Raw genomic sequence first — 273,440 nt, forward strand, 5'->3', positions numbered from 1 at the left:
GCTAAAGGAGTTCATCACCACCAAACCAGGATTATATGAAATGCTGAAGGATATTCTTTAAGAAGAGGAAGAAGAAGAAGAAAAAGGTAAAGATAAAAATTATGAACAACAAAGTGACAACAAATAAATATCTATCAACAAGTGAACCTAAAAATTAAGTCAGAATAAACTGGTGGATATCATAGAATCAGGGGCATAGAAAGGTAGTGGACTGACAATTCTTGGGGGGAAGGAGGTGTGGGGGGTGTGGGAAGAGACTGGACAAAAGTCTTATACCTATGGATGAGGACAGTGGTGGGGGTAAGGGCATGGGGTGGGGTGGGAACCAGGTGGAGGGGAGCTATGGGGAAAAAAAAGAGGAACATCTGTAATAATCTGAACAATAAAGATTTATTAATTAAAAAAAAAGAAAAAGAAAAAGAAAAAAAGAGAAAAAGTCTGAAAGAATATACCAAAAACCATGAGGTGACTATTTCTCAAGTTACCTATTATTTAAATTTTTACAGAGTGTCTATCTTCTCTTGGGTAATTATGAGAATCTATGATTTGGGGATGTGGGATCTATCTATCTATCTATCTATCTATCTATCTATCTACCTATCTATCATCTATTATCTATCTATCATCATCATCATCATCTATCTATTTATCATCTCTTAGATTCTGTAAAGCCGGGCCTGCTCCGGCTCAGGGGAAGGGAGAATATATACATGTATGGATATGTATGTTATTTTTGTGTTCCTCCAAAACACTCTTCAAAATAGGCAATTTTCCCATTTTAGCGAAGAGAAAACAGAGGCTTATGTGCTTCCCTAATATCACAAACAACAGAAGGAGTTTTACACAGGCTCCAGGGGAAATATGTCTTTAGGCCTCCTATATGTCCACTTTTGAAAAGTATCTATTTAAGTCCTTTGTGCATTTTTTGATTATTGGATTGCTTATCTTCCTTTTATTAAGAAGTATGAGTTCCCTATACATTTTGGAGATTAGGCCCTTGTCTGATATAACATTGGCAAATATGTTCTTCCATGCAGTGGGCTTTCTTGTTGTTTTGTTGATGGTTTCTTTTGATGTGCAGAAGCTTTTTATTTTAATGTAGTCCCATTTGTTTATTTTCTCCTTAGTTTCCATTGCCCTAGTAGCTGTATCAGAAAAGGTATTGCTACAACATATATCTGATATTTTGCTGCCTATGGATTCTTCTAAGATTTTTATGGTTTCCCATCTATGTTTGAGTTCTTTATTTATTTCGAGTTTATTTTTGTGTGTGGTGTAAGTTGGTGGTCTAGTTTCATTTTTTTGCATGTATCTGTCCAATTTTCCTAACACCAATTATTGAAGAAACTGTCTTGACTCATTGTATGCTCTTGCCTCCTTTGTCAAATATTAATTGAGCATAATGGCTTGGGTCGATTTCTGGGTTCTCTGTTCTGTTCCATTGCTCTATATGTCTGTTCTTGTGCCAGTACCAGGCAGTTTTGAGAACAGTGGCTTTGTAGTACAATTTGATGTCTGGTATTGTGATCTCTCCAACTTTGTTATTTTTTCTCAGGATTGTTGTGGTTATTCGGGCTCTTTTTTCTATTCCAGATGAATTTTTAGAGTGTTCATTCTAGGTCTGTGAAATATGCTGTTGGTATTTTAATGGGGATTACATTAAATCTATAGATTACTTTGGGTAGTATGGACATTTTAATGATGTTGATTCATGGGTACCAACCCATGAACACGATATATTATTCCATTTGTTTATGTCTCCCTCTATGTCTTTTTTCAATGTCCTGTAGTTTTCTGAGTACAGGTCTTTTACATCCTTGGTTAAGTTTATTCCTACGTATTTTAATTTTTTTTGTTGCAATGGTAAATGGGATTGTTTTTTTTAGTTTCTCATTCTTTGAGCTCATTGTTGGTGTATAAAAAAGCCATAGATTTCTGGGTGTTAATTTTGTATACTGCTATGTTGCCAAATTCATTTATTAAATCTAGTAGTTTTTTATGGAGTCTTTAGGGTTTTCTATGTACAATATCATGTCGTCTTTGAATAGTGACAGTTTTACTTCTTTTCCAATTTGGATGCCTTTTATTTCTTCTTCTTGTCTGATGGCTATGGCTAGCACTTCCAAACTATGTCGAACAGGAGTGGTGAGAGTGGGCATCCCTGTCTTGTTCCTGTTCTTAGGGGAAATGGTTTTAGTTTTTGCCCTTTGAGTATGATGTTGGCTGTAGATTTGTCATATAAGGCTTTTATTATGTTGAGGATGATCCCTCTATTCCCACTTTGCTGAGAGTTTTTATCAAGAAAGGGTATTGGATTTTGCCAAATGCTTTTTCTGCATCAATTGATATGATTATGTGATTTTTATCTCTCAGTTTGTTTATGTGATGTATCACACTTATTGATTTGCTGATATTGTACCATCCTTGCATCCCTGGAATAAATCTCACCTTTACCAATGACCTTCTAAGAAGTTCTACAATCAGCATACTTTGTCAAGTCAAAGTAGGAAATATGCAGATGTGCTGGCACTGTTGGCTGCTTTCTCTCTCTTTCTTTCCTTTTTATGAAAGCAATCTCTTTCCTTTCATTCTCTCTCTCTTTTGTTTTCCTTTATGAAACTATGCATCCTATTATTAAAATGATTAGAAAAAGGTTGATACTTCTAAAGTTAAAAACAAAAGTTCTACCTTAGTTTCATGAGGCTAATTTACCTTTATATGAAAATTTTAGAAAGATATTTAAATAGTATACTGAATATTTAAAATGAAAAATAATATGAATGGATTTAAATATATATTACGTATACATTGTTACTATCTAGCCTAAAATATAAAATGTAATACATACATACATACATACATACACAAATGTTTCTTTTGCATAAATCTTAATTTTCAATCAAGTGTAGCATTTTACATTTAAAATCTCCCTTATCGAGAATCTTTGAAAGCCCTGAAAAAGGTTCCTTTCCTTGTTGTATAAATGAGTAATGTTTATTTTCTGTGCACCAACTGGTACAGAAGTGTTTGAATAATCATAATGCATATAGAAAAATCAATTCAATCCAGTATTTCTATATTTGCCTAATGTGAAGAGCTATGTTATTTGGTGTCTGAGTCCCCAGGACAAAATTGAGGATTGGAGACTAATAATCTAACTTGCCCCCTTCCCTTTCCTTTATACATTGAGCAATGGGTCCACATTCATATTAATATGCAGATGTGGACCATCTGACTTTCCAATTCTATAAAGAACCTGAGAAAATTAATAAAGGTGGGAAATAGAATGGGATTTGTATAGAAAATATACAATTCAATTTATTTAGTGACTAAAAACTGGGTGTATTTAAAATATAATTACTTTCAATAATAGCATGAGCATTTCATCTATATAATATAAAACAAGTAAAACACAGATTTATCACAATTCTCTTTAAATCAAGTCTTATCTTGATCACTGGTCTTCACACGGTATAAGGAGAATGTGGTGACTGGTGTCACATGTGTACAAAAAAAGTCTCCTACCAAAATATAGTAACAAAACCAGATATAGTATGCTTTAACAACTCTTTAAGAATACAGGTTTACAGTTGTTTTTAAGTAGGTTTACAGTTGTTTGTAAGGAAAATAATACAATAATTAAGTAATATTATAAGAATAAACTCTGTTTTTTGCTTATTCACAACTATAAACTTACTCTTGCCCCACTCTGAATGTAGCCATGTCAGGATTATGGAAGAAAAACAGAATGTGAAAATATATACAGATGAAAAGATTTTGTTATGGACTGAATTTTATTTTTCCAAAATTTGTATGTTGAGGGCCTAACTCCCAAGGTGATAGGGTCTGGAGGGAGGTAATTAAGGTTAGTTAAATAAGGTCCTAAGAGTGGGGCCCTATTCCAATAGTGATGATATTCTAGTGATGCTTAAGAGGAAGAGACACCAGAGATCTCTCTCTGCTAGTACTTAGAAGAAAGGCTATAGTCCACAAGTCAGGAAGAGAGGCTTCACCAGAAACAAACCCTGACAGCACCTTGATCTTGGACTTCTAGCCTCCATAACTGTGAGAAAATTAATTCCTGTTGCTTCAGCCACCCAGCCTGTGGTATTTTGTTTTGATAGCCCAAACAGACTAATACAAATTTAGGGCATGTTTCCATATGCTAATGAAAGGTGAATCAAAAGGAAAAGATGGTTGTCCCAGGAGAGGTGTAATAACTAATTGAACAAGGTCCCAGAGGACACTAAAGGTGATGGAATCCAGAACACAGATCACAGAACACAGGTGACAGACCAATGGTTCCAGACTCATTAGGACTTAGAGAACTTAATGAGCATTTTGACCTTTAGTAGGTACAATATTTTTTTAAATGTACCTTTTCCCCTTTATCTTAGAAGAAAAAATTATCTGTATTCCAAAACTAAGCCTTCTACTTATGCTTAGAATTTGAAAAGCCCCCACAACCTGAAGAGCTCTTAGATTTGTAGACTTCATTACCTCCTGGCTCTGCCTCTCCCTGAGCTGTCTCTCCACTGGCACCGAGACAATCCACCTACCCTGTGCCCTCCTTCCAAATTTCCCAGCCTCTTGTGACTCAGAAACTCTTATCACAATCGTAGAAATAATTTCTCTTAAATTTTTTTCCTGGTATAAAATAAAGTAATTTTGTTATTTTTTTTTTAGATTAGTTTTTATTAAAAATCATACTATAAATTTTATTTAATATCCTATCTAATAAAGAGGCAATATGCTAATTGACCTTCATGCTGTTGCAAAGATGGAAGCGCCCACAGCCAAAAGGAGGAAATATGCTAATTGACTGCCCCGCCCTCAAAGATGGCAGCACCCACAGCCAATAAGGAGGGAATATGCCAATTGACTGCCCTGCCCTCAAAGATAGTGGCGCCCACAGCCAATAAGGAGGGAATATGCTAATTGGCTGCCCCACCCTCAAAGATGGCAGCGCCCAAAGCCACAAGATGGCCAGCAGGGCAGGGCAGTTGTGGGCAATCAGGCCAGCAGGGGACGGCAGTTGGGGACAACCAGGCAGACAGGGGAGGGTAGTTGGAGGAGATTGGCCTGGCAGGGGAGCAGTTAGGCATCAATCAGGCTGGCAAGGGAGTGGTTAGGGGGTGATCAGGCTGGCAGGCAGAAGCAGTTAGAGGTTATTAGGCAGGCAGGCAGGTGAGCAATTGGGAGCCAGCAGTCCCAGATTGTGACAGGGATGTCTGGCTGCCAGTTTAGGCCCAATCACTGGCAGTTGGACATCCCCTGGGGGGGTCCCAGATTGGAGTGGGTGCAGGCTGGGATGAGGGACACTCCCCCAGTGCACGAATTTCGTGCACCAGGGCTCTAGTAGCCTTCTACAATATTAATACTACTAGTATGTATAAAAAAATTTAACTTTTTTCTATTTTTAATGTGACACATACTGTTTGATTTACTTTAATTACGTAAGAAAAAGGGATGGGTTAGTAACATTTTAAAATAGTACTGTTTGGGCTTGGCTGATGTGGCTCAATGGTTGAGTATTGACCTGGGAACCAGGAGGTCATGGTTCGATTCCCAATGCCTGGATTGCAGGCTTGATCCCCAGTGTGGGACATGCAGGAAGCAGCTAATTAATGATTCCCTCTCATCTGTGATGTTTCTTTCTCCTCTCTCTCTCTCTCTCTCTCTCCCTCTTTCTCTCTCTCTCCCTCTCCATTCCTCTCTGAAATTAATTTTAAAATGGTACTGTATGTGGTTTGGGGACTGATGTGGATTAAAATATAAATTAAAATTTAATTACTTGCTACACCATCAGGAATTGACTTTCGCAGCTGTTTAGAATTCTTGCATTTCACAGTTTAAAAATCAACTGGTTCATTATATAATTGTTAAGTTGTAATGATGATCTGAAAGGAGTTTTTAGGCTGTTATTTGCAAGTACTTTCCAAGTGACACATTTTTATTAGATAAAAACCAAACTAGATATGATAATTACTATGTTTTTTCCTCTTTTTTGTTTATTTGTTAAGCAATTCAGACATTTTAATGAGCTTTACAAGGATTTTTATATATGACTTGTGGATCTGGTAAAGATAATCTTGAGGCAAATTTGCATAAATATGTTCTTCTTAATAAATTATATCCTAACATCAACATTTCTTACTTTATTTCTTAAGTTAAAGTCCCCTTTTTCATCCCCAAAATGTGGTTTAAAAATATTTTAAAAATGATATGATGGTTGAAACCAGTGATGCTTGGACAAGTCACATCTATGTACTAACCGCCACACTTGCCTATTAGGTTGTGTATGGGGGCTTTAAATTATGCTGTTATCGCTGCTACTTACACCTTTGCAAACTCTGGGTATTCACATGTCACCAGTTAGAACCATTGGTTTATACCCATTGGTCTTAAATTTTGAGGTTCTCAAACTTTAGTGAGTGTCAGAATCAAATGGAAAAATTGTTAAAATACAGATTGTTGGTTCCCACCCCCAGAATTCTCTAATGCAGTAAACGTAGGAGGTCCAACAATTTGTGTCTCAACAAATTCTTAGATGATGTTTATAGTTCTGGTTCCAGGACCACTGAAGAACCACTGTTCAACATCCAGACTATTGCATCATGCATTCCCTTTCTCAGTTCCATGCCTTTGTTTTTCTTCTCCTGTAATGTCCCTCACCTCCTGTCACTCCCCACACCATCCTCTGAGCTCTACTTATCAAAATCCTACCTGTCCTTCAAAGAAAAATTCCTGCCAATTTCTCTGAGAAGCCTGTTTTCCCCAGAGCTCCCCATGTTGAGACTTGGTGGAACAGCAGGATGGATGCTTGCTCAGGGTGCAAACACTGAGTGCAGCCTATGAGCTAGTCTCTAGGGAAAATGCTCAGGACATAAAGCTGTGTCAGCAGCAGCCCTTCCCTCGGAGAACACCTTGTTTTTGTGTCTCATTCTCACTGGCTGAGTTTAAAACTCTTTGATTGTAAAAACTATGTTGTTAACCTCCATATCCCCAAAATTGACTAGTACATATTTACACATTCAATAAGGTTACTGCTTACCTTAATTGACTCATGAAAAATATTTACTTATTTGATAAATACTCATGGAATGTGCCATGATGAATTATACAGACCTAATCCCAGCCTTCATAATAATAATGACAATCATGATGATTTATTGAGTGCTTTAATTTGTTAACACTTTTAAACCTCAAAACAAGTTTATAGGCAGGTACTATAATTACCTTAATTTTAGATCAAGAAAGTTTAAGTAATCTGCTGCAGGTCACATAGCTAGAAAGAAGATAAACCAGAATTTAGAGCCCTGGCAAGGTATCCCCAGAGCTCATGCCATTTACCATGCTCCTATAGGTGAGGAAACATATTCTAGAAAAGGTGGTGGACAGTAAAGAGGAATGAATTAAATACAACCTCACCTGTTCTATGAATGAGAAGTATAGGATGCCCTGATACTGTATGACAAGAGGAGCAAATCTAGTTTTTGGAGAGTGCTCAGGGAAGGTTTTTTCATGAAAAAGATTTCTAAGATAAGACCTGAAGGATGAGCAGGAATTACAAAAGCAAAGGGAGAGGGTAAAGTGGTGTTACAAGTCAAGGAAAAGACATGAGCTTAGTTGGAAAGTGAGTATGAAATACTTAAGGAACTGAAAGAATGCTTATGTATAAAAAGGTGCAGCTGAAGAGAAATGCTGGGGCAAGATCAGAGACTTAGAGATCCTAAGAAGGACTCTGAAATCCACCCTAAGAGCAATGAGAAGCCACTGATGTTGTCTATGTAAGGCAACTGTGTGATGGATATACACAGATTAGAAGGAAACAAGTACAAATGTGTGTGGTGACTGGTAGGCTACTGCTATAGTCCAGATAAGAGAGAAATGTGGCTCATATTAGGATTTTGGCAGTGGAAAGAGAACAAAAGGAATTGCTTTTAGTAAGATTGAAGAAATAAAATAAAAATCAGGTTTAGCTGGTTTGGCTCAGTGGGTACAGCATCAGCCTCTGGACTGAAGGGTCCTAGTTTCAATTCCAGTCAAGGGCACATGCCCAGGTTGCAGGCTCGATCCCCAGTAGGGTGTGTGCAGGAGGCAACCAATCAATAATCTCTCTCATCATTGATGTTCCTCTCTCTCTCTCCCTCTCTTTTCCTCTCTGAAACCAATAAAAATATATAAAAAATACAATACAATAAAATAAAAATCATTGGTTAGCTTAATCAATGAGGGTTAAGGGAGAAGTCCTAGCAAGGACTCTGATTTCTGTCATGCAGAGGGATATTACAGAGTGTTTGGAGGGTGACTTTTAAATTGAAAGCTGAGTGATAAGAAAAATAACCAGAAATGTAGAGATAATGGAGGGAAAATTGCAGGCAGCGGTAAGAGCAAGTGATTTGGGGGGAAGCTTGATGTGTGTGGAGAAGAGGGAGAAGGCAGCACAGCTGGGGTCAGTGAGAGAGGTAGAGTGTGGGGAAGGGCAGAAAAGGGGCCTGGGACACAGGGCCCTCCCAAGTAAGCACAGCCTTGTGGGGCAAAGCTAAGAATTCAGAATTATTCTGAGTGAAATGGAGAGTTTGAGACAGGACAGATATATACATGTATATATTTAAAAATTGTTTTAGCTACTATATAGATAATTGATTATAAAGAAGTGAGAGTATACTAGGAAGACATAAAAAGTTACTATAAAAGTTTAGGTGTGATATGTTGGAGTTTAAAGTAGGAAAATGGAGAGGAGAGAGTGGAATTGGGATACATTTTAGGTGTGAATATTGTAGGACTTGTGAATGGATTGCATTTAGCAGTTAAGAGAATGAGGGATTTAGATTTTGGCTTGAACAGCAGATGAATGGTACCTATAGGAGATACTGGGGAATTACTGCTCAGGTGGGAGGGATTCTGTGATTGAGTGTTGTTTAAGGTGCCCAATAGACTTTCCAGTGGAGAGTTACACTGATAATTAGATATGTGGATCAAAGCAAGGTTCAGGACCAGGGCTACTTGGGGTGTCAAGTTTGGGGCCTTATGTAAAGCTATCAGAGACAGCAAGAGCACTGCTCAGCCCTGCTGCTCTGAGTTGCATTGAATCCACACATTCTTCTAAATTCTCCCATTCGACTATGCCAAGTACAGGGCAGGTTCCTTTTCTTACCCTCCCTACTGTACTAACTGTTGGATCTCAGCCCCTCTGCCTGGGGCTTGACCTCCTGGGACACCGGGTCTTAGATGGAGAAGCCATGAGAAGTTGTTGGTATATAAGAATGAGTCTTTACTGCAGGAGTCAGTGGCCATAAGCCATTAGACAAAACAGTTCTTTATAGCAAAGTCTTTTACAAGTAGCCACACGCCTGCTAATAAACAGATACATCTTCCCACACATCAGCAGTATTAGCCTCTGAGCCTACAGCAGCTTCTGAGCAGCCGCAGGCTGCCTCTAGACTCACTGCCTCACATCATAGCGGTATCTGAGAGCTCTGCCTTAGCAGCTTCTCCCAGCCTCCCTGGCCTCTCCCCTCTCTCCAGCACACTCCTCTGCCGAGCACACTGGCTGGTCTCTGTAGCCTTACACATCTGTGTAGCACACTCCAGCACAGTTCTTTACATATTCCAGCACACTAGCTAGTTAACATGGTAGCTATATCTGAGCTCTCTATGAGTTCTTAGATTTACATCATAGCAGTACCAGCTCTCAGATCCATCTGAGCTCTCTAGCATTTTTAATATGTTTTTAATGTTACTTACACAAAAGAGGCTAGTTGCCAACAGTGACATCAATTATTTGGGTTATAGAATTGCACGGTGTACCATGAGATCACGGTGGCCTTGCAGCTGCTTATGGTATCTTAGCTTTGAACATTTGATTAAGATTCCAATGTTCAGAGTGGCCTTGGTCATCCAGCATACTATCAACAAGGCCTCCACACTCTAATTAGCCTTGATTATCTGGGGACTCTGGCGTGGTTCCTGCAAAAGCCATGGATCATTAAGTGAAATAGGAAAGAGAAAGGAGCACTATACTGAGTTCTGCGACACTCCAACTTGTAGAGGTTGGGCAGGCATCAAAGGATATGGAAGAAATGACCAAAAAATAAAAAAAAAGAAAGAAAAGAAAAGAAAAGAAAAGAAAAGAAAAGAAAAGAAAAGGAAAGAAAAGAAAAGAAAAGAAAAGAAAAGAAAAACAAAATTAGAAGATTGTGTTGTTAGTAGAAGCTGAAAGAAGATAGTAGTTCTAAAAAAGAAAGGTAAAATTTCAATCAAAGATTAGGGTGAGGCTAGAGAAGTGACCACTGCATATGGCCACCTGCAGGTCATTGTGACCTTGACAAGAGTGATGTTAGCAGTATGGTGGCAGGGAGAGTTTTGTGGAATTGTGGTGAGGGGAGAAAGCAGAGGGATGATGGCAATGACTTCTGTCTTAAATTGTCTTGTGATGAAAACCAGAGAAATGGAGTGGAGGGGATATAGGAAATACTATGGCTTATTTAAGTGCAAGTGAGAAAAAAGTTAGTGAATAAATTGATGATGCAGAGAGGGGAGGGAACAAGAGAGTAGGACCAAAGTGCTTGAGAAAGTCAGAGAAGTAGATGGAGGAGATGGCTTTAGATAGAAACAGGGATAGTTCTTCTATTAAAGTAGGAAATAAATATTACATAGTTATGGGTTAGGGTGGTTAGGTTAGGTTAGACAGGTACAGATAGCATTTTGGTTGGTAGGTTGGTGGAAGGAAGATCAAATAATTCAGTTTTGTTTTCTGCTTATACTTTTCAATGAAATATGAGTTAAAGTAATCAGCTGACTGGGATGGATCATTTGTTCCAATTCTTGGGAACTTACGCACAGGTGTCCCAAAGTGCCTCATTTGGATATACCAATATAGACGTCAAAGGGTACTTACTATTAATCAATATGGCCGAGCTTAACCAAAAACTAAGAAGAGAGAAGACACAGGGAACAAACAATGCAAGAAATCACACAGGTTTAATTACCAGAGAGCTGATGGGTTTCAGTCCTTGGCAGGCCACCCGGAGACACTTGCTGACAGAGGCACATGGAGGTCGTCCAATACGCCGCGGCAAGGAGCTCGGTCTCTTGACTCGAAGAGAGGCCACTAACAGTCTGAGCTCAAAGGCAGAGCAGGAATGGCAGTTTGGCAGTTTGGCAGTTTGGCAGTTTGGCAGTTTCCAGGGGGAAGGAGAACGTCTGGCTGTGGAGGAGCAGACAGGCGTCTGAACCTCAGCAGATTTGCTCTCCTTAAATCCTTGAAGCTGGGCATCTTCAGTGTCTCCTATGGGTGCCATACACGGGTGCCTCCCTGTTATCTAGGTATACACTCAGGTGGGAAAGTTGTGTACATGTCCAAAGCTTATCAATCACACACACACACATCTTATTTTTGGAGTTGTTTACAAGTTTTGGTCTAAGAATAAAATGGGGTCTACTTATGCTAACTTGCTAATACAAAAATGGAGTCTACTTATGCTAACTAAACTTATCCTATCTAATAAAGAGGGAATATGCTAATTGACCTCATGTAGTCACAAAGATGGTGGCGCCCACAGCCAATAAGGAGGGAATATGCTAATTGACTGCCCCACCCTCAAATATGGTGGCGCCCTATCCACTCAGCCCCGCTACGCGCCTGCCTCCGGAGCCCCTCCCCCGTCCCCTTAGCTTCCCAGCAGCCAAGGGCCACCTGAGGCTTGCGCTGCCAGCAGTGGCAGCAGCAGAGGTGTGATGGGGCGTCGCTTCCTGCCCCTGAGGCTCCGGACTGTGAGAGGGATAGGCCAAGCTCAGGGACTGCCCCCTCCAGTGCATGAATTTTCATGCACCGGGCCTCTAGTTACTTATAACAGGCTTCTTCAGTGTCTCATGTCAGTGTGCTCCGGTGGCCTTCTGGGCTTACGCAGGGGGGTTGCAAGCTACTTATCAGGAGTTAACATGCAGGGAGTTGTTGATCAGGAGTTACAAGTTATTTGTCAGGAGTTAACATGCAGGGCATTACAAGTTACTTATCAGGGTCTCACACACACACACACACACAAATTAAGTTCCTCTTCTAAGTAAAGTTTAAAATTCACTCTAATAAAGAAATGAAATTTGATTATGCTATCTTATACTAACTAAACTTATTACTATAACATTATTAAATATAGGTGTTTTACAAGGGGATAAGAAGGTGTGACATAGTCATATATGCAAGCAGACAAGAAAAACTACCAAGAAAGTAAAGGAGACTTGTCCAACAGTGTCTGATAGAGATTGTGGTTATCAACTTAAGTTTGACCAGTCAGGACTATCATGTGATTTTTCCCCAATGTTTAGCTGTTTTGGTAAAGGACAGAGTAGATGAAACAAGAATGAAGATATGCCACACAAGTTCAATTAAGGAAAGGAGGAGCAAAAAAAGGAATAAAGTGATTGTAATGATGGGCTATGGATATTAGGCTGGGTGAGGAGGGAAGGAAGGGAGATCCATAGATTTGAGATCTTACTAACATTTAAGAATCACTGGTGTAAGACACAATAGCATGTAAATTAGAGGGATCATTGTGCTGTCTTAAAAGAAGAATGTTTAAAATCAAGATAATTTTTCTTTTATTACAGGTTATTTGGCTTTATTCAAAGTCCTGATGGTCAAATATATTCACTATTCAGAATTTTTCAAATTGTAGAAAATATAGCATACATGTCATAGCCCAATGGGATACAGGTGGTGTTCTTTAAACAAAAACAATAATATTTCTGTAGCAAAACTATGATCCTTCGTATGTAGTGGGATAAATAAGGACTATTAATAGCCTAAAAACAAGTCAGATTAGGTCATCTTGCCAAGTCAGTTCAGATCTGGTCAGATTTGACCTCAAATGAGTAACCAATAAATAAAAAAAGTTTTCAGAGCTATTTGATTTTGGAATTCAGATAACAGATTATGACTACAATAACCCTCTGTGCCAAAGTCATTTAATTTTTTTATTCTCTTTTCTCTTTTTCTCCAAGAGACTTTATATACCCCATGAGGAAGACAGTCATAATGCTCAAACAGGCATAATTTAAAGTGCTATTTCTCCAATATCACACATTTACCATTGATTACCTAGAAGAATAGTTTTACATACAACCCATGACTAAATTAACTTATAAAAAATGTGTGGCCCTGGCTGGTATGGCTCAGTTGGTTGAACATCATCCCATGCACTGAAAGGGTGCAGGCTCGATTCCAGGTCAGGGCCCATGGCACGGGTTGCACAGCTCAATCCCCAGTAGGAGGCATGCAGCCCATCACTGTTTCTCTCTCTCCCTCTCCCTTCCTCTCTCTCTTCAAAATCAACAAAAACATACTTTTAAAAAATTTATGTGAACAAAAGTAGATGTGCTTCTGGGGACAAGGAGGAGTGGGGGGAATGATCCCAGAGTATACCAGCTCTGGAGTGGCTCTGAAGTCAGTTCTCACTCTCCCATTTACATTTGTAGGAAGAATCCACTCAATAGCTGTGCTTCAATCATCCTTAGAAATGCTCTGTCTCACCCCTTATTCTGTTAGTGAATTGTAATAAAAAAAAAAAAACAGATTTGAATGTGCTGGGAAATACACATTGTGCTTCATTGTGTAACTGTGTAATTACTGTACTATACATGCTAACCCAAAGATGGATTAAAAATGGAGAATTGTACAAAGTTGTGGCTAATCCTAAACCAAATCCAGCAGACAGTTGAATTGGGCAATCCTGATATTCTGCCAAGGCCAGGGCTATAGATAACTGACCTGGGATGGGATGAAAATTTAGATTAAGAAGTTGATGAGTATGTCAAGTTTATTCAGAATGACCTCTTAGGATGGGTTGTTAAAAAAAACAAAACTTTCTATATCCTTAAATTTTTATAATCTCTCCATGTTTCAAACAATGTTTCTAGTACAACATTTAGCAATGTTTTATCATGTTGATGAAAGTACCAACCTTCTTTTTTTCTTTGTAAATTATTGAGGTGAATGTGTTTTTCTTTAGGATAATTTTTCTAGCCCGACATTCCTAAACAACTGCAGTTTGCAAGGAGAGGGAATCATTAATAATTTTATTTTTCCAAAAATTTAAAGAAACCATATATTTAATTATAAAAAAAACTAAGGAAGATAATTAACATTGCAAGTATATTCCTGACAAAGTCCATTCCAGGTTGGAGAAAGAGTGAGCAAAGGTAGAAAGGTAGAAAGATGCATATGTCCAGGATGTTTATTCCAGCAGGACAGAGCATTTAGGTGGAATTAATGGGATTGAAGAGCAAAATGAATGTCACAATCTAGTTTTGAGGTTCTTAAATGCTAGCCTGAAGAACTGGAATTAGTTGTCTGCAAGAACAATGCAATTGAAAGGTTTTTGAATAATAAAATGGCATTATCATATTTATGTAGCTTTTTCAATAGGACTCAAACCACTTTATATTCTTCTGAGTTATTTAATATGTCTATGGATTTGGGGTAACATCAAGTTAATTTGAGTCCTTGCCCTAGTTTTCACTGGGTTCCAACACCTGGAGTTTACAAATTAGTCTGACAGTAACACAAACTTTCTGAACTTCATTTTACTGGGATATTAACACTAATTTTAACAAGTCCCTGTGAAGATCAGATGAAAAAATATATAAACCACATTATGTAGTATATGGCACCAAATAGATGCTCATTATAAGTCAGTTCTCATCCCAGGGCTTCCATGTCTTCTAATAATTAGGATGATAACATCAGGAAGAAAATGTCCCCATGTAAACCTTTTCTTTATACAATTTAACAGAATTTATTTGGCAACTTCTTAGACCCTAAAACACAAAATGAATGAAGTAAGTCTCCTCTTCTCGAGGATTCTGTAGCTTATTAAAGAAGGCAGAAACAACATTGGTAACCAGAACACCAAGTAAGAAGAGCTAACGAAATACCAGGGGCACAGAGAGTGGGAACTAATCCTAGTTAGTGACCTGGGAAAATATCAGGAGCTTGTATTTTAATTAAGCTTTGAAGAATGAGGAGGTAAATATGTGAGCAAATTTCAGAGGCATAAAAGTGGGAGTTCCTAAAGCAAGATGGTGAATAGGGTGGAGTATGAGACCAGTTAAGGAACACATTTATCCTACTGTGAGTGTGAATTTTATCCTATACATGAGAAGAAAGCACAAAAACTGTTCAAGCAGATGTGATATTTTAAACAATGGTACAATAAGTTGGATTTGAGAACCAAAGCAGGGTTCCAAGATCCACAGAGAGCTCCTAGTTCCCAGCTTTGGTATCTTAATGGAAACTGTGACCAAGAGGAGTCCAAAAGTACAAACATTTGGAGAAGTGGATTGAGATATGAGATAAAATTATTTTGGGACCCCTTGGATTTGAATTGGCAGGGGGCTGAGCAGATGAAAATATAGGTTTAAGTTCAGCAAAGAAATCATAATGGATTCAAGGAATCATAGATTATAGGTGAGAACTAAAGCCAGAGATGTTACTGAATCAAACCAGAAATATTTGAAGTGTGAAGAAGAGAGGTCTAAGAGTGGAATTACAGAGATCAAGTGTGAAATGTAGTAAGAAAAAAAGAAAGGAGTGATATCAATAGTACAAATGGAAAAGAACAGGGGGAAAAAAGAATGTCTAGAAAGTCAGTGGAGAAAGCCTGAAAAAGATCAATTGTGCAATTGTGCTTTAAGCAGAAAGCTCAAATAAATGTAGGCATTAAAGTATATATTTTTCCATATATACTTTTTCCTTCCTTAAGATCTATATCTATAATCTAGTATATATTTTCCATATGTATATCAATACATCTTAAAAGCCATTTAGAAAACAAGGTGAAGTGCTTATCTGTGTTTTCCCCCCTCCATGTCTTATTATGTAATGGCTCCAAATAGAAAAAATTTTTCTGAAGAGAATATTAGTTTTCCTTATTCTTAGATGATCTCCATGACATCATTTAGTCTTCCTGTGCCCACTCTTTGTGTAATACAATCAATCCCATTTAATGACACAGACACATTTTCCTGAGACTCTACTAAACATGCCATTTTTCTATTCAATGGACCTTGAATTACTCTTAATTGCTTACAGAATAAAGTATAAAATCCTTTTCTTTGGCATTAGCAATCTTTCATATGCAATCTACAACCTCATGTTCTCTTACTTTATTACATGAACCTTCTCTCTCATTTACTCACTGTCATCAAATAAATCTTACACATTTATGCCTCTAACAGTTTTTCTATAGTTACCTAATTCCCTCTACCCTACACTTAGACATGAACAGAAACTGCTATGGCATTCCAACCAAACATCCTTTAAGGCTCAGCTCAAGTCCCTTTCCTACTAAAGTCCAGTCTGCCTTTCTAGACCTTCTATAGCTTTTGTTTAATATTTATCAGATCAGAGTCCAGTAGGCCTGAACTGGGCCCCTAAATGACTGTGTGACCTATAGAAACATCTCTGGGCTTCAGTTTTCTCATTTGCAAAATAAGGAAATTTTTAAGCTCTCAAGCTCTAAAATCATTTGATCCTACATTCTGCAATATATATATATATATATTTACACATATATATACATATATATATATACATATGTGTGTGTGTCTAAAACAGAACAGATGAAAGCAAAACCATGATACTGGCCATGCACACAAATATATATACATATATAATATTCCAGCAAGGAATGAAACTGGATATCTTCCAAAGAAATTAATTTGCTAACACTAGGCCTTCACCAGTGAACTTGGTTTGGGAAAGAATATACACATTGGATTGGAACAACGGTAACTTGGTCACGGACCAATTCAAGCATTTCACAAAAATGCAAGCTAAAGTCCAGAAAAAACTTAAGCTTTTTTAAAAAAAACACTATCAAGCCCTAGCCGGCTTGGCTCAGTGGATAAAGTGTCAGCCTGCGGACAGAAGGGTCCCGGGTTCGATTCCGGCCAAGGGCACATACATGCCTGGGTTGTGGGCTCGATCCCCAGTCGGGGGCAAGCAGAAGGCAGCCGATCAATGATTCTCTCTCATCATTAATGTTTCTATCTCTCTCTCCTCCCTTTCTCTCTGAAATCAATAAAGAAATATATATTTTTTTAAAAAAATAAATAAATAAAACACTATCAATAATATTAATTTAAGGTCCCTGTTATCTGACTTCAGTGACCTCTTGATACTCATCTCATGTTCCCCTCACATGTCCCTTGCCCCATCCTGAGGTGCAATATCTTCCAAGTCTCTCTGAGTATATTAGTCATAGTTTCCGGTTATCTTTTTTCTCTCTGAAATATTTTTTTTTCTTTTGGGGTTGGTTTTCTTTTCTGGTGTTTCACTTCCATGTTGCAGGCTTTTCTCAAATGCTTGGTGATCATGGTTGGCCCTTCACATTAAAGAATGAGGAAATAAGTCCTAGATGGTTTTTCTCAGACGTTAGAGCATCAGCCCTCAGACTGAAAGGTCTTGGGTTCGATTCTGGTCAAGGGCATGTATCTTACTTGCAGGCTTGATCCACAGGGCTCATCAGGGCACACGCAAGAGGCAACCAATCAACGTGTCTCTCTCACATCCAAGTTTCTCTCTCTAAAAATCAATGGAAAAAATATCCTTTGGTGAGAATGAACAACAACAAAAAAGAATGAGGAAATAAGCAAGTTGTTTCTATGCTTGCTATTCTTACTAGACATTAAGACATTAAAATCCTTAAGGGAAAAAAAATTTTGTTTTGTTTACCATTTTCTGCTAAAACACTTTTACAAACTTAGTATGAAATATTAGAGTATATTATTTAGAACATCGTAATTGACCTACTCTTTCTATTTATACCATATTTGGAGTAAAAGTGACATTAATAACCAACAAAGAGTACTCATTCAGTTAATGAATTTGCATTCTATGATCAACAATTGAATAAAGTTATATCATTAATCATACAAATGGAGAGGTTTCATTTAAGGTATAGTCAAATATTTAAATGACTGTTATACAAAAACCATTTAATATGATGGGCTCTTCCTCTATATCTGGCACTATTCTGAAAATTAAACATGCAACTCTCCTAATCCTATGAGGTAGTATTTATTTTCTCCTGTTTTGTAAATGTGATATCAAAAGGAAAAACATAAAGCAATTTTTCCAAGGTCATACTGTTAATAATTAATAAAGCCAAAATATATATCCAGGCTATTTTTAGAATAGTCATTGACTCTCTATAGACTTAATTATATGTTAAAGCCCTTAGAATTTAGAAATGGGTAAAATTTATTAGCAATTGGAATTTCCCAGTGATGAACTGAAAGGATCAAAGGCAGGGGTTTCAAGAGGACATATTTGCAATGACCAAGAAGTTATATCTACTCCAAATTCAGAAGATTCTGAAAGCTGTTTACTGTACACATATGTATCTATCCCCTCCAAACAAAATGTAAAATTCTTGGGATGTATTATATTTTTTGCTGTTTGTCTCCATACTGTTCTATATACATAGTAAGCACAAATATTTGTTGTTTAATTTTGAAATACTTTCTGGTGACTAGCCTTTTAGAACAGAGTTGATTATCTCTTCTCTATGATGTTGAAAGTGAAGGGAACAGAACAGATTGATGACTTCTAAAGCTCACTTCCAGGGTTATGATTTGATAGGAGACAAAAATAGACAGGAAAAAGCACACACATCCTTCTGTCCTTCTGTAGCACAGTTGGAGAGTGCTATTCCAGGGTTTCTGATTTTAAAGGTTGTTTTTATAAAAATAAAATAAAATGGAGTTCTGAGCAATTCTCAAAATGGCTTATTGATCACATCTCTCAGGCCTTCTAAACTCCACCTCAGACATATAAGAGATAGAAAATTGGTGTTGGGGAGAGGAGCTAGCCTTTCTGATGACCTAAAGGATATATCAGACATCAAAGCAAACTGTCTAAATATTTCTAGACTATAACATTCAAGACAAAAGGAACAATCATAAAGATTTTACAAAACTATTGTCAGCAAAAGAACACATCTGAAAAAATTATAACAAGATGGGGTGATATTTTTTCAATGTCTCTCTAGATTATTTAAATCATTTTGAAATGATCATTTGACCCCCAACAATAGCAATTGGTGTTATAAATAGCACAATATAGTAATTATGAAGCAAAAGCTACTAAGGTCACATTGCAATTAACTTTATACTTAGATACATTATTCTACTTTTAAAAGACTAAATAAAACTACAAAAACTATCACTGAGTCATGAAAGGAAGAGTATATAATAATGATAATAATCCCCCAAATCTAGTACTGAAAATTTAAAAAGAGTACATTGTACATAACCATTTTCATCCAATAGCAAAAACATAAAGACATGATTTGTGGAAAGAGAGCTAAATGTCTTTGGATTTAGAGAAAAGTAATCACAGTCTTTGAAAAGTGACCTCAAGGGATGGAAAGATGGCGGCTGGCAAGACGGAGGTGAGGGGGAGAATGTGAGTGAATGAGAGGGTGAAGGGAGAGTGTGTGGATGCGTGTGGTGTGTGTGTGAATGAGTGAGGGACAGTTAAATCCGACAGGAGTAGCAGAGGCTGGCAGACCAGACTCTCCTGGACAGGGAGCACCTACCATCGCCGCGGACACTCCCTGGGCTGCGGGACTCGGGCACAGAGCCCATGCCATCTTGAAGGGGAGAGTGGCTTCATCTAGGAACTCATCAGCACCACCACCCAGACAGCCCTTGGACACTGCCTGTGACCCAGCAGCCCCTCCGGCCAAAATCCTGCTTCCCCACCCGCAGACCTGCAGACCCGCAGACCCTAGGACCTCCACCTCCAAAGGAGCACAGCTCCCGCAGCAGTAAGTGCAGCTTCCCCTTCCCTAGTGGCAGACCTCTGGACACCACATTCGTGCATTTCCAGCGTGGAAGCCTCTGGAGCCCACCACCCACAGGCAGTTCTTAGGAGCTGTTGCCAGCCCCCGCTGGGTGCTATATTGTACACAGTGGCAGACTGCCCCACAGTAGAAATTCTGAAAATAACTCTTCCTGAATAACTGCCCACAGACACTGTCACACAACTTCAGCGCCAGAGCCCCTCAGGGTGCACCCAAGCTCCACGCCAAAAACCATACCACCACAGATGCGCATTTCCAGCAGGCAGGCATCTGGAGCCCACCACCCCACACAGATATTAGGAGCCACTGCAAGCATCGCTGGGTGCGATATTGTGCAAATGGGGGTGCACTGCCCTGCAGCAGAAATTCTGGATTGACTCTTCCTGAATAACTGCCCACAGACACTGTAGCACAACTTCAGGGCCAGGGCCCCTCAGAGTACGTAGGAGCTCGCACCACAAACGCAGGATGGGTACCCCTGTGAGCTGCCACTGGGAGCATGTGTATCCAACCACAGAGACAGGAGCAAAAACTGAGTCTTCCCACCAAACAGCTGCAGAACTCTGGACACTACAGTCATGCTTTTCCAGCACACAGGCCTCCTGAGCCCACTGCTCCACAGGCAGCTCTTGGGTGTCGCTGTGAGCTCCTGCTGGGAGAGCTTTTATCCAAACAAGAATGCACTTCCCCAGCAGTAGAAATTCTGAATATCCTCACCCTGGATACCTGTCCACAGATGCCTCTATTGCTTGGCTTCAGCAAGGGCCATTCAGAGTGCATCAGGGCACCGTGCTGGCAACCCTGTGAGCCAGCACTGGATGAGTGTGTATCCAACCAAGGCGGCAGCAGCAAAAACTGAGTCTTTCCACCCAGTTACAGCTACAGAACTGTGGACACCACAGTCATGCATTTCCAGTGTGCAGGCTGCCTGAGCCCCACCACCCTGACAGACAGCTCCTGGGTACCTCTGTGAGCCCCCGCTGGGCACATGTAATTTCACCCAAAGACACAAGGCAGCAAAAATTGGGACATCCCCCTCACCATCTGCTGACATCTGGACACAGTAGCGCCTTTCCAGCTCACAAGCCAACATCAAGAAAACCCAAATAGCTCAAGTAGGGAGCTACGCTAGATTACCAAGCTCAAGAGACCCTAGAGATCACACCAGCAGCACCATTCCCAAAAGAACCTGGGTAGCAAAGCAGTCAGATCCAGGACACAGAAACAATTAAAACGTTAGAGCAAAACATGGGGAGACAAAAAAGCAATCCCCAAAGAAAAGAAAAAGGGTAATCACCAGAGAGAAAGTTAAATGAAACGGCGGCAAGTAACTTCTCAGAGAAATAATTCAGAGTAATGATTATAACAATGATAAAATATCTGGATAACAAATACATGCACAACTCAATGAGAATTATAAAGAGCTGAATGAGAATGTCATCAATATAAAAAGGAACCAAGAGGAAATGAAGAAAGACATAGCTGCAATAAAGAACACAATGGAAGGCTTAAACAGTAGACTATAAGAGGCTGAGGACCGCATCAATGAATTAGAAGGCAAGGTAGAAAAAAAACACAAAAACACAGCAGCAACTAGAAAGAAAATTTAAAAAGCAAGAGGGGAGCCTAAGGGAGCTTTGGGACAACACAAAACGAAAAAACATCCACATAAGGGGGGTACCAGAAGGAGAAAAAGAGAAGCAAGGGATAGAAAACCTGTCTGAAGAAATAATGACAGAAAACTTCTCCGATATTGGCAAGAAAAAAAACTATGCAAATCCAAGAAGCACATAGAGTCCCAAAGAAGATGAACCCAAAAAGACCAACACCAAGACACATCATAATTAAAATGCCAAACATCAACAACAAAGTACAAATCTTAAAAGCTGCCAGAGAGACAGAAAGTTACATACAAGGGATCTCCCATTAGAATATTGATGGATTTCTCAACAGAAACACACCAGGCTAGAAGGGAATGAAATGAAATATACAAAGTGATGCAAACCAAGAGACTGAATCCAAGAATACTATACCCAGAAAGGCTATCATTCAAAATTGAAGGTGGAATCAGGAGCTTCACAGACAAAAAGGACTAAGAGAGTTCATTACCCCAAGCCAGCAATGCAAGAAATGCTAAAGGGACTGCTGTAAAAAGAAGAAACAGAAAGGCAAGAAGAAACATAAATATTAAGAATAAAAATGATGACAAACAAGTACTTATCAATAATAACATTAAACGTAAATGGATTAAATGCCCCGATCAAAAGATATAGGGTAGCTGAATGGATAAGAAAACATGACCCATATATTTTCTGTCTGCAAGAGACCCACTTCAGCACAAAGGATTCACACAGATTGATAGTAAAGGGATGGAAAAAAAAATTTCAGGCAAATGGAAATGAGAAAAAAGCTGGGGTTGCAATACTTATAACTGACAAAATAGACCTTAAAGTAAAGGCCATAACAAGAGATAAGGAAGGCCACTTCATAATATGAAAGGGAGCAATCCAACAAGAAAATATAACTCTGGTAAACATATATGCACCCAATAGTGGACACCAAATACATAAAGCAACTTCTGGAAGATATCAAGGGAGAGATCAATAACAACACAGTCATAGTAGAGGACTTTAATACCCCACTGACACCACTGGATAAATCCTCTAAACAGAAAATCAGCAAGGAAACAGCAATCCTAAATGACTCGCTAGATCAGATGGACTTAATTGACATCTTCAGAATATTTCACCCAAAAGCCACAGAATATACATTCTGCTCCAGTGCACATGGGACATTTTCAAAGATAGACCACATATTAAGACATAGGCAAAGTCTCTTCAAATTCAAGAGGATAGACATCATAACAAGCATCTTCTCAGATCACAATGGCATATTAGAAATAAACTACAATAGAGGAGAAGATGGTGGCGATATAGGCAGACGCGTCCCAGGTCGTGTCCCTCGTGTCCCGGAGCAAATGGAGTGAGCAGCTGAAACTAATAACATCCACCCCAAATTGGCAAAATTGCTCAGCTGGTGAGACAGTTTGCAGCCAGGAAGGGCAAAACTCCCCTGGAAAGGTAAAACAAACAAACAACAATAAAAAAAAACAGGGATTTGGGCAGGAAAGTTTGCCAGACCTCTGAGCCCAGAGGGTCGGAGGGAGACCACGTGGCAGACAGCTGCGTCCCTTGGGACAGGCACAGCCCCTGACGGGGGAACACAGCCACACCCAGATTCCACCCTGAATGAGATCAAGGATTAAAATAATCTGATCAGTCCCTGGGAGTTAACAGGGTCTGGACTATAGAGGGATTTTCAATCCCAGCAACAACACAGAGCGGGTAACTATTAAGGAACCAGCTCTGGATAGTTGACCTCTCCAAATCACTTTTAAGTGCAATAGAGATGCCATATAGCCTCAGAGGCCAACCCCAGAACACTGCCACCCAGAGGCTGACCCACAAACTGACTCTTTGCTAAACACAAAATAAGGCAGTCTGGGAAACAAATACAGCCTGCTTTAAAATAAGGACTGTGGTTTACAACACAGAGGAACAGTGTATCACAGGGAAACTCAACACTCTCCTGAATACCTGGCAGGACTAAAGGCGAGCTAGACTGAAGAACAGAAGAACCGAAGGACCTTCACTACTGCAATTTTTTTTTCTTTTTTCACCTTTTAACTAAGAAACCAATTTTTTTTCCTTTTTTTTCTTCTTTTTTTTTCTTTCTTTCTTCTTATTTTTCCATCACCTGATTTTACCCTTTTAATTACTACCTTCTTATTTTTAACCAGTATTATTACTGCTACCATTTTACCATTTTTTAAAGTGCCATTTTATTTTCTCTTTATTTTATTTTGGGATTAGTGTTCTCCATTCTATTTTCATCGTTATATTATTGGTTGTTTCTGGTTTGCATCCATCTCCAGGGAGCTGTTGCTGGAATTTGTTGGGATTAGTGGCGGCTCTATAGGAGTATTCTCCTCATATAAAAAGTCTCTTCCCCTCTTCCACTTCATTCTCACTTTTCGCTCTTTTTTTTTTTTTTCATTTCTCGCTTTTATTTCCCCCCCTCCTTTTTCCCAATTTCATTTTTGCACTCCTTTTTTTGGTCCCTACTTTTCTTTTCTTTTTTCTCTTTTATCTTCCTTCTTCCTTATCCCCTAATGCTCTTAATTCAGGCGGTCACCTTTATTTGAGGTTATTAATATCATGAATATATTTGTGTTTAGTGCCTGGTACGTGGTGCCTTGTTGTGTTATATTTTGTGCCTGTAAATCAACGCAGCAGATCCAAGCAACAGCAGCATCCTGAGCACCACACCCTCTGCTGAGGAACAGCAGCTGTCCGTGAAACCTCCCCACACCAGCCAGAAGAGCCACCACAGCTATGAACAGCACCCACCAGAGGAGCTGCTGCCAACTGAAGAGCAGCTGCTACCGCAACCGCCCGAAGAGCAACCACAGACCAAGGAGTCACTGCCACCCAGGGAGCAGCCACTGTACGACTCAATGTCTAGATATGTCAGTGAGATCAAACATGGGTAGACAAAGAAACCCCCAAAGGAAAGAGAAGGAGGACTCTCCAGAAAAGCAGCTAAGTAATACAGAGGCATGCAACATGACAGAAAAAGAATTCAGAATAAGGGTCCTAGAGTGCATAAACCGGATGGAGGAAAAAATCGACAACCTCTGCAAGAAGCAAGACGAAACAGATGAAAAAATCAATAACAGATGGAAGAAGCTAGAAGAAACAGATGAAAAAATCAACAACTTAAGTAAGACCCAAGAAGAAATGAAGAGTGATATAGCTGCAATGAAAAACACCATTGAAAGTATCAACAGTAGACTAGGAGAAGCGGAGGGCCAAATTAGTGAATTAGAAGACAAGGAAGCAAAACACACCCAAAATGTACTGCAACTGGAGAAAAAAATTAAAAGACAGGAGGAGGGCTTAAGGGAGCTTTGGGACAACATGAAACAAAACAACATACGAATAATAGGGGTACCAGAACAACAGAAAGATGAACAAGGATTAGAAAACCTATTAGAAGAAATAATATCAGAAAACTTCCCTGAGGTGGGGAAGAAAAAAGTCACACAAGCCCAGAGAGTCCCAAACAAGGTGAACCCAAAAAGACCCACACCAAGACACATCATAATTACCATGGCAAATGTTCAGGACAAAGTGAGAATCTTACAGGCTGCAAGAGAGAGACGCAAAGTTACATACAAGGGATCTCCCATTAGATTGTCAAATGATTTCTCAACAGAAACACATCAGGCCAGAAAAGAATGGACGGAAATTTACAAAGTGATGCAAAGCAAAGGACTGAATCCAAGAATACTCTATCCAGCAAGGCTATCATTCAAACTTGAAGGGGAAATAAGAAGCTTCACAGACAAAAAAAAGGCTAAGGGAGTTTATCACCACCAAGCCAGAAATGCAAGGAATGCTAAAGGGTCTGGTATAAAAAGAAGAAATGAAAAGCTCAGAAAGAAAACAGCCACACAAAAAAAGAAATGGCTACAAACAAATACCTTTCAATAATAACTTTAAACGTAAACGGGCTAAATGCTCCAAACAAAAGACATCGAGTGGCTGAATGGATAAAAAAACATGACCCATACATCTGCTGTCTACAAGAAACCCACCTCATTAGAAGGGACTCACACAGACTGAAAGTGAAAGGATGGAAAAATATCTTTCAGGCAAATGGAAAGGAAAAGAAAGCTGGGGTAGCAATACTGATATCCGACAAAATAGACCTCAAAGTGAAGGCCATAACAAGAGATAATGAAGGCCACTTCATAATACTAAAGGGATCAATACAACAGGAAGATATAACCCTGGCAAACATATATGCACCCAATGCAGGAGCACCCAAATTCATAAGAAAACTCCTGGAAGATATCAAAGGAGAGATCGACAACAATACAATCATAGAAGGGGACTTTAATACACCACTGACAGCACTGGATAAGCCCTCTAGACAAACAATCAGCAAAGATACAGCAATCCTAAATGACTCACTAGATCATATAGACTTAATAGACATCTTCAGAACACTTCACCCCAAAGCCAGGGAATATACATTCTACTCAAATGTCATAAGACATATTCAAAAACAGACCATATATTGGGTGACAAGCAAAGTATCCCCAAATTCAAGAAGATTGAAATCATAAAAAGCATCTTCGGAGACCACGATGGCTTAATATTCGAAATAAACTACAATAAAAACAACCCAAAATACTCAAACACCTGGAAGCTGAATAGCATGCTATTAAATATTGATTGGGTTACCAATGAGATCAAAGAAGAAATTAAAAACATCCTGGAAACTAATGACAATGAAAACACAACAATCCAAAACCTATGGGACACAATGAGAGCAGTCCTGAGAGGGAAGTTTATAGCTCTACAGGCCTATCTCAAAAAACAAGAAAAAATGGTAGTAAATCATCTAACTCTACAACTCAAAGAATTAGAAAGAGAGCAACAAGAAAACCCCAGAGTAAGCAGAAGGATGGAGATAATAAAGATTAGAGCAGAAATAAATGACATAGAGACCAAAAAAAAAATACAGAAAATCAATGAAACCAAGAGCTGGTTCTTTGAAAGGATAAACAAGATTGACAAACCTCTAGCCAGACTCACCAAGAAGCAAAGAGAGAGGACCCAAATAAACAAAATCAGAAACGATAGAGGCGAAATAACAACAGACCCCACAGAAATACAAATGATTGTTAAAAAATACTATGGACACCTCTACTCCAACAAACTAGACAACCTGGAGGAAATGGACAAATTCCTAGAAAAATACAACATTCCAAAACTCAATCAGGAAGAATCTAAAAATCTCAACAGGCCAATAACTATGGAAGAAATTGAAGCAGTCATCAAAAAGCTTCCAGCAAACAAAAGCCCAGGACCAGACGGCTTCACAGGGGAGTTTTACCAAACATTCAAGGAAGAACAAAAACCTATCATCCTCAGACTACTACAAAAAATTCAAGAGGAAGGAACACTTCCAAGCTCATTCTATGAAGCCAGCATCACCCTAATACCAAAACCAGGTAAAGACAACACAATGAAAGAGAATTACAGTCCAATATCCCTCATGATTATAGATGCCAAAATCCTCAACAAAATCTTAGCAAATCGGATCCAGCAGTACATCAGAAAGATCATACACCATGACCAAGTAGGATTTATCCCAGGGATGCAAGGATGGTACAATATCCGCAAATCAATAAATGTGATACATCACATAAACAAACTGAAAGAAAAAAACCACATGGTCATATCAATTGATGCAGAAAAAGCATTTGACAATATTCAACACCCATTTTTGATAAAAACTCTCAGTAAGGCGGGAGTAGAAGGATCATACCTCAACATAATAAAAGCCATATATGACAGGCCTACAGCCAGCATCATACTCAATGGACAAAAACTAACACCATTTCCCCTAAGAACAGGAACAAGACAGGGATGCCCCCTCTCACCACTCCTGTTCAACATAGTACTGGAAGTGTTAGCCATTGCAATTCGGCCAGAAGAAGAAATAAAAGGCATCCAAATTGGAAAAGAGGAAGTAAAACTGTCCTTATTTGCAGACGACATGATATTATACATACAAAACCCTAGAGACTCCATCAAAAAGCTACTAGACTTAATACATGAATTTGGCAATGTAGCAGGATACAAAATTAACCCCAAGAAATCTGAGGCATTTCTATAGAACAATAGTGAACTTTCAGAAAGAGAGATTATAAAAACAACCCCGTTTACCATCGCACCAAAAAAATTAAGCTACCTGGGAATCAACTTAACTAAAGAGGTAAAAGACCTCTACTCAGAAAACTACAGGACGTTGAAAAAAGTTATAGAGGAAGACATAAACAGATGGAAGAACATAACCGTGTTTATGGATTGGTAGAATCAACATCATTAAAATGTCCATACTACCCAAAGCAATCTATAAATTCAATGCACTTCCCATTAAAATACCAACAGCATACTTCAGAGATCTAGAACGAACTCTCCAAAAATTCATCTGGAATAAAAAAAGACCCTGAATAGCTGCAGCAATCCTGAAAAAGAACAAAGTAGGTGGGATCTCAATACCAGATATCAAGATGTATTACAAAGCCACTGTTCTCAAAACTGCCTGGTACTGGCACAAGAATAGGCATATAGATCAATGGAATAGAATAGAGAGCCCAGAAATCGGCCCGAACCAATATGCTCAATTAATATTTGACAAAGGAGGCAAGAACATACAATGGAGCCAAGATAGTCTCTTCAATAAATGGTGTTGGGAAAATTGGACAGATAGATGCAAGAAAATGAAACTAGACCACCAACTTACACCATACACAAAAATAAACTCAAAATGGATAAAGGACTTAAATGTACGACAGGAAACCATAAAAATTCTAGAAGAATCCAAAGGCAACAAAATCTCAGACATATGCAAAAGCAATTTCTTCACTGATACAGCTCCTAGGGCACTTGAAACTAAAGAGAAAATGAACAAATGGGACTACATCAAAATAAAAAGCTTCTGCACAGCAAAAGAAACCATGAACAAAACAATGAGAAAACCCACTGTGTAGGAAAATATATTTGCCAATGTCATATCTGATAAGGGCCTAATCTCCAAAATTTATAGGGAACTCATACAACTTAACAAAAGGAAGATAAACAATCCAATCAAAAAATGGGCAAAGGACCTAAATAGACACCTTTCAAAAGAGGACATTCAGAAAGCCAAGAGACATTTGAAAACATGCTCAAAGTCACTAATCATCCGAGAGATGCAAATCAAAAGAACAATGAGGTACCATCTCACACCTGTCAGACTGGCTATCATCAACAAATCAACAAACGACAAGTGCTGGAGAGGATGTGGAGAAAAAGGAACACTTGTGCACTGCTGGTGGGAATGCAGACTGGTGCAGCCACTATGGAAGACAGTATGGAGTTTCCTCAAAAAACTGAAAATGGAACTCCCATTTGACCCTTTGATCCCACTTCTAGGAATATATCCCAAGAAACCAGAAACACCAATCAGAAAGGATATATGCGCCCCTATGTTCATAGCAGCACAATTCACCATAGCTAAGATCTGGAAACAGCCTAAGTGCCCATCAGTAGATGAATGGATTAGAAAACTGTGGTACATCTACACGATGGAATACTATGCTGCTCTAAAAAGGAAGGAACTCTTACCATTTGCAACGGCATGGTGGAACTGGAGAGCATTATGCTAAGTGAAATAAGCCAGTCAATGAAGGAAAAATACCACATGATCTCACTCATTCATGGATAATAGAGACCATTATAAACTTTTGAACAATAATAGATACAGAGGCAGAGCTGCCTCAAACAGATTGTCAAACTGCAGCGGGAAGGCCGGGGAGGGTTGGGGGGCAGGAGGTAGGGGGGTAAGAGATCAACCAAAGGACTTGTATGCATGCATATAAGCATAACCAATGGACATAAGACACTGGGGGATAGGGGAGGCTAGGGGACTGTCTAGGGCGGGGGTGGGGGGGAATGGACACATATGTAATACCCTTTGTAATAAAAAAAATCTAAAAAAAGTAATAAACTACAATAAAGACAATGGGAAAAAATCAATCACTTGGAGGCTAAATAGCATGCTATTAAATATTGATTGGGTTACCAATGAGATCAAAGAAGAAATAAAAAGCAGCCTGGAAACACATGACAATGAAAACACAACAATCCAAAATCTATGGGACACAATGAAAGCAGTCCTGAGAGGGAAGTTCATAGCTCCACAAGCCAACCTCAAAAAAGCAAGAAAAACTGGTAATAAATTACCTAATCCTGCAACTTAAAGAATTAGAAAAAGAGCAACAAGTAAAGCCCACAGTATCCAGAAGGAAGGATATAATAAAGATCAGAGCAGAAATAAATGACATAGAGACCAAAAAAAAAAAAAAAAAATAAAAACAATACTAAAGATCAATGAAACCAAGAGCTGGTTCTTTGAAAGGATAAACAAGATTGATGAACTTCTAGCCAGGCTCACCAAGAAACAAAGTGAGAGGACCCAAATAAACAAAATCAGGAATGAAAGAGGTGAAGTAACAACTGATCCTACTGATATATAAAGGATTGCAAAAAAAAAATACTACGAACACCTCTATTCCAACAAACTGGACAACCTCGATGAAATGGACATATTCCTAGAAAAATACAAGCTTCCAAAACTCAATCAGGGAGAATAAAAAAACCTGAATAGGCCAATAACTACTGATGAAATTGAAACAGTAATCAAAAAGCTTCCAGCGAACAAAATCCCTGGACCAGATGGCTTCACAGGGGAGTTTTACAGAACATTCAAAGAAGAACTAAAACCAATCCTTCTCAGACTATTCCAAAAAATTCAAGAGGAAGGCACACTTCCAAGCTCTTTCTATGAAGCCAGCATTACCGTAAACCCAAAACCAGATGAAGACACCATAAATAAAGAGAATTACAAGCCAATATCCTTGGTTAACCTAGATGCTAAAATCCTCAACAAAATTCTAGCAAACCAGATCCAGCATTACATTAGAAAGATTATACACCATGAGCAAGTGGGATTTATTCCAGGGATGCAAGGCTGGTACAGTATCCACAAATCAATAAACATGATACACCATATAAACAAATTGAGAGACAAAAAATCACAAAATCATATCAATTAACACAGAAAAGGCATTTGACAAAGTCCAACACTCTTTTCTGATAAAAATGCTAAGCAAAGTGGGAATAGAAGGATCATACCTCAACATAAAAAAAAGTCTTATATGACAAACTTACAACCAACATCATACTCAATGGGAAAAAACTAAAACCATTTCCCTTAAGAACAGGAACAAGACAGGAATGCCCACTTTCACCACTCCTGTTCAACATAGTACTGAAAGTGCCAGCCAATGCAATCAGACAAGAAGAAGTAATAAAAGGTATCCAAATTGGAAAAGAAGAAGTCATTATTTGCAGATGACATGATACTGTACATAGAAAACCCTAAAGACTCCATCAAAAAATTATTAGGATTAATAAATGAATTCAGCAACATAGCAGGATACAAAATTAATGCCAAGAAATCAATGGCATTTTTATACACCAACAGTGAACTTACAGAAAGGGAGATTAAAAAAACAATCCCATTTACGATTGCACAAAAAAAAATTCAGATACCTAGGAATAAACTTAACAAGGAGGTAAAACTACAGGACTTTGAAAAAAGAGATAGAGGAAGACATAAACAGATGGAAAAACATACCATGTTCACGGATTGGTAGAATCAATATTATTAAAATGTCCATACTACCCAAAGCAATCTATAAATTCAACACACTCCCAATTAAAATACCAATTCCATATTTCACAGACCTGGAATTAACTCTCCAAAAATTCATCTGGAATAAAAAAAGACCCCGAATAGCTGCAGCAATCCTGAGAAAGAAGAAGAAAGTAGGAGGGATCTCAATACCAGATATCAGCTGTACTACAAAGCCACTGTTCTCAAAACTGCCTGGTACTGGCACAAGAACAAACATATGGATCAATGGAATCGAATAGAGAGCCCAGAAATCGGTCCAAACCAATATGCTCAATTAATGTTTGACAAAGAAGGCAAGAACATACAATGGAGTCATGACAGTCTCTTCAATAAATGGTATTGGAAAAATTGGACAGATACATGCAAGAAAAATGAAACAAGATGACCAAGTTACATCATACACAAAAATAAACTCAAAATGATAAAGTACTTAAATGTAAGATAGGAAACCATAAAAATACTAGAGGAATCCAAAGGCAACAAAATCTCAGACATATGCTGAAGGAATTTCTTCACCAATACAGCTCCTAGGGCAGCAGTTCTCAACCTGTGGGTCGCGACCCCTTTGGGATCTAATGACCCTCTCACAGGGGTAGCATAAGGCAATCGGAAAACACATATATAATTACATATTGTTTTTGTGATTAATCACTATGCTTTAATTATGTTCAATTTGTAACAATGAAATTGGGGCTCACCACAACATGAGGAACTGTATTAAAGGGTTGCGGCATTAGGAAGGTTGAGAACCACTGTCCTAGGGCATTGGAAACTAGAGAGAAAATAAACAAATGGGACTACATCAAAATAAAAAGCTTTTGTACAGCAAAAGTAACCATCAACAAAACAACAAGAAAGTCCACTGCATGGGAGAACATATTTGCCAATGTTATCACCGATAAGGGTTTAATCTCCAACATTTACAGGGAACTCATACAACTTAACAAAAGGAAGATAAACAATCCAATCAAAATATGGGCAAAGGACCTAAATAGACACCTTTCAAAAGAGGACATTCAGAAAGCCAAGAGACATATGAAAACATGCTCAAAGTCACTAATCATCCGAGAGATACAAATCAAAATGACAATGAGGTACCATCTCACACCTGTCAGAATGGCTCTCATCAACAAATCAACAAATGACAAGTACTGGAGAGGATGTGGAGAAAAAGGAACCCTCCTGCACTGCTGGTGGGAATGCAGACTGGCACAGCCACTATGGAAGACAGCATGGAATTTCCTCAACAAGTTAAAAATGGACCTCCCATTTGACCCAGTGATCCCACTTCTAGGAATATATCCCAAGAAACAAAAAATACCAATCAGAAAGGATATAGCACCCCTATGTTCATAGCAGCACAATTCACCATAGCTAAGATCTGGAAACAGCCTAAGTGCCCATCAGCAGATGAGTGGATTAAAAACCTGTGGTACATCTACACAATGGAATACTATGCCACTATAAAAAATAAAGAAGTCTTACCATTGGAACAGCATGGATGGAACTGGAGAGCATTATGTTAAGTGAAATAAGCCAGTCAATTAAAGAAAAATACAACATGATCTCACTCATTTATGGATAATAAAGACCATTATAAACTGATGAACAAAAATAGATACAGAGGCAGAGAAGCATCGAACAGACTGTCAAACTACAGCAGGAAGGCAGGTGAGTGTTGGAGGGGGAGGTAAGAGATCAACGGAAGGACTTGTATGCATGAATATAAGCATAACCATTGGACACAAGACACCGGGGGGGGGGGGAAGGGAGGCATGTTCCGGGGGATAGGGGAGGCCAGGGGAAGGTCAAGGGGGAATAAAAAGGAGACATATGTACTACTGTTTGTAATACTTTAAGCAATAAAACAAAATAAATAAATAAATAAATTTAATACAAAAAGAAAAGAAAAAAATTGACCTCAAGTCTTAGAAAGTATCAAATGATCCTATAATTATGAAATATGGTTACTTTTAAAGTTATAATTGCACCTACATTGACTAAGCTCCTAACTTCCAAATAAGTCATTCACAAATCAGAAGCAATTTCTGCTTACCTGCTGCTACCCTCTAGAACACAAAGGCATCTCCGGTCCCATTCACTGACGATATCTGTTCCCTCTGACTCTCTTATTCACATTGATATTCTCAGTTGTTAGAGCTCTTACTTCCAGAAATATAAGTTCTGTTAGGATCCCAACCAAGCTATTGCTTCAGGAAATCCCTCCTTACAATTTCAGGATAGAAACCCAGCTGCCAAAGCCTGGCTTTTGTGAGCCTTCCTCATTAGTACCCTGTTGACTTAGCATCCTTACCTTTCTTAAAAATAACCAGGTCTAGGGTCATAATGGTCTCACAGCTCAGGGTTATCCTATCTAATAAAGAGGTAATATGCAAATTGATCATCACTCCAACACACAAGATGTCCACCCCCGTGTGGTCAAAGATGGCCACCCCCATATGGACACAAGATGGCCAGCGGGGGAGTGCAGTTGGTGGCAACCAGGCCTGCAGGGGAGGGCAGTTGTGGGGAACCCAGGCCTGCAGGGGAGGACAGTTGCAGGGGAACAGGCCTGCAGGGGAGGGCAGTTAGGGGCAATTGGGCCAGCAGGGGAGCAGTTAGGTGTTGATCAGGCTGGCAGGGGAGTGGTTAGGGGGTGATCAAGCTGGCAGGCAGAAGTGGTTAGGGGCAATTAGGCAGGCAGGCAGGTGAGTGGTTGGGAGCCAGAGAGTGATGTCCAACTCCTGGTTTAGGCCCTGGTGGGATCGGGCCTAAATGGGCAGTCAGACATCCCTTGAGGGGTCCCAGATTAGAGAGGGTGCAGGCTGGGCTGAGGGACACCCCCCCACACACACACACGAATTTCATGCACCAGGCCTCTAGTCAATAATGAAAATTCAGCAATGTGTGAGTTTAAAATGTCTTGGTGGACTGGCCTGTGGCCTATCTTTTATGACTTTGCTTCTGTGGGGAACCATGTAGGATTTTAACCAACTAATTTTGAAATAGATATCTAGAATATAATCCATTCCTAAGCTAGGGACCACACATAATAATAATCATCCAAAATACACAGCAGGCACTGAAATTACACAATTGAAAATATTCCACTAGGGAAAGAAGAGGAACTAAGATATTGAGAATTTATATTTAATAGTTGTAGCTATAGAAACAAACAGTGAATTGGCACACACACAAAAAAAGGCAGCAAATTAAGAAGGCTTTTTTAGGTGAAACTACTAGCTAATAAAGCTGTCATGGGAGCTCCTATAAAATGCTTCCACTGCAGTCTCACAGACCCCAGAAACCTCCAGCGGTTCAGGAAATCAAGTTATTGGAATCATAGTATCTTTGGCATTTAGAATGTTCTTTCTGCTTTAGAAGAAAAGTGTGTTAACACTAGATATTAAAAATAACCAAAAAGAAAAGAAAGCAAATAAATAAAAAAAATCAATCACTCTGTTATTCTTTTAAAATAAAAACACTAGGGTCCTGGCCAGTCTGGCTCAGTTGGTTGGGTGGCATACCATGCACAAAAGATTGCTGGTTCAATTCCCAGTTAGGGCACATGTCCAATTTTCCAGCTCCATCCCTGATAAGGGGCATGCAGGAGGCAGCTGATCAATGTTTTGCTCACACTGATGTTTATCTCTCTCTCCCTCTTCCTTCCTCTCTAAAACTCAATTTAAAAAATATTAAAAAATAATAAATAAATAAATAAAAATTAAAAGACTAGGGGAAAAATGACAAGGACCTGGTAGGGACAAACTAAAAGTCACCACTGTGTAGAGTGCATGAGCTCAACACCAAGAGATATGAAAGCTTTAACTTAATACTGCAAAAGTGTTTGTGCTTAATAATGGAAGCCTGTGGGGACCCTTCTTTTTCCCCTTTAAGTGCGGGGAGTCATTAGTAATGGAAATTACCTTGTTGTGAGATTAAGAAAGACAATGTGTTAGATGCCAAGCTGGGCCAACATGGTTCTGACAAATTACAATGAAACCACTCTTTTAGTGCAGCAGGATGCCACTCTGAGGGATTTTTCCATCAGCCAGAGTACACCTACCTGGGTCTTTGTAGATGTGACCTTCAATTAAGGCAATGATTTCATTACCCATTTTATACAGGCTTATTTTATAGAGAAACTTACAGGGAGCATGAAATGGGAAAACTCAGGAGGAACAAGAAAATGGATTTTAAAATCAGGAGACATTATAGCCTCAGGAGAAAAGGTGAAATATTTTGGAAGCCTTTTCAAAACTTCATTTTATTTATGTTATTTTCCAAGGACAGTTTTTACTAAGGAATGTGTTTGTCAAAATCGCAGCAAAGTTATGCTCTGTTTTTTGGATGAAGAAGCTCCTCTGACCCTCTCATGCTTTGGGCCAGCATAACACTGAGGAATATTTTTATGTTAGCAACAAAACCTACTTCCCAGACTCCATAATATTTAGAATATATGCTACACTCAGCTATAGATGAATAGGTATAAATTGACTATTTCTAAAAAGAATCAAAAATTGCTGCAGAAAACTTATCTGTCAAAAGGATGGTATTCAGTATAGCGCCCAACCTCATGAGCAAGTCTGCACTTAAGCATGATTCAACTAAAAAATTCTCCAAAATATAATTACCCTGGCTTAGAAGATAGACACAACATAAAAGGAGAGCCGCAACCCAATTTGTTCTTATTTGTCTTCAACTTTACCTAGCACCAGCGATGCTCTGTTATTGCTCTCCTAATTGGAAGTGGGACAGAGGAGCAGAAACCCAGCTTACATTCTGCTTCCATTGACGAGTTTATCTAGAAAGACAGACAGGAGCACAAGAGCACATGATCAGAGAAACATAAAGAAGAACAGACATGCTTTAACCTATATTTTCTCAAGAAATCTTTTCCTTAAAGTTTGATTTATTTAACTCACGAGTCCTTTATAAAATAAGTACTTTTGTTTCTAGCTGAATAGAACTACTGACTATATGCAAGAGAAATCAGGCAGAGATGAGATTCGGTGAGAGGTGTCTGTCTCTGAGTTTTATGGTTTCTTTGTTTGGCTTTCTCTTGTGGCTTTGGTCATCCTCTGTCATTGCTCTGATAGTACATTAGGGGTCTTCATGTCCACTTCAGAGCTTGATGGTCCATGTTAGGAACACAATTCAGAAAGAAAATATACTGAGCAGGTTTCAAATATCAGAAGTACAAAGGCGTCAGTCAGAGTGAGGCATGTGACATCTGGGTACAGCACTCCATATATTCAAAGCCTCACATAATATTGGATGATGACATGCCCACTCTAATGCTTTCAAAAACTGCTCACAAGCCCTGGCAGGTGTGGCTCAGTTGGTTGGGCATGGTCTGAGCACCAAACGGTTGTAGGTTAGATTCCAGGTCCCAGAACATGCTAGGTTACAGTTCAATTCCAGGTGGGGGACATGTAGGGGGCAGCACATTGATGTTTCGCCTTGAGGTTTTCCTTTCTTTTCCTCTCTCTAAAAATCAATTTAAAAATCTTATAAAAAGAAACCAACATTTATTAAAAACAAACAAAGACTATTTACAAAACAGTATAATCATTGAATTATGCAACTTATCAGGTCCTAAAAGATGACTCAAGTCAATACCTGTCTTTTACAGATGAAAATGCTGGCAGCTTCTCAGGATGAAGCACTGTGTTCAGAATTGCAGAGTTGTGCTAGAGGGGCTTGACTCTCAGCACAGTATTCAGAATCTCAGTTGTGCTTTCTGTTATAAACTTTCATAAGTCAGACTCTTCCTGACATTGTTTCATCTCTATTTAAGCATGTACTTTAAATTTTTTAAAGGGTAACATTGTGTAAAGATAAACAAACTGGCACTACAGATCAGATATGTATGGGTCTATTTCAAAAATATCTCACTATAGTCAAGTAATTCTTATGTTCCATGAGGCTTAGCATGCATCAGGAAAACATACCTCACAAGATTTGCAGGAAAACATACTGTTCTGAGCTCCTTTTATGATGTGATGCTGTTCATACCTAGAGCACACCAATCATGTCACCCCAAACCCTTTGCATTTGTTGAAAAGAATGCATTATTTTATAAGTGATTCTTAGGCTGTGTCTTCATGGCAATCTTCCAGATTAAATATGTCTTCATTCCCCTTTCAAAGGCAGTTCAAAATTTCTGCAACCCAGTGGTATATTCTGACACCATTGTTCATAGATACCTTATTCTGTATTCTTATAAGGAAGTCTTGAAGGTTCCTTGCCTCTAAAACCTTTCCCACTTGGATGACATGGCCCTACAAGCTCACCTTTTAGGAGTTAAGTATGATGCTAATATATAAAGTGAAATATTTCTATAAAGGTTTTTGTGAGGGGGCACAAAAAGAGAATAAAATACTGGACATAGCCCAGCTGGCGTGGCTCAGTGGTTGAGCATAAACCTATGAACCAGGACCTGGTCAGGGCACAAGCCTGGGTTTCAGGCTCCATCAGCAGTAGGGGATGTGCAGGAGGCAGCCAATTAATGATTCTCTCTCATCATTGATGTTTCTATTTCTTTCTCCATCTCCCCTCCTCTCTGAAATCAACAAAAATATATTTTTTTAAAAAATGCAGGGCATTCCCTGAAAAAGAGATGGAGTTAAACTTCTCCACCTGCTTTATAGTTTTACTGACAGCAAATCCTTAATGAAGTACTAGCCTCTGAGTTTGAGATAAAAACTGTGGATTCATGCTATCTGCCACAGGTGGATATTTGGATAAAAATCTAAAATCAAAGCAAATACAACACCTCTACAATAGTACAAAACAGAACAGAAAGTTTCATCACTCTCACTTGAAACCAACAAACAATAACAAAGAGAGTGGTCTGCTGAATAGTGAACACGTGTGGCTTCTGATAACCTGGCATTCTTTTCCCTTCATAGAATACAGAGGCCCTCCTTTTCTCTTGGAAATTGCCTCTCTGCCTTCTGTCCATCATGTGCCCTCATGCCCACAGCAAGGTGGGCAAGTGTACCAGGAGTCACCCATCTCCCTTGACAACTGACTGGACCAGGAGCAGGCAAATAATCCAAGTGGAGCCAATCTATATATTATTAAAGACTAGAGGCCCAGTGCACAAAATTCATGCACTAGGGGGTGTCCCTCAGCCCAGCCTGCACCCTTTCCAATCTGGGACCCCTTGGGGGATGTCCAGTTGCAAAAGGATCAGGCCTAAACCAGCAGGTGGACATCCCTCTCACAATCCAGGACTGCAGGCTCCCAACTGCTCGCCTCCTGCCTGCCTGATTGCCCCTAATCTCTTCTACCTGCCAGCCTGATCACCCCTACCCACCCCCCACCAGCTGGATTGATGCCTAACTGCTCCCCTGCTGGCCTGATTGGCCCAACAGCCCTCCCCTGCCAGCGTGGTCTCCCCCAACTTCCCTCCCCTGCAGACCTGGTCATCCACAACTGCCCTCTCATGCAGGCCTGGTCCCCTCACAAATTCCCTCCCCTGCAGGCCCGGTCTCCTCTAACTGCCCTATGCTGTCTGCGAGTTCACCCCTAACTGACTTCCCCTGTAGGCCTAGTCGCCCCCAACTGCCCTCTGCTGCCAGCCTGGTCACTCCTAACTTTGCTCCCCTTCCAGCCTGGTCGCCCCTAACTGCCCTCCTCTGCTGGCCTGGTCGCCCCCAACTACCCTCCCCTGCAGGCCTGATCACCCCTAACTGCCTTCCCCTGCAGTCCTGGTCACCCCCTACTGACCTCCTCTGCAGGCCCGGTTGCCCCTAACTGCCCTCCCCTGCAGTCCTGATCGCCCACAACTGCTCTCCCCATTGGGCCATCTTGTGGCAGCCATGTTGTGTGAGGATGTGATGGTCAATTTGCATATTACCTCTTTATTATATAGGATAATTAACTACCCTGGGGAGGAAAGCACCCTACCTTTGAATCCTTTCTCTATAATCACAACCCAGAAGGAAGGACCAGCTAGTTGGCTGGAGTGTGTGAAGAAGTCCGCTAGAGAGAGTAGCTGAACAAAGCAGAGCTAGAGAGAGCTCAGAGAAGCAGAAGTTATAGGCACAGGGAATGTAGCTCCTATGTGTGTAGGAGAGGGGGGAGCTCAGATGGAGCTGAGAGCAGATACTGCTACAATATAAGGCTAGGAGCTCATGGAAAGCTCAGATATAGCTATCATGTTAACCAGCCAGATAAGCTGGGCAGGGAATATAAGAGAAACTACTGAGCCAGAGAGCATATGTACCACGTTAAGCCTAAGGGGAAATGTGCTGCTGCTCAGATAATAACTGTGGGCACAGAGACTGATGCTGCTTTATAGAAAAGATGTGTATTCACCAGCTGATGTCCGGCTGCCTGCCTGTGTGGACTTTGCTGTGAGGACTGTTCTTGTCTGATGGCTATGTGGCCACTGGCTTCTTATAAACCCATAACCTCTCACGGCTTCTCTGTCTGCCCTGCCACAGAAAATTGACCTGCTCTAGTGAGCAGAAGATAAAGGAGGAACTTGGACTAAGTTACCAACAGTTAGTACAGTGGGAAGGGTTCGAGAAAGAACTTGCCCTGTGCTTGGCATAGTTGAATGGGAGGCATAGTTGAATAAATTTTAGAAGAATATATGAACTCAGAAAAACTTAGAGAAGCAGTGCTGAGCGGTGATCCCGCTTGCTCTGACATAGCCCACCCAATATATTTGACTGAACTATTGAGACAGGAAATTGTATAACAATTAAAAGCAAGCAAAAAAAAAATCACATAAATATATGTAAAAAATGTGTGTAATATTGTGGTTGGTCTTGACTTTACAAAACTAAAGAAACATGTTATTGTGTTTTACATAAATTATTCAAATAAGTCAGTCTGTGGCCATCTGGTACAGGTGTAAATAAACATCTAAAGTTCCTTTTTGGCCATCTATAGGAGAATAAAAGACAAAGAGGAAAATAGTAATGGGGAAGACATTATTGCAAAGAGTCATTTGGAGTGATACTTTCCTTTACATCAAGAAAAACAATCATTAATTTGTTGTAAAAAAAGATGGTTAGAAAAATTCCTGTTTTTAAATTAATTGAGTTCCTATATGAGTCTCTAAAACTGAAATAATAACATTAAAATTCTATTATTACTTCAGTAGCAGTTAAGCAGATTTTTATAAGTCTTATGAAAAACTAGCCAAGGATCCATTACGGCTGCCAACAGGACTTCAGGCTGCAAGATAGTGTGTGAGTGAGAGATTGAAAGGAAAGTTCTTGGGCAGGCAGGAGTGTCTGTATTTGTGAGTTAGGGACAGCTATCTTCCACAGAACTGTTAGGAACTGGCAGACCAGGCTGCCCTGACTGGGCAGCCTCTACTACTGCTGAAATCTCTCCTGGAGTGTCCAGCTCTGCCACTGAAACTGCACCATCTTGAAAGGGAGAGCAGCTGTGATCAGAAGCCCAGCCTTACCTTCAACTGGTAGACCTCTGATACTGCCCGGGACCCTACAACCACAATGCCCAGGGACCAGTTGCCTCAGCTGGGAACCCACAAACACTAAGACACCAGCCTCCCCAACCGCAGGTGCCTAAAATGTCTATCCAGGGGGAGACAAAGTGGCGCTGAATACATGGACAGGCCCTGTGCCTTCTCACAGAGCAGATAGAAGGAACAGCTGAATTGAACAAAATCCACCCAGAATTGGCGAATTAAACACAGCTTGTGAGGCAATCTATGGAAGGAGAGGTCAGATATCACTTAGAGAAAGCTCTGTCTCCTCAGATTCATCTGTGTGTTTGTTGTTTGGGTGTTTGTTGTTTGCATTTTTTTGGATTAGTTGTGTGTTGGGTTTTTTTTTTTTTTGAGTTTTCCCCACATACATATATTCCGCCCCCCTTTTTTATTCTCTTTCTTTTCTCTCTTACATTTTTTCCTTTTCTCCATATCATTTATGCACTCTTTTCTATCCCCTAATTATCTATTCTCTGGTGGTCACCTTTATTTAGCGTTATTACTATCATGAATACATTTTTGTTTGGTGTTCTGTGTGTTGTGTCTTTTTGTGTTGTATTTGGTGCCTTTAAGTCAACAAAGGAGAGAGAGAGCTACACAAACAGACACCCTGAGAGGAGCAATGATGGGGAGACAAAGAAACAGCCCACATACAAAAGAAAAGGAGGATCACCAAAAAGGAAGCAAATGAAATAGAGGCAAGCAATATCTCAGATAAAGAATTCAGAGCATTGAAAAGAATAGAAGACAAATTCAACAATATGTCTAAGAACCAAGAGGAAATAAAGAAGAACCAAGAAGAAATGAAAAATGACATTGCTCCAATAAAGAACTCAATAGAATGCATCAACAGTAGACTAGAAGAAGCGGAGGACCTCACCAGTGAACTATAAGAAAAGGTAGGAAAAAATACCCAAGCAGAGCAGCATCTAGAAAAAAAAAACTTAAAAAATAGGAGGAGAACCTAAGGGAACTTTGGGACAACAGCAAACAAAACAACATCCACATAATGTGGATACCAGAAGGAGAGGAAACTGAGAGAGAGAAAAAAAAAAAACCTGTTTGAAGAAATAATGACAGAAAACTTCACTGATATTGGGAAGAAAAAACTCACACAAGTCCAAGAAGCTCACAGAGTCCCAAACAAGATGAACCCCAAAAGACCAACACCAAGACACATTATAATTAAATTGGAAAACACCAATGACAAAATAAGAATCTTAAATGCTTCCAGAGAGAGACAGAAAGTTACCTACAAGGGATCTCCCATCAGACTATCGACGGATTTCTCAACAGAAACACATCATGCCAAAAGGGAATGGAATGAAATATGCAAAGTCATGCAAAGAAAGGGTCTGAATTCAAGAATACTGTACTGAGCAAGGCTATCAATCAAAGTTGAGGGTGAAATCAGGAGCTTCACAGACAAAAACGGACTAAGGGAGATTATTACCACCAAATCAGCAATGCAAAAAATGCTAAGGGGTCTGCTGTAAAAAGAAGAAATAGGAAGGGAAGAAGGAACAAAGGATAAAGAATAAAAATGGCAACAAACAAGTACCTATCAATAATAACGTTAAATGCAAATGGATTAAATGCCCTAATCAAAAGACATAGCATAGCAGAGTGGATGAGAAAACATGACCCATATATCTCCTGTCTCCACAGAAGACCAATCTCAGAACAAAGGACTCACACAGACAGATAGTGAAGGGATGGAAAAGGTTTTTCAGTGGAATGGAAATGAAAAAAAGAAAAGAAACCTGGGGTAGCAATATTTATATCTGACAAATTAGACCTCAAAGTGAGGGCATAACAAGAGATAAGGAAGGCCACTTCATAATACAAAAGGGAGCAATTTAACAAGAAGATATAACTCTGGTAAACATATATGCACTCAATATAGGAGCACCCAAATACATAAAAAACTTCTGGATGATATCAAGAGAGAGATTGACGGCAATAGTCATAGTGAGGGACTACACTACCTCACTAACACCAATGGACAAATCCTCTAAAAAAAAATCAACAAAGAAACATCATCCTAAATGACTCACTAGATCAGATGGAATTAATGGACATATTCAGAACATTTCACCCCAAAGCTACAAAATATACATTCCTCTCAAGTGCACTTGGGTCATTTTCAAAGATAGGCCACATATTGGGATGCAGGCAAAGTCTCTTCAAATTCAAGAGGATAGAAATCATATCAAGCATCTTCCAAGATTACAATGGCATAAAATTAGAAATCAACTACAATAAAAACAATTTAAAAAAACACACCTGGAGGATAAATAGCATGCTGCTAAATAATGATTGGGTTACCAAAGAAGTCAAAGAAGAAATAAAAAGCAGCCTGGAAACACATGACAATGAAAACACAACAATCCAAAATCTATGGGACACAATGAAAGCAGTCCTGAGAGGGAAGTTCATAGCTCTACAGGCCTATCTCAAAATACAAGAAAAAATGGTAATAAATTATCTAACCCTACAACTCAAAGAGTTAGAAAGAGAGCAACAAGAAAAGCCCAGCATAAGCAGAAGGAAGGAAATAATAAAGATCAGTGTGGAAATAAATGACATAGAGACCAAAAAAAAAAAAAAATACAAAAGATCAATAAAAACAAGAGCTGGTTCTTTGAAAGGATAAACAAGATTGATGAACCTCTAGCCAGGCTCACCAAGAAGCAAAGAGAGAGGACCCAAATAAACAAAATCAGGAATGAAAGAGGTGAAGTAACAACTGATTCCACAGAAATACAAATGATGAAGAAAAAATACTATGAACAACTCTATTCCAACAAAATGGACCACCTAGAAAAAATGGACATATTCTTAGAAAAATACAAGCTCCCAAACTCAATCAGGAAGAATAAAAAAGTCTTAATAGGCTGATAATAACCAAAGAAATTTGAAGCAGTGATCAAAAATCTTTCAGCAAACAAAAACCTCTGGTCTGGACAGCTTTACAGGGGAGTTTTACCAAACATTCAAAGAAGAACTGAAAACTATCCTCCTCAGACTATTCCAAAAAAATTCAAGAGGAAAGCACACTTCCAAGCTCTTTCTATGAGGCCAGCATTATCCTAATCTCAAAACCAGATAAATATACCTCAAAAAAAGAGAACTACAGGCAAATATACTTGATGAACATAGATGCTAAAATCTTCAACAAAATTCTAGCAAATTGGATCCAGCATTACATTAGAAAGATCATACACCATGACCAAGTGGGATTTATTCCAGAGATGCAAGGATGGTTCAATTTCCACAAATGAGTAAATGTGATACATCACATAAACAAACTCAGAGACAAAAATCACATAATCATATCAATTGATGCAGAAAAAGCATTTGACAAAATCCAACACCCTTCTTTGATAAAAAATCTCAGCAAAGTGGGAATAGAGGGATCATCTTCAATGTCATAAAAACCTTATATGACAAACCTACAGGGAACATCATACTCAATGGGCAAAAACTAAAACCATTTCCCCTAAGAACAGGAACAAGACAGGGATGCCCACTCTCACCACCCCTGGTTGACATGGTACTGGAAGTGCTAGCCATAGCCATCAGACAAGAAGAAGAAATAAAAGGCATCCAAATTGGAAAAGAAGAAGTAAAACTGTCTTTATATGCAGATGACATGATACTATGCATAGAAAACCTCAAAGACTCCATCAAAAAAACTACTAGACTTAATAAATGAAATTGGCAATGTAGCAGGATACAAAATTAACATCCAGAAATCTTTGTCCTTTTTATACACCAATAATGAATGCACAGAAAGAGAAACAAACAAACAAAAATCCCATTTACCATTGCACCAAAAAAATTAAGGAACCTATGAATAAACTTAACTAAGGAGGTAAAAGAGCTGTACTCAGAAAACTATGGGACATTGAAAAAAAAGATAGAGGAAGACATAAACAAATGGAACAACATACCATGTTCATGGATTGGTAGAATCAATATCATTAAAATGACCATACTATCCAAAGCAATCTATAAATTCAGTGCAATCCCCATAAAAATACCAATGGCATATTTCAAAGATCTGGAACAAACTCTCTCAAACTCTCTAAGAATTCATCTGGAAAAAAAAAAAAAAAAAAAAAAAAAAAAAACGAATAGCCACAGCAATCCTGAGAAAGAAGAATAAAGTTGGACGGATCACAATACCAGATATCAAGCTATATTACCAAGTCATGGATCTCAAAACTGCCTGGTACTGGTTCAAGAACAGACATATAGACCAATGGAACAGAACAGAGAACCCAGAAATCAACCCAAGCCATTATGCTCAATTAATATTTAACAAAGTAGGCAAGAGCATACAATGGAGTCAAGACAGTCTCTTCAATAAATGGTGCTGGGAAATTTGGTCAGATACATGCAAAAAAAAATGAAACTAGGTCACCAACTTACACCATACACAAAAACAAGCTCAAAATGGCTAAAGGACTTAAATGTAAGACAAGAAACCATAAAAATCCTACAAGACTCCATAAGCAGCAAAATAGCACACATATTTCATAGCAACATCTTTACAGACACAGATCCCAGGGCAATGGAAACTAAGGAGGAAATAAACAAATGGGACTACATCAAAATAAAAATCTTCTGCACAGAAAAAGAAACCATTCACAAAACAACAAGAAAGCCCACTGCATAGGAGAACATATTTGCCAATGATATTTCAGATAAGGGTTTAATCTCCTACATTTATAGGGAACTCATACAACTTAACAAAGGGAAGATAAAAAATCCAAAAAAAAAAAAATGGGCAAAGGATCTAAATAGACACTTTTCAAAAGAGGACATACAGAAAACCCAGAGACATATGAAAACATGCTCAAAGTCACTAATAATCAGAGAGATGCAAATCAAAACAACAATGAGATACCATCTCACACCTGTCAGAATGGCTATCATCAACAAATCAATAAACGACAAGTGCTGGAGAGGATGTGGAGAAAAAGGAACCCTTGTGCACTGCTGGTGGGAATGCAGACTGGTGCAGCCACTATGGAAGACAGTATGGAGTTTCCTCAAAAAATTTAAAATGGAACTCCCATTTGACCCAGTGATCCCACTTCTAGGAATATATCCCAAGAAACAAAAAATACCAATCAGAAAGGATATATGCATCCCTATGTTCATAGCAGCACAATTTACAATAGCTAAGATTTGGAAACAGCTTATTGTTTCCTCTCCTTCAGTAATCCTCTCAAGGTTTACCTTTGCTCTTTGTCCCTACTTCCTTTACCTTCCATTCATTCCCTAGAATTTTCCTTTTATAAATCTTCCTTCTACTTGACTTTCATGACAACACAATCTCCCCAGTTTCCTCCTATTTCTCCAACTGCTCATTCTCAAGGTCTTTTGTTGTCTTATGCTGATAATCTAGCTTTAAACGCTCCTCAATGTTTTGTCTTGGACTTTTTTCCCAATCCCAGTAACTTTCCAAATTCCCAGCAATTTCATCCATTCCTTTCACCTCAATTATAATATTACTAGAGGCCCAGTGCACAAAATTCATGCATGGGGGGGGGGTGTCCCCTCAGCCCAGCCTGCACGCTCTGGAATCCGGGACCCCTTGGGGGATGTCCGACTGCCAATTTAGGCCCGGTCCTGGGAATTGGGCCTAAACTGGCAGTTGAACATCCCTCTCACAATCTGGGACTGCTGGACATCCCTCTCACAATCCGGAACCGCTGGCTCACCTGCCTGACTGCCTGATCACCCCTAACTGCCACCCCTGCAAGCCTGATCACCTCTAACTGCCTCTGCCTGCCAGCCTGATCAGCCCTAGCTGTCCCCCCCGCCAGCCTGGTCCCCCCCAACTGCCCCCTCTGCCAGCCTGGACACCCCTAACTGCCCCCCTCCCCCCACTGGCCTGTTTGCCCCCAACTTCCCTCCCTGCTGGCCTGGTTACCCCATGCAGCCTGCTGTTCGGTCGTTACTGTTACTGTGATGGCGTCTCAGACAATTTGCATATTCCTCTATTATTAGTATAGATTATACTTACTATATTATTAAATCACTACACACATTTATATCTCTAACCCAAAACCACTCCTCTGTATTCCTAACCCATTTGATGTCTCAAAGAGACAAAAAATTAAACCTACACGAGATCATACTCATAGTCTTCCTTACATACTAGTCTTCTAGTCTTCCTTGACATGCTGCCACACCACCCATACAGTTATGGAAAGTAGAATCTTAAGGGTCATCCTTGACAACACCTTCTTCTCCATTTCTTCATCTCTCCTGTTAATTATATCTTCTAAATACAGGTGGAATACATTTTTTTTTTCCAAACTCTACTGCTATGATCCTTTTCACACTCTTATTTAGATTCTCCTACAGTTACTTTATAACTAGTGTTTTCACTTCTTCCCTTGCACATATATCCCATTCTCCATGTAGCAGCCAGTCATCTAATAAAAATACAAAATAAAATAAAGTTCTCTTAGGATACATTCGACAACTCTTAACTGTACTTTTTATCTTTATTTTATATTTTTTAAATTACTTTTACTAATTTTCTTCAAAATTTCTTAAAATTTTAGTTCTGTACATAAAGCTATGGATTAAATTTTAAGAGAGAGCTACTTTGCTTTTTGATTGCTAAAATTATATTTTATATATTATACTACTTTAAAATAGTCCTTTTGAAATTTTGAATATGTTCTCTAAAATGACATTTTTATTGATTTGATGAATATTTCTATTGGTTAATTTTATTTAATTTTTAATTTTTAATTAAAATTAATTCAGTGACTATATAATAAGCTAAAATCATTCTTTTGGGCAAATAATATACAGTTTTCAAACTCTAATTCTAACCTCTAACAACAAAAATGTTCTTAATTTAATAACCTGATTCAAATTTTAGCATTGTCTCTCTGCAACTTATTATTGCATGTACTGTGTTACAAAAACTTTGCATTTTAATTTTGTTTTAAAATTTATAGGGTAGTCTTTTCTCCAATATTTGAAAAATGTTTAAGGTAACTTTGAAAAGGCCAAAATGAAGGATCAGAGAGTAAAGGTTTATGTGTTTATTTTCTTCCTTCCTCTGCCAATCCAAATTAAGAAGATAACCTTAAATGAGGTCCAAAAAAATACCACTTGACTAATCAATCATTTGATAGAAGTATCATTTTTTATAATTTTATTTTAAATAATAGTAAATTAATTTGAATTCCAGTTTTTAATCTTTTTCAGTTTCACTTCTTCCATCCATACATTTCAAATGTAAATTAGCTCCTGATAAAAATATGTTTTATTGCTTTTCTGAAATATGTGGGTCTGGTGCTTTAAAAATCGACACTGTTTTGAAATACCAACCTGAATCTCCATGTTGCATCAACCTGAAATACTTTGAGGAAGTTTGTGGCTCAAAGGTCCTTCTGGGAGAAATGGATCTAATTTTTGACAAATTGATAATTTGAAGAAAGGAACCAAATATTTACTACCAAGTCTATCCTTTTTATTATTATTACTAGAGGCCCGGTGCACAAAAATTTGTGCAGTCGGGGGAAAGGGGTGGTCCCTCAGCCCGGCCTGTGCCCTCTTGCAGTCTGGGACCCCTCAGGGGATGACCACCTGCTGGCTTAGGCCCGCTCCCAGGGGGATTGGGCCTAAGTTGGCAATCAGACATCCCTCTGGCAGCCTGGCAACCCTAGGGGATGTCCACTTGCCAGCAGGGAGCAGGCCTAAACTGTAATCGGACATCCATAGCACTGCTGAGGAGGCAGGAGAGGCTCCCACCACCACTGCTGTACTGGCAGCCATCAGCCTGGCTTGTGGCTGAGCAGAGCTCCTCCCATGTGAGAGCACCCTGAACACCAGAGGGCAGCTCCTGCATTGAGCATCTGCCCCCTGGGGGTTAGTGTGTGTCATAGTGACCAGTCATTCCCAGTCTTTCTACTGTTAGGGTCAGTTTGCATATTACCCTTTTACTATATAGGATAGAGGCCTGGTGCATGGGTGGGGGCCGGCTGGTTTGCCCTGAAGTGTGTCCCGGATCAGGGTGGGAGTCCCGCTTGGGTGCCTGGCCAGCCTGGATGAGGGGATGATGGCTGTTTGCAGCTGGTCACACCTCCTTCAGGGTGGGGGACCCCACTGGGGTGCCTGGCCAGCCTGGATGAGGGGATGATGGCTGTTTGCAGCTGGTCACACCCCCTTCTAGGTGGGGTCCACACTGGGGTGCCTGGCCAGTCTGGGTGAGGGGATGAGGGCTGTTTTCAGGCTGGCGGGTGACTGAAGCTCCCAACTTCTCCTTTTTTCCTTTTTTTCCTTTTTAATTCTGGAATTTATTTACCTTCTATGGCTGTTACTGGAACTGAGAGCCAGCTTTAGCTCTGAGGCTTGGCTCCAGTTCTGAGACCTCGGCTGCTAAAAGCAGGTATCTGGTTTGTTCGGGTTCTGTAATTGAAACACTGTTGCAACTCCAGCTCGACGGCTGGCTGAAAACATGGGGTTTGTTTAGCTTCTATATTTGCAACATTTTTTCTTAGACTGCAGCTCAGAGCCCAGCAGTGGCAGGCAGGGAACCTTGGCTTCCTCCATCACTGGACCAAGCAAGCCTCCTGTTCACTTCAGCTGCCTGGCTGCTGGCCGCTATCTTGGTTGGCAGTTAATTTGCATATCTCGCTGATTAGCCAATGGGAAGGGTCGTGAAGTTATGGTTAATTACCATGTTTCTCTATAATTAGATAGGACTAGAGGCCCAGTGCACAAATTCGTGCACAGGTGGAGTCCCTCAGCCTGACTGGCTACCAGGGCCAATCAACGCCAGCCGGCCAGGTGGAGAGACAGTGAGAGGTTGGACAGCTGCAGGAGGTTGGCTGTGGGAAAGCACTGACCACCAGGGAGCAGCTCCTGAGTTGAGCATCTGCCCTCTGGTGGTCAGTGCACGTCACAGCTACTGACCAGTTGTCTGGTCCTAACAATCACTTAGGCTTTTATATATACACTAGTAGCCTGGTGCACGAAATTCGTGCACTGGGGTGGGGAGGGAAAGGGGCCCCTCAGTCTGGCCTTCACCCTCTCCAATCTGAGACCCCTCAGGGAATGTCCAACTACCTGTTTGTGCCCACACTTTTAACAGATAACAGCTCCATTGTTGTTTCTTTCTTATGCTTAAAACCATTGGAATTAGTAGGTATTCAAAGTGTGTATACATTTTGGGGGGACAACTTTATATCTCTAGTCAGCAGTGAAAGAAACCAACAGCAGATTTGGAACCCCCAGACAGGGAACTTTGCTCACTCCCCACATGTCTCCCCACTTCACTTTCCACCTTCGTGGGCAGCAGGAGAATCAACGTTTTCTCTCATTAATTTAGAAAAGCACATCCTGTCACCCACTGCCCGGCAGGAGTGCACTAGGCCCCAAGCAAGCAAGGCTCAGTCAGGGCAGCCTTCGCTGATGGGTGCTGACACCCAAAGTGCATATTCCTCCTCTACTGTTGCCCCGACTGTCCCACTGCTTCACTGGAGGACAGAATTCCTCTCCACCTCTGGGTTCTTGATCTTGAACGCTGACCGAAGGCACCTCAATGAGGGCCGCCCGTGCCCACCAGGTGTGTCTGTCTGCATCTGCTCTTGCCTCAGCACCTGCATTAACCCCCTAGAGGTGATCTCGTAGCTGCACTGGCCTCCATGGGAACAGGGCATTGCCACTCCACCCTCTCACTGTCATCTCACAGGCGCCCACCCTCAGCACCCAGAACACCCAGACACTCTCCAAAGGACGTGAGCGCATCAGAGGGGATGTGTGCACATCCTGTGGGGGTGTTAGGCATGCTGGGTTGATGGAAGTGCGGTGGAGAGGCAGGGGGAACTTGTGCATGCCTTGGTTTGCAACTATTGTAGGTGCGGGAGGGTGACAGTGTGCTGGGGGATGTTCGCACACCAGTGGGGATGTGCACACCGGAGGCCTCTGGCTTTGCTGATCCGCAAACCCCCGTGGTGCGGCCAGGAGGACATCAGTCTGGCCCGCCACAGTGGCTGTCCCTGCGATCCTCCACCTTCTGGGCCAGGAGACGGATCTTGCGCAGCCACTCCTGGGTGCTGATGGCCTGCAGGCGCTACTTCAGCTCAGCCTGCAGGCTCCGCTTGGCGTGCTCACAGCTGTCACCACCGCCACGTGGGGAGTACAGGCCGCCCTCCGCAGGCCTGCCTCCCCTGTCCAGAGGCTCTCTGCGCTACCCATCTGCCCACCTGCCCAGAGTGACTGGGGCTGGGTGGAAGCCAGGCATCCTGCCCTGCCCAACCCCGGCTGATCCGCCCCTGTGCGAGCTGCTGCCCCACCGGGAAGGGTCATGGATCCGGATCCCGGGACCTCGGACAGCCTCAAGCACTGCCCCCCACACGGCAGGGTCACAGATCCGTGTCTTGGTCCTGTGGACAGCCTCAAGTACTGCCCCCAGCCCAGTAGGGTCACAGATCCGGGTCCCGGGACCACAGACAGCCTCAAGCGCTGCCCCCCCCGTCCTCCAGGTCACAGATCCGGTCCTGGACCGCGGACAGCCTTGCCCGCTGCCACCTGCCTTCAGTATGCAAATTAGCCGCCATCTTGTTGCTTCAGGGTGGGGGTCCCCACTGGGGTGCCTGGCCAGCCTGGGTGAGGGGATGAGGGCCGTTTTCAGGCTGGTGGGCGACTGAAGCTCCCAACTTCTCCTTTTTTTCTTTTTTTTTTATTCTGGGATTTATTTACCTTCTATGGCTGTCACTGGAGCTGAGAGCCGGCTTTAGCTCTGAGGCTGGGCTGCAGCTCTGAGACCTCGGCTGCTGAAAGCAGGGATCTGGGTTTGTTTGGTTTCTATAATTGAAACACTGTTGTGATCCTGCTGGCTGAAGCCCTGCTGGCCAAAAGCAGGTTTCTGGGTTTTGTTTAACTTCTATAATTGCAACATTGTTTCTTAGAGTGTAAGCTCAGAGGCCGGCAGCGGCAGGCGGGGAACCTTGGCTTCCTCCATCACTGGAGCAAGCAAGCCTCCTGTTTGCTTCAGCTGCCTGGCTGCTGGCCGCCATCTTGGTTGGCAGTTAATTTGCATATCACCCTGATTAGCCAATGGGAAGCGTGTCGGAGGTACAGTTAATTACCATGTTTGTCTGTTATTAGATTGGATATAGATTATTATTATTACTGATTATTTTTTTTAGAGAGAGAGAGAAAGAGGAAGGGAGAGAGAAACATGGATTTATTGTTTCACTTATGCATTCATTGGTTGATTCTTGTATGTGCTCTGACCAGATGGAACCCCCAACCTTGTGATCCCCACAACCTTGGCCTATGGGAATGATGATCTAACCAACTGAGCTATTCTACCAGTCTATTCTTAAGGAAAGGCCAGTTTCTGACTCAGTGCCTTATTACTGCAGCAGCCCTGCCTGGAGCCCCTGGAGCCCCTGCCTGTCCTCCTGGGTGTATGATCCATGAATCTTCCCTTCACTGGAACTGGGTCCTATCTAGTCTGGGAATTTGTGATGTCAGGAAGGATTATGTATTCATGAGACCAAAATAAAATCAACCTGTGAACACTGACAAAATTTTCCTCTATCACCTATTCTCCTATAAAGGTTGGTCTGTCTCCCTTGCTGAAGAATTGCAGAAATACAACACTGGCCCTTTTAGCAGTTATTGTAGTCCAACAGCAGAGTAAAGAGGTTGTTAGCAAGGACAATTTGCCCTCTACCTACTCACTAGCTGGCAATTAACAATCAGTGCAGTAGGGCTCCATTACCCAGTGCTGTATGGAAACTAAGGATTCTAGAAACGCCTCAGATTAGCCAAGACCAGAAAAATCTGAGGCAGAACTTAAATATAACATTTCCCCCGGAGAACATAGTGCATGTTTTATTGTTTGGAGAAAGCCTGGTAAAAGTGTTCAGCTGGTGTGCAAGAAAGAAGACAGACATTTTCTGCCCACGGACCCGCTGGAGGCGCCCTTCAAGAGGCAGGTGGGAGGGAGCCGGAGGATCGAGGTTTCGGGTGGGGACAGGCCCTGTTTGAATGCAGGACCTGGTGGCTGTATTTATTAACCTATTGGGTCCAGTCTGGGAAATGCACACTCAACAGGGAAAGGGGAAGAAAGATTAGCGGTAGTTTTCTTTTTTTCTTTCTTTCTTTTTATTGTCTAAAGTTTTACATATGTCTCCTTTTCCCCCCAGATTGACCCCCACCCCCCACCCCCCCACCGCAGCCATCCCCACCCTGGGCAAGCCCCCACCGCCCCAGTGTCTGTGCCCATTGGTTATGCTAATATGCATGCATACAACTCTTTTGGTTGCGGTAGTTTTCTAACACAACACAGCTCAAGTCTTCAGCTTGTGTCCCCTAGCTCACCCCGCCCAGGCACCAAACCGGCTCCTGGAACAAGCTGGCCACCGAGTTACCACTCTGAGAAGGCGGGTATCTGTTTGTGATTCCAGATCGCCTTGGCCGCTGCACTCGCCTGGTTCCTCAATTCTATCAATCTACCAGTTTTTGATTGGTGCCTCTGCCTCCGAGCCTTGGGCTGAGTAGATCGGAGGCACCTCATATATGCTTGTGCCACTCGCCTGGCACAGCTGAGGACTGGTGCTGGTGGGGCTGCGCCCCGCTATAGAGGTTTAAGGATAGGCACCAGGGTTCCCTCTGCAGCACTTCCTCCCCGGGGGACTGCGCTGGGCGCGGCTGGCGCCCCCTCCTCACCTTCCGCCCGCCCTCCGGGGAGGCCGGGGGAGGGTCTGCACAAGGCCCCTTCGCTCAGCTCCGCCCAGGCCCAGGCATTGGACTCCCAGCCTCGTGCTGCCATCCAGGGTCTGGGGGCTGAGAAGGAGGAACCCGGTGGAGAACCGGAGGAGGTGGCTGGCAGCCAGGCCTAGGGGGTAAGGAAAGCTTGACCCTGGGGGAAGAGGGGGAGAAGAGAGAGAGAGAGAGAGAGAGAGAGAGAGAGAGAGAGAGAGAGAGAGAGAGAGAGAGAGAGGCAGGTGCACCTCTGTGTGCGAAGGGCCGCCTGCACCCCTGGGGGCATGCGTCACCCAGCCCAGCCGGGACTCCCGAGAGCCGAGTCCCAGCCAAGGCCCTGGAGTCTGGGGCTCCCTTTCTCCTGTCCCGCCCCTAGTCCTTCCTCCAAAACCTTTGGCCAGAGTCTGCTTGCCAACATTCCTAAATCTCCTTTGCCAGCTCGTTGCACCAGGTTAGGAATAAGGCTCTGCTTTCGGGTGCGTACACGAACGCCAGTTCCCGTAAGGTTGGTGACCTCTATACCTTCCCCACGAGCTCCTTCGGAGGGGTCCGCGGGCATTTACCCCACTCAAGGACCTAATCAGTGGTTAAAACCAGTTTATTCCCTGAAATATCCTTGCCATTCATATCCTCAGAGGCCTTCTGCTGCGGTTCTGGGAAAGCCTCGGTGATGGAACTAAGAGACGGCCAGGGGAAGGGAGAGTGGGCAGAAGCTAGAGGGCCACGCGGGGTAACCAAGGCCTGAGTCCTGGAAAGGGCACCGTTAGGACCCTGACAAGAGCAAACCCTTTCCCCGCTGCCACTGCTCCCCCTCCCGTGAGATGCACACAAACCGGGGCCACTGAACCCCTTATTTCCAAACCTCGAACGCCTGAGCTCCGAAACGTGAGGCTGGGCGGCGGCGGGCGACAGCTCCCCATTTCCCCCAGCTAGCACCACCGCCCGGCCTCCGGCATTCCCGCCGACCCAGAAGAGAGGACACCAAATCTCTGGGCAGCCAGGTGCGACGGGCACCAGTGCGCACCAGAAGCGGGCAGGGAGGCGGTGGTCTGGCTCGGCTTGATGTGGCAGCGACACTGCCGACCACCGCCCGGCGTTAGGGTGACTCCAGCTTCGCTCTACGCCCGGTCCCTGCAGTCCTGGCCCGGGGCGTCTAGCGGCGCCCTTCAGCTCCCTGCCACAGGTCTCGGGGCGGCACCACCGGGAGTGGCAGGGGCTGGCTCCCCGCTCCTGGCCCCGCGGACGCGGGGGGAGGATTCTGAGTTGTGAGAGGCAGCCACCGCCTCCCTGGCGCTCCGCGCTCCAGGCGGCCGGATCCTGTAGAATCTACGGTGTAGATCCTTGGAGAGCTGCCGGTTGTATCCCGGGAGTCGCGAGCGAGTACGCCGAGATCAGCAGGCCCGACCCCATCGCTGGCTCACCTTGATGCCCCCCTACCCAAACACACAGGCCCTGAGTGCAGACCTAGCGCCTCCCCCGCTTGGAGATCCCTGCAGGGCCTCCGGGAGAGACTGAGCAAAGGACGAGGAAAGCACTCCCAAGGAAACTTGTTCCTCCTGTCTCTCAGCAGACACAGACTGGCCAGCCAGTGCGGGGAGAGGGGCGGGAGGGAGTGGGGGAAGGGCTCCGGGGAGGACGGGAGGAAGTGGAGGGGAGGGGAGGGGTAAGGGAGGAGGCTGCAGTTGGTGAAACTCCTCTGCCTCGGCTCTTCTCATTGCTTGCTCCTCTCCTTCACGCAGACACCCGGACCTCCCCTGGGCGCCAGCTCCAGGGCTCCAACGGGTCCAGAGACAAGCCGGGTTTATTTTTCCTTTCTGGAAATTGGCTTTGGTGTGTGCTTCCCTCCCACGCACCTCCCCCCCCTCCCTCCTCCCCCCTTTGAGACATGGCCCGGGCAGTGGCTCCTGGAAGAGGAACAAGTGTGGGAAAAGAGAGAGGAAACCGAAGCTAAATGACAGGATGCAGGAGACTTGAGACACAAGAAGAGAAGCGTAGCTCTCGGAAGAAGTCACTGCCTCACTGCTTTTCTTTCTCCAAGAGGGACTGAGGATTTTACAGCTCTGGGCGGATTTGAGAGCTTTGGATTGTTTAGATTCCCCCTTTTGCTCTGTTTTCCCCGCCCGTCCTTGTTCTCTCGAACCTGCTTGGGGATCCGTCGTAGGGAGAATGGAGAGGAGGCTGCTGCTCTTCGGCGCCGCGCTCACCCTCGCCCTCGCCCAGGCCGGCGCTTTTCGCAACGGTAAGTGACAGGCAGAGGCGCTCGAGACAGCGCCCGCCCCGGGCTCAAGGTTGCCCGGTCCGGCCGGGCTCGGTTTCCCGCCCAGCTACGATTCCTGCGGCGCTGTTGGGATGAACCCGGAGTAGTCACTTCATGGGCGAAGGAAACTTTTATCCAGGCGGAGAAATAAAGAAATCAGATCGGTTGGTTAAGGGCAGGAATATTTTAAGCCTTCTGTCTCCCTCTCGAAGTTTGTGGTCTGGCTATGCGGGTTTTCCTATCTCTGCTACAAGGTAGCTCTCCCTACCTTCCCAGATCAACACACCAATTACCTTAATAATGTTTCCTCCCAAAGGCAATTAGATGAGACACCCTTTCAAAAATCTATGGCTGTTGAAAGTGAATGAAGGCTTTACCAGTACTCCCTGTTCTCTTCTGCTCCCTTAATTGTTTCCTCTGGTGGGTGCCTCTAAGAGATAGCGGTTGGTTGATTGATGGAACTCCTCCCGCCTTTGTAAATCGTCCCTAATCCGTCTGGACCATGAATAAAAGTTACAGTGTCAATACAGGAATCTGATGTATTCAGTGTAGGCACCAGGATATCTGAAAATCCCTAGCCTAGCTGCAGCTTCCACTGAGCTTTATAAGGACTCACTGTTATGTAAATGGAACATTGTGCTGCGGTTTAAACAGTATCCTATAACCTAAATAATGTGTTTTAATTTGTGATCTGATTGTAGGCATGTTTCATTTACCCTGTGAAGTTAAGGATATGAAATTATCTTTACAGTGAGTCTTCAGCAATTATTATTAACTAATTATCAAATATTTACTCCTTGGGTGGTGAAGGCTGGGGGGGGGCGGGCAATGTGGGAAAAAGGGACATATGTAACAGTTTCAACAATAAAGATTTATAAACACATATATATTTACTCTGGTGTAGATTTCAATCAAAGTAATTAGAAGAAAAGCCCATCCACTACTTACTGTAGTGTATTGTTTTAACAAGAGACCATAAGTGGAGGGTGTTCAGACCAGGAGGGATTTAAATCCTATCTTTATGATAGAAGTTAATCTCTCTAATATGCTTTTTGGGGGTTTTGTGATTGAAGCTATAAATTTCGTCCCCACAGCTCCTAAGTAGTGTTCTGAAAGATAGGATTGAAAACAAAACACGCACAAACACACACACACACAACTGCAAATGCAGAGTTCAATTTAGTACTGAACCTGAGGTCGTGGCATATTTTTATAATTTGGTAGGGGATAAAATAACACCCTCCTCCAACTGAAGGAGCTCAGGTGGTTAGACTTTAGAAATTACAGGAACTCACCCTCCCCAACTCCTGAGATTAAATCAGTAGCGATGTTCACAGGATGGATTTGAAACCTAATGCAAATAGCTTTCAGACTTGAGGTTGTGACCCCTCTCTATCTCTCTCTCTCCAAGGTGTCCCCCCAAATGTATACACATTTTAACAGCTGATTGTTCAATTTTGAAAATGAAATGTATTTTAATAAGCACTGCCTTTATAATTATTCAAAGTCTGTGTATGCATTTTTTGGATACCCTATATATGTTATAAATGTATATATATATATATATATATATATATATATATATATATATATATATATATATATATATTTTTTCCTTAGCAGAAATCTGGGGGATACTAGGAACCTGAGCTTGAGTTGGTAAGCTTGATAAGTTAAAGCCATGTTGCTATGCTTGCAGTGACCACAACTTCAGTAGCTCAGTAGACCTCTTAAAGCCATGTCCACCTCCTGTGAGTCCCAGTGTCTGCTAAATTAATTCATTAACCTTATTTAGGACTAATGGTCCAGAGTCATTAGAAATTGCTCTTTCTTAATCAACTGCTAGAGAGATTGAACAGAGCCAGGGAGTCTAGCAGTCCACATTATCTTATTACACTGTCACTTTCTCAGAAGTCACAGATTAAAGAGCTCTGGTGTGGTACTGAGGCCACCTAAATGTCTCTGCAGTGACTCTGTCAAGTAACTACAAGCAGTACTGTTTTATTTCACTCCTCTAACAGATAACAGACTGTGCCATGATATCCATACAGAGCTGGAGGAGGCTTAATGAGATGGGGTCACTTTCCAAGTTTTTTTGCACATTTAAAATAAAGTAAGCCTGGGTAGAATCACACAACAATGTCCAACATGATCATTAGCTGAGATTCTGAACTCCAGTTGCAACATCATTTCTTCTGGGCAAATCTTAAGCTTTTAAAAGCCAAGGCAGAGATAATTAGTGTGACATTTCTAGTCTAAGAAACATAGAAACATCTAGCAATTGAGGAAAACAATATAATTCATATTGTCTTCTTTTTAATTTATGGGGAATGATTTCTGTAATGCAAGTAGCTTTATGCATTTTTGATGTGCACTTTATCTTTCATTTCCATTTGACCTGGTTTTCCTGTAATAAAATTCTGTAGATTTGTAAATTCATGCTGAGAGCAGAGAATGCTATTCTCTTTCCACAGGGAATCTATTAGATGCAATATTAAAATCTATATATACCATTATTGAAAATTTGTGATTGATAGGCTTATATGTTTCACTGCTTTCATACCTGTTCCTCTTTCATAGTTTATTCACTGAATTTTTATTGAAATCCATCATAAAAAGTGACAATGAGAATCTATGCTGAACAAGAAATCAGCCTGGAGACTGGTTTATTTAATTAATGAATCACTTCAGCATTTGGGTTTTTTTGCAATGAAGGCTCAAAAAGAGTTAGCTCACCTTTCCCAGAATGTGAGAATGGGGCTTACCATATGTATTATCAGACAGATCTTAGTGTGGTGGATTTTTTCAACATGTAGATAATTGGAATTATTTTTCTTCTGCCCCATTATTTTGATCTGGTCTCCCAGCCCCAGCAACTTTACTTGGAGAAATAGAGTAGAATTATTTCTGCTTCATCAAATAGATTTTGTTCTGTGTTAATCTGAATGGAGCAGAGATAACACACAATCACTTAGATTTATGGGCAGATAAAACAACAGAAAAGGTTTGTCATGGAAGCCAATCCCCACTGACCAATGACAGACCAAGCTTATCATCAAAAGCTACAGAAGGGTTCCAATAGCCTTATGTAGTCACCTTTCACTTAGAACTTGCTACTTAATTCGATTACACTTATTTGGGGATAATTAAGTCTAGCAGAAGCTCCCTGGAACCCTGTTAACATCCATTGAGGGGACTCCATGTTTTTAATGCTAGAAGACCTTTGTCTTGGAACAGAAGTTTGTGGGGGGTGGGGATCCAGTCATTTTAGATCTCAGTTCACTTTCCTCCTGATCCAACCTTCCCTGGGATCAAAGAGCATCCTTGGTGGGGCGTTACTATCTGAATATGCGCCACCTGAAGGACCTGCAGGGGTCAGAATTCTCCATACGCAGTTATGGGGTGTTCAATAGCTGGTAATTTACATACAAAGCTAGAGTACCTAACTGGTTGTTAGGGAAAGTTCTACTAAAATGTTATTTTCATTACAGATAAATGTGGCAATACTATAAAAATTGAAAACCCCGGGTACCTTACATCTCCTGGTTATCCTCATTCATATCACCCAAGTGAAAAATGTGAGTGGTTGATTCAGGCTCCAGAACCATATCAGAGAATTATGATCAACTTCAACCCTCACTTTGATTTGGAGGACCGAGACTGCAAGTAAGTAAGAGCGTTATTTGAACGGGGCACCACAGCACCATCTAGTGGTCGCGATGTCTAACGGGGCATCCTGAGTGTACAATCTGGGATATAAATGGATCCAGGGGGCATTCCAGTCGAGGCCAGATTACATGTCAGTGGGTATGGAAATTAAATTATGTTAAGTGATTTCTGAGTTTCCCAAACTAGGAAGGTTATATTTAAATGTGCAATCGCTCATATTATTTTTCCTGTTAACACTTTTGGTTTTGAAATGTATATACATGTGTCTTCCCTCCATCCCCACCTGGAAAGGAGAACTAGAAACCCAAACTTTCATTTGAGTTTTTATTAAATATTGGGAGTTACTAACATTTGTGGCATTGAAAGACAGTAAGATTGGATATTTTTGTAACAAATCTGTGGCACATTTTGTAATTTAAGAACTCTATCTTATTGGCATGACAAAAGAAAATTGTCATTGAAAATAAAAGGAATATAGGGTAAGTTGGATAAGGGGATTTTTATGGTGGATAAATGATTGCAAGCCCTTTATTGAAGATGAGTAAAATAATTATTAATGCACAATGAGTAAAATGAGACTCAAATATGAATCAGTATTTCATTCATCTGCTTTAGTTTTGCTATCTCCTTCTAATTATTAAGTTATGAAGCATTGTTAAGTTATTATGCCAGAATTCATTATTATGAAAACAGTCGCACTATAGAGTCTAAATTATATTTCCCCACTTTATGTGAACAGACTGGTGTTCAGTTTTCCACAGTATGGAAGGGGAGTGTTGACATTGCAGGCAGCAGTCCACAAAGATCCAGATTTACTCTTCTCTCTGGACAGCCAACAGACCCCCATCTATGTTTGGTCCACATCATCCCACTCTGCCCTACTGCTCATGGTGTATTCTCCAGAGATTTGAAGCTGAATATCAATTTTTAATGAAGTTTAGACATATAAATAGTTTGAACAAAGGAAAACAATCTAATTAAATCTGAATTCTAAAGTGTCTCTCAGGGATATGTTTCCCAAGTTTTAAAATGGGTCAGTTTTATATCATTGTATATAATGTATATAGATTACTACTTTCACTGGGTATCAACATTATTATGTAGGCACACTCATTATTAAAAGTATTCTATCTTAAAACACATAACTCTTTTAGGAAAGAACAGAATAATAGGAAAATATTCCCACCTGTAGTAAGTCCTCAATAGCATGTTGAGTTGGTGGGGTAAACTAATTTTTCATGGACAGGGTACTGACTTCATCTGGTTAACTAGAATGTTAACTCAATATTCTAGTGCATACAGAATTAGTAATTCATATACTGTTGATCAATTTCCAAGTAATCAGCATACACTATAGTACAATAGAATTATGCTGATTCTAATTTAATCTTTGTCCTGTGATTCAGAGGTGCTTCAGGATATTAAATTGACTTTTTAAATCTTGTGTGAAAGTTGTCATTAATAGAATGTTACAGTGACTGCTAAGAAACAGAGTTTATTGTATTTTGGGGGGAGTCAATATTCTGTATGGTGGTTTTTACATTGTCAATCACGTAGATAGCCTAGAGACTTGTTTCTATTTTATTTTTGTTTTTTGACAATACTTAAACTGCTATAGGACATGTTTTTAAGAAACACTGATAAAACATATTCAAGAAATGAAATTATTCCCCCAAATAAGGTGCTATTAAATTTCAATAAACTCACATTTACTAATTCCTGATCTGAAAATCATGACTATGTGTATGTGTAATATAATAGTTAAAGAATTCAGAACTCTCAGTGGTTATTAGGAGTGGTGTGCTGTTAAATGTTTGACAATTTCTGTAGTATAAATACTCCCTCCATGGCCAATTTTAAACTACCCTTGTGATGTCACTCTGCACAGAGTTGCAAAGAGATGTGTACAGTTGGTTCTTGTGAACTGGTGCAAGCCAACTCCAGGACACAACTGGAGTGGAAATGTAAGAAAGGGAAGCCAGTTGAGTGTGTTAATATACATAAAGTGCTTACAGCAGTGTCTGGCACACAGTAAGCCTTAAATATTTGCCATACCATGGTGTGAGGTAGGATATGGTGGGATTTTAGTTAGTTTTCTTTTTTTAAGATGAGAAGAAAACGGGTAATTGTATTTTCTAGGGAGAGACAATTTTAGTGATGTTAGCAAGGTAGTTCAATAAACTGATGTGGCCAAGAATATTGTTTCTGTAATTATGATGGTGATATTTTTTAATGCTAGAGTAAGGTGATTTCTTAATTATAGTAACTGAGAGTTTGTTCTCTGTGAAGGTGCCATTTCCTAGCCAGTCTTGAAAGTCTATTTTTAGCCTGATGAAGTCAATGAACGTTGTGGCATGGAAAGTATCTTTGTGCCATGTTTTGAAGTATTGTTATCTGATCATTTTATCAATGAAAATTCAAAAAACAATATTGATAAACCAACTTAAGACATTGTAGTTTCTATCTTTTCAGGTTGCTCCACATGATTACTAGTTATTGTTGAAGGTTGTAGTTGAAATTCTACAAATGGCGGCAGAATTCTTATCTCCTTTTGAAAAGGCTGTGAGAAGAATCGACAGCTTTATATTTTGTGGGGGGAGGTGGTAGAATTTCCTACAAAACGTGGAAACCACCAGAAACTCGTGGAACAACAAATTCATAGACTTCAAAAGTTTATGTTAGATGCACAAAAACATAACTTTTGGGTTCTGGTGGGTTTTGGGTTTGTTTTTTTAAATTTATATTAGGGTACTTCCAAAATTGTATTTGAAATGGTACAAAACTAGTTATAATAAATCAATTCAGAAGTCTTTTGGTCATTATTCTTGGTAAGAGCAAACTGTTGTCTTGAGATATTTTCTTTCCCTTTCTCAACTATATTATATGTACTTGTACCAATGTCATAAGGTTACTGTAGTGGATAATGAGATAGTGGATATGAGAGCCCTTTGAAAAGTTAAAAGCTTCCCTCAAAAGAAGTTATCATTTAAAATTTTTTTTAATTTATTTCAGAGAGGACGGGAAAGGGAGAGATAGATAGAAACATCAATGATGAGAGAAAATCATTGATCGGTTGCCTCCTGCACTCCCCATTCCCCATTGCAGATCAAGCCCAAAACCCGGTCATGTGCCCTTGACCAGAATTGAACCTGGGACCCTTCATTCCGCAGGCTGACGCTCTATCAACTGAGCCAAACCAGCTAGGGCAAGACATTATCATTTTTTACAATATCTTTACAACTGGGTGATTGTTAGAACATTTGGAAATATAAAGTTAAGCATATGTCTAACTGAATATATCGATCTAGTAATGGGATGATCATGTAATGCACCCCACATTTTCTCTTGATACCATCAGTATTTGTGTAGTCAACTTTCACCATGCGAAAGCTCAAGAAATAAATTCCTGAGCGCATTTGCTTATTGAGAAACATCCTTGAGAGCCAAGTAAACAATTATTTTTCTGTAAGGTATAGAGGTGGATAAGTAATAAAATAGATTAGTTATGGTAAACCAAATTTTCATTTAAATTTTACTGTTTTATTTGTAATTAAATAAATAAACCACTTCATAATTTTAACAATATAATTTATGATTTATTTATCACAACTTTTCATGTGTATAACACCAAGACTGACCCAATACAAAAGTGCACATTGGGGTGGGGGAGTGTAAGGAGGTTGTTGTTTCCTTAGGGAAAATTAGTGTGCAGGTTGTGCTTATTAGTTTTAAAATGCAACAGTCTATGTTTATGCCACCACTGAATCAGTTTTCATTACAAATAAGCAGTGAAAAACAGAATATAGTATTATAACTTGCTGAATTCTTTTATTGAACAAGGGGTATTGATCAATTGTTCAGCAGAGTAGAACATCTGTCTGCAGGGCTAATTTTGTGCTAGGATTTCTGGCTAGATATACCGCCGGGTTTTATTGTTATGTTGATGTTGAGGGGGTTAGAGAATGTTCTGAGAGGAGAAGGTGTTAAGGAAATGGAAGAGATGATAAGTTCTCTTTTTGGCACCAGAGAATGCTCCATGTTGTGAAGTGTGGTGCTGCAGACATCTTGAATCTCATAAAACTTTATATCTGCATAATAAACAAGAATGTCATTGATACGATAGAATTTATGGAACCTTTCCAGTCTCCCAGCAAGGCAACCTATCAGCATGATAATTTATAAGGGTTGTGACAAATACTGCTGAGTAAAGAGGTGTGTGGTTACATTCAGATCAGATGTCCTCATCTGGGGAGCAATAAAAATTTCACAGGCATTGGGTTAAAAACATTAAGAAAATTAATGTGAAGCTCCAGAAAAGAATCTAAAAAGATGACAGTGCTGGGGAGAAAGCCCAGTAGTTGTCTTCTTACTGACAAGTTCCTGACTTTAGTGACTGATTGTCAGTGCTGTTTTGTGGGATTTTCACTAGGACACAAGGCTAGCATGCATAGATAAACAATTTGCTGAGTTCTGTATAGAATTTAAATCTCTTCTTTGTGTAACCAATAATATGTGTCTTTTTTCTAACTTAATGTAATCAAAGGAAGATTTCACTCTAGTAACTTCATATGAAGTTTAATTACAATAAACTTATAATTAAATAGATGAATTTCAAGTTTAGGAATTGTGTTACATCATTAATTGTTTCTTTAATGATACTTTAAAAAGTACCAACATTATTATAAACTTTGAAACACTGCTCTTTCATTTATTTTAATAGAATATAAACTCACTGAATAAAAATTAATCTGCCCTTTGTTTTTTGAATCTGATTATTTCTAAAAATTTAATTATATAATGGTCTATTATTCATTTGTTGGCAATTTGGGAAATATAGGTTCTATTTATGGTTTCCCTAAGTAATATTTTCTGTTTTGGCTTTATTCACTTTGTTTAGCATGTATTATGACAATAGTTTGGGTTTTTAAAAGATTCATTAAAATATTATTTATCTTGATTCGTGAGTTCTATGGCTTTTTGTGTCCAAGGCAAGTGCTTCACTCTAGTCCCAGTCTTGTGTTTTGGAGCATCACTTAGACCAAAACAAAGACCTTGTTTTATGGAAACCAATGGATATTTTATGCTAAAATACCTCTCCATTTTCTATATGTAACATAGAAGTATATGTACTTTTAATTACAATATAATCTATATCTAGAAAACTATGCAAAGTAAGTGTAAAATTTGATAAAATTTTTAGTGCCACCACATTCATATAACCAATCCAGAGTAAAAATTCCCAGTTTCCTAGAAAAAAACCCTATGTTCACTTTCAGTCACTAACCTTTGGTCTCAAGGGCAACTGCTTTCCTGACTTGTACAATTCCATTTTTATAAATTTCAAAATCAGACAAAACCATAGTCTTAACAGTCTGTATGTACTGTCCTTTCACTATAGTGCAATTCTGTGGAATTCAGATTAAAAATGTCCACTGTTCCCCACCTAATTAAAAAAAACAGAGTCCTACTGAGCATTTTCTAATTTTTTTCAGTGACTACTGTAGAAATACTTTGTATTTGTTGCATATATTATGGTTTGTAAAATTAAAGACAAAGTTTTCAGTCTGGAGCCTACTTTATCTGCAAGGCAAATTCTGAAAAAAATATTTTTTGCTTTATTTTTTCTCTTATATTTCTTGCTGGTTTTAATCTCAAGTAACTTCCCATATGGGCAATGTGAGCGGCACTGCCACCACCAAGCTCAATTCAATTATAAAACTATTGACTGAGTAAGATTGAACCCTTCTCAGAACAACTGTTGACCCGCCTGCAGCATCCTTAGTTACTACTCAGGCAGATAATTATCTACTTTTTTCCTTTTGATTTTCCCCCATTAGCACTGATTTTATTTGGACAGAACCCCATGTGTTTAATAACATTATTATTTTTTATAATTTGTTACTATAGGCAATCACATTTGATCATAATGAATTGAGTATTGGAAGGTTGTTTTTGTGTTCAGCATTCCTATCATTCAAAAAACAAAAAGCAACCTTTATGAGAAGCTAAAAGGAAGGTTAGTTCAAATCTCAGATTGAATCAACATGTGCATGGCATTTCCAGATTTCGTTTTGGGGAGTAGGCACTTAAAATTTGATCCAAGTGAGACATATGCTTCAGCCAGCATGCATATTCTCAGCTCCTTTCTTTCCAGCATAAAATGTGATAGTTGCCTGCATGCTGACATATGTGCGTGTGTGTAAAGGAGACTACAAAATAAACTTAACTAATTGCCGTTGTAGTATTCATCAAGGCTGATGATTAAGCCTGAAGAAGAACAAGAGACAAGATTAGTGTTCAGATCAGGTTCCAAATGCCTCATAATTGGGTGTTTGTAATCAATCCTGATTGTAGTAGTCAGTGACTTGGCATAACATAGCACCTTAAAAGAAGATTTTTCCTCCTAGTCTCTGATTGACTGAACTGTGTCTATGTCACTTAGGGATGGCATGATGGTATTACTCTCAGGCTGACTGTGATCCATGCCACACACATGCCTACTTATGGTTGACATCATTTAGTTTTTGCAGAGAGCTTAGGAGTGAACTACATTCATTCAGAACTCTGCTAAATTCTGCAGAAGAGCAGGGAGAGTAAAATATATTTTGGCTACTGTTCACTCAGTTGCTTTGTAATGTGGTTTTTCTCCTCATCAAGCCCTAGTCTATTGCACACATATCTTATATTTTTCTTGGTCAGCATGTTTTATCTCCTTTAACTTAAATAATCAGTGGAAAGTTTAGAAAGGAGTGATTGCAGCTGGTTCCGTCAGGTCCTCACTATTTGCTACCACGTCATTGACTAAGCACTAAGTACATGGTCTTACTTATTCATCCTATCATCCCCATCTTATAGATGGCAGCACTGAGGCTTAGAAAGAGTCCATTAGCTGAGCCCAAATGCTCAGCTGCTGCACCCAATATCTTTCCACTTTCGTGACTGAAGGGGCTTGAGTTAGGCCTTTTGAATGAGAAAATTTTTATGAAATGTTGTCAACTAACTTTTTATTCAGGCAGCCATTTTCTTCTATCAAAAATCTCACACAGAAGTTTAAATATACACCAACTAATTCTGAGTAAGGATTTCATTTTTAAATGCTCAGTTCAAATTAAGTAAGCTCTGGTAAAAATTGTGCATGGAAACTCCCAAAGAGTGGGTGGTTTCTACTTAGTCGAAATTTGTCTTAATTTAGGTATGACATCCTAGGGGAAAATATCTGAATTCTGGTCCTTTTTGTCGATGGAGTTTGAAAGCACAAAGCACATACAAATACAATAACCAGGCAGCATAATGGCTGGACTTATACAATCCAAGGGATACATGAGATCCCAGCTGCATCCAGTGCTTCCTCACTGGCCTGGAACTAGTCTCTTCTAGGTCATTCTCATTTACTTAATTAATCTTAGGCAAATAGCCCCAAAGTTGCTCTCTCCCCCAGTTCCCCTATTTGGAACATGTTGATCCAGCCCTTGTATTTGCCACTGGTGACTCAGTAAGTAAGGGTTAAAGAGAAAATGTTTACTCAGGCACTGGGTTCCTGTGGGAAATAGAAGAGTGTTTTTTGAGAAGAAACAGATGCTTCAGAGTATTTTGTTTTTATCTGGTCACATTCTTGTATAATCAGTCAGCTAGGTTGGATGTAATGGCTTGTTGCTTCTGTGATGTCTGTCATGTCATGGAGAGATCAGCCAGTCCTGGGATGAAATAGGATCTAAATGTCTCCTTTTTCAAGTTCTTAAATTTATCAAGAAGAGGCAGAAGTGGCAAATGCCAATCAATATGGTCATGATTCCAACTCCTTATCGGACTCTCCAACCAATAGATGCTACCAGCAGGGCAGCTATTGTAAGGGAAAAGTAAGATGTGGTCCAAATCTGAGTCCTAGATATGATTTAACAAAATTAAAAACACAAAATTCCCAAATCAAAGAAAATGAAGAACACAAAGCCCCACATACTTGGTAGTACAGGTTGATTTTGTCTTACTTGGGATTATGTTATTTTTTAGATGTAGTGACACCTAGCTCAATTAGACCACTTTTTGACCTTTTATCTTGGTTAATACTTATCTGTTCATTCTTAATAACTTGAGAAAGTGGGCATTTATTTGTTAACAAATTTGGACATGGAAAATACGATTACATTTTTAATTTCTGGATCAATCCATTTTTTAAAAAAAATGGGAGCCAATACAAATAACAAATCTTCATTAATTTGACAGTCTGACACTATTTGCACCTCTATTATAACACTCATGTGTTTAGGTAATTCCTTCTAATGGTATAATAAGGGTTTGTCTCCCCATTGGGTGGCAAACTCTAGGAAGGTAGAAGCCATATCTTAAAATTTCTACCATCCACAATTCAAAAGAATGTTTTTAATATAATACGCACCAGTTTAATTGAACTGCACAGTTGACAATTTTATTGAAATTGAAATCTGATGATGAAGAATAAAGGAGGGGGGAACAGTATTTCCCTAAGTGGGGTCTGTGGTTCACAGTCAGCAACCTGGAGAATGCACAGCGAAATTAGGTGAACGGACAATGAATGGGGCAATTTAGATAACTACTCAAGTCCTTTCAGCAAGGACTTCTGACAGCCTGGATATGGACATTCTCCAGTCCTCAACCACCTGTTCAGAGGCATCAGAACTGGAATTTTGGAGTCTCTGATTCTCAGGGGCATAGGCAAGGATCACAGACTGGCTGGAGAGTGACAAAGCTGGGGCAGTAGGCTCTGCCACACAAATCGCCTGCTCTCCCTCCACAGTGCAGGTTTAGAATGGATTTCAGCCTCACCTTTATTGGAACCAAAACTGACCTAGGAGCTTCTTCACTATTCGAGAGGTAGCACATAATTTTATTTTTCAATGAAGGTTGTTGACACTAGATCAGGGGTGGGCAACCCCTGGCATGCGTGCCAAACATGGCACGCCAGTAACTTTTACTGGCACACGAAATCCTCTCTCATAATCTTCCATTTACAATTGTGAATATTTGTTCTCAGTGATGGATTTTGTTGAGTCTCGTAATAGGAGTAGCCTGAAGGATGAAAGTAGTAGCTCGTGCATATCTCTGAAGGTCACGAAATATAAACCTGATGTTAAAATCGCTGTCATCAGTGATGCAGCAGCAAAAGCCCCACTGATAATATCAAATGGAGTCATAAAGTTTTTTGTCGGACTATCAGTGTACATGTATACATTAAAAAATAAATATATTTTCATCATCATATACTGTGTTTTTGTCGCTCGAATGAATTTTATTATTTCTTCAAGGTTCTTCATATATATACACCTTAAGAGATATCAAGTAGGTGTAACATGTTCTCAAAACATTGGGGTTGGCACACAGAAGAATTTTGAGTCAGAGACTTTGCTGGTTTTGGCACGCACTCACAAAAAGGTTGCCCACCCTTGCACTAGATGAAGGGAATTTGGAATTTAGCACTAATTAGAATTTCTCTCTCTTTTTTTTTTTTCCCCAATGATAATGTTTTGCATTTCCCTTATCGTTTATTCCAGTGTCAATTTCTTTGTCCCTGGCTAGGAACACTACTGAATAATGGTTAGTATATATTGGTTTAGTCCTTTAAGACACATCCTCATTTTCCTCTTTAGCTCTTGTAGCATCATACCGGATATGTGTTTGACTTTATTTTTTTTTTATTTTATTATTTTTTTTTATTGCTTAAAGTAATACAAGGGGTATTACATATGTGTCCATTCCCCCCCCCCTCCCTAGACAGTCCCCTAGCCTCCCCTATCCCCCAGTGTCTTATGTCCATTGGTTATGCTTATATGCATGCATACAAGTCCTTTGGTTGATCTCTTACCCCCCTACCTCCTGCCCCCCAACCCTCCCCGGCCTTCCCGCTGCAGTTTGACAATCTGTTTGAGGCAGCTCTGCCTCTGTATCTATTATTGTTCAAAAGTTTATAATGGTCTCTATTATCCATGAATGAGTGAGATCATGTGGTATTTTTCCTTCATTGACTGGCTTATTTCACTTAGCATAATGCTCTCCAGTTCCATCCATGACGTTGCAAATGGTAAGAGTTCCTTCCTTTTTAGAGCAGCATAGTATTCCATTGTGTAGATGTACCACAGTTTTCTAATCCATTCATCTACCGATGGGCACTTAGGCTGTTTCCAGATCTTAGCTATGGTGAATTGTGCTGCTATGAACATAGGGGCGCATATATCCTTTCTGATTGGTGTTTCTGGTTTCTTGGGATATATTCCTAGAAATGGGATCAAAGGGTCAAATGGGAGTTCCATTTTCAGTTTTTTGAGGAAACTCCATACTGTCTTCCATAGTGGCTGCACCAGTCTGCATTCCCACCAGCAGTACACAAGTGTTCCTTTTTCTCTACATCCTCTCCAGCACTTGTCGTTTGTTGATTTGTTGATGATAGCCAGTCTGACAGGTGTGAGATGGTACCTCATTGTTGTTTTGATTTGCATCTCTCGGATGATTAGTGACTTTGAGCATGTTTTCATATGTCTCTTGGCTTTCTGAATGTCCTCTTTTGAAAGGTGTCTATTTAGGTCCTTTGCCCATTTTTTGATTGGATTGTTTATCTTCCTTTTGTTAAGTTGTATGAGTTCCCTATAAATTTTGGAGATTAGGCCCTTATCAGATATGACATTGGCAAATATGTTTTCCCACACAGTGGCTTTTCTTGTTGTTTTGTTGATGGTTTCTTTTGCTGTGCAGAAGCTTTTTATTTTGATGTAGTCCCATTTGTTCATTTTCTCTTTAGTTTCAAGTGCCCTGGGAGCTGTATCAGTGAAGAAATTGCTTCGGCATATGTCTGAGATTTTGTTGCCTTTGGATTCTTCTAGAATTTTTATGGTTTCCTGCTGTAGATTTAAGTCCTTTATCCATTTTGAGTTTATTTTTGTGTATGGTGTAAGGTGGTGGTCTAGTCTCATTTTCTTGCATATATCTGTCCAATTTTCCCAACACCATTTATTGAAGAGACTATCTTGGCTCCATTGTATGTTCTTGCCTCCTTTGTCAAATATTAATTGAGCATATTGGTTCGGGCCGATTTCTGGGCTCTCTATTCTATTCCATTGATCTATATGCCTATTCTTGTGCCAGTACCAGGCAGTTTTGAGAACAGTGGCTTTGTAATACATCTTCATATCTGGTATTGAGATCCCACCTACTTTGTTCTTTTTCAGGATTGCTGCAGCTATTCGGGGTCTTTTTTTATTCCAGATGAATTTTTGGAGAGTTCGTTCTAGATCTCTGAAGTATGCTGTTGGTATTTTAATGGGAAGTGCGTTGAATTTATAGATTGCTTTGGGTAGTATGGACATTTTAATGATGTTGATTCTACCAATCCATGAACACGGTATGTTCTTCCATCTGTTTATGTCTTCCTCTATAACTTTTTTCAACGTCCTGTAATTTTCTGAGTAGAGGTCTTTTACCTCTTTAGTTAAGTTTATTCCTAGGTAGCTTAATTTTTTTGGTGCGATGGTAAACGGGGTTGTTTTTATAATCTCTCCTTCTGAAAGTTCACTATTGGTTTATAGAAATGCCTCAGATTTCTTGGGGTTAATTTTGTATCCTGCTACATTGCCAAATTCATGTATTAAGTCTAGTAGCTTTTTGATGGAGTCTCTAGGGTTTTGTATGTATAATATCATGTCGTCTGCAAATAAGGACAGTTTTACTTCCTCTTTTCCAATTTGGATGCCTTTTATTTCTTCTTCTGGCCGAATTGCAATGGCTAACACTTCCAGTACTATGTTGAACAGGAGTGGTGAGAGGGGGCATCCCTGTCTTGTTCCTGTTCTTAGGGGAAATGGTGTTAGTTTTTGTCCATTGAGTATGATGTTGGCTGTGGGCCTGTCATATATGGCTTTTATTATGTTGAGGTATGATCCTTCTACTCCCACCTTGCTGAGAGTTTTTATCAAAAATGGGTGTTGAATATTGTCAAATGCTCTTTCTGCATCAATTGATATGACCATGTGGTTTTTTTCTTTCAATTTGTTTATGTGATGTATCACGTTTATTGATTTGTGGATATTGTACCATCCTTGCATCCCTGGGATAAATCCTACTTGGTCATGGTGTATGATCTTTCTGATGTACTGCTGGATCCGATTTGCTAAGATTTTGTTGAGGATTTTGGCATCTATGTTCATGAGGGATATTGGCCTGTAATTCTCTTTCATTGTGTTGTCTTTACCTGGTTTTGGTATTAGGGTGATGCTGGCTTCATAGAATGAGCTTGGAAGTGTTCCTTCCTCTTGAATTTTTTGTAGTAGTCTGAGGATGATAGGTTTTTGTTCTTCCTTGAATGTTTGGTAAAACTCCCCTGTGAAGCCGTCTGGTCCTGGGCTTTTGTTTGCTGGAAGCTTTTTGATGACTGCTTCAATTTCTTCCATAGTTATTGGCCTGTTGAGATTTTTAGATTCTTCCTGATTGAGTTTTGGAATGTTGTATTTTTCTAGGAATTTGTCCATTTCCTCCAGGTTGTCTAGTTTGTTGGAGTAGAGCTGTCCATAGTATCTTTTAACAATCATTTGTATTTCTGTGGGGTCTGTTGTTATTTCGCCTCTATCGTTTCTGATTTTGTTTATTTGGGTCCTCTCTCTTTGCTTCTTGGTGAGTCTGGCTAGAGGTTTGTCAATCTTGTTTATCCTTTCAAAGAACCAGCTCTTGGTTTCATTGATTTTCTGTATTGTTTTCTTGGTCTCTATGTCATTTATTTCTGCTCTAATCTTTGTTATCTCCTTCCTTCTGCTCACTCTGGGGTTTTCTTGTTGCTCTCTTTCTAATTCTTTGAGTTGTAGAGTTAGATGATTTACTACCATTTTTTCTTGTTTTTTGAGATAGGCCTGTAGAGCTATAATATTTTGTGTTTAGCAAAGAGTCAGTTTGTGGCTCAGCCTCTGGGTGGCAGTGTTCTGGGGGTGGCCTCTGAGGCTATATGGCTTCTTATCGCATTTAAAACTGATTTGGAGAGGTCAACTATCCAGAGCTGGTTCCCTAATAGTTACCCACTCTGTGTTGTTGCTGGGATTGACTGTTTGACTTTATTAACAGGGGTTGGGGATTTCTGATTGTCTGGAGACTGTGCTAGAAGCTCCATGTGAAAAAGTACCAGGACATGGGTTATAATTGCATTTCTGCCATTTATTCACATCTGTGAGATGAGACACAGTTTGTATGTGTTGTGTTGCAATCTATGAATGGCTTGATTATGGCACCATTAATACCATGGTTTTGAAAATGTTAACCAGTGCATCTCAGTAAGATGTAACAACATAAGGGTCTGATGGAGGAATATGATCTAAACACAGCTTTAATTCATCTTTTACGCTTCTCTTTCCAAAGGAAAAAAAAAAAAGCTTTCTTTCCTCTACCTATCTCAATAACAGTGTTTATGAAATAATGTAGGGGAAGCATGTTATGACTACAAGAGCAACATGTTAAATAAAGCCTAGGTATCACTATAAAAGGAAGTGCATCAGCAGATTTTGTTCCTTAAAATAAGTTCAGACAGTAAACAAGAATATCTGCATCCTTAAGAGGAGCCACTGATAAATATCTCAAAGCACAGCACGTATCCAGGACAGAGATGATATCTAATGCTCAACATGTATTCAACCAACAAGAATTTCTAAATGTCTTATATAGTTAGCTGCCTTGTTAAGTATGTTATAATTTCAGTCTTGTAAAAATCTATATGATGTAGTTTCTGGAAAATCTCATGAAAGAGGCTAGCTCAGTGTCACAAATTTGATAATAGCATTGATGGCTTCAAAAAATCATTATTTTCCCAAGTGTGCCTGAGAACTTATAAACATATTCAGTACATTCAGACACTAATCCAGCCAGTACTTGAAGGCTAAAACCAATACCATGGTGGTTAATACAACAAAGATGTCAGTCCTTCCTAATAATTTAAGCCAAATAGTTCCATTATATTAATGTTCAAGAAAGAGGAAACTGTGGATTTTGTAGTATAAATTCATAGAGAAAAGCAGCTGTGAAAATAAATGTTTTTAAATTGATGTTCCATCCCAATCTCATCCCTTTCCCTCTGTCTCTAGTTGCCCTGGGTCCTTTAACCCTTCTGTCTTCTTCCCTCCTTTCTGTTTGTGACAAATTTCCTGCTAGTGAGGGGATTCTCAGTGGCTGCAATGAAGAGCTTGTCCACAGGAAGGCCCTCAGGACAGTGGCAGAGAAGAGATTTCTTTTTTAATCCCTTCTCCCACCTCACCTTTATGATACAGTTGTATCTGCAGCCTCTCAAAGTATCCTCAGCTCTATTTTCATTTGAAATGTCTTTCGGTGTGTATGGCTGGGAGCTCCTGAAGAAGGGGTTTGCTTTTCCTTCTTGTGGGACCATAGTGAGCCCTCTAGGGGTTAAATAGGCTCTGTACGACTTTCCCACACATGCGAAAGTATAAGAATTCCTCCTTGGACATTGTTATCCACCAAAAAGTTTTCATCTCTCCCTCTTTCTCTTTTCTATTAAGGGTATTGAACATGGTGTCTACACTCTAGAACTTTCTTGCTAACCTCTTTTCAGCACAACTTTTTGCCTCCTCCAGTTGACTGAAACTGCTTGCTTCAATGTTATACTCCAGTCACCCTTCTAAGGCCCCAAACCATTGGCCCTAACTTCTTCAACCTTTGTACAAGTCATACACAATTGGCTACTCTCCACTAATGGGAGCTTTATTCTTTCCTGCATCTTATTATCTTGTGCCATCTTGATATCCTCTCCAGTTCTTTGACTACTTGTGTTTTTGGCTAGTTTCTCTTTCTTCTCTCACCCTTAAACATGGGCATTTGATAAGGTATTGCTTTATCCCAAGTGTCTTCTCCCTGAATTATCTTTTAGATATTAGCCAGTTAGCTCAGATAATACCCAAAATCCTGTCCAGCCCTATATTTGACGTAGGCATTGGACTTAAACTTCTAAATTCTTTCTGAATGATGTTGACAGCCTGGATAAGAAACCATTGTCATGAATGAAAAATCAAATTGCTTTCCTCTCTTTAAAATGACTTCTGCATTTATTATTTTTATTGTCGATTGCTTTCTTTTCTATTTATTCAAACTTGAAATTCTGGATCATCTCCTGATTCCTTTTTAAAAAATATATATTTTTATTGATTTCAGAGAGGAAGGGAGAGGGAGAGAGAGATAGAAACATCAATGATGAGAGATAATCATTGATTGGCTGCCTCCTTCACACTCACACTGGACATGGAGCCTACAATCCAGGCATGTGCCCTGACCAGGAATCAAACCATGACCTCTTGGTTCATAGGTCTATGCTCAATCACCAAGCTATGCTGGCCGGACTCCTGATTCCTTTCTGTCCTCCAAATCTAGTTGGCTTAAAGGCCTCTAAATTACCTTTCGGTAATGTCCCTCACATCTATCTCTTCTGTTAGATTTCTATTCTACCACTCAAATTCTGACTTTGTAACCTATCCTTGGTGCAATTGCATTAGCCTCCTCAAGTGCCTTCCCTCATTTCTCCTCTCTGCTTAAAAATATTGAAAGTGCCCCATTTTCTCCTTGCTTCTGCCTGTTCTTCTCAACCTTCCTCGATGTAGCTCCCACCTGTTATCTGCCCTATCCCCTGGAATTCCCCTATATATTCCACCAAAATGCTCACCTTGTAGTTCTTCAGACTCATCCTTGTTCTCCTACTTCATGCCTAGTTGAAGGGTGTTTCCCTGTCAAAACATTGCACATCATCCTTGTTTTTTTCTGAAGCTATGCTTCCTTCATAAAGCCATTCCTGACAATCAACTACCAATTAAATGTGGTTTCTTGTTCTCTGTCTTCTGACATGCTCAAGAACTGTGTCTATGCATCATTCATGTTTCTTACAATATTCTGAATTATGTTGTAATCATTGGTATTCTGCTACTACTCAACCAACTAGTTCCTCCAGTTCTTAAGAACAGAGACTGATATGGTTTGCTAACACTTGCAGAGCCTATCAAAGTGCTTTGCCCAAAGTAGGTGCTTAATTAATATTTGCTGATTTGAACTGACCCACTGATATTTAACAGGTCTACTCCAGTGTGTTCATCTAGCACAGAAGTATGAAATTGGCTTTTTAGGAAAAGTTGTAACTTAATCAGACAACAGCAATGCACACATGAACTTCTCATTTACATGGTATACCCTTCATTTTCCTGGGTAATAGAGTAAAGCTTACATTTCTTCCTCTAAAAATCTCTCTTTTTAAAAACCTAGATTCCTATATGTAAGTAGTTTCAGCTAAATCTCAAAAAAATATGCAGAAATGCTACTTGACTCAAAGCTTTGCTTTCTGTTTTACATTCCTCTTCATATTCTGCTTTGGAGTTAGAGGCATAAAATGTATTAACAATGTAGGCATATGTTCTGATTGCTGACTATTTTCTGACATCCCCACAAATCTTGAGAGTTTGTGTCACAACTCTGTAAACTTTACCTATTGTATATTTATGTCTAGGCTTAAATTCAAACCACCTTTAAATAAATTTAACAGAAATCATTTAGAGTCTTTTTCTGTTCCAGCTGGCAACCCCAATAAATGCACATATGAACATCACAGCAGGCTTGTTGGGGAAGATGGATAAAAGGAGTGTCTTCATTAAAGAAGTTAACATGGGATGCAGCCCTGAAGAAGGGTATAAATATATTAGTCCATATCACCCGGTAAATATCAGGCTCTATGTTTCAGTTCAGCCTCATTAAGATACTACCCTAGAGAGGTGCTAGATGAGTCAGCCCAGGGTCACTGTGGTGGGGTATTTTCTGAAATGGACAATCAGAAGCTCAACTGCTCCCTTGGCTCACATCTTTGTCACCATAGCAATGTTTTTTAAGCATATCTTAAAGCTCTGAGTCACAAGAGCTAGTATCAACCCAAGAGGAGGAGACAAAGAAGTAGCAGGTGAGAGGCTGCCCCAAGATTTTATATTTCTCACTAGCCCCTAGTGTCACTCATTTATATGGAGTTATCTGGAATATTTCTACATGTTTCTGTTATCTCTCTAATCTAGAATCCCATATCACTCATTCATTCTCACATCTCTATAGTTTGTTTGAGACCAGAGAGCACAAGCAGCTTACTTGATCAACTCTTGAGTTTCCGGTGGGTAAAAGCCTTGCTTGGCAGAGGCAAAAGTGTTACTGATCATGCCTTCAACTTATTTTACTTTGTGCCAAGCCTGTATTGACCATAGTTCCCCCAGGAGACTTGCCTTCACAGGCGATGCCTCCAGGAACCCACCCTGATCCTGAGTTCTAGAAGCAACTCAACCTCTAAGTAGCTGAGTCTCTTTGGGTCTTCATTTCCTCATCTGTGCAATGGAAGGGGTGGCTCTGCACTTTAAATATCTTTGTCTTCAATATAACATGACTCCTATTATATTGAAGGGGAATCCTGTTGCCATAAAAGCAATTTCCAAAGATACCTTTTCTAATCATTCAGCCTGGCCCTGATCCAGGACCTTTCTCTGGCCTTTGACAAGACAACCACCCAGCCCCTATTTTCTTTCTTCTTTCCTGAATCTAAGTTACTCTAGCTTAGCCTAGACCCTCCTGCCTTTTGTAACACAGCCCTCCTCTCTTTTCTACAATTTTTTTCCTTCAGGAAACATATTTTATGTCAGTTTTACACCCTTAAATTATATGACATTTTAGACTCTATTTTGGCAACATTTATTCTAAGGAATTATTCACTTTTTTCCTAGACCTTAATCTTACTAATACCTACTGATATATATATTTTATCTAATTAGTAGTTTAGAAGAACTGGGAATATGGTCCTCAGAAATATTTTATTGTTTTGCTGTTTTTGAGACTAAGACTTGCAGGTAGTGGAAATTCTGTGTAGGAATGTGTTGTTTCTACTTGAAACTTGATGAGTCACAAGCCAAGTTCAAGGTGTAATTTAACAGTAATTGATAACCTGGGTCTTAACCTAAACTCGGATTTGATCAATAACACAGAAGTAGCTTTTACCTCATCTCTTTGTTCAACATAGATTGTTAAAATTAGGTTGTAAAGAATAGAAATTACATTGGAAAAAATACAAAGGAATGACAACAGTGATTTTGTAAATAAATTCCACTCTCTATGTCTCAAAGGCAGTGTAAGCTATGTAATTAGCTATGTATCTATTGGTAAAACAGTCTCAAATTAAGGAGCTTATTCAGATGCCATTGTAAAAATAATTTCCTGTGGTCTATCAATAGGAGATAAGATGGTACTTTGTTGTCACCTGCTGAGGCCCATTAGGAATATTCTATTTCAGAAGAAAATCACACTGTAAATGCAATGTTGAGATTCATTTTTTCCCACAATAGCATTTTTGCAGAGGTGCAGTTTCATAGTTTGAATTAGCATTGATAGCATGTCACTATTTCTAAGCTCTTTATAACCTCTGGTTAATTCACAGATCTTTGGGAAATTATTTATCTGTACCTGGCCCATTTTAGAATGAAATCATCAAAATGTATAAAGATAAACCAACTTGCCAAAGGTTAACCAGGGACAGAGATGTGATTAACACTTGCCATTCATCTATACACGTCTTTTCCTTCGCACATCTGATATGTCCCCAATAAAGATTAAAGAGCTCTATTAATGATTCTATTACAGACAGAAAACTTGGTTTCAAAAACAAGTATAAGTCATTCAAGATTCAAATATAAACAGGACTTGAAATAAATGATCATATTAATTGTATTTTTTTCCTGTTTGGTCCTCAAGAGCCATGGGTTTTTTGTTGTTGTTGTTGTTGTTTTTTAAAGCAAATGATCAATGGGTGGGCTAGTATCTAAAGTTATTTAGCTTATTCCCAGTATTAATTGAGAAATGTCTAGTATTTCTAAACACAACAGTACAAAGAGAACTTTAGCTGTCAACCCCCATCATTGTTGTCATTACATCTTTCCTGGGATTGACCTTGAGGTTTAAACTATTCATGTTTCTTATCAATGTTTTAGGGTTTGGTTTATATATTGATTATATAGGCCAGTGATGGCGAACCTTTTGAGCTCAGCATGTCAGCATTTTGAAAAACCCTAACTTAACTCTGGTGCCGTGTCACATATAGAAATTTTTTGATATTTGCAACCATAGTAAAACACTGACTTATATTTTTGATATTTATTTTATATATTTAAATGCTATTTAACAAAGAAAAATCAACCAAAAAATGAGTTCGCATAGCACCTCTGACACGCGTGTCATAGGTTCGCCATCACTGTTATAGGCCCTGAGATTGATGATGAGTATAAATTCACTGTTAAACATTCATTCCAACATAAACTTAGAAAAAAATATACATGCTAATAAATTCAGAACTCACAACTTGGAAGTTGGAGTAAATTCAGGCACTTTTCCAAAACATTGTTTGGACCCAAAAATATTTTCTCTGAACACCCTGTTGCCTTCCACCTCATTCATTTATTCCTTCATTTGTTTGTTGATTTATTCATTTAACAAGTATTTATTGACCACTCAGAATGTGCCAATTACTATTTAGTGATAAGTAGTAAACAAAATAGACATGCCCTGCCCACATGGTTCTTCTATCCTGGAAAGACAGTAATAAACATGAGAGATCTGCTACATCTGGAATGGTTTTTGTGCTCTCTCTGTGCCTTCCAGCTTTCCCATCCTCATTACCATCACCTGCAGGTTCTAAGGCAGGTTCTCTTGCTTTAGACAAGATGCATATAAAAATAGGCTGGCTGAGGTGATTGTTGGCTGAGCATCAAGTCTGTTCCTGGTTGGTGCTGCTCTCTGCTTGTTCCAGACCCTCTATGATTCAGCCCTCAGCCGAACTACTCTTGTTTCCCTATGTCACTCAATCTCCAGCCCTGAATAGTTTACTAGTGTATGTTATTCTGCACAGCTGGTACTCACCGTCTTGTTCTGACTTTAGGTATTGCCTTTTGGCCTATTATTATAGGTCTCAGTCAACCTCCTTTCACTCTGCAACAGGTCATGAGTGGCTGGCTTCAGGAAACAGTAGGCATGAACAGAAGGAATATGTGGCTTGTGAAGCGTCCCAGGATGGGCTGGGGTTGCTTAAAAGTATATGTTTGCCAGAAGCCAACTCAGCAGGATAGCTGTGGATAGTCTCTGGGTGATTCATATATGCAGTTCTCTCCATGGGGAACTGAAAGTAAGCACACTCTGCCATGACGTTTTGGAGTTGTTTTTATTATCCCACCAACGATTGTATTGGCTCTTCAAGTGATGCAAATTAAACAGAAAGAAAGGATAGAAAGAAACTGTAGAAATCTTTTCTACCTCATATTCCTAGCCAGGGTATAAAAATAATAGTTCTTCAATAAAACTATTCATGACTAAATAAATGTTACCATTTCATCCTCATCTCTTTCCGTGAAAGGATCCTATGCACTTCCTGAACGTGACTAAGACACTCGAAGTAGAAAGAAAGAGACATCCTTAAGGAGACATGGGCAGAACTTGACCAGTGCTAGGATTTGAGGGGAGATGGAGACTGGCATGTTAATGATTAATAAACAGTCTCTATCTTCAGGTCTGAAAAAAACAGTAGTATCAGTAACATAAATAGTTAAAAATCAGTAGATTCCATTTCAGACATCTTGAGATGCTTTTGAAATATACACATAACATTCTATTGCTTTTGAAGTAAGATGATCAAGTTCAATGCTATAAAAATGGGTTTGACCACTCAGTCTTAAGGGAAGGAGGAAAACTAGAGTTAACTTGCCAAACCTATTTTGTAGCTATGTCAAGGATGGCAAGTATAGTAGATAGATATCACCTGATACCTCTGATAGATTGGTAGTGCCTTCTGTAGTGCACTTGAGAAAACTTCTTGGGAAGGGGTGATGTCATAGATTGTAATGCCTGCCATGGGCTTCAGAAAAAAGTGGTGGCACAAGGGCTACAAATCTGCCATCTTTAACCCATAAGCAGATGCAGCCTCTTTTGGAAATAGGCTAACAATAGAACTGTAGAGAAGAGTTTTATTTAGAACAAACATTTTTGTTAATTAAATTAAAAAGTAGGCATATTTATTTTTCTTGAGCACATTTATCAGAAGTAAAATTTAAAACCTAATTGTTATGTAAGTCCAATAACAATTTTTAAAGTAATTTCTTTGTATTAAGTAAAGTCTAATGTATGTATTCTATAGTCACTTTTAAGAAATCCAATGTTTGCAGATTTCTAAAAAGTATTATTTTTATAGTTCTAAATAAAACTTTCTTCTGTGGTTTGGCCAATTCCTTATTCTGTTTTGCATAATAGGCCTTTTGTGGAGACGTACACACTGAAGTTGCATTGTATGATGGAACTATAGTGCATGGTTTTCCCTTAAATAAATATTTGAAAAAACAAGAAAATAAGTAACCCATAATCCTACCACAGATAATACCATCTATATTTCCATATATATTTTTCAGCCTTTTTTCTTAACATTTAGAAATATAAATATCTTAAAAAATTGAGATGATTTTCTATAGACACTTATTGTCATACCATTTTCTCTTAAAATCACATTTAAAGCATTATTTAGGCCCTTAAATAGTTTTTAAAACATGATTTTTACAAATCACATTATCTTTTCAAAATAATAATTTTATACAAACTGCTTGGAATATTTAAATTGTTTTCAAATATTCATAATTATAAGTAATTATAAATAATGCTGAAATGAAAATTTTTATGCATGCCTTTATGTACCTATGAGAGTTTCTTTAGAATAGACTTCTAGAAATGTGGTTCCTGAAATGAATAATAAGTACAGTATTTAAACTCGATACAAATTGAGAGCTTGCTTGAGAGGGTAATTCTTGGGGATAGGGAAGGTTGATGACATTTAATTTAAAACCACAACTACGTTTCCAAAGAAATTGATATTTTTATGACATATATCAATATTTTAAATCATGAATTGGCACATTTTCTAAAAAGGACCAGATAGTAAATATATGGCCTCCTTGGCAAGACATGCTCAATCTTAACTGCTTAACTATTCTATTATAGTGTGAAAGCAGCCAGAGACAGTAGGTAAATGAATGAGCATGTCTGTGTTTCAATAAGACTTTATTTACCAAAACAGGCAGTTAGACATATTTGGTCTGCAAGTCATAATTTGCCAACCCTGTCTTATTTGAAAATTCTGCTGAATTTGTGAATTTGTAGTTATCAAGAATTGGGAGCTATGCTTTGCAGGGTTCCCTTTATTTAGACTGGAGCTTGCAGGCTTGTGAATACCAGACATAGGATAGGGAAGGGAGCAAATCTGCTTTTGTGGCAAAACAAGTTGGAAGTAAGCAAGGAAGCTATGAACCAACTTGTTGTTTCAACATATGTATGGAGAAGTCTATAAAGTCAAATTTCTGTTTGCCTCAGTCAGGCAGCTGGATCTCTGCCCTACATCTTTTCTCAGTGTGCTTTCTTGAGAAATTTACTCTGACTCTCACAAAAGTGCTCAGATCTATGTATACAAACTAATTTCACTCAATATTGATTCAATCGGGAGCTCTGTCACTCATTAATTTCAGCATTACTACACAATTCCTAGGAAAACAAAGCTGAAGCTGGAAAGAAAAATACTCTTCTGAGAAATAGCTTTGTTCCCATGAAACATACCCAGCAGAGAATATTTTTCCCAGATGTTAAGCATGCAATTGCTTTTCCTTAGGTGACCCTATTTAGAGTAGTTAAAACACATCACTGATTATCTTTTAAAAATATATAAAACACAAAGAGAATAAACCAAGTGTAATCTCCTAAATAATGTTACTATGTCATAGATAATTTGCAATTATCTGTCAAGGAAATTTGTAAACTGACCACAGAGATAAAATATGTTTTATCTTATTATTTTAGTGGTTTCTAACTCCCTCTCAAAGGTGCTTTGAATTCAGAGTCTTTATGATAAAGTAGAAGATGAAGGAGGTTGCTTTCAGTGACTGTGGGATCTTACATTGGTGTCCTCTTGTGCATGTACGTACACACACACACACACACACACACACACACACACACACAGCCTTCTGACCCCAAGAAAACAAAAGTAGCTGCCTTGGTAAACACATTTCTGAGTCCAGCAGTGGTTTGCTGCTCATTGTTTCTGTCTCTTTTATTTATGCTTGAGAAACAATGGGAACGAAACGTCCATAGCTCTCTGCCAATAATAGAAGTGTGTTTGCTGGCAAGCCCAAGCAAGTAACAAAGAGTTGAGGGGGAAATGGATTTGACCTTAACAAATTAATATAAGCCATAACTTTGCTGCACACACACACACACACACACACACACACACACACACACACACACGTGGAGCGGCTGCAATTAAAATTTTGGTTCAAAATACATTTTTACTTAAAGGCCCCAAGTTGTGTTCCCATCATAAGCTTTTAGGCATAATACAAATATTTTAAAAATGTATACAGCCCAACTGGCATAGCTCAGTGGTTGAGCATCAACCAGGAGATCGCAGTACTATTCCCATTCAGGGCACATACTCAGTTGCAAGCTCAGTCCCCAGTGTGGGGCGTGCAGGAAGCATCCGATAAATGATTCTCTCTCATCATTGATGTTTTATCTTTCTCTCTCCCTTCCTCTCTGAAATCAATAAAAATATATTTTAAAAAACTGTATATAATGTTATGAACACACAAATATTGCATGGCAGCTAGCTGAAAAGACAGATTTTATATTTTGACCCTTCTATTTGATGAATGATGAAACTAGAGTTTTGACAGTGACTGGCCCAGTGAGTGGGTCTATGGTGCAAACTTGGTTCTCCTGGCTCCCAGGAAAATGATCTGATCACCTATTCATATCTCTTCTTCAGCAATCTGTCTTTCCTATTTCTTATCTATTCCAGGTGGTGCATATTCAGGACACAGTGCTTTGGGGTACATATACCCCTTTTGTAGCTAGTCCATCAAGGGGTTCAAAACTCATTCTGTTTCATTGTGAAGAGTAGAATAAGGACCAATGGGTAGAAATTATCATCCTAACACATCATAACAATCCTTCTAAGGTTCATAAAATATGATTTTTCGGGCATGTTCAGGTTCAATTTTGAGCTATTTTTAAAAATTTACCGTTATTGTTGAAAGTAATACAGATGTTCCCTTTTTCCCACCATTGACCCCATCTAGCCTGAAGCTGCCCTTTGCCTTAGGCCTTCACCACACTATTGTCTGTGTCCATAAATTATGCATATGTGCATATAAGTTCTTTGGTTAATCTCTTCCCAGCTGCCTTCCCTCTGAGATTCAACAGTCTGTTCCATGTTTCTATGTCTCTGGATCTATTTTTTTCATCAGTTTATTGTGTTCTTTAGATTCCACATATGAGTGAGATCACATGATAGTTGCTTTTCTTTGGCTGGCTTATTTTGCTTAGCATAATACTCTCCAGGTCCCTCCATGTTGTCTCAAAGGGTAAGAGATCATTCTTTTCTATAGCTGCATAGTATTCCATGGTGTAAATGTACTACAGCTTTTTATATCCACTCATCTACGGATGGGCAATTGGGCTGTTTCCAGATCTTAGCTATTGTAAATTGTGCTACTATGAACATAAGGGTGCATATATTCTTTCTGATTGGGGTTTTAGGTTTCTTAATACAAAGCCACTCTAATCAAGACAGCCTGGTAGTAGTGCAAGAACAGGCATATTTATCAATAGAACAGAACAGAGAACCCAGAAATTGACCCAAGCCATTATGCTCAATTAATATTTGAGAAAGGAGGTAAGAGCATGCAATGAAGTAAAGACAGTCTCTTCAATAAATTGTGTTGAGAAAATTGGACATGTACATGCAAAAAATGAAACTAGATCACCAACTTACACCATGAACAAGAATAAACTCAAAATGGATAAAAGACTTAGATGTAAGTTGTGAAATCATAGAAATCATAGAAGAAACCATAGGCAACAACATCTCAAACATCTCTTGTAGCAATATGTTTGCCAGTACATCCCCTAGGGCAAGGGAAACAAAGGAGAAAATAAACAAATGGGACTACATCAAAATAAAAAGCTTCTGCACAGCAAAGAAACCATCAACAAATTGAAAAGAGAGCCCATTGTATGGGAGAACATATTTGCCAATGATTCATCTGATAAGGGGTTAATATCCAAAATATATAAGGAATTCACAACTTAATAAAGGAAGACAAACAATCCAATTTTAAAAAATGAACAGAGGACCTAAATAGACAATTCTCCAAAGTGGACATACAGATGGCCAAGAGACATATGAAAAAAATGCTCATAGTCATTGATCATCAGAGAGATGCAAATTAAAACAACAATGAGGTATCACCTTACACCTATCAGAATGGCTACCATCAACAAATCAACAAATGATAAGTGCTGGCAAGAATGTGGGGAAAAGGAAACCCTAGTACACTGCTGGTGGAATGCAGACTGGTGCCGTCACTATGGAAAACAGTTTGGAGTTTCTTCAAAAAATTAAAGATGGAATTGCTATTTGAGCTATTTTGAGGTAAAAACTTCACACATTTTAAAATAAAATGGTTTTAGTACATTATATGTGTTTGTACAAATGCAATTCAACACATTATATTAGTTTTTATCCATCTAAATATATGACAGCAAATCTTCAGAATGATGTTACCAGTGAAGTCACCCAAAACCATCAATTCCCACTACTCTCCCTATGCTGTGGATTGGGAGATTGTAACATTACTGTGCTTATATGTAGCCTGGTGGAACACATCATCATGGTGCACATTGCTTCATGGCAAATCACTGTTCAATGACAAATAATTGATTTAATTATTTACATTACTTTAAAATCAGTCTGGATGTCTGGATGCTTTTGCTTTTGGGTGGTTTCATTGCTTAGATTCAAGGCATATGGTTTTCTACTCTCTATTCTGGAAGCTCCTTTCTCCTAGAAGCTTTCAATCAGTGCCTGATGCCATCTGTGAGGAGTGTTCTGCATTTCTGTAAAGATTCAGACCTAGACTGAATTGGGTCCACAAATAAATGGAGATGAGTAGATTGAGTGCCCACCACATGACCACTGTTTTAAAAGTCACTTTCATTTCATTCCCTGGAGCACATAAATGAACAGCACAGCTCATCTCAAAACTAAGTTTGAATTGAATAGTGGCATCGAGATGACTGCTAAGGGACAATCATTGTGTGCTAGAGTTCTGGTGCTCCTGAGTGCTAAAGATCAAAAGGACCGATGAATCAATAATTGGTTAGAAAAAAAAGGCGTTCCAGCCAGGAGGGGTCTTGTAGAGCAGGGCAGAGATGGCTGACAGAACCCCCTAGATGACAAAATGAACCGTTTATCTTATCATAGTGTTATTTTCTTCCTCCTTTTCATCTTAGTGTTCCCAATTTTTTTGCAGTAATGATATATGTAGTCCTTCTGGGAATAGGGTCCATTCAAATAAAGAAAAGTAAATCAGTGAAAAAAGAGACCAAATGGAGGTCAAGAACAGAAAGTATTTTAATGAAAACATGTCTTGGGTCAACTCTTAAACTAATTATGATGATGTGCTTCAGTTATTTTCAACTGTTTTGCCTTTGTTTATGTGTTAACCAAATTACATTTAGTTATTTCCCAAGAACAGCTAAGTATTGCACAGAAAATATTTGTTCTTTCATGGATTTGGTTGAATCCCCCATATATAGCTTCATGGGGAAAAAAGATTATCAAAATTTGAAAAAAAATCATTCTTTTATTTTTTTCTCATCACCATGACAATATTACTTGATAGTCTTTGGTACAAATTTTTTTTGGGTATATGTCCTATACCAGCACTACAGTGGGTATCAGGCACAGAAAGATGAATGATACCTTGTTTATTGTCCCTGAAGGAACATTATAATAAATGAGAGAGATAGGACTTGTAAACAGAGATCTTAGGTTTGAGATGGTAAATGCTATAGCTGAAGTGTAAATCTGATGTTTTCTAAGTTATTGCCCAGTTCAGTTGTGTGGGAAAAAATTCACCTTCCTCCTGCCACCTTCATCACATTTAGCATTTACTTTCTTGTTATTAACCACCAACCTCTGACTTTGGGACACTGAAACTGAACATCCATTCACACTGATAAATTTTGGCCTCAGCAATTTATTTTCCTGTTATAATGCCCTGATCATCAATTGAAAGTGAAGTAAAGTTGAGTTTAAACATAAAATTATTACTGACCCATTAGTACCTATGGAGTATGAAAGGGAGAGACAAAGAATTATACTATAACTAGAGGCTTGGTGCATGAATTCATGCACCAGTGGGGTCCCTCAGCCTGGCCTGCAGGATTGGGCCAAAACCGGCTCTCCAACATCTCCTGAGGGATCCCGGATTGCAAGAGGGCACAGGCCAGGCCGAGGGACCCCGCTGGTGCATGATTGGGGCCAGAGAGAGATGTAGAAAGTTGGCCAGCTGGGCAGGGACCACAGGAGGGCTCCAGGGAATATCCAGCCCATTTTGCTCAGTCCTGATCAGCTGGACCCCAGCAGCAAGCTAACCTACTGGTTGGAGAGATTGCCCCCTGGTGGTCAGTGCACTTCATAGCAGTTGGTCCACCGGTCGACTATCTGGTTCTGTAGATAAAAGACCAATACAAGAAAGAAGGTCTTTATATATTTTTATTAAATATATTTTTATTGATTTCAGAGAGGAAGTGAGAGGGAGAGAGAGATAGAAACATCAATGAGAGAATCATTGACTGGCTGCCTCCTGCACACCCTTTACTGGGGATGGAGCCCACAACCCAGACATGTGCCCTTGACCAGAATTGAACCAGGGACCTTTGAGTCTGCAGGCCAATGCTCTACCATTGAGCAAAACCAGCTAGGGCAGAAAGAAGGTCTTTTTAAAACATTTGTTTGTTTTGATACATTTTGATCTATTTGCCCAACTGACAAAAAAGACAACTGGGTAACCTTGATTGCTCTCTCACTTCACTCTTACACATTGAAGCTCACAGCTGTGATTAACTTTCTAGTTAATTGTGACTGCTGAGGGAGCTTTGGACCAAATTTAATAGGTTATAATGAAATTACATGGGAAAGATTAGCTGACTTGGACCAAGATGTACTCAACTTTGAAAGTATGAGCTGTGACTGTAAAGTACTAAAGTTTGCTCTAAAAACAAACATAACCAGAACTTTTACATGGAATTACATCTCCAATTAATAAGTCATCAAGTATACTCCCATTTCTGAAAAACAGTTTTGAAGTGGACTCAGGGTACTTACTAAACCAAGGAGATAAAAGCAATCTTGTTTAGACCTGTTATTCTTTTTTTCCCAACTTTGGGGTCCCCAAGGTTGCCAGAGTCCCTCACACAGCTCTCCTGTCCCACATCATTCTCTGACCTCGAGCCTGATCAGCTTGCCCTCCCTGGTTGTTAACCAGAAGGGGCTTCAACCCTGGGCTACTGCTCAGAAGATATCCTTGTGTTTCTCCTTATCATCGGAAGAGCAGCTGGGATTTATTCTTCTTGCCAATTTTTGTGGCCTTTGGACTTCTGGCAAGAGACCTGGCACCTGTGTCATGGATGGCTAGCAATGTGCCCTCCAAGAGAGCATCTGATCTGCAAAGTGTCAATGGATGCAAATTTAGGGGAAATCCTTATATAAGAGCCATCTTTTGATCAAGGAGGGGCCCTTCGCCTCAGAGGAAATCTTTCCTGTTTACGGACTTCTGGGGCTTTGAAAAGCCCTGGCAGGCTCTGTGGGCCAGGATCCTTAGTATTTAAAAAAGGGCCAAACAGGATGAGGCCAGGGTGGAAACTGCATATCATAGGAACTCAGAGGGCAGGAAGTAACAACACAAGAAAGAATTCTTGATTAAAAGTATAACTGGAAAGGTTTGTGCAGGGTGCATGGGGGATAATGGTATTAAAACATGCATAGTTTTTATTTATATGTTCGTAACGTTAAAGCTATTAGCTGCCCTTTTCTTCAGTAATGTTTTCCTTCTAGTGTTATTCTTCACTTTAGATAAATCTGGAATATTTTTTCTATACAAGAGACTCTGTGCTAAGTCTATTTGGTAGAAAAGGCAAACTTCATTCTTTTATTATTATCATTATTATTATTATTATTATTATTATTATTATTATTATTACTAGAGGCCCAGTGCACAAATTTGTGCACCAGTGGGGTCCCTTGGCCTGGCCTGCAGGATCAGGCTGAAACCGGCTCTCAGGCATCCCCCAAGGGATTGGGAGAAGGTGCAGGCCAGGCCGAGGGAGCCCACTGGTGCACGATGGGGGCCAGGAAGGGAGGAGGGAGGTTGGCCAGCTGGGGAGGGACCGGGAGAGGGCTCCAGGGTGTGTCTGGCCCATCTCACTTGGTCCCGATCTGCTGTACCCCAGCAGCAAGCTAACCAATCAGTCAGAGTATCTGCCCCCTGGTGGTCAGTGCACATCATAGCCAGAGGTTGAGCAGCCTTAGCATATCATTAGCATATTACACTTCGATTGGTTGAATGGCTGACCGGCTGACCGGACACTTAGCATATTAGGCTTTTATTATATAGGATTCTCTATGTGAAATAGAACCTGAGAAAGACCTTGTTCTCCTTAGTAGAACTAAATATCCTAGAGTTAATAATTAGGAGATTAGAAATAGGAACTGTATATAAAGGGTGAAATTGCTATTCACTATGCTTTCTGCACTCTATTCTCCAAGAATGACTCAGATGTTTGTGAACCTTTCAAAAAGTGGCTGAAAAATTAGGCATTACTATGAAAGGAAGAATTTTTCTTCAAAACTTTCTGAGTGGTGGTGGCTGTGGAAATCTCACTAGTGGAATGGGGAATCTCTACAAAGCCCCTCTAATTCCTCAATCCCTCCGCTGGGACTGCCCAGCCTGCATGTGACTGCTGAGCCACACCCACCCACTACATCCACCCTGCAGGGTGAGCATGATCATCTTTCCAGTCAGAAGTCACATGTTCTATAATTACAGTTCTGTGCCAACTAGAGAATACATTGTCTTTACCAGATGGCTCTGTGTTGCAGAAAATGTACTAGGACAGAATTCTGCATCAGCCCCCTGACTGGCCCCAGCAGGTGATGTTTATGGACTGTTTTCAAGTTGCTCACATATGGGCTTCTAAAGAGGTTTGTAACTTTTATGCACTGTCATCAAGTTTATTTATTTTATGAAAACCCTACTCCAAAAGTCAGCCTTGTTCTGCCTCCCTCCCTAACTTTAGGCAGAAGGAAAACTGAATCCAACCTAAGGACAGAGGAGCTAAACAAACCCATCAAATGTCATGTTCCCTTGACATGCTGCTCAACTTGTCCCAACTTCAGAGTTACCCAAATGAGAAAGCGGTAGCATCTCTTTCCTGTTTGAATGATGCATCATTCGTGTTCTTTTATGTGGAAATGCCTGCCTGCGTTGGGGTTTGATTCAAGTCACCTGGAAGAGAGAACAGGGGTCAGGCCATGGGCACACACCACTGTGGGAATGCTCTGGACTGAGCTGGCCCAGACCAGCAGGGAGGAGAACTTCTGAAATCCTCTCCTGGCCTCATCCAAAGCGGAGCATCAGAACTGCCACCTGAGGCAGTGACAGTCTTGAACCTGAGAGTAGTTCTTCTAGACCAGTGATTCTCAATCTTGGCTGCACATTAGAATCACCTGGGAATCTTTTTAAAATCCTGATTTCTGGGCCTCATCCTCCGGAAATTCTGTATCTTTGTTATGGGGTGGGGCCACAACATTAGTAACAAAGAAACAGAATTTCCTGAGGATGAGGCCCAGAAATCAGGATTTTAGAAAGATTCCCAGGTGATTCTAATGTGCAGCCAAGGTTGAGAACCACTGTTCTAGACAGAGGCACTTTGTTCTGGACATCAACATACTTGACTTTATGATCCTCCTTTCAGGTGGACAGGTGAAGCATGTAGGAATCACTGTTAGGACAATGAAATCAGGAGGAAGGTGTTTTCTTGTACTTTTGAAAGTTATTTTAAAGAAGTGACATGATTTGGTCGTTAGGAGCATTTCAAAACCACAGGTTTGAAGGAAATCCAGGCTAAAATGGACACAGGGTGTCTCCATAGCAGTGAAGAAAGGGCAGGGTCAGGCTGCACAGGAACCCAGAGGATTGTGAAGGTTCTAGATGTGAAAGTCAAGCAAAGGCTTTCATGTTAATTTGGTAGGAAATAGGGAACAGCAGGATAAACTTCTTTAAGTGATTTTTTCAAGCTATATGGGTGACTTTTTCCCTTTTCACCAATTCTCTTTAGGTCAGTAGAGAGCATTTAATGACACAGGGTTTTTATGTGGAAAACTGTCAGGCCCAGTGAGTCCCCTAAATGTCCACAGCTGCTCTCAAGGCAACCAAGGTCTCTTAGTGGTTCTCAACCAAACACACCACTCAAAATCAATTGCCTGCAGCAATAAAAACAAAAACAAAAAAACCCCTACACTGTTTACTGCCAGAACTAAGACCCTACGAATGGTGCTCAGACAAGGAGCAGAGACAATTCTGGTGAGCAGAATGGACTGAGAGCCCTGTCTTAGCACCCATGCCTCTGAGCCAAGGCTGCAGGCTGATGGACCCCTGCTCAGGAGCTAATGGGCAGGAGGAAGTGTGGTTCTGAGGGGGACACAGCTCTTATTTGGGGGGGCGGGAGTGCATATCTCATCCTTTAGAAAAAGTATAGCAGAGTCAGGCAAAGCCAGGGCCAGCCACTTATACTGTGTCCTTGGGGAATAAAACATCATTAAGCTTTATTTCTCCCAAATACAAAGTGGACCTAAAAATAGTACCTTGTGGGGTTATTAGAGTACAAATTGGGATTATGCAGGGAAAGTGACTAGTAAAGTCCCTGGCACAGGTAAATAAATGCTCAGCTATATATATATATAAAAGCCTAAGCAACCATTACTACCAAATGACCGGAATGACCAGAATGACTGGTTGCTATGATGCTCACTGACCACCAACACAGGATACTCAACACAGGAGCTGCCCCCTGGTGGTCAGTGTGCTCCCACAGCCAACCTCCTGTGGTCCTCTCCCCTGGGCAATTCAGTTCCCCACCCCCATCCCTGCTAAGGCTCCATGGTACTGGAGAATCTGGGTTCGGGAAGCCTGTAGGAGGAGAGCGACCTTGACACTGATCCAGACAGAGTAACAACTCGGAGGGGCAGAAGGGGTAAGGCAGCAGCCTAACTGCAAAGATATAAAGTAAGCACCACCGCCATCTTACTTCTGCCACCGCACCGTGCCACTCGCCCTTCTGCCCCTCTCAGCCACTTCTAGCTAGGCCCCACGCCTTTCCGAGGTCCCAACCACTGATTGGCTAGCACTCCTACAGTGGTATGCCACCACTGGCCAAGGTCAGCTACCTATCATGCTTGGGGGCGGAGCCCCGAGAAAATATGCGGCTGAGGTAGGAGAGACAACCTGTCTGTCTGTCAGCAACTCTGCCCTGGGGAGAGTGAGGTGGCCCGAGTGCAGGCAGTGAAGTAGAGCTATATTTCCGCCTCAGAGCAGAACTGGTGTTCAGGCCATTTTGGGACACACAGTCTGAGGTCTTTGCTTGCCACTACCTCAGCACATCTACACAACTAGATCGGGGCCTGCCAGCCAATCTCTTGTGCTCCCCTCCTCTCCCTCGCATACCCCCCCCCCCCCCCCCCCCCCCCCGCCACACACACACACACACACACGAATTCATGCACTGTGCCTCTAGTGAAGTAATAATAGCAGTGATGGTGGTGGTAGCACTTTGATTAGTGGGTAGAATATGGAATTTAAGTTCAGGCAACATTCTAGCTGAGGCCTATAATAATAATAGCAATAATTCATATGGTGTCTGCTGTGTGCTGGTGGTATATGTGTATATATAATCTTTAATCCTCACAAGTACTTTGCAAAATATTATTATCCCCACTTTACAAAAGAGGAAAAGGTTCAAAGGTCTCCCTAGGAACACAGAACTTGAAGAGATAGAATGAGGGTTTGAAACCAGGTCCTTCTGATGCTAAAACTACCACACGGTCCTGGTGATGCCCAGCAGATACTCAACTATGGGACCTTGTGTCCCTGATCAGGGAAATGGAGATCCCAGAGTTCCTGTTTGCATAATTGGTACTATTGTGCTTATTTCCTGGGCAGTAAATGAAAAGCACTTGGGATTTTGCAGATTCAGGCACTATGTAGACTAGGGCATTAAATGGGCCCTTCAATGTTGAGGTTGAAAACTCATGAGGCATTTCTCAGGATAATGAGGACCTGTGAAGAAATGACCAGGTCTGCTCAGAAGAGTGAGAGCTGGCTGTATATGGGCAGCTCTATGAAGCAGAGGCCTGCCTGCACCTCTTACTACCTAGCCAATGAGTCCCTGTTCACTCAGAGTAGACATAAGCTAATGTGACTCTCACATGCTGCTCCTGGGACTCGTGCTGAAAATAGGCTCTCTGGCAAGTTCCCTTTCTCCAACTGAAAAAATATTAGGGGATCCCAAGATCTTGAAAACCTGCTTGACTTCATAAAAATGCATAATTTAATGTGTGCCAAAATAAGCAAGATTAACAGGATAACTGAATTTCACCTGTGAACTGAAGTTGATAAGTAAATTATTTACAGGAAAATGTGGTGCTCCTTTTCTGAGCATAATGGAATTCCTAGGAATTCTTTCTTAGAGTAGCACTCAAGGGTCTGACTTTCTATGGTCAAGAGTCCATATACTGTCTAACTGTAGGATCCCAGGAAATCACCAGAAATACCACTTTTATTTTTCCTTCCCCTCCCTGTGCCCTCAGGAACTGCATCATTTAGGACAGTTAATCCTACCTTTAAACCCCAAAATGTTTAAAGGAAAAGTAGGTTCCTTGGAAAAAGGTGTACTTTGACCACATGGGATGTAAGATAGGAAGTAAAATTTGCAGAGGCCTCAGAAATAATCCAGAATCCTTATTTATATTCCATCTAGATCTAAGTAAACTGAGAAATTCATAGTAAGTGGCCTCTAGGAAAATCTTTAAAAAAAAACTGTTAACTCATAGTTTACAAATGAAATACTTACCCCTTGAACATATTCTGCTTCTTTTAATAAGACACGGACTAGATTTGCCATAAATTATGCCCATCACTACAGTGTTTGTTGTTTAATTGGTATTACAAATTGTGTGGACTTCCAATTTGTGTTTTATAATCAATTTGTAACCCTATTTGAAGTTGTACTGAATGAAAGATTTTATGTTTAAATTGAATTATTAGGACTAAAATGGTAATCCTACCTGGGCTGTGGTGGCCTGGTGCCTTCCAGGGAATTCAGTAACTTGCCTAAACCCTTTTGTCAGCCCTGGAACACTCTGCTGCCAAGTCATCTGTTCCCTTCCCACACTTCCAGCTCTAGAGTAAGAACCGGCCCTTGTGCCAACCCTGGGGCAGTTATTGCTCCAGATCAACTCTGCATAGCTCTCCTGTTTGCATCCAGGCTTACCTGGAGGTAACAGAAACATCATTTTCAGATGTTTTAGGCTGGCTTGGGCATAGGAAGCAGTATTAAGGTAAAAAGAGCCCTTTTTCATAATTACATTTAAAGCAACTAAAAGGACACTAAAGAGTTCCAGAACAATCAGACTTACTGGACAGGTCAGTGAATCTGGAGGCAGCCTGCCTTCAAGCAGATCTTCCTGTCTGGCTGTGGGCTCCTGTCCTCTCTGAAAGGCCTGAGGATATGGCTGGCTGAAAGAAAAGAAAAATGTTTCTCAAGCTTAAGAAATGTACTCACTCATTTTTAAAGAAAATCATTCCCATGGACCTTTAGTGTTCAACATTTATTCCTATTATTATAATTTTATTTATTACATAGGTACCAAAAATCATTCATACCTTATTTATGCTTATTGTTCCCATAGAAGAAATAAATCAATGCAAGTGTACACAACAACCCCAGCATAACTACAAAACCAAAACACTCCAATAACAGCATCAATTTGATGTGATGAATGGTGGCATTTGGTAGAAACAGAATTCCTGTTATCAGGTAACATATAGCAGGATATGTTTGCAATTGTATGCTTTTGTTGTTATTAACTTAATTTCATTGAGTTTCAGCATGATGGACAACTATTTTAGACATTATCACTATCTTTACTGGTTTAATTTTTTATTATTTAATTGGTTTAAGCCACTGATGGCTTACATTAATGGTAAATTAATTTAATGTCATATCCCAAAATATTATGTTGAAAAAAATCCTTTCAATGCAAAGTTCTTCACTGTCTACTTATGTCTAGATTTGCTACTGAGTGAACTCCTGCTTTAGTTTCCCAATGACTGGGCCATAGTGCCAATTGCCAGGATGCCAGTTCCTTAGAGTTCAATTCTATGTTACTGCATTTTATCAGGTAATGCCACCTCTCCCATTACTTGTGTCTGTTTGAATGACTGGGAAACATTTGTTCATACAGGAAGCCATGCTTTCAGTTGGCCTGCTCTTGGCACTCACTTAATCAGAAACACAAGTACATGTGTGGTTACAAAAAGACATGGCAGTGTTCATCATATGGTGGCTATGTAGGTGACCCAGAATATGTCTGCATTGCATTTTTAAAAGGTTAATCTTAAAAATGAAAACCTAAAAATTTTATTTTATTTTATTTATTTATTTTTTTTAAAATATATTTTATTAATTTTTTACAGAGAGGAAGGGAGAGAGATAGAGAGTTAGAAACATCGATGAGAGAGAAACATCGATCAGCTGCCTCCTGCACATCTCCTACTGGGAATGTGCCCGCAACCAAGGTACATGCCCTTGACCGGAATCGAACCTGGGACCTTTCAGTCAGCAGGCCGACACTCTATCCACTGAGCCAAACCGGTTTCGGCAAACCTAAAAATTTTAAATTTTTATAACTGTTTGACACTTGAAGAATGACCAGCTTGAGATGCACCACCCACATCTGATGTATGTGAGTGGTATCAGGGCCAGTCAGGGACTCTGGACTATGATCAGAGGCTATGATGAAAGCAGAGAACAACTTGACTGTTTTTGAACCAGATGTGCTGTTAATGGGAAGGGTCTTAGAGATTTTGGGCAATCCTCTTAGGTTGCAGACAAAGGCCCAGAGAGGTAAGTGACTTGCCCAGCCTTATCCAACTAACTGTTGAGCAGCAGAATCCAATTTAGAACTCTGCCCTCCTGATTTCTTGGCCATGGCTGTCCTCGTGCCAGCTGCCTGCTTCATCTGGGTGGTTCACTCTAGCAGCATAGCAGATTGGTAGCTATGGCACTGAGGAAATTGTAGTTGTTTCAAGTTATTATTGCTCAGATACATACTGGAGATCGACTCTCTCACAGCTTCACTTATATAGGGTGAGCCCTTCAGGATTTCACAAGAATGGCATAGTACTTCTTTCCTTCCTCATTAACTTTCAAACACTTCCTCCTCTGGCTCCTTCTATCTGCCAGCTCAGTTACTAGAAATGGCTTTTGCTGAAGCATATCCTGTAAAAAGCCCAAGTCTCAGAAAAAGGAGTGATTACACATTAGTAGGAAGTCACATGCATTAAACTTTTGCTACATTCCAGGGGCTTACTCCCAAATCCAACACTCACCAAAGCATTTGAAATATATAGAAATCTCACCACTACATAAAACTACATGCATATATACAAATCAGTAAGTGTTCACTGATTAAAACACATTGATTCTGAGCTTGCAAAACCCACTATTAATTTATATAAACAAGTTCTACCTAGTAGAATTTGCTCATATATAGTATTGTTCAATAGTAACATAAAATAAGGGATTATATTTAATTAACTTTAGCAACTTCTTTGGGTTGTTTGAAGAAAGAGCATTATTCATGCTGTAACTGTGATGGATAAAAGAATGCACATTGCATATGGCTGAGTGAAATGGATTCATTTACATAGGTATGAAAAAATTGATAGATCCACAGTATATCTGGTAATAGTGTCACATCCCCATTATGATAATAAGCTGTTTTAAGGGACTTTTGTGGATTTTGAGTGTGTGTGTGATGTGAGCAGTGTCAAGCATTCTTCCTTCAAAGATAGTAAAATATTTTCTGTCCCCTCCCCTTTGCGTATGCTAAGTATCTATATATATAAAATCCTAATATGCAAATAGACCGAACGGCGGAACAACCGAACAACTAAACAACTGGTCGCTATGATGTGCGCTGCCCACCAGGGTGTTCACGCAGAACATGGCAGGCATCAGCCGCAGCAGGATGGTGGAGCAGGTGAGCGGGGGTGCCAGACCAAGGTGGGGCACTGGTCGCTGTCATAGGGATGAGCCTCTGGTGGTCACTGAAAATTCTTTGCTCTTATGAGCTGCGGCCACACCCAGAGCTCGCACCTGCTGCCAGCGCCCAGTGCCGGCCCCTATCACTTGGCACCAGCAGTGGGTGCAAGCAGCAGCTGCCGGCCCCAATCACCCCTCAGGCTTCTCCACCTCTCCCTGCTCCTGAGGGGCGATCAGGGTCGGCAGCAGTCTCTCGCACCTGCTGCCAGCGCCGGAGCCGCCGCTTGCACCCAGTGCCAGCACCAGCCCCACTCACACCCACAGCCGGCTCCAGAGCTTCCACTTGCAGTGGCTGCTGGCACCAGCCCCAATTGCTCCACGGCGTGCCTTCGCCTGTGGGAGTAGTGGCAGGGGGAGTGGGGAGCAGGGCTGCTGGCAGAGAGGGGACTGGGGCTGCAGCAAGAGGGGCCAGACAGAGGCATGGAGGATGGGCCAAGATCTGCCCCTTTGCCCACTGCAGCCTCGCGGCCCACAGTTCCTTTCAAGGTGCACGAATTCATGCACTGGGCCCCTAGTGATTTAATAAAAGAAACACTGAATTTGGAAGAGGGAATTGAGAATCCAGTACTGACTGTGCTGCAAACTGTTGGAGGTGTGACCTGTGGCAGTCCACCTCACTTACTAGGGGCTCTGTTTCCTTACCGGCAACATTTAGGGGTCAGAGAAGATACCTTCAAATTCCCTTCTGCAATCCTGGTTAATGATGGTTTTCCTTGTTTCTAGCACAGTGAAATGAATTGTATGTGATTAAATACACCGTCACCATTATAAAGATGTGATAGTCCAAGCAGGTTATGAAATTCTAAGGAAGCATCCTGTTTCTATTTCCCTCTGCACTGGATGCCAAGATAGCGACTAAGGATTTTAGAATTAAAGTTTATTGGGCCAAAAATATTTCAAGGAAGAAAAACCCTGGGAAAAGTCCCTGTCCAGATTACTGTGTTAAAATTAAGATTTTATAAATGCTTCTTTTCTTGTTTGAAAAGAAATAGAGAATTTGCATATTCTGGGATAAAAATAGATTATGTTATTTAAGTATATGTGCATATGTACATTTAAATAAATTGGAGAAAATAGAAGAAATGCTCTGAAATTGAAATAAGGCAGATTTTGGGACATCTTCTTAAATTTTCTTTAAAGTAGTGGTTATGGAATACAGGAATAAATTACTCGGGAAGCTGTGGAATTTCTTTCTGTGGTAAGTTTTAAAAGCAGGACAGACACACCTCTACTCATCGACTGACCTGGATTAGGTTGCACAAATCAACTCAAAGACACAGGTCAAGCCCTTTGATATGATGATTCCCACTAAAATGCTGAGATGCCGCTTGAAGATGAGTGTCAAAGTCAGAAGAATGGCACACAGAAAACTTACTTTCTGCTCTACTTTTATTTGTAATGTGGCATTGACTGAGCCCATCAGAATACCTGAAAATGCATAATTTTTTGAGTGAGGATTTTAAAAATAATTTTGCTTAGAGTTCAAAAATATGAGGGCCTGCAATTGTAGATTTCTGTTCTTCGAGAATAATCAGGAAATAAGTAAATTTATAAAAAGTTTTGCTTTCTTAACTGATATAGTGGAAGATACCTCTCTATTTATATATATAAATTATTGTGTATATACAGGGTGTCCCAAAAAATGTATACACACTTTAACAGCTGATAGCTCAATTTTGAAAATGAAATGTATTTTAATAAACACCGCCTTTATAATTATTCAGTGCATGTATACATTTTTGGGACTCCCTATAATAACAGATAATTGTAATATATAATTCTTCTAAATTTTGTCCTCATGTAATTGATTCTCTGCTTCCAGAAACACTTTCTAACCCATGTTTTAAATGTTTATCATAAACTGGAGGCCTGGTGCATGAAATTCGTGCACTTGATCAGGGGTCCCTCAGCCCAGCCTGTGCCCTCTCGCAGTCCAGGAGCCCTCAGGGGATGTCCGACTGATGGCTCAGCCCCGCTTTCCATGGGGACCGGGCCTAAGCTGTCATTGGACATCCTTAGCACTGCCTCAGAGGCAGGAGAGGCTCCCGCCACCGCAGCTGTGCTCATCAGCCGTGAGCCCAGCTCAGGGCTTCTTGCTGAGTGGTGTTCCCCCAGTGGGAGCGCACTGACCACCAGGGGGCAGCTTCTGCATTGAGGGTCCGCCCCCTGGTGGTCAGTGCACATCATAGTGACCAGTCGTTCTGCCGTTCAGTCTATTTGCATATTAGCCTTTTATTATATAGGATGAGTTTGCAAGGTCCTTGCCTTTTTGTAGAATTCATACCAACACTTTCTCTTTAGAAAATTATATATTTGTATCCATCTTATGACTTCCCATTAATTTTTTACTGCACTTGGTTTCCACAACGCAGTTCTGTTTGGTGACAATCTGTGGTTGTTGTTGTTCATAGATGTCTGGAGAAGTCTTATCTCCAAATTACAGTGGCTTTTTTTTTTCTTGCCCTGAAGTAACATATGATGGAAGAAATATGTGTATGTTTCTATTCTTGAGAGTCAGGCTGCCTCAAGCATAACATTCTTAACCCTCTCCTTTAATCGAAATGCAATAAATCACAGAGTAAATGTGAACCATGGGCTGCTTATCAGGGGTATTGTGTGAGTTAAATTAATTTTTAGAAGCAGATTGCAGTAGTTAAGCCTCAGATCTTAATTTGTGCCAACAAAAATGTCAAACCAGCCTACCAACCTACCTGATTCTTATTGCCCAGATAATAGCTGAATAAATTTAGCAGTTTTATGGATTGGGTTGTATCTAAAAAGCTGGCAGCTTTTAAAAGCCCTGAATAAATGTTGCTTTCTGTGGACACCTACAGCATGACTATTTATACAAATATCCAACTCCTGCAAGTGCTATTGGCAGAAGAGGGCTTGGTATTTAATTCATAACCTGCTATGCAATGCACCCTACAGTGGCAAAGCACACAGGGCCAGAAGAAAGAGATCAAAAAAGCATTAAAAGTGTCAGGCTAGAAGACCATGTTTAAATTATTAGGTGTGATGCTGTCTTGCATTTAACAATGGTCCAGTATACCTCAAGGCCCAGCTTGCTCCCCACTTGCTCTGTTTTGATGGATTATTTAAATCTGTTCTGAAATTGAATTTCAGTTTGTTGCAATTGCATTTTTCAGTATTGGTATCTCATTTGTGAATCTTGATGAAATAATCAGAGGTAATTGAAGCATGCAGAGGCCACAGAGACTTGTGACAAGTTTTTAAACAAGTATTGACTAATATGAAACTAATTTAACAAAAACTGGAAATTGGACTCCTCTGAGAAGGCGTGCACAGAATATAGGTCTGTTGCAATTGAACCACTTTGACTTAAACAACAACAGCAACAACAACAAAAAAGGTTTGTTCAAGTTTCCTTACCTTCTCTGAAGGAATTTGGGTGCAAGTTACTGACAGGCAAGGCTGTGACCCAAGGACTAGAGCTAATCATCTGGTGACTGGAGTTAATCATTTGTCAGTGCTGTGGTTTGGATTAACCAGGTCGGCCCTCCCCTCCCTGGTAAAGGAGTGCACAAAGTCAACTTCCAATTCAACATTTTGTGTAAACTAGTACAGATTGAGAATCTTTTGATTTTGTAAATTAGTCCTCCTTAGACAGATAAGATGTAATCTTTTGTATTTGTGCTCACACTTATGTGAATGTATGTACACATCAACATATCCCATAAAGTCATTACATACATCCTCACTTGCAAAGTGCCTACTGGACTCATATTCTATTTTAATGCAAGTTAGACACTAAAAAGATAATATAAAAGAACAGAATCTGTAACTTACAAATCTAAGCTATACAACAGACAAAGATTACTGGAAGAGGGTAAGCTGTTCTCAGTCCTGGATTTAAAGCATTTGAGGATAAGAATTTATTATTCAACATTCTAAAATGTTGGCTTCCACACACACTGACCATAAGCACAAATGGTGCTGAATTTTTATGTTCAAACACTGAAGAAGAATGAATTGTGTGTAGTGCACTCCGCAGATTGGTGGTGAGATAAAGCCTATGAAACCTTTTGATGCTTGTCCTCTAATTGAAGGAAGTGGAGGAGCATGATGGTGCAGGGAGGGGACCTAACAGGGAGAAAATAATTAACAGCTTCATTAAGCAAAACTTACCATGTGTGTTTCTAACACACACTGATGTCATTTGGATTGAGACTTTATGGGGAGCAAATTTCTTTAAAAAATAATGAATTCAAGCTCTGCAACATATAATTCGAAAAGTCTAAATGTCACCCTTCTCCATAACACCACCAGAGATGACAGAAAAATAGAGATCTAAACATTTTATTTTTCTAATTAAGACATCCACCTGTGGAAACTGAAACAGATCAAATTGACATAAGGGCCTTGGGATTCATAGACGTAATACTTATTATCACTAATAGGAGCTAGTACCTAAATCCCAGGGCATCTAGATGAGACTATGTCCCTAAGTGTTCAGTGTGCTCTTCTGAAGAGATGTTGTTGTCATGGTGGCTATTTTAATCAGGTTTAATGTAACTGGAACAAAAGCAGAACACCCAGTGCCTCTAGTTTTCCCAGAAGTGATGTATGTTATATTTAGAAAAAAACTTCTGAAAGTGTAAAATGCTTTCTTTCAGAACTATTTACTAAGCAATTTAGAAGTTTCAATTTAAATGTTGTTAAAATATGAATATAAAATAGTTGGACTACCTGGGTTATGTGATGTTTGTTCTAGTTTTTCTTGCTTATTCATGTTCTCAATAAACATGAACTTATTTCCAAGGAAACAGTTTTGTTTCTGTTTCTCAGAAAAATCCAAAATAAATGTTTTTCTACCTAAAAAAAAGAGCATAATCTTATCAATGAAATAAGACATGGTGACACCTAAAAAATAATTCCAATGCAACAATGGGAAAATTTATGATTACTTGGTTCATACTGGCTAAGGGTTTCATAAATTCAAGTGAAGGAAACATTTACAGATAATTGAATATAAGAAAAGCTTCACAGAACAAATCAACCTTGAATTGGGCTTTGTAAAAATGGAATTGAATCTGCAAACATAAGAAAAGAAACTGCTAGGAAAGAGATGTCAAAGCAATTCTGTGCAGTTATCCTCAGATAAGGGACATTGGGCAGTTGTCCCTGACCTTCAGAAGAGCTAATACTATTCCATGGGTGGTACCTGGGCAGAGACTTGGAGCAGAGGCCACAGGACTAGCCAAGGGATGGCTCTATTCAAGTTTCTGCCTTAAAATGAAAACTCTGCAGCTAATCCCAGGACATGCATTTGATCTTCAAATCACCCTTCTCGTTTTCTTTTTACCCTGCCATTTATCTCCTAGGATTGATCTTTTTTCTTTTTTAAGGCCCTGACCAAAATTCATTTCAACCAGATTTAAACACTGATTTTAAAAAGTCTGGGTTAGAGAAAGAATGAAATGCACCATGTTGTTTGTAGTACTAGAGACATTATGGGACTACAAACATACACCCTATCTTGAGACATTTCTGAACTTGTGAATGAACAGACCTCCTGGGGGGAAGGGAAGTAAGAAGGAGGCTGTGGCAAAGGTGCTACTATAGAAATGTTCTCACATTATCTTCAACTGGCACAGCTTCTGTTTCTTTTCTCTTCTCTCTAACACACATGCTAGTAGTTCACTTCCTAGTCACCGACTTCAAGATCCAGACCCAAGTCTGAGGAGTCAGCTCTGTCTATACTACTACACATACTCTCGACTCCATTCAGGCACTTCTGTGCAACCCTGGTTGAACAAGCCAGGACATAATTCAGTAAAGAACCACCTAAGATACTAGCGGTTTATCAAAATTGACTTGCTGCTCTAGTATGAGGTACACACAGCTGCAGTAAAGACATCCTCACATGTCACAGGATATACCACTGTTCACTCTCCTTTCAAGCCTGTAAAATATACCACTGTTCACTCTCTCCTCTCTCACCTTTTCAGAAGAGTGCTACATAAATAAATAAAAGTTAGTACCACTTTTTTCACCAAAAATTTTATATATCTCCTTAATTACAAAGCATAATGGGAGTACAAAACAATAAAGCTTTTGTTAATAGTCCTCTACCATTTGTACAGAAAATTTCCATTGAAGAGATCGATATTATTACTGTTCAAACATTTGCACAGACTGTGTTTAATATGTCTGTCAAACATTAATGGGAAAGTATTTTTAAGACATTGGATTTTAAATAAGAAAAATTACAGAACATCAAGTTGAAGTCATTGTTTTTAATGACTGCCAAATCCAACATTATTTCTGTCTCAGAAGTATTTGAACTGCTAACCTGTGTTCCTGAGTGTATGTTTGCCAGTGAATAAATAGGAAGGAATTCGATACTAACTGATATAAATGACATTTGACTTCTAAATTTATAAAAGCCTATTTTAAGGTTAAAAAATTATAAAGCCTATGTGTGTGTTTACTTAGTGAAAATTGGCATTTTGCCTATATCTAGGAAGGAAAATTATTACAATCTGAGTCATTAAGAAAAATAATCTTGAGAGAGGGAAGATGGCGGCGGTATAGGCAGACGCGTCCCAGGTCGTGTCCCTGAGCAAATGGAGTGAGCAGCTGAAACTAGTAACATCCACCCCGAATTGGCGAAATTCCTCAGCTGGCGAGACGGTTTGCAGCCGGGAAGAGCAGAACTCCCCTGGAAAGGTAAAAAAACCAGGGATTTGGGCAGGAAAGTTCGCCAGACCTCTGAGCCCAGAGAGTCGGAGGGAGACCGCGTGGCAGACAGCCGCGTCCCTTGGGACAGGCACAGCCCCTAACAGGGGAAAGGAGAACCGCGGGATTCCTGGCGCCGCCGGGGGAATTGAGAGCTGGGTCTGTGATCACGGAGGACTGAGCCTAAAGGGGGCAACCTGAAGAGCTGACCAGACCATGCAGTCCGGGTAAGAGAAGAAGCTTACAGAAACCAAGCCTTCCCCGTTTCCGCGGCCGGCGTTTGTTTGTTTGTTTTCACTGAACCCTGTTCATGGGACATGTCGGATACAGACACTCACCTGTGCTGAAGAGAGGGAGAGTGTGCGGAGGAGTGGAATCTGGGGAGAGACTGAGGAGAGAAGGGGGGCAGGGAGAGGTGGCAGCGAATTGAGTGCTGAGCCACCCCTGAGCCCAGGGCTGAGGCAGCCATTCTCTCCTGAGAGTGAGACTCCTCCCCCCAGCCCCCAGGCAAGGAGCACAGCCACACCCAGATTCCACCCTGTAGGAGATCAAGGATTAAAATAACCTGATCAGTCCCTGGGAGTTAACAGGGTCTGGCCTATAGAGGGATTTTCAATCCCAGCAACAACACAGCACTGGTAACTCTTACGCAGCCAGCTCTGGGCAGTGAACTTCCACTGGACAGAGAGGCCCTATAGCCTCAGAGGCCAACCCCAGAACACTGCCACCCAGAGGCTGACCCACAAACTGACTCTTTGCTAAACACAAAATAAGGCAGTCTGGGAAACAAATGCGGCTTGCTTTAAAATAAGGACTGTGGTTTACAACACAGAGGAACAGTGTATCGCAGGGAAACTCAACACTCTCCTGAATACCTGGCAGGTCTAAGGCGAGCCACACTGAAGAATAGAAGAACCGAAGGACCTTCACTACTGCAATATTTTTTTTTTTCTTTTTTCACCTTTTAACTAAGAAACCAATTTTTTTTTCTTTTTTTTTTCTTTTCTTCTGCTTTTTTTTTCTTTTTTTTTCTTCTTCTTTTTTCCATCACCTGATTTTACCCTTTTAATTACTACCTTCTTATTTTTAACCAGTATTATTACTGCTACCATTTTACCATTTTTTTTTTAAAGTGCCATTTTATTTTCTGTTTATTTTATTTTGGGATTAGTGTTCTCCATTCTATTTTCATCGTTATATTATTGGTTGTTTCTAGTTTGCATTCATCTCCAGGGAGCTGTTGCTGGAATTTGTTGGGATTAATGGCTGTTCTATAGGAGTATTCTCCTCATATAAAAAAGTCTCTTCCCCTCTTCCACTTCATTCTCTCTTTTCGCTCTTTTTTTTTTCTTTTCTTTTCTTTTCTCGCTTTTATTTTCCCCCGTCCTTTTTCCCAATTTCATTTTTGCACTCCTTTTTTTGGTCCCTAATTTTCTTTTCTTTTTTCTCTTTTCTCTTTTTCTCTTCCTTCTTCCTTATCCCCTAATTCTCTTAATTCAGGTGGTCACCTTTATTTGGGGTTATTCATATCGTGAATATATTTGTGTATAGTGCCTGGTACGTGGTGCCTTGTTGTGTTGTATTTTGTGCCTTTAAATCAACGCAGCAGATCCAAGCAACAGCAACCTCCTGAGCACCACACCCTCTGCTGAGGAACAGCAGCTGTACGTGAAACCTTGCCCCACCAGCCAGAAGAGCCACCACAGCTGTGACCAGCACCCACCAGAGGAGCTGCTGCCAACTGAAGAGCAGCTGCTACCGCAACCGCCAGAAGAGCAACCACAGACCAAGAAGTCACTGCCACCAAGGGAGCAGCCACTGAACGACTCAACATCTAGATATGTCAGTGAGATCAAACATGGGTAGACAAAGAAACCCCCAAAGAAAAGAGAAGGAGGACTCTCCAGAAAAGCAGCTAAGTAATACAGAGGCATGCAACATGACAGAAAAAGAATTCAGAATAAGGGTCCTAGAGTGCATAAACCGGATGGAGGAAAAAATCGACAACCTCTGAAGAAGCTAGAAGAAACAGATGAAAAAATCAACAACTTAAGTAAGACCCAAGAAGAAATGAAGAGTGATATAGCTGCAATGAAAAACTCCATTGAAAGTATCAACAGTAGACTAGGAGAAGCGGAGGACCGAATTAGTGATTTAGAAGACAAGGAAGCAAAACACACCCAAAACATACTGCAATTGGAGAAAAAAATGAAAAGACAGGAGGAAAGCCTAAGGGAGCTTTGGGACAACATGAAACGAAACAACATACGAATAATAGGGGTACCAGAACAACAGAAGGATGAACAAGGATTAGAAAACCTATTAGAAGAAATAATATCAGAAAACTTCCCTGAGGTGGGGAAGAAAAAAGTCACACAAGCCCAGAGAGTCCCAAACAAGTTGAACCCAAAAAGATCCACACCAAGACACATCATAATTACCATGGCAAATGTTCAGGACAAAGAGAGAATCTTACAGGCTGTAAGAGAGAGACGGAAAGTTACATACAAGGGATCTCCCATTAGATTGTCAAATGATTTCTCAACAGAAACACATCAGGCCAGAAAAGAATGGACGGAAATTTACAAAGTGATGCAAAGCAAAGGACTAAATCCAAGAATACTCTATCCAGCAAGGCTATCATTCAAACTTGAAGGGGAAATAAGAAGCTTCACAGACAAAAAAAGGCTAAGGGAGTTTATCACCACCAAGCCAGCAATGCAAGGAATGCTAAAGGGACTGGTATAAAAATAAGAAATAAAAAGCTCAGAAAGAAAACAGCCACACAAAAACAGAAATGGCTACAAACAAGTACCTTTCAATAATAACTTTAAACGTAAATGGACTAAATGCTCCAAACAAAAGACATCGAGTGGCTGAATGGATAAAAAAACATGACCCATACATCTGCTGTCTACAAGAAACCCACCTCATTAGAAGGGACTCACACAGACTGAAAGTGAAAGGATGGAAAAATATCTTTCAGGCAAATGGAAAGGAAAAGAAAGCTGGGGTAGCAATACTTATATCGGACAAAATAGACCTCAAAGTGAAGGCCATAACAAGAGATAAGGAAGGCCACTTCATAATACTAAAGGGATCAATACAACAAGAAGATATAACCCTGGTAAACATATATGCACCCAATGCAGGAGCACCCAAATTCATAAAAAAACTCCTGGAAGATATCAAAGGAGAGATCGACAACAATACAATCATAGTAGGGGACTTTAATACACCACTAACAGCACTGGATAAGTCCTATAGACAAACAATCAGCAAAGATACAGCAATCCTAAATGACTCACTAGACCAGATGGACTTAATAGACATCTTCAGAACACTTCACCCCAAAGCCAGGGAATATACGTTCTTCTCAAGTGCTCATGGGACATACTCAAAAATAGACCATATATTGGGTCACAAGCAAAGTATCCCCAAATTCAAGAAAATTGAAATCATAAAAAGCGTCTTCGCAGACCATGATGGCATAATATTAGAAATAAACTACAATAAAAACAACCCAAAATACTCAAACACTTGGAAGCTGAATAGCATGCTATTAAATATTGATTGGGTTACCAATGAAATCAAAGAAGAAATTAAAAACATCCTGGAAACTAATGACAATGAAAACACAACAATCCAAAACCTATGGGACACAATGAAAGCAGTCCTGAGAGGGAAGTTTATAGCTCTACAGGCCTATCTCAACAAACAAGAAAAAATGGTAGTAAATCATCTAACTCTACAACTCCAAGAATTAGAAAGAGGGCAACAAGAAAACCCTAGAGTGAGCAGAAGGAAGGAGATAATAAAGATTAGAGCAGAAATAAATGACATAGAGACCAAAAAAAACAATACAGAAAATCAATGAAACCAAGAGCTGGTTCTTTGAAAGGATAAACAAGATTGACAAACCTCTAGCCAGACTCACCAAGAAGCAAAGAGAGAGGACCCAAATAAACAAAATCAGAAACGATAGAGGCGAAATAACAACAGACCCCACAGAAATACAAATGATTGTTAAAAAATACTATGGACACCTCTACTCCAACAAACTAGACAACCTGGAGGAAATGGACAAATTCCTAGAAAAATACAACATTCCAAAACTCAATCAGGAAGAATCTAAAAATCTCAACAGGCCAATAACTATGGAAGAAATTGAAGCAGTCATCAAAAAGCTTCCAGCAAACAAAAGCCCAGGACCAGACGGCTTCACAGGGGAGTTTTACCAAACATTCAAGGAAGAACTAAAACCTATCCTCCTCAGACTACTACAAAAAATTCAAGAGGAAGGAACACTTCCAAGCTCATTCTATGAAGCCAGCATCACCCTAATACCAAAACCAGGTAAAGACAACACAATGAAAGAGAATTAAAGGCCAATATCCCTCATGAACATAGATGCCAAAATCCTCAACAAAATCTTAGCAAATCGGATCCAGCAGTACATCAGAAAGATCATACACCATGACCAAGTAGGATTTATCCCAGGGATGCAAGGATGGTACAATATCCGCAAATCAATAAACGTGATACATCACATAAACAAATTGAAAGAAAAAAACCACATGGTCATATCAATTGATGCAGAAAAAGCATTTGACAAAATTCAACACCCATTTTTGATAAAAGCTCTCAGCAAGGTGGGAGTAGAAGGATCATACCTCAACATAATAAAAGCCATATATGACAGGCCCACAGCAAACACCATACTCAATGGACAAAAACTAACACCATTTCCCCTAAGAACAGGAACAAGACAGGGATGCCCCCTCTCACCACTCCTGTTCAACATAGTACTGGAAGTGTTAGCCATTGCAATTCGGCAAGAAGAAGAAATAAAAGGCATCCAAATTGGAAAAGAGGAAGTAAAACTGTCCTTATTTGCAGACGACATGATATTATACATACAAAACCCTAGAGACTCCATCAAAAAGCTACTGGACTTAATACATGAATTTGGCAATGTAGCAGGATACAAAATTAACCCCAAGAAATCCGAGGCATTTCTATACACCAATAGTGAACTTTCAGAAAGAGAGATTATAAAAACAATCCCGTTTACCATCGCACCAAAAAAATTAAGCTACCTAGGAATAAACTTAACTAAAGAGGTAAAAGACCTCTACTCAGAAAACTACAGGACGTTGAAAAAAGATATAGAGGAAGACATAAACAGATGGAAGAACATACCGTGTTCATGGATTGGTAGAATCAACATCATTAAAATGTCCATACTACCCAAAGCAATCTATAAATTCAACGCACTTCCCATTAAAATACCAACGGCATACTTCAGAGATCTAGAACGAACTCTCCAAAAATTCATCTGGAATAAAAAAAGACCCCGAATAGCTGCAGCAATCCTGAAAAAGACCAAAGTAGGTGGGATCTCAATACCAGATATCAAGATGTATTACAAAGCCACTGTTCTCAAAACTGCCTGGTACTGGCACAAGAATAGGCATATAGATCAATGGAATAGAATAGAGAGCCCAGAAATCGGCCCGAACCAATATGCTCAATTAATATTTGACAAAGGAGGCAAGAACATACAATGGAGCCAAGATAGTCTCTTCAATAAATGGTGTTGGGAAAATTGGACAGATATATGCAATAAAATGAAACTAGACCACCAACTTACACCATACACAAAAATAAACGCAAAATGGATAAAGGACTTAAATGTACGACAGGAAACCATAAAAATTCTAGAAGAATCCAAAGGCAACAAAATCTCAGACATATGCCGAAGCAATTTCTTCACTGATACAGCTCCTAGGGCACTTGAAACTAAAGAGAAAATGAACAAATGGGACTACATCAAAATAAAAAGCTTCTGCACAGCAAAAGAAACCATCAACAAAACAACGAGAAAACCCACTGTGTGGGAAAACATATTTGCCAATGTCATATCTGATAAGGGCCTAATCTCCAAAATTTATAGGGAACTCATACAACTTAACAAAAGGAAGATAAACAATCCAATCAAAAAATGGGCAAAGGACCTAAATAGACACCTTTCAAAGGAGGACATTCAGAAAGCCAAGAGACATATGAAAACATGCTCAAAGTCACTAATCATCCGAGAGATGCAAATCAAAACAACAATGAGGTACCATCTCACACCTGTCAGACTGGCTATCATCAACAAATCAACAAACGACAAGTGCTGGAGAGGATGTGGAGAAAAAGGAACACTTGTGCACTGCTGGTGGGAATGCAGACTGGTGCAGCCACTATGGAAGACAGTATGGAGTTTCCTTAAAAAACTGAAAATGGAACTCCCATTTGACCCTGTGATCCCACTTCTAGGAATATATCCCAAGAAATCAGAAACACCAATCAGAAAGGATATATGCACCCCTATGTTCATAGCAGCACAATTCACCATAGCTAAGATCTGGAAACAACCTAAGTGCCCATCAGTAGATGAATGGATTAGAAAACTGTGGTACATCTACACGATGGAATACTATGCTGCTCTAAAAAGGAAGGAACTCTTACCATTTGCAACGTCATGGATGGAACTGGAGAGCATTATGCTAAGTGAAATAAGCCAGTCAATGAAGGAAAAATACCACATGATCTCACTCATTCATGGATAATAGAGACCATTATAAACTTTTGAACAATAATAGATACAGAGGCAGAGCTGCCTCAAACAGATTGTCAAACTGCAGCAGGAAGGCCGGGGAGGGTTGCGGGGCAGGAGGTAGGGGGGTAAGAGATCAACTAAAGGACTTGTATGCATGCATATAAGCATAACCAGTGGACATAAGACATTGGGGGGTAGGGGAGGCTAGGGGACTGTCTAGGGCGGGGGGATAAAATGGACACATATGTAATACCCTTTGTAATACTTTAAGCAATAAAAAAAAAAAAAAGAAAAATAATCTTAATTAATGATACTTTTATAGTACAGCAATAATCTTAGTATATTATACAAAAAATATTAAAGGAAATGTCAATTGGCATAAAATTACATAGTAGTGAGGAGGGTGGGAATAAGATAAAATTCAACATAGAAATTTAACAGTTTCAAAAATAAGAATATTCTCTATCTAAAATTTGGAGTTTTTGGCTGACATGGGTGGTTTATAAAAGAAAAATAAGTAGAATAAATTAAAGTCTTTCTTTGGCATCAGAAAGCCAACCCTCAAAGTAGATGTGAAAAATGTTTGTGTTAAATTGTCACCCAGACATTTCGTTTGATCTCTGGCTCCATCTCAGGGCAGACCTGGACCTATGCTTTCCCTGCCTTGCCCCTCTCTCTATTTCCTGGATCCAGCTGTACAGAGCCAACTTTTTTTTTCCATGACAAGACCCTAGCTCTAGATTGCCTACTCCTGAATCCATAAGAGGGGCAGAGGCTGGGCCTGTGGACATGGAGGGAGGAAGTATGCACAGAAGGTTTAGAAGACTGGATAACGGAAGCCTAGTCACCAATCCTGCCCTTTGTGGCACAGACACTGTCTCAGGTCCCCAAAACACAGCGGGAGAACTTTTGAAATGCATGCAGTTTCTTCAAAGTGCTCAACCTCTCTGTAATTGCTAAAATAATCATATCTCCATAACTTTTGAGCAAGAAGAGAAGTGGTTTCTTTACTTGTATTGCTTTTAGTCAGTCTAATAAATTATTTATTTAAATTGATCTCTTCTTATAATACCAAAAAAAACTTTAGGGGCATAAAGTTTCCCTTTCTATGGTTACCTGAAGAGCTCTTACATGAAAGGGGAATTGAATGTGATCTTAACTTGAAACCATAAAAATCTTAGAAAAAAACATAGGCAGTAAAATCTCGGACATTTCTTGTAGCAATATTTTTTTCTGATACATCACCTGGGGCAAGGAACACAAAAGAAAAAAATAAACAAATGTGATTACATCAAACTAAAAGCTTTTGCATAACAAAGGAAACCATCAACAAAATGAAAAGACAGCCCTGGCTGGCTTGGCTCAGTAGATAGAGCAGTCCCAGGTTGGATTCTGGCCAAGGGCACATGCCTGGGCGGTGGGATCAATCCCCAGTAGGGGGCGTGCAAGAAGCAGCCAATCAATGACTCTCTCTCATCATTGCTGTTTCTATCTCTCCGCCCCCCCTTCCTCTCTGAAATCAATAAAGAAATATATATATATATATATATTTATTATTATTATTTTAAAAATATATTTTATTGATTTTTTTACAGAGAGGAAGGGAGAGGGATAGAGAGTTAGAAACATCGATGAGAGAGCAACACCCACTGGGGATGTGCCTGCAACCAAGGTACATTCCCTTGACCGTAATCGAACCTGGGATCCTTGAGTCTACAGGCCGATATTCTATCTACTGAGTCAAACCCGTTAGGGCAAAAAATATATTTTTTAAAGGAAGAAAAGACAATCCACTGAATGGGAGAACATATTTGCTAATGATACATCTGATAAGGAATTAATATCTAAAACTTATGCAGAACTTATACAACTCAACACTAAAAAAATAAACAATCAAAAAAAAATGCAAAGGACCTGATTATACATTCCTCCAAAGAGGACATACAGATGGCCAGTAGATGAAAAAATGCTCAATCTCATAAACCACCAGAGAGATGCAAATTATAAACACAATGACATATTACTTTATACTTGTCAGAATGGTTATCATCAATAAATCAATAAACAAGTGTTGGCAAGGATGTGCAGAGAAGGGAACCCTAAAATACTGCTGGTGGGAATGCAGACTTATGCAGCCACTGTGGAAAACAGTACGGAGTTACCTCAAAAAATTAAAAATGGAACTGCTTTGACCCAGTGATCCCACTTCTGGGAATTTATCTAAAGAAACCCAAAACACTAATTTGAAAGATTATTTGTATCCCTATATTCATTGCAGCATTATTTACAATAGCCAGAATTTGGAAGCAGCTCAAGCAGCCCAGTAGATGAGTGGATAAAAAAGCTTTGGTACATTTGCACAATGGAATACTACTCTGTCATAAAAAGAAGGCCTTCTTATCTTTTGCGATAGCATGGATGGACCTGGAGCACACTATGCTAAGTGAAATAAGTCAGTCAGAGAAAGACAAATACCATATAATTTCAATCACATGTGGAATCTACGAAGATAAACTAACAAAGTAGAAACAGACTCATAAATACAAAGAACAGACTGATAGCTGTCAGAGGGGAGGGGTGTTGCAGGGCTGGGTGAAAAAGGTAAAGAAATTAAGCAAAAAAACACAACTCATAGACACAGACAATAGTATGGTGATTACCAGAAGGAAAAGGGGGGTGGAAGGGTAAAAGAGGGGATAAATGGTGATGGAAGGAGACTTAACTTGGGGTGGTAAATACACAATACAATATAGAGATAATGTATTATAGAATTGTACACCTAAAACCTATATAATTTTATTAACCAATGTCATCCCAATAAATTCAATAAAAAGTAAAATAAAAATTAAAAAATAAATGTGTTCTTAGGATCAATGAGTAGAAACTAAATTAAATACTGGAGAAATATTTATTGAGGGAACAAGTACAGGACAAAGTAAGGGAGAGGAGATAGTCCCCAAGGAGTCAAAGATGGGATGAGCTCCCCATGTGGTCCCTTTCTTTTTCCTGTAGGCGAAGCAATGCCTTGGTAGGAATTTTAAGTTAGAATGATGATTATAAAGACCCTTTTCTTTATCACCCAAAAAAACAAGATATAATGAACAGTTTGTTTTTTGTCATAATGCAGTGGAAAGTTCTAGCTCTTCTACTAACTAGATTTGAAATATTGTTATAGTCCCTTTCAGTGTTCTGGGCTCTGGTCATATCTACACTAATAAAAGACAAAGACGCTAATTGACCTACCTTCACTATGCCCTAAACCATGCCCATCAGCCAATCAGAGCAACTATATGCAAATTAACCCAACCAAGATGGCAGCTGGCAGCCACGGAGCTGGAGCAAGCAGGAGGCTTGGTTGCCCGGGCGATGGAGGAAGCCAAGCTTCCCGCCTGCTCTGAGCTGGCTGTGGCCTCCGCAAAAGGCAAAAAAGTTTCAATTATAGAAGACAAATAAATCCCAGATACCCTCTTCCAGCCAGCCTCCACTGGGAGATTGGGTGGCTGGGGGCTGTGGCCAGCATGCAAACAGCCATCAGCCCCTCACCCAGGCTGGCCAGGCACCCCAAGGGGGACCCTCACCCTGAAGGGGCTGTAGCCAGCCTGCAAACAGCCATCAGACCCTCAGCCAGGCTGGCCAGGCACCCCAGCGGGGATCCCCACCCTGAAGGGGCTGTGGCCAGCCTGAAAACAGCCATCAGCCACTCACCCAGGCTGGCCAGGCACCCCAGCGGGACCCCCACCCTGACCCGGGACACCCTAAAGGGCAAACCAGCCGGCCTCCACCCATGCACCAGGCCTCTATCCTATATGATAAAAGGGTAATATGCAAATTGACCCTAACAACAGAACAACTGGGAATGACTGGTCACTATGACACACACTGACCACCAGGGGGCAGACGCCCAATGCTGGAGCTGCCCCCTGGTGGTCAGTGTGCTCCCATAGGGGGAGCTCTGATTAGCCACAACCCAGGCTGCCAGCTGCCAGCACAGCAGTGGTGGCAGGAGTCTCTACCGCCTCCTCAGCATCGCTAAGGATGTCCAACTGCAGCTTAGGCCTGCTCCCCTCTGGCAAGTGGACATCCCCCGAGGGCTCCCGGGCTGCCAGAGGGATGTCTGACTGCCAGCTTAGGCCCAATCCCCTGGAGAGTGGGCCTAAGCCAGCAGGTGGTCATTCCCCGAGGGGTCCCAGACTGAGAGAGGGCACAGGCCAGGCTGAGGGACCCTTCTGAGTGCACAAATTTTTGTGCACCGGGCCTCTAGTCATCTATAAAATGCACTATCATCTCTTTTCCCTTAGATCTTTCTTTCCCCACTGTAAAACTTTGCCAGTTCTATTCATGGTGATCACCTTTACATTAACTAGTTAGTAAATCCAGAGCATTCCTAATTCCTGCTCTCAGAGAGACAACCTAGAATTATCCACACCAAATGCATTTGTTAACTTAGTTTGAGCCTCTTTGACCAAGAATGGGCACAGGCTTAGGTAGTAGAATGCTACTTGTTTAGCCCAAGACAGTTACTAAAACAGCTTTACCAATCTCTGATTAAAATTAAAGTTCTAACATTTATTAAGGCAGACTAGAAGATTGCCAAATGTATCTTCATCTCAAATTTGTGTCATCATTTACAAAGTTGTCCCTCCTGGAATATTTTTATTATTTCTGAACTGTGACTAGTATAAATAATGTGACTTTTCAAAATAGCACATAAATACTTTGTGATGAACACTAGTTCCACAGGTATTGTATAATAAACTAGAGGCCTGGTGCACAACATTTGTGCACTGCGGGCGGGGGTACCTCAGCCCGGCCCGCACCCTTTTGTAGTCCGGGACCCCTTGGGGGATGTCTGCCTGCTGGCTTAGGTGGGAGTAGGCCTAAGCCATCAGGCAGACATCCCCCTAGGAGTCCTTAGTGCTGCCACAGAGGTGGGAGAGGCTCCTGACACTACTGCTGCACTTGCCAGCCATGAGCCCGGCTTCTTGCTGAGCGGCGCTCCCCCAGTGGGAATGCACTGGCCAGCAGGGGGTCAGCTCCTGCACTGAGAGTCTTCCCTCTGGTGGTCAGTGTGCATCACAGTGACTGGTCATTCCACTGTTTAGTCTATTTGCATATTAGGGTTTTATTATATAGGACTAGAAGACTGGTTCACAAAATTCATACACAGAGAGGGGGTTCCCCTCAGCCCGGCCTGCGCCCTCTCACAATTCAGGACCCCTCAGGTAGGGTCCCTAGGCCTGGGTGGTGATCAGGGCCTATTGGGGCTTTCCTTTACCCAGCTGTTAGCAGCTGGTCCCAACCCCACCACTGCCACTGCTTGCCATCTGTGCAGCACTGCCCCCCCCCCCCCCCCCCCCCCCCCCCCCGCCCCGTCCCCTTCCACCAGTCACTTCCTTCTGCAGGCAACAGGCATGGGGTGAGATCACTTGGCTGGCTTGGGCCTTCCTCTGCCAGGCAATTGCTGGCCAGCCCCGCACACCCACCACAGCATTGTTAGCCAGTGGCCTGGGCCTCCCTCTGCAGGGAGATTGATCGTGAAACTCCTTGATTGATGGCTCCACAGAAGGAGGCCCCACCCACCTGCCGCAGTGCCGCCAGACTGGTAGCCTGGGCCTCCCTGTTTGGGGCGATCGATCGAGGGTCTCTGCTATCGATCGCCCAGCAGAAGGAGGCTTCGCCCACCTGGTCAGGACTCCACGATCAATTTCCATACAGAGGCTGGGCCTCCTTCTTTGGGTCAATAATGAGGGTCCCCTCAACCAATCACATTACACTCACCTTGGCTGGCCTGGCACCAGTGCGTGTCATAGTGTGGTCATCTGGAAGGTCGTCTGGAAGGTCATTCTGCTGTTCTGTCATTTGGTTGATTTGCATACTATGCTTTTATTATAGATCGGTCTATGTGATCAATGAGATTGATATATGTTGGGTTAAACCAAGTTACTCTAAATCAAGGTTTCATACCCCTGGAACTTCTCAGAGTCTGTAATATACTGACATAAATTGTGAATATTTATAATGGAACATTATCTGAAGCATTCCCAAATGAGTTGGGGGCAGAGGGAAGAAAACATATTTTCTCTTGAAGCATTTCTGGGGAACACATTTTAGGACCAGTCTCTCCCATTTCTGCTTCCTACTAAAAAAAAAAAAAAAAAAAAAAAAAATAGGATTAAGCACAACAGATTGGAGAGTGATGAAAAAAATAATAATATCATCTAGGTAATGTGCCATTACTAGAGGAAAAAGCAATCAGAATTAATTAAATATCTGAAATATGGAGTACTTTAAAAGTAATTCAACAATTTCAAGAACCTGCAATGTTTTAAATGTTTCCCCCAAAAGAATTCTCAAAGGGCTTGTTTTATTGTGCATTTGTAAGAAAGCATTTATTCGCCCACTAATGATTCAAGAACTAAAATTCTGAAAAACTGCCTTGTTCCTATCTTTCCCTGTGCCTTTACACTATCAATTCTCTTAATAAACTTTTATTAATAAAGTGCAATAAACTGTACTCTCTACATTAAGAGCATTCAAAGAAATTAGATTGTTTAAATGTAATGAGATGTTAAATTATTTTATAAATTCTGGATTTTAGTAGGGGAAAATTATCTCTCCTTATGGAATAATTAAAGTATGAAGGTATAGCATAACCTTTTCCCTCCTTTTGCCTACCTGTCTTGTTATTACAGCTGACACTAGTATTATCAAGGGGAACTTTTTATACCTTTCTCTAGCTGGTGTTCTGTTTAGAGAAGAGTGCATTTGGAAATGCTCCCTTATGCTAAATTTCATTTTATCCAACTTGACCATATTCCCTTTTTCTTTCTGTTAAACTTGCCATAACAATGTCTTGGGGTCAGGGCATACTTTAGATGGTAGGGTGGGGGTTATATGATTGCCTGATTGAGTTAAATCCAATTTCTAACCACAGAGCCATTTCAGCAAGGTGACCCCTTATGTGGTCATGTGATTAAACTTAGCAAGATGGTGCTCCTGGTCTTAGGCTACTGGCAATATTTATGGTCACTACTCTCCTTTTTTCTAAACACACTTTAAGGTCTGAATAAATCATGAGACCACCTAGATCATGAATCCCCCTCTTCTCTACATGAGCTTGTTTCTAACACAGGTAGTTAAAGTCTTCTTCTATACAAGAAAAAAATCATGTCAACTAAAGTTTAGGCCAATAACCAATGATTCTCTGAATATGTTGGTTTTTATAACCATTTTGCATGTTGTAAAATAGAAAAGCCCCTAGTTGATATTTGCAGTTATTTTATGTCCACAGATATATTTCTCATTATATAAATTATTCCCTATATTACAGATTGACTTTGGGTGCCAGGTTAATAAAACTACTAGTAGCCCAGTCATTGGCAGCTAATACACATGCCTTTTGATATAACAAAATTTTAAATAATTAAAAAGAATATTCTAAGCATGAATGCATCAGACTGTAAGGATGACTTACAGCAAATAGTTTGTTGCTTTCTATAAACATTATGGATTAAGGAAAACAAAATACATCTATGACATGATCAATTTTTCTCATGTGCATTTTATTCTAGTATCATAAATGCATTAGGCCCTTACCTAAAAGATTAATTTTTTTGGCTTTGGTTAACTTAGTGGTCTGTACTTAAGTAAACTGCCCAGAAGAGTGCAATTTTGACTTGGGTCAGTACCCACTGCCCAATCTTAAAATTCAGCTCACCCTTTCTTTCTCTACTGGTGTCACTAAAAGAAGAAACATCTAATCTGTATTACTGGACCCTTCCCCCCCCCCTCCCCAGAATTTCTTGCTTTCCACTTTTTCAGAAAAAAAAAAAGTGGTCATTTCAGGGTAAGAGACTTCTTCCCCACTCCAGAAGGAACCATCTTACCTACCTGATGCTGAAAGGGCTCTACTGTAATTACTGCACAGAAAAAAAAAATCAAAAATAAATATTTGCCAACTTATTTGCCAAATCCTGCAGCTCTGACTAGCCCACTACCTAGATCCCCACTGAATAATTAGTAATAAATTAGGAGGATTTTTTTAAGTCTTAAAATTAGCATATTAGATCCCATAGTCTAAAACAGAATTATTGCTTTATTTCCCTTTCCAAAGATTAAAAAGGAAACTTGAGGATCAAGATTTCAGGATGGTATAAGCCAGAGTCACTGCCTTTCCAGAGCTGGATGTTGCACCCTGGTGCTTCCACCATACCAATTAACAGGCCTTTCTGAACAAATTCAGCACTGCATGCTCATAGCACTAATCCAACTGCTGATCATTAAATTAGTTGGGCCATCAATGGAAATACTTAATGGATTTAGTGATTAAACACACACACACACACACACACAAACACACACACACATAGTGGTACATATAAATTGACTTCTTTAAATCCATTATTGACAATGGCTTTAATAGATTGAGTTTTGTTTGCAGTACTGGAGCAAGACCTACTGTCATTGCAACTAGTATTTTTCAGAATATCTGATTATGGTCATATTCTGAGTTAGTCATGTTCTGACTAACCCTAGGAGATAACAATAGCTAAATGTCCTGCACTACCTAAACTGTAGTTTGCTTTGAACTGAGTTGTATACATTTGGGCAAACACAACTGCTCCATTTAGCTTTCTATGTATTTGTCCCATTCCTTCTGCATTCCAACTTCACTTGGAAAGGGACCTCAAGCCCCCTCAACATTGCATAATTATTTCATCTAATGCTCCTGTTAGTTATCTTGTCCATTTTACAGGTGAGCAACTAAGGCTCACAAAAGTTAGTTAGTGACCTACCCAAGGCAGTGATCAGCAGCAGAGTGTGAGGACTCAGATCACAGTTGTCCCATTTTGGCTAATTGCCTGGTCAGGCAATGTGAACTCTTTGCCTTATTGTCCTCTTTGACACTTTATGGGAGGCCAAAGATGGTGATACTTTTTGATAGATCAAAGGTGCAGGAGTGGCTCCTGAGGACCCAGTTCTTCCTGCCCCAGCTCTCTTACTCCACGGGAACATGTTAAAAGAGACTCAGCTCATTACATATATATATATATATATTGAGTGGACAGATTATTATGACCACCTGACGTTTGTAGGCAAATTAGCTATAATTTCACACTGAAGTTGCTAGAGGGCTAGACCATTATAAATAGGGAAGCAGGTTGTTTACCACAACGGTAGAAGTTATTTTTTTCTGAAGATATGGGTAAACAACGTGATTTAACAGCCTTTGAACGTGGGATATATTTGAATGTGAGTGGCCAAATTATTATGACCACCCCATCAGTACTGCGTTGGGCCACCTTTTGCCTTCAATACTGCAGCAATTCTTCTTGGCATTGACTCCACAAGATGTTGAAAGGTGATGTGAGGAATCTGACACCATGCCTGATGAATAGCACTCTCCAGTTCTGTGAGATTTGATGGTTGTGGGACCAGCTGCCTGATGGACAAATGCTCAATTGGATTGAGATCTGGTGGTTGTGGGGGCCACCTAAGCAAGGTAAAGTCTCTCTCATGTTCTTGAAACCACTCCTGCACAATACGAGCACCGTGGCATGGCACATTGTCTTGTTGGAAGAAGCCATCTCCATTGGGATACACCATCAACATGATAGGATGAACTTAATCAGCAACGATACTTAGGTATGTTGTACTATTCAGGCATTGTTCCACATGAATTAAAGGGCCCAAATCATGCCAGGAAAACATTCCCCAAACCATAACACTGCCCCCACCAGCTTGAAGGGTTGTACTCATTCATGTGGGGTGCATGCTTTCATGCTGTTTTTGCCAAATTCTCACTTTACCATCTGCATGATGCAACTGGAAACGTGATTCATCGGACCACATGACTTTTTTCCAATGCTTGACTGTCCAATCCTTGTGTTCCTGTGCGAATTGGAGATGTTTTATCTTGGTAACTGCAGACAGCAAAGGTGTTCGAACAGGCTTTGGCTTCCATATCCCAAGGATGCAGTGTACGGCTAATTTGCCTACAAACGTCAGGTGGTCATAATAATCTGGCCACTCAGTATATATATATTTATAAAAGAGTAATATGCTAATTAGACCGGGAGACCTTCCAGGAGACCTTCTGGGGGGCAGTTGGAGGCAAGTAGGCCAGCGGGGTGGGGGGGCAGGTGGGGGTGATCAGGCCAGCATGGGGGGCAGTTGGGGGTGAGCAGGCTGGCATGCAGAGTGGTTAGGGGCAATCAGGCAGGCAGGCAGGTGAGTGTTTAGGAGCCAGAGGTCCCGAATTGTGAGAGGGATCCCAGATTGGAGAAGGTGCAGCTGGGCTGAGGGACACCCTCTCTCCCATGCATGAATTTCATGCACGGGGCCACTATATATATATTTCCTTTTGGAAGGCTGATAAGAGAGGAGCAGAGAGAAGAGAATATACTTTATAAGGAAAAGCACCTTAAAATAAAGATATAAGGATTTAAAGCAAACAAGAAAGTAAATATGTCCAAAATGTCTCCTCTGCCACTTCTTGATGTCTTTATATGCTATGTAAACCCATCTTAAGACAATTCATAAAGGTAATTATTTTTTTCCTGAGAACAGTGGAAAGTTGGCAAGAAGTAAAATTTTCTATGAAATAGGGAGGCAAACAAGTTGTAAATGATGTTAATATCTTCCAGATGGCACAGTTTTACTTAAGGACTGAAGTTATTGTAATTAAAGGCATGTGAATTTTTCTATAAATACTGAACTTTGCAAGTTTGACACTGGAAGACTCCATCACTTCTGGAGCTTATTTTTTTAAGGGAGGCATTCTTTCTCTTCAATTTAAAATGAAGCTTTGGATTTCATAATCTGAGTTAAATCATAGAAATATTTCCCCTCTGAAGGATTTTTTAATCTCCCATGCCAATAAATCTTAATTATGGAGTCAGATTACTCAGAAATGAAAAATTCAAACTCCAAACATTTTCTAAGAAAATTATACATTTGACCATTATTTTATACCATGTCTTGAATTCTTTAATATATTAATTTTGAATTAAGCTACTACCACTTTTCTGTCTCAAGACATACGTGTTGGACAATCTTAACATTTATGTTTTGCTTCAATCAGGAGAGTGTGGCTCACTCCAGAACCCTGCCTTCCCTTTCACTGAAAGCACCACCTGTGGCTCAAGGCTCCTAAACCAATAGCCAATATGACATGAGAACATTGAAATCATTTCAACCATTGCTTTGCATACCCAATCCTGTCCTTAGTCTTACCCTGGACCCTGCTAGTCTTTGCTCTATCAGGTGATATAAGTGGATGGTCTGGCTAGCAGTGGATGGTCTTTGCATTACAGTTTCTATTGTAGCTTCAGAGCTTCATGTGTTCTACCAGAGCTTCGTCTGTGTGGTGGGCAGAATTCGGAGAAGTGCCCCCAAGATCCTTGGTCCCTGGTGTACATACACCTTCTCCCAGTTATTCAGTCAACTATTAATCTTGGTGCTGCCTCAAAGGGATTTTGCAGAATTAAGTTGCCAAGTCAGTTGACCTCAAAAAAGAAACATTGCCCTGGGTGAGCCTGACCTAATTAGGTGAACCCTTAAATGGGACGGAGCTTTTCTTGAAGAGCTGTAAAGCATGAGAAGAATTCATTGTAAGAGAGCCCTGTTGATATCTTGACTTCAGCCTTAGGATACCCTGAGCAGAAAGTCTCAGCCATGCCATGCCAGACTTCATTTATAACCATCCTATATAAGAAAAAGCTAATATGCAAATAGACCAAATGGTGGAACAACCAAACAACTGAACAACCGGTCACTATGACATGCGCTGACCACCAGGGAGTGTGCGCAGAACATGGCAGGCATCAGCAGTAGGTGGCAGAGTGTGAAACATGGTGGGCGTTGGCATGTCGGGATGGTGGAGCAGGTGAGTGGGGACGCCAAACTAAGGCAGGGCACCAGTCACTATCATCAGGGCAAGCCTCTGGTGGTTACTGAAAATTCTTTGTTCGCATGCGCTGCAATCCCACCTGGCACTCACACCCGCTGCCAGCACCAGAGCCACCGCTCACACCCACTCCCGGCGTCTAGCGCCGGCCTTGATTGCTCCATGTCGTCAGCGGGTGTGAGTGGTAGCTGCCAGCCCCAATTGCCAGTCAGGGCTTCTTCATCTCCCCCTGCTCCTGAGGAGTGATCATGGCTGGTAGCCACCTCTCGTACCTTGCTGGCCACTACCCCACTCACACCCGCTGTCGGCACCAGAGCCACCACTCGCACACACTGCCAGCACCAGTCCTGCTTGCACCCACTGCTGGCGCCGGCCCCAATCGCTCTGCGCCGTCAGCAGGTGCTTGCAGGGCCAGCACCATCAGCACATGGAAGCGATGGTCATGGGACCGGGGCTGCTGGCAGACAGGGGACTGGGGACCATGGCAGGAAGGGCCTGGCAGGGGAGTGGAGGATGGGCTGAGAGCCGCCCCTGTGCCCACCACAGCCTCGTGGCCCATAATTCCTTTCAAGATGCACGAATTCATGCACTGGGCCCCTAGTGAGCTAATGAATGTGTATCATTTTAAGCTATTACATTTATCATAATTTGTTACACAGCAATAAGAAACTAAATGTCTAGTACACACTTGATGTTTACCATCTCAGTTTCTCCCCTTCTGAATTGGTCTTGACCAGCTATGACTCATTGCAGCTCTCATAATCCCCCACACAATAAATTATTATCTCTTTGCATTACTCCAATGAAAGCCATTTAATATCTCTTTTAATTTTACCCCAATACAACATTTTTTCTTAAACATTTTCTTTCTTCACTTTTCTAGTACCTTTTTTCTTGGGGCTGTGATCTCTTATACATATTATTGTGTTATTATCTAACCTATTAATCATCAGTTTTCTATAGCTACAATAAAATTGTTGATATTCATTATTATTGCCCTTATTATTGTAATTCAGCATTACAAAAACTTAAATATGAAAATTTTAATGTCATTTTTACTGTATTCTGATTATTTGAGACTGTGCTATCTAAAAAATGGTACATACAGAAATCTTTACTAAGCTTAATTAGAAGAGTCACATTCTGGGAAGATGTTAGTTGGACTAAGGTGTTTCAATTTACTGGAGGAAAATTACCTGGAAGCTTGTGGACAAACACAAGATTAATATTGTGTGGGTCTTTGTGGTTTACAATGACAAAAGACAGAAGTGTTTGCAAAAATTTTTGCAGTTTTTATGTCCCAAGAGTGGTAAGGATTTGGCATCCCATTTACAATCAGTGGGCTCAGTTGCACAAGAGATGATTTGGCTTAAATCCATCCAGCAGCCACTGAGCAAAGCTGCCTGGTCTTTTTAGCACTACACTCTCCCCAGCTGTGTGGCCTGTGCCCAACCAGCCAGGTGGTCATCTATGCATTCTGCAACCTGTGCTCATTTTGACACTAAGCAGACAGTGAAAACCTTGGACCCTCAGTTTACTCATAGGTGGAACCTGAGTTTGAGAGATAAGATCAGTACAGGAACTCAATGGTGAGGAAGTGGAAATGCTACTAAAATGCTACTCCCCTGCTGAAATGAATGGGGTTATCAATATGTCATAGGTAGCTACCCCAGCTGAAAAAATGTCACCTAGGCCCTGACAATGTCAGAGCACATGGTAAAAATATGCATAAACATATAACAAGTATAAATTTAGTCATACTATGGATTAGAAGTTAGGGGTGTATCAAAAGGTTTATTAGAAGAAAAACTGAATTTTAGAAAGTGTCCTAAGTGAAAATGAGCCCATTCTCAAAGAGTAATATACTACACTCCTGCTTCTAGTACACAGAGTGCATATAGAAAGAACAAAATATATATACACACATATACATATTGAAAAAATATATATTTAGGGAAAATATTTGATATTTTAATATAGAAAAATTGCTTTATAAACTTAGAAACACACTTTAAAGGGGGGTGTAACAGTATAATAAGCAAAGCAATATTCTGTTAACAGGAGAAATTTAAAAATTGTTTACAGATTTAGAATGGCTTTCATAGAAATTGGCATTTGATCAGAGGCTAGGAGCTGGAGGACAAGAGCCAGTTGATAGCCCGCTCTCTGTTCCTTTGAAAAAGTGGAGGGATTCTCTGGTGCAACCTCAGGCCCTCTCCCTGCTCTGAATCTCAGATGTGCCAATTTCATGCTAAGGGCATGCACCAGGCTAGTGCTAGCCCTTGTGTGGTCAGAGGGGCCTGCCCTTTCCACCTATGTATCCTGGGTAGTGGATGGAGCTATCTGTGTTCAGGCCCAGGGTGCTGGCACTAGGAAGAAAACAAAATTACAGTTACCATTTAGTGCTACTCCAGCATCTACCTGTTCCATCTCTTTGACACAGTCTGGGATTGGGTTCTTGTCATGTGGTCTTTGAACAGCCAGCTGGGCCAGGAGGACCAGTATAGCTTTAGGAGAAAGCCCATTCAATGGCCACCATCAATTCCACTGAAACTTTCAACTCACATGATTCCCTGGAGGTCAAGAGCACCCTCTCTGTCTCTGTAGCTCTCTCCCTCTTTCTCTCTTACACAGATGCAAGTATACCTTTGCACACCCAAGATGTTTGTTTATATAGCTGTAAGCACACTGTTAAGAAAAATGAATGAAGTTAGTTGATATGCCATTTTTCTAGCAACAACGACCAGTTTGAAAATTAATCAGGAGTTGTTAATGAATAGTTATAAAATAACTAGAGGCCTGGTGCATGAAATTCGTGCATGGGGAGTGGTCCCTTCAGCCCAGCCTGTACCTTGCCAATCCAGGACCCCTCAGGGGTGTCCGACTGCCAGTTTAGGCCTGATTTCTGGGATCGGGCCTAAACCGGCAGTCGGACACCACTCTTACAATCCTGGACTGCTGGCTCCTTACTGCTCACCTGCCTGACTGTCCCTAACTGCCCGCCTTGCCAGCCTAATCACCCCTAACCTCCTCTGCCTGCCGGCCTGGTCGCCCCTAACTGCCCGCCCTGCCAGCCTAATCACCCCTAACCACCTCTGCCTGCCTGCCTGGTCACCCCTAACTGCCCCTACCCTGCCAGCCTGGTCGCCCCCAACTGCCCCCCCCACCAGCCTAGTTGCCCCCAACTGCTCCCTCTGATGGCGTGGTCACCCCACGCAGCCTGCCGTTCAGTCATTTGGTCATCCCTCACTAACTCCCCTGCCAGCCTTGTGGCCCCACGCAGCCTGCTATTTCTCCCTCTGGTTGTTTCAGTTGTGAGGGCCCCTGGCTTTTTATATATGAGGATAGGGCCATATTCATTCCTCATCTGCCAAAAATATGTATCAAGGGAGTGACAGGAACAAATATTGGAATCAAATTTGCCTAAAGTAGGCAATGTTGAAAGGATACACATTATTTCCTGCATATGTGTCTCTGACCCAGTGCTCCCCAAGGTCTGGGCTTTTGGACTGGTACCACTTGATAACTGTCTTCCTGGATCCCTGTAAAACAAACATGTGAAACTCTCAGCCCATGGGCTGCATGCAGCCCACAATGAATATTTTTGTGGCCCAGCCAATATAAAGGTATATAAGAAACATTTTAATAAAAATGTCACAACAATTTTTACAATATCCTGTTATACATAACTAGAGGCTCAGTGCACAAAAATTTGTGCACTTGGAGGGGGTCCCTCAGCCTGGCCTGTGCCCTCTCACAGTCTGGGACCCCTCGGGGGATGTCCACCTGCTGGCTTAGGCCCACTCCCTGGGGGATCAGGCCTAAGTTGGCAGTCAGACATCCCTCTGGCAGCCCGGGAGCCCTCGGGGGATGTCCACTTGCCAGTGGGGAGCAGGCCTAAGCTGCAGTCAGACATCCTTAGCGCTGCTGAGGAGGCAGGAGAGGCTTCCACCACCACCACTGTGCTGGAAGCTGGCAGCCTGGCTTGTGGCTGAGCAGAGGTCCCCATGTGGGAGCGTACTGACCTTCAGGGGATAGCTCCTGCATTGAGCATCTTCTCCCTGGTGGTCAGTGTGTGTCATAGTGACCAGTCATTCCCTGTTGTTCTGTTGTTAGGGTCAATTTGCATATAACCCTTTTATTATATAGGATAGAGGCCTGGTGCACAGGTGGGGGCTGGCTGATTTGCCCCAAATGGTGTTCTGGATCAGGGTGGGGGTGCCGCTAAGGTGCCTGGCTAGCAGGGACCCTCACCCTATGTGGGTGTGGCCAGCCTGGGTGAGGGGCTGAGGGCCATTTTCAGGCTGGCCACACCCCCTTCAAGGTGGGAGTCCCCAATGGGGTGCTTGGGCAGCCTAGGTAAAAGGCTAATGGCTGTTTTCAGGCTGGCCAAGCCCCCCAGGATGGACCCTCACCCCATGGGGGTGTGGTCAGCCTGGGTGGGGGGCTGATGGCAGTTTTCAGGCTGGCCACACCCCTCAGCGGCCCAAGCTCCCAGCCTCTCCTTTTTTTCCTTTTTTTTCTGGGATTTATTTATCTTCTATAATTGAAACTTTGTAGCCTTGAGCAGAGCCCAGGGCCAGCCAGGGCACTCCTCTATTGCCGGGGGCAATGCAAGCCTCCTGCTCACTCCAGCTCTGTGGCAGCCACCTTAGTTGGGTTAATTTGCATACTTGCTCCTGATTGTTTTGTGGGTGTGGCTTGTGGGCATGGCTTGAGCCTAGCAGAGGGACTGTTAATTTGCATGTTTCTTTTTTATTATATAGGATTATTAATAACAAACTACAATGTTTGCTAATGACTGATTACAGCAGGGGTGGGCAAACTTTTTGACTCGAGGGCCACAATGGGTTCTTAAACTGGACCAGAGGGCTGGAACAAAAGCATGGATGGAGTGTTTGTGTGAACTAATATAAATTCAAAGTAAACATCATTACATAAAAGGGTACGGTCTTTTTTTTTTTAGTTTTATTCGTTTCAAATGGGCCGGATCCAGCCCGCGGGCTGTAGTTTGCCCACGGCTGGATTACAGTAATCATGTTGCATTCATTTCCCTTAAGTGCCTTATGTGCAGGCTCACCATTTCTCTCCACTAATACTAGCAGTGAATATTTTAGTAGCCGATTGCTACGTCATTAGTCTTGGGCTGACTTGTTTGGTGTATGCAACAGGAAATATTTTCGCTTTCGGAGAACAAGAAAAATAGGTTCATTTGTGTTACGCTCATTAATTTGTGTAGTTATTCAGTGTCTGATAAGTTAATGTTCAAGAAAAAATATTAATTTTTATTAAAATGTTCTATTATTTTATGTTAACAATTACTCATTTATTTCAGCCCTCTATTGAAATAAAGCTATGTTTCTATGAAAATTGAAGTTTTTTGGTTTTTTGCAGCCCACATAAACTTAAACCTTGTTTATTTGGCCCTTGTTAGCCTTTGAGTTTGACATCCTTGCTGTAAAGACTGTCAGATAATACAGCTGAGAGCACTTTGTAACATGAAAATTACTGAACAAATGGCAAGTATTATTATCAGCATTTCAGAAAGTATGAGATCAAATCTGTTTTATTTTAACTTTCCAGTACTTAAAAAAAAAAATTACACAATTTCATTGATTCAGTTGCTCAGAAAAAAGGCAAAGCCTTTTATTTACTTTACAAACAAAACATCATAAAAGATAGCGTTTTCTGACCAAGAAATATAAAATTCTTAGGTAGGTAATAGGTGCTGATTTTCTACTTTCTATATAGGTAGTTAGTGCTTTTCAAAATAACTTTTATCTGATTAAAAAGAAGCACTTGTCCATTATAAAAATTTTGAAAAATTCAGAAATAGCTGATGAAGATAATTTCATTACCCTGATATTATTAAAAGCTTATTAGCACTTACTAACAGCTGAGCATTTTCCCTTTCAGTTCTTTCTCTACACATGAATGAGTTGAGAATGTACTGCACATAGCATTTTATGTTCTGATTTTGAGAGAACATATGCATATGCATTTTTCCTGTTATAAAACATTTTTCATTGAGCATGCTTTTTAATGGCCGAACAATATTCCATGATTTGAATTTACATACATTTTCTTGTTTCCTTCCTGTTTGCCTTATTTCTATTTCCCCCATTATTAAAGCATCAAGCAAGTTTTTTGCATAAATATTTGACATTATTCCATATTATTTCCTTAGAATATATTTCTAAAAAATGCTTTTGCTGAACAAGAGGCTATGAACCTTTTAAGTCTTTTCATATATCTTGCTTAAAACATAAGCAAAACAGAACTGTTAGGGGTGAATCAGATATAAAATCACTCTAAAACACAGATGTAAACTAATTGGCTCCTCCTAGCTCCATCGACGTGTTTTTCTTTCTAAATCATTTTTCTAATAGTCTGAGAGAAAAATCTGTTCTTCTCTGGAAAATATGTAAGGTGATTCTTGGACAGTAGCATAGTAATCCTTACAGATTGTTCAATTGGGGTAGCTATTAATGCCTTGTGCAGAATAAACCAAACATCCAAAGAAACACATTTTTGCAGGTGAAAATTATGTTAGCCAACATTATTTCTCGCTCTGGTTTATGATGTCAGGGATCCAATTTCTCCATTATTAATGTATATATGCACATGGGGATAGAGTCTCTTGGAAGGAGATTAAAAAGATAACACCGCCTAAATTCCTCCTTCCTAATAATTCCAGGCCATTCAGAAGCTGTGAGGGGCCTGGTACAGTGGCTCACTACACAGACAACACCCTGCAGAGGACTAGCTTTCTTCCTATTAACAGGCTTCAGGGTGGAGAGTTCTGGGATCACTGACATCCAGAAGAGAAACTCCCACTTCAGTAAAGTGAGCTGTTTGTATATTCAACACTGCCTACCTAGAGAGCCTCAGAAACCACTCTTTGGTAACTGAATACATTTCTCATTTTCCATCACTTTTCCCTCTGCTATGCCATTTTCCTAATACCATATTCAAACTTTCCAAAAGAAAACATAATCTCTGGATAATCCTTTCAAGAATTCTTAGAAGGAAATCTTTACTCCTTTGTCATTCCTATGGGAAACCTAACTCGTGGTTACTCTTCGGATGCAGAGTGTTTTCATCACCCTCAAGTAAGGTGAGGGGGGGGGATATGTAAGCAAAAAGGCCTTTAGCTTCAGGAACTTGCACTCTAAAGCTAGGGATACTCCAGAGATAAGCCACCAGCGTTTCACATCCCAAGACAGAAAACATGGGAAAGTTGCTTTTAATTCATTGTAAAAGGGTTGGGTTGAGAGATCTTTTCATTACTCCCCAGTAAATATAGGCTGCTTTGCCATTATTAGTGCAGAAAGGAAAAACTTTAAGGTAGAAGGCTTAAGAAAAGAAATGGAAGGATGGCTAAAGAGGAGAGGAGCCTCTGAATATTTTAAAAATCCACATGATGTTTACATTCCAGTAATGGGGAGGATGAGGTATGAGGAAGGGCTTTTCTAGCTGGGACCCAGGATTAGGCTTACACTGAGAGCAGGGAGAGCCCTCGCAGAAGGGTAGTGCACTTGAGACAGACGCGGTTTCCTTGCCACCTAGTCAGTGGTCGGCAAACTGCGGCTCGAGAGCCACATGCAGCTCTTTGGCCCCTTGAGTGTGGCTCTTCCACAAAATACCATGTGCGGGCGCGCATGTACAGTGCAATTGAAACTTCGTGGCCCATGCGCAGAAGTCAGTATTTTGTGGAAGAGCCACACTCAAGGGGCCAAAGAGCGGCATGTGGCTCGTGAGCCGCAGTTTGCGGACCACTGACCTAGAGCATTCTTTAGGAGCAGAGCTCCAAAGGAAGAGACAAGTCAATTTTCCAAGCCCTCCTCTAGCTCTTAGTAATTACATGCCCAAGACACAATTTCCATTTCCCACTCCAGCTGCTAACGACGGCCTTAAAAGTGTCACCATTTTCACCTTTGTAGGTCTCTGTCTTTGCGAATGGGGAGCTTGATATTCCAAGAAATGCAGTGGTTGCCAAGGGACAGCAGTAATTGAGCCCTGTGCTGTGGCCAGGTTGGGGGCGAGGGAGGGGGATGGAGCAGGGGTCTGTGCAGGAGCAAAATTTGCAAACTCAGGATTGTGGGCCTCAGGCCAATGAAGACTTGGTGCGTTGCTGTGGTGACACATTTAGTCTCTCGGAGGGATCTTGGCACACTAGCTGCATTCCTGGCACCACGTTTGTCAGCAAGAAACTTAGGGAATAGAACTAGTATCAACTCCAGAGGGAGAGGCAAGCTGCTTTCCTAACTTCTTTGGCAACACTACCCTTTACAACTTGTGCGAATACACCCTCCTGAATAGTTACATGAACTGCTATTTGTGATACAGCTCTTAGGAGCCCTGTTGGATGGTTCTTTGAAGGGAAGTGCTAAAATGAGAGCACCGTCCCAGTTTATACATGTAACTATTGTATCCATGAATAATTCAATTCCTTAAAATTGGCGTTTAATAATGACATCTCTTGCCTGGAAGAGTATGTAGTCCCTTTCTCCCTTTTAAAAATAGTTTTTACTGTTGCCACGAGGAGAGCCTCCTATTTCCTATTAGAAGATATATATGTCAATTAAAGTGCTAGCTTTGTTCCCTCTTCAATTCCCTAGCACAGTGCTAGCAAGTCCTCTCACACCTGGCAGAAAGGTGTTCTCACAGAAAGGCCCTTAGTTCTGCCAAAAGCCTGCTCACCTTTCTTATTTGTGGCTGGAAGGCAAAATGCACTAGGATTTAGCCACTTAGTATTCAAATCATGTCAGGATTCAAGTAAAAAGCCTATAGTGCAGAGCTAGATGCACAGTCACCCAAACAAACACAATCAACAGTTCAAATCATAATTCAATTATACACAAGTATGGGCAAAACATGCAGACCTGTCTAGTCAATGAAGCAGTGGAGATAAAAGGCATTACAACATAAATGCCAACTTTGAGGCTTTACTGAATGCAGAGTTGCCGTTCTTTCCAGCTGCACCCCGACCCTTACCCTCATTGCTTTCTTCATCCTCCTCATTCTCCACTTTTACTTCTCCTTTTCCATCTTCTTTTAAAATGCACAGCATCTCCAAAAGTACTGAGAAAGGAACAATTGCTCTGTGTATTTTCCTAGTTTTGCAAAGGGACAGTGATGCGGGCAGGCCAGTAAGGGCTACTGGAAACACGGGATGCAGTAGAGGAAATGCAGTTAATGCAATAATTCACATGCTAATGTTTAGTTCCATCAATGTCAACTTGATTTTCTCCTGGGCAGACACAAAACTGGCACACAACTATAACTGATGCATAGTGTCATTTTTAATTTAGAGAGCATTCAACTGTCCACTTTAACTTGTGATATTATCTTTGCAGTTGTCTCCTAAGACTTTATATAAACACTAGAAGCCCAGTGTGCAAAATCGCGCTGCCCTGCTCACCTGCACACACCCCGCCCATCCGCCACCCCCCCCCCCCCCCCCCCCCCCGCACCCTGCCACACATAAAGCCCAGCCCACCCTCATCGGTCTTTGGTAGTTTCAGCATTAGGGCCAGAGGCCTTTTATAATATAGATAAGTAATGTGTCCTAGACAGTTTGAAAGGGATTGTTAAAGATGGCATTGATCTCTTTTAAATTTCCAGATACAGTTTATGCTACTGCCATATTTTAGCCATTACTGAAATTAATAGATCCCAAGACTTTTGAACCAAGTTAAACACAGAAATAAAGGTTTTAAATGAAAGAATTGTAATGTTTTCATGTCAGTTCTTAAAGAAAAATGGAAGACAAATCAGATTATTTCTTTCCTAGTGACTTGGTAAGTAATAAGAAAGAGCAAGACACTAAGAAATATAAAATTCCAAACAAATGAAAATCTTTCTGTTTTCCTGGGGACTCTTGCTTATTGGAGATAGTTTTTCAGACCTTTTAGAGAGAAAAATGTCCAAGTATATCTGTTACCTTAGTGCAATATTTAGAGTATAATATTTTATTGCCACTCCCTTTATCATTTGTCTCCTTAGTGTATCATTAAGCCTGAATTTTTAAACATCACATCATTTTGGTATTTCCAAATGTGTTATGTTTCCTTTTTAAACAACAATATTCTTTTAAATGCTCAGGCTGATGGGTATAAACAAAATTACTTGCTATTTTAAAATAGACTTTTTTTCTTTGGAGAAATTACATTCTGCAATTCAAGTGTAGTTTTGGAAGAAGATGATCTGTGTTTGAACCAGAGTTTTCCTAAGAAGTCTGGCATTTACTGGAATTGGGTTAAACAGTAAAGGATCTCTTTATTATTCTATGGCCATATGTTTAGAGGTTCGCTCACAGAAAGTATTGTTCATGAAAAGCTCCAGCTAAGGAGACATTTTGAATTCATAAAAGAACTACATAGTTTGAAAAGAATGCATAGCATTATGTATTGACACCACACCACCAGAGACAAAAGAACAGAATTTAATAAGAGAGAATGGTGCTCATGAGATTTCTCTTTTTCTTGTTAATTAGTTACTTTAACTACATTGTCTGCAAGTATAATGGACACCATTATTCTTAATAGTTCTTTATTGCCAGATGATGTATACAGACATCATGTAGTCCATTTTAATTATTTCATTTTGCTAGATTCTCCCCTCCCTGTAATACAGTGGTGAGTGCAGGTAGGACTTTTTGTCCTGACAGACTATGCTGGACAGTAGTGGTTTCTCAATTTTTGAAATTAAAAGGGTACTTCTTGCTAACCTAATGGTTCCTTCCATGTTTCTGTGCCAGGTATGACTATGTGGAAGTCATTGATGGAGAAAATGAAAATGGACGTTTATGGGGAAAGTTCTGTGGAAAGATTGCCCCTTCTCCTATAGTGTCTTCAGGGCCATTTCTTTTCATCAAATTTGTCTCTGACTATGAGACACATGGTGCAGGATTTTCCATACGTTATGAAATTTTCAAGAGAGGTGAGTAATGTAGAGTAAAAAAATACAACTAAATGTTTATTAAGATTGTTTGATTCATGAAAGACAAAGTGAAAAGAAAGACAAGGAGTAAATGCTATTATCCTTTTGAAAAAAAAATCATGTATTCTCATTATAGAAATGTTAGAAATATTTTAAACAAAGGAAAAGTATCCACTATATGGTGGAAGTATATTTAAATTTAAAAAAAAAATACTTCATTAATCAAAATTGCATGATTCTAATGTGTTTTATATGGCATTTATAAGGCATATACTCCATTAAACTCTTTTAAGGTCATTTCTTCTTAAAATATGTTTTATCTACTGTTGAAGTTTAATTCTTTCCCCCATTAAAAATGCAGTCCTGTTGCCTTAAAGTTATGTATAGCCTGTTTCTTTTATTTTATTCTAAAATTTAAACCTGGTGGTTCCCAGGAAAAGCAAAGCAGTCCACTAGCTTTAGAGTGTCTAAAGCTATTGGAGGATTTCTATTAATGGGGGAATTGTTGGGGAAAGACCTCTTGGAAAAAATAGAGCAGTAACACTTTCAATGGCATTCCCCTTAGGAATTGCATGCCAGTTTCCCCTCCAATATAATTACTTACTAATCTTCTGTTCCAATGCTATATATTGAGATGAGATAGGATCTGATAAATCCGGTCTCCCAGCCTTTAGGAATTAAAGACACATATCAGTCAATTTGTAAACAATATATCTTTACCTACATATCACTGTTTTTTCCAACAGCCTATAGAATCTTTTGATGCATTAAATTCATACTTCACTTATATTTATTGTACTTAATTATTCCCTTAACATTAATGTGTGGAGGACCTATCTAGGGACAGAAGTTCAAGATTTGAATATATTGTCCTAGAATATAGGCAAAAGAGCTTTTTAAAATAGAACAAATCTAGCCATACCAATGGCAAATGGCTAAGGTCTTCTGGGTCAGCAACAACTGAGAATAGTGAAAAGGAGTCATTAGGAGTTTCTGGGAACATTGATACAACTTCTTAAAATTTCAAAGATATCTGCACTGCCCCATAGAAATGTAGATAGATGAAGAGAACTTACTTCAGACATTTATTTAAGTACATACTTGGAAACTCTTTAGTATGAATATGACATCAGTATGTACAGATGATTACATATGTACATATTTCCTTGTATTGAAAGCCGTTTGTTGTGTTAAATCATTTTGTACACATATGCACACACATATCTACATTTGCTTACCTGCACATGGCACTACAAAGAAAAATGGTGCCACCAAAGGGGCTGAGAGAACAGCCATTTCAGTGTTCTCAAAGATCTGAAAATGGTTGAAAGAGAAAAGAGAGAGAGATCTATTACTATGTCATTAAGAATTATTCATCTTCTTCCAAAAGAATTCCATTCCCTTCGCTCTCTTAGTCTCAGATGTACCATTATTTCTCTGTCCTGCTCTCCAGCACCATCCTTAAAACAGGAAGCCTTTTTTGATTTTTTCTTCTTGCCTCCCTACATCCCATATAGCTTCTAGTTCTTTGGAGTTTTTACCCTAAGATGTCAGAGTCACACTTCCTTTCCATGCCCATTGCCACTAACTAAACAGGCCCAATCTGTGGTTCTCTCCACCCTCTCTTATTCTACATACATTTTCTCAAACAGTCCTCAAGCCATAGTCTTCAAAATGACTATGGCAGTTCCCATGGGTCATAGTCAAGCCTCATTGTCCTGTTGAGTCAAGTGCAAGGCTTAACATCACCTGTTCAGGACCTTCTCCAGCTCCTACTCTCACAGATCACAAGCTGGCTTTCTGCCTCAGAAGAGTGCACTGGGTAATGTCCAGCAGACCTGAATGTGAATTTTAATTCTGCCACTTACTATTTGAGAATGTTCAGAGCCTCCAATTCCTCATCTGAAAAATGGATAATAGTATCTAGCACAAGCTTGTTGTAAACATCAGTTGAAATGGAAAACATGCAGCCACTGCCTGGCACTAAAGATGTGTCTAATAAGAACTTATTGTTGCAATGATTATGGATTAACCTGATGCCTTCTGGATTCATAGTCCTGCTCTCTTCGGTTTATGTCCCTTAACTTATATAAGCAGCTAGCTTTGTCTAAATGAATTTTTCTTAGGAAGCTCTTCCTAATTAATATACTTTGTTTCCTATACATATACCCAACTTATCTCCTACATATAAATACATACATATATATACATAATGTATTCATACCACATAAATATGTTTCACTTACCATGTTTTTTCTTAATATTTTCAAATTTCTTCATGCATGCATGTTTCCTTTCCCAACTACATTGTTATTGCTGAAAAATGCAAGAAGACGTTGTCCCCCTCACTATGCCTCTTAGAACCATCCTGGAACCCAATGTCTCTCCCCAGGTACCCCCCGTTTCCCTTCTACATCTCTTCCCAGGTGCTGAAACCTTCAGCCACCAGCCCTAAAATCATTCCCATTCACCTAAAGAAATTTCTGTGGGAAATCCAAGCCAACCCACGTATCACTCTTTCCTTCCTTCCCTTGGCCTGGGTCATCCAGGCCCAAAGCAGGGAAAAAGCTGTAGTCATTTTCTATGGGTCTCAATGAAGGAGAGGGCCACATTTACTAAGAGGGGGATGAGTCACTGAAGTCATTTGATTAAAAGCTTCTATATTTAATAATTATTCCAAAGAGAGTATCTTAGCTATTATTATCATCCATTTTTATTGCCATTAACAATGAAATGTCACTCTTATAGCTACACAGAGTACTCTCAGTTTTACAGATAATGTCAGAAGCATGGTGTTCACTGGCTCCAGTGCTGGGCATGCACCTTGTATCAGCAGCTCATTTGCTCCTAGGCATAGGGTGCTGCTCGCCCTCCCTCCTGTTCCTTGCTTGTATACTCACTGCAGAATTCCTTAACCCACTCCTGCCACCTCCTTTCTGGGGGTGTATTTGCTCAACTGTGGCAAATTTATGCAATTGTGAATAAGGAAAATGTTAAAACAAATATGTATGATGGAGGAAGTAGGATATTATAGAATCTTTTAAGTTTAATGGGATTTTATTTTTTCAAATCCCAAAGTCTACCTCCCATTTGCAATGCAAAGATTCTGAGGAACAGAAAGGTTAGGAGACCACTGAGGCTACATGGCAGATTTGTGGTAAAAAGGCAGGACTGGAACTCAGACCTTCTGGTGCTCAATCAAGTTCTCTTCCATCACCACATGGAATTTTCCCAGCTTTTGTCAAATACTTTAGAAAACCTGAGCTAGCTTCCAAAGGTATCTGACAGACAAGGACACAGTGAAAGCATTGAAATATATTTTATTTTTAAAGTATGCCTTTATTTCTGTCATTTTTTTCTCTCTCTCACTTATCTTAATCTCAACTGGATAGTTTTATCTAAGAAGGAAGAAATATCAGTACCGGCATTAAACCCTGATTTTGCTTTGCCTTACAAGGACCTAGCCAACATATTGTTTGTCCCAGGGAGGAAGTTGGAGGTCTCCAGGGTCACTGTTCCTACATCTTGGAAATAAAATTTTAAAGGATTCCCAATATCATAGTCTCCCAAAATGTATACACACTTTAATAGCTGATAGCTCAATTTTGAAAATGAAATGCATTTTAGTGAACACTGCCTTTATAATTATTCAAAGTATGTGTATACATTTTTAAGACCACCCTATTTAGTGCTGGATGCCATGAATTGAAATTGTGTCATTTGTGTAGTCATAAGGTTAGCTTAATATATGTCTGAATATGCTTGATCAATTTAAATTATAAATCACCATAATCTGTAAAGTATTGATCAATGAATAGTCATTAAAATCACACATTAAAAATATGTACATTACACTCATATATATAATTTTAGAATGGCAGACAGTACTGTCTCTGATACTGTGGGGAAGGTTAGGATATCAACCTTGATATTAGGTGACTTCTAGCAGCATGGCCTGTAATCACAGTTATGGCGCTCTCACTAGCAGCCACACTTTACCAGCACACCTGTGTCAACATCGCTCAGAATGAGTCACTCACCCTGGGTACATGTACGAATTACCTCTCACAGCTAGTTTGTCAAAAAGGTAGAGGTCACATCTGGCAAAGTTACTGAGTCACTGGTGTAGGAATCTGAAACCCAAACTCTCTCCATTGAATTCTCCCTCTCGCCTTTGTAAATGTTCCATTTCACCAATAAAGGGCTGTCAGTTTCAAGATTTAAGGATTTAAGCTTGAAGGGGCTATAATTATTTCTCTAGGACTCTGTCAAGAGATTTCTGTACTTACTCATTCATTGTTCCCATGTGATTTTATATTTGTCATTTTTTTCTCTCTAAACAGCAGAAGTTTTTTAATTGCTCCACACAAATGGAAAACTAAGGTGAAGACAATAAATCTGAACTTGACTTTTCATACCTAGTAGTACTATGAAAAGGTTGAGTGATTTGGACAGTGATTGCAAAGATCGGCTTTTATTAGAAAGATATGTGGTCTTTGCCCAGGTTATTTCTTAATAAAGTCATTTAAAGGGATTTTCACTTTGCTCCTTTTTCTCTTTTGTTCATAGGTCCTGAGTGTTCCCAGAACTACACAAGCCCTAGTGGAGTGATAAAATCCCCTGGATTCCCTGAAAAATATCCCAACAGCCTTGAATGCACTTATATTATCTTCGCACCAAAGATGTCAGAGATTATCCTGGAATTTGAAAGCTTTGACCTAGAGCTTGACTCAAATCCTCCTGGGGGCATGTTCTGTCGCTATGACCGGCTAGAAATCTGGGATGGATTCCCTGATGGTAAGAAGGGCAAGAAGAATCCCCAAAAGGGAAAGACATTGAGGGGGGGCGGGGTAATGGGATCCTTTGACACATGTCATGATACATGCATCATTTTTTAAAAATAGCTCAGAAGGAGGAAGGAAATCAATAATTCTATGCAGAGCAGCTTTGAGATCAAACAGCCTTTGTAATTAGTTCAACTCCTTCGTTTTGTAGATAAGGAAACTGAGACCCTGAATGATCATGCAAGACCTCATACATTTTTTTGTGATAGAATTAAAAACCAATATATACTTTTCCTGACTAAAGTATTTTGTTCATTTTATTGACCTGTCTACTGGTCATTAATTCATAGACTGTTAGAGGAGAATATCTTAAGAGATAAATTAAATCAAACCACTCATTTTACCAATGATGAGCCTAAGAGAAGTTAAATAACTAGTAAAAGTTTAGGGGTGAAATAAGCATCCATTATGCTACTAAAAATTTAGAAGAGGAATGAGAATGTTTGGACATTTCTAATTTAGACAGACCTTGCCCACTCTCTAGTGAATTTTTATCTTTGGCAACTTGAATCACCTCAATATATTCTTCATATTCATTGTCCCTATCATCTAAATTCATTATACACTTTTAAAATATTGATTGAGCACCTGCCTTGTCCCAGGTACTATTCTAGCCACTTGGTAAATAAAACAATCAAAGATGACTATCCTTGTGGAGCTTAGATTTGAGGGGTGGGGGAATGAGACAACAAACAAGGCATAGTACAAATAAATGAATTATATGTATGGAATGTTAGAAGGTGAGAAGTTCTATAAACAAGAAAAAAGTGAAAGAAAGAAAAAATAGAACAGTATGAAGGTATGAAACGTGCTAGTGTTAGGGGAGAGGAATGTGTGGAATAATTTTTAAATAGGATGGTCAGACTAGGCCTTCTACAGAAAGTGATATTTGAACTAAGATTTGAGGGAGGTCAGAGAGGTAGCCCTGTGGACACCTAAAGAAAAGTTTTCCATTTAAATCCTTGTGAATTAGAAGAAGAATGGCAAAAATACACACCCAAATTCTAAACAGCGGGAGAGAACATCAAATAATTTGCTGCAGCTGCATTGTATGGCATAGCTTGTCTTGTGTTTAGTCTAGTTTAATATTAATATTTTTCTAGAGAATACACTATACAAATCAGAAAGGGCAGTTTGGAAGTTCTTACAAATCATGCAGTTAGACATATAAAACCATTTATAAAATATTATTTTATGATATTATCAATTTGGAGGAAACAGTATTTAAATAAATTATAGATGGAGAACAAGTATAATGTAAAAGAATTTGTCTTTGAAATGACATTAAAATTATCAGTGTAATTTAATTTAGTTATGTTCCTGTTCCTAGACAGTAAAGGAGAAAAACTGGGTTTAAAGAAAGCTTATATTGTCATTGGAATACATGGATAAGTTAACATTAGTTTAGCTGCTTCTTTAGTCTGTTACCATATAAATAGGGTTATGATGATCTTAAGGAAACTCCTTCATTAAGTAATGAGATTTTCCCAAACAGAGTACTGATTGATTTCCAAGTATTCAATCCAATAATTAGGAAAACAATATTATAATAGTATTGTAATAATAGTTGGAACATTTAATAAAGGGTTTATTTGTTCACAACCCAAATTTGCAGCCTTTCTTTCTAGAACTTACATTTAAATTAACATCTGAAAAAGAGGTCCAATCAACCACCTTATTTAGAATACTTTCAGAAAGAAACACATTGTTATTAGTGTCAAAGGTTTTTCAAAGTAGTAATTTTCTGGGTTTGGAAAATCACTGAGTTGAAGGGAAGAACAATTAACAATGAGAGTTGTTAGCCTTGCAATTCACCCATGTTTTGAACTATGGTGAGTTTGACTTGATCCCAGAAAAAACTGGCTTTGGAATGGAAAAAATTGTGTTTGTATATTTGTTAATGTTTACCTGGCCTTGTCCATCTTATCCCAACGTAGCAGCTCACTCTCTTAGCCAAAATGAGAGACTGCGTGCTCTCCTGAGTTTCTGTCAGTGGCACTAGAAACATTTTTTCATAGTAGTTCAATACATACAGTTTCTCTGCCAGCAAAATTGCTTTTAGTCTTTGATATTCTTTCCAAAAACAACAACCAGAAGGCGCTGAAGGCTTTTAACCACCAAGTAGTTTTTATGCTGCATTTTATCACAAACATTAAATTAGATGATTAAGTAATTCAAAGCTACCCATTGATTCAAATAGACTTTGAAGAAAAGCAGTTCACTCCAAAACTGGAAATCCAAGGCATGCATGTTGTGAACCACATATCTCCATCTATCATGCTCTCTGAAGCTCTGTGGATTCACAAGTAGCAACTCTGAAGTAATTGAGGAAGTTTAAACATATAGCTAAGCATGCTGCCTGGTTGATGCCACAAATGCTTGTGCTGAATCATGGAACCAAGTATGAATGCTTAACTCACACCACATGGATGCAGATGAAGTCAGCCCCCTTCGGGGAGGTGGGGGGGGGGGAAGCTGGGACTATCCTTGTTACCTATATCCTAAGCATTATTGATGATTTTAGGAATACCTTTCATAAAAGCTAAATTGAGTTCTGTTTTTAAAAATTTACTTTTAAATTAAAATTAACCTTCTAAACTATAAATATAAAATATAAATCACATAAATATAAACAGTCCAAAATATAAATGTAAGTGTTTTTCTGGGGAAAAGTTGCAAAGTCTAGATATTCTCCACCAAAAGGTTCATTATTGTAAGACTAATATACATAGCCTATCTTGCACTTCTCTGAAATGATTCCATTATTTATTTATTTATTCATTCATTCATTCAAAATACCTCATTTTAAAATGACCTCTTTAGATTAGATCATTGTCCTTTTTTTTAAAGTAAAAAGGTAGAAAAAAGCCAAAGTGTCTGACTCTGAAGTAGGGTGGTAATTATTGGAGAGATTAATGGGAAAATACAAAGAATGAGGTACTACCATTTCCAGTTCCAGGTATATCTTTTAAACTATACAAGTACTATATTGGTTTCACACCTGAGAAGATATCAATGATTTTAGGAATTGTAGCAGTTCTACTCTCCCTCAAGAGATAGTTTAGTCCATATTGCTCGCTTAAATTCTTCAACAATTCAATTTTTGAATGATACTTCTGTTTTTGTGACAATTTTCTTCTCCTTGGCATTGAGTCCAAAAGAATGGGAGAAGGAAATCTAGTCTCTGTGTTCATGTAAATACACAAATGCACACAAACCTGAGAAGGACAAGAGTACTTTACCCACTCTCCCTCAGATCAATATTGCATTAGTTTGCTAGGCTAAGGTCTCCCTGTTGTTCAGGAAAATTCAATACTTCTTTGTATTATAGTCGAAAAAGCCTTTCACTCTCATATCTTGAGGGTTCCTGTAGAGAGTTGTATTCTGCTGTCTGGGGCAATGTTCTAAAGGACAGAAGGCAGATTTACACAGCATGCCATACACATTATAAACCAGTGAGTCATGGAGACTCTAAATTATGAGTCTGCACTAGACAAGTTCTCTTCTGTTTGCTCCTTCAAAAAGACTCCCCTACCCCCACCCTCTCCAGAGGAACTGGGTGACAGTGGTGGGGGAGGATCAGCAGCCAGAGCTGAAGCGGGTGACTACAACTTCCCTTGTGCCCTATATTCTTGCTAAGGTCAGTGACCATGGTGATCAGAGAAGGACCCCAACAATTAAGGCTGTAAAAGTTTGCCCACAAACTAAAGAAAAAGAAAGTGATGAAACCACAATAATGCAATTTAAATGAGGGAGGATGAATGGACTCTAAGCTTCCCATTAAGACTAAAGACCAGAAATGGGATTCTTTTTAAGGAAAAAAAATACTTGAGTTTATATTCTAGCTAGATATTTTTATGCATATGTTATGGGCAACTTTACACTCCATACCAGCCATGGGCAAACTACGGCCCGCGGGCCAGATCCCATTTGAAATGAATAAGACTAAAAAAAAAATAAGACCGTACCCTTTTATGTAATGATGTTTACTTTGAATTTATATTAGTTCACACAAACACTCCATCCATGCTTTTGTTCCGGCCCTCCGGTCCAGTTTAAGAACCCACTGTGGCCCTCGAGTCAAAAAGTTTGCCCACCCCTGCTCCATACTAAAGGAAAAAAGTGTTGGATTGTGGTAGGGCCACTTTCGGAATGAGGAAAATCTGGCAAAGTACTAGCACTTACAGAAGAATCTGAGGCCAGGATTAAAGCTAGAAAAACAAACAAACAAATAAAAACAGCAAAAGTTTCACCTTCTGAGATGTTCTCTTCTGCCAACTTGGAATGCAACAAAATGTTCTTCCCATGATGCAAAGCCACTGCCTATGACCATGTGATACATTCTAGATAATCTTTATCAATTCCCCTAAATGGGTCAGCCTTCTTGTTTCCTTCATAATAAAGCAATATAAACATACACACAATGTTTGCTTGCTGAAGACTGAGGGATTACAATAGACCGAAAACTCTTGGTGTGTTCTTTATTGAACTTATTGGGATGAGATCCTATCTAATAAAAGAGAAAGATGGTAATTGGCGTATGACCGCTACCCTTCCCATTGGCTAATCAGGAAGATATGCAAATTAACTCCCAGCCAAGATGGCGGCCGGCAGCCAGGCAGCTGATGCGAACAGGGAGACTTGCTTGCTTCAGTGATGGAGGACTCCAACGTTCCCCGCCTGACTTGCCGGCCTCTCAGCTGCAACTCTAAGCAACTATGTTGCAAATATAGAAGCTAAAAAACCCCCAGAAACCTGCTTTACTCAGCCGGGCTTCAGCCAGCCGGACCGCAACATTGTATCAAATACAGACTGTAAACAAAGGCCAGAAACCTGTTTTCAGCAGCAAAAGCTGGCCCAGAATAAAAAAGAAAAAAAAAAGAAAAAAAGGAGTGGTTGGGAGCTTCAGTCACCCGTCAGCCTGAAAACGGCCCTCAGCCCCTCAGCCAGACTGGCCAGGCACCCCAGTGGGGACTCCCACCCTGATCCAGGACACCCATCAGGACAAACCAGCCAGCCCCACCCAGGCACCAGGCCACTATTCTATATAGTAAAAGGGTAATATGCCTCCCAGCATCGGGATCAGCAGAGCCGAGAGGCCTCCCGGCACTGGGATCAGTGTGACAGGGGGCAGCGCCCAAACCCCCTGATCGCCCTGCGGCTCTGTGTGTGACAGAGTGCAGTGCCCTAACCCCCTGATCGGCCCTGCTCTGTGTGTGACAGGGTGCAGCGCCTCAACCCCCTGATCAGCCCTGCTCTGTGGGTGATAGAGAGTGGCGCCCCAACCCCCCCACCACCACCACGGGCCCTGCTCTGTGTGTGACAGTGGTGGCACCCCAACCCCCTGATTGGCTCTGCTCTGTGGGTGATAGAGGGCGGCACCCCAACCCCCTAATCTGCCCTGCTCTGTGCGTGACAGGGGGTGCCGCCGCAACTTCCCTATCGACCCTGCCTTGAGTGTGACAGGGGGCGGTGCTCCAACCCCCCAATCGGCCCTGCTCTGAGCCCGACCAGGGGCTGCACCTAGGGATTGGGCCTGCCCTCTGCCACCCGGGAGCAGGCCTAAGCCAGCAGGTCGTTATCTCCTGAGGGGTCCCAGACTGCGAGAGGGCACAGGCCAGGCTGAGGGACCCCCTCTACCCCCCCCGAGTGCACAAATTTTTGTGCACCGGGCCTCTAGTTGGTAAATAAAATTATACAGGTTTCAGGCATACAATTCTACAATACATCATCTGTATATTATATTGTGTGTTTACCAACCCAAGTCAAGTCTCCTTCCATCACCATTTATCCCCTCTTTACCCTCATCTACCTCCTCCATCCCGCTTCCCTCTATAAATCACCATACTGTTGTCTATGTCCACATGAGTCTTTCTTTTTTTTTCTTTGCTTAATCCCTTCACCCTTCTCACCCAGCCCTCCATCCTCTCCCCTCTGACAGCTGATAGTCTGTTCTCTTTGAATCCTGTCAAATCAATTGCTTTGAATGAATAAAATAACCTTTTTGTACCAACTCAAATATGTAAACTACGTGGGGTTAGGTTTTGTTTTTCTTTTTCTTTGTGTTTTTTGTTCTCTTTTCAAGAGTATTGGCTAAGAACTAAAAACCTGTTAGCCAAGAATCTGAACACTCTAAAAAGAAGGGTTCTCAGATTAGTTGCCAACCTAAGAACTCAGCTGATATGTGGGACTCCAGGCTGATCACTTCTGTGGGGTTCGCTTTTTCAGTCACACTTGGAGTTTCTCTGAGCCCTCGTCCACAGCCTTCTGCATCCAAGCTGCACATACAGGACTTGGAACACCTCTTCCCTGTTGAAGGCTCATCCTGCCAGGGATAGGTCCACCTACTGTATTTTCTTGAACAAAGCAATAACTTTTAGTTGAAATGCACAAAATAATGGGTTTCTTGGAGGGTAAAATGGTCCCTGTCAGACTGTCTTTCTAAGTCCAAACCATCTGGTACATTTTTACCATATGTGCAAAGAAAAAAACCTAGAGAAAATGATACTTTTTTTTTTTTTTTGTCTTGCTATTGATCTGGACAGGGAAATGGAAAGATTCTCCAAACCCAGATGGCCCTGCACCATCCATAAGACAATTTATAATTATTAATTGCCAAGATTTGTCTAAAAGCACGTCAACAAGGGTGTGGCCAGTGTAAGCCAAATAGCAATTTAACTTTATCACAAATCAATCAGCATTCCCAAACTTGACTGCCTCAGGGACTACTTTCTTCCTGGTGCACACAGTCAAATAGCTGCTGGGTCAAGCTCTTGGCTGCTGGACACCAGTGCAACGCAGTCAGGGGAAAAACTAGGACCGAAGTCAGAAAGATGTATTTTCCTTTCATTTTGATTACAACTTGCTATTTTGCATAAATGATTGGTATCTACAGTTTCTAAATTTTTAAATTGTCACAATTGTAAATTAGTATTCAGATTAAGTTCTGAGTTGGACAGGATCCTTTATCAAAGTCACTGATATTTGTCATAATAGGGCTCCCCGATTAAAATATAGAATGAGGAAAGAAATCAGGGTTACACAGTGTTGGATCAGACCCTGATCCCAGCCAGGATCCCAGGACATAGGCCTTCCTTAGGATCTCCTTCTAGGGCAGGGCAGTGAGGACAGGCAACTCTAAGAGACCTTGTTCACCACAGCATCGAATTGGTCCTGGAGATGAATTCCAAGGTTCCACTTAACAGCCCAAATCTCATTCTTTGAAAGTGAAGAAAGCATTTTGATTCTGTTAATGAACACAACTTGCTTCCCAGGGAATGTGGTGATATCTGCTACTGCTCTTCTGAGTACACTTGGAAATTCTCTCCACAAACCTGATCGGATATGTTCAATGCAAAGCAATTAGCCAGGGAAGACGCTTTGTGTGGGAAAACACTGGGTTCCACTGGAACCCATGTTTGCAAATGGGGATTCTTGCATCTGCTTTAGAAGAAAATATATTTTAATGTTTTCTGCATTTCTCCCTTTCCAGTTGGCCCTCACATTGGACGTTACTGTGGACAGAAAACTCCAGGTCGAGTTCGTTCCTCATCTGGCATTTTATCGATGGTTTTTTATACTGACAGTGCGATAGCAAAAGAAGGCTTCTCAGCAAACTACAGCGTCCTGCAGAACAGCCTCTCTAAAGGTCAGTGTTCATTCACCTTGTAAAGCCTGTGGTAAATACTCCTTGTTATTCCTCCTCACACACCAGGGGTAGCAAGAAACAATAAAGAAATGTTTCATGAATTGGATTGCCAATTGTTTATTTTTCTCTTTTAAGTGGATTTTATGAATATCAATAGGAAGAATTATCTGGTGTGCTTTCTTAATAAAATTATACATGAGGTGGTTGCTTATAAGCCTCTGAAATTATGGGAGAAAGTGGGAAATCAAAAAACAGTGCTTTAAAACAATGAAATATGCCAGGCCACCTACCTGGCACCTTCAAATATGTATTGGGCTAAGATTCCTAAAAGGACAAACATGCATCATGGATGATAAGGACGAATCTGTGGAGTTCATTGACAGGGCAGCCATATAGAATGGATGGTGTGCCATGGTTTGGTCTGCGGAAACCGTTATGTTGTTCTTTCTTAAGTGAATGAAAGTGGATATTCATGTAAAAGAAGCATGTAATTTCTGTTACAATTTTTCATAAAAGAAAGAATAAGGAATATCTGTTTGTATCTTATTAAAATACTCAAATAACTCTGCCCTTCCTCAAAGTTTATGTGTTTTCCAGCTTTTAAGGGCCCAATGGGGGGAAAAACCTGAAGAACAATGAATAAATTGTTTCATCAGTTCTAGCTTCGGGTTGTAAAGTAAGATAAGGAGAAGACTAGGTGTTTGGAGACCTTTTATACCAGATCTTAATGGAAAATAAAAAGGCCAATTAAACTCCAAGAAATTTAATTGATTAATTAATCCATGTATTTTTGTGCTATAAATATTTTTATATTGCAAATAACAAACCTAACCTTAAAAGTATAAAACCAGTGAATGAAAACCTTTTATGCCTTAAAACCTTACCTATTGTGATAGAAAATTCAAAAAATGTAAAATTTTGGTTAGTTGAGATTTTCTGGATGGCTCATTTTTAAAGCTTTTTTTCCTTTAGTGCCTTAGATTCACATTTTCCTAAAATTAATGATTCATTTTCCAATATCATATGTCATATCAATTTCATATTTTATTTTTTCACTGAGTGTATGAGACCTAGTGGAATACATGGTCATCATTGTTAGCATTATTTTATGCTCTAAAACTCTTAAACTGTTGTGCCCTTTGGGATCATATGATACTGCATTTACCCCTGACAGATACTTTTGTGTTTTAATAAAATAAACTGGTGATTTTAATAATCATGACTAGGCCAGGAGCAGGTAGCATGAGAACTAAAAGATGCAGAAGAGGTGGCTTGGGTGCTAATTGCAAGGATTCTGAAAGACAGAGTTAAGGACTAGTGTCCACTGACTATGGATTATAAATGGACATAGAATTTTTTCACCTTTATTAAATACTGTAAGAAATAATTCAATAGTAAAATTTTATTGAAACACAATTTTTGGTGTGTGCCCATGTGACATGTCTACATACATTAAACTTTGAAAAGAAATCGGAATTTCCATATTTCCTACCAATTTCTAATAGTATTCCTGTCAACCTAGGTCCAGTTGGAAAAATATTTAATCACTATGAGGTCATCATAGCATTGCTTTAAGTGATTATTGTCATGGTCTGGCTTGGTGGCTCAGTTGGTTGGACTGTCATCCCATACACCAAAAGGTTGTGGGTTCGATTCTGGGTCAGGGCACATTTTGGTTTTGATCCCCAGACATGGTGCATATAGGAGGCAACCAATCTATGTTTCTCTCTCTCCTCTCTCACATCGATGATTTTCTCTCTCTCTCCCCCTTACTCTCTCTTTCTTTTTTTAAAAAAGAAATATATATCCTCAGGTGAGGATTAAAAAAAAATTATTTCCATGAACCTGAGTGTCCATCAATAGATAAATCAAAGAGAACATGTGAAAAATGTAATATTATTCAGCCATAACACGAATGAAATCTTACCATTGATGACAAAATGGATGGACCTAGAAGATATTATACTAAGTGAAATAAATCAGACAGAGAAAGACAAACACCGTGTGACTCCACTTATATGTAGAATCTATAAAACAAAATAAATGGGCAAACAAAACAGAAAAAAAAATTATTGCCACGAAAATGCATACATGAGTCCTAGCTTCTAATAAGTTCTTTACTGTCATCTTTTGTAAAACTTTGTTTGAACACAATATGAAATTTTTAGTCTTTCAGATTAAAAAGAAGAAGAAGAAACACAGGTGCCCTATGTTTTGATGACTTTGGGCCATTTTTTTCCCTCCTTTCAGATTTCAAATGTATGGAAGCTCTGGGCATGGAATCGGGAGAGATTCATTCTGACCAAATCACAGCTTCTTCCCAGTATAGCACCAACTGGTCTTCAGAACGCTCCCGCCTGAATTACCCTGAGAATGGATGGACACCTGGAGAAGATTCCTACAGAGAGTGGATACAGGTAGGTCGCTTAAGACCTGGCACATTTAGGGTTGAAGATGATTTGGGTCATTTAGAAAGATTGTTGAAAAACACAGTGCCTGACAAGTGCCTTCAGATGAGAAGAAAAGGTTAATGGGCACTAAGTCACTGTGGAACCACGTCACAAAGGCACACCATCAAAAAAAAAAAAAAAAAAAAAAAAGCATATCCTGATGACATCTCTGAAAATCCATGCATCTTCTCAAATACCTACATAGGACTCTTCACAGAATTTAAGCAAAGATGTCTCACTTTGGTAACACTGAAAGATCTGATTTTTCCCCAAAACTACACATTTTTTATTAATATGCTTCCTACTTCAACGGATGTTTATTTTCTGGATGAAATATATTAAACCTACTTGTAGACTTGAGTGAAATACTTGTTCCCAATTATAGGGTTTTTAATTTATTTGTTCAGGTAGACAAAGGGAAGAAGCAGATTGAGGTTCACTTTTACATGTAGGGTAATATAGCACAGGCGGTTTATTTGAGGGCACTGGTCTCTGTGGATTATGTTTACACATCCATGTATGAAATGCACATATTCATATTCTCATTAGTGAAATTGTTTATGCTTTCCTCACTTTGCTCTGGCATTCCCTTCTCTCCCATAACCCTTGTATTCCCCACAAACCCTCCTCCCGTCAGTAGTATCCCCTCCCCTCACTCATCTCTGGTCTTGATCCTAACACCATATCCATTCCTCAACTTGCCCAACCTTGATATCTGGATACTCCCAGACAAAGCCTGATGTTCACATTCTTGACTTTTTCACCCATTGTAAAATGAAACACACATATCTGACTGAGTGGGTTAACCTGTGGGCAAATTATACAAAGTGAATTGCTGAAGGATCCAGGCTCCCTTTTGAGGAGAGTAGGCAGCACCTTGCATTCATTGCTAGATATATAAAAACTAGGGGCCCGGTACACGAAATTCGTGCACTGGGTGGTGGGGGGGGGGGGGAGTGTCCCTCAGCTCAGCCTGCCCCCTCTCACATACTGGGAGCCCTCAGGAGTTGACCCCTATCACCCTCCAATCGCAGGATCGGCCCCTTGCCCAGGCCTGATGCCTCTGACAGAGGCGTCAGGCCTGGGCAGGGGACCCTCATTTCCCCCCATCACTGGTTCTGCCCCCAGCCCAGGCCTGATGCCTCTGGCCCAGGCATCAGGCCTGGGCAGGGGACCCCCAGACCCCTCCAATTGCTGGCTCTGCCCCTTGCCCAGGCCTGATGCCTCGGCCAGAGGCGTAGACCCCCATCACCCTCCGATCTCCTGATCGGCCCCTTGCCCAGGCCTGACGCCTCCGCCAGAGGTGTCAGGCTTGGACAGGGAACCCCCATCTCCCCCCGATCACTGGCTCCATCCCCCGCCCAGGCCTGATGCCTTGGCCAGAGGAGTTGACCCTCATCACCCTCCGATCACCAATCACCGGATCGGCCCCTTGACCAGGCCTGAGGCCTCCGGCAGAGGTGTCAGGCCTGGGCAGGGGACCCCCAGCTCCCCGCAATTGCAGGCTCCGCCCCTTCCCAGGCCTAAGGCCTCTGGCCTAGGCCTCCGGCCGGGGCAGCTGGGACCCGCAGTGGCAGCGGCCCTGCAATCGTGGGCTCCGCTTTAGGCCCAGGCAAGGGACCCCTAGCTCCCGGGACCGCCAGCTTCGACTGTGCCCAGCTCCCATCGCTGGCTCCACCCCTACTTCCTGCTATCACTGGCCAGGGCGGCAAGGGCACCTGATTCTCCCATCATGGCTGGGGGGCAGGGCAAAGGCGGCCCCAGGGCCGCCTTTGCCCTGCCCCCCAGCTCTTAGCTCCCCCCTGGGTTTCCGATCACTGTCAGTGGCAGGGGGCTTCTTCCTGCTTTCCCTTTCACCTCCCTGCATTGTGCCTACATATGCAAATTAGCCGCCATCTTTGTTGGCAGTTAACTGCCATCTCAGTTGGCAGTTAATTTGCATATAGCCCTGATTAGCCAATGAAAAGGGTAGTGCCGTACGCCAATTACCATTTTTCTCTTTTATTAGAGTAGATGACTAATTCCCAGAGGGACAGTTTCTCAGTAAGAAAAAAACCAAGGTTATTAACCCTCTATTTTCAACATCTAATGCTGTTTCAGTCTTTTGAGAACAAAATACTAGATTTTGTTTTACTTTGGGAAGGTCAATATTATTTTAACATACATTTAATGTGAAATGGCCTATTATAGGAGACAAACTCATCCTAAACTCTTACAGGAGACTGAACTAATGCTGAGAAATATCTAAAGGGTGAGAAAAGATGAGACTTTTACCTTGAGACTACTGAATCCAGTTTTATATTAAGTCAGAATTGAAATGAATTTGCCTATGTCAAAAAAGCTCTTGGTAACTTTAACTTGTTTTTCCACATTCCCAAACCAACAAGCAATTATGTATGATTGACAGATGTGCCTCTAGAGGAAAGCTTACATTTTGCAGTGCTAAGCGTGTTTGCATGGTAATGTAGTCCCATTCTTGGCAATGTGGAAAGCTCTCAATAATTTAGGGGAAGAGGTCTTGCAAGAGGTCTGAAATTGCAACTGCAGCAATTCTTCTGTGCAAGGCAAGTCAGTAGAAACACGGAAACAAAATAGGTCCTCAAAGTAATTTCCAACAGGACAGGATTTACATCGTTCTCAGGAGTTAGACACAATTTGAGATTGCCCTAGAAGAAAAAAAATATCTCAAATGTTCCAACTCTTTCTATCAAAGCATGTTCAGGAAAAGCAAAGTAACCAAAACAAGAAGGTTTATTTCTTTCTTGTGCTACTTTCCTTCTCTGATTTGCTGAAGGGCTGCTCAACATTTTCTCAACCAGGGCCCACAAGGAGGGGGAGCAGCTGTCATCTGAAATGGTGCCTGTCACCAAGGCAGAGGGAGAAAGAGAGTGTGGTAGAACATGCTGGCTCTTTAATTCCCTCAAAAAAAGCACTTCCACCCACTTTTTTTTTTTTTTTTTTTTTTGCCAAAGCAAATCCCACAGCCACAGTAAACGTCTGAGAGGCAGTAATTCAACATGTGCTAACAGGAAGAGAGCTAGAAATAGTTGACAATTGTGCCATTCATAAAATAGTTACCATTTATTGAGTACTTACTATGTGGCCTGACCTCGCTGAATCCCTGACATAATTTTAATTCTCTGAGCAATCCTGTGGAAGAGGTACAATTATCCTCATTTTAAAACACTGAGGTTCGAAAAAATTAGTAAATGCCCTAGGTCACAGTTAGTGACTGAGTTTGGCAACCGGGGTCTGTGGGACCCCAACACCTGCTTCTTTACACAGTGTGCTGCATCTTTATCATTCATTACCACCCCTAGAAATTCAATCACTTACCTCCCGTTAGACTTTCCTCCCACTGGGAAGGCTCACACCAAGATGACTTGGGTGCTAACTGCTTCTAAGCCTGGCATGCAGGGCCCTAGCTCCTCAGCCCTCTCTATAAGATGAATGTCAGAAAAGCTTAGAGTCTGCTCGCCTTGAGGTAAAATGAGCTTTTTCTTCTTGGGGAGCTTAGTGGGCTCATTTACATGTTAGTTGTGTCTGTATACATGGTGGGAGTGCCTAACATCCACCCAAAACCTAATTACGAATAATTTCATGTGTTTCCAGCTTTTCAGAAACTACCTGGAGGTGGTTAGCTCCTTGTTTTTATTAGCTAAATGCTTTACAAATTACCGAAATACAGCATCATTGGACTGAGGGGCAAGAGTCACTTACCCCATCACGTCAATATGCAGATGGTATTTGTTTTCTTTTTCAGCTTTTACACATTTTGCATCAAATATACCCTACAAACATGTTGCTGTAGCAACAAGGACAAACACTTGCATGTGTTAAATTAATAAAACAATATTGGAAGCTGACTTTCCTTCAAGATAGGAACACTCTTAAGTTCCCATTGTTTTCTCTGGGAAATTACTGAGTGACATAAAAAAAAAAAAAAAAAAACAATGCACCATTAACCATCCACATGAACATTCACAATGGTGCTTCCTGTGAGATCTGTTGTCTGCCAGAAAGCTTAAAAACAAGAGGCAGCTTAGTGAGAAGGAGCACGAAGGGAAGTCTCAACTCAGAGGTCTGCACATGGTCATATCCTGCTCAAAAGGCTACTCATATCCTGAGCAACTAAAACCTCTTATGGTCAATGGCAGAGTTAAATCACAACGTGAAATTCTCCTATTTTTTTTTTCAAAGTATTTCATTCTGTTCTGTGTCCTAGAGCTGCTTATCTTATTATTAATTTAATTGTCTCTTGCTTTTGTTTCTGGCTAAACAATCAAAGATTCAAAGTGTAGACACAGGGTATCAATGGTGCTATTTAAAAAAAACCCACTTAATTTTCAAGCACATCATTAGAGCCCAAGCCATTAACCTTACTGAAACTGATTTCTTTTTCCTTTAAAATTGAGGTAATGTATGTGACTGTCTCCATTCAAGCTCTAGCAGGTTGTGATACTATGAATCTCAGAGAAATGCATTCTCAGTTTTTTTTCTTCATTTCTGCAAACTAAGTGCATAACAGACCTGTCTGTTCAGAAGACATGCTCTCATAGATCCTAAGTATAGCCATTTACACAAAGCAGAATTTAATTCACTAATTATTTTAATGTTTTATTGATGATAGTGTCCTCCACACTGTAAACAGATTTATTCTTCTAGCTTTAATTAAAGCTCTTGGGAGTGCTTTCCTCAAAAAAACTGTGACTTTTCCATGACTAAAATGCCAGAAAACAAGAAGAAAGAAAGGCAAGAGAAATCATGCCTGGAAGGAATATGAGCTTTGTTATTCCAAAGAAATAAAAATGGCACTGGGGACTAATGAATTACCACACCCTCCAGTGACTTTAGACATAATTACTTGACAAGCCACTTCAAGCTGGGTTCTACTCTTCTACAAATTTGAGGGCATTGTATTTTGTCGGGAAAATTTTTGTGTTAGATTATTTATACCTTCAATTATTCCAGAAAAGCAGACAGCAGTTGGCTTCTAAGCTACATCCTGCTTCCTTTGAGAAGTCAGCCCCATTATGAATTAATCACACAGAAAGAGGAGCCCTCAAAGATGGCAGTCTGTAACTATCAGCATCCATCAGCCCCTGAAGCAAGGCAACCGTGCAAATGTTCATTCTGAGGTGTGAGGAGAAGAAAGGTTCCAGAAGACAGGCACTAGTGCTAACCTTGTCAGGAAGCTTGTTTCCAGGTTTTACTTTTGCCTCACATGTATTTCTCTTGCATAATATTTCTATATTTTCTAACTGAAGGACCTCTGAAAGCAGACACCAGTAACAAAGGCCTTAGTGTGATAAGGAGGTAGGCTAAGCTGAATCAAAACACATCCACAACAACACATACGTACACACTTAGTTCTGATCACTCACTGAAGTTTCAAAGAGAGTAGGTGACTTCATTAAAGTTCAACATGCACAACTGGTCAAATCCAAGGTTTTAGTTTTTGGTGGATTTTCAAATTCATTGTAAGACATGTTCTAATGACAAAACCTAATTTTTTATAGCACTTCCTTGTAGAGCATCTTTGCATATACTTCTTATTTTAGTTTTAGAATATAAATTAAGTAGATAAGAGGTTTTTATTTGCAATTTCATGAGGCCCAGAGAGGTCAAATGGTTCACAGAATCCCAGTTTGGGAAAAGGTGCAACTTGTGGGAATGATCAGTCTTACACAATTAAAGTGGACGTCTTTCTGCAGACTTGGGAAGAGAGGCAGGCAGTAGGCACTGTGACACCTGACGACAGACAGCAACTGGTGATCGCCCCTTGTGGTTAGTCTGACATAGGCTCAGGGTGCAACTGGAGTTTGCACAGCTCTTTGGCCTCTCAAATTGAGTTTTTTCACCTCATGCTATATCATGTGAAGTAAACTGTGTAGATATTCTCATGCCAACTATACAGAGAAAAGCGACAAAGCCAGGTGAGGTCTTTGGGCCTCTCAGGTCACAGAGGACACTGTCCAAACCGCCAGATTCGTAACCTCCAATGCAGGGTCGTTCCTTTAGTCCAGGAGGTCCCTCAGAATCCATTTAGGGCTGTGAGTTGTTACTACCAACTTCTAAGTGGCTTCCTCATGATTCAGAAATGAATTGTCAGTTGTTACTTGCTGAGAACGGAGACAAAAGATAATTTAAAGGCATTGGTTTGATTTCAGGAACTAAAAAAGGGCTAACTGGATGTCCTTTAAGTGCCAAATGGAATGAAATAATTCATGAATTCATGGAAATATTCCCTCTGACAAAGAGTATAAATACACATTTTTAGCAAATTTTAGTTGGCGAATTGAGTGCTGCTTATTCAATTAGAAGAATTTCTTTCAAACACTTGTTTTTATCTTTAAAGTGAGTTGTCCTCTAAAATTGAAAGAAAGTGAAGTAATTTATCTTAAAGCTTTAGAATGTCATTCATTTTAATAAGTTTCATATATAATTTTCTCTTCTTTTAAACCTTGTGGACAAAACTTTCATTCTCTTATATTAATGTGTTGTGTGTAGAACAGTTATCTCCTATAAAGTGGTTTTTGGTTTTTCATACAATTTCTACTTCCCAGCAGGTTTATAATCTGTAATGCTGTATTCAAAATTGGTTCCTCCTGTTAAATTGACTAATCCAGAACGTATATTGAGCCAGGTCTTCCTAATTGTAAACTCTCTATGCTTGTAAGCTAGTCACTGTAGTGCATGTATTATCTCATTCCCAGCATTAGTAAATTGCTGAAATTGCAATAAAATGATAATTTATAAATGTGTGACTAGAGAACTGACAAAAATAGTGCATTGGTTTATCCAAATTTGGAATGATGCATGTAAAATATAATGTTGGACGGGGAGTGGGGGGGTGCTAGATAAAAAAGGTAAAGGGATTAAGAAAAAAAACCTCATAAACAGACAACTTCCTGATGAGTACCACAGGAAAATGGATGGGGGAGATAGAAGACACTAAAGGGGGAAATAAATGGTGAAGGAAGGAGTCTTGACTTGGGATGATGAACACACAATACAGTATACAGATGATGTTTATAGAACTGAACATCTGAAACCTATATAATTAGTAAAAATATATAATGTTGGCAGACTTAGGGACAATATAGGTGTTCAATTGAATGTTTACCCAGGTATTCTATGCATGTGAGTGTGTGTGTGTGTACAGGGGTGTTTATTGCAACTAATACTAACATGCTGTTTTAGCTAAAACATTGATCCGGAAGAGAGATGATTTACTTTAAAAAATTCTTTCAGGTGAGCCTTTGGTTCTCTTGCTTTTATTCTAAACTGACTTCTACTTTCTGCATACAATGAATGCTTTATATCCTACCTTTCATACATCACAGGTTTCTTTTCTATGACTAGCTTTCCAACCAGGAAGTCCATGTTCCCAAAATTATTGCCTCCTGAAGAGCTTTTCTTAGTGCTTTCTCTGGTACCTTGGTTTTTCATGTTATAGTAAGTGATTCAAAGGAAATGTATATATAAGAAATATATATAGGAACAGGTTAAATTCAGAGGAATTTTTTTTAAAGGAAGGTATGATTTCAGGAAAACAATGTGCATGTCACATAATCATTTAAATATTTATAACTGGTTATTTTCTCATACCAAGAAAATACCAAGATGATTTTAAATATTTTGGTCAATTTGACCACTTAGTTAAGTTTTGTAAATCAGTCAAGTGGTTTTACTAATTAATATTTTATGTCAGTACACCCTAAAGAAAATGTATGATATTCAAAGAAACCTCTCAATTTTTTATGATGAAGCATTACTGGAAAAAGAATATTAAAATAACCACATTTTAGGAAGAATTACACTTAAAAATAAATTAATTTGCATGGCATGCACATTCCATTTTGAGTTTCTTAATGTTGTATGCCAGGATCTATTTGTAGCTACCATTCATAGTTATAATAATTAGAATAATTTTATCTAAGATATCTCAACTTTAAGTGTAAGACTAAAAGCAAATATAAACATCATTTTGCTCAAATTCCTTATTTTGTATATATTAGAGGTCAAGTGATGTGCAAGTTTACATAGTAAGTTAGTGACAGAACCTGGATTAGTGTCTTAGTGTCCTTTCTCCTACTTCTTTGCTGGTATTTAATTGCAACAAGATGTGCAAATGAATTTGGATCCTTTTTGAAGATGATGCCCTGAAGACCAAGCAAGCATATCTAAACCCAGCACAGTTATATTTAGTTGCTTATTGTAAATGATGTCTATTAAATTGAACAGTCACTGCAGAAGATTTAAACAAATGATTGGACTATGCCCAAAGCAGGGTTTCTCAGCCTGGACAATACTGATAACTGACACTTTGGATTATAATTATTGTGGGGGGGATCTTCCTGTGCATTGTAGGATATTTAGTAGTGTCCTGGCCTGTACTAGGAGCCAGTTTCTTCTCTCTCTCTCTCTCTCTCTCTCTCTCTCTCTCTCTCTCTCTCTCTCCACACACACACACACACACACACACACACACACACACCCACACACACACAGGTCTCCATCATGAGAACCAAAGACTTCTCCAGACTCTGGAGAAGTTTTTCATTGTCGTGATGGGGGGAGAAATTGGTTGTCCTGTTGAGGGTAAAATTACCCCCTAATCAAAACCAGGGATGTAAATTCCCAAATCCTAATCAAGTCATTTTAAAAAATAATCAGTTTAGTCAGCATTTTGAAAGAAAAAGTAACTGATTGTTTGGCTGGTTTTTCTCCCTTTTCAACTGCTTATCATAGATATGTTTTTAACAAAACCATAGGTCTTTTGTTTTCCAAAAATACAGATTCATCTGTTTACCTTATGCAAGAAAATAGCCTCATAACCTCATTGCTTATTTATCTTAAGGTTCAATATTTTTAGCTTTTAAAAGTGAACTGTTTTTAGCTAAATAAATACAGATGTTATTTTAGAATACTGCACACTCAGGTCTCAAAATGCACTGATAAGGATAGGATTAAGAAAAGGAAACACAAGGACAAAAATCACAAGTCATTATTGACAAGATTTAGAAAATATATGACTGAAAGGAGCTCCTCCTCACCTGGACATTGTGTGTCACTGGACTTTGCCTATTTTAGCTTTCTTAAAGTAAGTGAATCAAAGTGATATATATATTTTTAATTTTTTTAGCTTCAAGTATTGTCAAGAGTAAGGAACTGTGTTTGAAAAGCTTATTGCTTATTAACTTATTATTTCATGGGAAAATACTATTAAGTTTCTAATTCTGACTTCTAAACACACATTAAGGGCTATCAATTACTAACCAGTCTCATATCCATGGACCAATAAAAGGGCAAGTTTGATGGTTTCACATCTGCTTTGGGTGAAAGGCTGTTCCTGTCTATGGTATTTAAAATTTAAAGAACTTTTGTTATTGTACAATTGGGCATCCCTGAGGAGTAAAATGTTAATGAAATCCATAACATGCACAGATTTTATGATAGCAGTTTTCAGAAATTCTTTTGGTGAAGTTTGTTGATTTCTGTCAGGGCGGTTATAATTGTACCTTTACAGAGTGCATTAATGTTCACATTTAGGAGCAATGGCTACATTTATGTAGCATGTAATGTAACAAAAACTCCTAAGCTTTAAATAACTTTCATATCATAATTTAAAAGCCCCAGAGCAAAAAATGCTTGTTCTACAGGATTGGCAGAAAACACAATTTGAAACTTTTCTAGCATCCACAGCAACCTCTCCAAAGGTGAAAAAGGCGCCCCCCCCTGGAAATTCTGAAGCCCAGATATGTTCGGTATTTCATGCCCTTATATATTCCTCACTTAATGCACCATTTGAAAGCCCCACATCAAAATGGCAATTTTTATCTGCATCAAAATAGCAATTTTGGATGCTGACCTGAAACACACACACACACACACACACACACACACACACACACACACACACACACTTCCTTTTTCCATCTCACCCCCCAGCCTTCAAATTTCATTCCATTCTATGTTCAGATAGAGGAAAGTAGATTAAATTAAAAATGCTCTGTAAATTCCAATAGTAATAAAATGCATCATGCTTTTATATTTCCAACTATTGAACAGAGTAAGCACTTGAGACTAATTACACGTTATGAGTCAGAATAATCACTGACGTACTTGTATAAGTGACTTGTGCAGGTTTTTTTTTCAGCTCTCCCTCAAGCGGTTAAAAATGCATTTATGGCATTCTTCTAATTGCCTTCTTTCAGAAAAAATGAAGTCTTGATTTTACCAAAGTTTTCTTTTTCTTACAACTAATGCTTTAAACTTCTAACTATATATTTTCTGGGTTTAGCAAAGAATTAAATAAGCTCCTTCATTCTTTTAGCAAGCCTGAGAGGCCTATAGAGAGAATCCCTCGGGGGACAGGTGATTAGCCCAGATAGTTCTGAAGTCCTTCCAAACATTTAAGATTCTGTGATTCTATTAAAAATGATTTTACTTTATCAGGTGGTATCCTGGGCTTGCCTACATGAAAATATAAATTTATGGAGTATAGCTGGAATTTATTTTTTTAATTGATTTCTGAGGGGAAAGGAGAGGGACTGAGAGATAGAAACATCAATGGTGAGAATCATTGATCAGCTGCCTCCTGCACGCCCCCTACTGGGGATCTAGCTTGCAACCTGGGAATGTGCCTTTGACCAGAATCAACCAGGGACACTCTGTTCACTGAGCCAAACTGGCTAGGGTTAGCTGGAATTCATTTTAAATACTACTGATAATCATGTGAGGCAGCACATAGCAAAAAAAAATAATAATAATTGAAAAGATTTTCTTAGATCAAGTAATTGTTTAGGTCACCATGAAGCTTGTCTGAGAATGTCACACAGAAGCTTCACTGGTGAGCCTGTTTCCCTTGGTTCCTTTGTCCTGGTGACTGGGAAGTGCAGTCCATGAGGGGAGATAAGGTGAGGCCTAGACCATTCATCTTTCAAGTCTCTCCAGTCTTTGAAGGAAATATCTGTAAGGCGTGGGCATAGCCACTATTACAGACTTGGCATATTAAAGTCCCTCCAACACCTGCTCTTTTTTCTTTCTTTAGGAATAAAAATGTTTAATTCTGAGCATGTTATAGGCCATATACTAATTCAAAAAAGTGGGCAGGGGGAAGCAGCCCCAGGGAGCCAGCTGTATGAAGGAAGTCATCACAGCTGTCTTTCACCTCGAAGACTTGGTATGTTTATTTAGGACTAAAGCTGATACAGCCAGAGCTCATCTCAAAAGAGAAAGACTAAGATCACAATCCAGGTGGTGGCACAGGCTAATGGCTATACAGGTCCAAGAAATTTGACATAGTCTTCAGATTGAGGATCTTGAAATGAAGTATAAACTTTCCAGGGGGAAATACTCATGGTAAAGAAAAGACATTAGCAAATCATGTAAAATACTGAAAAAAATGTTTTTGATATTTCAAGAAGTACAAAGAGCTCAGATGGAGAAAAGAACTTTAAGTTCTCAATCTTAAAAAAATGAAGATATGACATGCAGAATTTTACTTGCTTTTAAAAAAAAACATTTTTTAAAAAATTCAGATTAGTCATTACGACTGTCAATCAAAATATTCTATAGCACATACATTATACTATTTCTGTAGCTTTAACTTATGTTTCTAAATAATACTGCATTCATGCCCTACCAGTGGTTGGAAAACTGTGGCTCTCGAGCCACATGCGGCTCTTTGGCCCCTTGAGTATGGCTCTTCCACAAAATACCGACTTCTGTGCATGGGCCATGAAGTTTCAATAGCACTGTACGTGCGCGCCTGCACGTGGTAATTTGTGGAAGAGCCACACTCAAGGGGCCAAAGAGCCGCATGTGGCTCGTGAGCCGCAGTTTGCCGACCACTGCCCTAACCGGTTTGGCTCACTGGATAGAGCGTCAGCCTGCAGACTGAAGGGTCCCAGGTTCGATTTTGGTCAAAGGCATGTACCTTGGTTGCGGGCATATCCCCAGTGGGGGGTGTGCAGGAGGCAGCTGATCAATGTTTCTCTGTCATCAATCGATGTTTCTAACTCTCTATCCCTCTCCCTTCCTCTCTGTAAAAAAATCAATAAAATATATTTAAATAAATAAATAAATAAATAATACTGCATTCATTTATAAGAATGCTATTATTTATTTAGAAAGCTCCTATACCAAAATGGCAAGAATTCATTATTTTAGCAACCATTTACCATGTGAAGAAATATCATGACACTTCCTCTAAATCAATCATTAATATGTAAATGAATTTCATTTATTGTGACAAATGAAAGCATCTAACCTTATCTCTATCTGGACATTCCTGTACCTTTGGGGGAGTAGAACAAAAAAGAAAAGAGGTAATTTGGGGTTCGACCTGTATATGCTGAAATGTATCTCTGATTATCAACTTCTATAATACAATAATTTAGTTCCCTTAGTTGAAGAACTTTGCTGTTTTCCAGAAGAGTTTATATGAACATCTATTTATTCATTTATCTACATTTAGGGTATTTGTGGATTTCATATAAAATTCATCTCAATTAAAATCTTTTTATCAGCCAAAACCGGTTTGGTTCAGTGAATAGAGCGTCTGCCTGCAGACTGAAAGGTCCCAGGTTCGATTCCGGTCAAGGGCATGTACCTGGGTTGCGGGCACATCCCCGGTGGGGGATGTGCAGGAGGCGGCTGATCAATGTTTCTCTCTCATCGATGTTTCTGACTCTCTATCTCTCTCCCTTCCTCTCTGTAAAAAATCAATAAAATATATAAAAAAAAAATCTTTTTATCAAAAGTAATTTTAAAAGATTAAGAATCAGTTCACTCCCATTTCTTTTTAAATACTGGCAGTTTTATTGAAACCATACCAAATGTTGTGTTCTCATTCTTAACTTTGCATCTAAAATTACAGTGACAATGTGATAGGACTCTTACTATCTGAAAAGCTTACAGCTTTGGTTGTTTGAAAAGAATGCTTCTGTCAGCATTCCTAAATATGTACCTTAGCCCTATTTTTTTCTGTGGATACTCTCACCTCCTCCCTCACTTCGCCCCCCCCCCCCGAAAAAATAACAACAAAAAACCACACGCCCAGGTGTGCCATGTTAGCCAGGAAAACGTTTCACCTCTTCCCACTTCCAAGTATGTGGTTGAAATAGATGTGTCCAACCATGTGTTAAGAATGGTTCCAGTGGAGAAATGCAAGTCATAGCTTCCATTATGTTAGGGACTTTGGGAAGTGCTGGGGACAGAAAACGCTATGTATTCAGTGTAACATCTGTGCTTGTTCTGCTGTAGTTTAAAGTGGTCATGCAGATCTATTTTCCCCATTGTGCAATCCAGGCTGAAGTGCATGAAATTAATGTAGCTGGATTCTTTTTTCAGGACATGAGAAGAATTTGCAGTTCTGACCACTGACTGCATTTGGATGGCAAAGCAACATGTCCTCAGAGCACCTGCCTGTCTCTTTCTTCTTGGAGCAGTGTGGGGGTCACTGACCATTGCAGGATATCTTACCTCCTCTTTCCATGTTTTATCCACAGCCATGGCGTTCCCAACTTTCTAGCTCTTCTCATGCCACAGGCTGGCCTTTGCTCAGTCCAAAACTATAGAATATCCGTTGTGAATTGAAGTTACCAATGATTCTCTTAGAGAGCAATACTTGCAAATGCTTTATTTCAAGGCTGTCCCTGTCTCCTTTATAAGTAAGTGATCCTTTAAAAAGAATCAGTGTACACTTTCTGGTTGAATAGGTTAGCTTTCAACAAGCAAAATGCAGTTGACCAAATATTAAATCTCGAAGTTTATTTCATCTGTTCTCAGCAATGATTGGCATCCCTTCAGAGACGTACAATTTTTTATTGTTTACATACAATTTCTGATGAGCAGCTGTACCAAAGGTAGCCTGTTTTTTCTCTCCATTCTGTCTCCTGGACAGCAGCCTTTATAACATTAGGTGAGTTATAACCTAAAGTTAGATTATAACTTTAATCTCAGTAATACCATCAGCTCCTTGCAGGCTTTTTTTGCCCCACATAGAAGAGTTTTCTTGGACACCTGTACTTCCAGACTCTCCACTAGCCCATGAAACTCTCATTAGCATGAGAGGCCCACCTAGATCATTGAGAAATACTACATGGAAAATCGGTGTGAAGGATGCTGTCAGAATTTATAGTCCAAGAGACTCTTTGAGACCATCACCCCATCTGCAAGTCTTCAGTTTACAGAAATTCATCCTTGTGTTTGTTTTTGAAAATAAGTTTTCAGAAAAAGAAGGAAAATTAAAGACATGACTTACTACAAAGCTAATAATAAACAAATCATTTTCTTTGTGCTGGAATAGACAAATCCTGTTTGAGTACACATCTGTGTTTATTTTGAATCATTTAGGAATTTCCCTAATAATACAGATAAAACTTTATGGGGTAGCATAGAACCACAACTTTTGCAACAGAAATGTACCGTACCTGAAATGCTTTTTAATATGTTCTTGGTCTTTTCAGTATGAAAACCTCTTTAAACTGCTGATAGACTGGAAATATGTGTGTCCATAGCTGAGGTCACTGCCTCTCAGTACAGAGCTAGCTCCAGGGCTCCTTGTGAGGCTCCTTCTCAGAGACCAGGAGACAGAAAAACACAAAGATCACAAAGGGACTGAAATCTGCATTCATTTCCTAGCCACACAAAGCTATCATTCCAACATCTAATAGAGATCACATGTGAATTAAGTAAGACCATGGAAATCTATAGTTACACAATGAAATTTTGATGTTGCAACTTTTTTCAGAAGTACAGGAATGGTATGGAAACAGACTAAGATACCAGATATGTAAACATCCAATACATAAACACCCTGAGGACAGACATCACACTTGCAAGTTATTTAGCTTTAAAATAAAAAGGTTGAAAGAGGTTTGAGTGAGATATTTAAAAGTATGATGTATAGTGAAAAATGACTTAATCCCTGCTACCCTTTGGGGTGACTTCTGGGAGGAGGTACACTTACTAAGTTAATAAGAGGTCATTTGAGAAATAGAAAAGTGTTTCACATGGCATAGACTTAGCCAGTGAAGATCATCATTTTGCTGACTTGAGCTCTAAGCAATGAACGTTTCAAAGGACTGGGAATTTTATGAGTAGTTATAATATTTGCAGTTATAAACACTAAGATAAGAATAATTACATTCCTAGCATTAGACTATGTTATTTATCCAAATACTTTAACATCGACTTTAATGATGGGTATTTGGCTTTTGTTCGGAAGAAAGAAGTTTCAGATCTTGCCAGCAATGCTGGACTGACCCAGCATTAAATTTAAATGCAACAAACATTGAGCATCTGCTAAGAATTATAGACTAGTATGTGGGGCTAGGTAAATTGAAAATTAAAAAAAGACTGTCTCTCTTCCAAAGGAATTGTAATCTAGGAACTACAGACAGAAACACACACACATGCACACACATAGGCATGCACACATGCGCGCGCGCACACACACACACACACACACACACACACACACACACACCAATTACCCAAAATGACTAAGGGAAAAAATATTACGGTCACATTCTTATAGTGAATTTGTGTACAAATGCCTCATTATAATCATCATAATAACCGTGAGAAGTAACAAATCGTTTAGGCATTGGTATTTTGTTGGAGAGTGGAGGAGCCTAAAGCTTGGAGTGGCTAAATTAACTTGTTTAACATTGTCCAGGTCACTTTTTAATGTCAAAGGTTCAGAGGTAGTCCTGGGGATTTTGTTTTTTTGTCATCACATGCAGTCTACATCACCCCAATATCCCCCTGTAGTCCTAGAATTCACAGAGTATTTTTATGCAGTCTGTACTGACATTTATTGTTGACTTGACTTATTCCTTCACTTACTTGAGGGCAGGGATCTGGTACCTTCGCTTTCTTTCACCCAAGTATCTGGCACTTTTTGTGTTATAAATGAATAATTGCCAATCACCAACTTCCCTTCACAGTGCAATGGATATTAGAAACAAAAATACCCACCATTCTAAGCTCATGTTCTAAACCCATTGACCTCTCATTAAATGTTTGACGAGCAAATGGTATGATTTCAACACCAGTGTGAATTCCTAAAGAAAACATCACCCAGTTTTTATGCCATTTCACTGAAAATTTTTTAAAATGAGGATATAAACTTGGGGTGGGACTGTAGAGTGTGACATTAGGTTCAAGAGAGAAGTCTCTGACTCATGCAGAATGAGGTTTAGGTCTCATTCCCAGGAAAGCTTGATTCCAGAGTCAGCAAAAGCACATGGTTCAGCAGAATTATCTCAGCAGTGCAGTGCAGAGTCATGAGCTTCAAGTTTAATTAAGAGTGTGATTCCATTGTCTCTGTCACCAACCAAGCAGTTCCTGGACTGGACTTGTGGACCACATGAAGGCCCACATAAAGGATGATGTGTGTTGGGGGTGGGTGCCTCGACCTGCACAGCTGGGGTTCAGAATCTGTAGGAAGGGCTGATGCACAAATGAAAATGCTATACAAGAAATATGAATTTAGAAGGCATTGGGAGCCAGGTGGAGCCTCTTTCATGAAGAGCACATTGACCTCTGGCCAGTCCACTTTTTATTTACTTGAATACACATTTGCCCTTTGGCAATGCAGACAGGCATATCAAAGGTAAAGTTTGGTAAACAGTAAAATAATTATTAGGTTAGGGAATTGCCTTGAGCCATTGAGCCCACAGCAGGGAAATATTATGCTGATTTTCAGTCCTACTGAATATCAAAGTCCATTGGCCTTCCAATGATTTTTTTTGCATTAATATGCTAACTGCTGTTGGCTTTAGCCTCTGGCAGGTGGGGGTGCAGAGGACACTTATCCTTGTTCTCTAAGGGAATTCTACCAATAGATATTAGAAGGAAACTATTTGTTATATCACTTATTTTGAAATGTAGGCAGTTGTGTTGGGTGGTTTTTTTCCTTGTTCCATCTGCCTTTAGTTCATCAACCCTGGTCCTTTCCCCAGCAAAGTCTTATCTTATCCTATGACATCCAGTTTGAATTATTCAAATGATGTCTTCCATAGAGTCTTTTCTTTCCTTTCCACAAGTAGTTGTTCCTTCTTCTGAATCCCAAAATGCCTCACTTATTGGCATGGTGGCACTTTTTACTTTCAGTCTCATATTATCATTATTTCACATAGGCCTACTTGCTGCCAGAGGCTGGCATACAATAAATGTGTGTTGAATTTAATGGATTAAATGTTTTTTTATCTAAACACTTATCATCCTCCAGTTTAATTTCACACTCTCAGTTTAAGCACCTACAATTTGTGAAGCAACATATGGACTTTAAGACACATCAGTGTGAGAATGCACCCTGACTCAGTATATTAGTTTACAGTTTGCCCCCAAATGTTTTTAATAACTACAACAATGATAATAAATCCTTTATGTACGTATTACTGTCCTACTGAAATTATGTACAGAGATAATACATTCTGCTATTAGGTTTAAAGTGGATGTAATCCAGACCATCCATTCTTCTATTATTCTTTATCCATTCTTCTATTATTAGACCCTCTTTGTTTTGCCAGAGATAAAAGTCAGGAGCCAGAGATCTGTATACACATCTGCTTGCTTTTATAGGATGTCTGGAATCACATCCCTACAGTCAACTGGGACACTATCACTTTACCGATCAGCTTGCACATGCCCACATACTCCATATAATTCCTAACCTTTAGGTCCTAGACTCAGAGAACACTTTTCTAGTTTTCATGGGTATTGTGCATAAACAAGTAATGGATGGAAGCAAAAGCTATGGCAAGCCAGCCTGTGCCAGCCTATACCCTCCATGGAGGAGAAGCTCACCAAGTCTTTGCTGAGAAAACCCATCTCACAAAAGCACATGCTAACTCTTTCGTATGAGGCATTTGATGAGGAGATCTATTATATTTAAGGTGGTTACAAATTCTTTTAAAACTGTAGCATACTTATTTTTCTCTCTTAAGAACTTCCAATTAAGCAATATTTACTGTAGGGTTTTTAAGTTAAATTCTTAACCAAGGTTCTAGGGATTAAGTTTGGTCTGTTCTGAGTACTTGTTCTCTTTCCAGATCAAAGAATTGGGCTCAGGTTTTAAATGTAATGCACCTTAGAAAAAAGAATTCAAAAAATGTTAAATAGAAGTATTGAGTCCCTGCCCTGGCTGGTTAGCTCAATGGTCAGAACATCGGCCCACAGACTGAAGGGTCTCAGGTTTGATTCTGGTCAAAGCACATACCTCAGTTGTAGGCTCCATCCCTAGCCCTGGTCAGGGCATGTGCAGGAGGCAACCAATCGATGTGTCTCTCTCACATTGATGTTTCTCTCTCTCTGTCCCAGTTTCTTTCACTCTCTCTAAAAATTAATGGAAAAAATACCCTCTGGTGAGGATTAAAAAGAAAAAAAAAGTTTTAAGCCCTGAGTCTTTTAATGCCCAGCAATAGCTCCTGAATATTCTAAATGGAAGAAGGGGCCATTCAAATGTCATCTTCTTGACCAAGCTATTAAAGGTTCTGAGGTACCCATATGCACATTAATGTGGTATTGAAGCAAAAGACTTCATTTTACAGAAAAAAAATGAATTCACAGTTCAGTGTATATTTTAAAGATGTAAAACAATATCTTCTAAAGAACAGGGATTTAATCAGCCTTTCCCTTTAACTCCACATAGCACTTTTAAATTGCCTGAGATACTGATTTCCTGTTTCCCAGAGTTTATAGGAATTTCAATACAATTTCATTTTTTTCCCCTTTTGTTATCAGAATATTGTGTGTCTTGAGGTCTAGATTTTACAAGTTTCTTATAAGAGAGGAATTGAACTGGAATATTTATCTAATTTTTCTTAGCACAATTATATCTGATCTAGAGAATATGGAAGGAAAAAACCCTCGGTTTTGCATAGAATATGTGAAGGCACTCTGCTCACGTTTATCTTAAATATATTTCATAAATTAAGCTGAGCATTTTCAGGGGATATCACAGCGCCATGCACTGTTCTGAAGCCTAATTCTGTGTGTGTCACACCAAGCCAATGGAGACCAGAGATGGTGTCTCCACCCTAGAGCAGCGTTCTCCTTCACTTTCGATCTTTATGGTTTCTATATTGGAGTGATTGAGTAGCTTAGATTCTGGAAATGTCTTTAGTTGAAATGCTGTAGTATTAACCTGCTATATAGAAGTCCCTTTTGTTTCTTTCTACCAATGCCACCTACCAATTTTAATGATTACAGCAGATTTTGCTTTTCAAACAGCACCAGATGGAACTCACGTTCAAAGAACATATCAGAATTAAATATTTCTTTGGTAATTAGTTGCTTCTGATTTATGCAAGAAAATAAATAAATAACATGAGAGTGAGAAAATGTGCTATACATCCAGACACAGATAAGCCCACACAAACAGCATCTCCATTTATTAGCCAAAAAGACAAAGGTCAGCCCTCATTTGGGGACTTCATTTTCCTTACCCCTTTCCTTGTGGTTCTTTTGCTATAAGTATAGTGGCAGTCAGGGAAGCCAGCCTTTCAACTGCATTTGTTACAACCTTATCTGATGTTATTCAGGCTGGTTGGCTCACATCTAGATGATAGGAAAATTCATCTGTTCATTCACTTGGAATTGTTTTACTATCAGCATAGACTGTGTTGCAACCAGGAGTTTGTTTCCACCCAGGAAAATGCTTTTCTTTCATTGAAATATGGAAAAATATATTAAATCAGGCAATTAAGACTAGAAAAGAAAATGAGTGATGTTCTTTCTACATTGCACTTTTTTTGTACTTGAATATTTTAATTATTTATCAGCATTGTAAATGTTTCCTCACTATCTTTTGCTAAATATGCTTTATCACTACCATCTTGTTTTTCTATAGCATAACTGAATCATTTGTAAAGTTTTGCTTTCCAGTAGCCAGTGTAAATTTTAAGCAAATAACCAAAGTAATCATAAATGGTTTCATATTCTGTATAATTATGCAAAATATTTAATTTCCACATAGGGTAACTATAAGATTTAATTATTAATTACTAAGAAATCCTAAATTATTTTTCTATAATTATGGTTTTTGCAATATGAATTGGGGAACAGTATGGGTTGTAGAGGCTTACCCACAAATCTGATCTGGGGTAAGTACTGATAAGTTCTGTGACTAAGAGAGGTATACACATCACTTTCTTCCTAATTGCTTATCCATAAAACCTTCCCTGTATGATTATTGTGAGAATTGAAAGAGATAGTGTATGTAAATTTAGCCCTTAATAAAATGCCTGACACAGAAATGTTGCTTCATGAATTTTCTATTAATAAGAGTAGTTTTAGCCAACAGTATTTTTCTATGTAATACAGTAATGGTGAAAAAAAAACATAAAAAGATAGAGAATTATGTCACTGAATATAAAGTGGGTATATTTTGATTGGTAACTATAAAAAGTTTAAGATCAAAATGCATACAAAATAATATTGAATGTAAACTATAAGTGAAAAATAAAATTGAAGAAAAGAAGTTCAACATCTAAGTAACATAATGATCAGGTACTGTGAATTAAGCCCACAGACGCTATAACAGCACTGATGTTTAAATGCTCAGGCTCTACACATGTGTTATCTAAGGAAATGAGCAATTGCTCAAACATATTTTCTTTAGCTTGTAGAGTCTAGTGATTAATAAACAGCTCTTTGAGTCATCAGAGATGCTCTAAAAAAATCTGACACAAACTGCCTACCGACAAGTGCTCTTCCTGTTTTTAAATCAGACTTTAATTCTTTGTTCTTTATTTTTTCAGGCTTTTGCATTGACCTGCCTTGGGAATGTTAAAAGCTGGCAAACACTCCCTTGCCAATCTAGATCAATGGGCAGTATTTTATTGAGCAAGACAGATTTTCATTTTAGAAATTAGGCTAGGCTTTCATACATTATGACATTACCAATAGCTGGTTATATATTATTATTATTATAGGAAGCAAGGATATTCATTTCATGGGTCAGAAACTGCATGCTGGTGTTTAACCAACAGTTTGCAAAGGTTTGCTATGTGATTTACTACATAATGCTGAAATGAGTTCTTTGTCCTCAAGTGGTTTCCAGTAAAATGTGTGCCTCTCCTGACTTCTCTTTATCTGGGGAATGTGTTTCCTGTCATTACTAAGACAATACCATGGCCATAAAGCACATGTGGATTATACCTGTAGATATTTTACAACAAAGGGTGAGTCAGAAACGTGGTTAGAACCCACACCTTGGGGCCCCTCACTCCAAGAAGCTGCTGGGACACCATCTCCTGCACCCAGAAGTGGATGCGGACAGCTGTTTTCTTTTATTAGTCCACTCCCCCCAAATAAAAGTTGGGTCTTTCTCTTCTTTATTTGTTGTCTAGCAATATCTTCATTTGTGTGTGGACCACAGTGAAAGTAAGATGTGGTTAGAGATTCTACGAGAAGTATTGGAATTTTATATTTATATCCATACTAATAAAAGGGTAATATGCTATTTAGACTGGGAGACCTTCCAGACAAAGCCATGGTGACGGGGCTGAGACAGAGGCAGTTAGGGGTGATCAGGCCAGAAGGGAAGGGCAGTTGGGGGCGAGCAGGCCAGCAGGTAGAGTGGTTAGGGGCAATCAGGCAAGCAGGCAGGTGAGCAGTTAGGAGCCTGTAGTCCTGGATTGTGAGAGGGATGCCCGATTGCCAGTTTAGGCCCAATCCCTGTGGACATCCCCTGAAGGGCCCCAGATTGGAGAGGGTGCAGCCTGGGCTGAGGGACAACCCCTAACCCATGCATAAATTTCATGCACCAGGCCACTAGTTGGAAATAAGATGCCAGATTGAGTCACTTCTGATGATGATGCTACATAAGCTAACTCAAAGGGTGGCCACTAGAACTCAAAAGGATTTTGAGCCTAGCTAGCATGGCTCAGTGGTTGAGCATCGACCTATGAACTAAGAGGTCACAGTTTGATTCCCGGTCAGGGCATATGCCCAAGTTGTGGGCTCAATTCCCAGTATGGGGTGTGCAGTATGCAGTTGATCGATGACTCTCTCTCATCATTGATCTTTCTATCTCTATTTCTCCCTTCCTCTCTGAAATCAATAGAAATATATACTTTTTAAAAAAGGATTTTGATGAATTTCTATAAAATAATTTACATACCATCATATAAGTACCAGATGTTTGTCACACACAGGGAGTGACACATTAAACAATTTCAGCGAATGTATTTGATGTTCAGCTGTGTACATACCCCCTCTGAACTTCACATCCCCTCACCAGCATCCTTAATATTAAACGTAAGTAGAGTAAACTCAAATGTGAAATCAAATCCATCTTCTAATGAAAAATAAGGCAGCTGTGAAATAATGATATTTTTTAAAATAATAAAATAGTGATTGGACCACAGCTGATTGGATTAAAGAAAAGCACGTTATTTAATTATGGTTATTGTCTGTGTGAATTTTTATGGAAAGAAAGGAACTATTGTTAGGACAATGAACTTTGAAACCCAGAGGGGTGGCTATATTTAGAACTTCTCTGGGTTATATCTCTGTCTTTCCAGCTGCCTTTCTTGAATCATCAATCTTATCTATTAGAATGTGAGGTTGCTAAGAGTTCATCATAATTCAGAAAGCTAAATCACCAAGAGGATGGTCATGGCTAATTTTGAATGGTTTTCATGACAATTGATTATTTTGGCTTTAAGATGACCAGATATCAATATATTTCTTGACAAATGTCTATAGAGGTAGGGAAACCTGGTGTTGTAGATGGGCAGGAATGGCACCAGGTGTTAGATTCATGGGGTCAGACTGGACCTGGGTTCAGCAACCTCAGTACTTGAGTTCTGGGTAGGGAAGAATTAGAGCCAAGACTTCAACCATAAGAGAACATTTATTTATAAAGTCATAGAGGTGGAAGAAGTAATTCACAGAAGAAATAGGCTTAGGAAACAAGTTATAGAGGTAAAGAAAAGACCCTTAGAGCTTGGGAGTGAGGAAGGCAATAGTAATATGGAATTGGGGGAGGGGGTCTAGGGAAAGGGAAGCAAAAGGCTTGGACATGTTTCTACGAGGGAGAGCACACTGGATCCATGTCCTAAGGGTTTAAGGGTGGAGATTTTAGGGGAAGTCCCACGGGAAAATCTTAATAGGATATTCAGCAGCTTTCCAGGTGTGTCCTTTCAAGATTGTAGTCTCCACTGATTGATTGGTTGGTGACAGGGCAGGAGATCCTGAGGTCAGTCTTGGGGTCACTGGTCTGATTTTGTTGCTTTTCTGGGCCTGGAGCTGAAATATAACTGAGGCCTAGATATCTCTAGGGAGGAAAGGTCAGGGGTCCAAACTTCATGTCCATGGATATGCTAGGGGTTGAAAGGTCACCCTGGGGGTGAGGTCTCACCTTACAATTGTCTTTTGCTAGGCACCTGGGGCTTTCTGCCCTGGTGACCTTCTGTACCTGGCTCATTGTCCTAGCTCTGCTCATGTCTGTTTAACTGCCTACCACAGTGGTAGGTTGTTTAGTGTCTATCATTTCATTCATTCATTTCCTTCTCCTTGCCTCTGCACTTCCTGCTCCTCCTTCTCCCTGGAACACTTTTTCCCTTTGTGTCCACTTACATGCTTCTATTGTGTATTTTTCATATATAGACATCATAGTCATCTGTGAAATGTCTATAGTCCTTCCAGCTCCAATTCTCTGGTAAAGCACTTATTCCTTCCTCTGTGCTGCATCACGCTTTCTGCACATTGCCCCATTCTATAGTCATGTGTTTGTGCTTCCCACACTCTTACTGCTCTTGATATCCTCACCACTTAATGCAGAACTTAACAGATGAGCAGTATTAAGTGTCCACTGAATGAATGTCCAATAGGTTGAATAACAGTGTTCACAGGTAGCATGCTAATTAAATAGATTATGCTATAACCTTACCATGGAATATCATAAAGCCACTGAAAATGATGTGGGTAGAAAAATATCTTGACTTGGAAATATAGCCATAGAACTAAACAAAAAGAAGCTCATCAAACATAGAAGTAATATGACCACATTTTTATAATAACAAAACACGCACACCATATTCACATACATTTAGAATAAGAAAAAAAAAAAAACTCTGGGAGGCTATTAGTGGTTATTTCCTAATGGTGGTCTTATGGAGATTTTATTTTCTTCTCTAACCTTTTCTGCATCTTATGAATTTTCAATAGGCATCTATTACTTTTATATATAGAAACACAGATACTCCCTAAAAGAAATCATAAAAGTCTTGATGGAGATAGAGCAAAAACACAACTGGATGGATTCAGCGGTGGCGACATTAACTACACACTTAATATTCTAGGGTGATAAGTGACTTACTCTGCCTACCAGACCAGAAAGTAAAATAAAAGTCACTAGTATATAAAAAAAGAGGAAATGATTAAATCAAGAGAAATTTACACATTGAGGCATGCAGGCAGAAAAGGCTTCTCTTGTGTTCAGAGTAACAAATATTTTAATGGGTCTGGAAGATAGATACAGCAGGTGAGACTAAAAAGATAGATCAATGAAAATGTCATTACTAACTGAGCAGGCCTCACCCATAAGAAAGGTGTACTTACAGACTTGAAGTCCTTCTGAGTCTCCTGACACAGACACCAGCAGAGTGAGCAGTGATGCTTCTGAGACAGAAGGCTATGTATCTCCTTCCAATCATCAGGTATGGGAAGGTCTCTGTTAGGGCATTCCCCATAGATACTAAGGGAGAAAGTACTTCCCCAACATTGGCAGTCAGAGTTCTCATAGTGCAGGGGAGGCTGTTTTATCAGAGTTCTGGGTACCTTCTGATTTTAATTTCAATGAGTCCCAGTTCTAATCATTTTGTGAGGCTGTCACTCATCCGTACTAAACCCGGTAGCAGTAATGTTAGAAAGAAAAATTAAATGAAATGTCAAGTATCCCAGTGTGGTAAATAAGAGAATCTGCAGCTTTATAGCACAGCAGGAAGTGTTATGCAATTACATGGGGAGGTTGCTAATGCATTTCATTGTCATTGAAAAAAAAAACTTTTTTTATGACAGATCATGCATATGCCTTTGGGGCCTTTCTATGTGAGACCTTGGATGCTTCCTGTGTTGGGTACCTAAATTCTAATCAATTGCTCCTTCCTTTAAGTCAGTTGTTATTAATACTTAGGATTCTTCTAGCTAACCACCAGTTAACTTCTTTTCTACCTGGCAACTAAATTGTATCCTAGAAACAAAATTTGAAAAGCAGGAATATGGCAGTCAGAGAATAAAGTTCTAGAGTTATTTCAAATCTGCCTATGCACTCTTGGAATGTTTAATCATTTCCAAACTGAAGAGCCATTTGTAAGTTTGACAGGAAGAGTTTATTTAAATAGCTCTGCTTCATGCACCTTTGGACATCAAGATCTGAAGGGCCCTTCAGCTTTAAAGTGGATGTGGCATTGGACATGACTCAATGGATAATGAGTAAAACATTAAGTATCCTTAGAGTATTTGAAACTGTTTAGTGCAACCATTGTCCAGAGTACCCATTAACTTTCAGATTGCAACATTAGGAAATCAGAGAGTTTTTACAGCAACTTAAAATCACCTGATTATTTGTCTGGAATTTAGTTAGATTTAGCATTCCCAGATAACACCCACTTAAATTTGTATTTCAAGCAAGCCATGACCTAGTTGTAGTATGTCCCAAATATTACATGGGACATATTTATATTAAAAATATTTGTTGTTTATCTGAAATTCAAATCTAAGAAACAAAAATCCTTACTCTGCACTCCTCATCTCTACTCCATTCCAGATTATAAATCTAGGGCCCATTTCCCTAACCACAACACTCACAGTGCTTTCAAAGTCAGTATTGTTCTGATCTGCATTCTATTTGAAGGAGATAGAATGCTAAATAGTGATGGAAAATAGGACCATGTTAGACTTGAGTTCTAGTCCAGGCCTCTCAAGTCTCCAATATGTGAGATTATCTTGTTTACCTTGATTTTCTATTTGTAAAATGGCATATATTGATGTGCTGTTTGGAAAAAGTTTTTAAACTCTCAGAAAATACAGCAACATGAACCCTGTTTTGTCTTTTGCACCAGGGATTAAACAATCATGGTTGCAGCAATGAGAAAGTTCTTTCCCGGCAATTGCCTACCTAGAGCAATTGCTGTCTTCTCCCATTTGTGCCTTTTGTTAGAGGAATGGTAGGGGGATCTTGGGGTTGTTGATGCCAGAGGAATTAGGGTCTATTGATCCCAGGTTGGTAGAAACTGCACTGTGGAGCCCACAGGGGAAGATGCTCCAGGTGATGGCAGTGCAGGGATGGGCAGCTGACCTCATGTGTATTGTCTTGCAGGTGGACTTGGGCCTTCTGCGCTTTGTCACTGCTGTTGGGACACAGGGAGCTATTTCAAAGGAAACCAAGAAGAAATACTACGTCAACACTTACAGAATAGACATTAGCTCCAATGGGGAAGACTGGATCACCATAAAAGAAGGAAACAAGCCTGTTGTAAGTTTGGCTGCCATCCCTTCAACCAATTTAGTCTTTGAAATGGACGATCAATTTTACTTGTTTGGGAGCTTTCGGTCTGGTCTGGTTAATTTTTTAATTGATTTAAAATGAAAAGAGCAATTAGAGGTTTAAAGCTGACCAAAGGGGTCTCATGTTCCCAGATCTAGAAGCCCAAAGCAAATTATATGAATGTGTCCAAGAAAAGTCAATACCAGCCAAATTAAGTGTCAGACTCAAGAATCACTTTATACATCCCACAAGGACAAGGACTATGCATAAGATGAATACTGTCCTCTTAGGATCATAGGAGTTGTTTTGTTTTCCCTGTGTTTCTACATTCTCTTTCATGGATTTATTCTTTCTTCCTCTCTGTAACAGGCTGGTTTTAGAAAAGTCCTTTTCATCTATCCTCTGTGGCTCACAAACTAATTTGCAAGTGTGTTTGGCTGCTTCTGTGAGAATACACTGTAAATAGAACCAAGTTAGTCCATCATGTTCCCTAAGATCACATACATGCCACCTCTTCACTGCTTAACCAAGGAGGAAAACCCCTGTTCCTGGGAGCTCTACCCTAAATCATTTGGAACTGAGGTGATTTTTTCTCAGCCTGCCTGTTTACTTAAAGTTATGCTAGCTCTGATTCAGCAATCAAAAGATTTCTGAGAACTCACACTTGCTGTTTCTCCAAAAGTAAAAGCTTGCTGAAGCTGAGTAAAATGTATAGAATTGATAAGGATAGTAGCAAAGATCCAGGTACAGTGACTTGAAATCCTGGATTTGAGAAGAGGTCAGTTAACATGTCCTTGTCTCTCTCTGGAGCATTCATGGCCTTGACTTCCTCCTGGCCTTAAACTGAGAAAAGCCTCCAGGTGTGAAGTGAGAGAACTATTAATTCCTTTTGATTAACTGCAAATCCTCACTCTTGTTTAGGGGAGATAAGATTGAAGTGGATGTAGATATGTAGCTGCTATATGGGAGGAAAGTTTTGTGGTCAGGCAAGTTCAAGGCCACTATCTAGCTGGTGAGGACACGAAATCAATCCTCCATCTGAGAAAGAAAAATGCTCATAGTCAACATTCGTGGCAGTTAAGCAAGTAAATACGACCCTGAGTTTCATGGCTTATTCTTGTTTTGGAGTAGTTTTTTTTGCAGACATGCTTTAATTTCAAACAAATAGATTGGGGGTCAGGGGTGGGGAACATACTAATGCCAAGGACACACCACAAACAAGAGAATCCAGAAAGCCCAATCAGTACGACTCAGTGGTTGAGTGTTGACCCATGAACCAGGAGGTTGAGATTTGAATATTTCTCTCTCTCTCTCTCTCTCTCTCTCTCTCTCTCTCTCTCTCTCTCTCTCTCTCTCCCTCTCTTTGAAATCAATAAAAACATATTTTAAAAAGAGAGAGAGAGAGAGTGGGAGAACTGACCTCTGACCTTCAGGCCATTTCTTTAAAAAAAAAATGAGTGCTACCCTAGCTCGTTTTGCTCAGTGGATAGAGCATCAGCCTGCAGACTGAATGGTCCAAGGTTCAATTCTGGTCAAGGACACATGCTCGGGTTGAGGGCTTGATTCCCAGTAGAGGGCATGCAAGAGGCAGCTGATCAATGATTCTCTCCCATCATTGATGTTTATATCTCTCTCTCCCTCTCCTTTCCTCTCTGAAATCATTTATACACACACACACACACACACACACACACACACACACACACACACACACACTAGGGGCCTGGTGCACAAAATTCGTGCTCTGAGGGGAGGTGTCCCTCAGCCCAGCCTGCCCCCTCTCACATACTGGGAACCCTCAGGGGATGTCCTAGTGGCGGCTTAGGCCTGCTCCCTGCTCCCCTTGGGGATAGGGCCTAAGCCGCAGTCTGGACCCCTTTGTGGGAGTCGACAGGGGTGCTCAGGGGAAGGCACCAGCCCCATCACCCTGCTGCTGCAGCCACTGCCAGTCACTGCAGCCAGCAAGGTTTTTTCATCAGCACACACTCCAATCCCTTCACTATGAAAAAATAACAACTTTCTTTAGGCATTTTCAAGATGTGTCTTTCATATAATAATAATTTCTTTATTATTTTTTTTTATCCTCACCTGAGGATATGTTTCCACTGAATTTTAGAGAATGTGGAAGAGAAAGAGAAAGACAGAGAGAAACATCAAAGTGAGAGGAACACTTTGATTGGTTGCCTCCTGCATGAGTCCTGACCCGGGCCCCGGCCAGGGAGGAGCCTGCAACCTAGGTACATGCCCTTGGTCAGAATTGAACCCAGACCCTGCGTTCAGCAGGCTGAGACATTATCTACTGAGCCAAACCGGCTAGGGCAGGATATGATATTCTTAGCCCTCCAGCAGTGGACCTTCGTTTTTTTCACCAGGAGTGTGGTGAAAAACCCTAGATCACCTTTTTGGATTCTTATTACCCAAGTTACTAAGAATATTACCAGTGGCATACAGGGAGGTTAACCAACGAGCGGTCAGAAAAGGTGTTTCCTCTGTAGTTCACACCAATAGCCGGCTTGACCCCCCGCCCCTCTCCCCCCCCACCCCCCGCAGGCCTGACACCTCTGGCCCAGGCTTCAGGCCTGGGCAGGGGACCCCCAACTCCCCCTGATCACCGGATCTGCCCTCGCCCAGGCCTGACACCTCGGCCAGAGGCTTTGACCCCCATCACCCTCCAATCGCAGGATCGGCCCCTCGCCCAGGCCTGACGCCTCCACCAGAGGTGTCAAGCCTGGGCAGGGGACCCCCATCTTCCCCCGATCACAGGCTCCACCCCCCACCCAGGCCTGATGCCTCTGGCCCAGGCATCAGGCCTAGGCAGGGGACCCCCAGACCCCTCCGATTGCCAGCTACGCGCCCAGACCCCTCCGATTGCCGGCTAGCCCCCAGCCCAGGCCTGACGCCTCCACCAGAGGTATCAGGCCTGAGCAGGGGACACCCATCTCCCCCCCATCACCAGCTTCTGGGCGGCTTCTGGGGCTTCTGGGGCCGGCCTGCGGCCCAGGATGGCAGCTTGCACTGGCAGCTGCGCTGTCCTGCCCTGCCTGCAGTATGCAAATTAGCCACCATCTTTGTTGGTGGTTAATTTGCATATCGCACTGATTAGCCAATGGGAGGTGTAGCGAAGGTATGCTAATTAACATGTTTGTCTATTATTAGGTAGGATAATAAAATAAATTAAAATAGTGCTACATCTTCAAGACCTTCTCTGCAGCTATTGTCCATTCGGCTGTCTACAGGGCTCAGAGGGGTGTCAGGAAGCACACACAAGTCCTCAGGGAGTATCTGGCAATGCACACAGTTCTGTTTAGATGTCCACTATCAGAACACCCTGGCACACATAAGAGCTTTCAGAGTGGGAGGCAAAAAGAATATATAGGGTGTCCCAAAATTCATGGAAGAAGTAATTTTGACAGAAAACACAGGTTTATAATTAAAAATTGTAAATTTTTTTATTGATTAATAAAGTATACAGTATAGGGTTATGTATGGAATAGCACATCAGGTAAATGGCTTCCATGGCTTTGCTGGCACATATGCAAAGCCGTGGTCTTCATTGGTCTTCATTGTCCCTGCTCCTGGGCCATAATTGGTACTTGGTAATACTTATCAAATTGAAGGGATTGAAATCAAAGGGCAACAGATATTAGAATCTGATTCAATAAACCAAGTAAAATTAGGCTTTTATTTTTTGTTGTTGTTAATGCTCATGCAAAATTCAAATCTTGTGTGAATTTTGGGACACCCTGTAGAAAGGTTCAGTAAAGATAAAGACCTGGCATCTGTCTGAGCACTTTTAATGAACCTAATAAAATCTGAGCTTCCACTTGAGTCTAGTTATTGTTGGCCACTTGCCTTTCTCCATATGTTGGGGCCTTTCAGCCACTGCCCTCTACCATCTTTCCTACTTTCCTTGGGAAGACCTGCCTGTACCTCAGCTGGAACAGCCTGGGACCATCACAACCTCAGCAGTCCTCCTCATGTTGAATAGAATGCATGTCCTTAGGTTGTTTTCAGGAAAAAAAAAATTCCCTCAGTGTGAGCCGAGAGTTGGCTCATGCAGTGCTCCTAACAGACTGCTGGGCTTCCCTGAAGTGGACTTGTTGACACGTTAAGCACCATAGTTTGGGACTCTACTCTTTCTGGCAGCTACCTATTATTCTTTGTCACACAAAAATGCTCCCACACAGATTGTTTCCCAGAGAGAGATGCTGAAGTAGGATAGGCATCTGAAGTCCATCACAGGCTGGGATAAATTATCATATTAAATTTTCTCCAGAGAGGGATCAGGCTAACAGCCAACTTTGGAAAGCATTGACCCCCTTCAATTGTGCAGGCCACTTAAGCTAAATGAAGTAAAAACACCATCTTGACTTTTACAAGCCCTTTCTCCCAGGAGAAGAGCAAACCTTGGGAAACTGTGGTTCTCCTCTACAAAGTTATTTGGGAAGGTAGCGAGGAATCTCATGCTTCGAATGAGCCCAGTAAACTCGAGTTACACCACCTGAGAAGAGGAGTCTGGCTTGGCTGTGCTCGTCACCCATGGCATGTAACTGAGACAGCCACTTTCATACAGGCCATCCCCAATCCAGGGCCAAGTAAAATCCAGGAAAATGGAAGCTTTCTGTTTCATCTGAGCTGGGTCTACTGCCAGAATGTTCCACGAAGGCAAATAGCCTCCACTGCTTGGACATCTTGCCAGAGAACATGGCTGTGGCACCTGGCCTGGCACCATGGCCCTGACAAATACTTGTGGGAAACTGGTTTGTGATGGGCAATCGTTACACCTGTGGTTAGAATAAAATGACACCTTTTAAAACTAGAAGCAGAAGCTCTGGAAAAGCTGAGTTTTAATTACACATTATTTATAACTAAGTTTTTATTTTGACCACTAAAACAAAATTTTGCCAATAACTAAGAAAGATTAAAGTCATTAATGAATGTCAGAGAAAAGATCTTCCATCAAGAAATGGGAGTTGAAAGAGAGAAAGTCACTTGACCTTGTGCTATAGCTGGGAACAGAGAATTTAAAAAACAGACCTTCTGGGAGTTCCTGGGAAAGTAAAATAAGGAGAGTTCCCATCAAATGTCCTTAGCATTTTGTAGGTCCATATGATAAAGTTAATAATTTCCCACTTTGTAATATAATAGTGTGCATTTTTAAATAAATATTACCCTTGTAACAGTGTTTCTGGAGGCTGTAGCCACTCTGAAAATTGAATGGATGGTTAGGACAATATTCTACATTAGACATGATTCTTTCTGATTGCCATCATTTGAAAAAAAACCCACAACAAACACATGGTAAATTATTAAACACTACCTCAACCTGGATAGACAATGTTGAAATTGTAAATTTCAAGCATTTGTGAAAACATATTTTGGATTTGTTTTCAATCCCAAAAGCCTATTATTAAAGGGCCCTTTCTTTTTCCATATAGATCTTTCAGGGAAACACCAACCCCACAGATGTTGTGTTTGGAGTTTTCCCCAAACCACTGATAACTCGATTTGTCCGGATTAAACCTCTGACTTGGGAAAATGGCATATCTATGAGGTTTGAAGTATACGGCTGCAAGATAACAGGTAAGGTCTGGCTTAAAGATTGCCTAGTGTAAATATGTCTCTCTTCTCCCCATCCAGCCCAGCTAGAGAGCGGTCGCGTTCCTGAGTAGGGGTAGCTGGGGATTGAGAAAATGAAAGAAAGAGACAGACACAGAGATAGAAGAAAAAAGCTGGGGCCCGGTGGGACCACTGTCCTCTGATGATGAGACAGGGACAGAAACAGTGACCCAGAGCTGATACAGTGTACTTATTTTATACAGAAAAAAACAGGAAGTTTTACTAAAAGTCAAGACAAAGGAGATTATTTGCATTCTTGGGTGGGCCTGAGTCATATTCATTCCTGGATTTAAATAACAAAACCCACCCCCGGCACCTGGGCTGAAGGTCAAGCCTACAACACTCCTGCCTTTTGGCAAAATGTGTTTCCAGGATGTGACTTTGCCAACACCACTGGCTTCAGCTGATAATAATTAAATAAAGGCCCATGTGCCTTCCCAGGCACTCTCTATAGCCTAGTTATCTACACTAATAAAAGACAAACATGCAAATTAACTGTATCTTTGCTAGACCTTAAGCCACACCCACCAGCAAATCAGAGCGACTGTATGCAAATTAACCCAAACAAGATGGTGGCCAGCAGCCACGGAGCTGAAGCGAGCAGGAGGCTTGGTTGCTCCAGTGATGGAGGAAGCCAAGCTTCGCACCTGCTGCGGCCAGCTCTGAGCACCACTCAAGGCAACAAAGTTTCAATTATAGAAGATAAATAAACCCAAATTTTGAGATCAATCACTTGTTTCTCAGAAGGCATGGATAAAACTGCAATTCATTCATTCACTCATTCATTCAAAAATCAGCACGTGGAACACATTATGTTTTAGGCATATAAGACACAATAACCACGGGCCTAAATAGACACCTTTCAAAAGAGGACATTCAGAAAGCCAAGAGACATATGAAAACATGCTCAAAGTCACTAATCATCCGAGAGATGCAAATCAAAACAACAATGACGTACCATCTCACACCTGTTCAGAATGGCTATCATCAACAAATCAACAAACGACAAGTGCTGGAGAGGATGTGGAGAAAAAGGAACACTCGTGCACTGCTGGTGGGAATGCAGACTGGTGCAGCCACTATGGAAGACAGTACGGAATTTCCTCAAAAAGTTAAAAATGGAACTCCCATTTGATCCTGTGATCCCACTTCTAGGACTATATCCCAAGAAACCAGAAACACCAATCAAAAAGGATATATGCACCCCTATGTTCATAGCAGCACAATTCACCATAGCTAAGATCTGGAAACAGCCTAAGTGCCCATCAGTAGATGAATGGATTAGAAAACTGTGGCACACCTACACCATGGAATACTATGCTGCTGTAAAAAAGAAGGAACTCTTACCATTTGCAATGGCATGGTGGAACTCGAGAGCATTATGCTAAGTGAAATAAGCCAGTCAATGAAGGAAAAATACCACATGATCTCACTCATTCATGGATAATAAAGACCATTATAAACTTATGAACAAAAGTAGATACAGAGGCAGAGCTGCCTCAAACAAACTGTCAAACTACAGTGGGAAGGCCAGGGAGGGTTGGGGGCAGAAGGGGGTGGTAAGAGATCAACAGAATGACTTGTATGCATGCATATAAGCATAACCGATGGACATAAGACACTGGGGAGTAGGGGAGGCCAGGGGATTGTTAAGGACGGGGGAAAAAAAGGAGACATATGTAATAATCTTTGTAATACTTTAAGCAATAAAACAATTAAAAAAAATTGACACAATAAAAAATAAGTCCACCAGGGACACTTCTAATTTCTTCAGTTTTCACTATAAGGGGAACATGGCCTCTAAAATAAAATTTTCTCACTGGAGTGTCTGCTTGCCGGGCTTATTGTAAGTTCAATTTATTGTCTAACATGCACTGTCTAGTTATTGGATACCATTTAGTAAGCACTTACTCTAAACGAGGTATGTTACATATATTCTTTCGCTGAATCCTTATTATGGCTGAATTAAGTTTAATCTTTTAAAAATATGTATTTTTATTGATTTCAGAGAGGAAAGGAGGAGAGAGAAAGATGGAAACACCAATGATCAGAGAGACTCAATGATGGGCTGCCTCCTGCACTCCCCACATTAGGGATCAAGACTACAACCCAGGCATGTGCCCTGACCAGAATAGAACCATGACCTACTGGTTCATGGGATGCCACTCAACCACAGGGGCACACTGGCCAGACTGAAATAAGGTTAATCTTACTGACCAAGAAATGAAGGTCAGAGGGACTAAATGTCTTGCTTATGGTCACGTGTTCACTAATGGATCGTTCAGAGCCAAGCTTGGATGTCTGTGTACCTTCTATTCATGTGACCATCATTATAACATGATAGCTTCTTTAAGAGAGCCCGCCTCGATAATTATTTGGATTTTGTAGCTGTCTTACTAAAGAGAAAATATCTAAAATAAAGTAGGGGTCACAAATAACAAACTAGCCCTATGAGCCTAAAAGCAGTATCTTACTTGGAAAAACAAAACAAAACCGCAGGCTATATAGAATAGTTGTAAAATAGAATTTGCTATTTCAGATATCTGCTTAAGTAAGTCATTTAATCATTTTAAAAAATACAATATATTATTTGCCTCTTTACATGTGAAGACTCACACATTCTTATAATTAACTCTCAGGAAAATCCTTATGAAAATGAAAACAGCATTCAGGGCTAAATAAGTATTTTATTTAACTAAAAGGAGAGCCTGGAAATTCAGAGTTCAGACTAACACATTTAGAGTTTTTATAAAGTTTACCTCTTTTTTTTGTACAGTGACATGAGATTAAGTTGGAGTAATAGGACAGAAATTTCCACCTTGACTTTAAATGGTCTTGTTTCTGCAAATTTACAGGGATCTCTTAAATTTGTAATGCTCTGAAAATGACCTAGAACTTTCCCTTATATAACTTCTGAGAAAAAAATAAAGCCAAGGTTATATCTTACTTTTCAATGTTCTTTCCTCCTCCAAACCCTCCCACCCAATTCCTGCCTCCAAGGCCTTGACCTTTCTAAGTCTTAGGTCCTAAAACAATAAACATGCCTGTCTCTATGTTGGAAATAAATAACATTTTGGTAAGAAATCAGATGTCAGTTTTTACTTTCTAAAATGGGCTCTACTGTAAACAGTATAGTTTTATTTTTTCCCCCACTTAGTTTGTTCTTTTCTAAATTGCTTACAATTTCATGGAAAATTGCCTGGGTCACTTTTTTTTTTCCCCCTTCAAAAAAATCAGTATTTCCTTATATAAAAATAAAAACAATAGAGTTGGCCTTCATGAAATGAGAAATTAAATACCCTAAATAAGTATACTAATATAATGTTAAAAGATAGTTCATAGGCTTTTAAAAATTGTTTACTTTTCATTACTTTTAGTGAATCAGTTATTGATTCTGTTTTGAATTTTTAAACTTACTCTAAAGGTTACATTTTACTGCTCTTTTAGAAATGAAAACATTGCATTGTATTTATTTAAATGAAAGGGAACTCTGTCATGACTGCTATTTTCTTCAGAATGCCCCATGGACAAATCATAACAGTACTGATAGCCATACCAATACAGTGAGAATAACAGCAGGATCATTCTTTTCCTTCAAGGTCTGCCCTGACCTGGCCACTTTTTTTTTAGCTACTTAGTCTCTTAGAACTACACCTTCTTTATCTCTTAATTGGGTATAACCCACCTACTTGTAACAAATTTAACAGACTTTAAAGTCTTATAAATGCCAGAATAAGCAAATTAAAAAACTAGAAGTATTGCCCAATTAATTTTTAAAATTAGTATATTCATTCAACAAAAGATAGCTATTGAGACAACAGCTAAGAGAAAGTTGCCAAGGTAGTTAGTGAGTAAAAGGAGAAATTCTTGCAATTTAAACTCCTTAACTATAGTTCATGAGGTCACCTCTAGAATTCAACATTAAAAAGATAAAGCAGGAGGAGAACATTCCATACAATATGCAAATAGACCGAATGGCGGAACAACCAAACAACCGAACAACTGGTCGCTATGATGTGCGCTGACCACTAGGGGGTGCACGCGGAACATGGCGGCAGAGCACAGAACATGGCAGGCATCTGCTGTGGTGGGATGGTGGAGCAGGTGAGTTGGGGCACCAGACCAAGGTGTGGCGCTGGTCCCTGTCATCAGGGTGAGCCTTTGGTGGTTACTGAAAATTCTTTGCTCCTGTGCACCATGATGCCGTCAGGCACTCACACCTGCTGCCAGCACTGGCCCCTGCTCACACCCACTGCCAGCACCAGAGCCGCTGCTTGCACCCACTGCTGGCGCCCAGCCCTGATCGCTTAGGTGTTGTCAGTGGGTGTGAGTGGCAGCTGCCGGCCCAGATTTGCCCTAAGGGCTTCTCCACTTCCCCCTGCTCCTGAGGGCCAATCAGGGCAGCAGCCACTGCTCACACCCACTGCTGGTGCCAGCCTCAATTGCTCCGTGCCATCAGTGGATGCCAGCAGGGCCAGCGCCATCAGTGTGTGGGAGCGGCAGCGAGAGCAAGGCTGCAGGCAGACAGGGGACCTGGAGCCGTGGTGGGAGGGGCCAGATGGGAGCATAGAGGATGGGCTGAGACCTGCCCCTCTGCCCACCACAGCCTTGCCACCCACAGATTCTTTCAAGGTGCACAGATTTGTGCACTGGGCCCCTAGTTTACTATAAATCTACTAAGTACCTTTCAATGTGCCCAGCACTCAGGAGACAGGGATAAAAGGCAAGTCACTTGCCTTCATGGAGCTTACCATTTAGTGCAGTGGTCGTCAAACTGCGGCTCGTGAACCACATGCGGCTCTTTGGCCCCTTGAGTGTGGCCACGAAGTTTCAATCACACTGTACGTGCGCGCCCGCATGTGGTATTTTGTGGAAGAGCCACACTCAAGGGGCCACAGTTTGCCGACCACTGGTTTAGTGGAAAGCCGCCAGTTCACAAATACATACCACATACCAGCTGTGTTAAGTGCTTTGTATCCACGAGCTAATCCATTATCAGAACAGCCGTGAATGGTTATGTGAGAATGACATACACCATTTTCCAGAGAGAACTAAGGTTTTGAAAGGTACTAAATTGCTCAAAGAAATAAGCTAGTGCCATGGTTGGCAAACTGCGGCTCACGAGCCACATGTGGCTCTTTGGCCCCTTGAGTGTGGCTCTTCCTAAGCCTTAGGAGTACCCTAATTAAGTTAATAACAATGTACCTACCTATATATTTTAAGTTTAAAAAATTTAGCTCTCAAAAGAAATTTCAATCATTGTACTGTTGATATTTTGCTCTGTTGACTAATGAGTTTGCCGACCACTGAACAGCAAGTAGAATTTAAACTCAGGTTTGTCTAAATCAGTGGTTCTCAACCTTGGCTGCACATTAGAATCACCTGGGAATCTTTTTAAAATCCTGATTTCTGGGCCTCATCATCCGGAAATTCTGTTTCTTTGTTACTAATGTTGTGGCCCCACCCCATAACAAAGAAACAGAATTTCTGGAGGACGAGGCCCAGAAATCAGGATTTTAAAAAGATTTCCAGGTGATAGTAATGTGCAGCCAAGGTTGAGAACCACTGGTCTAAATTCAAATAAAAATGACCACATATATGCAAAATGACTTTCCCTGAATTTAAAAGTTTATATAAATCACTAGAGGCCCGGTGCACAAAAGTTTGTGCACTTGAGGGGTTCCCTCAGCCCAGCCTGTGCCCTCTTGCTGTCTGGGACCCCTCCAAGGATGTCCACCTGCTGGCTTAGGCCTGCTCCCTGGGGGATTGGGCCCAAGCTGTCAGTCAGACATCCCTATGGCAGCCCAGCAGCCCTCAGGGGATGTCCACTTACCAGCGGGGAGTAGACCTAAGCTGCAGTCGGACATCCTTAGTGCTGCAGAGGAGGCGGGAGAGGCTCCCGCCACCACCGCTGTGCTGGCAGCCATCAGCCTGGCTTGTGGCTGAGCAGAGCTCCCCCTGTGGGAGTGCACTGACCACCAGGGGGCAGCTCTGGCATTGAGCATCTGCCCCCTGGTGGTCAGTGTGTGTCATAGTGACCAGTCATTCCCAGACATTCTGCTTTTAGGGTCAATTTGCATATTACCCTTTTATTATACAGGATAGAGGCCTGGTGCATGGGTGGGGGCCGGCTGGTTTGCCCTGAAGGGTGTCCCAGGTCAGGGTAGGAGTCCCACTGGGGTGCCTGGCCAGCCTGGGTAAGGGGCTGCTGGATGTTTGCAGGCTGGTCACACCCCCTTCAGGGTGGGGGTCCCCACTAGGGTGGCTGGTCAGCCTGGGTGAGGGGCTGATGGCTGTTTTCAGGTTGGCCACAACCCCTTTAGGGTGTGGGGGTCCCCACTGGAGTGCCTGGCCAGTCTGGGTGAGGGGCTGATGGCCTTTTTCATTTTCATAAGGATTTTCCTGAGAGTTAATTATAAGAATGTGTGAGTCTTCACATGTAAAGAGGCAAATAATATATTGTATTTTTTTAAATGATTAAATGACTTACTTAAGCAGATATCTGAAATAGCAAATTCTATTTTACAACTATTCTATATAGCCTGCGGTTTTGTTTTGTTTTTCCAAGTAAGATACTGCTTTTAGGCTCATAGGGCTAGTTTGTTATTTGTGACCCCTACTTTATTTTAGATATTTTCTCTTTAGTAAGACAGCTACAAAATCCAAATAATTATCAAGGCGGGCTTTCTTAAAGAGGCTATCATGTTATAATGATGGTCACATGAATAGAAGGTACACAGACATCCAAGCTTGGCTCTGAACGATCCATTAGTGAACACGTGACCATAAGCAAGACATTTAGTCCCTCTGACCTTCATTTCTTGGTCAGTAAGATTAACCTTATTTCAGTCTGGCCAGTGTGCCCCTGTGGTTGAGTGGCATCCCATGAACCAGTAGGTCATGGTTCTATTCTGGTCAGGGCACATGCCTGGGTTGTAGTCTTGATCCCTAATGCGGGGAGTGCAGGAGGCAGCCCATCATTGAGTCTCTCTGATCATTGGTGTTTCCATCTTTCTCTCTCCTCCTTCCCTCTCTGAAATCAATAAAAATACATATTTTTAAAAGATTAAACTTAATTCAGCCATAATAAGGATTCAGTGAAAGAATATATGTAACATACCTTGTTTAGAGTAAGTGCTTACTAAATGGTATCCAATAACTAGACAGTGCATGTTAGACAATAAATTGAACTTACAATAAGCCCGGCAAGCAGACACTCCAGTGAGAAAATTTTATTTTAGAGGCCATGTTCCTCTCATAGTGGAATCTGATGAAAATAGAAGTGTCCCTGGTGGACTTATTTTTTATTCTGTTTTATATGCCTGGAACATAATGTGTTCCACGTGCTGATTTTTGAATGAATGAGTGAATGAATGAATTGCAGTTTTATCCATGCCTTCTGAGAAACAAGTGATCTCAAAAATTGACCCTTGAATTAAAAGTTACTATGTGAATTCAGCACTTGACTTCCAAACTCTCCAGAGCACAAGTTTTAATCTAATTTTTATAGATTTAAAGTATTCAAAAAATGCTTTTTTGAAATTTTTAATCCTGGGTAATCCAGTGTATACAATGATGTGTCATCCTATAGAGATACAAACAAGAATGTAGCAAACCATTCTACTTTATAGGTTATTGACAGATCAGGTTTTATCTTTTTGGCAAAGATGAAAATTGGTAAAATTAATCTTGTAGGGTAACTGCTTAATGTATGAGAACACACTACAACCTTGTATTTGTTATCCAGGCATGTATTAACTAGTGCTTCTGCACACATTAGTGTGTTCCTATGTTAATCAGAACTTCTCAGTGATGATCTCAGGCACCACAGCATCCAAAGATACTTTCTGAGTCATCAGGGGAAGAGTTAATTATGCTCATTCAGGTTCTTCCATCAACTGAAGTTATTACCTTCACATTCTTTGAAAATTGGTTAACTGAGTATTTGACTTATCAGTATATCTCAGTTTTCCCATTAAAGTACAAAGATTTTATTGTAAAATAATGTTAGTGAAAACAACCACCTCAATTCACCATCACAGAACTCATCTCTTCTTTTCATCTAGGACTGGTTTTAAGCTTTGCAAACAGTGTTACCAGGTAAAATATAAAATGTCCATTTAAGTCTTATGCAGATAAATGACAGATAATTTTTTAGGATAAGTATGCTCCATGCTATATTTGGGACATGCTTATACTAAAACATCATTCCTTATTTGTTTGAAATTCTAATTTAGCTTGGCATCATGTTTCTTGTTTTCTGTTTGTTTGTTTGTTTTGTTTTGTCTTTTTATCTGATTGCTTGTTTGCTAAATCTGGCAATACTTTTTGCAAAGGATTTGACATGTAGCCAGGCTGAAGTACATCTGACCCAGCCTACTACTATGGAAAATGAAATTAAATCCCTCTATCTCATTTACACCTTGAATTGTGGTTTGTTTGTTTGTTTTTTTCTCCCAAGAATTGCTGAAAGACTCTCAAAGTTTTCGGTCAAAGGTCAATCAAGGTTCCCTTTTACTGTTCTTTGTTGTTTTTGGATGAGACAGACAGACAGAAGGAATGGCAGTCTGTCCTCCATGTATTCGTTGGCCAAATAGAAGTTGGACATGCTAGGTTTGTGGGTTGTAAACTGCACCCTAGCCAGCTCTGCATTAGAGAAAGGACATTAATCTGGTAAAGGTTCTGCTATTGTTAAAATATTCAAGTTGTGTTTTTCTCCAAATGGTAACATCTGGTTTTGAATCAAGCAGGTGTGACCACACTGACTAAAAATGTGATTTCTATTTTTAACACTATAATTTTATATCCCCCCCACCCCCCGTAAAATAGTTTTTGTAAATCTTTTCATAAGCCCCATTGAATTTACAGTATTGTTAGTTTCCAGATCCCATCTAGGAAAAGGTGCTTTGAAAATGGACAGCTGCCTTTTATTGTGTTAATCATTTGATTCATTCACTGAATATTTGTTGAGCAAATACTATTTATAAAGCAAGGCACAAGGAATCGTAGAAAATTTTTAAATAGGATGTGGTTCTTCCATCAAGAGAACTTAAAATGTGGGGAGGCAAATAGCAGTCATCCAAGAAACTAAATGTGGCCATTGATATACGAGAAGACCTCCAGAAAAGGAAACTACCCCAGTTGGAGAGATGAGAATAACTGACATGGCATTTGAAAATGGGTCAAGATTTTAACTGGTCAGATAGCAGGAAGGGCAAGATGGAGGGAACAGAATGAAAGAAAGCCTCCCCATACCCCACACCCCTGGTGAAGGAGTTCTTCATTTCAGTTGCCTCTGTCTAAAGGGGTAAATGAGAAGAGGCTTTGCAAGGACATCTTATGGAAGGCCTGGCATCCTTGATTTAAAGTGCATGCATAAATATCACATAATCTTACTCATTTGTGGAATATAATGAACAACATAAACTGATTAACAAAAACAGATCCAGAGACAGAGGAGCATCGATCAGACCTCAGAGGGAAGGTAGGGGAGGGCAGGGATAAGGGGAAGAGATATACCAAAGGACTTGTATGCATGCATATAAGCCTAACCAATGGACACAGACTCTAGGAGGGTGAGGACATGAGTGGGGGGTTTGGAGGGCAAGGGGGGGATAAGGACACATATGTAATACCTTAATCAATAAAGAAAAAAAAGAAAGTGCATGCATAATTGCTATGTGAGTAGGCACAAAGTGTGTGAAAAGAAATGACATAATCTATACTGTATATCAATCCATGATCTGGAAAGTACCTCAATAATTAATTCTTAAGTTTCAACATATAACATGGACATAGTTTAACTGTATTAGATATATGCCTCTTTAGATGCTTATATCTTGAGACTAACTTTTGATTATATTATGCAGAATTGAGTTGTTTCAAAGAAAAATAGGTTATTATTCCTGTGCATGTCTTTGTTTGAGATGTATAATTTAGAAAGGAGAATAATTGAAGTATTGACCATTTTTTTTTTTGTGTGTGTAGTCATAATAATCTGGCCACTCAGTGTATATACAGGTATATATACATATATATATATATATATATACACACAGATATATATATATACACTAAAGGCCCAATGCACAAAAATTTGTGCACTCGGGGGGGACCCTCAGCCCAGCCTGTGTCCTCTCACAGTCTGGGACCCCTTGGGAGATGACCACCTGCTGGCTTAGGCCCGGGGGATTGGGCCTAAGCTGGCACTCAGACATCCCTCTCGCAGCCCAGGAGCCTTCAGGGGATGGCCACTTGCCAGCAGAGAGCAGGCCTAAGCTGCAGTCAGACATCCTTAGCACTGCTGAGGAGGTGGGAGAGGCTCCCACCACCACTGTACTGGAAGCCATCAGCCTGGATTGTGGCTAAGCAGAGCTCCCCTGTGGGAGTGCACTGACCATCAGGGGGAAGCTCCTGCATTGAATGTCTGTCCCCTGGTGGTCAGTGTGTGTCATAGTGACCAGTCATTCCCTGTTGTTCTGTTGTTAGGGTCAATTTGCATATTACCCTTTTATTATATAGGATAGAGGCCTGATGCACAGGTGGGGGCCGGCTAGTTTGCCCTGAAGGGTGTCCCGGATCAGGGTGGGGGTCCCACTGTGGTGCCTGGCCAGCCTGGGTGAGGGGCTGATGGCTGTTTGCAGGCTGGTCACACCCCCTTCAGGGTGGGGGTCCGCTGGGGTGGCTGGCCAGCCTGGGTGAGGGGCTGATGGGTGTTTGCAGGCTGGTCACACCCCCTTCAGGGTGGGAGGTCCCCACTAGGGTACCTGGCCAGTCTGGGTGAGGGGCTGAGGGCCTTGTTCAGGCTGTCCAAGCCGTCCAGCAATGGAAGCTCCCAGCCTCTCCTTTTTTTCTTTTCTTTTTTTTTTTTTATTTTGGGATTTATTTACCTTCTATAATTGAAACTTTGTAGCCTTGAGTGGAGCTCAGAACCGGCCAGGGTGGGTGGGAGAGAAGCTTGGCTTCCTCCATTACCAGGGGCAAAACCAAGCCTCCCGCTCGCTCCAGCTCCATGGCCACAGCTGGCTGAAAGCAGGTATCTGAGGTTTATTTATCTTTTATAATTGAAACTTTGTTGCTTTGAGTGGAGCTCAGAGCCAGCCGCAGCAGGCGGGAAGCTTGGCTTCCTCCATCATTGGGGCAACCAAGCCTCCTGCTTGCTCCAGCTCCATGGCTGTCCACCATTTTGTTTTTAAGCTCCCAATCAATTACTCAATGATTGATACCCTCATTATTCTCAGAAGCTACATGGGTTGCTATAGAAGATATAAAAAGATCTATGATGTTATTAATTGTCTTGGAAAAACTCAGAAAGGAGGGAAATGTATGTTCTTATTGAAATTTTTCTTTATTGAAATGTAGTATAAATGATACAAAGACTTAAACACTTATAGGCATGGATACAGAAAATGTTTTTACTTAATATGTCATATTCTTTCTAAGCATAAAATCATTTTACATTATCTATTTCATTTCACCCTCTAGATTATCCTTGCTCTGGAATGCTGGGCATGGTGTCTGGTCTTATTTCTGACTCCCAGATTACAGCCTCAAACCAAGGGGACAGGAACTGGATGCCTGAAAACATTCGCCTTGTGACTAGTCGCTCTGGCTGGGTACTGCCACCTGCACCTCATCCATACATAAATGAGTGGCTCCAAGTGGACTTAGGGGAAGAGAAGATTGTGAGGGGCATCATCATTCAGGGGGGAAAGCACCGGGAGAACAAAGTGTCCATGAGGAAGTTCAAGATTGGGTACAGCAACAATGGCTCAGACTGGAAAATGATCATGGATGACAGCAAACGCAAGGCTAAGGTAAGATTCAGGGACAGGGAGTAAATGGACTGCCAGGAGGAAGTCCTTCCTCACATCCTTGACTTTGCTCAAGGACCTTCGCCCTTTCCTGCGGAAGAAAGACTTCTTATTTCCTTTCATTCCTGAGATCAGTGACCCCCAATTCTAGGACAGACAGGATTGAGGTACAGAAAGTGATGTCCTAGATAAACATAGAAAAGAATTGCAATGCTGGTCACCTTTCCCTCCCTTAGGGTAGGCAAGTAGTTGAACACAGACAGGAGATAGAGTAACTATCCCTATGAGAATGGGGATCACGGAGTTGCCAGCAGCAACTGGGAAAAGACTTAAAATCTCTCAGTAGACTCTAATTTATCAGTTAACCCTCCCCTTCCTGTTCGATCTTCTTTCCTCCTTTAAATATATTTTTAAAATGTTTTAATTATGATAAAATATACATAACATAAAATTTACCTTCTTAACCTTTGTAGGTGTGTAGTTCAGTAATGTTAAGTATATTTATATTGTTCAGCAACCAATCTCCAGAACTTCCCCATCTTGCGAAACTGAAAGTTTGTGTCCATTAAGCAATAGCTACCATTTCCCATCTCCCCCAGTCCCTGGAAACCACTTTTCTACTTTCAGTCTCTATGGATTTGACAACTCCAACTACTTCATACAAGTGCAATCATATAATACAAGGTAGGGAAAAAGTAGGTTTACAGTTGTTAATATGCAAAACAGTTTATTTTTGTATTATCATTTATTGATTATTGTATTATTTTCCATATGAGCAACTATAAACCTACTTTTGCCTCACCCTGCATTTGTCACTTAGCATAATGTCTTCAAGATGATCCGTGTCAGAATTTCCTCTTGTTAAGGCTGAATAATATGCCATTGTATGTACATACCACATTTTGTTTATCCTTTCATCCATTGATGGACACTTAGATTGTTTCTACCTTTGACTATTGTAAGTAATGCTTAAGTATTTTTTTATGCATTGGAACCTTTTAAAATGCAGCTTGCTTTTGATCCAGTGAAAAGAGAAGTGAATCCCAATATGTAAAAAGCCAGGGGCCATCACGACTGAAACAACTGGATGGACGACCAAAAAACAGGCTGTGTGGGGTGACCAGGCTGGCAAGGGGATTAGTGAGGGATGACCAAGCAATTGAACACCAGGCTGCATGGGGCGACCAGGCCAGCAGGAGGGTTAGTGAGGGATGACCAAACAACTGAACAGCAGGCTGCGTGAGGTGACCAGGGAGGAAGTGGGGGGCAGTTGGGGGTGACAAGGCCCATGGGAGGGTAAGTTGGGATTGACCAGGCTGGCAGGGAGGGTAGTTAGGTGCAATCAGGCAGGCAGGCAGAGGCAGTTAGGGGCCATCAGGCAGTCAGGCAGGTGAGCAGTTAGGAGCCAGTGGTCCCAGATTGTGAGAGGGATGTCCGACTGCCGGTTTAGGCCCGTTTCTGACAGAAACGGGCCTAAACCGGCAGTCGGACATCCCCCAAGAAGTCCCGGATTGGAGAGGGTGCAGGCTGGGCTGAGGGGACCCCCCCTGTGCACAGGGCCTCTAGTCTCAATATAAAAACATTCCAATGTTCAACAGAACATGTGGTGTGATATTTTTTAACCAAACAGATGTTCTTTAGTGATTAGGTTTTTCTTAGGGTGATTATTAAATTTATTTGAATTTCCTGAGTACACAATGCCAACTAGGAAAGGAGTATGTTGGGTGACCCAGAAGCTGGTTTGAGACTAAAATAAGTAACAAACCATAGACATTCAATGCTATATGCGGTGAAGGATTTGTATTCAGCTAATGAAACTTCTCACACCCCAAACAACTGGCTTTTTGTTCCATCCTTCCCAGCCCCACTTTGTCCAGGACCTACCCCTTTTGTGAAAAGAAGATTCTAGCTAATTGGAGGGAATATTGTCTTTGGTCCCATTCTAGGCAAGTGTGGGAATGTGGCTTAATATATGACTCAAGCAAAGGTATGGCAGGCAGGAAATCAAAAGTTGGGCAGTGTAGTCAGCTCCACTCTGTCAGACACAGAGCTCTGCAGAGACTTCCCTCTCCCCAACTGGCTGCAGGTCAGCCACTGACAGGGATGATGCTGTCAGAAGTGAAAGAAGTTCACTTCCATCTCACTCTCATTAACTTGTGATTTCTAAAACATTGTCAGAGTTATTGTCATCTGTGTGTAGATATTTTCTTTCTTGTGTCCATTTCATTTTCCATTTTATGTCTGCCCCTCTTGTTTTGGTGAGAGAAAAAGTAAAATAAACAGAAAACTGCAATTCTCCCTAAGAGTCAATCTCTGAAGGAGTCATGAGCCTTGTGACTTTATCACAAAGTGTGCTGGAAATCAACAACTTCCTGGAGCTGCTGTCATATGGCAGTGTGTGCTGTAGTGACATGTTCTTCAATACTAGGGTTCTCAGACAGAAAGATAACAAAGTACCGTAACCTCTGAAAAGATGCACCATATGCTTCCCTGTGTTGTCCAATGCACATATCTGCTATCAAGTCTAAAGCTATCACTCTTTTGTAATACATTGCATATAGAATTCCATAAGAAGGCAACACACAGTTTTCAATTTTAACAAAAAAGTTCCATTCAAGATTGGTTGAATGTGTTTAATTTTATTCCTAAAATATTATTATTTTTTTATCATCATTCTATGGTATTTAAAACCATGAAACTTCTAAGTTGTTTAGATAGAGCTTAATAAGTTACCCCTAAATGTCCTTTCCCAGAAATAAAATAATTTTATGAGAAAAGATACTGGTAAAACCTTCAACTTAGAAGCAGTACATATTTATAAATGGTATAAAGATATTTAAAACAAACTATATTTAAACTTATAAATGAAGGTTACCTCCTTAGGATGCCATGTCCCTTATATGTAACAGTAAAATGAGTACTATTTTGTGAAATGAAATAGCACTTCAATGGACTTAAAATCTTCTATGCCCTCTCCTTGCTTCCTACTCAAATGATGGACAAGATATATCAGTCTTTGTATTAACTAGACTTTTCAGGAGCACATAAAAGATCTAAATACACAAAGCCCTTTTCTAAAACATGATTAGTAAAAGGACACAGATTTTTTTATAAATGATCTCATGCTAATAAAATTAACCCAGCTCTGCCCAGCCAGTGTGCTTAGTGGTTGAGCGTCGACCCATGCACCAAGAGGTCACTGGTTCCATTTCTAGTCAGGGCACATGCCCAGGTTGCAGGCTCAATCCCCAGTGGGAGCCATGCAGGAGGCAGTTGATGTGTTTATCTCTCTTTTCCTTTCTATCTCTCTAAAATCAATAAAAACATATTTTTAAAAACAATTAGCACTGTTGTATATGGCTCTACATTGCTAATATTCTTCCCAGTTCATCTCTGACAGCTTTTATAATGTATTTACATTGTGCCAATTTTTTGCTCAAGTTAAAATTAGGAGAAGAGTCTGGGACATAAGAAAGAAAATATCTACACACATATGATAAAAACTCTGAAAATATTTTAGAAACCACAAGTTAAAAGAGTGCTTTTCTTCTATGATTGTTGAAGCTATGTTATTAGTATATTAGAGGCCCGATAGACAAAATTCATGCAAGAGTAGGCCTTTCTTCCCCCAGCTGCCGTCAACAGCTTCCCTCTGGCACCTGAGACCCAGGTTTCCCTCCCTCCAGCTGCTGGCAGGCACCTAGGACCCGGGCTTCCCTCGCAGCCCCGGCTTTGTCCAGAAGGACGGAAGGACGTCTGGTCTAATTAGCATATTATGCTTTTATTGTTATAGATTACTCTTAATTGATGATACTTAATAGAGCTTAACAATAATATATGTCAGATTCTCAATTACTGGCAACAACTGTAATTCTATCAAGAATGTAGAACCCCAGCCAATAGGGAATTTACTCTTGAAAATAATAGAAGGAAACCTTAATTGAGAGAAGTGGGTCTATGTTAGTCATGTACTTTGAAATTCCTGGAGGCTTTTCTGAGTCAGAAAGGACCAATTAATTTACTTCTAGAACTCAGAAAAGCCCTGGTTATGTCACAACCTACTCAATCTGTCTATCTCCTCTTACATGTGTCTCCTGTTTTGCCATGATGTTTCCACCACTGAAAGATAGCTTCTTTGGCTGCTTTATGACAACTGTTAGGTATGGTTCCCACTCCTGCTGACAAGCCTGGGACTGGCCATCCACTCGGTCTGATCTACCAAGCTTAGTAGCCTAGAATGAGATAATTTAAAGAAAACAATGAAACTAAGTGTGTGGACATGGGCAAAGAACTCAATTCCCTGATCCTCAATGTTTTCATTTATTGAAATGATGACATTTGACTAGATTATTTCTAAGGGCTGAGGCATCATGGCATTGTAAGAGTGAAGGGCACCAGTTCAGACTGCCCACATTTGAATCTTAGCTCTATCACTTACCATATGGCCATGAGAAGGTTGCTTGACCTCTCTGTGGTTCACCTGTAAAACAGGGGTAATAATAGAACCTACCTTGTGGAGTTGTCTAGAGGATTAAATGAATTAATATATTTTAAGCACTTTAAACAATACCTTTCACCAGTAAACATCTTAGGTTATTTGACATATAAAAGGCCACTCCTAATGTTAAAGCAATTTGATTTTTCTAAACTTGCCTCTCCCCGCTTCTCCCATTCTGGACTGGATTAAAAATGGTGTAGGGAGAAGAGGATATATAGTGAGGCTTATCCATTTCTAAAAAAAGAAAAGAAGCCTAGTCATTGCTCCATTTGCTTATGATTCCACTCAAAGATTTTGACCTTCCTGTCAATGTGAAAAAGGAAAATAAAATAATTTAGCAGCAGCACTGGCAATGAATAGCCTAGCTCCTGAAAATATGTCACTGACTTCAACTTAGAAATGCGCTTGACAAAGAGGTGCAATTCAACCCATTCATCAGAACATCACTTAACAGACAGGGCTCTTGTTCTCTTTCTGAGAAAAGGAGGTCTTTTATCTACAGATACTACCAAGTGCTGGAACACCTTATGTAAACAGAATTTTAAGGCATTGGAATAACACAAGTTCTTGAGTAAACAGCATTTGCACTGCATTAAATTTACTATTTCCTTCTTCAGCAATTTAATTCATCCCTCTTCTAAAGGACCCACTGATTGAAGAGAATGTAACAGGAGTAGTTATTGAAAATATGGTGTCTATTATAAGCTCTGAAAAGTGGCAAGTTCTCTTCCTGAATTATAGTTCTCCAACCTCAAGGAAGTGGTTAAAGTGTCGCTTCTCCGAGGCATGTAAACATATCATTTAAAAACATGTCTCATGATTGCTTCTGGTATAGCCTCAGGGCATACTCTAGTTTCTGAGAAATGACATCTATCACTTCTTAAAGAAGTCGAATTGTTTTTTCCTTTCTCATTTATGAAATGAATGTCAGGCATTTACAAAGTGGTAGAATGATCCCTATTTCTCTGCTCTATTAAGAGACCAAAGGAGAGACTCTTCTGCTGAATAGGTGGTTTTATTAATAACTGGTATTTTTCATACTTCACAGTCTTTTGAAGGCAACAGCAATTATGATACGCCTGAGCTACGAACTTTTCAACCTCTTTCCACACGATTCATCAGGATCTACCCTGAGAGAGCCACTCATGGTGGACTAGGGCTAAGAATGGAGCTACTGGGCTGTGAAGTGGAAGGTAATTACAATTTCCAAAGTCCCTTTAACTTTCCCAGTTTTGTTTTGTTTGGTTTTGTTTTTTATTGATTAAGGTATTACATATGTGTGCTTACCCCCCTCTACTTCTCCCCCTCCCACTGCTCATGCCCTCACCCCCTGGTGTCTGTGTCCATTGGTTATGCTTATATGCATGCATACAAGTCCTCTGGTTGATCTCTCCCCCTTCCTCCCACCCTCCCCTATCTTCCCTCTGAGGTTTGAGCATATGATCAATGCTTCTCAGTCTCTGGATCTATTTTTGTTCATCAGTTTATGTTGTTCATTATAATCCACAAATGAGTCAGATCATGTGATAGTTATCTTTCTCTGACTGACTTATTTTGCTTAGCATAATGCTCTCCAGCTCCAAGGACATATGAAAACATGCTCAAAGTCACTAATCATTCAAGAGATGCAAATCAAAACAACAATGAGGTACCATCTCACACCTGTCAACAAACAACAAGTGCTGGCAAGGATGCAGAGAAAAAGGAACCCTCTTGCACTGCTGGTGGGAGTGCAGACTGGTGCAGCCACTGTGGAAAACAGTATGGAATTTCCTCAAAAAACTAAAAATGGAACTCCCATTTGACCCAGTAATCCCATTTCTAGGAATATATCCCAAAAAACTAGAAACACCAATCAGAAATGATATATGCACCCCTATGTTCATAGCAGCACAATTTACCATAGCTAAGATTTGGAAACAGCCTAAGTGCCCATCAACAGATAAGTGGATTAAAAAATGGTGGTACATCTACACAATGGAATACTATGCTGCTGTTAAAAGGAAGAATCTCCTACCATTTATAACTTTCCCAGTTTTAAAAAAATTTCCTTTTTTCATGCTATATGCCCCCAAAGACTTAAAAATTGCAGTATTTTCACCTAGGTGGTCCTCTCTGTGCCTGCTAAGCTCAACATTTTAGCACACTCTCTGGAACATTCTAATCTTCAAACTAGTGCCTCCAGAATCCTACTTTTGTCTTGGTCACTTACATAACTTCCTCAGATTCAGTGGGGTTGTCTCCTTTGACTTCTTAAAAAAATAATTTATTGAAATAAAATTTACATAACATAAAATACACCATTTAACAATAAACAATTTAGTACATTCACAATTATTTGTGCTACCACTACCTCCATCTAGTTCTAAAACATTTCCATCACTCTAAATAAAACTCCTTATCCATTAAACAGTTTTGCCCTACCTTCATCTCCCCCAACCCCTGGCAACCACCAATCCCTTTGATGCGTTTAGTATTGTTTAGAAGTCTGTGTCTAATCTAGGTTTCTGTATGCGGTGTTGACTATCATTGCATACCAGCAGGAAGCAGCATTTGGTAGACTGCAACATCAACACATTCTCTTCAATGAATTTCTTAGGCTGCTGCAGGGACACAAAACTTTACATGAGCTAATGAATGTGAATATACAGTGAGGTCTATTTAAGGATGTTACTGCATAAATTTATGTTATCATATGAAGGACATATCAAGGACAAATTCAGTCCCCACATGGATCTCAGAACAGTTCTCTCCTCTGCATTTTTATCACATTATACTAATAAAAGGGTAATATGCTAATTAGACTGGGAGACTGACCATCTTCCGACCATCCAACTTCCTTCTGGACAAAGCCACAGTGGTGGGGGCCGAGGCAGAGGTGGCTAGGGGCGATCAGGCCTGCAGGGGAGGGAAGTTGGGGGCCATGAGGCTGGCAGGGGAGGGCAGTTGGGGGCCATCGGGCCAGCAGAGGAGCAGTTAGGTGGTGACCAAGCCAGTAGGCAGGCAAGCGATTAGGAGCCAGTGGTCCCGGCTGGAGGGATGTCTGACTGCTGGTTTAGGCCACATCTAGGCCTAAACCAGCAGTTGAACATTCTCTGAGGGGTCCCAGATTGCAGAGGGTACATGCCAGGATAAGGGACCCCCCTATGCACGAATTTCGTGCACTGGGCCTCTAGTAATATATGAAATCAGTGTTTGAAAATTTGATATGATAGTTGCTTATTATACCACTTAATGATTTTTTGTACATTAAAATGTCCACTGCCTTACATTTAGGCATCAATGAGTAATCTTATACCAACTTCTTCATCTCTGTAAAGGTCTTTCTCCAAGTTAGCTCAAAGAATGGCTATTGCTAATACCCAGATCTTAATCAATTCAGCATGTGCTCACAATTGTTTGAAGAATTCTTTTTTACTATCACCTTCTATAGTTTCAAAATTATGTGTGTTTTCAGCTACCCAAATGTAATTACATTTCTGAGCACATTAAATATGCACTATAAATCTTAAGCTATGAATCACCATACTAGTGAATAATTCATAGCTACTTTTCTATGTGTTTATTTTAAAACAAGCTATCATCTGTCATTCTTTATTGTGTAGATGTTTCCACATCTGTAATCAGACCTCTGAATTATCTACTCACTATCAACACAGCCCAAAAAAGACCATGTGCCAGGTCTCTGGCAAAGATGCCAAGAAAAAGAAGGATGGGCACATTGAGTGAACTGCAGACTCATTCATTCAATTTACTGAGAAAATGTGGTCATCTGAAAAAGGGAGTCTGCTGCTTTGAGACAGGTCTTTAGCTTGGATTCTGATCCAAGGAATTACACTGATTTAGGAGGTAGAATGAATGGATGGTTAAAAAGACTGAACCTAGTGGCAGTTTGCCAGTGTCAACTCTATAGTGAGGTAGAAGCTGTTGAAAGGATTTGCTGCAGATATTTCCAAGCTCTCACAAAAGTGTGCAAGTTATCCTGAGCCATGTGAGAAACCAATATTAGGGAAAGTAATGTCAAAGCTTTAAACACGATTTATGAAAGGGAGTGCCTTTTTTCTTCTTTAAATTGATTATCAGATATTTTATTAAATATCTACTTTGTGCCTTTTTCTACTGGAGATATTTAGAGATATACAGAAAGAGGATATGATCCATCCCAGCGTTCCCTGAATATCCATCCTATTTGGACTAGCACTTATATTTCAGAAAAATTAGAGAACCACAGAAGATAAATTATTTTAAAGTATTAAAATTAGGGCATGGAAATCATTTGCTTTCTCCTTTTTTTTTCAGTTTAATCTTGGTACTATTCTGGACCACCGCCAATGTAGAACACCTCCTTTGTAAAAACTGTAAGGAATGCAACAAAACAAAACAAAACAAAAAACCAACAAACTGAAAAAAAAAAAAACACAGTTTTAAATACTTAAAAGTTGCACATAATCAAGAGCAAGGAGATCTTAGCAAAGACAAGCATCTGGATTGCCAGAAAGGGTGCTATTAATTCAGTGAAAATAATAAGTAGACCCTGGGGGCCTCAGGTCCAGATGGTGGCATAGGGAGGTGCTGTGCTTACCTCCTCCCATAACCACATCAAAAGTACAACTAAATTATAGAACAATCAACCTGGAGAACCACCTGCAGACTAACTGAACAGAAGTACTATAGCTGAGGATATAAAGAAGTCGTCACATTGAGACCAGTAGGAGAGGTTGAGACACAAAATACGCTGGTTCCACACCCATGTGTGGCAATTAAGAATTGAGAGGGATTTTTGGCTGCAGAGATTCCCTCTGAGGAGTAAGGAGTCTCAGCCCCACATTGGACTCCTGAGCCCAGAGCTAGTGCCAAGAGGAAGAGCCCTCATAACATTTGGCTGTGAAAATCAGGGGTAATTTCATCTATGTGGGTGAGACAGAAGGCTTCTGGAAACACAGGTGTCCTCTTAAAGGGGATATGTACAGACTCTCTCACTCATAGGCACTCACCCTGAGGTCCAGCAAAGGGAGAGTGGTGGGAGGAGCCAAAGAGATTTACTGGTAGAGGCTGGATTTTGTGGCTTTGAAGAGAGAGATGAAGAGACAGTGCAATGCCCCCCCCCCACAATCCCCATCCCCCTCCGCCCCCTACACACACAGGCAAACAGGCCAGCAATATCTATCCTGTGTTGAGCCCTCCCCCCACAGGGCCTGTGGGCATAGGTGGGCACTAAATCTGAATCCAACTTAACCTGGTGAACACCACTCACCCCACCATGGTGATTCCCTGAGACCCTGTCCCACACAACTCTCCCGTTGCCACAGTGCCTTCAGGAGCTGGCAGCTGGACTCATCCAGAACATTAGCAGGAGCTCTTTCAGCCACAGGCAATCAGCCTGGGCCTATACTCCAGTCATTCTTAAAAACCCTCAAAGGTATGCAGGCCACAGGAAGGAGGCACCTAGCCTCCATGTGCACTGTGCCTTTTGATGAGTGGACCCAAGCTTGATACTGGCACAAAATCTGAATCTGCATTAACTGGTGGACACCCCTTACTCCACTCTGATAATTTCCTCAGACCCCACCCAATTCCCTACACAGCCAGGCGCTCTTTCAGTGGCAGGCAGCTGGTTTGTACTTTAGTATTTCTTAAAAATTCTCAAATGTGAGGCCTAAAGCAGGTGGCAACTAGGCTCTAGTGCCCTGTATCTCTTGATGAGTGGCCCCAGACTCTACACTGGCACCAATATGACTCTGCATTAACCTGGTGAATACCATTTACCCCATCTATCTCACTGACTGCATGAGGTTCTTTTAGCAGCTGTGCACTACAGGCATCTGGGAGGCTGTAAATGTTCTTGGCATAAACTTTGCTGAGTGGCCCCAGGTAATTTACTGGGGGCAGCCAGCATCAGTTTAGTTTGCAGCATGGCCTCTTCTACACACCTCCAATAGAAGACAGGTATCTAACACCAAAGGTAGCTTTGTAGTTTATTCCAGGTCCCCCCAGGTCAGCCATAAGCAGAGTCTGACATTGGCCTGAACTAGTTTCTCCTAAGGAGTCCCAGAACCAACACCCTAGTGTCTGGCATCAGATCATAACAGAGCACCACCCAATTAGCTCTATAAATGGCAAACCAAACATGTGGTCTCAGTGGGTAACAGAGTCTCACTGTGGCAAATCCTGCTCCATGGAATGACCCTAACACAGCAGCTTGTACTTTGTGGTCAAGTCCAGTCCTTACAAGCAGTCGGTCTGAGGGGTAACCCAACTCACCACATGTCAACAGCAATCAAGGTTCAACTACAACAGAACAGCACACACAATTGATACAAGGTACATTCCTGGAACACCCAGCTCAGGGGATCAGGAAGACTGTGCCACTGGTCCCAGAAGACACCTACAACATAAAGCCACCCAGCTAACACTGGGAGCCATAGAAGATCTACCTGACAAATAAAAGCAGACACAGAGAGGAGACTATGAAACATGTCTCAAAAAAATAGGAGAAACCCTAGAAAAAGAATGAAACTAAACTGAGGCAAGCAATCTACCAGGTACAGAGTTTAAAACAATGCTTATAAGGATGCTCAGGAACTCAAGGGAAGAATAGAGGAACACAGTGAGGATGTCACACAAAGAAAGAGTAAGCATATATAAGGATATAGAAAACAAAAAGTAACCAGTAAGAAATAAAACACACACACACAAAATAAACAATGCTGAAATGAAGACTACACTGCAAGGAATCAACAGCAGATTAGAAGAAGCAGAAGATTAAATCAGTAATTTGGAAGATAGGTAGCAGAAAACATAGAATTTAAATAAGCAAAAAAAAAAAAAAAGAATTGGTTAAAAAGAGGATATTTTAAGGGACTCTTGAACCACACTTACCATAACAATACATCATGGACTACCAGAAGAAGAGAGCAAAAGATTAAAAACCTATTTGAATAAAGAATGACTGAAAACTTCCCTAACCTGGCACAGAAAATGAACATACAAGTCAAAAAAGTGCAGAGAATCTCAAACAAGATGAACCCAAAGAGCCCAAACCAAGAAACATCATACTTAAAATGGCAAAATTTAAAGACAGACAGAATCCTAAAAGCAGCAAGAGAAAGACAGTTAGTTACCTACAAGGGAACTTCCATAAAACTGATTTTTCAACAGAAACTTTGCAGGCTACAGATATTTACACAAAATATTTAAAATAATGAAAAACAAGGACCTACAACCAAGACTATCATTTAACGTTGAAGGAGAGAGGAAAATAGAGGAGGTGAAAGGTATACTAACATTCTCCCAAGATCAAATTGGAATTACAACTAAAATACAGAATAATCAACCTGAATAACCAACTGAGACTATCTGAACGAAAGTCTTATAAACAAGGATTTACAGAAGAAGCATATCCAGACTGGTAGAAAGTTCAGAGATGCTCCCACATGCCCCAGCTCCCACATGCCCTACCCCACCACAGCTGCAAAGGTCCCCTGAAGAACATGGGGTTTCAAGCCCATACCAGGCTCCTCAGCCCTGAGCACCATAGTTGAGAAAAGGCACCCACATAGCATCTGGTTGTAAAAATCAGTGGGGATTCTGTCCTCCAGGGAGAGGCAGGAGTCTTTTAGAGACACAGGTCTTAAAGGGCCAATGCACAAAATCTCATTCACAGCCAACTCACCCTGGGCTCCTGCAGAGGAAGAGTGGAGTGGAATAGAGCCTGTAAAGAGAGACTGGGGCTTTGGGCTCTGGAAAGAGAGCCAAAGGGACAGCTGCCAAAATAACTGTTACTGAGTCCCTCTCCCATGTTGCATACATAATTTTTCTTGGGTGGAGCACTCTCCCCTTTACAGCATCAGCCTGAGGAATGCAATAGCCCCACCTTCTGAACTCTTTGTTGCCCCACACTGCAGAGCTCATGCCTTGCTGAAGAGTCAGCTTTCTACGCTGGAGTGTAGAGGTCTGGGCAGACTCAGTTGTGTTGCTTTGGGATGGGAGCCATTCCCCCTATTTTTTTTCTGAAAGCTTGACTGGTGGCTCTGCCTCATAGAATATCTGCTAGCCTCACCCTCTGAGCTTCCAGCAGACAGCAGGCCCAGCCTCCTGACTCCTGGTGGCCCCACCCTGCCAAACACAGACATGCCAGATATGAATCCAAGACAGACTGAGTTTTGCTGGGGTCACTCCCCTAACCTTCCCCCAAGCCTGACTGGCAGCTCCCTCTCATGGGAGATCCACTAGCTCACCCTCTTGACTTCTGGAGGCTCTACCCTGCTGAGCTTGGGCTCTAGGCAGAATCTGAGACAGACTGAACTATGTAGCTCTAGGAAAGAGTCAATTTTTGCTCTCACATACCAGACCAATACAGAGCCTTTCCTTCACATGTCAAAATCTTGGTCTGTTTGGACCTGATAAACTCTGCTTGGCTTTGCCCTGATGAGTTCCTGAGATCCCTACCTCACCACAGAGAATTGTGGGCACTCAGTGGGGAATAGCTAGACTTGGTATACCCTGGGGCTTTTGCTGAGTGGCCTCAGACCCAACACTGGCACCTAGTTTGAACCTGAATCAATCTAGTGAACTCCACTTACCTGGTGACTCACTGAGAACCTACTTCATGCAACTTGAATACCACCAGAGGCTATTTCAGTGACTGAGCCTAAGAGGCAGCCAACAGGCAGAAGCAGGCAGAGGCAGATCTTGGAATGCCTTGGGTCTTCTGTTGACCTGCCCCTGGGATCAGTTTTGTTGGAAGCCATCCTTGGTGCACAGTTTGGTCCTTACAATGTATACCAAGCCAGCAGAGGCAGTCACAAACTGTAGAATGCTTTGTAGCTTCAAACAGGTTTCACAGGGCAAGTCACTAGCAGCATCTGACATTGACCTGCACCAAAGTCTCTCCCAAGAGGCCCTAAAACCAACACACCTGGTGGCCAGCTTCAGACATCAGAGCAGGATCTGATAAGCTTCACAAATAGAATATCCAAAGGTAGATCTTGGCAGGCACCAGACCCTGCTGAGGAAAATTCTGTTTCGTGTGGTCAATACCTGCACAGCACCTCATGCACTATGGTCAGGGTCTGTCCTCAGAGTTAGCCAATCTAAGGTTGTCCCCATCACAAATGGACCAGTAGGAATCAAAACTCCAATACAACAGGAGAGCCCACATAACACACACAAGGGACATTTTTGGAGCACCCAGCTCAAATGATCAAGGAGATTGCGACACTGGGTCCCAGAGGACACCTACTACATAAGTCCACACTATCAAGACTGGAAATCATAGCAAATCCATAGAAACAAACACAGAGAAGCAGTCCAAATGGGGAGAAAAAGTAACATACCCCAAATGAAAGAACAGAAGAAATCTCCAGAAAAAAAGAGGTAAATGAAATGGAAGAAAGCAATTTACCAGATATAGAGTTCAAGAATAATGTTTTTCCCCTATGTTCATAGCAGCACAATTTACAATAGCTAAGATTTGGAAACAGCCTAAGTGCCCATCAGCAGATGAGTGGATTAAAAAAACTGTGGTACATCTACACAATGGAATACTATGCTGCTATTTAAAAAAAGTAACTTTCCCCATTGGCAACAGCATGGATGACATGGAGAACATTATGCTAAGTAAAATAAGCCAGTCGGAGAAAGAAAAATATCACATGATCTCACTCATATGTGGGATATAATAAACAACATAAACTGATGAACAAAAATACATCCATAGACAAAGAAAAACTGAACAGGCTGTCCAACTTCAGAGGGAAGGCAGGGGGAGGTAGGAGGGGTAAGAGGTAAACCAAAGGACTTGTATGCATGCATATTAGCATAACCAATGAACATGGACACTGGGGCAGTGGGGGCTTATCCTGGGGGGTGGGAGTGGCTGGAGAGGAGTCAATCGGGGAAAAAGGAGACATACAATACTTTAAACAATTTTAAAAAAGGAAAAACACACACAAATAATAATGGTTTTAACAATGTTCAAGGAACTTAGTAATAACTTCAAGGAATTTATTGAGAACTTCAACAGCATGAAAAAGGACAACTAACAAATGAAGAACACAATATCTCAAATGAAGAATACAATACAAAGGAATAAACAGAAGCAGAGGATCAAATCAGTGATTTGGAAAACAAGGTAGCAGAAAACATCCAATCAGAGCAGCAAAGAGAAAAAAGAATTTTAAAAAAATGATGATAGTTTAAAGGACCTTTGAGACAACATGAAATGTAACAACACCACTTTAATAGGGCTACCAGAAGAAAAACAAATATTAAGGGATCGAGAACTTATTTGAAGAAATAATGGATAATAACTTTGCTAACCTGGTGAAGGAAAAAGACACGAAAGTCCAGGAAGTGCAGAGAGTCCTGAACAAGATGAACCCAAAAAGGCCCACACCAAGACACATCATAATTAAAATGGCAAAGGTTAAGGACAAAGAGAGAATCTTAAAAACAGCAAGAGAAAGATAGTCAGTTACCTACAAGGGAATTTCAACATGAATATCAGCTGATTTCTCAACAGAAGCATTTCAGGGCAGAAAAGATTGGCATGAAATATTCAAAGTGATGAAAAGCAAAGACCTATAACCAAGACTATGCTACCCAGTAAGGCAATAATTTAAAACTGAAGAAGAAATAAAGTGCTTCCAGCTGAGAAAAAGCTAAAGGAGTTCATTGCCACCAAACCAGTATTACAACAAATGTTAAAGGGTAGTCTTTAAAAAAGAAGGAGGAGGGAAAAAATAGAGAAACATAGTTATTCTATATAATAAAGAGGTAATATGCAAATTAACCCTTATACCCTCACAAGATGGCTGCCTACAACAAGGCCAGCAGGGGGATTAGTTAGGGACGACCAAACCACTGAACAGCAGGCTGTGTGGGATGACCAGGACAGTGGGGGCACCATGAGGGGTGATCAGGCTGGTGGGGCGGGGGCAGTTAGGGGCAACCAGGCATATAGGCAGGAGAGCAATTAGGAGCCAGCGGTCCAGGATTTCATACTGCCGGTTTAGTCCCAATACCCAGGATCGGGCCTAAACTGTCCGTCGTACATCCCCTGAAGGGTCTCAGATTGGAGAGGGTGCACCCCCCCCCCCGCATGAATTTCATGCACCGGGCCTCTAGTAAAGAATAAAATGGCAATAAATATGTACCTATCAATAATCACTTCAAATGTAAATAACTTCAGTGCTCCAATCAAAAGACATTAGGTAGCTGAATGAATAAGAAAATGAGACTAATATATTTACAGTCTACAAGAGACCTCAGAAAGAAAGCTACACACAGACTAAAAGTAGAAGGATGCAAGCTGAAATTTTGAAAAATGGGGGTACCAATAATTATATCTGACAAAATAAACTGTCAAAGAAATGCTATAATAAGAGAAAAAGAAGAACACTGCATAATAATAAATTGAGCATGCTAACAAGGGGATATAACCCTTGTGAACACTTATGCACCCAACATAGAGCCACCTAAATATATAAAGCAATCTTGATGGACATAAAGGGAAAGATTGACAGTAATACAGTCATAGTAGGGGATTTTAACACCCTGTTGACATCAATGGATAGATCTTCCAGACAGAAAATCAACCAGGAAACAGCAGCCTTAAATGACATACTAGGTCATAAAAATTTAATTAATTTCTTCAGAGCATTGCAGCCCAAAGCAGTAGAATATACATTCTTCTGAAGTGCAAATGGAACTTATTCTAGGATAGACCACATGTTAGAACACAAAACAAGTCTCAATAAATTTAAGAACACTGAATTTATATTAATCATCTTCTCTGACCATAATGGTATGAAACTAGAAATCAGTCACAAGAAAAAAATTGGAAAACATGCAATCACATGGAAGTTAAATATACTTTTACAATAAATATTGAATGGATTAACATTGATGTCAGGGAAGAAATAAAAATATACCTTGAGACAATTGAAAATAAAAACACTATGACCCAAAATGTACGGGATAGTGAAAGCAGGCCAAAGAGGAAAATTCATAACATTACAGCCTACCGCAAGAAGCAAGGAACATTTCAAATAAATTATCTAGCCTTACATCCAAAGGAACTAGAAAAAGAATAACAAACAAAGCCCAAAGTTAATAAAAAGAAGGAAATAATAAAGATCAGAGCAGAGATAAATAGCAAGGAGTCTAAAAAGCAATTCAAAAGATCAATGAAACCCAGAGCTGATTCTTTTAAAAGATAAAGAAAATTAATAAACATTTAACCAGACTCATCAAGAAAAAAAAAAGAGAGAGAGAGAGAGAGAGAACACAAATAAATAAAATCAGAAATGGAAGAGAAGTGACAACTGATACAAAAAAAAATACAAAGGATTATAAGAAAATACTTTAAACAATTATATGCCAACATATTGGACAATCTGGAAGACATTGATAAATTCCTAAAAACAAACACTCTTCCAAGACTAAAATCAAGAAGAAATAGAAAATTTGAACAGACCAGTTACTACAAACAGCATTGAATCAGTAATTTAAAAATTCCCAAAAAACTACAGTCCAGGACTGATGGCTTCACAGGTGAATTTTAACAAACATTCAAAGATGAATTAACGCTTATTCTTCTCAAACTATTTCAAAAAATTTTAAGAAAAGTGAAAGCTCTTAGTCTATTTTATGGGACCAATATTACTCTGGTTCCAAAACCCAACAAACACATTACAAGAAAAGAAAATGTTTAGGCCAATATCCCTGATAAATATAGATGGAAAAATGCTCAACAAAATATTAGCAAACTTAATTCATCAATACATTAAAAAGATGGATCAAGTAGAATTTATTCCAGGGATGCAAGTTTGGTTTATTATCCATAAGTCATTTAATATGATACACCACTTAAAAATAATGGGTAAAAAACATATGCTCATATCAATAATTGCAGAAAAAGCATTTGACAAAATCCAGCATCATTTTATGGAGAAAGAGAACAACCCTCAGAAAACTGGGAATAGAGCAAACATAGCTCAACTAATAAAAGCTATATATGACAAACCCCCAGCTACCTTTATTCTCCATGAGAAAAAGCTAAAAGTGTTTTCATTAAGATCAGGAACAAGACACTATGTTGTATAAAATGCCACTTTTATTCAACATGGTATTGAAAGTCCTAGCCACAGTAATCAGACAAGAAAAATAAATAAAATGAATCCAAATTGGAAGGAAAGAAGAAAAACTATCATTATTTTCAGATGACATGATACCATATATAAAGAACCCCAAAGATTCTGCAAAAAAAAAAAAAAACTATTAGAACTGATAAATGAATTCAGTAATATAGTGAGATACAAAATTAATATTCAGAAATTGGTTGCATTTTTATTTTATTTTTAATATGCTCTTATTGATTGCAGAGAAAGAAAAGGGAGAGAGAGAGAGAGAGAAACATCAGTGATATGAGAGAAACATCAATTGGCTGCCTTCTGCATGCCCCCCCCCAACTTGGAATTGATCCCACAACCTAGGTATGTCCCCAGACCAGAAATCAAACCATGACCTCCTGGTTCATGGGTCGATGCTCAACCACTGAGACACACCAGCTGGGCTTGGTTGTATTTTTTACACACCAATAACAAACTATTAGAAAGAAAAAGTAAGAAAACAATTCCATGTAAAATTTCATCCAAAAAAATACCTTGGAATAAATTTAACCAAGGAGATAAAAGATCTGTTCTTGGAAAATATAATAAGACTGTAAAGAAATTGAAGGAGATACAAATAAATGGCTGCATATACCATGTCATGGATAAGAAGCAATCTATAGATTCAGTGCAATCTCTTTCAAAATACCAATGGAATTTTTTGCAGAATTAGAAGAAATAATTCTAAAATTTATATGGAACTACAGAAGATCTCAAATAGCCACAACAATCTTGTTTGACATATTACTGGAAGTGCTAGCCATAGCAATTAGACGAGGAGAAGAAATAAAAGGCATCCAAATTGGAAAAGAAGAAGTAAAACTGTCATTATTCACAGATGACATGATATTGTACATAGAAAACTCTAATGACACCATCAAAAAACTACTAGATTTAATAAATGAATTTGGCAATGTAGCAGGATACAAAATTAACACCCAGAAATCTATGGCTTTTTTTATGCTCCAATAATGAACTCACAGAAAGAGAAACAACAAAAACAATCCAATTTACCATTGCACCAAAAAAATTAAGATACTTAGGAATAAACTTAACTAAGGAAGTAAAAGACCTGTACTCAGAAAACTATAGGACATTGAAAGAAGAGATAGAGGAAGACATAACAAATGGAAAAACATCTTGTGTTCATGGATTTGTAGAATCAACATCATTAAAATGTCCATACTACCCAAAGCAATCTATAGATTTAATGCAATCCCCATTAAAATAACAATGATATATTTCACAGACCTATAGTAAACTTTCTAAAAATTCATATGGAATAAAAAATGACCACGAATAGCCACAACAACCTTGAGAAAGAAGAAAAAAGTTGGAGGGATCACAATACCAGATAACAAGCTATATTACAAAGCTACTGTTCTGAAAACTGCCTGGTACTGGCACAAAAACAGACATATCGACCAATGGAACAGAACAGAGAACCCAGCAATCGACCCAAGTTACTTTGCTGAATGAATATTTGACAAAGGAGGCAAGACCATACCAGGGGAATAAAGATAGTCTCTTCAATAAATGATGTGGCGAAAATTGGATAGTTACATGCAAAAAATGAAACTAGACCACCAACTTACAGCATACACAAAAATAAACTCAAAATGGATGAAGAACATAAACATAACATGGGAAACCATCAAAATCCTAGAAGAATCCAGAGGCAGCAAAATATCAGACATAGGATACTGAAGCACTATCTTTACTGATATAGCTCCTGTGGCAATGGAAACTAAGGAGAAAATAAACAAATGGGACTACATCAAAATAAAAAGCTTCTTCACAGCAAAAGAAACTATCAGAAAAACAATAAGAAAGCCCACTGCATGGGAGAACATATTTGCCAATGTTATATCAGATAAGGACCTAATTTCCAAAATTTATAGGGAACTCATACATATTAACAAAGGAAGATAAACAGTCCAATCAAAAAATGAGCAAAGGACCTAAATAGATACTTTTAGAAAGTGGACATACAGAAGGCCAGGAGACATATGAAAACATGCTCAAAGTCACTAATCATGTGAGAGATGCAAATCAAAATGATATGAGATAGCATCTGACACCTGTCAGAATGGCTATCATCAACAAATCAAAAAATGAAAAGTGCTGGTGAGGATGTGAAGAAAAGGGAACCCTTATGCACTGCTGGTGGGAATGCAGACTGGTGCAGCCACTGTGGAAAACATTATGGAGTTTCCTAAAAAAATTAAAAATGGAACTCTCTTTTGACCCAGTAATCCCACTCTAGGCATATATCCCAAGAAATCAGATACACCAGTCAGAAAGGATATATGCACCTCTATGTTCATAGCAGCACAATTTAATTGTCAGAGAAATGTAAATCAAAATCACAATAAGATATTACCTCATACCTGTCTGAATGGTTATCAACAAATCAACAAACAACAAATGCTGGCAACAATGTGTAGAAAACAGAACCCCCATGCACTATCAGCAGAATTGCAAATTGGTACAGCCACTGTTTAAAATAGTATGTATATTCCTTAAAAAAATTAAAAGTGAAACTACCTTATAAGCCAACAATTCCACTTCTGGGTATTTATTCGAAGAAATTGTAACACTAGTTCAAAAATAAATATGCATCTCTTTGTTCACTGAAGTGTTATTTACAATAACTAAGATATAAAAGCAACCTAAATGTCCATCAGATGAATGGATAAAGAAAATGTGGTACATATATACAATGGAATATCACTCAGTCATAAAAAGCAATGAAATATTAATATTTGCAATCACAAGGATATACCTAGAGTGTATTGTGCTAAGTAAGTCAGGCAGAGAAAGACAAATACCATTTGAGTTCACTTATATGTGGAGTCTAAAAAACAAAATAAATGAACAAACAAAACTGAAAGAGATACAGAGAACAAACTGATGGTTATCAGGTGGAAATGGGCATTAAGGGCTGGATGAAAAAGATGAAGAGATTAAAACTTACAAATTGGCTGTTACAAAATAGTCAGAGGGGTGTAAAATACAGCATAGGGAATCCTATATAATAAAGAGGTAATATGCAAATTGACCATCACTCCAACACACAAGATGGCCACCCCCATGTGGACACAAGATGGCCACCACAAGATGACCGGGAGGGGAGGGCAGTTGTGGGTGATCAGGCCAGCAGGGGAGAGCAGTTGGGAGGGACCAGGTCTGCAAGGGAGGGAATTGGGGGCAATTAGGCCTGCAGGGGAGGACAGTTAGGGGCAACCATGGCCTTCTGGGGAGGGCAGTTGGGGGTGACCAGGCTGGCAGGGGAGGGTAGTTAGGGGTGACCAGGCCTGCAGGGAAGGACAGTTAGGGGCGACCAGGCTGGCAGGGGAGCGCAGTTGGGGGCAATTGGGCTGACAGGGGAGCAGTTAGGCGTCGATCAGGCTGGCAGGCAGAAGTGGTTAGGGGCAATCAGGCAGACAGGCAGGCAGGCAAGCAGTTGGGAGCCAGCAGGCCTGGATTGTGAGAGGGATGTCTGACTGATCGGGCCTAAACGGGCAGTCGGACATCCCTCGAGGGGTCCCAGATTGGAGAGGGTGTAGGCTGGGCTGAGGGACACACCCCCGCATGCATGAATTTCATGCACTGGGCCTCTCATATAATAAATAATATTGTAATAACTATGTGGTTCCAGGTGGATACTAGACTATCATGGTGATCACTTCATAAGTTATATAAATATTTAACCACTATGCTGTGCACTTGTAACTAATATAATATTGCATATGATCTGTAATTAAAATATATATAAAAATAAAATTGATAAAAATAAGCAGAGCCTGGAATATTTGTGTATGCATTTTACAAAGTGTAGACTGTATGCCTAAACAGCGTGCATGATATCTGTATGTGCTGATTTCCTCGTTACTGTTGGTGTGTGCTTTTGAACAGTTGAGGAAGTTGAAACTAGCTACATTTCTACATTTGTCATAACTCTGTTCAGTAAGCACAATAACAATGTGAAATTTTTACTGAGAAGGCAGCAGTTACCAGCACATTCCTACTGGCTAGAAGCTATTAGAGATCGAGCCCCCACTCTTGTCTGATTATTAAACATCAAGAGAACTGTACATTATCTCCAGCCTCATATGAGAAATGTATGCCCAAAACTATAAAATATTAAACAGATTTCAAAAATGAATAACAAGCTGAAAAAAGTAGATCAAACTAAATTTAAAGAACTTTAAAAGCAGTCTTTGATTAATGTTGGATACATTTCATCTACAAACTCAAAGGTATGGGAATACCTGCCAGCAGTGGAATGCAGTCCTCTGGGAATTAAGGTAAAATGACCCCAGGATATATCAGAAAAGTTCTTCCAGACACCTGATCTGGAGAGGGGCCATAAATTGATGGAAGCAGAGTTACTCTTTAAAGAACAAAAAAAAAATCAATATTGTTCTATAACTGAATGTGTTGGGAAGCTCTTTGGAGGAAAAAATATAATATGAACTTAGCAAACTAAGTAAGTACTAAGAATATAAAAGAATTCATGACAAGGGAGTTCTCCAGCACCTTAAAAATGAAAGGAAAAACAGTTCAAGCAATACGTGTAAAATCAAAGTTCTCAACTCCAGGATCATGAATAAATAACTAGTGAGAATTCAAGAACTTCCAGGAAAAGGATGTTTATGTACATAACAATGTAAAAAATGCTAAGGCACCCAATTCCATTCAGTAGATATGAATCAAATACCAAAACAAAGCAATCCCCAATGGATTCTTGAAAATTCAAGTCTATTTAGCTCTAGAAAGAGGTAAATCATGCTCCTGGCCTCCTTGCCACAGATTTGAGTTTCCTGCAAAAGTGTTAGCAGATTCAATAGCCAGAGCTTTGAGAATACATTTCAGAGGTGAGATATTAATCCTTGGATCTTGTTTCAGCACCTACAGCTGGACCAACCACTCCCAATGGGAACTTGGTGGATGAATGTGATGATGACCAGGCCAACTGCCACAGTGGAACAGGTGATGACTTCCAGCTCACAGGTGCAGAAACCATCTCCATCCCATTGCTATGCCATTTCAGTTCATACTGCCATTGAGACCACCTAATTAATGCCTGTTTGTGTTTGTGTAGCTCCTCATGGTGGTGGTCATGAGGGTGATAGCAGAACTATCTCAACAAAGGCAGCCTTGCCAGAAGACATGCATCGCTATTTCCTCCATGTAAAGAACTTGTTCTTAATAGTCACGGCCATTTGAAATTATAATTTTAGTCATTTTCAGAGCTGATGCTAGGATTATTTTAATTGAATAAGTATTTCTCCATGGCTAAAGTGCTAAACATATCCCCATCTTCAACCGCCTACCCCCATAACACATTAATTACACACACTTTAGAATGTTTATTTTTCCTTTCTAGTGAGGATACTTTTTTTGAGTGGATCCTTTATCCAACTAATTGATGAAATTAGGCTTGTATTTGAAATGCAGCTTTTAAGTTAGGATTTGGTAAATCATTTTACATTAAAAGTTTCAGTGACAGAATCCATTGTCATTACACATTACCACTGACTAGCAAGTATATCAGGGCTGTTGTGTGCCAAATAGCTCACTAATTAATTTAGAGTATCTAATTAATAAAAGAGAAACATGCAAATTGACCGCACCTCCGCTATGCCGCAAGCCATGCCCACCAGCCAATCAGAGTGACTATATGCAAATTAACCCAACTAAGATGGCGGCCAGCAGTCACAGAGCTGAAGCAAGCAGGAGGCTTGGTTGCCCCAGCAATGGAGGAAGCCAAGGTTCCTGCCTGCCCTGGCCGGCTGTGGTCTCTGCTCAAGGCAACAAAGTTTTAATTATAGAAGATAAATAAATCCCAGATTCCTGCTTCCAGCCAGCCTCCATTGGGAGCTTGGGTAGCCGGGGGCCATGGCCAGCCTATAAACAGCCATCAGCTTCTCACCCAGGTGAGGATGGCCACACCCTCATGGGGTGAGGGTCCCTGATAGGGGGTTTGGCCAGCCTGCAAACAGCCATCAGCCCCTCACCCAAGATGGCCACATCCTCATGGGGTGAGGGTCCCCGCTGGAGGGCTTGGCCAGCCTGCAAACAGCCATCAGCCACTCACCCAGGCTGGCCAGGCACCCCAGCAGGATCCCCCTTCCCTGAAGGGGATGTGGCCAGCCTGAAAATGCCCCTCAGCCCCTCACCCAGGCTGGCCAGGCACTCCAGCGGGGACCCCCACCCTGAAGGGGGTGTGGCCAGTCTAAAAACAGCCCTCAGCCTCTTACCCAGGCTGGCCAGGCACCCCAGCAGGACCCCCACCCTGATCTGGAACACCCTTCAGGGCAAACCAGCTGGCCCCCATCCATGCACCAGGCCTCTATCCTATATAATAAAGGGGTAATATGCAAATTGACCCTAACAGCAGAACGACTGGGAATGACTAGTCACTATGACACACACTGACCACCAGGGGGCAGACGCTCAATGCAGGAGCTGCCTCTTGGTGGTCAGTGCACTCCCACCAGGGGAGTTCTGCTTAGCCACCAGCCAGGCTGACAGCTGCCAGTACCGTGGTGGTGGTGGGAGCCTCTCCCTCCTCCTCAGCAGCCCTAAGGATGTCCGACTGCCACTTAGACCTGCTCCCCGCTGGCAAGTGGACAACCCCTGAGGGCTCCCAGGCTTCCAGAGGGATGTCTGATTGCCAGTTTAGGCCCAATCCCCCGGGGAAAAGGCCTAAGCCAGCAGGTGGTCATCCCCCGAGGGGTCCCAGACTGCGAGAGGGCACAGGCAGGGCTGAGGGACCCCCTCAAGTGCACAAATTTTTGTGCACTGGGCCTCTAGTCTATATTATAAAAGGCCAGTGACCATAATGTCGTAATGTTGTAATGACCAAACAACTGGTCAGTGGCACAGCAGGCCTCGGTCTCACAGTGCGGCGGGCCTGGGGTCTTGTGCAATTTCACACACTAGGCCTTTAGTTACTCCATAATATTCTAAAACCCTCAAAGCTAGCAAGTGACCTTTTCTTCCAATTGGAATGGCAGAGCAAATGTTAGGCAAGTGGGGAAATGAAATTGTATCAGTTTGAAATTGGCCAAGGCAATTTCCACTCTATTATAAAAGGTACTATGGAACCTTTATCCGGGTCAAAATGCAGTTTCATATAGCATCTGACTCTCACTTAGATTGAAACCTTGGATGTAGGTCTGTATTTTTACCCAGAAAGGATTCAGAGAGCCCACAAAATTAATTTCCATATGTGAAACTGAAGGCACTACCATGTAACTTCATAACAGTGCATAATGTTATTGGATAATGCATTTATGTGGCCAATAAATGCTACATTGCTTTGTGCATTTGAAAATAAAGCTTATATATGTAGCCATAAGCCACAAAAATTACTCTAATTAATACAGTCCATTTCTTTGCAAGATGTCAAGTTCAAGCTGAAAACCCTACAGCTAAGGTTAAAAACAGAGAACCATTCTATGGACCTGGTCCCATAGAACCTTCCCAGGGTTGCCTGTAAGCACTGCCCCAAACCTCAGGCTTTTAATAGAACATTTCACACATCTGTAGTGAAATTCCTCATAAAAAGGAATGGCTGCAATCATTGAAGTATATCCTTTTCAATTAGCCTCTGTGGTGAGGGTTCTTTTCTTTATATACCCTAAAGTGTCAGATAATATAGATTAGAACAAAGCCTCAGATTTACTCCTCATATCAGAACAACCAACTTTCTCATTTTTATATCAGTTCATTACTGAATCAATTGAAACTAAAACCTTTGAATGAAATAGAGCAAGTATATTAGCCTGGAGCAAATTGTGTATGGCAACAATTACAAACCACAGAAAATGAGTCATTTGTAGTGGAAAACTGGCAATCCTTTAAAACTCTAAGGTTATGGTTTATCTACAGCTTTTAAAATCATTTTTTGTGTACATAGAAAAAAATTTCATTCCTGTTCATATTACCATGGCAAAAAAGAGTTATTTTCTCAGGCCATCACATTTGTCTCAATAATTCTATAAATATATGCATCATACTAAGAACTTCTGGGGTGCTCATAATGCACTCTTCACGCCCTCATCAAGAAGGGATTTTAGAAGGCATTTCATGCTTCATATGTATTTATTGCATTATAACCAAATTTGCGTAGTGAAGCTGTTTGGTATCCTTTCCTGAAAAAGGGTATGCATATATAAATATTTGCAAGGAGCAAAACCATCACCTAAGTCAGGTGCCTTTTCACATGTAAACAAGTCACGTCCTAGGTACACACACAACTCTGCATTCTCTTTGCTCACTCTGGCACAGGCTTTACCTTCAGAGCTGCAAGTCTTGAATGTTCAGTACAAGAAAAACCAACTAAAAGCATTCTCACTTTAACCCTGATAGGTGGAGGAGATTAGGATCAAGGCTCTATTAAACAGGGTTCAGTCTTTTAAAGCAGATGTTGTTGCTTTAATTTCTCCTCCTGGGGTGACCTGTTTGTATACAGAGAGAGATAACTATTACAGTAAAATGCTCACTTCTTACAAACAACACTGAATTCCAGGTGAAATGTACCAAGTGCATGGGAATGAGAGGTTTTGCTCTCCAGTATTTGCTTGCCAAGGTGAAAATTCACCTCCAAGTTATTCATTTGCAAGTGGCTTTGAACTCATTACATAATAGGATTGTCTTCAAAGGCACTGGGAGGCCAGATTTCACATTGGACCTGTGTTTACCCAAGAGTGGAATTTGGCTTCCAACCTATAATAAAATGGATAATGCATATTGGTTTTATAAAGTGAGTTTTTCTCCTAAAAGAACACCGGGAATAGAATGCTAATGTATTTTGGCCTCCCTCCAATTCTGCCATTATAGAGTCACCTTCCTAACCCATAATATATATAATTCCTTCTTTCTGGTGCCTACCTCATTGAAGCCACAAACCTGTGTGACCACTTAGCTGGAACATTTGTTGGGAGAACAGGGTTGACATGACTTGGTGCGGCAGCAGGTTAGCTCAGAAATCTTCAGACCATTCCAAGAGCATGATTCTGCAGCTCTGATTCATGATCTGGATGATTTCTAATATTTGGGAGCTGCAGGATAGCACTAGGGCTGGGTACAATAGAGATGATCACAGATCTTTATTGAATGATACTATTAGTAGGTTTACAATGGCACCCTATAATCACCTCCAAAACTCTTCATGACAGTCATAGGTCCACCCCATGCCTTCCTTACTCTGAGTCTGCCCAGGACTTTATCTCTTGGGAGAGCAGATAGTCTCTGACCATGGTCTGCAGTGCAGACACTCTTAAGGAGAAATGCCTAAACAAGCACGTAGGCAATAAACAGCAAAACACTCTTTCCCAAGCTTATTTCAGTATAAGACTCACCTGAGAAGTTTTCAGAATTACATATTTCAAGGGCTGACCCCCAGAGATTCTGGTTTTCAGTGAGATCTGAGGAGGGTAAATGGATTGGGAACTGCAATCTCAACAAACGTTCAGGTGATTCTTCTGGTTGGGCAAGTTTAGGACAGAAATATAATGATAAAGAGTAGACAATGGAAGAGCTAAGAAAGGGGGAAAAAAGGACACAGCTAAGTGTCCACATGGTCCCCTGACCAGCAATTTCAAAGTCAACCCAAACTGACTGAAAGTTCACATTGCTCAGGGTGTTATTTGTGCAATCTCCAGTTCCTTGGAACTGTGAGGAAATGCTTCTCCCCTTCTCATTTTCCTGCAGCTTTTCCAAACTACATACTGGGCAGAATATCTGTCCTTGGGGAAAAATAAACAACTATTATTGTAGGGGGAAAAAAGGAGGAACTACTGCCACCCAGTTTAAACCACCAGTTTTTAAAAGCGATTGTAGGACCAGCCTTGCAACTCCCCTGAAGGCACACATCTGCAACCTTGGGAAACTCTTCAAAACTTAGAGGTCTTGGCCAGGTTTAATGCCCCAGTTGCTGAGGATATTTGGAGGCCTTTGTTTTCACTGTTGCAATGGCATGCCATGTTCAGTCTAGGAATCAGGGGATGACCTTGGAATGAAGTATCAAATTCTCTCTCCTACCTGGATGTCTTATGACTAAATGTGCTGGGTAAAAAATAATAGTTTATTTGAGCTTGACATTGTGATGAGCAAAATTTAAACAAAATAATGACTACAGCTGAGATTAACAGAAGGATTTTCTGTGGAAATGTTTTCCTCTATCTAATGTATGTAAGCATACATTTCTCTACTGCATATTCTCTACAATTTTTCATTTTTATCACTTTTGTATGTTACTCTTTTGTTTTTCAGGTGGTACCACTGTGCTGACCACAGAAAAGCCAACCATAATAGACAGCACCATACAATCAGGTATCAAATAAAATAGAAAATGTGGTTGATTTCCCATATGCCTGTTTTCCCTCCCCGTCCCCTTCTAAAATAGAGCATTGCTGTACTTCTGGATTCAGCTTCTCTCAAAATCCTAGAAAAGAGATACCATGCAGCACCTGGTCTCCAAGCATGAGCCATAACTATTGCTTCCCTTCCATCCACATGTATATGTGGCACAGAGCGAGATTTCCTGCTCTATCAGTAATTGCCAAATGGTGATAACCCAGCTCTGAACTGAAGAAATAGGCTAACATACTTTGTTTAACCACAGCACATCTAGGACATGGACTGTGTTTGCAAACTACAGAAGAAGGAAATCGTACAAGCAGTAGCCTGACTATTTATTTTCATCACCATTCTACAAAATCAAGACAGGCAAAGTTTGTCAGCTTTGCCTGCCACAGAGTTAGCAGTTTTACAACAGTGTTTCCAGTGAGCATGCCACGAAGTGGGGCGCAGGAAGCCAGGGCTCTAATTGTATGTAGGGAAAGGACCATCCTCATGAAGGGCACCTCCTCATCCTTTTATTAATAGAAAAGCACAATGACTTTTAAGGCCCTTAGTTTACTGTTTATCAAGGCCAACCACAATTAAATGGTGGCCTCCTCTCACTCTCCTTTGTATTGTGTTAGTATTCTGTAGAATTCTTTCCTACAGACCCACACGGAAGAAAACAGTCAGTATAAAGCAATCAGAGGTTTTAAATACTTTGAAGTTAATCATCAGAGTAAGGTGAGCAGGTCAGCTTTCCAGCTTCTCCCATTTCCTTTATAGAAGCTCACTCAGGCTTCGCCTCCACAGTCATTTATTAATGAGGCATGTGGTGTATATCAATGTTTCCTCAGCACTATGACACTACCCAGCTAGGCAGAGAGTATAAAGGATTGTTCTAATTAGTATGCTTCCTTAAAGGTCCCTATCACCATTGACCTGATTTAACTGCAAAATAAACTTCTCTTCAGTTAGACTTAACACCAAGTGTCCTGTAATGTATTCAGGTTGCCAAAAGCCTTCTACCACACAGCTCAAAAACCTCAAATACCAAAAAATGAAAGAGAAGAATAATATGTTCACCAAAAAATTCCAAAACAGCTGTAGTCCTACCCACATCTTTTCATGTTATAAAATGTGGCCTTAATGGATTGTGCAGTAGTAACCTGGGATGGCTGAAACTGCCTCATGGGTGAAGCATGGCCTCTTGCTTGCTCCCTTCCTTTCCTGAAAGCCTTCAGCCCTTCAGTGAAACAACCATCAGTTGGCTCTCTTTGACTCAATATTAGAGAAGAGGAGTGAGGTGAAACAAGGAAGTTCTAGGGATGAAGCAAACACTTTAACTGTTGTTTTAGTTTCGTCTCTTGCCAGAGCATTAATTAAAACCACTATGAAATTGCCAATGAACTGTTTTATCTCCCCTCTTGCCTATCAAAAGAGCTAGGGGTCATTAAAGAAATGAAAGAGAATGAGAACTGCAAAAAAAACCAGAAAGATATATCAGATCCCCAAATTGGATCATTCTCCCTAAATGTGGAATGTCTGTATTGTCAGAGCAGGAATGACTTTGTGAACACACTTGATTTGTGCATGAGCTCAAGGCCATTGGTGTGAAGGCTTCACAGAGGAGCTCCAGGACCAGACAGCCATCTCACAGAGTCTACGGTAGTCAGAGGGCAGATGTGCAAATCATGAACCAGGTAGACCATTATTAGAAGTTCATGTCAAGCCACAGGGTTTACTGATAGGGTCCAGTTTTGAAATCCAGGGTCTGCCCAGAGTCCTTTACAAATCACCCTGGTTTCTTGTTTTTCTATTGCCTGAATTAAAAATCTGCAAGTCTTCGGTTGTGGATAATGGATATCTGATTTTTTTGAGGAGTCCAGTGCATGTTCAGAATGCTCCACAAGGACCTGAGAGTGTCAATCTAGTCCAGGTCTAACTCTGAGGTGTCCCCAGGGGTCAGGTCCACATTGTTCTGCAGGCTTCAGATTCTACAGGTGTCTTTACAAGCAGTAGAAAATTAGACCCCTAAACTCTCATTATAATCTGAATTTGATGAGGCCAGTATAGACTCAAGCAGAGTCTCAAGATTTCATTTTGAGGATTCTTATCAATATAATAAACTCAGTGGGCATATAATATTTATATGCTGTCTGGGTTATAACCAGATGCATAAAAGCCTATTAATTCTCTGCCAGGAATTGATGAAAATTCTGCATTTTAAATCCAGCTCCCCCCTCATGAAGCCTTTTACCTTCTGAAGATCTTCAAACATTCTTAGATCAAACATTCCTAGATTGTATTCATAACGTCTGATTATATGGGCCTCAGCTTCTCCACTTGTTTGTACCACACATCCAGTCTATAAGTAAGCAAGTTAACACACTCAAATTCAGTGTGCTAATATTCCATTGCGAGTAAGGGAGGTTCAACAAGCACCACTGATGTGTGCTCACAGTGGCTATAAAATTGTTTTAAGTTCAGAATACTATTTTCTGCTATTTTTAAGAGTCAAGAAGGAATTTAGCCAGATTATTCCCAATGAATTTAATAAGAATTGGGTAATATTTTGAAGATTTAAAAGTCAACAGTATGCCGAAACTGGTTTGGCTCAGTGGATAGAGCGTTGGCCTGCGGACTGAGGGGTCCCAGGTTCGATTCCGGTCAAGGGCATGTACCTGGGCTGCGGGCACATCCCCAGTGGGAGATGTGCAGGAGGCGGCTGATCGATGTTTCTCTCCCATCGATGTTTCTAGCTCTCTATCTCTCTCCCTTCCTCTCTGTAAAAAATCAATAAAATATATTTTAAAAAAAATAATAAAAAAAGAAAAGTCAACAGTCCTAGTTCACTCATATTTCACTCATCCGTTGCTTTTTTCTTTCTCAGTTCTTTTCTCCTCCCCTTCTGTCTTTTTTTCTCTGTTTTTTTTTTTCTTTTTCCTTTCTATAAGTGTATATGTGTATTTTGTATGTTTAATAGCCTTTCTATCCAATAACACTGTGGCTTGAATTTTCAACACTGAGCTACTCTTACTCTATACCTTTCCTCCACAAAATGCATAGATTTTCAAAAACTTTACTTTAAATGATCAAGATTAACAGAAGTAAGCTATATAATCAGGACAAGAACATCAAAGTGTAATAAAATCAAAATGTTAGAGCAATTCATCCTGTTAGATTCATAGAACTAGAAAGAACATTGAAAGATCAAGATGAACTGCCATTCACTGCAGCAGGAGAAATGCCTAAATCATCTTTTCAGGCAAAGCTGTTGCATGTCCTGGTGACTGCAAAAACACCCAAGTTCATATATTTTTGATATCACCAGAATATTGATAGCCAAAATAATGGATAGTGTGGTTTTCTGTATTATACAATAAATTTAATGTATTAACCAGGTAAATATAACAAAAAAATGTGTGTTCCATAGTGGCTTGCTGCCCTCCTGTATATGCTTGTCTTATAAACCACATTTAAGGAGAAAACCCAAAACCAAATACACATTAACATTTTCCAATATTAACATTTTCTAACATGAGATTATGTAACAGTACATTCCTGGGTTTTGGTGGTTGACATCCAAGATTGTTCATTCAGTCCCTGTTCAGTTCACTTCATCTGCATGATTTGACCTTGCTGCACAAGTGTGGTACATTTTGGAAAGGGTTTCTCATGCTCTAAGAAGTCCTATTTCGTGGTCTTGATAGACTACACATGAAATACAGCTCTCCAATAACACTGTGGCTGTGAAGTCTAGAAATAATTCCTGAAAATCCACCCATACTTTAATTTTAGGTCCCAAAGACAGCATTTGGAACATTCAAAATAGAAGGAACTTTCCTTTTGCACTAACTGAAAATGTTCATATTATGCATATCACTTACTAGTTTACTGTTTCACACTGGCCCTATCTATGCATGCTTTGGGAGGTCACATTGTCATTGAAAATGAAATTCTATCTTTCTCAGTTTTAACACTTCATATAGTGAATATTTCCCAAAAATATATATTAGCATTCGGAAAGAGTTCCTTGGAAACTAAAAGTGCAAAGAAAATCATCCTTATTTATTCAAGAAATCTTTCCATTAAAATTTCTCTTCCCATTGTTAAATTAGAGAGGAGCAATGGAGCCAAGCTCAAAGGAGAAAGAAGATATTTTGTATTAAATACTTCAGTAAAGTTAAAGAGAAGATCAAAACAAGATATGTTCTCAGCCTGTTATGTGTTGTTCCCTAAAACAGCAGATAATACCATACTTCCCTTATTGCACATAGGGATGGTTTCGAGACATTTTTAACTTCAGTGGGCAAGTCGCCCTAGGTGTGTTTCTCTCCGTTTCAATGCTGCCATCTGGTGGACTGCCTAATCTCAGAGAGGAGCACTGCCCAGCCATTCAGGGAAAACAGGCGGCTTTGTGTTTCATTTTACATGGAGGTCTGGAACTAACAGAAGCATGAGCATCTTATCTTTAGGATTCATTTTACCAAAATAATCCTAAGCATCAATGATTTTATTTTTTTCATGCTTAAAACTCAAGCTACTTTCAAAAGGAGGGTGGAGTGGGAAAAAAAACGATTTAAGAAAACACTATAGTCAAGTATAGCACCTTGTAGAACACATAAGAGAAATAATTCCTGAAAATCCACCCATACTTTAATTTTAGGTCCCAAAGACAGCATTTGGAACATCCAAAATATAAGAAACTTTCCTGGCTTCTGTGGTTCAGTTGGTTAGAGTGTCATCCCATACACCAAAAAGGTTGCAGGTTCAATTCCCAGTCAGGGCACTTGCCCAGGTTGTAGGCTAAATCCCTAGTAGGGGCAGCTCGGGGCATGTAGGGGAAGCAACTGATATATGTTTTTCTCTCCCTCTCTTTCTAAAAATAATAAAAAATAAAAAGCATAATCTCAGGAGAGGATTAAAGAAAATAAAAAATAAAAAATACCTGGTAGTTACTTAAATGTGCCTTGGTTTTACATGACCTTGCATTGAGGTTTTTAAGTGGATGAACAATTTATATGCAAATTTTAAAATTCACTCAAAAAGCAGAAACTGCACTTAAAATTAATTGACCTGATATAAAAGCACAGAAGAAAAAAAAAAATCTTAAGATCTGCTTCAGAGATCTGACACTAAAGACCGGAAGCATTAGCTGCTGTGATGAGAATACAAATAGCCTCCAGGATGAGGCATTCACCTGCCACATTTCTAGACTTGAGGTTCCTGGATCAATTTCTAAGATTCTTTTAATTAGTGAGTATCAATTTATATAGTCCGTCCTCAAGAACATAGCAACTTTTATATTAAATATTGAAGAAATAGAGAGAATGCTACATACGGATATAACATACATGCTTTGGAAAGTAACCTTCCCAGAAATTTCATGTAAAACCAACTTGACAGACAGCCCATCATTTTTTTTTTTGTAAAGCTGGATTTAAAAAGTTACTAAATGTTATTTTGAAAATGTTTTGACATCTCTGTGCATCTTTTGAGTTTCCTGGTAATTTTAGATTTTGTGGCTTTCCCAGAATTTTCAAACAGATGTTAAGTTGTATAAATTGTGCTTTCCATGAACAAATTCAGGGCCTTTCTGATCTAAATGATTATATTTGTCTTTCTCTGCTTGTCTCTATTTTTCCTTTACACCCGCTGAAGAGTTTCCAACGTATGGTTTTAACTGTGAATTTGGCTGGGGTTCTCATAAGACATTCTGTCACTGGGAACATGACAATCACGTGCAACTCAAATGGAGTGTGCTGACCAGCAAAACGGGACCGATCCAGGATCACACAGGTACTGGAGAGTGCACTGTGGCTTCATTTCTTTGAATTAAGGGTTACTGTGGAGAGTTTTGGGGTCTGTTAATCTAGGAGCACAGAAAATACTGCAGAGCGTTCACTTATGCTTTTATTTCCTGGAATTAACAAGATCTCTTTCCCTAATAGAGATACAATTGCCCTAACATTAACATTTCAGCACTAGTAGCAGAAAATGCTGGTTAAATTTGGCAACTGATTGACCTCCTAAAAAACAACAAACTGGGCAAAGTCGTGTGAATTAGTACCTTTTTAATACTTGATGGAAAATTTCAACATATTTAAAAGTATAAAAGAAATAGTAACACAAACTCTAAATGTACACAGCCCAACTTCAAAAATTATCAAATCATAGGAATCTTACTTTGTCTCTATTATCCCTGACTCTGGACTATTTTAAACCAAGTCCAGACATAGATTTGCCCTCTTGTGTATTTACACAGCTGAACAAACAATAAGTGAGCTTTATTCTTGCTCTCTCTGGACCCTTGAAATGGAAGTGGATCAAAGTGGGATGGGGTTCTTATTCTTTTGGGGAAGATTCTAAATCTGAGCAGGTAGAAACCACATCAAACCCCTGGTCACAAGCTACCCCACCTCCTGTCTTACTTTCCCTCTAATAGGGAATTGACAGCCACCCCCCTGAGCTTTTCTATCTACCACCACCTTGTTTCCTTCGTAGTAATTTCATCACCCATCTTGAGGTATGGTATAAAGAGCCAACAGTGTCCTACGAAAAACACACATACACACACTCACAAGGAACACCCAATGCACAAACATATACCATACGCCAATGCTTATAGGCCTGCTTACTCAGTAGTGGCTTCCCAGAGATTCTCCAGAAGGGCATTTGCTATTGCTGAGAAATCTCATTAAGCAAAGTTTCCCCCAAGCTGGTGCTTGGGCAAGTAGGTCAGTGGGCTGATGGATGGGCAGAGGGTACTTCATGCCTTTCCCATTTTGTTGTTCACTCTCACCCCTCGCCCCCCGTGAATGTAATGATTAAGTAGGTTGAATAGTCCTCCTTCCACCACAGCTAGCTCTTTGCCTAATGAGAATGACAAGGAAATTGAATAAAATTGAACTCCTTCAATTCTGAAATACTTTCAATTGAATCTTAAGATAAGCAGTTTTAGAAAACTTAAACTACTTTGACTGTACATATAAATGGCATCAAATTAACCAAATGCAATTAGCTGGAATGAAGGCAGTAATGGTGGGAAAATTGATGCAAAGTAGAGCAAAATGGCTCAGTAGGATCTGACATTCAAAGGTTAAAAACAATGTTAGCTAGCGACAAAAGCTAAAAGGCTTGCAGAAGTAAAGCACTAATTGAGAAAATGAAGACAGAGTTCCTGACTTAGAACTATGATAAAACCCCTGAATGGAAAAATATCAGTATTTTATGTGTTGAGCATCAGAACAGGAGGGCTTATCTTAGATTAACAGCTGAGAAGTGTGGTTTCTTGAGAAGAATCTGTGCTTTTTGTTCTCTCAGACACCCTGATTTACTTGGCTGTGGTGCCATGCCTGTCCTGACTAGCCTGCGCAGCACTAGAAACAATCATTTGCAGAGAGTGATGGGTGAGCCTTACACCTGAAAGGCAGGAGCTGGCTCATGTGAGAAAATGTAGAGGAAGGAGCCCTGACAGCACACATGCACACAGACTGACCGACACAGGATGGGGAACTTTGCAAATCAGACATGGAGATTGTTTCTGAATCAACACTGTCTAGTTGCAATCTCCTTTTACTGCTCGCTTTTGAATTTAGTTAAACGATCTGACCTCTAAGAATGAAGCTATACACCTCCTCATAGAGGATTCCTGAAGCCCAGCATCTTTACCTGGTTCATTGAACACATGGTATTTGTATAGACCTGTTGTTACATGGCAAATGCTGCATTGAGCATTTGAGATACACATCTAAGGGAGGGTGGCCCTGCCCTTGAAGAGCTCACAGTCTAGCTAGGGGTGGAAGCAATCACAGCACAGAAGAATGAGGACTGAGGATGCCTTATGCCAAAGGAGATCATGATGGCGAAAGATAAGATAGGAGGGGTCAGAGAAAGCAGGCCTGTCCCACAGACAGTGTAAGCTTGGCTTGAATAAGGAATGATATGTACAGAGAGATGGAGCGGTGGGGTCTGTTTCAGTGGATCGCCAGTGGTGTGCTTCGGACAGATTCCCATGTGAAGTGGTTAGATATGGGGCTGGGCTAAAGACAGTGAGGAGCCAGGGAGGCATTTTAAACCGAAAAGTGACATGAGCAAAATTTTCAAAGTCCACAATGGCAGCCAGGCCAAGGCCAGGGCAGATTGCTCAGCCTTCCTCCTTCTACCTCTGACAGGTTTTCTCCTTCTGTCTTCTGCCTATTCCAGAAATTGCCCAGATCAACTCCATGGAATCAATAAATGTCTTTCCTCTCTGCAGATTTCCAACTTCAGGTTTTTTTCAGAAGCCTGGAGGAGAAAGGGGGCGAGGCAAGACGGGTGTGTTGTCTACCTGTTTGCTGTCCATCTTGATGGACTGATCCACTATTCATCTCAGTGAAATGGCACTGTCTCCCAGACAGGCACTGCCACTTGGTAATTTAGTCGGATAAGAGAAACCCCAGGAGTGACTTAGTCAGCTGGTCACGGGGGACGCTCACAAGCACTGAGAGCATAAACATAATCCTGGAGCTGTGGTTTTTATCTGCTCCCTCCTTTTATTATTCCACCCATGGGTTTCATTAACATGCTCCTTCCAGTGCAATCTCAGATAAGCCCCCAAGTGAAGGAGAAAAGCTGCCCTTACTCACTTCCCCGGACACTGTTGGCACAGGCAAGCAGTACAAGAATCAGTGCACATGTGTACAGTGAAAATTACCTCACAAATGCACAAGCCTCTGGGACAGCAAACAAAATACGCTGCTGCCCACTGAGGCCTGAGCATCAGATTCACACATACATCAGGTGAGGCATAAAGGAGACGATTTCTATTTGCAGAGCAAACAAACAGTGAAACATGACTTGTGTGTTTACACCAGATGGTGGCAAAAGGAAATGTTCCCACTGAGGGTAATTAAAAGCAAAGCCTAGAGTAAGTCCTCGGCAGCTCCTCAAGTGTCTCTATGTTGCCAAGATGTCACATTCTAATAAAGCCTCGAAAATGCAACCTTTCCTCTCCTTGAACCAGAAGTCTGCATCACACAGGAGCCTGGATCACAGTTGAGACTCAAGCTTTTGGGGTTATTTCAGGAATTTATAAGCCATTAAAATAAACTAGGGAAAAATAATCTGAATTTGGGGGGAAATCACTATATTATTTGGGGAAAATGCAGTTTTCTTATTATCAAGCAGTTATACCAAAGTATATGCAAATTGTCTCTTCAACCCGGAGTTCAACTGGGAGTTCTACCAGGAGGCAGGGCCGACCGGCCAACCGCCCGTGGCCTCTCCCCTTGGCCAGGCCTGCCCCAGCCAGCAGAGGCAGCAGGCAGCAGGCAGCTGGGGAAAGGGGAGCTCCAGCTCCTGGCTCACAGCTCATAGCCGGCAGCTGCTAGGGACCCCACCCATGCACGAATTTTGTTCACTTGGCCTCTAGTGATAAATAAAAATACATCTAAATTATTCCATTTAATGTTTGTGTTTACAAAGGTGCTGCTGAAGCAATCTTAAAGTTGTACAAAAATAAATCTTCCCTGTGCTTTCAGTCTGCTTGCAATGGTGCAGAGGCGCCCTGAGTCACAGCCTGTGCCCCTATGCCAATGCATCCCTAATTAGCAGCGTCTAAATGCTGCTTTGCAGCCTTCCCCCAATCATATGTCCATTTATAAGAGCTCAGAGCTGAACCTTGGGTCCCCAACAACTGTACTCCATTCCCTTTCCACTGCAAAACAGGTTTGGGTTTTTGGTGCTCAGCTCGGGAGAGAAGGGTGTGAGTGATGAAAGTTGAAAAAAAGAGACAAAGGAATTATAAATTTGGACACTCTCTCTAACACAGTTTTCTGTCATAGCAGGAGATGGCAACTTCATCTACTCCCAAGCTGACGAAAATCAGAAAGGCAAAGTGGCTCGTCTGGTGAGCCCTGTGGTTTATTCCCAGAACTCGGCCCACTGTATGACCTTCTGGTATCACATGTCTGGTTCCCATGTGGGCACACTAAGGGTCAAGCTGCGCTACCAGAAACCAGAAGAGTATGACCAGCTGGTCTGGAGGGCCATTGGACACCAAGGAGACCACTGGCAGGAAGGGCGTGTCCTGCTCCACAAGTCTCTGAAACTTTACCAGGTAAATTTCCCTCGGTGGGGAGGGCAGCTGCTTCAGGGACATGGGGTTAATATTTTGAAGGTTATAAAATGAGATGTGGGAATCATTCCAAAAATTATTTCAGGGGTTCCCTGAACTTGAGATATTGCTGCAATAATGATAATCTCAGTAGCATATTTCAGACTCCTACATTACAGGAATAGAACTAATTATCTGATAAAGGAGCAAAGATGTTACTTTATAATGGGCTGTAACAATGAACATTCCTTTTATTTCCTGCCTTTTTCAGTTTTAAGTTTTGTATTATAAAAAGAGTGTGAGGAGTTTAATGCCATCGCCCGGCAGTTAATATGAATTGATGAGCAAAGCATGTGCTTATGGGAAATCTCATGAATTTTATTTATGTGCTATAGCTTAAGCTGAACAAGCATTTGTAAACACTGCTGTTTAAGACTGAATATTTAAATACTGTGGAAATGATCTCGTTTTGTTAGGTGATTTTTGAGGGTGAAATTGGCAAAGGAAACCTTGGTGGGATTGCAGTGGATGACATTAGTATTAATAACCACATTTCACAAGAGGATTGTGCAAGTAAGTACAAGTTCTATAGAAACCAAGGGTAGGATTCTTGGCATGAGATGGTCTTTGTCTTATTCATCTAGACCTGGAATTTCACTGTGGGCTATGAGACTATCATGTGAAATGAATAATGTGGTGCAACAGGGCAAAAATCAGAATAGTTTTCCTTTAGTTACCCTATTACCTCTCCTTCATTTTTAGAATGTCTGGTTGGTACGTATAAAGCTATATATGTAATGATGTGGATTCCAAAGATCATAATAAAAAAAATTCTCAATTTACAGGCTATATATGTGCCATGCTAAAACACTTTGGTGAAAAGTAGAAAACTCAGACACCTGGATAATTCTAAATATTTGGATGTATAAACAAAACTGCAGGTCTTTGAAAATGTTGATCACAGTGAATTTAAGATTACATTGTTAATGAATCATAGAAGCCATATTCTTTGTTTTATTACAGATAAGTAGATATTTCTGACTCTTAAAATATTTTAAATGATTCAAAAGAATATATTATATTTTGAAACTTTGCCTAGTATTTCAAAGTTTATGTTTTTTTATGGTCTGAGATAGATATATATATATATATATATATATATATATATATATATATATATATAATAAAAATCTGACAAAACTAATTCATATCCCCTGGTTCTTAATATAGAATTATAAATAGCATCACTAATAGCAATGTAATAGCACAGTAATTAGTATTAAGCTCCATTTGCTACACTTAAACTTTTGTTATATATTATTACATAATATGATGTTAATTGTAACAAAATGGAATGACCTTGTTGAGTGAACTTAAGACAAAGGAGGCCTTTTGGGATTTTGGTCACTTCAGCAATTTACAAAGTTTTCATTATATAATATATTGAATATACATAATGCCTAAAGTGTCAGTGATTTGACAGGATTGGTTGAAAACATTAGGGGAAATTTTTTTAAAAAGCAGTAAATAAAAATCCAAAAGAAACCCAGTTGAACCATGATTGTGTGTGTAAGTGCATGTGTGTGAGTGGGTATGTTTGTGTAAAGTTTATGTACTTTGTGTGATTGTATTTTGTTGGCAATTCAAATATCTCTTTTAATTTTGTTTGACTTGTCAGGACCAGCAGACCTGGATACAAAGAACCCAGAAAATAAAATTGATGAAACAGGTAAATGTGTCTTCTTGACCAATTTTTAAAATAGTTTTCTATGGATTTCATTATATTTATAGAGAAACTTTCTATCACAATCCAATCTAAGCTGCCCCAAAATCTTGAGGAGCCTCTGTGACAGTCTGGCTTGTGTAAGTGGTTGAGCTGTGGGGAAGGATATCAGCCATGGCCTTCCCTCTCTGAGCTGGAAGAGGACTTAGAGAACCAGTCTCATTTGATAACAATGGAAATAGAAAACTAGTGAGGACTGTGATATACCCAAAACCTACAGTGATCTTCATACTGTAATTTGAAACCAACCCAAATACTTGGGCCTGGTTGATATCCAGATATGATCTTTAAAGAGCTGGAGCCCAGTGTCTGCAGCAATCTGTTGAGTTTGGTCCATATGTTCCCATCCTTATCTATGGAACCCTAGTTTTGTGATGATGAGGATAAGGATTTATTGAGGAGCTAGAATGCCCCAAGCACTTTACTTATTGCATAGATTATCTCTTTACTCCTCACAGCTACCCTCTTCCTCTGAGGTATATTTATTCCATTTTTTCAGATGAGGAGACTGAAATTCAGGGCAGTGACTTGCCTTAAGTAGCATTGCTGTTTAGGTGGTAGCCTCTGACTTGAGATTGATTAACTTGAAAATGTGTTTTCTTTGAACACTGGTTGGTGATCCAATTTAAGACATTTGATCAGAGTTAGGCCTTGCCTGGTGTTATTTTATTTCTATAAGCTTCTACACCTCAGCCAGCAGTTGTGAGTCATTGAACACTTGTCCCAGCCCTGCCCATCTGCATCAGCATCTGTTGCTATTAGCAATGTAGTCCTACCACAGCCAGACTTGAACTTGACAAAGATACATGGCTCATTTAGCTTAGCTACATCTCCTGTTCTGAGATGTAAACATTTCTAAAGGTTGTTTCAAACCAATGTTTTGCCATGGGATGTTGTCCCCTGTTTAGGGACTTGCATGTCATATGTTTAGTTTTCTTTGATTGGGATCTTTGTTGATCCAAACACCACTAAGTAAACACCCTGCATGTTGCACATTAACATTTTAGTATAATTTCTAGTACCAGGTAATTAAGCTCAAAGTTCCCATGTTCATAATCTCTCATGTTTTCCTCTAGAGAAAACATTTCTCCACAGACTGAACTGCAGGGCAGTATGACTTTCTCTAGGGAAACCCCCAGGGCTGCAAAGATGCTGATTATTAAATGGGTTCTATTTAGCACAGCACAGACACATTCTCTAGATAAGAGCCATGGCCCATTTCTTTTTTTAAAATAAATATTTATTGTTCAGATTATTACAGTTGTTCCTCTTTTTTCCCCTCATAGTTCCCCTCCCCCCGGTTCCCACCCCACCTTCTGCCCTTACCCCTCCCCCCCCGCCACTGTCCTTCTCCATAGGTGTATGATTTTTGTCCAGTCTCTTCCCGCACCCCCCACACCCCTTTCCCCCTGAGAATTGTCAGTCCACTCCCTTTCTATGCCCCTGATTCTATTATATTTACCAGTTTGTTCTGTTCATCAGATTATTTATTCACTTGATTTTTAGATTCACTTGTTGATATGTATTTGTTGTTCATAATTTTTATCTTTACCTTTTTCTTCTTCTTCCTCTTCTTAAAGAATACCTTTCAGCATTTCATATAATCGTGGTTTGGTGGTGATGAACTCCTTTAGCTTTTTCTTATCTGTGAAGCTCTTTATCTGACCTTCAATTCTGAATGATAGCTTTGCTGGGTAAAGTAATCTTGGTTGTAGGTTCTTGGCATTCATCACTTTGAATATTTCTTGCCACTCCCTTCTGGCCTGCATAGTTCCTGTTGAGAAATCAGCTGACAATCGTATGGGTATTCCCTTGTAGGTAACTGACTGTTTTTCTCTTGCTGCTTTTAAGATTCTCTCTTTGTCTTTTGCTCTTGGCATTTTAATTATGATGTGTCTTGGTGTGGTCCTCTTTGGATTCCTTTTGTTTGGGGTTCTCTGTGCTTCCTGGACTTGTAAGTCCATTTCTTTCACCAGGTAGGGGAAGTTTTCTGTCATTATTTCTTCAAATAGGTTTTCAATATCTTGCTCTCTCTCTTCTTCTGGCACCCCTATAACTCGGATGTTGGTACGCTTGAAGTTGTCCCAGAGGCTCCTTACACTACCTTCATATTTTTGTATTCTTTTTGCTTTTCTGGTTGGGTGTTTTTTGCTTCTTCATATTTCAAATCTTTGCTTGATTCTTGCGATCCTCTAGTCTGCTGTTGGATCTCTGTATATTATTCTTTATTTCAGTCAGTGTATGCTTAATTTCTGATTGGCCCTTTTTCATACCCTCGAGGGTCTCATTAAATTTATTGGCAGTTTCTAGAAAATTCTTGAAAAACCTTATAACCGTAGTTTTGAACACTATATCCAGTAGTTTGCGTTCCTCCATTTCTGTCATTTGTGACCTGTTTCTTTGTCTCCACATGTTGGCTGCTTCCCTGTGTTGATATTGTGGCTTTGTGTGCTAGGGGTCCTATAGGGCCCAAGTGGCTCAGCCTCCCCAATTACCTGAGGTGGACACTCTTGGTGCACTCCTTTGTGGGCTGTGTGCACAGTCTTGTTGTAGTTAAGCCTTGATTGTTGTTGGTATCACTGGAAGGAATTGACCTCCAGGTCAATTGGCTGTGAGAATCAGCAGTGTCTACGGTGGAAGAACTTCTGTGCTGGAGACACCCTTATGAGTCAAGACTTGCTTCAGTGGGGCTTTGGTGCTCACTGAGTCTGCCCCCTGAGTGTGTCCCTTATGGATCTGAGGAGTTGTAATCTGGATGGTCCCACTCTGACCACTGGGTACACTGGCTCTTGGGTCTCTAAGGAGGTGCTAATTTAGCCTCTTCCTGAGGCTACCCAGCAGGAGTTATGGAGAGATCTGCAGATTCCTCTTCTTTGTTTGGGTTTTAGAGGTGCCCAGAAGAGGCCCAGCTCTGCAGTTTACTTCTGCACCTCCTCTGAGTCTCAGTGTGCTTTTCTCTTTCCTTCTAGTTGTAGAATTTCCACTCAGCCAGCCTTCCTGTGGTTCTGGATGATGTCCATTTTGTCTTTTAGTTGTAATTTTGAAGTGGTTGTGCGAGGCAGCAATTTCAGGTGTTTACCTATGCCGCCATCCAGGTTTCTTCTCCCATGGCCCATTTTTAATTTCAACAGCAAGCATTCCTTGTTCTGAACGATCTCTTTTTCTTAAGAGAAGTCACTGTAGACTTGGAGAAAGTTGCCTGAAGTGAAGATCTTCATGTGGGAGAACAAACACTTGTGTAAACCGTTCCAGGCACTGGACACAGCACTCCATGAAAGGGCAGATTGGGAGGTTTCCTGATTTCTGGGTGGGCATCAGACGAATACACAGGGAAAGGTTAAATCTTCTGCCAGATAAATGTGTGACTCAGCATTTTGCAAAGCTTAATGACTAATCTGGACAAGGACTAAAATGACAGATTACAATCTAGCACAGATGGTGGGTTACATGAAATCTGAATTAGATTATAACATAAACCCACTGTTTACCCAGAATTGGTTGTTTCCATGTGCTAAGCTAGCTGACCAAGTCCCAGCTCCCTTGCCATCCACACCTCCATTCCCAACAATGAGTCAAACACAAACCTGGCTGTTTCCCAGCATTGAGGGAGCCAAACCCCACTTCAGGAAGCTCCCACAGGCTCTGGGGAGAGCACAAGCAAAATAAGCATGTGATTTTCTCCTTTTTCTGTCCTTTTCTCTATTTTTCTGCCCACTTCCATCTGATACATTGACAGGTCTCATAGATTTTTGTTTTCTTCCCTAGGGAGCACCCCAGGATACGAGGGTCTGGGAGAAGGTGATGAGAACATCTCCAAGAAGCCGGGCAATGTTCTGAAGACCTTGGATCCCATCCTCATCACCATCATAGCCATGAGCGCCCTGGGTGTCCTCCTGGGTGCTGTCTGTGGGGTCGTGCTGTACTGTGCTTGTTGGCATAATGGGATGTCAGAAAGAAACTTATCTGCCCTGGAGAACTATAACTTCGAACTTGTGGATGGTGTGAAGTTGAAAAAAGACAAACTGAATACACAGAGTACTTATTCAGAGGCATGAAGGCAAACAGATGAAAAGACATTTGGAGAATTGAGGTGAAGGACATAACTTGAGTGTATTGATCTTTCACTGTACAGGCTGGGAAATGCGTCGATGACGCTGAGCCAGGCTTTTCTCAGGAGTTTCAATGAGTATGGCCGACAGACATGAACAAGTTAGCTGTATTAACAATCGGAATCATGTACAGTCAGCTTTTTTCTGTTGGTTTAATTTGAATAATCAAATGCTGGTGTTGAGACCAAGTATGATTGACTTAATGATTCATTTTGATTCCCCTTCCCCCTCTCTCCCCTTCTTTTTATGGATACTTTTCTGAAACTGTGCAAAATCCAAGATACTGGTGCCAAGTATATTCCCTGGGGCCCTTTTGATGGACATGCTACCTGTAGCCCATGCCCACAGTATATTAGAATATCTGCATTTTGGTGGACTCCTGAAGCCGTACCTGTGTATAATCGCCCACATTGTGCATAGGCAAAGAAGGATTAGGGTTTTACTTTAAAGTACTGTAGCTTCAGTACCAGTATAGTATGTGAACTCTGTTTATGAAGCAATATCGTCAAATTTCCTTGATGTTTCCAGTGTTGTACTAAACCTCGTGCTTGTGAACTCCATACAGAAAACTGCCATCACCAGACACTGCTGGCAACTGGGCGTGCTGCTGACAGCCACAAGGGAAATCCACGGCACTGGCTAGTCCATGTCCTCTCAAGTGCCTTTTTGTTTGTACTGGTTCACATTGTGTTCTATTACGACCTGCTCTGTTCTTTGATGGTGAAAGCCCAACTTGAATCAAACCCTGGTGACCCACTGACTAAAAAGAAAGTATATTTTAGTGTAAGATGTCAGCCCTTTCTCCCACCCCTCCCCCATCTCCACCTCCCATCCCCTCCCCCGAAAAGCAAGGGCTGGGAAGATTTGGCAACGTGGCTTAATTCTTCTGTTTTTTCTGCAGTTCAATTTTGTGTCTCTTGATCCTTTTGTATAAAGCTGCAATATTCTCTCCTATTGTTCTTTCATATGGAATGTATTTTCAAATGTAAACTCTTTCTCTCCTATCTCTCTGTCTTTTCTCTCTTAAATTTAAGCATTTGCCATTGTCCAGAAAAGAAACTTGCAGCTTTAACCTGCTGGTAATGGCAAAAAATTTTACTAGAATTTATGCTTAAAAAATAAGTAAGTAAATAAGTAAGTAAATAAATAAATAAGGGAAATTCCTAACTCTGTCCTCCAAAGTCTAACTTTGGTTTTCTTGTTAACTGGTTAAAGTGACAGTATCTTTTTTCCTTAAGCCATTTGTCTATTCCAATCAAAATAATCTTTGATAGAAATGTTTGCATTTAATAGAAATAATGATAAATTGAGAGAAGAAATGATATTAATTGGTTTTCAAGTGAGACCCAAAGGAAGGACGAGATACAATTCTTCAAATATCCAAAACCATGAGGTTTTTACATCCAAATATGCAAAACTGATCCATGAAAACCTTCCTTTTTAGGTATTGGATAAGACAAGGAAAGTGAAGAAAGAATAGTTAATTTAAGAAAGCGGCTAGAAATCCTGGTACCTGGTGGTGAAGTATTTTCAGATAAAAAGGGGGATAAAAATGAATAAAGTCAAAACAAATGTTTTTTAAAATTCCGTCAGCAGTAACCCAGAGAAAACAGAGACTTGAGTGAATGCTTTAAAAACTTTCAATTGCTCACAAAGAAAAAGCCTGCCTTGGGACTGGTAAGACCTAAGCTTCTAACAGCTCAAAGAAGCAAATATCTTATCAAGCAGCATATGAATTAATCCAAAGAAGCTTTGGTTGTTTTCACTCTATTTGTGGTCATGGCTCATTGTACATAGAACTTTGAGACTTTCCTCCCTTTCTGCATTGCTACAGGGCTCACTCAGAAATATTTGTGGGAATCACATTTGTATCATGGAGGAGACAGTCCATTCATCTTGGCTTAATTGGATTGAAAATGCATTTTGTTTCCAGGAAAGTATTGATCACTATGAAAGAAGAATAGATTTTTGTCCCCAGAGGCATTCATTCAGTTGTTTTAATCATACCAGGACAAAAGCACTAAGACTTAATTTTTTTTAAGGCAATGAATTTAAAGTTGTCCTCAGCCAAGGAAAAATGATACTGAGACTTTAAATTTTAAAGTATCTTGCACTGATAAATATATTTAAAAAATATATGTTTATAGAATTATTAATTTGTAAAGTCAGTGTTACAAAATGTCCAGTTTATATTGTTTTAGGTTGTTTTGTAATTTTTAAAGGTGTAAAATAACATATTTTTTCTTTATTGAAATCTATAAAACCTCCTGTAGTAAAATGTTTTCATTTTACTGGTATATTACTGCTTCGTGTTTTGTACCATCATAAAATTTTGTGCAAGTTTTTTTTACAGAAATTTTTATTTTCTATGATAGTATGACACTTGTAAAAATTGTTGTTTCAAAATGAACAGCGAAGCCTTAACTTTAACTGACATTTGTATTCTCAGACACTGAGTAGTAGAAAAACTGCATAGAACTGAAATGTAACTTAAATTCCAAACTATGACTACTACATTCCAAAGAAACAGTTGAATTAAAAATTTTTATAAAATATCTCAAACCTGATGGCTTTTATTATATTAGCTTTGGTATTGTTAAAGAAATTGGTATTATTCCAGCAACAAATAACTTTCAAAGTGGTTTTTTTTTAGGTTCTTTTTTAAAAATAATATCCTAATAAGGCAAAAAGATTAAGAAGATATTTCCTGAAGGTAGAATATCAATCCAACTTAGACACTTATCAAGATAATGAATAGTGAATTCAGCTTTATAAGTGAAAAATTTTCAACCCCAAATCTTGTGTCAAATATCTATATTCCATTTGGCAAAGTACTTTTAAGTTTTTTTTTTATAATGAAATTCACAATTATTGGCAAGTGTTGATCTTGTAGAAAACAGCTAATAAATATGATGGTCTTTATGCATGCACCACGCTAAATTTAGATGCTTTAGGGCAAAGTTGAGCATGTCATTACTACTGGCTATTTGGTAATTCTTTGGAAAAATTCTATTCCATCTGGGAACAAAATAATAGTAGTAATACTAATAATGGCAGCCAAAAAATAAAATTATTGCTGAATAGGATCCTGTAGAAAACTTGTTACAATATTGGCCTACCTTAATCCTCATTATTCAGGGACAAATAATTATTTTTTATCTTCCTCTGGTTTAGGAAAACTTACTTCTGAGAGCATAGGAACTCCATGAGGGATGGGCTGCTCTGCACAGCTCTTGCTAGTGAATCCACATTTCTGCTTTTTTCTGGATGTTTATACCTTTTACCCCTAACAACAATAGGGCATTTTCTTTATTGAATGGAATTTTAGATCTCTCTGCTTAGAGAAGAGTCAGAGATGGAACTTAAATTGTATTTATACTTATAGATGTTTCTCCAGAAAACATGATGACTTGCAAGGAATCTATCAGAATTAATCCAGACATACTTTTTGAAAAATGTTTATGGCCATCTATACTAATAAAAGGGTAATATGCTAATTAGACCAGAGATCTTCTGGATGTCCTTCCAGACAAAGCCACAGTGGTGGGGGCCGAGGCAGAGGCAGTTAGGGGAGATCAGGCCAGCAGGGGAGAGCAGTTAGAGGCAATCAGACCACCAGGGGAAGGCAGTTAGGGAGTGATCAGGCTGGCAGGGGAGCAGTTAGGGACATCAGGCCAGACGGCAGAGTGGTTAGGGGCAATTAGGCAGGCAGGCAAGCGGTTAGGAGCCAGCAGTCCCAGATCGTGAGAGGGATGTCTGACTGCCGGTTTAGGCCCAATCCCCGTGGGTCCCAGATTGGAGAGGGTGCAGGCCGGGCTGAGGGACACTGCCCCCCTTGTGCATTAATTTCATGCACTGGGCCTCTAGTGGATTATTATATCTGTTTCATTGTTTGAGAAGACCTAAAATATAGAAGCTTTTCAACTCTTTCTTATCCCAAATTAATGGCTAAGCTGGGCTTTTCTTAGTGGGTTTAATTAGCTAAATCAATGTATAGTACTTCCCCAAATCAGGAATTAAATGTCATGAGAATTGAAGCATTTAACGTAAAACATGAAAATCATTTATTGTTCCATCTCCTGTTTCCCTGCTAACTTATTAATTGCCACTTGTGCTGAATTGAACTATATTTTTTTGAAAATCAAATGGATTTTGTAACACTCCATAATGTTTCCACTTCCAAATGGTAATTATAGCTGATGTATTGAATTAAAAATCAGCTTTACCAAGAACTAGCTCTATCTTCCTAAACTATGTCCACCAAGGGATCTTAAACAGCTTTCGCCTTGGAGGTTGAAAACATGAGTGAAGAGAGCCTCAAATTGAGTAGAACTGAACACCAAGAAGCATGTGAGACCAGGAGGATAACTGACTTTTACTTTTAATATTACAAATAAACATTGTAAAGTGATACAGACTAGAACACGATGTTATCCCATGCATGTCAATTGTTTGTCAGCAATAAAGATCCTATGAACTGATCCCATCATTTCAGAGAAAAACCTACTTCATGGGACTCTCCTATGGCAATTTCTTTAATTTGAGAACAGCTCTGTGGGGTAACTTTTGTAATTATCCCACTTTATCAATGAGCACTCCAAAGTTTAGAGAGGTTTAGTGAAGAGTTCAGGATGTATCTGGTCTCATGCCCCCCCAACCCTCCTATCATTCCACAGTCTTGCATTATCTTGTGAGATGCTTACATAGGGCCTTGCTAATCAAGAACCAGCATCAACAGCACCTGGATGCCTGTTAGAAATGTAGAGTCTTGGGCCAAACTGCAAATCTGCTGAGTAATTTTAGCAATATCTCCAGGTGACCCATATTCCCATCCATTCAGGTTTGAGAAGCACCTACACAGTCTGCAATTACACTGAACCAGTTGTGCGAGAGTTTGCCTTGCTTCCAATCATGGTTAAGGGACACTCAGAGGCTGGAAAACATCCCTGCAGGTCTCATAAAGTAATTTTCAGAAGCATCTGAACACAGTGCAGCCTGGAAAACAGAGTAAAATTAGTAAGTTGGAAATCTCACTCAGAAGCACTTTGTGGCCATTCTTCCAGATCACTTAGGAGGAGCCTAAATGTGGGCTTTTCTGAGAAGAGATAGAGCTGAAGAAATATTTTCTCTGGATAAAAATTTTGAAAAGCTACAAAAGCACAGTAAATACTCTGTTACACATCATAGGGCAGTCAGGGGAAGAAGGGGAGGGCCAGTTTGTGAACAGGTTAAAATCCCGATGGTAAAACTACACAAACCCTATTTAATCCTTCTTTTATGACCTCTAATCTTGTTCCTGAGGGTCCTTTTTACAAGTGAGTAACTGTCAGATTATGGAGCTTTATTGTCCAAGAGGACTCCTGAGGGGATTTTTCTGTACAGAAAGATTGCCTCCACATCTGAATGGCATGGTACCTATTATGATGTAAGAGTTCAATAAATGTCTAACATTCATAGTCAATACCTAATTTTATCACTGACCTGTTAATGGAATTAGAAAGTCACTTCCTCTGGCTGCATTAATGGGCATGCTGCCCGGGAAGGTGCAACTGAGTCTCGCCCATGTAAAGCTTGAACAGGATGACTTGTCAGGTCATGGTCCCTTGTGATGTTCCTTTCAATGACTTGGACATCTTCCTCTCTCCATCATTTTTGACAGAAGCTAATTCCACACTCTTCTTCAAATGGCCAACATAGAATCTCATTATCTTGCAGAAATGTGGTGCTGGCCATGTCGATTCAACCCTGTTGGGAAGCCATTTCTTGTTTATTGGAGCTATCATTTCTCTAATTTTGTCCAGCTTCTGAAAGTTTTCAATAATGGTGAAATTGCTCCTTGACTTTGAATATATGATCTAAAACAGAGTCAATTATCTTAGTAAGATCTCTTGCAATTCTTCTACTCTTATTCAAGCCTTCCATCTAAAAGGACATTATATTTTGGAGTCTTAAAATAATTTTCTTGGCTCAATGCTTAATTTTATATGTACTTCAGTCACCTAAATTCCTATTAGTTGTAAGAGTAAATAGTCTTTCTGTCATCCTTTCAATTTAGTTTCACCTGTTTATTATTAAGTTTGTGTGGTTGCAGAGGTCCCGGGAGTGACTCCAGTTAGGTCTTTTCCTTGTTCCCTAAGCAAACAGAGTTATGACATCAGATATGTGTGCTTCAACCAGTCAGACAGCACATTATTGAATCTACTCTACATAAACTTCTTAACTCCTTAATGGATTTTTTGAAGGAGTTAAGAAACTGTGTACCATACTTTACTAGATGATTCAATGAACTCTTAAAACACCTTGTGACTTGAGGTTAAAAATAACTGAAGTTCAGAGAGGCTGAGAAATGAAACTAATATCACACAACAAGGTATTAAGTGGCATTGCCAAGATTCAAACACATATCTGTCTAATATATCCTAAATGCCACTCTGCACTGCCTCTTCAGTGTGAAAGAAAGTCTCCTTGTTACCAAATGTCTACTGTTATAAGAATGCTTTGAAATGCATGGTACTATGGTCTCTCTTTACACTTAGGCCAGATATTAGTCAGTGTAGGCTAGCCCTTGCTGTGGTAAGAAACAAACTCCCAACTATTAGTGGCTTAACACATATGTTCAATTTACCCAAGCTTGACTGCAGGTTCAGTGGCTCTACAGGACAGCTCTATTCCCAGCAGTGAGTGAAGGATCAGGCTGTTTGCTTCTTGCTGCAATACCAACCACAATGTTTGGCTTCTAGTCTCTGAGCAAAAGATTACTTTCTTGATGCTGCAACCTAGGATTGATACATGGCCCTACCAAATTGTAAGGGCTCTGAGAAAAGTGGGGGAGCACATGCATATTCAATAAGCAGTGGGTATCTCTGCCACAACATGCAAGGGTGAAGCCACACTCCTGCTGCTGAAGGCAAATGAGATTATTTACTGTATCTGCCACATAGGTATATGACATGTCTCTTAGGCTGGAAATCAATCATAACTTAGGGAGAGAAATAAGTTAGGGGGAGCAGTCAGTTGAATGAAATAAATGAGATGATATGGCTTCTGTCAAAAATGAGACTCTTGCAGGTTGGATTGCTAGGAGGCATCCCCCATGTAGAGACAGGTCAGGAGAGAAGTGAGGAACCTGGGCTAAGCGGCTATGGAAATATATCAGCCCTTTGCATCCAGAGAACAAAGATTTTAGGAGGCAGTATGTGAAAGGAGGCAAACTCTGTGAGTCCTGGGAATAAACCTTTATATTTCTCATATGTTCTCTGTATTTCTATTTGAATTTCCTTAATATTTAGTCATTTAGAATGCAGCCATTTTAGAACTGTTTAGTAATTTTTAAATTCCTCAAGCATCTCAGCTATCCAAATGGGAGACAGCAGAAGGGTCTGTGTTCATATGTGGCTAAGAGAAAAGGAAAGAAGGCAAACATTACCCAGAGTCTTATCCATATCCACAGTTCCCATCTCCACTCCTTATTTTATTTTTTCCATAGAGTTTATCAATTTTTAGTATAGCATCTATTTCACTTATTGATTTTGTTATCCATCTACTCTAACAGAATGCAAATTTTATGAGGACAGTGATTTTTTGTCTGTAGGTTCACTGCAGTATCTGCAGCAGATAGGATAGTTCCTGGCACATGGTAGGTCCTAAATAAATATTTGTGGGTTAAAGAAGCCATGGTGAGCACCCAGAATAGGGAAACCTCAGTGGAAGTGGGAAATGAGGAGACAGAGTTTGGGGTGGGTTTAGCCTATCAGGAGATTCTTCTTCTGGAGCAAGAATTTAGAGAGTTAGCATATCAGAATTTTTTCTGAAAAGAAATGTATTTCACATTCTTCTTGTTATGTAATTTCTCTTTTTCTTATCTTTACTAAATAGCAACATCCTCGCCATATAGGATTTATTAAGTGAGACTCCCTGACCATCTCACAGCAACTGTGAGAAAATGAATTTTGTAGATACCTAGTTCAAAATGGCATTGAAAGTTAACTCTGTGGGATCAACCAAAGGACTTGTATGCATGCATATAAGCATAACCAATGGACATAAGACACTGGGGGGTAGTGGAGGCCAGGGGATTGTCAAGGCGGGGGGAAAAAAAGGACACATATGTAATACCCTTTGTAATACTTTAAGCAATAAAAATAAATAAATAAATAAATAAATAAATAAATAAATAAATAAATAAATAAAGTTAACTCTGTGGGATGCCAACCTTAGATATAAATTTGGGGAACATAACTGGACCACCCACAGAATCAGCTAGCAAAGCAGAATGGCATGGCTTGGGAATTACTCAAAAGTCTCACAAAACCTAGCATTGACCCTACCCTTTGTTTTTTTAAAAAGATTAATCATAAACCAGTATTTTCCCTTCTCCTAATATTTTATTTTACATATAAAAATGATACTTTTTAAATTATTTTGTACAGCTAGAAAAACAAATATTATGGCAGAATGGAAAAGTTGAGGAAATATAAGAAGATAAAAAATGAGTAAGATATCCTATGGGATTTTGAATTAAAATAGTGAATAGTTTTAAATGCAATGTAGAAAATTAAACAAAGAGGAAGATAGAAAATGCTGGGAGGTGGGTTATAAATGATTTTTTAAATGGAGAAAAAAATAATGAAATAACTTTCCTATCCTGATAACTATGAATATGAGATTTAAATAGCAAAAATGTCACCAAAAGCACCTTTAAAAAGTAATGACTACAATCTACTTCAATAAACTTTAAAACCAAAAACCCATGATTATAATAAGCAGAAAGCTTTAGAGCAGCCAAGGACAGCAAAGAGGTGAAACACAGCCTACCTTCTCACCTGATTTGACTCCCAGAGGAGCACACATAGTAAGGTCAAAGGAATCCCAAGGATTTCACTAACCGAATATTGAGTTATTCACACTGAAAGGATGTTCTCATCATTTTTCTTTTTCTGTAAGAAGTGAAAACTACTGGGAGCTATATTGGGAACTATTTTTATTTCCCCAAATGAAGGAAAAATTGGTGGGAAGAAGAGAGAAAGGCACCATGAAATTCTCTGATTTGGGAAAGCCATCTGAAACCCAAGGGTACCAGTATCCTGGGAGAGAGCCAAATCCCACCAAAAGGTAAGAACAAACCCAGTACAGCCAAGCCAACTGAGTTTCAATTTCTTCCCTCAAGAATTGAATTCTCAAATTTCACGTGCACATATGACTTCCCAGAATAAAAACTACATTTCCCAGGCCTCCTTGCTGCTAAGGGTGGCCATATGACTATGTTCTAACCAATCATATGGGAGCAGTGATGCTTGCACCCTCAATTTCTTTTTTCTTTTCTTTCGTGTTTTTTTTTGTTTGTTTGTTTGTTTTTTTTTGTTTTTTTTTTAAGGGATGATGTCTTTTTCTTCCTCTTTTTCCTTTACACTGACTGGGTGTGGATATGCTGATAAGAGCTGAATGTCACTGTGATGCATCGAGAAGGCTTGACAAACAACCAGACAGAAAGATTCAGATTCCTGGCATTACAGAGCTGATGCCATGTGCCAGCAACTCTGAGTGTTTACATTCAAATCCTATATAATAAAGAGGTAATATGCAAATTGACCATCATGTCTTCACACAAGATGGCCGCCCCCATGTGGGCACAAGATGGCCACCACAAGATGGCCAGCAGGGGAAAGCAGTTAGGGGAGAGATCAGGCCATCAGGGGAGAGCAGTTAGGGGCATCCAGGCCAGCAGGGGAGGGCAGTTAGGGGTGACCAGACTGGGAAGGGAGGGCAGTTGGGGGGGACCAGGCCAGCAGGGGAGGGCAGTTAGGGGTGATAGGGCCTGCAGGGGAGGGCAGTTAGGGGCAACCAGGCTGGCAGGGGAAGCAGTTAGGGGTGACCAGGCCAGCTGGGGAGGGCAATTGGGGGCGACCAGCAGGGGAGCAGTTAGACTGCAGCTACAAAAACAAATATTATGTACAGGCGACCAGCAGGGCAGCAGTTAGGGGCAATCACGCAGGCAGGCAGGTGAGTGGTTGGGAGCCAGCAGTCCTGGATTGTGACAGGGATCAGACCTTAACTGGCAGTTGGACACCCTCTGAGGGGTCCCAGATTGGAGAGGGTGCAGGCTGGGCTGAGGGACACTCCCTCTCACCCAATGCACAAATTTCATGCACCAGGCCTCTAGTAGTTACATAAGAGAATATAAATGTCTATGTCATTTATATCACTGCTTCTTTGGCCTTAGTAGCTAAGCCAGTATTACATCTATACCTGATTAGCTTTCTGATTTAGAACTTTAATAAAATCCTAAGAGAACTGAGCCCAGATATTCTAACAAAGACTGCACACCAACCAAGATGATTTGCCTCCTTTCTTTCTCACCTTCTCACAATAAATCAGATATAGTGAGAAGAGACTCAAACATTACTCACTCTGTATCAGAGCAAAGAGAAAGTCCAGGCTGAGTGGTCCAAGTATAAGCCAGATAAAAAGAAGCACCTTGGCACCAGGCAAACAACAACAAAAAAATATATACAAAAAACACCATGGAAAAAAACAAGTAACACAATCTGGAAGAAACCATAAATCAAGAAGCAAATGATATTTAGTCACAAATACTTGAAGTTATATATAGAACATGATTATAATAAACAAAAGCTTATAATTAGAAACTAAATAACAGAATATGAAAGAAATAAGACTTTGAGACTGAAGACAAATTGAGGAACAAAATAGCATATTACAGGTTTAATAAATAACTCAAGATAAAGCAAAATAGTTTTGAAAACAAAATTAGTGACATAAAGGAAATGTTTGAGATAATTATCATAACTGCAGATGAAAAAGGAAAACATAAAAGCAATATGATTAGCACTAATATAAATGAGAAGATAAAAGCTAATCCAACCCAAAGATACTTTGTGTCCCTAAATTAGAGAACCCACCTAAAGAAAAGAAAATGTGTTGAGAGATGTAACACAGGAAAATTTTCTTAAAATAAAGAGGATATTGAATCTGCCAATTGAAAAGTACCCTGTGTGCCATTTTCGGAAAATGTGATACAGAATTTTTAACACTGAGCTGTATCCTAGTTAAACTGTTGAACTACAAGAACACTAATGAATATTTCAAGCATCCAAGTAGTAAAGGCAAATTACAAAAAAAAAAAAAGAAAGAAAGAAAGAAAAACAGTCTGGCCTCTGACTTTCTCAGAGTAACGTACAAGGCACCATTCAAAACAATGGAGCAAAGCCTACAAAGTTCCAATGGAAAGAACATGTAACACCAAGAAAACTCTACCAATCCAGGATGTTATTCAAAAATAAGGGGGGAAAGCAAGCATTATTTTATTTTATTTTATTAAATTTATTGGGGTGACATTGGTTAATAAGATTATATAGGTTTCAAGTATACAATTTCTATGATACATCATCTATATATTACATTGTATGCACACCCAAAGTCTCATTCAGTCAGCATATATTTAATCTCCTTTACCTCTTCTACCTCCCCCATCACCTTCTCTCAAGTTTGTCTGTCTTGTTTGTTCACTTATTGCTTTCAGTTTTATATCCTACATATTAGTACAATCAAATGGTTTTTAACTTTTTTCACCTAACTTATTTCAGTTATCATGACATTCTCAAGATCCACCCATGTTGCCATAAATTGCAATATTTCATTTTTTCTTCTGGCTGAGTAGTATTCCATTGTATATATGTACCACATCTTCTTTATACAATCAACTATTGAAGGACACTTAGGTTGTCTCCAGGTCTTGGATGCCATGAATAATGCTGCAGTGGACATAGGGGTACATATATCTTTATGATTAAATCTTTTCAAAATTTTCAAGTAGATACCCAGAAGAGGGATTTCCAAGTCATATGGTAACTCTATTCTTAATTTTTGGAGGAATCACCATACTGTTTTCCATAGTGGCTGTACCAGTTTACATTTCCAACAGCAGTGAATTAGGGTTCCTTTTTTTCCAGAACCTCTCCAACACTTGCTATTACTTCTATTGTTTATAATAGATATTCTAACAGATGTGAGGTGGTATCTCATTGTGGTTTTGATTTGTATTTGCCTAATAGCTGTACAGTTGATATTTTCATATCTGTTGGCCATTTGTAAAGGCAGACATTCTTAAAAACAAGAAAACTCAAGGACTACAGTACCCATGAGCTGCTGTTGAAAGAACTGCCAAATACTCAAATTCAGAAAATTCAGAGATGAATTGAAAATAAGAAAGCCAAGAAAAAAGAGTGCAATAAAAAGGTAAATGCTCCATGGGAATTAAAGAATGTGAATGTTATATATTTGAATAATCTACACCAATAAAAGACAAACATGCAAATTGACTGCACCTTCACTGCACCTTAAGCCATGCCCACCAGCCAATCAGAGCGACTATATGCAAATTAACCCAAATAAGATGGCGGCCACCAGCCACGGAGCTGGAGCGAGCAGTAGGCTTGGATGCCCCAGTGATGGAGGAAGCCAAGCTTCTTGCCTGCCATGGCTGGCTCTGAGCTACACTCAAGGCAACAAAGTTTCAATTATAGAAGATAAATAAACCCCAGATACCTGCTTTCAGCCGGCCATGGCCACGGAGCTGGAGCAAGCAGGAGGCTTGGGTTGCCCCTGGCAATAAAGGAAGCCAAGCTTCCCACCCACCCTGGCAGGCTCTGAGCTCCACTCAAGGCTACAAAGTTTCAATTATAGAAGGTAAATAAATCCCAGAATAAAAATAAAAATAAAAATGAGAGGCTGGGAGCTTCCATAGCCAGGGGGCTTGGCCAGCCTGAAAACGGCCCTCAGCCCCTCACCCAGACTGGCCAGGCACTCCAGTGGGGACCCCACACCCTAAAGGGGGTGTGGCCAGCCTGCAAACAGCCATCAGCCCCTCACCCAGGCTGACCAGGCACCCCAGTGGGGACCCCCACCCTGAAGGGGGTGTGACCAGCCTGCAAACACCCATCAGCCCCTCTTCCAGGCTGGCCAGGCACCCCAGTGGGACCCCCACCCTGATGTGGGACACCCTTCAGGGCAAACCAGCTGGCCCCTACCCGTGCACCAGGCCTCTATCCTATATAATAAAAGGGTAATATGCACATTGACCCTAAGAGCAGAACGAATGAGAATGACTGGTCACTTAAAATATTACAATGAGTAGTACATTTGTACACATCCTGACCACCAGGGGGCAGATGCTCAATGCAGGAGCTGTCCCCTGGTGGTCAGTGCGCTTCCACACGGGGAGCTCTGCTCAGCCACAAGCCAGACTGTTGGATGCCAGCACAGCGGTGGTGGCGGGAGCCTCTCCCACTTCCTCAGCAGCAACTAAGGATGTCCGACTACAGCTTAGGTCTGCTCCTTGCTGATAAGTGAACATCCCCCGAGGGCTGCTGGGCTGCCAGAAAGATGTCTGACTGCCAGCTTGGGCCTGATCCCCCAGGGAGCGGGCCTAAGTCAGCAGGTGGACATCCTCCGAGGGGTCCCAGACTGCAAGAGGGCATAGGCCGGGCTGAGGGACCCCCCTGAGTGCACAAATTTTTGTGCACCAGGCCTTTAGTATAAAATATTTGAATAATACATATCAAGATGTAGGGGGGTAGGGAGGTGAGAGATTGCTGATGCCCTCTTCTTTCAGGTCTGGGATGCTATTTGTTTTATTTTAGATTAAAATACCTGTTGTTTTTTTTTTTTTTTAACAACTCTAACTCTTTAAAATTTTTTAAAAAATTCCTTCATTGAATATTTCTTCACTAATATTGCCAATAGTGAAGAATTGTTTTTTGAAGTTCAACATTTTATTTAATTGTTTCCTGTTATCTTTTTTTTCAGTGACTCCAATCAGTTTTTTTTATTTTTTATTTTTTATATATTTTTTTATTATTGCTTAAAATATTACGAGTAGTACATTTGTCTCCTTTTTTTCCCCTTGACCTTCCTACAGCCTCCCCTAGCCCCCAGGGTCTTGTGTCCATTGGTTATGTTTATATGCATACATACAAGTCCTTTGGTTGATCTCTTACGCCCCCCCCCCCCAAACCTCCCCAGCCTTCCTGTTGTAGTTTGACAGTCTGTTTAATGCTTCTCTGCCTCTGTATCTATTTTTGTTCATCAGTTTATAATGGTCTTTATTATCCATAAATGAGTGAGATCATGTGGTATTTTTCTCTCACTTACTGGCTTATTTCACTTAGCATAATGCTCTCCAGTTCCATCCATGCTGTTGCAAATGGTAAGAATTCGTTCTTTTTTACAGCAGCATAGTACTCCATTGTGTATATGTATCACATTTTTTAATCCACTCATCTGCTGATGGGCACTTAGGCTGTTTCCAGATCTTAGCTATGGTAAATTGTGCTGTTATGAACATTGGGGTGCATATATCCTTTCTGATTGGTGTTTCTGTTTTCTTGGAATATATTCCTACAAGTGGGATTACTGGGTCAAATGGGAGTTCCATTTTTAACTTTTTGAGGAAACTCCATACTGTCTTCCATAGTGGCTGCACCAGTCTGCATTCCCACCAGAAGTGCATGAGTGTTCCCTTTTCTCTGCATCCTCTACAGCACTTGTAGTTTGTTGATTTGTTGATGATAGCCATTCTGACAGGTGTGAGATGGTACTTCATTGTCGTTTTGATTTGCATCTCTCGGATGATTAGTGACTTGGAGCATGTTTTCATATGTCTCTTGGCTTTCTGAATGTCCTCTTTTGAATAGTGTCTATTTAGGTCCTTTGCCAATTTTTTTATTGGGTTGTTTATCTTCCTTTTGTTAAGTTGTATGAGTTCCCTATAAATGTTGGAGATTAAACCCTTATCGGTGATAACATTGGCAAATATGTTCTCCCATGCACTAGGCTTTCTTGTTGCTTTGTTGATGATTTCTTTTGCTGTGCAGAAGCTTTTTATTTTGATGTAGTCCCATTTGTCTTTTTTCTCTTTAGTTTCCAATGACCTAGGAGCTGTATCGGTGAAGAAATTGCTTTGGCATATGTCTGAGATTTTTTGCCTTGGGATTCCTCCAGTATTTTTATGGTTTCCCGTCTTACATTTAAGTCCTTTATCCATTTTGAGTTTATTTTTGTGTATGGTGTAATTTGGTAGTCTAGTTTCATTTTTTTGCATGTATCTGTCCAATTTTCCCAGCACCATTTATTGAAGAGACTATCTTTACTCCATTGTATATTCTTGCCTCCTTTGTCAAATATTAATTGAGCATATTGGTTCAGGTTGATTTCTGGGTTCTCTATTCTATTCCATTGATCTATATGTCTGTTCTTGTGCCAGTACCAGGCACTTTTGAGAACAGTGGCTTTGCAATACAGCTTGATATCTAGTATTGAGATCCCACTTACTTTGTTCTTCTTTCTCAGGATCACTGCAGCTATTCGGGGTCTTTTTTTATTCCAGATGAATTTTTGAAGAGTTCGTTCTAGGTCTGTGAAATATGTCGTTGGTATTTTAATGGGGAGTGCCTTGAATTTATAGATTGCTTTGGGTAGTATGGACATTTTAATGATGTTGATTCTACCAATCCATGAATATGGTATGTTCTTCCATCTGTTTATGTCTTCCTGTATCTCTTTTTTCAACTTCCTATAGTTTTCTGAGGAGCGGTCTTTTACCTCTTTAGTTAAGTTTATTCCTAGGTATCTTAATTTTTTTTTGGTGTGATGTTAAATGGGATTGCTTTTTTAGTCTCTGTTTCTGTAAGTTCATTATTGGTGTATAGAAATGCCAAAGATTTCTTGGCATTAATGTTGTATCCTGCTACATTGCCAAATTAATTTATTAAGTCTAATAGTTTTTTGATGGAGCCTTTAGGGTTTTTTATGTACAATATCATGTAATCTGCAAATAAGGAGAGTTTCACTTCTTCATTTCCAATTTGGATGCTTTTTATTTCTTCTTCTTGACTAATCGCAATGGCTAATACTTCCAGTACTATGTCGAACAGGAGTGGTGAGAGGGGGCATCCCTGTCTTGTTCCTGTTCTTAGGGGAAATGGTTTTAGTTTTTGCCCATTGATCATGATGTTATGTGTGGGTTTGTCATATATGGCTTTTATTATGTTGAAGTATGATTCTTCTATCCCACTTTGCTGAGAGTTTTTATCAAAAATGGGTGTTGGATTTTGTCAAATGCTTTCTCTGCATCAATTGATATGACTGTGTTCTTTTTATCTCTTATTTTGTTTATGTGATGTATTATGTTTATTGATTTGTGTATATTGTACCATCCTTGCATCCCTGGGATAAATCCTACTTGGTCATGGTGTATGATCTTTCTGATGTACTGCTGGATCCGATTTGCTAAGATTTTGTTGAGGATTTTGGCATCTATGTTCATGAGGGATATTGGCCTTTAATTCTCTTTCATTGTGTTGTCTTTATCTGGTTTTGGTATTAGGGTGATTCTGGCTTCATAGAATGAGCTTGGGAGTGTTCCTTCCTCTTGAATTTTTTGGAAAAGTCTGAGGAAGATAGGTTTTAGTTCTTCCTTAAATGTTTGGTAAAACTCCTCTGTGAAGCCGTCTGGCCCCAGGCTTTTGTTTGCTGGAAGCTTTTTGATAATTGATTCAATTTCTTTCATAGTTATTGCCTATTGAGATTTTTAGATTCTTCCTGGTTAAGTTTTGGAAGGTTGTATTTTTCTAGGAATATATTTCCTCCTAGGTTGTCTAGTTTGTTGGAGTAGAGTTATTCATAGTATTTTTTAACAATCCTTTGTATTTCTGTGGGGTCTGTTGTTATTTCTCCTCTTTCATTTCTGATTTTGTTTATTTGGGTCCTCTCTCTTTGTTTCTTGGTGAGCCTGGCTAGAGGTTCATCAATCTTGTTTATCCTTTCAAAGAACCAGCTCTTGGTTTTGTTGATATTTTCTATTGTTTTTTTGGTCTCTATGTCCTTTATCTCCACTCTGACCTTTATTATTTCCTTCCTTCTGCTTACACTGGGCTTTTCTTGTTGCTCTCTTTCTAACTCTTTGAGTTATAGGGTTAGGTAATGTATTATCATTGTTTCTTGTTTTTTACAGTAGGCTTGTAGAGCTATGAACTTCCCTCTCAAGACTGCTTTCGCTGTGTCCCTTAGGTTTGGATTGTTGTGTTTTCATTGTCGTTTGTTGCCATGATGTTTTTTATTTCTTCTTTGATCTCTCTGATAACCCAGACATTGTTTAATAGCATGCTATTTTGTCTCCATGTGTTTGATTTTTTTGGATTGATTTTATTGTAGTTGATTTCCAGTTTTATGCCATTGTAATCTGAGAAGATGCTTGATATGATTTCTATGTTCTTGAATTTGAAGAGACTTTGCCTGTGACCTAATATATGGTCTACCTTTGAAAATGATCCCTGTGCACTTGAGAATAATGTATATTCTGTGGCTTTGGGGTGAAATGTTCTGAAGATGTAAATTAATTCCATCTGACCTAGTGAGTCATTTAGGACTGATGTTTCTTTGCTGATTTTTTGTTTAGAGGATTTGTCCAATGGTGATAGTGGGGTATTAAAGTCCTCTACTATGATTGTATTGCTGTCAATATCTCCCTTGATCTCCTCCAGAAGTTTTCTTATGTATTTGGGTGCTCCTATATTGGGTGCATGTATGTTTATCAGAGTTATTTCTTCTTGTTGGATTGCTCCCTTTAGTATTATAACGTGGCCTTCCTTATCTCTTTTTATGTCCTTCACTTGGAAATCTAATTTGTCAGATATAAGTATTGTTACCCCAGCTTTTTTTTTCATTTCCATTCGCCTGAAAAACCTTTTTCCATCCTTTCACCATCAGTCTGTGTGCGTCTTTTTTTCTGAGGTGGGTTTCCTGTAGACAGCAGATATATGGGTCATGTTTTCTTATCCACTCATTTACCCTATGTCTTTTGATTGGGGCATTTAATCCATTTACATTTAAAGTTATTATTGATAGATACTTGTTTGTCACCATTTTTATTCTTTACCCTTGTATTCCTTCTTCATTTCCTATTTTTTCTTTTTACAGCAGACCCTTTAGCATTTCTTGAATTGCTGGCTTGGTGGTAATAAAATTCTGTAGTCCTTTTTTGTCTGTGAAGCTCCTGATTTCACCCTCAATTTTGATTGATAGCCTTGCTGGGTACAGTATTCTTGGATTCAGACTTTTCCTTTGCATGACTTTGTATATTTCATTCCATTCCCTTCTTGCCTGATGTATTTCTGTTGAGAAATCAGTCACTAGTCTGATGGGGGATCCTTTATAGGTAACTTTCTGTCTCTCTCTGGCCGCTTTTAAGATCCTTCCTTTGTCGTTAGTGTTTGCCAATTTAATTATAATGTTCCTTGGCGTCTGTCTTTTGGGGTTCATTTTGTTTGTGACTCTGTGAGCTTCTTAGATTTCTGTGAGTTTTTTCTTCCCAATATCAGGGAAGTTTTCTGTCATTATTTTTTCAAACAGGTTTTCTATTCCTTGCTCAGTTTCCTCTCCTTCTGGCACCCCTATTGTGTGAATGTTGTTTCTTTTTGTGTTGTCCCAAAATTCTCTTAGGCTCTTCTGCTTTTTAATTTTTTTTTTTCTAGAAGCTGCTCTGCTTGGGTATTTTTTCCTACCTTGTCTTCTAGCTCACTGATGCAGTCCTCTGCTTCTTCTAGTCTACTGTTGATGTGTTCTATTTAGTTCTTCATAGCAGTGATGTCATTTTTCATTTCTTCTTGGTTCGTCTTCATTTCCTCTTGGTTCTTACACGTAGTGTTGATTTTCTCTTCCATTCTTTTCATCCACCTTATGACCATTTCTCTGAATTCTTTCTCTGATAGGTTGCTTGCCTCCATTGCCTCCATTTTGTTTACTTCCTTTTCTGGTGATGCCTGTTTTTCTTTCATATGTGGGATGTTTCTTTGTCACCCCGTGATCTCTTTTCTCCAGGTGTTTGGTTATGTAGTTCTCTCTCTTCTGCGTTGGTTTAAAGGCACAAAATACAACACAACAAGGTACAATGCACAAGGCACTGAACACAAATATATTCACGATGCTAATAACCCCCAATAAAGGTGACCACCAGAGCAAAGAGAATTAGAGGATAAGGGAGAAAGAAGAGAAAAATAAAAAAGAGAAAAAGAAAAAAAAGGAGTGCAAAAATGAAATTGGGAAAAGGAGCGAATAAAAGTAGGAAATAAAAGAAAGAGAATGAAATAGAAGAGGGGAAGAAATTACTTTTATGGGGAAAAAAATCCAATAGACCAGCCACTAATCCCTACAAATTCCAGCAACAGATACCTAGAGATGAATGCAAACTACAAACAACAACTAATATCAAGCGAGGCAAGGGAAAAAATAACCGGGGGAAAAAAAACCAACAAAAAAATAAAAATAAAAAGTGAAACAATCTCACAAACAAGCATAAAGAAAACCAATATAATCAACAATCAAGCAAACAACAACAAAACGACAGAGAGAAAAAAAATTTGGATAGTGAAGAAAGAAAAGAGAGGGGTGTATGTGGACTTAGAGCAGGGGATTGGAAATTAGATATATAAGTAGGGTGAAATTTTAACAGGGGGTAAAAAGAAGGAATAGAGAAAATCTAAAGCAGGAATAGGGTAAGAGAAACAGGACAACAAAAGGAGAAAAGTGAGGAAGAGAGTTTTGGCACAAAGGTAAAGTTGAAATTGAGTAAAATGATGCTAAAGGAAAGATGAAAATAGAATGTAGAACACTAATCCCAAAATAAAATAAAGAGAAAATAAAATGACACTTTAAAAAAAGGTAAAATGGTAGTAGTAATAAAACTGGTTAAAAATAATAATGTAGTAATTAAAAAGGTAAAATCAAGTGATAAAAAAAGAAAAAAAATTTAGTTTCTTAAGTAAAAGGTGAAAAAAATTAAAATGTGCAGTAGTGAATGGCCTTCACTTCCTCTACTCTTCTATTTGGCATGCCTTAGTCCTGTCAGGTATTCAGGAGAGTGTTGAAGTTCCCTGTGATACACTGTTCCTCCGTGTTGTAAACCACAGTCCTGATTTTAAAGCAGGCCATATTTGTTTCCCAGACTGCCTTTATTTGTGTTTATAGAAGAGTCAGTTTGTGGTTCAGCCTCTGGGTGGCAGTGTTTCTGGATTGACGTCCAAGGCTATAAGTCCTCTATAGCCAGTATTTAGGTTTTGTTTTCCCTATCGTACTTAACACTGGTTTGGAAGAATCTACTGCCCCAGAGCTGGTTCCCTGATCGTTACTCCCTGTTCTGATTCCTAAGGTCCACAAAAACAACTTTCCCCTGCAGTCTCTGTGAGTGACCCCAATTGGGCCATCCTATGTATTGGGTTTAATAATCAAATGCAAAGATTTAAGGGGGGGGGGGGGAAGAGCCTGAATAGATGCACCAGCTCTCAACCCTCCACCGCCTAGCTCTGTGTGCAATTCTCCCCAAAGTCTCTTCCACATGTCCTCTCTCCCCTGGCACTAAGCAGCTGGCACACTGGCAAAATCCGAGGCTGCCTTCTTGCAACCAGTCCAGCTATGGGCTGATTTTTAGAGTTCCCTTCTGCCAGCTGCCCTGTGGGACCCCTTCCACACTCGCGGATCACGATGGCCCTAATGGCCGTGGACTTTGTGGGGCGCAGACTTTCCCTGCACGCATTCCTCTTTCCAACCTGAATTACAAACCGCACCTTTATCTAGGTGAAATATGACCTTTCCGTGAGGAGGAGCAGGGCTCGTCTGAGTCCGCATATTCACGCTGCTTGAGATCCGGTGTTCCTGGGTTCGTAGCTAGTCCCTGGGTGCCATGGTTGCAGGGTTTCTGGATGTATATGCTTCCAATAATATCAACTCAAGATGGCGTGGTCTCCATGGCTGAGCCAGCTGCTCCGGGAGAGTTTTCAGCAGCAGTGGAGGCTGCCCGGTTAGGGGAGCCCGATCCAGCAGTCTCCAACAGTCCCCTTTCTCTGGGAGTCCTCTGCCTTTCCCGGCTGCAAACTGTCTCCCAGATGAATCTCCTCTGGCAATTCAGGCTGGATGTTACTCGTTTCAGCTGCTCACCCTATCTGCTCCGGGACAAGGCATGGGACACATCCGTCTATACCACCACCATTTTGTCTCTCCTGTTTCCTGTTATCTTTAATTAAAAATAAATGCAATTATTTTATTACCATTTCATCTGTAATATAATCCCATTTACTTAAAAATGTTTCTACTTATGCATCCATTTATTAATCTATATTATAACTTTACTGTTATAATATAAATATTATGTTATTTTGTAACCTGTCTCTCTGTGCCTTTTAAAATGTACAATAATGAAAGAAAAAAATTGGTGTCTGATGGATGAAAAAAAACTAATGCACCCAGGCAATTTATTGAATAGTAACGTGATTGTTTTACTATTTTTCCTTTATCCCTCATTTCAAGCAGGCGATCAACTTTGTCATTTTTTGCCTCCAGCATTTTTGTAAAGCCAACTTTGTAAAAATATTAACCCCCTGAAAGATTAGCATTAAGTATTTTATGTGAGTGAAGAGAAGTAAAAGATTTTGGGGGCAAGGAACAATGGAATTGAAATATGCTCAGATTGGGAACAGAAGAAAAGGGTCTGGGTTCTGTACTCCCCATGCAATATCTAAGAATGGAAGTAAGATCTTACTGGCATAGGTCATACAGGCTACCTAAAATTTCTCACACCCTGAGGCTGGGAACATGAGAATTTTAAAACAAAATTCAAATGACAGTTTATTACTTTCTAAATAAAAAATAAATTATAGTCTAAAAATAACTGAAAACATTATTATAAGTTTAGGTTCCACATGTCAGTTCTCCAAAGTCCTTAGTTTGTCATTACCAAGAAAGTAATGCATTAGCTAGTGAAAACATTGATAGGAATTGGTTTATCTTATGACCCTACCTCTATCCACTACCACTGGAAGAAAGTGTGGCTCTTAGAAAGTGGAATATCAAGACAAGAATATATTCTAGAAGAGAAGGGGACCAGGAGCATGAATCATTTTCCAAGCCAAGAAAAGGAAATATCTCTGAAATAAGGCAATCTGGATAACTAAAGAACGTTAAAAAAGGAAAGGAAGAGAAGATCCAAAATGGCAGTGGTGGAGTAGGTGGATGTTACACTCACTTCCTTCTAGGACCAAACTGAAATTACAAATAAAATATAGAACAATCAACCTGACAGATGTCTTATAACCAAGGATTTATAAAAGAAGCCACATTGAGACTGGTAGGAAGGGCATAGATATGAAAAGGGCTGGCCCACACCCATGTGTGGTGGTTGAAAATCCAGAGGGTTAAGTGCCATCAGCAGATGAGTGGATTAAAAAACTGTAGTACATCTACACAATGGAATACTACATTGCTGTAAAAAGGAAGGAACTCCTACCATTTGTAACAGTGTGGATGGACCTTGAAAGCGTTATGCTAAGTGAAATAAGTCAGTCAGAGAAAGATAAATATCACATGATCTTACTCATTTATGGAATATAATGAACAACATAAACTGATAAAAACAGATCAGAAGAAAAAGACAGAGAAGCATTGATCAGATGCTCAAACCTCAGAGGGAAGGTTGGGGAAGGTGGGGGTAAGGGGGAGAGATCAACCAAAGGACTTGTATGAATGCACATAAGCATAACCAATGTACACAGACACCAAGGGGGTGAGGTCATGAGCGAGGGAGGGGGTGGGGGCAATGGGAGGATAAGAACACATATGTAATACCTCAATCAATAAAGAAAGAACAAAAATGCAGAGGGTTTTCTCAGCTGCAAAGCCTCCCCCCCCCCCACCAAAAAAAAGCAAGGGATCTCAGCCCCACACTGGGATTCCCAGCCTAGAACACCAGATCTAGTAAGAGGAGCCTATATAACAGTGGTTCTCAACTCCTTTCACAGGAGTTGCCTAAGACCATCAGAAAACACATATATAATTACATATTGTTTTTATGATTAATCACTATGCTTTAATTATGTTCAATTTGTAACAATGAAATTGGGGGTCACAACAACATGAGGAACTGTATTAAAGGGTTACGGCATTAGGAAGGTTGAGAACCACTGCTATATAACACCTGGCTGTGAAAATCTGTAGGATTCTGTCCTCCAGGGAGAGACAGGAGTCAGCTAGAAGAAACCAGAAACCCTCTTAAAGGGACACTGCACAAATCTCATCCACAGCCACTCACCCTGGTCTCCAGCAGAGGGAAGACAGAGCAGCTGAAAGTCATGTAAGGAAAGACTGGGTTGTGTGGCTCTAGGGAAGGGACAGCCACCAGAGTTCCTGATCTGAATCCCTTTGCCATATCATACAGATGACACATTTCTGGGGTCTAGCACTCCCCTCCTTATGGCATCAGCCTGTGAAAATACCACAGCCCCCCTTCTGACTCCCTGTACCCTTATCCTGCCAGCTCATGCCCTCTAAAGAAGTCAGCTGCCTGGGCCCATGGTATAGATTCTGTGGAGAGCTCTTGAGGAAGACCAAGTGGACTCGGGGGCTGTCAGAAACTGAGTTGTGTGGTTCTGGGGTGTGGACCATTCCCAAAACCTACTCCCCACATTCCTGACTGGTGCTTTCTCAACAGAGGAACTAGTCCCTCCCAATTCATGGTGGCCTGGCCCTTCCAAGTTCACTTCCTGCAGAGGAAGCTGGCTGGGGCAAGCCTTGGCCTGCATTGTATACTTTCTTGGAGGGTTCTTGAGGAGGTTGTGGCAGCCTCAAGGAGAGACTGAGTTGTGTGGCTCTAGGGTAGGGGCTATTTTCCCTTGCATTCCTGGCCAGTGCCTTTGTTCTTGTGCAGAGTCCTCCCTTCACACCACCAAATCTTGGTGTGTTTGGACCCAATGAACTCTGCTGGCCTCTCCTTAATGACTCCCTGAAACCCTTCTCTACCACAAAGGTCTGCAGGCACCAGATAGTGGTGCTGGCCTTGGTGTACCTTGGGACTTTTGCTGAGTGGCCTGAGACTCAACACTGGGGCTAAGTTTGATCTGTACTAATCTGATGAATACCATTCATTCCTACCTGGTGATTCACTGAGAACCTACACCATGCAATTCATGTACCACCAGAGGCTCTATCAGTGACAAAGCCTAACAGGCATCTAGCAGGTGGAGGCAGATCTCAGATATGTGAGCCTTTTGCTGATTTGCACCTAGACTCAGTGCTGGTGAAAAAAGGTGTTGGCCCTAGCTGGTTGGCCCTAGCTGGTTTTGTCCCTCCTATGCAATCCCTTCTAGCCTGAAGTGTTTCTGTTGAGAAATCATCTGACAGCCTTATGGGAACACCCTTTTAGGTAACTCTTTCTATTTTGCTGCCTTTAAGATTATCTCTTTGTCTTTATCTTTGCCATTTTAATTATGATATGTCTTGGTGTGGGTCTCTTTGGGTTCATTTTGATTGGGACCTGTGCTTCCTAAGCTTTTTTGACATTTTCCTTCACCAGGGTAGGGAAGTTTATTTTATCATTATTTCTTCAAACAGGTTCTCTAGCTCTTGCTGGAAGGGTCCTGGGTTTGATTCCAGTCAAGGGCACATGCTCGGGCTGCAGGCTCTATCTCTTCTAGGGGGTGTGCAGGAGGCAGCCTATCAATGATTCTCTCTCATCATTGATGTTTCTATCTCCCTCCCTTTCCCTTCCTCTCTGAAATCAATAAAAATATTTAAGAAAGAGAAAAAAGGCCTTGGTGGGCAGCTTTGTCCCTCCTATGCATATCCCAGGCCCAGCAAAAGCAGTCACAAACTACAAATCACTTTGTACTTCCAAACAGGTATCCCAGAGTGGGTCACAGGTAGCACCTGACATTGACCTGAACTGGAGTCCCTCCCAAGAGGCCCCAGAACCAAAACAGCTGGTGGCAGGATTAATATCATATCAGAGCATAACCCAATTAGCTTCACAAACAACACATCCAAAGGAATATCTCCACAAGTACAAGACCCTACTGGGGCAAATTCTGCTTCATGGGGTTGGCCCCACACAGTAGCTTGTACAATATGGTCAAGGTAAATCCTCACTATCACCCACCCTGAGAGCCAATCTAACCCAATCTAACCCAACAACAATCAAGACTCAGTTACAGATGGCCGGCCAATGAAAAGATGCTCAATGTCACTAATTGTCAGAGAGATGCAAATTAAAATCACTATGAGATATCACCTTACACCTGTCAGAATGGCTATCATCAATAAATCAACAAGTGCTGACAAGGTTGTGGAGAAAAAGGAACCCTCATGCACTGTTGGTAGGAATGTAGATTGGTGCAATCACTATGGAAAACGTGATGGAGGATCTTCAAAAAATTAAAAATGGAACTGCCCTATGACCAGCAATTTCATTTCTGGATATTTATTCTAAGAAACACAAAACACGAATTCTAAAGAATACATGCACCCTATGTTCAATGCAATGTTATTTATAACCAGAGGCCCAGTGCACGAAATTCATGCACTTGGGGGGGGGGGTCCCTCAGTCTGGCCTGCACCCTCTCGCAGTCTGGGAAACCTCGAGGGATGCCGTCAGTCAGACATCCCTAGCGCTGCCACCACCAATGCACTCACCAGTCATCAGCCTGGCTTTTGGTTGAGTGCTGATCCCCTTGTTAAAGTGCAATGACCACAAGGGGACAGCTCCTGTGATGAGCATCTGCCCCCCTAATGGCCAGTGCACGTCATAGCGACCGATTGTTCCACTGTTTGGTCAATTTGCATATTAGCCTTTCATTATATAGGACTAGAGGCCTGGTGCACAAAAATTTGTGCACTTGGGGGGGGGGGCCCTCAGCCCGGCCTGTGCCCTCTATCAGTCTGGGACCACTCGGGGAATGACCACCTGCTGGCTTAGGCCCCCTCTCCAGGGAATTGGGCCTAAGCTGGCAGTCAGACATCCCTCTGGCAACCCAGGAGCCCTTGGGGGATGTCCACTTGCCAGCAGGGAGCAGGCCTAAGCTGCAGTCAGACATCCTTAGTGCTCCTGAGGAGGCGGGAGAGGCTCCCACCACAACCGCTGTACTGGCAGCCGGCAGCCTGGCTTGTGGCTGATCAGAGCTCCCCCTGTGGGAGCAACACTGACCACCAGGGGGCAGCTCCTGCATTGAGCATCTGCCCCCTGGTGGTCAGTGTGTGTCATAGTGACCAGTCATTCCCAGTCGTTCTGCTGTTAGGGTCAATTTGCATATTACCCTTTTATTATATAGGATAGAGGCCTGGTGCATGGGTGGGGGCAGCTGGTTTGCCCTGAAGGGTGTCCCGGATCAAGGTGGGGGTCCTGCTGGGGTGCCTGAACAGCCTGGGTGAGGGGCTGAGGGCTGTTTTCAGACTGGACACACCGCCTTCAGGGTGGGGGATTCCCACTGGGGTGCCTGGCCAGCCTGGGTGAGGGGCTGAAGGCCATTTTCAGGCTGGCCAAGCCCCCCAGCAGGGACCCTTACCCCATGAGGGTGTGGCCAGCCTGGGTGAGGGGCTGATGGCTGTTTTCAGACTGGCCACAGCCCCTTCAAGGTAGGGGTCCCCACTGGGGTTCCTGGCCAGCCTGGGTGAGGGGCTGATGGCTGTTTGAAGGCTGGCCAAGCCCCCCAGCCACCCAAGCTCCCAGTGGAGGCTGGCTGGAGCCCCCCCACAGTCCCTCCCGAAGCCTCTCCCTGGTCACCAGCCCCAAATGGCCCCAATCAGAACTGGGTGAGATGGCCCTGATTGGCCCAATTGCTAGCCAGGCGGAGAGACTTCATCTGTGCACAAATTCATGCACCGGGCCTCTAGTTCTTGTTATAAAATCACTAGGTAAAGCCCAGCCAGCATTGCTCAGTGGTTGAGCATCAACCTATGAACTAGGACAGTGGTTCTCAACCTTCCTAATGCTGCGACCCTTTAATACAGTTCCTCATGTTGTGGTGACCCCCGATTTCATTGTTACAAATTGAACATAACTAAAGCATAGCGATTAATCACAAAAACTATATGTAATTTTATGTGTTTTCAAATGGTCTTAGGCGACCCCTGCGAAAGGGTCGTTTGACCCCCAAAGGGGTTGCTACCCACAGGTTGAGAACCACTGAACTAGGAGGTCATGGTTCAATTCCTAGTCAGGGCCCATGCAGCCAATCAATGATTCTCTCTCATCACTGATTTTTCTATCTCTCTCTCTCTCTCTCTCTCTCCCTTCCTTTCTGAAATCAATAAAAAATACATTTTTAAAAAACCACTAGGTAAGGGAACCTCCTCATGCAGAATAGTCAGTTCATTATGCCCATTTTTCTGAGTATTTTCTGCAGATGCCACCATTAGCCCCCTCTAGCCCTTTCTTTGCGGTAAGGTAGACAAAAACCATAAGTGCAGAAAGTTACAAATACAATGATCTATTACTTAAATAAACTAAAGTTCTATAGATCTAAAGGAAATTCAAATGATTCTGTTTCACTTCTGAAATAAATAAATGATTGTTAGAGGTAAAACATGCAAAAGGTTCATATTTATATAGTGGCACACTTCAGTTAATTCAGTCAATTCTCAGACCAAGTTGACAATAGGTATTTTAAATGATCTGCATTGTACAAATATTATTTCTAAGTTCATACACTTCTATTTAAGCAGTTGAGATAAATTTCTTTGTTAAATTTTGCATTAATTCTCATAACTCATGCTAACTGACAAGCACAGACTATTTTAAATCGATATATTTATATTTCCTCACACAAAAGGCTGGAAACCAGAAATACATCAAGATAATTCAATGTAAGCTTATGCTTTCATTAATTCTGATCAATAATATTTAAGATAGCATTTTGTATAGTGGAGTGGACAATGGGTTTGGCCTCAGGAGACCTGAATATTTATCTAATTGCTCCTTGCCATCCCTCCTTCCTTTCCTCCATCCTTCCCTTCTTCTCTTATTCATTCCCTTCCTCCATTCCTCTTTTCCTTCTCCCTCCCCTCTCTTTTTCTGTCCCTTTCTTCCTCCCTTTCTCCCTCCTTTCTCTGTAAATATTCATTAATTACCCACCTACACAAGGTGTTATAAAGGTATATAAAAGGTACATAAAATCCATTTTATATACTCAAATGATATTTGAATTTGTAGAAAAATAATAGTGAAAGGGTGATGAAGAAATAACACTGGCTTTGAAATTTAAAAGCCCTATATAAAAATATAATTTTAATTGTTTGCTCATGATGTAAGTTTGTTCAAGTTACTAAACTTTGCTGAACCTCACTTTACTCATTAAAATAAAGTTAATTCATTAACATTTTACTTTATAAAAATGAATTTAATAATATCTGCCTGAAAGAATAGTTGTAAAAACTAAAATTGCAATATTTCTAAAACACCCAGAAAACTGTGCAATCATTTCTCTTCTTAAAAAAAAATTGTAGACTTAAAGTCAGAGAGATGGGTACAAATTCTGTTTCTGTCACAGATGTAACTCCCCAGATTCCAAAGCCTCCCTCAATGTAAGGACAGGATTGAATAAGCTGATCTTGAACAACTCTTCCACTTCTAAAATTTACTTTTATCTATTCCAGTGGAGAGAAACTTGAGATTTATGGCAGAAGAATTACTTAGGTAGATTAGAAAGATTAACTTGATGGCAGTAGGTTCATCAGGATGTGTGTAAAGTTAAAAGAAAAAGACAAAAATATGTTAGAAAATCTCTCTTCTCTCAGTATCACAAAACACCCACCAAAAGAGGCAGGACAAATCTATATGCATCCACCTATACAAGCAGGACCCACCTAAATCAGCAACACCTACCTATATAGTAAACACAGAACCTTTCATTGTTTCTTTTTTCTTTTTCTTTTTTCATGATTAAAGTTGTCTTTATCTTTAATTGTTATTTTTTACTGAATTTATTGGTGTGACATTGGTTAATAAAATTATATAGGTTTTAGGTATACAGTTCTACAACACATCATCTGTACACTGTATTGTGTAATCACCACCCCAAGTCAAGTCTCCTTACATCACCATTTACCCTCCCTTTAACTTCTTCTACCTCCCCCCACCTCTTTCCCTCTGGCAATCACCATACTTTTGTCTGTGTCCCTGAGTCTTTCTCTTTTGTTTCTTTCTTAATCCCTTCACCTTTCTCACCCAGCCCCTAAACCTCCCCTCTGCCAGCTGTCAGTCTGTTCTCTATATCCATGAGACTGTAGCCTCTTTGTTAGTTATGTTGTATTGTTCATTGGATTCCACATATAAGTGAAACCATATGGTACTTGCTTTCCTCTGACTGGCTTATTTCACTTAGCATAATGCTCTCCAGGCCCATCCATGCTATTGCAAAAGGTAAGATTTTCTTCTTTTTTCTGGCTGAATAGTATTCCATTGTGTAAATGTATCACAGCTTTTTTCATACACTCATCAAATTTTTCTTTTCTTTTTTATTGTTTAAAGTATTACATATGTCTCCTTTTTCTATGATTGATCTCCCCTCGGCCACTCCCACCCCCAAGGGCAAGCCCCCACCGCCCCATGGTGTGTGTCCATTGGTTATGCAAATATGCATACATACAAGTTCTTTGGTTGCTCTCTAACTCCCCCTCCCCAGCCTTCTCTCTGAGGTTGGATGGTCTGTTCAGTGCTACCTTGTCTCTGGATCTATTTTTGCTCATTAGTTTATGTTGATCATTATATCCCACATATGAGTGAGATCATGTGATATTTATCTTTCTCCCACTGGCTTATTTTGCTTAGCATAATGCCGGGGTCCAACCCCAGCAGGTCCAGGGGTCCCCAAAGGTGTGGATGGAGTCGGTGAAGAAGGAATGACATGGAGACAGCGTTCAGTTGATCAGCAGCCTAGCCAGGATCTCTAGCCAGGATCTCCAGCCAAGTTCTGGTCTGGATCTCCAGCGAAGTTCTGCTGTTTATTGTCTTGTTACATCCGTATTTATCCCAGTTGATTTTAATCCTGTCAATTTCTATTACAAAGGTTAGGGCATTTCTTATCTCCATTCCAGGGAGTAAAGATTATGTAGCTTAAGCATGATTGTTTGTAGTGATTAACTACCTGCCTAGCACTTAGTTAAGGAGTTTCATCCCCTCCCTGACTTCAGGGAAAAATTCCTACCTGGGGAAACAACCTTTCTAGGAGAGGCATCCCCTCCCTGACTTCAGGGAAAAATTCCTACCTGGGGAAACAACCTTTCTCGGAGAGGTGACCTTGGTTAAAACACACAGCGCTAAGGGGAGCAACCATATTAAGAACAGTATGCTATATACGCCAGGTCCCTTGAAACATATGCTGTGCAGATGTTTCTTTCTTGCAGCGACTGTGTCAAGCAGCAAGGATGGACCGGCTTCCGGCAAATTCCCCCTTTTTTATTTTTTAAATGATCACACATGCAAATCAGTGGCCACCTCTCAGATGGGCCATTTAAGTCTCAGAAGAAGAGTGGCAAGCAATGATAGTGAGCAGAGCTATAAACATAGAGGATGGAGCGCAGAAGGAGCCCCATTCCTGTAGAAGGTTGCCAGCCTCTTCAGTCAAGGGATTTCAGCTGTCCTCAAGTTGTTGGTTTGATTGTCTTTGTTGGTCTGGCTAGCAGGCGGCGTCACTGGCGACAGGCTTCCCGAAGCGTCAGCAAGTTGAAGGGCTGCATCAAAGGGTCCATCAGGGCCGTGGTTGATGGTGGTGTCGATGTCCGAGGAGGAGTAAGCTGTGCCCTCTGGATCCAGCTGATATGGAAATGGAGGGTAGTAGAAAAAGAAGAGAAAGCAAAAGAACTACAAGGCATGGAAGTGTTTAGAAAAAAGAGGGAGAAGAAAGGGAAGAAGGCAGCATCCTGACACAGCCCTTTCCTTCAGCTTCCCCTTTCCCTGTGGTCTCAGGTAGAAATGGGAAACAAGTCCTGTTGCAGTGAGAGGGCAGCTGCTGTTAGCCAGTCTCTGTCTTTACCTGGGTCCCGATCTGAGCTGGGCATGGGAAGCAGGAAGCAGCCATGGGGACAGGAGACCTTCCTCAGAAGGGGCGAGTGTTCAAGCCCCTGCACCATTGGGGAGGGGGGTCTGTGCCCCACCTTTGTTGCACCCCAAGTTTTCTCCTACTGGCCCCTGACTGTGCCTGTCTTAGGTTTCCCCACCCTGTGGAGTCTTACCTGTCGTTGACTACCAGCCATCTCTGGGCCAAGTAGGGTGATGTGAGGTTCAGTTTTGTCTCCTTGATAGCCTATGTCTCTCTGGCCTCCATGCCCAGCAACTGCCTTGGTATTCCCTCGCCTGCTGGCTGGGCTCTGGCATTGATCATAGGGAACTCAGGTTTCTTCTCTAGAGAGGGCCCAGCTTACGCCATTGGGCCAGAGACAGATCCATGGTACCAGCCACCATGAGGCTTCAACCTCAGCATGAACAGAGAGCTCAGGCAACAGCTATGGGCAATTGGATTGTAAGAAGAGGGTCCCTCTTGGCACAAGGGTAAGAGGCGCCAATACAGGACAAAGGAGAGTCCTGGAACAGGGCTTTCTCAGCCCAGGATGTCAGGCTCTTGGCACAAGACAACTCCATGTATGGGGCATATACCAAACACCCCTAGTCACGGCATAAAAGGGAGGTGCCCTTCCTGGAACAGTAGGGTAGGGAGATTCTAGAAAACGCTGTGTTCAGGAAAGAAGGAGAAAGGCCAAAGAACCAGCAAACAAGTAGCTAGATTTTAAAAAAAGGAAAAAGGAAAGGAGATGTGGGGCAAAGCTGGGGCATGTGGAAAGACAAAACGGAGGCACATGTGATCCTCCCAATGGACAGATTGTTACAGCTCAGGGCTGCACATCTGCTGCAGACGGGCACTGGTCAGGTGTGCTATGATGAGGCAGAGATGGCAGGCGGTGAGACATAAGGTCGGACTAGACGGTCTGGAATCCACACAGGTGAGTCTGCGTCCTGTGGAAATATATAAGCATATCCTCTCCCCTGGGTTAAAAGTACATCAGGTCCCTTCCAGGCTCCTGTAAGCAAGTCTCTCCATTTGATGAGGGCTTTAGGTTTAGTTAGATCAGGGTTCCAATGCCTGTACATCGGGGAATTTCCCTCAGAATCTACATTTAGTATATTAATTACAAATTGAGCATGTTGTAGAACATGATGAGGAGAGGAATATTTAAACTCATTTTCTTGTAATTTTTTAATTTGTGTTTTTAAAGTTTGGTGAGTCCTTTCTACTATTGCTTGGCCTTGAGGATTGTAGGGTATTCCTGTAGTATGTGCGATGCCGAATGTAGAGCATAAGTTTTTAAAAGCTCTAGAGGTATAGGCAGGCCCATTGTCAGTTTTAAGTGCCCTTGGTATTGCTAGGTAGGAAAAGCATTGGAATAGATGTTGACTTACATCTTTAAAGGCTTCTCCTGTACGTGCAGAAGCAAGGATAACATGAGAAAAGGTATCAATACAAACATGCACATAGCAAAGTTTGCCAAAAGATGGGACATGAGTAATATCCATCTGCCATAAGTCACAGGGTCTAAGTCCTCTTGGATTAACTCCAGTAGCAGGGCTAGGAAAATGAGTAGGACAATGGCCGCAGTCACGCACAATACTTCGAGCAGCTTCTCTAGATATGCGATAATATAGACGGAGAGCAGAAGCATTTTGATGGTGAATGGCATGAGACCGCCGGGCTTCTTCTAGAGCTGTACAAACTACTGGGCGAGTTAGTAAATCCGCCTGATAATTTCCTTCGCTTAAGGGTCCTGGTAGGCAGGAATGAGCTCTAATATGTCCAATATAGAAAGCCTTTTCTCATTTGTGAATGCAAGTTTGTAGCTGAGTTAACAAAGAGAAAATGGCTGTTCTTCCTTGTGGGAGAGAGGCGGTCTCAATATGAGGAAATAATTTAACTATATATTGAGAGTCAGTGTACAAGTTAAAGGGAACCTGTTGCAATTGTTCAAAAGCATAAATGACTGCCAAAAGCTCTGTTCTCTGAGCTGATGTCTCTAGAGTTTGTTGAACATGGGTTATTGAGTCAATGATTGTTACTGCCCTACCATTAGAGGAACCATCTGTGAATACTAAGGAGGCAGGAGGTGATAATGGTTCTTTTGAACATTTAATAGGAAATATAAACGGATGTAGGGAGAGAAATTGCAATATAGGTGATCTTGGCAAATTATGTAAAATTTGTCCTGGGAAGTTACCTATAGCTATTTGCCACTCTTCTTCAAATTGTAATAGTGTGTCTAATTGTTCTCTTTTACAAGGTATTATTATCTCAGTAACTTCTCTTCCAAAGAGTTCGATACTGCGTCATCTACCTTTGATAATGAGAGTGGCCACTAGGGAGGGATAGGGTGGTACAATCTTCCTAGGAGTGACAGGTAAATGTATCCATTCTAATGGTCCTTCCTGCCACAAGCATCCTGTAGGAGTATATTTAGTGGCTAGAATAATTAAGGCCCAAGATTTGGAATAATCTAGATACTGTAGTTGCTGTTTATTGATGGCCTGTTCTATTTTTGCTATAGCCTTTTCTCCTTCTACAGTTAATTGTCGGGGAGACTTAGGGTTAGAATCTCCCTTTAAAATGTCAAATAGAGGTTTTAAGTCAAGAGTGGTTATTTTTAGATATGGCCTGACCCAGTTGATATCACCTAATAGTTTCTGATAATCATTCAATGTGTTTAAATGATCTTTTCTTAATTGTAGAGGCTGATGGGTGATAGTAGAGGTATGTAATATTCTGCCTAAGTATGAAAAAGAAGGTTCAGTCTGAATCTTTTCTGGGGCTATTTTTAGACCATGTTCTTCTAAAGCAAGGATGGTCTGAGTAAGAATTTCCTGTAAAGTAGCCCGATCTTTATGAGCTAGTAAAATATCATCCATATAATGAATAAGATATAGATCTGAAAATTTCTTTCTAATAACTTGCAATGCCTGATCTACAAACTTTTGACATAATGTAGGACTATTTTTCATCCCTTGTGGGAGAACCTTCCATTGGTATCTCTGATAAGGCTGTTTAAAGTTTTCTGATGGTATGCTGAATGCGAATCTTTGACAATTAGCTGGGTGAAGAGGTATAGTGAAAAAACAATCCTGTAAGTCAATAACAACAACACAATACTCCTGTGGAATTGCCACAGGGGAGGGCAATCCAGGTTGTAAGGAGCCCATATCTTCCATGGTGGCATTTATGGCTCTTAGATCTTGCAAAAGTCTCCACTTGCCTGATTTCTTTCTTATTACAAATATGGGTGTGTTCCAGGGAATATTTGATGGCTCTATATGTCCCTCTGCTAATTGCTGATCAATTAATTGTCGGGCTGCTGATATTTTCTCAGATGTTAAGGGCCATTGCTCAACCCATACTGGTTGTGACGATTTCCAGACTATGGGATCAGCAGTCCTAAGGGCAATGGCCCCAATTACAGATCCTGTCGAGGAGTGTGAGGTATTACTTTCCTTTCCTAATCCCTTTCCTGGATTAAATCTCGTGTCTAGCATCTGTGATGTTACTCTATCACTGGGGCTATATAATACAACTCCCATTTGAGACAAGATATCTCTTCCCCATAATGTAAAGGGGATAGTCGTAATTACATAGGGACAGACTGTTCCTGAATGTTGATCTTCATCAGCCCAAGTTAGAACCTGAGAACTCTTTTTTACATTAGATGCCTTGCCTAGTCCTACTAGGGAAGTGGAGGTGGTGTGCGTGGGCCATGAAGAGGGCCAATCCTTCCCTGCTATGCAGGAAACATCTGCTCCTGTATCCAATAGACCTTCAATTGGTTTTCCCTGAATTTGTAAAATTTTTGTAGGTCTAGTAGCATGGATTTCTTGTATCCAAAATGCTGCATCACTAGATCCAAAGCCTCCGGCCCCTCTAGCTTCCTGGGTAAAAGCTGTCCCTATTTTATGTATTGGTAACAGGATTAATTGGGCAATTCTCTGGTTGGGCTGAATCTGTATAGTTGTGGTGGGTGGGGAAAGTAAAATCTGTATTTCTCCTGTGTAGTCTGCATCAACAACTCCTGGGATGACTAAGATCCCCTGTAACGAGGTGGAGCTCCGTCCTAATATTAAACTTACGGTTCCCTCAGGCAGCGGCCCAGACACTCCTGTAGGAATGGCTGCTACTGGCGAGTCTGGGGTTAGTGCTGCATGGGTGGTTGAGTGGAGGTCCAATCCTGCACTGCCTGGGGTTGCCCTGAAGAGGTCACTGACTGATCAAAATTTGCAGAGGGGTTGAAGGTTGATGCCCCTATTATTGCAGGGGCCTGGGGCTGGCCCCTTCTCAAGTTTCCCAATTGAGGTGATGGGATATAACCTCCTTGGGAGCTATTTGTAGAGTTTAAAGGCCGACCATTTTTATGGTATCTTGATCTACATTCCTTTGCCCAATGGAATCCTTTCTGACATCGGGGACAAACGGTTTTTGGAGGATTAATATTATTCCCTAATGTATTTCCAGGCTGTCGAGGAGCTTGCCATCTGGCCTGAGTATTATTATTTTTATTTGGGCATTCTCTGCTAAAGTGCCCAGATAAGCCACAAGAGTAGCAGTTCATATTTCTTTATTACCTGTATTATTGCTGGCTTGTCCTATAGCCTGTACATATTGAGGGTATGTCTCCCCTTTGAGAGCTGCAGCTATAGCTACACCCTGTATAAATGCTGGACTTACATCAGCACACTGTTTTATAAAATCATTTATAGTTCCTGTTCTGAGAATCGGCCTTAATAAAGCCTGACAGGTATTATTAGCATTTTCAAAAGCCAGTTGTTTGATTAGGATATCGGCTGCCTCTTTGTTATTGATTACTCTCTTGACTGCCTGCATGAGGCGAGAAAGGAAATCCTGATATGGTTCCTCGACCTTCTGTTTAACCTCTGTAAGGGTGGTTGTTTTCCCTGCTGTATAAGGTAGGGATTTCCAGGCACTTACTGCACAACTGGTTACTTTGGTAAGTGCCTCTGTGGGCATATTCATTTGCTCCTGAGCCGTGTTAAAATCACCTTCTCCTAATATCATGTCTAGGGTTATTCCTTTTCTGGTTTTTTCACTAGTGGCTACAGCTTTCTTAGCAAGATCTTCATATTCAGTTTTCCATAATAAGTAATCGCCTCCTGAGAGACAGGATTTACAAACCTGTGACCAATCATAAGGAGTCATCCATTTACTGGCTAGGGTTTCTACCAAGGTTTGTGTGTAAGGAGCTAGAGGTCCATATTCAGAGCAGGCCAATTTTAATTCTTTAAGTACTTTGTAAGGTATAGGCTCCAAGGTGGGGTTTCTATTCCCACCAGACTCATTCTCATATGTAACTGGGAAGCAGAGTGAGAATTCAAGATCTCCATTAGCTTCAGCTTCTCTTATCGCCCTTTGAAATTTAGACATGGAGCTCATAGGAGCCACAGGACCTGGTTTAGGCTTCCTTTCTAATTTGGGGAGCCTGTTTTGAATGGGAGGGCCATTCTCCTCTCTACTGACTGGAAAGGACCAATGGTCATGTTTATGATATTTATTCTCCTCCCGATCAGTAGGCATAGCTAAATTGCTTTTAGATTGAGCTGAAGACAATGATGATGTATCCTCTCTGGGTGGAGCCGAGGGACTATTTAAATTTTGAGAAAGTTCAACCGTTTTTGCCTCTGGTGCCAAGGTGTCACAGATTGAATTCCAGAGGGAAAAGACATTTGGCGGGACCTTCTCAGATCCATGGTAGCTGTAATAGTTCTTTAATTGCTTTCCTACTTTAGTCCAAGTTTCTAAATTAACAGTTCCATCCTCAGGAAGCCATTGACATACGTCTTCTATAAAACTTTCTGTCTGACTGGGAGTAACCTTAACTCCTCTGCTAGCAAGCATATGCGTTAAAAGATTAATACAGAGTCTTTTTTCTTTAGACTCAGTATGACCCATCTTGTCAATCTAAGTTCTGTACTAACTACCCGCTTACCCTACTTATCCTCTATAGGGGGGGTCTGAAGCACCCTACGGTGCAGTCCTATCCGTCCCAAGTACGGGGGGACTTACCTAAGGGAACCCTGTTCGGGCGCCAGATGCCGGGGTCCAACCCCAGCAGGTCCAGCGGTCCCCAAAGGTGTGGATGGAGTCGGTGAAGAAGGAATGACATGGAGACAGCGTTCAGTTGATCAGCAGCCTAGCCAGGATCTCTAGCCAGGATCTCCAGCCAAGTTCTGGTCTGGATCTCCAGCGAAGTTCTGCGGTTTATTGTCTTGTTACAATCCGTATTTATCCCAGTTGATTTTAATCCTGTCAATTTCTATTACAAAGGTTAGGGCGTTCTTATCTCCATTCCAGGGAGTAAAGATTATGTAGCTTAAGCATGATTGTTTGTAGTGATTAACTACCCGCCTGGCACTTAGTTAAGGAGTTTCATCCCTCCCTGACTTCAGGGAAAAATTCCTACCTGGGGGAAACAAACCTTTCTCGGAGAGGTGACCTTGGTTAAAACACACAGCGCTAAGGGGAGCAAACATATTAAGAACAGTATGCTATATATGCCAGGTCCCTTGAAACATATGCTGTGCAGATGTTTCTTTCCTGCAGCGACTGTGTCAAGCAGCAAGGATGGACCGGCTTCCAGCAGCATAATGCTCTCCAATTCCATCGATGCTGTTTGCAAATGGTAAAAGTTCCTTCTTTTTTACTAGTAGCCCAGTGCATGAAATTCTTGCACATTAAAAGGGAACTGATTGCCCTAACCGGTTTGGC

At 40.4% G+C, this 273,440-nt stretch overlaps 1 protein-coding gene across 8 annotated transcripts; it reads left to right on the top strand.

Annotated features, from left to right (window-relative positions):
• Positions 1-55,180: 55,180 nt before the first annotated feature.
• NRP1 (neuropilin 1) lies at positions 55,181-238,365 on the top strand. Of its 8 annotated transcripts, none has more exons than XM_036350768.1 (18): positions 55,182-55,726; positions 59,236-59,410; positions 132,716-132,897; positions 137,467-137,694; positions 145,234-145,389; positions 147,640-147,806; positions 174,187-174,342; positions 179,793-179,937; positions 191,458-191,789; positions 197,333-197,477; positions 214,368-214,472; positions 219,744-219,803; positions 225,477-225,614; positions 229,640-229,914; positions 230,388-230,484; positions 231,590-231,640; positions 235,460-235,784; positions 236,369-238,365. In XM_036350768.1, the coding sequence occupies exons 1-17, from the start codon at positions 55,654-55,656 to the stop codon at positions 235,747-235,749; spliced, it is 2,775 nt and encodes a 924-aa protein (XP_036206661.1). In that variant the 5' UTR covers positions 55,182-55,653; the 3' UTR covers positions 235,750-235,784; positions 236,369-238,365. The 8 variants fall into 8 exon arrangements, with proteins under 8 accessions (XP_036206692.1, XP_036206661.1, XP_036206654.1 ...); XM_036350808.1 differs by adding an exon at positions 56,446-56,494 and having other exon boundaries at positions 55,183-55,726; positions 235,460-238,365; XM_036350761.1 differs by having other exon boundaries at positions 235,460-238,365.
• Positions 238,366-273,440: the final 35,075 nt, after the last annotated feature.

The sequence above is a fragment of the Myotis myotis genome, unplaced genomic scaffold, assembly GCF_014108235.1.
Source record: "Myotis myotis isolate mMyoMyo1 unplaced genomic scaffold, mMyoMyo1.p scaffold_m19_p_1, whole genome shotgun sequence".
Taxonomy (NCBI): Eukaryota; Metazoa; Chordata; class Mammalia; order Chiroptera; family Vespertilionidae; genus Myotis; species Myotis myotis.

Bases quoted from the DNA above. Each gene is read 5' to 3' on its own strand.
- NRP1 (XM_036350761.1), top strand. From the start codon at position 55,654: ATGGAGAGGAGGCTGCTGCTCTTCGGCGCCGCGCTCACCCTCGCCCTC. The intron at 191,790-197,332 runs GTAAGATTCAGG...CATACTTCACAG, and splicing joins ACAGCAAACGCAAGGCTAAG to TCTTTTGAAGGCAACAGCAA. The intron at 214,473-219,743 runs GTGCAGAAACCA...TTTGTTTTTCAG, and splicing joins TGATGACTTCCAGCTCACAG to GTGGTACCACTGTGCTGACC.